The 223,659-nt window shown below is 40.2% G+C and overlaps 2 protein-coding genes across 2 annotated transcripts; one reads left to right on the top strand and one right to left on the bottom strand.

Moving 5' to 3' along the window:
* The first annotated feature begins 17,583 nt into the window (after positions 1-17,583).
* cnpy3 (canopy FGF signaling regulator 3) lies at positions 17,584-23,571 on the top strand. Its single transcript, XM_085450605.1, has 6 exons — positions 17,584-17,834; positions 18,526-18,652; positions 19,911-20,007; positions 20,799-20,921; positions 21,026-21,143; positions 21,504-23,571. The coding sequence occupies exons 1-6, from the start codon at positions 17,732-17,734 to the stop codon at positions 21,794-21,796; spliced, it is 861 nt and encodes a 286-aa protein (XP_085306731.1). The 5' UTR covers positions 17,584-17,731; the 3' UTR covers positions 21,797-23,571.
* Positions 23,572-53,487: 29,916 nt separating this feature from the next.
* Positions 53,488-170,629, bottom strand: dachb (dachshund b). The gene is made up of 12 exons (XM_085450606.1): positions 169,747-170,629; positions 105,437-105,552; positions 86,063-86,173; positions 76,745-76,972; positions 74,257-74,426; positions 73,227-73,332; positions 72,692-72,766; positions 67,538-67,638; positions 66,581-66,728; positions 66,249-66,425; positions 65,590-65,655; positions 53,488-54,638 (listed from the first exon to the last, which is right to left on the bottom strand). The coding sequence occupies exons 1-12, from the start codon at positions 170,388-170,390 to the stop codon at positions 54,601-54,603; spliced, it is 1,980 nt and encodes a 659-aa protein (XP_085306732.1). The 5' UTR covers positions 170,391-170,629; the 3' UTR covers positions 53,488-54,600.
* Between the last annotated feature and the right edge of the window lie 53,030 nt (positions 170,630-223,659).

Below are 223,659 nucleotides of genomic sequence, written 5' to 3' on the forward strand. Positions count from 1 at the left end.
CTCCCCGTGAAAATGCTAAAAAGTGATAATACATCAGTGGTGTGTTTTCAGGTTGTTGCACTACCCTCAAGTGGCCCAGAGAAAATTAATCCAGCTCTAATGCATCAGGATATTAGAAAACTGTGGATTAATATTTGAATAATCTTTTGATCTTGTGTGAGGCTTCAGGCATTTAATAAATCGATGTTTTGATCGGCTGGCTCGCAGACTGGACTTATGCTGAGCAGGAAGGAGTTTAAGAAATGTAATGGCTTCTAAAAACACTCCTTAAAGTGATAATCAGCATCAATGATTGCATCAGTGGAGTAAGTAAAGCTCTGGATGATCTGCAGTGAAAATGAGAACCTGGAGGAAAAGGAGGGCACAAGTAGAGGTGCATTTCATTAAACAAATCTTAACATTCAAACTAAACACAACAGAAAGGACAAATCTAAACTAAGGTACAACCCAGGGTCGGCGCCGTGAGAGAGATTCAGCTGAGGAGTTGAGGGGTGATGTAGACAATCTGATAAAGACTGAAAGGAGAACATAAACAAAGGCCGCTACACTCCACGTGGAGTCGTACTTATTGCTGCTGAAGGGTCTCCTTATTAAAAGTTAGGGTAAATATTGCAGCTGCAATTCTAAAGACGGTCACAGCAATTTATAATCAGCAACTGCAGCAACTTATACACCTCTCTGATGGGTGGATGCAGTCATGTCCATAACCTGCCTATGCTGTTTCAGATTCATTCAGGTGTTCCTGCAGATCCAGCTTCCCTTCAGTTCAGTTTAATGTGATTTAGATATCACAAATCGACAACAACAGTGAACTCAAACCACTCTTTCCTGTAAAGAACCTACAGTATTGGATAGAAAACCCCAGAAATCGGATGACCCCCTAAGTGGACCACTTGTCAATGTTCTGAAGGGGCCAAGTCACTTTTAACAGGAACAGACCTCCAACTGAACTAGACTCAGGGAGGGGCAGCCATCTGCCGTTACCGGTTTTGGGCCAAAGGCATAGAGGAGATTCAAAAGGGGAGACCATTATTTTTTTATTTATATATATATATACACACACAGTTTGATTTTGTTTATATCTGCAACAAACTTGCATCCAATTGGGTGGAGTTTCAACCACACAAAATAGGTGCTGCACCTTCAGGGAGTCCAATTATTATACTCTGTGTTGGAGTGCTTTATAGGCTGCTTCCACTAATGAGTTAAAAGGAGAAATGGGGTGGCTGTAACGCAGGAGGTAGAGCAGATCATCTACTCTAATCTGAAAGTTGGTGGTTCAGTCCTTGGCTGCAAATATGCCAAATATCCTTGGGCAAGATGCTAACGCCTAGTTGTTCTCATCGAATCATGAATTTGTGTGAACGTTAGAAAGCACTTACATAGAAAAAGCTGGCCATCCAGTGCTTGTATGAATGAGTGAATGAGACAAGATGTATAAAGCGCTTCGAGTGCTCAGGTAGAGTAGAAAAGAACCAGTTCATTTACCAAAAGTGTAGGGGCAGAGCTGGAACTGGGCTTAAATGCACAAAGAGAAGCAAGGACAAGGTGAAACTGTTCAGGGGCGACTCTTGACTTTAACTTGACACTGTGGTGAATTTTAGAATTTAGATAAACTAACAAATGCTCAGAACTGGAAATATCACAGCTGATTTTCATTTCAACCATACAGCCTCCACTTTAGCTCCTTGCCCATCGCCATCTTGATATATATACATATATATATATATTAAAAAAAATTCCCCTTCGGGCAGTCTTTATCCTTCAAGCTCAGGTCCTCTACCAGAGGCCTGAGAGCTTGAGGGTCATGGACAGTATCCTTGCTGTTCCTAGGACTGCGCTGTTCTGGAAAGATGCCACGGCGTCACTGCACCTAGTGCTCCGATTACCACTGGGACCACTATTACCTTCAGCCGCCACATCTTCCTGAGCTGTTCTCTGAGCCCTTGGTACTTCACCAGCTTCTCATGTTGCTTCTTCCTGATGTTGCTGTCATTCGTTATTGCCACGTTCCCCACTACTCTGTCTGGTTGGCTAGCCATCACCAGTTTCTCTGTTCTTATCTGGTTCTCAGAGGATCTTAGCTTGATCATTCTCAACCATCCCATTTTGACCTTGGGATGTCCAGCCCATACTCGCCACAGATGTTTCTGTATACAAGATGGCCACTTGGTTACGGTGTTCCATGTATGCCCTACCTGCTAGCATCTTGCAACCCTCTGTTATGTGGAGGGTGCAACATATAAAGGGAAACTGTGATGATGAATACACAGAAGGGTAATCAGGGCAGAGTGGAGACACCTTAAAAGCAAAACTAAATACAAGGCACTAGAAACATAAACGTACTGTAGCTTAAGTAAAACAGGCAGTGTCCTCCTGTGGAAAGTCACAGGAGGACAAAAGGAAACACAGAGCAGAATATAATTTAATCCTGGCCATTGCTATCCTTATATATTTATATACTTTTTGGAACACATTTAGACAAGTGCATGGATTGCTAGATCACCAGTTAACACATTTGCATAAGCACTAAACACGGTTTGTTCATAAAACTGACCTGCCCTCCATCTGTCACTATGCTTCACCAATATCATCCCCAGCCTATTTATTTGTGAATGCAACTCTGAAAAGATTTTACATTTAAAACAAAAAATTTAATTAAATTAAAGGTGAGGAAAAATACAATTGAAAAGGTCAGTACCCAGAAAAGTGGAAAGATTAAAAAAAAACAAACCCAAAAAAACAGGATCCTCTGTTACCATGGCAACCAGCCTGCATGACACCACCCCATAGTCAGAACTGTTCAGGTCTCATAATCAGTCAGGCTTCCGTGTGCACTGAAACTCTGACTATTACTTACCACAATAAAACAAAATTGCAACATTGCTGTCATTGTTGCACCAATCGAAGGCTTTTATTTTGAAATGTAATGTCTGAGTGAAGATAATCGCAGAGGAGCATTGATAATTTGATAAAGTCACTGCAGTCATGTGTGTGCTGCCCTTAAAAGATTTCAGATCACACCACACCAGACTCAACAGGCCGCACATGCCATTTGGCAGAGCATTAATAATCAATCACTGTGGTAGATCAATATCAGTAATGCCTGTCTGTTCTCCAGAGTGTGTGTGTGTGGCCATGGTGTAATTGATCCAGCCAGAATCCATAATTAGATTCTGTTTTGCTCCTGATTAATAGGTATTGACTTGGTTAGAGTTGTACCCAATCAATAGGTGTGTGTTTATATCTCAAACTGTGTAATTCTGAGGACCGAGTTTTGGGACATTTGTTGAAGTTGAGGGAATTTTGACAGCTCTGATGAGGGTTAATGTTGATTTTAGGGTTTAGAGTAAAACCTGGTTGGTTTTTGAATTTGAAGTGGCATTTAGTTATCATAATCACACGAAGAGTGTCCTCACAAAGCTAGAGATACAGACATGTGCCGGTCCAGGAGATAGAGAGACTGAGATATAGAGAAACAAGCAGAGCGTTATTGAAGAGGATATATGTTCTAAATGGGCATGCAGTGATACACTGTGGGGTATAAAAATAGAAATCAAGCAGTGGTAAGGACGGGAGGAGACGTGTGATTCATCTTATGCATTATTCACTCACACGATCACTGACCAGCTGCAGGTTTGACTGTGAATTGCTTGAGGCAGCCGCAGCCTCCAGTCCACTTTAATAACCCTGGTCGAATGTGAATCAGCCTTGTCTCAAGCAGCAACCTCCGAGGCTAATAAAATTACACAAAGTGCTAAAAAATGCAGTTCCTCCGACAGCCACTTGAGGCTGAATCCAAAGATAGACTTCTATGTTAAAAACACTACAGCATTAAAAAGCTGGTTTACAGCCCAGAATGAAAAAAATGGGTTTGTAATGATTCTTAACAAGAGTATAGAGGGTTACTTATTTTGTAACTCACCAATCTGGGCACAGGAGTTAGGCAAGATTTAGTAGGCCACTCCCTGCCTGCAAAATCTCACTCGCACTAATTGAAATCAGTAGACTGGATCTCTCTGTGCCTGTGCAGTTGGTGCCTTGAAACAGAAGCATCTCACATAATATAGATTGCTCCAAGAAGTTTGCACTACAGGTTTAGGAAGTGAAATTTTAGGGTTTTATTAGTATTTATTAGCCTGTAACTTAGAGATTCACCGCCCCTCTCCTGACTCAAAAACCCTCAGCATGGTGTAAAATGTGAAGTCCAGTGAGTAATGTCACAGTGGCTCCATTCATATTTTAATGCAGTTTGTCCCTTGTTTTCTATTACAGGCCTTCATAGCGTGTTTGTGTAAAGGAAGAGACATTTTTTAATCACATTTACACGGGGCACATGCTTGTCCATTATTACCATTCAAAAATGTGCTTCAAAATAAAGGTATTATACATAAACAGCAGTAAAGAGCCTTTTTAAGAAAAGTTGCTATTGGTCAAATTTATGGTCACTATATAGCAAGTTTCTGAGTTATATGTGGCAAAATTACACATTTTAGACTTGTTGGGCATTTAGATTTTCATATTAAAATTAGTTCTAATGTCAAGATTTCTAAGAAAAAACATGACTGAAAAACAGTTGAGTTAACAAATAAAACTTGACCTCTTATTGAGGCCAGATTCAGAAAGTTACAAAAGGGCACAAGGCCAAGAAACAAGAATACACAATGCTGACATAAGATCTAACAAAAGACAAAGGGAGACTGGAACTAAATATACACAGAAGGGTAATCAGGGTAGAGTGGAGACTATTGGAAAATAAAACTAACCAAAAGGCACTAGAAACTTAGCTTAAAGTAAAACAGAGTGACTAACTTTAAGCAAGGGAAAAACACAGGAGGACAAAAGAAAACACAGAGGAGAACATGATTAACTACTAAATTATAAGTAGAACTGAATACTCAAAATACTAGAAATACCTCTGAGCTGAAGAGTAAAAAAAAAAACCCTCTGAAAACAGAAGACAGTTAATATCATTCATAACCAAAAACCAAGGTAAAGCCAAAATTCATAGACCATGGACATTTAACCTCATTCATATATTCAGGCTCACATAAATGTATGCATGCAGAATCACAGGAAAGGGCAAGATTTCAGTTTTCCACAAATCTCAAGTGTGTTGACTGATCACATTTGAGATTTGACAAGTGCCACACTTGGAAGATAGTCAGTGCTCTGCGCTTCATACTGGAATGATGTACATTCCCCCAGTAAGGTGGTTTCATTTAGATTGTGATTTAGGGTTGCAAGGACTGGATTTCAGCTGCTGGGTTTCAGTGTTTTTTCATTCACTATTATAGGAAGCAGGTACAGGAGTGGCTCAAAGGTTTCGAGAAAAGGTGTATTTGAATTATGTCTCAGAAGGAGGGTTTTTTTTTTCTTCATGGCATCGTGTTATCAACAGTCAACTATCGTCATAGAAAAGACAGGCCGACTAGATCATGTCTCAGTCCTTACTGTTTCTTTTTAATTAGATTGAAAAAAGAAGACAAAAAGCATAGTTAACAGGAAGTTTCTGCTAAACTGCTCAACAGCCATGAGTTTGGCTGCTTATGAACATATCAGCCTTTTGTGGGTAACTCTCATGCATTTTCTCAACCAATCATATGTCATTCATTAGTATCCTTCAGTCTCATTAGAGTTACTCCAACTGCCTCAAAGTTAAAATTAGTTAAAGTAAAGTGCTCACCTTGTTCTTGTCACCAGATAGCAGGTACTTAGTTTTTGTTTTTTTGTCCCCTGTCATTGCCAGAAGTCTCTGGTCACCCCACTGCTGCTGTTCCCTTCCTGTCTGTATGCACATAAAAGGCAGTGACTGAAGGTAATGAGTTGTTTTACACTAATATCAGGACTTCCATACATCAGTCCACTTATCTAACTAAGAGTGATGGTGGTATTGGGGTCTATTGTACTAGGGGCAGGTCATCAGCTAGTCACTGGACTATCTGGCTAAATAGAAATGAGCATTAACACTAAAACTGTCTCCAGTTTCCTGCATCAATCAATAATCAATTTCCTGCACATGTCACAGAGGTTGCTGCTGCTACTCATCACACAAGCACTTTCTCACATGCACACACAGTGACAAACAGGTACACACAGTACACATACATATATGAGTATATCATTCAGGTTCCCCTCTCACCTTCTAAAGGGATTTTGAGCTTTAAGAATAAGAAACCTGTCCTTGTTTTGTTTTTTTATTTTATTTTCTTTGTTTTTATGGATTTCCACGTGGATGAATGTATGACTGTGTTATTTTTCTAGAACCGGACGGCTAGCGCACGTTGTTGACTCTTTAATAAAGGCATCCTTAGAAAACTGGGCTGTGGCCGGGCTGTTTCTTTGACTTGACCTGTGTCTGAGACTTTTTCCTTTTCAGTTATCCCACAGGAAAGGACATAAGGGTCAAACTTGAATTTGAAAACCACCTGAAATTGTGAGACATTTGATTCTCAATCATTAAATCCGCATTGGAGCTCTGATTAACTGCAAGTATCTATTTTGCAGCCAAAATAGAAGCCTTAAAGATATGTAATTCCACCACTGGGAACAAAGATATTATACAAAGTTTATAGATCGATTCATGCTTTCTCACTCATTCTGTCACTCCTTCCTGTTACCATTCAAAATCTGCTAAAATAGAAATTAGAGGTACCTATTCTTTTTTCTTCCAAATTATCTTCACAGAATTGCAAAAACAAGTGTAAACATCATCTTTGATGGCGAAAGAACAGAAATATGAAGAGTAGTTCTGAGAGATTCTGCAGAGGCTGATGAGGGCTTAATTGAATTGATGTAACCAGAGAAGAGACTGAGAAGATCAAAGAACCGAAGCTACGGCAGCGATTGGGACCCAAACACCTGCCGCGAGTCTGTAAAGCCAGCTGTGAGTTTAAATGTGCACTCACAAAAGGCACTTTTAACAGGAACACTTGTTTTGTCTGTTCTGGCGCTGTGGCTCTGGTTATTTTTAGAGGCGCTTGGAGACAAGGAGGACTCACTCTGAGATTTAATTGACATCCTGTCGGGTGTTTCTAGGTGCCTGACTGCATGACTTTTCTCCTGACAGAACGGGTGCAGCGAGTCGTAAGAAACCCGCTCACCATAAAAGACTCGGGGTGTGGTTTCTAATGCCAAATATAACCTGGCTGAGCCATGTAAATTAGATCAAGAGGAGCTGACTTCCTTATGTAAGAGGTGGGAGTTGTTAATGGAGCGCACAGTGCTGTCAAAGTGCTTTTCATTTACTTTTGCATATTCAGTGGTATTGCACTAAAAGCCACGTGTGGGGCTTTTAAAAAAAATTTATTTATTCATTTATAATTCTTCATGCTATGTTGTGTTATGATTTCCACCAACTACAATTAATTTGTCAGAATGTATAATATTTCAGCTGAACTGCCTTACAAAAACGGCATTTCAGCCACTTTTCAAGTTTGAAAGTGAAGAATTTAAACAATATTTCTAATCTAGTGTCTAATTCTAAAGTAATGGCCCAGTCCCACTAGACCAGGCGTATCAAACATAAGGCCAGGGGGCCAGAATCAGCCCAGCAAAAACTCATATTTACCCCACTGGGTGGTTTTTTTTTAAAAAATTGAAGGTGGGCTTAACTTTTACATGTACAACAATATTTTCTTGAGTTTTTGCTGCTGACAAAGACCTCCCCCATGGCCACTGACTACATCAAAGTAATTAAGTGATAAATAAACATTTATATGAAAGTTCCTTTTTTTCACAATCCATTGTAGAAATATCTGTGTTTTTACGATGGATCCACAAAAATGGGCATTTTCAGGAACTTTGTGTTATATAATGACTAGACAGTCTGGCCAACCAGCTACCAGTACCAGTGTATTTTCTGTCATTTTACACATTTATTTCTTACAGTTTAAGCTGAAGGAGCCATGCTGAGAGATTTTATTTACTCCAGCAGGATTTCTTTATCATGTAGAAAAACTGAGATGTTCTGATGAAATTGCATGTCTTTATCTTAGAGATCAAAGTGGGCTGTATGTGGCCCACGATGTGAAATTAGTTTGACATCTCTGCACTAGAGTAAAAATAAAATGACAATCTCCTGGCAACTAGGAAAAAAATCAATGGTCATCCAGTACATTGAAGTTTTCTGTATTCAGCCACTAGTTGTAGGTGTCTGAACAAAACCAGTTCACCTGCAGGTGACCAGTTTCAATTAAGTCAGTTGCACAGGTTGCCTGGTTGTTGGCAGATTGCTGACAATTGCACTTAATCTGAGTCTGTCTCCGCTGATGAGTGCAGTGCAGTTTTATTTATTTAGCACTAAATTACAACAACATTTAATGTGCTTTATACTGTAAGCTAAAGACCCCAATAGCCAAATGACCCCCTATGAGCAAGCACTTGGCAACAGTGGCAAGGAAAAACTGTTTTAACAGGAAGAAACATGTTGAACCGCTTTGCAATAGGGAACACTACTAGTCAACTGGTTTTATTCTGATTATATTCCTATGTAACAGCAAGGCTACTAAGTACTATTGTCAATTTACAGTTTAATTGCTGTCCTGCAGCAACTATGTCACCAGTTTTGGGGCAATTTGTGATTCTCTGTTTCAAATCTGTGAGCTGAACTCTTAAAGTAAATATTTAGTGTACGTGTATTTGATTTTCAGCAGACAGCAGATGATCACTGTGTTAAAACAAACAGTGATAATGATAGCAGACTTGCTTTTTTATCGCCATCTCAATGCAAAGTTGCTTTTTGAACAGCAACAGATTGCAAGCTGTTGATAGTTTGCTGCACAAAGTGACAAATATTTTTGCTTGTGCTGCCGGCTCCAACCACTGTTTTCGCTGATGTGACTGCAGTATGAAAACTCTCCTAATGATTTTATGACCTCAGTGGCTACTTTCAATGAGTATTTGATATAAATGGTTGTAAACTATTATGTTTACAACCAATTATGTTCTACTTGTATATTACTGAGAGCACAACAAGGAGAGACTGAACTACTGTTAATGTCATTCATTCACAGCTCATGTCGATACAGACAAGATGAAGGATTCCCAGGAAACACTTTTTAATTTCAAATTTTTCTGTACGAGTCATCACGGCAGACTGACGCTTGTTAACATGGATACACACAGTTAAAATGTAACCGCCACCTCATTTGAAACCAGTTTTTTTTGGCTCCCCTCTTATTCACACAGCGTCACAGTAGTGGATGGATCCAATATATTTGATTTAGCACAGATTTTTACACCCTACGGCCTTCCTTATGCAGCCCTCCCAGAGGTTTGTCTCCTCCCAATCTTGAATCAGGAAGCTTTTGTGTGTTTGGCAAAAGTATTAACCACTACACTAAACTGACTATTACTATAAACAAGTATAAAAAAACACAATCTAAAGCTGATTTTACACCGACACGGAGATGCATCATGGCTGGTCTTTAAACTCACAGGGTCCATGTGATGGCAATAAAACTCCTTTAAGTCTGTGAAGGTTCTCAGTCATCCAGGTCATCGTAGTCTAAGGAGCTTGCAAAGAAAAGCGTCTGGACTTCTTTAAGTTGCTTGAAGACATTTCACCTCTCATCCGAGAAACTTCTTCAGTTCTAAGGTCAAATGGTGGAGAGTCCCAGATTTAAACCTAGTGGGAGTATCCCCCCACAGAGGGACAAAAGGACCCCCTGATGATCCTCTAATCGCCCGAGCCAAGGTGTGAAAATTGGTGTGGGTCCCAATCAGCCAGAGTTTCGGGTGAGCCCAGGATGTGAGTGGGCGTTAAGGCGTCTGGGAAGGGATCTCAAAACTGGATTATAGATAGCAGAGAGTTGGTGTCGTAAACCACCGCCTCTGTTTAAAGATGGTCGCTCACAGTGGACATAGATGGCTTCTTTCACTCCTCTTTCAAACCATCTGTCCTCTCTGTCCAAAATGTGAACATTGGCATCCTCGAAAGAGTGTCCTTTATCCTTTAGATGGGCTGCTGAGTCTTGTCCTGTGGAGGTGGCTCTTCTATGTTGTGCCATGCGCTTGTGAAGTGGCTGTTTGGTCTCTCCAATGTAGAGGTCTGAGCATTCCTCGCTGCACTGTACAGCATACGCCACATTGTTAAGTCTGTGTTTTGGAGTTTTGTCTTTCGGGTGAACCAGTTTTTGTCTGAGCGTGTTGCTGGGTCTGAAATGCACCAGGATTTCATGCTTGGAGAAAACTCTCCTGTAAAACTCCTTTACATTAGCAAGTGGACGTCATGTGGGCTTAGGAGAACCATCCAGAACTGTAGAAGGTCCTTAACCCACCAGCAGGACCAGGACAGGATGAAGACTGGCAGAGCTACAAAATGACCTCTGACCAAACAAACAGACTTCATGAAGGTGGTCTCCCAGCATCCTTACAGGCACCGTTGAGCCAGATTGGCATTTACTATAGAATACCGGAATTGGCAGGTCCACCTGTGCTTCTCACAGATGAGAGCAGGTTCACCCTGAGCACATGTGACAGATGTGAACAGATCTGGAAGAAGTCATAGAGAACATTATATACTGCCTGTTATACTGTTTACCATGAGAGGTTTGTTAGTGGATTACTGATGGCTGTATAAAATAGTTATAACTGCACCTGGAATACAAAGTTAACATCATCATAAACATCTTAAGGCCATCTTAAAGCTATCTGTTACATTGTTAAAGCAATGATCATACTGCAGATTATATTATGCTGCAATGGTAATAATGATGATTATTTAACAATAGCAGTAAAATAATTTCCCTGCTCCACAGGAGTCATCCATGGACTAGCCTCTTCAGGCTTGGCCATGGCACCCAGACAGCCATTGGGTATCAGGATAATATCCTGGACCCATAGTAAGCCCCTATGCTTGGTGCAGTGGGTCCTGAGTTCCTCTTGATTCATATCAATGTCGGGCCTCATGAGAAAAGAGTATGCAGGCAGTTCGTGGAGGATGTTGGAAGGAGTTGATTCCATTGACTATCCAAACACTCTCGTGACCTAAACCCAACAGATCAACTCCTGGGACATTATGTTCCAGCCCATCCAACGCTACCAGATTGCAGTTAAGGCTGTCCAGGAGCTCGGTGATCCCCTGGTCCAGATCTGGGAGGAGATCCCCAAGGACACCATCCATCTAATTAGGGGCACACATACAAGCACACAGAGCCCGAACAGACGGATTACTGAGTATGATTTTGAATTGCTGCAATGAAATTTTGGGAAGACGTACTAGCCTGCCACATCATTTTTCTCTCTGATTTTCAGGGTGCCTTTAAATTCAGCCCTCTTTAGGTTGATAATTTTCATTTCCTAATAAATGATCCAGTCCATACTTGTCCAGCATGATTCTCTTTTCTCAAATGAGATCTGATGTGTTTTCTATATGGTCCCTTAATTTTTTTCAAGTAATGTGGCCTTGTTCCTTGTTCCGCACAAACTTTGTGTTTGTCTCACATTTACTTTGTTGGGTTCTGGTTAACCTATTCTGGAACCAGGGGGAGAGGGAAAAAATAAGAGAAGCAGAATTTATGAGAAAAAAGGAGGATTACATGATTTAATATAATAACCAGGTGGAAGAAACTGATAAAACAAGGTCTTTGTTTAGTTTAGTTTAGTTTTTTGTTGGGGGGGGGGGGTTCTAAAATTTGCATCGCTTGACTTTGAACAGGTTTGATTATTTAGATCTTCCTCTGCCGACAGTTTTTCGTCTGAATATCATCCTCTTTCCTAGACCTGTTTTCTCTTTTGTTGTTGTTGTTGTTTTTGCCTGTAATGACCCAATATACTGCCTTTTATTAAGCTTTTTTCCCCGGTATGTAAAATCAGTGATGTAAAAACAGCAGAAAAACTTTCAATGCAACTTTTCATGAAAACACTTTTTGTTCAGTTACAAAGCCTCTGCTCACAATTCGCTCTGTTGTTTCTCTTATCCGAGATGCTTTCAGGGGTCAGATCGGTGTCACTTGTTTCACTTTAGTGTTTGTATGTGTGCGAATTGGATCTAAACTGATAAAACCTGTTTCTTTTTGTGCTCTTTTTCTCTGTACGTGCTGAGAGCGAGAGAGCTTTTCAGCAATGTGTCATGTAATCTAAATGTATTAATATTTTTATTCAAGGAACAGCCAGAAAGGAGAGCAGTAGAGAGAAATGAGTTTTTTTAACAAAGCCCTCGCTTGCCCGCTGTGTGGGCTGCACCGCTGAATAAAAACCAGCTTTCATCTCTCCTTTTTCTTTCTTTTCTCTCTCTCTCCCTCTCTCTACATCAACCTCCCCTCCACCAACTCAGTGTCAAGTTCTGCTATGAGACACACAGTGATCTGTGAGTGTGTGTGTGTGTGTGTGTGTGTGTGTGTGTGCGTGTGCGTGTGCGCACGCATTGTGCAATGAGAAACTGGCTGTCCTTTTGGCAGGCAGCAGTACACTGAAGCACCTCTCAGAAAAACTGGACTATTATTGAACCGCTGACAAACGCTCTCATCTCACTGTGCAGCTCTTTCTCTCTCTCTCTCTCTTTTACACACACTTTCAGATATGCAGTCAGAAACATTCAGGCATACAGACAGACAACATATGCACACACATAGATACACCTCTACAGATAAATTCTGTTAAAGTCCTGCAAGGGATCTGGGGAGTTTAGAAAGTTTATGAACTTGAAGTACAGGAGTTCCTCAGGGAACGTACCGAGGTCCTCTGGGGGTTACAAAAACAAAAAAAATCATAAATTATCCTTTAAGAAACATTTACAATTATCATTTGGAGTGCAGTGCAAATCCAGTATCCATCCATCCATCAATCCAATCATCTCTCCTCATCCAGCAGTTTAAACGGTAGAGCGCCATAACATCTGTGTCTAACTTCTTCCTGTCAACACTTCACACCAGCTAAATGCTCAAGTGTTCCTTTTGTATGGCTACAGTAATTTTTCTGCTGTCTACTGAAAGTAATTGGTTTTATTTTTGGCCTGGTGTTTGTTCTTTGTTTGGTGGAAATCTTGAAAATTTCAATTCCAAATAGGGGGTGGGCAGTATAAATGGTATACGGTAGAAATAATATGAATTTTGCCAACGGTAGACTATACCGCTCTACCGCGATAGTGTATGTTGATGGTGTCATCAAGCTGCGCCTGTTTTGGTCGAAAGCATGGCAGCGGCTGCAAGCAATATCATCTGCAAATTATGCCGGGCGACAGTAATAGCAAAGAGACGAAGCACTTTTGGAATATGAGGGAAGCCAAAAACAGCGCTTCCTCCACTTCCCTACCATTGATTCATTAGTGCTGAATTCTCTCGCAGCTGCTCTTTCCCATGTTGTTGCAGTATAATAATGACTGACCTCTTATTGCGGATGGATTATCTCAGTTGTTCTCCTGACTGAAGTTTGGTCCGTTTACAGCATTCTGCCATGCAATGGCATTTGTCCCTAACCATTAGGAACCCCTTCTGCTAATTTTTGTCGAGTGGAAAAAAGTTAGCGTTCATCCTTCAGCTTCACTGTGTTTATATTATGCTAACGTAGCTGAGTCGCTAGCTAACATGTAGCACATAATTATATACCAGCTAACTTCAGTAACTCTACAAACGTCACTGCTGTTTAGTTTTCTGTCTTCATTTATGTTGGAAGTGGTAGCAGAGCTGTACGTTTTAATTTTTTCAGAAATCTCTCAGTCAGAACATGGTATATCCTGTTTAGGTGGAAGCGAGCGAGCTAACTTCCTGATAACTTCTAACTCCGTTGAATTTAATAAATTCTGTTTTCATGGATGCCTGGATGTTAAACTTAATTGTTACACCTGGTAAAGCAGCAGTGAGCGCCGTGTACCACATAAAATCGTTTCGAGGTCAGTAAGCACAACCTGAATTCATACATAAGGCACACTGTCGATTTTTTTTCACTTCACCTGAGAGACATAACCTCTTCAGCATGTCCTGGCTTCAACCCTGGAGTCTGTGCCCAGTTACTTGAAACCCCTACCCCAGTAAGAGAAGTCTGGGAAGCATCTTAATCAGATGCCTGAACCGCCTTATCTTGCTCCGTTCACTGTGGAGATGTAGTGCTTCTGCCATCAGCCCCTCTAAAATGACCAAACTCCTCACCCAATCTCTATAGAAGACCCTAGACAAACTTCAGAGGGAATTTTGTTCTTTTCTTCAGTACCCACAGCCTGTAGCCATTGAGTTGGCGGGGGCGACCGTGGCTCAGGGGGTTGGGAAGCGTATCTGTAACCGGAAGGTCACCGGCTCAATCCCCGGGCTCTCTGTCCTGGTTGTTGTGTCCTTGGGCAAGACGCTTTACCCTACTGGTGTTGGCCAGAGGGGCCAATGGCACGATATGGCAGCCTCGCTTTTGTCAGTCTGCCCCAGGGCAGCTGTGGCTACAACCATAGCTTGCCTCCACCAGTGTGTGGATGAATAGTGGCATTGTAAAGCGCTATATAAATCCAATCCATTATTATTTGTAGTTGAGGTAAGCTAACAGCTTTTCCTTGAGGCTCAGCTTTCTCTTCAACACAACAGAGCAGAACAAGATCTGCATCAAGCTTTTGCTCCCAACAAAACTCTTTTTAATTAGCAGCAATTAGAGTTTGAAGTAGAGCTATTCTGTTCATTAACAGCTTTGGATTTTTATCCAAGGACTGTGGCTTTGCATAATTAACCATTCAAAATAGCTCCTATTTGTCTTTCACTGGGCCTTTGTTCAGCCTCTCTCTTCAGTCTCTGTCCGAAACAAGCTGTTTTCCTCTTTTTAGCTCTCTTCTGATTGGCTGCCCATCACAAACAGGAGTCTGAACCCTGTTTACCAAACAAATTCTTGCAATTTTGAGATTTTTGTGATTTTTAATTTCAGTTTTTTTGTTTTCAGAAAATCGTTCCGGTTAGTGTTTACACCACATTTGCTCATTTCAGTTCAATTTTATCCTTTAATGTTCTTATTGTTACTTTTACTTCATGTGGACACACATTTGTCAGGGCAAATTGTGCAAAACATTCAAAACAGAGTACTTTAATACAAACAAAATACATCTGGGACACATTCACAGTCATGTAGACTTCCCAGACTCAACAAGCATTTTCCTAAATACCTCTTCGTGCTTGCTGTGTTGGCCAATTCGGCCAAATGAACAAAAACTACAACTGATGGATGGATATTATGACTGTTTCCAGGCCGACCTCAACATTGAAATCGATACGCAGAAGAAAAATGCTCTTTTTTAACAACTCAATTTAATTATTCTCTAGCTCCCTACGAGCATCTGGTCTGACACACAAGTACACACATTAAGTTGCGTGTGGCTGGCATGAAGCTATTGGCTAAATCGCTAAATGTCCAGTGACCGCGAGCCACTCAAATGTCTGCACATGTGCACCACGAGCATCACATCCACAGGCACAGGTGGATGATAAGCCAAGAGCACATCTGATAGTTCCCATAACTGCATGCAATCCATTATTTACATGGAAATGGAGATCAGAGGTCAAAGGTCATAACACAGGCAGCTCAGTATCAATACAGATGTGAGGCAATGAGCCGCTCTGTTAGTCTCACAAGGAAGAAAGAACGGAGAGAGGGATAGATGTCAATCATCTGTTCAGCGTTGCATAACAGGTGAAGCCTGGCAGAACTTTAGGTTGGTGCAGGTCTCCCTCTGTTGGATGAAACTAAAAACTGCACCTCAGAGCACTGAGTCCAAAGACTGTCTGTAGATCGGAGGTGCCACTCGTTGCCAGGACTGCTCACTCTAGTTCACCACAACCACAGAGTGTAGGCGTGAAAAAGAAATCCTGATACAGTCACAGATTGTTAATGTGACATTATGTTTCAAAAAGAGTCATTAATTAATCAATTAAGTAAAAAGAGTAAAAGTATAGGTATACAGATGTCAGTGAGTGACAGAAGGCCAACTGTGGATCAAACCTCCCTCATATCACTTGTTTTAAGATAATTTTTAAGCATTTTAAAGGTTATGATTGAGTTATGAGCTACAGGACAACAAACAAAGTAACAACAAACTATAGGCCACTTTTTTTGGAAAAAAATTGTTTTTGAACTAAAGATATTTTTGGTACCTTACCTAAGATGTACACCAGGTAAGTATACATCTTGTGCAGAGCTTAGAGTCACAGTCAGATAAACATATACAGTATATATCTGTGTGTATATATGCACAACATCTGATGATGTGTTGTGCGCTTTTCTTGCAGTATTATGTGGATATTGAGTCCAGTGATAGAAGATTAGTCTTTATAATCCTCTCTGTGATCTTTATGACTCTCTGGAGAGCCTTCTTATCTACGTGGGTGGTGTTCAAAGTTAAAAAGGGGCACATGGAACCAGGCTGAAGAACTACAACCCACATTCTTTAAGAATCTAATATGGAAATGCATCATACTTTATCACTGTCATCAGGTGGGGACCATGCAAAGCAAACATAGCCTGTGTTTTACCTGATGGGTACAATGTTACTGTTGAGGTGTTGCTGCTGCTCCTGCTGCTCACAGTGCTAAAAGGCAAGGCTGTGTTGACCTGAGACTGTAGACTGTAAAATGTCCATAGGAGAGATGGGAGCTGATTAAACAGGTGTTATGAGATAATAATGAAATGCAAAGATGAAAAGGTGACAACACTTGGAACCATAAGGCAACAAAACTGTGAGAAATAAACTAGGCTGTGAATACGAATCACTCTTTGCCTCTCTTCCTCCTTCCATCTCCTTATCTCATCTATCACTCTCCACTTGCTGTCCATCTGAGATGAAGGCACAATTTACTATTGCATTGATCTATTATTTAATTATCCACTCTTAAAAACTCTCGCACCCAATCCATAATAAAGTAATAATAGAAAAATGTTATAGAACCAAAACATTGCAGGTGTGTTTATTATTGTTTTTATACTTGAATACCTCTGCAATGCAACAACTGGTACATGTGTTATTGTTACCTGTGCTCTTTTTAATTCAGCTGGTGGGGGATCCACTGCCTTTAGCAGCTCCTTTTGTCACCATTTCCTCTTTATGTCCTTACAGGGCATGTCTGGACAATGTTATATCATGAGTAATGATTTTAAAAAATATCAATATACATAAAACACATACACGCACACACACACACATACAGTGACATTTTATATCTTCTCCAGAATACTGTATGCATTATGGCTACAAGTTTGCATCATGGTGCTGATCCAGAATCCTTCCCTTATTGTTTGTTCCTTGTGTTATAATAATAAAATAATTAAAATGAAAAAAATTAAGTAATAAATATAAAATAATGTATTATAATAATGTTTATGATGATTCAGTTTGTTTGACTATCCACTCTGTGCAGGCAGAAAGCTTATTAAATGTTTAAACTGTAGAGATACAATAATGTTGCTGCTGTAAAATCTGCATTTTGTCCTATTTGAAATATAAATCTAATGACTGTAGAAAACATTGGATGATACCAAAATTTGCAGTTTTGCGCAGGAGTAGCGCTGAGTGATACCTCTTGTCTTCCAGCAGCTCTTCGACCCTCCTCTGCCTCTCATTGGTCGAGCTCCTGCCACTGCTTCTTCTCTGATTGGTCCGGAGATCCCGTTGTGTAACGCCCTTAGCGGAAGTGATCGGTCGCAAGTGAAGCAGCAGGAGTGATGATACAGAGGAAGGCGTGAAAACAGGGGAAATAACGGTGCTCTGCGGAGTTGTTTGAAAGTCAAATAAGTTTTATGACAAGATAAAGACTCGGAGAGAGCAGACGGGATGATTTTAGTGGCATATTTGTCGTTTTTTCTCCTAATTTCCTCGGTCGGAGCAGCGAAGGATGGGGACGATGACTGGGTTCATCTGCCCAACAAATGTGAAGGTAAGGCGGCTTGTGGTGCTCAAAACGGGCTCCGAGGACCTCTAAGAGTCCTACAGCAAATAGAGAAGTCATACTGCAGTATTTGTATATATAATACACGTAGTATATGTGCTAAGTATAATTTCCACTCTGTGTGGGTTCACACTGTTTGTGGAGGAAGTCGCACTGAAACAGGATTATGTGAAACATTAAAACAGGAGTGCTGTTGGGCTTAGCTAACATTTCACATTTGTAAGCTTTGCTTTTAGGTTTTTGCTCTTGAAATTACTCCATTGGCCATTTCTTAGCATCAATACAAACACTACCCTGTAGCCTTGCTTTTAAATTAAAGGTGCTCATTGTAGGTATTTTATTTTGAAAATCCTGATACTAACCCATCCCCTCTCATAGCTGCTGTACCACCTGTCCTCTGCCAGGTCAGCTTTGCCTCTTGTCCGAGGGGTGGACTCCCAACTCCACAATGCTGGACTGCAGGTGGAGTTGGGAACCTACTCTGAAATGCAAAGGAAGGACTACCGCCTCCACCTGCAGTCCATGACAGTGCAGGTGGAGTCCATCTGTGGGGAAAAGCACACTTTAAATGAAACAGAGAATCTCGATGACATCAGTGACCCGATGAGTTTAACTGCTTTGTTGAGACATTGTTGAGGTTTAAAGGGCTTCTTCTCATTGTCTCTGTTTCCCTTTCCAGTCTGCAAGTTTGTCAGCATCGAGATGAAGTCGGCGTTCGAAGAGACGGGGAAGACAAAAGAAGTCATCGATACGAAATACCGCTTCATAGACAGCAAGGGGGCGTCGCCGATCAAATATGTCAAGTCGTAAGTTTGAGTGTGTGCGCACCTGGTACCGGGAAATGGAGCGTAAAAAAATAGGAGTCCGGTTTCAAAGTAGAAGTGAAAGCTGCTCTGTGTGGAGGGAGAAGTATGCCTGGCTGATTCTGGATCTTTCTCTAGCCCTCAGAGACAGACGGCAACAAGGGACAGGAACTTGGTCAGGTTCAGTTCCTGTGCAGAAACTTATTATAGAACAGGGAAGCTGCTGAAGTGCTCTGGGTGGTGTGTGAGAGCAAAGCTCGATGGGAGTTTTAATCTGAAAGCATCACAGTTTTAGGACCTGCTTTTAAAAAAAAAAAAGTGTTACAATATTCTAAATGTGGTTGTGAACATGCAGGTTTATGTTCAGTCTGCAGAGCTGACATGTGTCAGACACACTTAACTCACGATGTTTCCCTTTTTGTTTTTTTGATTTAGGGTAAGTTGAAAGGCAGCATACGTCTCATGTCTGGACATGAAATATAACGTTTCTGCTACAGTCAGCAGGACTTAATCACAGCTGTATTTTAGTGTTCACCGTGATCCATCCATCACATTTTGTTACAACCACTTATCCAGTTCTAGGTCGTGGACGGGGACACAGAATCAGTTTTATTGAATTTATAGCACCAAATCACAACAAAAGGTCCCTCAAGGTGCTTTATATTGTAAGGTTTAAACCCCCACAATCAGCTGGCCCCCTTTGAGCAAGCACTTGGTGATAGTGGGAAGGAAAAACTCCCTTTTAACAGGAAGAAACCTCCAACACAACCAGGCTGAGGGAGGGTGTCTCAGGATGTTTTAGGATGCAAGGCGGGCTAGTAAACAAATATGTAGGACTGTTTTTTTCTTGTTGTTCTTTCTAGTTCTTCTAGCAACCCCTCAGCTCAGACCCTGAGCTGAGGGGTTGCTATAAAGGCCACTTTACTGTGGATCATTTAGTTATCACCTCAGGATAAAACCATAGACCTCCTTTAAGTATAAGGGTACTTTCATAGCATCCAGGATACCAGCTGAGAAATGCCTTTAGTGTGGAGACACGCTGACACGAAAACAAAGAGCATCGAGGAGCAGAAAACTTAAATGAAAAAACTCTGTAATGTTACTTTGACACGGTCCATAAAATGAAGTCAGCTGTGACGTGTGATCAGGTTTTTGGTTCACAGACAAAACAAAAAAAGGGCAAATCCAAACAGAAGGTACAGGGAGAAAAAAGCTTTAACTCTGTCGCCTGCTGGGATGTTTAATGTGTGTTTCTCCTCAGAGACCTGAGATTCATCGAGGTTGTAGAAAATGTGTGTCAAAGGCTGCTGGAGTACAATCTGCACAAAGAGAGAAGTGGCAGCAACCGTTTTGCCAAGGTCAGTGTAACGGTTATTTTTAAACACCCTGGATGTGACGCGTGACACTTTCTGCAAGAATCAGTATTTTTAGGGTTTGGTTTTCAAGCATCTTGTTTTTCAGCTCATAGTTTACAACACGTGAAGCTGCGTGTTTGTTTCATAAAATGTTTTTTAGCTGAATGTAGTCGTGCTGTCACCGTTGCTTCTTCACATGTAATGACTGCATATTGAGCTGTTCTCATTAAAACCCTGAAAGTTTTTCGATCGGCTTTACTGTTTATGAAAACTGCTGAAAATAAAAGGAAATGTTCACAAAAACTAAATTCAATGGAAGTTGAACTCCGACCATAGACGTCTTCATCTCGGTGTTTGAAACTGTACATGCTGACTGTGAAGCTTCAGACTCTAGTTGTGATCCCAGGCAGTTAGCCAATGAGCTTACCGCAGATTACCCTCTTTGCTGACACTTGGAGAACAATAAAATTATACAGTGATAAAACTGGATTAAAGTTTCATTCAGTAAGACCCCAAATAAGTGACTGAGTCCTTAAACTCACTGGGAAAATCTTTAGAGGTCCAATCAGAGGGCTGTTTTCCTAATTTTTGGAGTAGCGGTGGCTCACAGGTAGAGCAGGCCATCTGCTAATCATCAGGTCGGTGGTTTGATTTTAATGCTCAGTCTGTTGCAGCAGCAAAACAGCACATATCGTCATCAGTGTATGACGATGATTGTTTAGCTTCTTTTTAACGTAGTTTGGTTTCTATGCAGTCGTCCATATTTGTAGTTTTAAATGTGTCGTCGGGCATAGGGCATGTCGGAGACCTTCTCCACCCTGCATGGGTTGGTGAATAAAGGAGTGAACGTGGTGATGGACATTCCCTACGAGCTGTGGAACGAGACGTCAGCTGAAGTGGCCGACCTTAAAAAACAGGTGTGTTTATATATTTATTTAAACATTCCCAAAGGAACCAAAATTAAACTCCAAACATGGTCAAATTTTCATCTTTTAAATTTAATTTGTGTGTGTGCGGTCAGTGTGATGTGATGATAGAGCAGTACGAGGACGTGATTGAGGACTGGTATAAAGGAAGCCAGGAGGAGGACCTGACCACATACCTGTGCGAGAAACACGTGCTCAAAGGACAGGACAGAGGTAACGCTCGTACACACAACTCTGATGTTACATCCATGTTGTTGTTTTTTGTAATTCATGATTCCTGATTGTTTAATTTTGCACCCCTTTCTTTCCCTTCTCACATGGCTCCCTCTGGTATTCACCTGAGTTTTTGAGACCTTTACACCATCAGTGTAGTAAAGAGCAAAATAAAAACAATAGAATTCTCAATGACAAAACAAATATTGTAATTACAAAAATAATAATAATTTTGAAATCAAAATAAGTGCAATAAAATAATTGTCGTGACTTTCAGATTTGTATATTTCTCTTTGCCTTGCTTTCTGTTTTCCCAATCTTATTTTCCCGCCACGCTTCTCCTTCCATTTCTCTCTCCAGCCTGCCTGAACGAGAACTGGAAGAAGGGAGACCAGGCAGCGATTGCAGAAGACAAGAAGAAGAAGAAAAAGAAGAAGGGAGGGAAGAAGGGCAAGGGCAAAGGTGAGGAAGGAGGCGAGGGAGGAGCAGACGGCAGCTCGGAGGGAGAGAAGGCGAGCAAGAAGAAGAAGGAGAAGAAGGTGAAGAAGAAGAAAAAGAGCAAATCTCCGGTGGAGAAGACGGACGGAGGGGTGTCGTCCGACGAGGAGATCCAGCCGCAGGTGCCTCTGTCTGGGCAGAAGACGGAGCTGTGAGTCCTGGATGTGGATCAGTCATCCAGAGTGAAACCTGCTGAGACAAAGCAGCTTCTGGAAGTGTTAAAACTGAGGTTCAAGTCATTGAAATCCTGTGCTGTTACATGTTTTGAAGTCATTTTTCAGGTTTCAGGAGGGAGAAATCAGATGTATAATCAGTTACGTACAATATTTCGCTCCTTTTTACCCCCACTTCAGTCATTTAACGGTTTTTAGTAGAGTCTCCATTGGAACTTAAAGGATGATGTGGTTATCATAGCTTGGGACCAGTTTTTCTATTGGTATTCATAATGTTTGTACTTTTGAGGCCACAAACGTGAAAAAGACTTGAATTGTGATTTCTGGGCTCGACATCATTCTTAGACCAAAAACATAAACACTTTAGGGATACCTGAGAACCATTTCTCAGTATTTATTGACAAATCATGAATTATCCTGTACTAATACATCAAAAGAAAGTCTCTAGGTGCACTCTGTATGAATGATTTTACAGTAGGGCTGTGCGATATGACCAAAATCTCATATCCCGATATAAGAATTCTATCGTCCGATAATGATATAAATCACAAAAATGTAACATTTTCTGTAAATTCTGTGAATCTCGGGCAGCTCGACTTGCGGGAAGTGTTTCCAGCTGCGCGTCATGTAGCTGGAGTCGAGTGTTTTAACCGATGCATGAAACGATACATTTTTAGACATAAGTTATAACAGCCGCCGTTTTCTAAAATAAATATAAATATAAATGTTTTTATATCGTCATCCGATATATATCGTTATATCGAACAGCCCTACTTTACAGTGCTGTACACAAACTACATACAGAGTATAAACCTGTGTGAGTCGCAGGGCGTCCACGTGTTTGGTTTTCCGTCTCTCGGTTGGACGTAGGTGTTGATTCACGTATTTTGTCTTTCTCTCTGCATCTCACGTTGGCAAAAACTTCAATCGCAGCTCCGAACTGAGACTCTCTTTCACTCATGTTTTTAAATATTTTTGTGCCCTTTACAGCTGTAGATCTTTGACCCTCAATGAGCATTTTATTAGGAACACCGACATCTTTGTAACTTTGACCAATCCGCTACACTTTCAGTTATTGTAGAGCTGCGTGAAAATGTTAAATGATATTGTGTAAATAACAAACATATTATGAAATGACTTTTTAATTCTTTCTGTAAATAATCTTTCCACCTATGTGAGCTCGTATCTCAGGATTAACTTACTAAAAAGACACCATGTATCAAGGGTACAGATAAATTTGACTGATCAGCCTGTTTGCTGTTATGTCAGTGGTGTTATTGTGAAGTTTTCAAACGTTGTGTCCAGCTGGTTCACCTGTATGAACGAGCAAGCGGGCTGCCCAGGTGTTCCTAATAAAGTGCTCTAAACAAATGATTGCTAATCCAATGTTAAAGTTTTTCTTTTATTTCTCACTGTCCTAATTTTTAAAGCCCTTCCACAAACTGATGTATTAGCTGAAATGCCCCTTTAATTAATAGATACGTGTGGTACTGATTTCCTGTTTGCTGTACAAAAAGCTGCTATTGAAGGCCTGTGTGTGTTCGTGCTGCCGCGTGATCGTCAGGCTCCTGAACTGAAGACGATGAAGGATTGTGCGTCTGTTTTTATGCATTTTCTTAAGAGTGAACGTGTGTGGGTGTGTGTTTTTACGAGATTTCTATCCTGAGGTTAAAATGCTGGCTGTGTTGTATTGAAGTTGCTTTTTGAAACCACGAGCAGGCGCATCAGTGGATTAATAAACAGGTTTCAGAACTCTGGATGTGTTAGAGATATTTTTTTTAATGGATGTAATGAAGCTTTCAGTCTGTTATAGTTAAAGTTTCATACAATTATTTTAAAATGTGCACCTGGGAGAAGTAGTGTTATCTTTTCCTTAGTCGGCTGTGTGGGCGTAGTCCACTTTTTCAGCTACCAGAGGGAGCCAGAGTTAAGGACTTGCTCTGTTAATGATTTTCCAGGTCCTGCAGTCAGGCAGTCGTTTCTTCAGTCTAAGGAAGGAAGAACAGATACAACATACATCATGTTTTTAAAGTAGTTTTATCATTCTGACTATTTTTCCATGCATCAGATTTTTATTCAGTTAAAGTTTGGATTTCATTATTTATTTGTTATCATTTCAAGTAAATGTTACTGTTTGACTGAACAGTTGTACACAGTTCCATATTTTCACCCACAAATACTTTTTCTCTTCTTGTAATATAGATATAAATAAATGAATAATATTTAAAGGAAAAGGCTATTTTCTTTCTAAAGCGTACATTAACAGACTGGTATAGATTCAAGGTGCTGTACCAAGAAGTCAAAACAACATAAACGCACACCATGATTTGTTGTGTTAATTTTGTAACCCAGCCATCGAGGCTGCTTGATTTGGGTCAGTTTGGGTTGTTTTCTGGGGAGCTGGGTAATGTACTGTAACCCAAAGTGCTGGGTTGTTTTTCCAGCTTCACACTCAGATGAGATGGTCCATAAGTTTTTGAGCAACAACAAACTGTTTTTGTAGTTTTGCTTCTGTTCGCCACCACAGGGGATTTTATTTCAAGAAAATATGTAATAAAAGCGCAGACTTTAATTTAAAGGCTTTTACAAAAGTGCAACATTAGTTGTTTAGGAACTACAGATACCTTTTCCACACAATCCCCATTTTCATTGCCTCAAAAGACAGTGGCACAACCGACAAGATGTACCAGGCGAGGCCTGTTTGCTTCTTATTTTATATAAGATAATCAAATTGAATGAAGGTCACAGTTTTGGACATTTAGCTGTGTAATGTAACTTATTATAAAAAGTTACATTTCATTATACAGCGCAAATACATTACCCCGGTTTCGATATAATGTAATTACTTTTGCAAAATACATCATATTTGCATTGTTCTATAACATTACTGTAAGCAGCTAAAAATAATATAAAATAAAACTATTTTTTCAGAAGGCCCAAAAGGTAACCTCTTCCATTAGCAGATTTGTAAAATTGTAAAAATGTAATTAAATACACTCTGGAGATCTGTGGAAGATTGCTTCAGCTACTGAAAAACAAATGCCAGGCAGAATTAATTAAATTTCAGTTGTCTCCAAATTTTGACATATTTCTGAGCAATTCAAATTTTAAGATACCTAAACGACTTACAGACGACATTTTCTTTTCCATTGGTGGAAACAATCTTCCATAGAAACCTGTTTAGCAAACAACAAAAAAGGTACAAGTTGTCTCATTTGTTTGTTTGTTTGTTTTTAATTTTGTCTGAAATTAAAAATCATCTATTTAAAAAAAAATGCTGTAAAGTGAACTTTTTGCCTATTTTCGGCCAACGTTTTAGCAGACATTATCGAATTCAAAATAACTTGCAGTAAAATGGTTAACTTGCCTAGCAACACGGCAGGGCTTAGTAAAATTTGCAAAAGCTGAAGAAGTAGCTAAAAACTTTTTTGGCTGTTTTCACTGAGATCACATTTATTTAGCTCACAATCAGGACAAGGCAACACTTTATAAACAGCTGTCAGTTTTTTACTCACTTTTCTTCTGCTTTACAAAATTGGTAGCGCTCATTGCTAGTTAATCATTTCAGTCTCTGCCATTATGTCTTAGTTCTGGTTAATGGTGTATCTACACTGCAATCTTCCACAACCTTTCTCACTGACCCTTCTGTTGATGAACACAGACTACTGCTGAACACCATCAAAACTTTGGACAGCTCAGTAGTGGACAATCATAGGAGAGGTACTTACATTCTACAACTATCACAATAGTATCATAATAGTTGCAGAAGTAGCAGAAATGCTCAGAATTTCAAAGCATGCTCTTGTTTTGATGTGTCATATGTGACAATTTGTTGTGTCGTCGTTCGCCACAGTTGTTAACCGAGTATTTGATTTGTGCTAAGGGTAAAATGCAGTCTGAGCTTGATTCCCCGGACTTTTGGGAAATGTGCAGAGCTTTAAGTCACATATAAAATAAAACCAAACAAGCATGAGTCTTCATGCTTGGATTCAGAAATAGTACCTTTTTCTAAGTTATATTTGTCATCAAATTAATCTTAACAAAGGATGTAAATAGTCCTAAAAGGACACAACCGTGGACACTGCTTTGTGTTTTTAACATGCTTTACATTCAGGCAAGTCAAGTTTGAGTTCTGAGTTGGTCAAAATGAAAAAAGGGACACCAGTAAATGTCCTTTTAATTTGTGATCTGCTCTTATTTTCATGAGCTTCACCACTCTTTACGTAGCACTGTAAAAATGGAAATGATCAATATATTACAAGTAACGAGTGTTGCTGAATTTTGTGATGCTGTTTGTGTGGCTACTACAGATGTATTGCTGCATCTGCCACCTCCATGAGAGTGGGTTGTTATCTGGCCTCTGTGCCAGGCTGTTATTATTTTATGTCATAGCCCTTATTGGATGCAGTAATTTGACTTAGTTTGACCTCTATCGTGACATGAACTTCCTCTTTGTCATTTTCCTATTGTTTATTTATTTTTTTATTTTTTAACAAGTCCTGTCCTATACAGATGGTGTTTGCTTGTTATTAATTCAAGCTTTTGTGCTGGGAAAACTGTGTACAGGTGTTTCAGCCCTTCATGGTGCTATTGAGGACAAATCCAGTCCACATCGTTTAATGCTGGCAGTCAGTAAGGTGAGTAATGACTGGCCAGTAAACTGGTGCATCCTCAAAAGTTTTATGCTATGTCATGTTATCATGTTCTGTAGCCAGTGGGAGCTCTTTTGGTTGAGGTCCCGGTAGGGTGACCAGGTCCTAGCAAACGTTTGTGCTGGACGATGTGGAACAAGTTACTAAAGTTATAGAGTGGGCTGAATTTTTAATTTATCTATCTTTGAAAATGTCTTATGAAACTAAGTAGAACATAAATCTTGTGTCTCATGTGGAACACTTGTGTATCCTCCTCTTCTGTTTCACTGGTAGCTGATGATCAGCAGTTTTCAGGTCTTTGGCTTGCAATGGCGACAAGCCAAAAAAGTCACATGATTCTATTGAGATATTTGTTCTCCTTTATGTGATGTTTTCATGATTTAAGTTGTTATACACCACCTGATTTATTAACAAAAAATCACTCTGTTTCACTGGGCTGCCTTATAGGGCACATTCACCATGGCATTGTTTAGCTTAAGCTTGTACAGTGTCACAACTTTTGCTGCATGAGGTTTTCTCCAAATTATTCTCAATTTCAGCCCAAAGTCTTCAGGGAAGAACAAAATCAATTCATAGGAAAACCTGGTCATTCAGTGTATTTATGTTGACATGAAAGAAGCAATGGGTGACCTCATTTTTAGGGAATGTTGCGGAAGCTAGGCCTGAAGTGTCCCAGTTTATACAATCAATCAATCAATCAATCAATCAATCAATCAATCAATCAATCAATCAATTTTCCTGTAGAGTCCTGGTGGAGCTTAGGGCCACAACACCACGCTAATGGACTCTGTTCTGGATCGTTCTCTTCAGCTGGGTCCACGTCATTCTGGCGGCCTTCACTTCACTCTCGACAGATCTTCTCCACGTCTGTTTGGGTCTCCCCACTTTCCTTTTTCCTTGTGGGTTCCAGTCCAGTGCTTGCCTTGTGACTTTGTCGGATGGTTTTCGGAGTGTGTGGCTTATCCAGCCCTATTTTCTCTTCTTGATGTCTTGACCGACTGGGTTCTGGCTGGTTCTCTTCCACATGTCTGTGTCCGAGATCTTCTCAGGCCATCTGATGTTAAGGATGTGTCGCAAGCACTTGGTGATGAAAATCTGTATCTTGCTGGTAATGGTGTTGGTCACCCGCTACATTTCGGACCCATACAGGAGGACTGCTTTCACATTGGTGTTGAAGATGCGGATCTTGCTGCGCTGGGATAAGGCTTTGGAGTTCCAGATAGGTCGCAGGGAGTTGAATGCAAGCCTTGCTTTGTTGATCCGGCTCCTAACGTCTTCATCTGCACCACCATCTCTGTTGACTATGCTTCCTAGGTAGATGAAGCTTACACAGTAGTCACTAAACGTGGTGCATCTGTCTTCTTACCTTGATACAACCAACATTCTGGAACAGGGTAAATTTGGGCTCCTTGGACCATATGACCTTTTTTTCCAGTTCAGTTCAATTCAGTTCAGTTAAGCTAATTCAATTCATGTAGCATCAAATCAGAACAACAGGTGCCTCAAGTCAAACAAACAAGAACAAAGAGAAAACCCCAACAATTATACAACCCACCCAAGCACTTGGCGACGTTGGGAAGGAAAAACTCCCTTTTAACGGGAAGAAACCTCCAGAAGAATCAGGCTCAGGGTGGGGCGGTCATCTGCTACAACAGATGAGGCTGTGAGAGGTTCTAAAATCCAATCTTCATTTTCCAGATCACATTTCTTCTTCCAAGATAATAGTCCACCACGTGCATTGAACAGTTCCCAGGTTTAGTATTTTCATCTGTCTCCTTAGTTTTCTTTGCTTGATGCAATAATTTGTCTTCTGAAATGGAGTAACATGACCAGAGGATGTCTTCTCGTGTGATTATGGGAAACTACTCACTGCATCAGTTAATGTTGCCAAACAATGGAAGATCCTTACTTATTTGATTACTAAATCCACTTTAGAGGGATGCAGAGTGGATTTACTTGTTTTTGGTTTTTATTAGTTTCAGGATTTCCTTTTATTGTTACATATTAGTTAGTTAAGAGCAGTACAATAATATAATAACTAATACAAACAGTCAACAGACAGTCATGTACAAATTTCCAGTTTCAATAGATTTTGTTTGTGGTGGAAAGATTTCATTAAATTTGATGCAACCTATATAATCAAATTCATATTGAATGTGTCAAATACACAATCATACACAGCATGACATGCAGTGCAATGGAATCATTCATTGTTTCTTTTTTGTGTTTTACACCAACAAAAAAAACATTGATCATAACTGAAAATAATCATTTTTTCTTATTTACAAGAAAAACTATTTTTTTGTTAGTTTTGATTAATTTAATGCTGTATCTATATGTTTCCTGCTTTATTTCCTGCAAACACTCTATGACCTATAATGTTATCTTACTGAAGATACTGACGCACCTGACACACCTACACACAGCTTGACTTCTGAACAAACCAGAAAGTGTGTGACGCAGTACCTCCTTCAAACTGTAGGTGTCCCCCCATCATTAAATGGGCCAATAATTTTTGTCTCACCTTGCACTGAACTGACCAACAGCTAAATCCACTTAAGCTGAGACAAAGTGAAATGGTGTGTGTGTGTCTTTCTGATGCACAATCTCTCCATCAGCTTTTCCTCCCTTTTAAAAATCAAATCCACATACACATATTTTTGTGTGTAGTAACTGTGTGCTTCATGGTCAAACTAAGGTATCAGTCATCTTTATCTTTTGGTTGGTAGGTCTGTGTGTGTGTGTGATAGAGAGTGTGTGTGTTTGTTGAAACAAATAACATTTATCTATCTTTACATACAAATATGTGTTTGCTCTAAATATGCCTATGTATGTGTCCTGCATGAGAACAATACTGTGTGTGTGTGTGTGTGTGCGTGCGCGTGCGTGCGTGCGTGCGTGCGTGCGTGCGTGCGTGCGTGCGTGTGTGTGTGTGTGTGTGTGTGTGTGTGAGGTCCTGGATGTGTTTATTTGTTGAATAATTCACAGCTGGGTGTTTATAGAAGACTCTACGGCCTCAGAGCTCCAATAACACAGGACAAATATTGTGACACACACACACACACTTTATCAGCCATTTCAGGGTTGACAGTTTATTTGGACACTGTGGACGCTGGAAATGGAATGTACAGACACACACACACACACGTGTATGTGTACCCACGGAAGCTTCTCAGTGTCTTCATATGTCCCATATCTCCCTCTTTGTCAGTCCCTGTGGAGGCCAGTGATTGTGTCTATGTACAGGAAGTCGGCTTATATGGAGACACATGCAGCACACATTCATTTATTCAACGTTCACTGATTTAACACCGTGGTTTGTTCCGGCAGATAAAATATTCAATATCAAGTCACAAATGACACATTTTTTCTTATTTTATTTGAAAAATGCAAAAAACGATTCATTAGGCAGATGGATTGAAATAGCGATAGTATCGATATCAATGCTGATATTGGTGTTAGACTGATATTAGTGCAACAGGATTGATACTTTGTTTCTACGCTCAGCATGTAGCCCACTGAATTGTGTTCATTTATTTTGATTGTTAATAGAAAGTATAGCTTAAATATAAACTATCTGAACCTTTTTGTGTTGACTGTCACGTCTATCGTTATTATAGCTTGTGGCACATTTAAACAATTGTGAAAGGTAGAAATCATTGATGTAGGGGTCATTAGTATGTTCAGAATATGCAAACTAATAATTAATGATCTCAAAAATCATGTGAAAATGTTCTCCTCTACATAAAACAAATTTATAAGATAAAAGTATCCATATCAATATTGGTACCTTGTATTTACTTATTATTACACTGCTACCAAATTTGCAGTATTGCACAGCACTGTCAGTTACTGAGTGGTTGTAACGGTCACTGTAACAGACATGCCATGCCAGTGAAGTTTCATCATTGCACAAATTACAAGTTCATCATATTTATGTATTCAAGACAGAGATATCGTCACAAAAAACATAATACTATGTTTCAACTGTTTTTAAGTGTCTTAGCTTCTCATCACAGTATCTTTGAAAATTAAACTGAAAATTGAGCTAAAACTAAACAGATAAAATTCACTCACTGTCATCTCTAAATGACACTTTATTTGCTTATATGCCAATATCAGCAACAAGGCCGATGTATTGAAGCATTTCTAATAATAATAAATTCAAGATCAAGCTTTATTATTGATCAGCGTTCTCTCATTTTTCTCCTAATATTGTTTTGCCGGGTTTGGTTTTTAAGAGGGCCTTTTTATGCTTTTTTAAAAAAAAAAAATTAAAACAAAGCAGATTTGCATGATTCACAGTTCAAACTCAATACAGTTCAGTTTTTACATAGTGCCAAATCACAACAACAGTTCCCTCAAGGCGCTTTATATTGTAAGGTAAAGAGCTTACAATAATACAGAGAAAACTCCAACAATCAGATGATCCACTATGAGCAAGCGCTCTAGCACTTGTTGATAACTGTGTTGTTTGGCTCTATGTCTGAACCTGAGCTTTTGTGTGTTCTGACTAGAGATGGACCGATCCGATATTACGTATCGGTATCGGTCCGATACTGACCTAAATTACTGGATCGGATATCGGAGAAAAATAAAAAATGTAATCCGATCCATTAAATATCACGAAAGCACCTCACAAAACTTGCAATACGCCGTAACTCACCTCAGAACGTTAGCACGTTGGAGCAGTATGCATCACGTGATAGAGCGGCTGTGGCATGCGGGACCTGTCGGTGCTCTGGATAGCATTTGGAGCTTCGCTAGCAACCCGGCATTTCATCTCCGACAAAGTTATCCCCGAGAGAAGTAAAGCAAGTGTGTAAGTCCATCTCTGAATGTTTGTAAAGCATTCCTGCGTTAAGCTTAACAAACGATATATGGAGCGACTGCCTCTTCTTGCTGCTACTTCAATCATGAAACTGCTTAACGATCAGCTGATCAGCTTTTCTGTCGCGAGTCCGTGTCTCTTGTTTGCTTTTGGCCCACTTTGCACCAGAAAGAGGAAACCAGCGGCTGAACAACAGCAGCACGTTTAAGCTTGATCAGCTGTTGTTAGAATGTATTTAATATTACTTTCTACTCCAGGATCTTTTTCTATGTAGCTGACGCTGGTAACTGTGCAGGGGCGGATCTAGCAAAGTTTAGCCAGGGGGGCCGATAGGGCATTAACAGGGAAAAGGGGGCACAAAGACATACTTTTCTTTCTTATTCTCATTTAAAATGTCAAGCTTTTAATAAATAATTATCTGACACCCAAAGTTTTAATTTGATGCAAAATGAATAGAAGTCCATTACTGTATATAGTAACTATTAAGTCTAATATATATACCCTAGTAAGCTATAGTACTTTTTCCTTTGGGAAGGTACCATCTGTGCAGTCTGCAATTTTGTTGAAGAAAGATGTTGAATCTATTTAATATTTCTTGAAAAATAATTGATTTCTGTGCATTTTTTTCACACTGCATCAAATTAAGGTTGATTACGTCGATTAAGCATCATGAGGTGGAGCGTGAGGGGTGGTTCCCTATTTTTTATTTATTTATTTTTGTTGTTGCTGGGAGTTGGAACCCTATTAGTTAGGTTGCTTAATATTTATGCTAAGTACTCTTTAAAATACCAGAATAGGGAGGATGGTGTAGGTTTAAGTTTATTAGATTGATCAGTATTGCTGAACTATGAAACATTTTTTTTGCATACAGGTATAACAGAATAGCTTTAGTGTAGTTGTTGTTTTAAACTTGAGTATGAACTTATACAAAATGCAGCAAGATATTTAAAAAACAGTTTTGTTGATTAAAAAACACTATATCGGATTCATATCGGTATCGGCAGATATCCAAATTTATGATATCGGTATCGGTATCGGACATAAAAAAGTGGTATCGTGCCATCTCTAGTTCTGACCTAGTTATTTTAAACTTTGGCCATGTTTAATGGGATCATCCACCGCTGTATCTGTGTTTGTATGACAGAAAATAAGGGAAAAACACAGTAGGTCCCATATAGTGTGTTTGTATGTGATTCCATGTAAAAGCTAGAAAATTCCATCGTGAGTGTGAATAGGCAGACGTAACTATAAATTTCTGTTATTCTTTGAATCATAGGATGTAGCATACGAAGGAAGTCTTGCACTGAACTGAACGTCCTTCACCGAGCAGCTGGTGGAAAAATATCACCCCTGAAAGACACACACACACACACACACACACACACGGCAACACTGTTGTGTGCTCGGTAGTTGTTTGGTGATGGAACAGAGAGAAACGGTCTGCTCTAATCTGGAGAAAATGAAACAGACGTTTGAATGGAAATATTGATTCTTCCTCCAATTTCAATCTTCATCTGGTATTATCTGTCCCCCACTCTGTGCGTAAATGTGTGTGTGATATACAAGCTTACCTTTCATGCTATCTCTCACAAACCCTCAGAAATGATTTTCTGTCCCTTGAAACAAATGCACAGTTACTAATAAATTATATATTTATGCACCTATAAAGTGCTCTAGACTTTTTGTCTCTCTGTCTCTGAACTGTGTGGAGAGGAGAGGAAGTAAACCAGTTTGCATTAATAGCTCTGTGACAGCCACGGGTGTTTGTAGAGCACCCTAAAAATGTGCATATCACAGCTGGAGTTACAGTATCACTGTGCAGTTTATCACAGCTCTTTTCTCTTTCACTGTCTACTTTACTGTATCCACAGCTTCTTATGGATGACTAAAGTACAGGGATGAATGTTAAAGGCGTTCAGTTTTGTGTCTCTGCAGCTATTTCTCCAACACACCTGGTCAGTCACTTCTCACAATAAGTACCGGTGTTGCAGTTTGTTAGCCAAGCTAGCTAGGATTAGCTGATCACTAAGATCTGCACCATTTCATCTTCTAAAAACCAAACTCTGCAGTGTTCAAAGCGCTAACATCCAAAATTCCAAAACCAATGGATGATGCTACAATGGCTACCTCAATCTTTTGTGCTGTTTGCGATATTAGCGGCTAGCTAACATCACAGACATTAGCTAGCTGATAGCTATAATATTAGCTGCTGAAAGGAAGCTGTGCAGTTATTTAGCCTCACCGTCACCACCAAAGTTTGTTTTAAGTTTGTCTGTAAAATTGATACAGAGGAGAGAAATTGTAAAATTTGCAAATATTAATAGAATTCTTAAATCAAAGGTTTAAAAATTGAGACTCGCTATTTAGCCTACCAGTGAGTAATATTAGCCTTTTAGCCGTTGGCAAGCAGTGTTGGTCAAGTTACTTGAAAAAAGTAATCAGTAACTAATTACTGATTACTTCCTCCAAAAAGTAATCATGTTACTTTACTGATTACTTATTTTCAAAAGTAATTAATTGCTTAGTTACTTAGTTACTTAGTTACTTTTTAAAAACACGATTTACAACCTGAATAGGTGATAAAGCGATAGATCTTTCATCCCAATTCTACTTTTTCTACATAATCCATCATACAAAATGTAATCAAATGGAAAAGTCTCTTTTTAAAACTTGTTTTATTTTTTATCTTTTAACTTTATGCATCAAGCAAAAAATTAATTATATGCAACATTCTCTGACTGGAAGAAATTTGTTTAACATTTAAACTTATTTTCTGCACATTCCAGCACATAATTTTTTTTTTTTTGTGTGTTAACACTCACTCTTTCAAATAGATGCAAGTAAAACACAGCAGAAAATAAATAAAGTCAAAGACTAGCGGTCCTTTTGCTCTATTTTCACCTGTAAAGCAGGAATAGGGTAGGCGGAGGTTTACCCTGGTGCAGGTGACTAAAATTTCTAAATTTTAATTGAGATGGCAGACACGACGGGCTAAAAAAATGTTTAAAAGATGTCAAAAGCAAAATGTCTAAAAATTATCTGAATAAATTATTTGACCACGCATGAAACAAAACTAAATAGTGACTAACAAAATTAAACAAAAGTATTTAAGGAATAGGAAATGATGACAGTAACCTGTGAGTCCAAAAGAAATCTCATTCATTATTTTTGGCCTACACCCTGATTAGATATTTTTTTAGAAAAACTAAAACTTAAACGCAGTATAAAAATATTGTGTTTAGTTTCTGTATGACTGAAAATTGCATCCATTTGTGCTCCAAATTGTAAACAAGAAATCAAAATAAACTCCAGAGAAGCATTTTTTTTAACCATCCTTTTCTTTCCTTTTTAAAAAGAAAAATCAAGTAGCTTAAAAATAATCTCTGTCAGCTCGGATGTTGACATTGCGGCTATTTCAAACTTGTTCACATCAACACTTTTAAGCCAGAGCAATAAAATGTCATCCTTCTCTCCAGCTTGCTGCGATGTGACCTGAACGTGACACAAAGGAAGTACAAACAAAGAAGGTGACAGTAATTACAAGAGAGCGGAGAAATGTTTGACAGTGAGAGGAGGGAGTAAAATGAAGAAGAATGATGTGTGTGAAGGAGTCAGGTGAGATTTATAAAAAAGAAAAGTGATATTCTAACCCTGGATGGCCTGGTAGAACAAACACCATCATGTCTAAAGGTTAAAATTCAAATCTTTCACTGGCTCCCCCATTCAGTCTAATCTGTTTTCTTCTATTTAGTTTGCTGGCAGTTTGTTGTGTTTCCATGTCACGCAGGTTAAACAGGAGACAATCTGGCATGCTGTTTGTCCCAAACCTCTCCATGTACATCAAACACTCCATTACTCCCTATTCAGGAAACAGAGGGAAGGAGAAACAGATGACATTCAAAGAAAACTGCAGAGAAAACGGCAAACTGAAACAGAAATTGAAAGAAACACTTATTATCAATCGGTTCCTCCTCCCTTTTTTATTTTTCCTGTGAGTGGACAGCTTCAGCGCTCCAATTCATCTTCGTTCTCCTCACAGCGGTGTGTTCAGGGAAGGTCAAAACCCGGAAAATAGGCTACACACCAGGCATTTTGTCACCAGACACCCTTCACCTGCCTCCCAACGCCAAGGAGCCGCACACAACTGGGACACAGCTTCAGCCAAAAATACATTAGGTGGAGTGGAGCAGCACCTCTGCATGCATTTGCACCCCATTCGTTCTGCGTTTACGCTGCATTTGTTGTCCTTTTGGAAGAAGCAAAGACTGGGACGAGGTGACATTTAGTTGCTTTTAAGTTTAGAGAATTGTGCTAAATTACTGTGTCCATCCACATGTGTAGCAGGGCAGATTAAAAGTCATTTAGATTTCCTTAGACTTGATCTAAGAAAATCTAAATGACTTCATCCTGTATATTTTCAAGGCAAACTTTTCACAATGTGTTTTTGGTAAATCGCAGGAGGCATTTATCAGTTTGTTTGGGTCAAACAGTTATATTGTAGCTGTTGACAAAAACTGCAATAATTCTGGTAATTTTGGAAGTGAGTATATTAAACAGTACTTCCCAATCAGATAATACTGGCATACCATGTTGGCAACCCATTATGGCCTAATTTTTTGAAGCTTCTGGTTGTAGACAGCAGATATCCAAGCCTACCTGGTTTTATGTATAAATTTATTACAGCTGCGCTCTTTTCCTACAATCAACCTATTCTTCCCAAAACTTGACTCGTCAGCAGATCTCTGACTAAAACTGAACTACAAACAGAAACCAGAAAGCCTCTCTTATCATAAATCTTCTTTATGTGCAGATAATGTTTTAGAGATTATACTTGCAAAACCTGAATTTTGTCACTAAAATCTAGGCTCATCTGTTTAATGTTCTTCTGGACGCTAATGAACATGTTAATGTACAGCTTGAACTTCCTGTTTTATTCAGTGAGACTGTTCTGTCGATGTTGACTGCCTTTTGTTCTGTTCTCTGTCAAGATGATACCCGCTGCTTTGATAATGTTGAGGTCCGTGCTCTGGGGGAGGCCAACCCATGACTGTTATGCCTCATCTCTGATTAGAGTAACACTTACTCAACTCAACCCTACTCAAGTTTGGTCACTTTCCATTACAACATGGGTAGAGTCGCTCTCATGACTCCACGAGTGACGCCATTTACTCACCAATCGGTTACATGCAGTCAAAAACATTTACTTTGAAAGCGAAATTTGTGTTGCACCCTTCATTTTCACAACTGCTTGGCTAGTAGTTAGCGAGTATTTGTTGACTAACATGGAAAAATTGCAGGAAACGGTGATCTCCTAGCAACCAAAGCAGTCACTCAGAGAATTTTTTGGTCAGCGGATACATGTGGTTGTATCATATCCAATAAGGTGGACAACACAATGATGTCAGAAACTACAATAGTTGTCTTTCTGACACAACCCATTTAAACAATCATGGGAGTCGCCCCCTGTTGGCCATTAGAAAGAATGCACTGTTTAAGGCGCTTCCACGTGCAGTCTCTATGGATCCTGTGTAGTTCAGCAAGACAAGGTAAAGGATCTGTTTGGTATTGTGGCGATGTTTTTGAAGATGTGCTGGTCTGCAAAAAGAGCCTGATAGCATGTTGTGTGCTCTCATCACACATCTCACAGAGGACATTTCCCCATTCTCCCCGCAATACTCACAGCTAAGCTGCTGACCAAACAGTCCTGAGTAACACTGCTAACAAAGCTAGCTTGGTGGCAAATGCATTGCATTTGTCTGGTGGTAAAATGAGGCCGAATCCTTGAAGTGCACACAGGACATAGGAGCACAGTAGTGTGTTGAAAGAAAAAAGAAACGGCTTGTGAACAGAGACATGCATATTCATAGTGTAAAAAAAGTAACCATAAAGATGTGCTCTCCAAGGATTTTATGACACTTGTCACAAAAAATAGATGCTACAAAGCTCTTCTGTTAGTTTAATACTCATGCAATTTGGAGAAATGCACCAGGGAGAAATTTAGGTGCTAACATGCATCTCCTCCTGCGCAGATATTAGCTCATAATAGAAAAATTAAACTTCTTCTGTGGTCGAATAAAGCAGTGAAGGGAGTGTCAGGTCACATTTCCAAACACACCCTGAGTTTCAAGCCCCGTGGGGACGATTCAGCAACGACACTAATGGCAGCCTGCATGGCATTTAGAGCAGAAAGGTGTGACATGCAAGCCTTCACACTCGCTGCCTGTCACACACATTTGCATACACACTCATCTGCTCTCCTCGGGGCCTGCCATTAATAACAGCTGACCTTTGCACGTTTAGGCTGTGAAATGATAGTAAAACAGATCTGAGGACGGCACTCCCTTCATCTTTCATCCATCCATCTCGCATCCATCTTTCTGATCAGATCATCCCTCCGTCCATCTCCCTATCACTTCTGCCACATATCCCTTATAATTATAGAGGCTGTTTTGTTTAGTTTTGCATTGTTCAGTCTTTTCCTGGAATACAGAACACAGCATCCTTTATGCTGATCCAGCCTGTTGACAGTAATTTAGTCTGCAGTAACTTTTACTACAATTTAATTACTTCCTCCATTTATCAAGCAAAACCGCCCAATCACTCTCTGACTCCAGCTCTCGTATTGTTTGGATGTGATTAATTTCTGTAGTCATAAACAGCATACAGAAGAAATGCTCCAACATACCGGACGCTCCATCGAACTGTCAGTTTTCCATCTGATGTAAGCCACAAATATTTAGATCACCCCTCCAGATAAGAAAAGCAAAGATGTTTGAGAAAAATGTAACTTTGGGCACCTTGAATCTACATCCAGGACCTTTAGCAGTTTCTGCTAGAGTTCCAGTATGGTGCTTCTTTTTTCCAATCATCTTATGGTGCTTCCCTCCCAGTATGTTCCCACTAGAATGGAAAAGTACTGTCTATATTTTATATAAAAATAAATAAATAACTCTGTGCTTTGCTAGCAATTATAGACAAACTTGGTGACTGTTGGTGCATCAGGCTTGACAGCAATTATATCACGCTTCAATAATGTTATTGTTTCTACTCTGAAAAGTAAAACAAATACTGTAGGAGGACTTCATAACACTGATATCCTGGATGCTGAGGAGGGCTGAGTCAGTGGTTAAAAATAAAGGAGTGTAAAAAAGAACAAAAGAAAGAGAGAAATTGAAACAGCAGAATATTTTAATACAAAAGTGTTCTGACTTTTGTTTGTCTGGACTTCCGACTATGAGACTTGTATGTTACATTTTTAAATTTTACAAATGAATCTACGTCGAGTTTAGAAATAATCTAATTACAATCAAATGTTGTATCGTTTTACATTAAAGTGCTAAAAATTGCAATCACATTATTTTCTAACGTTACCAATCAAAACAAAAGTTCTGCATAAAATGACTGGCCAAAAATAGACACTGGTCAAATAATTAAGTTTAAGGTTTTTGTTCATTTTGAAGTTTGGTCCAGCCATTAGCTCCATTGGTCTGGCCATCTGCCCCTCAGCCCCATGCATCCACTTATCCAGGTCTTGTTTGAGAGAGCAGCGGTCTAAATAGAGATTCCCAGCCACCACCTACAGTTTTTCTTTGGGCACACCAAGGAATTCCCAAATCAGCTGGCCAGACACTATCATTCCTTTAGAACATGCCTGAAATAGAACCTCATAGAACCTTGTTTTGGAGGTTCAGATGTCTGAATCACCTCAAGTTGTTTCTTCAGACTTCAGACTTTGAGGAGCTCATTCTCATCCAAGCTGCTTCACACTAAATATCAACATGCCCCAGTCTTGCATCTTGTTTATATACCTGTAGAAACACTGACACCACACTCGTGAACAGCCACACTCTGGATTTCACTCACTTTGACAGTGTGGGGAATTGTATTCCAAACACGTCTGAAGCTAGCTGTTGAAGCTAAACTGCCCTGTGAAGTGGCTCAAAGAGGTTTCAGCTTGTGCCTAACTGTAACCATTTGGTGAGACCATCCCTAAATAATTAGACCAGTGACACGGACAAAAAAGTTTGTGTTTGCGAAAAGTTTTTTTTTGTCCAAAGTCGACCAACTCTTAACTTGCTGTGAAAACTCATCCCTTCAACTAAATTCAAAGTGATTTTTCTTGGCATAAAAGTTGAAAGGACGCAGCTCGGCCAGACTCGCAGTTCTCAATTGAAGTGAAAGCTTTATTTGGATGAAAGAGCACAAGAACAAAAAATAAATATTTGCCAGTTTTGTTTCTCTCAGTTCACTTGAAGCAGTTCCGCTTTTGCTCAGCTCCCCTCTCTCTTCCAGAGAGGTCGATGAACGACAGGAGAATTTCTTTTCTGCCGCTGCTCTCTCCTTAGCTCTCCATCTGCTTTTCAGCTCGTTTTGCGCTCGAGAACCAGAACACAAACCAATCCTAAAACCATACGAGATGGCCAGCTGCTATCTTTGTAAAGGTCAGCAAAGAATCCAAGAGCATCCAGCTAAAACAACACACATATACACTGAATCCCTGTGGATCAATTTCCACCTCACCAGCCCTCATTCCACTTTTATTTTAATTCCTCCTTCCATTCTCCCTTCTGCTTTCTTTCTCACGTTCTTTCTATCCTCATCTCTCTCTTTCTCTCTCTTTCTCTTGTCAAGTGTCTGTCCTGCCTGCCAAGCTCCTCTTGGTCTGTTTGGAGAAAAACAAAAACACAGTTTCTAATTTGGTATCAATTTGTGTCCAGTTTTGTCATTGCCCTATGTGTGAGAGTCTGAGTGTGCGTGGCTTTCTCATTTTATTCCCATGATACCATATGGGCCACACACACACACAAATACAAACACACATTCCCACCCCCAGAATCGCAACTGACAGAAATAGTTGTTCCAGCATTTTGGCCGACGTCATTCACATCCTGTTGTCCGTGTTTACATCAGTGTCTGTGTTTATCTCTCTCTTTATCTCCCTTATGTTTTACATCTGAAATAATCAGTTTAATTATGTTTTTGGACTCGTGATTATTTTATCATGATTCCATCCATCAAGTTCTAAAACTGTTTAGTTGTACTGGAACATTTTAAATGGACAACAGACTCCCTTAACATTGCTTTTTAAAGTCACACCCTGTGTCCTTGGCTATCTTATATCAATATTTGTGCACTTGCACATTTGGTACAGAGAGTTTTGTTTTGTGTGTGTGCATGTGTTTGTGCATGTTTTGTTTTTTAGGCTATCTAGCAATCTTAGCATTTAGCTTGTGAGTGGCACTATTAATGATGCTCGTTACTTTTTCATATACTTTTTTCATGAAAGGTAACCTGTATTTTACACATTTGACATAATCTCAGTTCTTATGAGCATCAAACTGAATATTAACATAACTTAATGTAAAAATGGCCTTCTTTATCGATCTGTCATTTTGATCCTGAAGAGAGAAGTGGAAATGTGAAGCAGACTATTGGTTGTTGGTCTTGTGGTTTATCACCAGGAAATGAGGATGTAACACATAAACAAACTTTTTTTTTCTTTTTTTTTTCTTTAGCTAACTGCTGACCTCAGATAACCACTTGCAAGCCTAAACATCAGGGTTTTAAAAAAAACAAAATATGTTGATTTGTTTTAGGCATAATCATGTATCTTAATTAAGACTGTTATTGTGCATCAGTTTTATGAGTATACAACTTAAAATAAGTAATTTTTCCATGTGAAAAAGGTTGCACATGATATGGTGTTTACCCGAGGTTATAGCTTACATTCATGTCCTTGGCCAAATTTTTTTGATGACCTACAAATTTTTTTGAAGGCTGTTCCACATAAAGTGTAATTTATCATCCCGCAAATGTGTCTCCTACGTGGAGATAGTGGGGACTCTCAAAGTGGAGCCAATGAGAATCGATGAGGGAACTGACAAAGAATCAAATCAATAACTGCTACTGATAATGGAATCAAAATAGCTACATTCGTGTCAGTTCCCATCCCTACTGACAGCTGAGTTCACTTGTAAGCGAATAACTGTTTAAAAAAAAGTGGCTGAAGTTGAGACTTTTTGTTTTTAACACTCAGTTTCGCTTCAAGTCTTTGTATATTATAACTTCATTCTTCTTCATGGCTGGCTCATGGACTAACAGCAGCACAACCAATAGTGTCCCACAGACCAGTTGCACCACATAGCGGTCCCCAGACTATCAGTGGAGTGTAAATGTGCTAATCTAAACCTTAAATTCAGCTTAAAACACATGCAGGTTATTGCTACACATCATTCTCGTTTCTATTTGAGCTGCTGAACATGTTTTAATACTTAGATTAGAGCTTCATCGTGCATATTCTCTGAAATAAACTGCCAAAAAAATCACAAATTCACAGAAAATCCCATAAATCACAGAGAAGTTGGTTATGTGCTAATGCTAATACACGTCGATTGTAACTAACTGATCCCAGAGCAGTGAAAGAAAAGCCAGTGGCAGCTTGTGGGCATGGTATTTTTCTATCAATTTTCTGTCAAAGACCAGAGAACCAGAAGAAGCTGCTGTTCTCTGGGTCTGACATTGCTAACGAGGCATTCGTGTGCTCATCCAAATACTGGCCTCACTTACAGATTTCAGTGAAATTAGAGGCAAGCAGAGCCCAGCTTGTTTCCAAAGACACATTTTTAAAGGTGGCTGCAAACAGGCCAGAAGATCTGTAGAACTGACAATAACAGATGCAAGGAAAAAGAATGCTTTTGTGTTGGCACGTGTGTATTAATTGTTGCCTATAAATTGTCCTTTAATTGTTTTTAGATTTCACTGGGCAAGCACAGTCTTCCTTGCTTGCCCTGCGAAATTGCTACTGTTGTGTTGTCCTAACAAATTAATGGGATTCTAAATACAAGTAGAGAGGGTTACATTACATTAATTACATTAAGCAAACAAAATAATCATTTACACATTTAATTAAAATGTTAATGCATCTATGATTGACAGATATTTGTCAGATAAATATTGTGGTGTTATTTGTATACAGTTATTGTGACACCTCTAATTGAGATGTTTGGCCAATAGTAACCAGAAAAAACAACCATTTCCATATCTTTGCTAAAATAGGTGCTTAAGTGTAAATTTTTTAGTTTTTAAATGGTCTTTTTATACATCTGTAAGGCCCAGAGCAGCAGTCATTTTGGAGTCATTTCTGTTTACTTTACCTTATCCTCAAGTATGCTCTTCATTTATCTTTGTGTTGGAACCAAGGGCTCTTGTGGTGAGAAATTGTTTAGGAGCGCAATCCTCAGATTTCCCTCATTTCTTCTTCTTCCTTTGTGGGATTTGCAGTGATGACCTCGGGGTTCAAATCCTCCCCCGCTTCTCGTGTTCTCTGTGCTTCTGCTGTCCATTTGTCCTCTATGGAGATAAACTGTTGTTTACACTTCAGGCCACATCGGAAGTCAACCATGGCAAGAGGGATCTGTCTGTCTGTTGGTGTCGACTGCATGTGTGCTTGCTGTCCTTAATTTGGTCCTCGCAAGACTAGATAATAAAAAAAATCCCTGGAAGTTAACAAGAAAGTACTTAATGGTTTGGCTAGTGTTGGGAAATGGCAGCTTTGTGTTGTGGTGTGTCTGTTTGTGTACTTATACTCTCATGTGGACATCAGTTTGTGACCTCAGATGTTGTGTATAGACAGTATTTGTGTGTTTATTTGCTGCGTTCTTCTTTCAAGCATATTTGCACACATTGATTGCATGCGTTGTGGCCCATTTTAGGTTGTGTGCATCTGTGTGTGCGCGTGTGGCAGGTGTTTTGCGTCACCACCCACCATCCATCAAGTCAAATGGGCGAATGACAGGAAGAACAAAAACAAATCCCTCGCTCGGGCAAGAATAAACGAGTGATGCCGACCAATGACAAGTGTTTATTGTGTGCGTGTGAAAGAGAGAGATGAAGGGATGTGTGCGTGTGTGTATTTTCGGCTGTACGTATATGATTGTGAGATTGTGTGGGTGAAATTGAAAGAGAGAAGGACAAAGCAAATGAGTGTTGAGAGACATGGAGAAAGGAGAATGGGATGGTTTTTTTGTTTTACCAGTTCAGTAGGCGGACACACACACATCCTGACCGATTCGACCACTCAATCCTTGTTAGACTCATGATATACTTACTTTTTTTTTAATGAAAGGAAATGTTCACATGCTTTGGGGCATTTAGAGCATTAGAGTTGGAGGGCCAAATCATCCGTGACACAAGATCCTCTCCCTTGAAAATGTTGATTTTTTTGATCGCATTAAAGACATTAGAGATTAGTCCTGATGATCAAAGGACTACTCTGATAAATGTTGCACTACAACATTTATCAGAGTGCTGCTATCAGAGAACTCCCCCACCTCCTTTTGTTGTTGTTTGTTCATAGTCAGCTGCTGACTTTATTTCACATCCTACCCCCACGCTTCAGGTGTTTAATTACATCTCGCAAACGTGTAGAGTTTATTTTTTCTGAGGATGCACACAGCAGTCACTCTGAGAGAGCGCAGGATGATAATTTCCTCTCAGGATGGATGAGACATGAGCCACTTTTCCCGATCTTATTTTTATGTGGCCTTAATTATCTTTGCCAAGGACGTTGTGTAATTGGCTCAGTTATTACTCAGAATTTATGGATGCATTTACATGATTTTTTTAATTTTTTAATTTTTTTTTATCAGGGCTTGGCCGAACTTAGAAGTGATTACCTTTTGGAATTTGTCCAGATCTGGATCCAGGGGCTGATGGAAGGGTTCACAATTGTGAGACAGAGCAGAATTACACATATTCACAAATACAAATACAATTTAAATTTTAAAAAGAGAGATAATTTTTTTTTTTGATTTTGCCAAGAAAACTTTACATGCAGTGGAGGGCATTCAACGTCCTATCAGAAAGTGTCATCACCCTACTGGTATCAAGCTAACATCATGCAAATTCTCAGGTACATAAGATTGAAGGTACAGGTAGATGGAACAGTGAAACTGTGTTGGTCAGCTTTGGTAACTTTTACTATCGAATGAGCCACGGACAAATCTATATGGAGCTATTTGAATTTTGAATGTGGCACAGACCATTAAGAATAAGGTTGTTTATCAAAATGTCTCATATGTATTTTAATTAATTAATTAATTAAAGAAATATATATATTATAATGTTATATACTCACGGAGTGCATAACAAATGTATTAATCCACCATCAAAAATCCATAAAGTTTATGAGCTTATAATTTTATGTCAAGTTTATTTAAAAGTTATAGACTGCCTTGATTTGTTTCTGTAATGGTAAATCCACCACTGTGCCCAAGGTTTTTATTTCAAATGTTTTTAATGCTAAAATTTAATTATAGTTGTTGGCCATGAATTTTCACACTTCCTGTTTTGCAGTAGTTAGTAGTATTTAATAGTAAAGTGCTTTATACTTTTTCGATGCCAGATTTCATTTACTGATTCCTGAACCTGGTTGAATGTTATGTTTGATTAATTTCTGACATCTTTCTCAAACTTAAGTATAAAAAACTGAATTCAGTTTGCTTTTTGCTTAATGAAAAACAGTGTGACCTTTAGTTTTTTGACTGGGTTGCTTATTTTCTCATGTTTTGTGAAACCGCTAATCTAGTTTCTGAATTCATGACAACACATTTAATATTTGGAAGGAATTTGGATTGCAGTTGTAATTCTGATTTGGTTTACAGTGGTCCCTCACTATAATGCGGTTCACCTTTCGCATCCTCGGTGTTTGGCAGATTTTTTTTCTGCAATTTTGCATGCTTTTTTTCTTTTCTTTTCTTTTTTTTTACAGCACATTGTGTTCTGTGTCCTGATTGGCTGTAGACCATTGTCAATCAGTCCCGTGCCGTGTCTCCTGTACAGTACAGAATGCGTTCAGCTTGTCAAATTTACATAAATCTTTAATCGGTAGCAGCGTGACTCTGAAGTGCTGCACTGTATGTTTGTAAGTTTTCTCCCCAACAAACACAACAACGTATTGTCAACCGTACCTTTGGTTTCATTCCATAATACTGGACTTATTTTTCTACGAACGTTTGAACTTTGAGAGTGTTTAAACAACAGATAAAAGTGTGAAAATGTCAATGCTTGTCTGAGAAAAGTGTATAATGTGTGTAGTGAGGGGTTTACAGCCTTAAAACATCTATAGTGATTGTAAAAAAATAAAGCTGGCTACTTTATTTAGCCTATTACAGGTTATTTTTAGAACATAAACTCCTGTGATAAGCAGGGACCACTGTATTTTTTTATCTGTATAAAAAAGATATAAATAAATAGATGACTAGTCCTACTGCTATTGAAAAATCCCATTTGAGCATGCTTTGGTTTCATGCATGTGCCAGTGTTTGTGTAAAGTAAGGACTTTATAGACAGAAATTCAGTCTGTAAACTAATGTCTGCTGTCTAAAAGTGACAACTTAGCTTTTTAATAGCTTTTTAATGATGAGAAATGAGAGATGAGAAATGCTTATTTTATTTAAAATTACTGGCTGTGGTCGATCCATTAGTAATGTTTTTGCTGTTTTAGCCCACATTTAGAAACAAGCTAAAAGAGCGCACTTAACCCTACTTTGCAAAGTAGGGCTAAGTGTTAAGTTGGGTTTCCTACGTCCTGTCAGCACGTAAGATTTAGGAAGTTGCACAAGCTCTGCTCTTATTTTCATACTGCTCTATTTTCCTCAAGGTTGTATTTGAGAAATGTAGTGCTGCATGACTTGAAGGCATTTTATGACTTTTTGAAGGAAGACATTTTGTGGAAAGTAAGCTCATCCTGGAAAATTAAAAACACATTGAGCAAACTAGAGACAGTTTTTGAGAGTAATGAATTAATTAGGTCAGGGTTGTGGACTAGTGGATGAACAATGCCACCGAGGGTCCTCAGCAGTACAGAGAGTGTGTGTGTGTGTGTGTTTTTGCGTGACAGAGAGACGGGGCAGTGATGACCTCCTCCAGCTGTCTGTGGCTAATGAGAAGCTGTCAGCACCAAGAGGACAGGACACACACACGCTAATAGTTACACAAAGAAACACACCTTATATTTACGCACGCACTGTAAGGCAGTCGCATAAACACACGCGGTGACTCAGTCACAGGCCTGAAAACAGTCTGTGTGCCTCAGTTTCTTTATCCCATCCTGCATTTTAGAGAAGACAGAATAAGCCAGGTGTCAGGTGGTGCCAATTAGGCAGCAACCAATGGCTTGGCTTGACTCTTTTTTTTTTCTTTTAAGTGATACAGCTGCCTCTTTCTGAACAGCTAACACTTTAATGTCCCTCCCATAATATTATCTGATTGGTTACATTCTGTAGATGGCCTATGAATACTGCTCTCTGTATTTATGAAAGACATAGCCACTGTAACATTCAGCACTGATGCACAAAGGCATGATTTTTTTTTTAAGCCCACAAACGAATTCTTTTCAAAGTTGGTGTCTACAAATGAAGCAATTCAGTTGTCATGGATCGCTTTGTTGCAGATGGTTGATTGGTAACAGGAATTCCAGGCTCTGCTAACCTTTTAATGTATTCATATGTCAGTCAGTGGTATAATATAATTGTTGTGGCTGGCTAACAAATAACAAAAATAAATCAGAATTAAACTTAAATGTTTTGTAATTTTTTACCTGAGTCACCTTAAATACTAACTTGTGTCCAATGTCAGTGCTGCTGCTTTTGCCACTGTTAGTCTTTGTTAGCTGCTGCTAGCCTGTGGTAGCTGCTCTTTATCCAATCTTACTAAAACTTTTGTTGAAGTGTAAATAATATCATCAGACTTGGGCAATTAGTGGATGAATTCTCATATGTGTGAATTTAATCGAGTTGTTTATCGGGTGGAATGTTCCTTTTTTGTGGGGGGAATTGGAGAGGAAAGAGAGAAAAACAAGCTCTACTATAGGTGGTCTGAAAAAACAGACTCATTAGAAACTTATCAATCACAACTTATTAGATGATGAGCCTCAAGTTTTTGTCAGTCCTGCCCCTCCTTGTCACAGCTGTTTTTTGTTTGTTTTTTTCAACCATGATGGCAATCATGGAAATGTGCATCTCGAGGATTCAAGACGGGCCTTCAGAAACCAGTGGACATGCCCATCTTCCATATACAGTTTATGCGATAGAGTTTTTAAGATTTTTGTTTTTCTTATTTATTATATATATATATATATCTGAAAAAAAAGATCCCAACTGCAATGACACATTTGGTCTCCAGTTGCTCTGCTGATATCTGTCCTATTAGGTTCTCTAATTATGGTAAAAAACAAACAAACAAATAAATAAGTGTCCGTCTTGTCTCGCTGGTCATACTGGCAGTGGTGTATGTGAAGCCTCCAGAGCTCCACCTACTGTAGGGCCTACGCCAAACAGCTCTCTGACCTTGACACACACCGTGAGATACTGCAGGTGGGTACAGCACAGCTAACACCACAATTTTACAATATTTTTTGACATGTCTGCTGTTTTCGGGTCTTAGACTTTTCGTTCCTATCTTAGCCGGTAATACCCCATGTGATCCTTCGCTTTTAGTTCAGTAATATATTTTTAAAAATTAGGAATCCTCACACAGTTTTTGATTTACATCATTTTATTTACATTTTCAGATCCGTGTGTGTGTGTGTGTGTGTGTGTGTGTGTGTGTGTGTCTGCTTGTATCAAATATCTAGTACATAGTTTCCACACACACACACACTGAGTTACCGTTTTGTTTCCTCTTTCATCTGCTAAACCTCATGTAGAAATTAACCACAGTTACACACACACACACACACACATACACACAGAGGCAGGTTGGACCCCAGGGTTCAGTTTGGGAGGAAACTCCCTTTCTAATTTTCCTCATAAAGGCCCTAATGAAGACTAATGATGGAGCAAGGTGTGTGTGTTTGTGTGTGTGTTTGTGTGTGTGTGTGTGTGTGTCTTAACAGCCTGGCTGCTCTGTCTGGGAATGTCTCTGTTCGCTCTCTTTTCCTTCCATCTCTCCATCATTTGAGTCGCCCTTTATTTCCCTTTGATGTATTTTCTTCTTCCTTTTACATTTTTCAGGTGGGCTGGAACATATAATTCAGGACTGATTAACCCGAACATTATTGTTAGTACTGGATTTGACTTATTGTTTTCTGTATACAGACACATACAGCACTGTGCAAAAGGCCCGAGGCTCCTTTCAGCTTTTTCACTCCCTTTCAGTCCAAGTTCTTGTAAGTGATCATTTTAAGAGGGATGTGTTTTTGTTTGTTAAAGCAGACTTTCAAGCTTTCATTCAAGATTAAAAAAGTCACCTAACTCACAGGCAAAGAACTGATTTTATATTGTATCTTTAGGCAAAAAAACAGATAATTTGTTCCCATTTCTGTATTTGAATCTATGAAAAAGGTCAAAAATAACACAGTTTGACAGACATAAAATAGTATTTTTGCACCAACAAAGTGATTCCCAAAGAACTGTTAACTGGAAACTTACAGAAGAGAAAGAGGAAGTGACAGGCCTAAAATAAAAATATCTATAGCATATACATGGTATCTAAACATCATGTCTGTAAGACAGAGAGAAAGAAATCCAGCAAAGAGCTGACACACGACCTGAGAGATGCATCAGGACCTTCAGTGGATCCATCTACTGACCACTGAAGCCTCATCAGAAATGCTCTCAGTGGAAGGGACAAAAGGCTGAGGTCTGATTGCACAAGAGCTGGCCTAAAGATCAGTGACAACAGGTCTGGTAGAGTTATTAATACAAATTTGGAATTCTTGGTTGAAATCATCATGAATATGTCCAGAGGAGGTCAGGAGAGGTGCAAGCGTGAGTGTCTACAGCCATGAGTGAAACACGGTGGAGGCTGTGTCATGGTTTGTGCTGCATTTCAGTCAATGCTGTTGGAGATCTTATCAAATCTGATGGAAACACGCCGTCTGTCGTGGTCTTCCTGTGTCTGCCATGCTCCTCTATCTGCGTCTGTGACCCCGCCCTTTTGTATTTCAGACTCGGCGTACTTTCGTGCTTCTGTCTTTCTTGCTAATGCACCTGAAAACTGTTTGCACTAATTTTGTGACTGTTTTATTTTTTCTGTAAGACTGGGCTGCATATGTACAGAATAATTATGTAACTTTTTTTTTTTGTATGAAACTCTGCTGTAGCTTTTATGCAACGTGATGAAATTTATTTCAGATATGTTAGAATAGTTGCAAAAATGTTCCTGTAGACTTGGTTTCAGTTAAAAATGCTTGATTGTGTTTAGTGTGTGTATTTACAGTTTAGCCATGATGTGGTTTCTTTTAAATGCACCACACAGTTTGCACTTTGACAGCATTTCTGCCAGCTGGAGCTATACTAGCCTGTTTGGAATAAAACAGAAGACTTGAGTCATTAGACTGAGCATCAGTGATGTTTTCAGGTTGATTTCTCCTTCAGAAAAATCAATAATTAACCTTTTTATGATGGGCCACTATCTTTTTCTTACCCATAATCCACCACTCTCTCTCCATCGTCTTGTTTTCCATCATCTTTTCACCTCCCTACACTCTCCGTCCATCATTTCATCTGCCTTTCTTTTACTGCTTCCTCCCCTCATTCTCTCAATCTTCCTTAATTTTCTCCCACGTCAACTCCCAGGTTCTTCAGTCTCTGTTTCCCCCGGCTGTCACCTTTTCATCCTTCCTTGTTGACTCCTTCGCTTTCCATCCATCCTTCTTCATCTCTGGCTGTTTTTCCTCACCGTCCATCGCTCTGTGTTTCTGCCTCCATTAGGAGGAAATGGAAAAAGTGACATCAGCTATTTGGTAAACGGAGAGAGATGGAGGGTGAGAGAAAGAGACAGAAGATGAAACAAAGGACAGAAGGGGCAGAAAAATGGAAAGCAAAGGTCAGAAGAGTGACAGTGGGAATGATTGTAAAAGAGAAAAGGAAAACAGAGAAGGAAAGAAAACAGAGGCAGGAATGAGAGGAGAATAAGAGACAAGCACAGGAAGAGAGCGAGAGAGATCCATTAAAGAGAGAGTGAGTGAGAGAGGGGAAAGCTTCACCTCATTAACCCCGTAATGCAGAGTAAATATACAGTCTAAATGGAACATAGACGACGTGTGTGTGTTTACTGTCAGCCCTCTGCGCTTGTGTGTGTGTGTGTATGGCCACAAAATACATTACCAGAATACCAAAGTGCCAATCTGTATTTGTATTATGTGGTTATCTGTGTGTGAGTATGTGAATATCTTCTGAAATACCAGAGTGTTTGTGTGAAAATGCCTCCTTATCCCGGATAGTTGTTCTTCTGTCCTCTGGAATCAGATGTCACCCAGGAGCTTTATCCTTGCATGTTTATGGCAAACACCTTAATCATTATTAATCACAGATTTACTGAACTGTTTGAAGAGTTTCATCTTACACAAATTTCTTTGTTTTATATTTAAAGTTCAAATTTCATATTAATAGAAGAGGTGGAAGGAGTAGTAGTAGGAGGAGGAGTAATGGTCCTCACAGGAAGTGATTTCTTTGTCATTTATCCCTTTGTTGGTCCCTAGTGGACATTCCGGTTTCCAGTTGCCTAAGTGCCAATCTATATTTACCACCCTGTAACATGTCAATCAATGTTATCCTTCACTGTCATTGGTATTCATGTCAGTCGTTCACTTAAAAGTTGATAAAAGGTTAACTCAAAACCTGCCCACCTCGCGTTGCCCGTGGTTATTATGTCTGTCATCGCTCTTAGAATGTCTTTGACGTTCTATGGTCTCTGCTCGTCTGGCTTCAAATCTGTGTGGATGCCCAGAACAGTGGGTGTTTTAGATGGTAAAGAGAAGGCCACAAGGCAAAGAGTCATAGCATAACTAACCAACACCTCAGTCGTGTGACCCCAGAAGCAGATCGGATGAGAGACGCTCAGACATCTGAAGACCAAAGCCAGCCTGTTCTCATGGCAAAACATGAAATGCTAATGAAACAGTAACCTATTTGCTCGTGAGCAAAACTCTTCCTGTTAGTCCTGACAATCTGCAGCACATAGTATGGTCTGGAGGCTTTTAAGAGGCAAAGCAGCACCATAGCAATAACAATAACCATGCTTGGTTTGTGGAAACTCTTGTATTTTCACCACTGACAAACAAACAAATGGTTCACACCTGCATTCTTTTTAATGGTGAGCAGGGGGTGATGGCTGTGGATGCATAAAGACTTCTTGTCCTGTAGAAGTCTATGGAAAAAAATAGCCCACTGCCCTACAGCTATAAACACAGAATCTCCATAAAAAATTAAGTCCATTTTTAAAATTTTGATTATCTTAAATTTGAGGAGGACTATTCAGGGTGTGCTCGCTGGCTGAGGACTTGTAATTACAACTTGTTAATTACACGTTAATTAACTTGTTAGTGAAACTTCATGTCCTATGTCTGACTTTAATACCATCTGTGATGATTTTTTTCCAAAATCTAACAAAGTATCATCATCAGTGGTGTGAAATCATCAGTGACACAAACAAACGGAAAGATTCAAGACAGACCCAAACAGGCAACCTTCAAAGATTTCTTCATTTTCAAATGGGCTAAAGCTGACGTAAACAGTGAGTGAGTGTAAAAATACTCCTCTGAAAAGGCCGGGTGTGCTTGATTTATAACAAGATAAAATGTTGTGGTGAAAATGAATACAAAAAGCAAAAAGTTGGATCATAATGATCAAATCTGTAATCAAGAATTGTATCTGTCGTTGGGCATTTCTGGCTCAACTCTTTCTCTCTCCTTGTCTTCAGACATTCACTTTTAATTATAAAACAAATCTTAGAAAGTTTCTCAACTTAATTTTGGTGAGTAAAATGGTATTATATCAGTCTGTTACACTGTTCAACTACTGGAACTTCTTCTTGTCTAAAAAAAACTAACCTTGCTAAAAAACTGCGACTGAAGCTTCAAAGAAAACATTGTGTGAGGTGTGTAGCTATCTACATGATTTATCCACACTCTAGGACAGAGTTCATTTTCTCAAGGGCCTACATTAGAAACATGGTGCGGCCCTCCACAATAGTCCCATGTGGACTGTTGTGGAGGGCCGCACAAACAACATAAGGAGATCAAATTAATATTAAGTAGAATTTAGTTGAGCTTACTAGTGCGGCCCAGTTTCTCATGTGCGCCCTCATGGGAAAATTAATTACTCACCTCTGTCCTGGAGTGCATAATAATGACCTACACAGCCGTTGTGACCTCACCCACTATTTTCTCCATGGGTGCCTAGGATGAAATCGTAATTGTTTTCATCTGAATTTAACTCCTAGTAATCAGACATGCTTGACGCAATGCCTTGCTGTTCGTTCATTACATCCAATTTAAAAATACTCAAGCCACCAGAAATACACTGAGCACAATTGCTTTGCGTAGTTTTTTCCCCCATGTCTGTAAAAAACATAGTGATAGAGCATTAAATTCTGTAAACACAAGGATAACTCGATACAAGAAAGTGTGGTGTCACAGTTCGTAGGACTTTACGGTTCAAAACTCTGCAGAGTGTTTAAATCGTATTAGCTTATGATGCCGTTCACATAAAGTCAGCAACGTACATGAACTCATGATGTAAAACACCAGGAGACAGCAGTCATTATAATACTGTATATTTGCAGTCAGCTCAAACCCAGAGAACAGTGACAGACTGAGAGATCATCAGGAGAAAAACATAATAAAACAAAAATCAAGAAAACGCTGAATGTCATTTCTATCTACACTTAATATCCCTTTAAGCCCACCCACCCTGGCCCAGCCCTCCCTCGTTCCTCCCGTACACTTTTCAAATAGTAATTCAACAAATAAACAAAACACGCAGTGGAATAAACAAAACTTCAACACAGTCTGCACTCTTAGTAGGTCAGAAAATCAGGAAGTGAACGCTTTCTGGTGTTTGATGTTGCAGGAGAGCGTCTTCACCTGCGGTACGTTTGATCACTGAAAAGTTCTCAAATCCAACAGAAAAGGAGCAAAACTGAATGAGTTATAGAAAGTTCATAAACCTTTTTTTTTCAGGGCAGTTAAAAATAATAATAATAACAACAACAATAATAATAAAATAAACTCCCCATCTTTAGTTTGACAAACAACAGAAACTGTACTAACACTTCCTGGTAACAGGAACGGGCATCAAAATGTGAAAAGGTCAAATGTAGAGGAAGAGAATTCGACATACTTTTAGTATAGTATGTGTCTAAAAATCACTCCATTGCAATAAAAAAACAGTTTTTGTTTTTTTGCATTTTGGTTTTTTTTTTTTTTTTTTTTTTTTTTTTTTAACTCTTGCATTGTTTCATAAACTGATTCCATAGGTTGTTTTAAGGGTGATAGAAAATACTTCATACATCGAAAAGCTGCATCCAACATTTTCAGAGTAATGTCTCCTTTACAGAGAGAGGGAGAGAGAAGACGTCGAAGAGGTAGACGGGAAAAAAACAAGTATGAAAGAGAGGAATTGGGCAGTGGGAATATACAGAAGGATGGGAGGGGTTTAATAAAAAGGATTTAAAAAAAATAAGAGGTAGAAATGAAATGAAGAGGTGGTGGGGAGTTCATAAGAGGGGGAAGAAAAGGGAGAGTTCAAGTTAAGGAGTGTATGGAGGTTAAAATAAGCCAAACAACAACACAAAAGTTTTCCCATGCATTCTTTTCAGTCCCTGTACGGAAAATAAAAATTAATGAAACACAAGACAGAAATAGCCTCCCAAGTTGTTTTCCTCTTTTCATCTTCAGTTTGTTCCTTCCTGATATTTTATACATGCCTCCCTTTTATTCATTTATTTATTTATTTGTGTGTTTTTTGTTTCTCTTGTCCAGCGACACACTTAGAGAGTGAGAGTTGAAACTTTTTAGCTCCTGCAAATCATCAACAGCCTTGGAATTTTTTCTTTTAACTGATTTTTCTAAATTATGTCCAACCATGTTGATTCTCATCTGTCCGAATTTGAGAGTATGTTGACGTCATCCAGCCCAGTCACATCTTGCTGCCTCTTTTTTTTTTTTTTTTTTTTTTCAAATCCTTGGGAATGACTTTCAGTTTTCAGTTTCGGAAACAAATGAGGAACAAGTTCTGCTGCAAGGACAGATAAAGAGGAATGAATGGAGTGAAGTTTGTCTAAAAAGAAGAAGAAGGAGAAAGAGAAGGTAGAGAGACAGGCCCCAAAGTACGTCCAGATAGGGAGTTTGTCTCTTAGTAGTCCCATTTTTATCATAGCAACGTCAAAAAAAGGTCGCTCTGCAGCAAAGATAGAGTCCCGCCTGGGGAGGTCATATCTGTGGTGATCCAGGCTGCCGTGGAAGTGGGCTGGTGGAGTTCTTCTGTGCAGGGCCGGGATTCTGGAGGCGGAGTCTCCCTCTAGAACATCATGGGAGTCTTCAGAAACGGCCGCGATTCTAGGCAAAAACATAAACATGTCATTTAAAAAAGAAAAAGAAAAAAAAGGTAGCACATGCAGCTAGCATAGCACTCAAAGATTCCTGAATCAACAATTATTAGAATTCATGGGTGCAATGGACTGGCGACCTGCCCAGGGTGTAACCCATGTGTCGTCCTTTGACTGCTGGGAAAGTCTCCAGGCCTGCCACAACCAAAATGTTTGGGAAAATGCTAGAACAGCAAATATCTTGGTAAAAGTATAAAACTGAGTGTGTGTGTGTGTGTGTGTGGGGGGGGGGGGGGGGGGGGGGGGATCCTTTGGCACAAAGTCAGAAAACTCTCAGCTTCCATCATATTTGACTGGTGATTCCAGCAATCCCTATATCCCAGTGATAATAAATTTAGATACTACCTTAAAATAACTGAAGAACTTGTTTCTTTGGTAAAACATTGATAAAGTTATGGAAGTGATTGTATCAAACTAGGCAACTATTTTATTTTTTTAATTATTTTCATTATCTATTTGTATCTTGTAACCCAGCCACAAGCCAGTGATGGTGCTGATCCCAAACCCAGATAAAAGGGGAAGGCTGCATCACAAAGGGGATCTGGCATAAAACCTATGCAAAACCAAACATGCAGATCATAAAGAAGAAGATCTATGTGCATCTTGTGTCTGTCTCCTTAGTAATGTTTCAGTCCTAGGTCAGCAGACTGCAAAAAGCCCAGGTTATACATTTAGATGGTAGAACAATAATTTGTTTGCCAGACCTTTAAAATGACATTAATGGAATAATTTAATGAGGAAAAAAACAGCTTCACACACAACTGGCAAAATATTAACCCCTTAACATCTACCAGGCCAAACACTTGGGGATAACGTTGGAGATAAGTTGCTCTTTAAGGTCAAAGTTATTTTCCAAAACTTGTTTTGGAAAATAACGAGTTCTTCTTCTTGACTAGAGTTCTTCTGCGATGAAATTTCCATTTAAGTCTGCCAAATGGGGGAAAAAATCCTTATAAAGGGGTAGATGTGAAGCTAAGGCCGCTGTTACACAGGCCTAGGGACCAGTCTGTGACCTCCTGGAAACCACCAGTCATTGGGGGGAAATGTGTATCCCCTGACACCAACCACCCACGTGAATGAAAGTTTCGATTTTTTTTGTTCACCAGTTGCTGAAGTCTGTGAGGATTCTTGGCTGTTATGGCATCACTTAGGGGTCTGTGTGACTTGGACGTAACCCATTTCCTAACTCTAAATGCATTGCTACAGAGCAGATGAATGCTAAAAGGTTAGCCAGTTTTAAATTGTAATGATGTTTTTTTACCTTCTTAATGCAATACCTTGAGCTAGTTTGTCTGACCGCCAAATGTGCCAATGGAGTGATTTTACATACTGCAAATCCGCCCGTCCAGCTACTGCAAAACTGCTCAAGGAGCTGAACATTCTTTACTGAGCAACAGGTAAGCTGTACAGTGTGTATATGATGCACTATGATCATGGTTCAAACATGGTTCTAGTAGATGCACCCATGGTATCAGCTTAAAAATCTTTCTCGAGTCATCATTTTCACAAGATTTTGAGAAAACTTGAGCTTGACTTGAACTCAAGGTCAATGAGGTTTGAACTCTTCTGTGATTTTCAGTAGATGCATCTATGCTATTAATTTGAAAATCCTCATTCTTGAGTTAGTGTGTTCACAATCTTGGTGATGCCAGCAGGGTGATGACAATAACAAAGACTGAACACTATAATTAACTAAAGGGAGGAGAGGCTAAGAACTGCTGACAATAAAGCTGGGAATCAACCTCAGTATGTAAATCATCAGCAGGTAAAAATGGGGAGCTGGTATGGCCAAAAACTTGTTTTTGTTGTTTTTATTTCCAGATTGAGAAATTGGCTAATATTAAGCTTGGGAACGACTGCACTAACCTAAAACAGAAATCCAGAAGGTGGTGACACATTATCCCTGCTTCTTTCCTTCCTCCGCTGTCATATTTATACTCCCTGAAGGCTAACTCAGTAAACATTTTCCTCCAAAAATTGGCCATATGAATTAAAATTTCCACTTGTAGCAACTAAAATTGAGCTAAAGTGTCTTTAAGCGCATTAAAAATGCAGAGTTTAAAGTCTAATGAGACGTTTGCACAGGAACTTCACCCTTTCTTTATGATCATTAAAGCAGGAAGTATTTTTTCTTCACTTGTTCTCCCTTTATGCCGTTTACGACAGAAATCTCGTCTCTCCAATTTTGCCAGGGTCGACTCTCCCTCCTCTCTTTTTTCTCTCCCTCTCATTTCACCTCCGTCGTTCTCCTTCCGCTCCCCGTAGTGCTGTTGCTGCACCCACCCACACAGGAGCACGTGCGCACACTAAAACCCCGAACACACGCATGCATACAACAGGAACACACACACGTGTGAAAACCTTCCTCTCCCTGCGGTGTCATTGTTTTCTGCGAACGTTGCAAAGTGTTTACATTTCTGCATAACAGCAACCATAAACCTGCCCTCCCTCCTCTTTCCACCCTGCACTTCTCTTTCTCCTGCCCTCTACTACCTTACTACTTTTTTTAAGCTCTTAGTCATCTTCCTGCCCTCTCGTTTTGTCCTCTGCTCATGATTCTTTGTTATTTGGATATGAAACAGACCCATGGTCTCTGTGTTGGACTTAAAAAAAAGAAACTTTCTTAAATTTTCTCTTTCATCTCGCGCTCGCCCCTCGTTTCCTCCTTCATATTCCCTGCCTTCCCTCCTTTTCATCCCTCTCATCTCCTGCCCTTCCCTATTTTTATCACTCCACAATCCACTCAAACCCCCTCCTCTCCTCCTCTTTCATCCCTCTATTCTACATGCATCCCCTCCTCCTCCTCACCTCCCCTCTGCTCCCTCCTGTCCTCTATCTGTTACTCTCATATTATTTTTATCCCGCCCCATTCTTCTCTCTGTCCTCTCCTGTCCTTTCTTTTTCTCCTTTAGGCAGCAGGTTTGGCCCGGTGCTTAAAAATTGTCCTGCAACTTAAAGAGTGGAGAGCCGCGCTGATCCCCTCCGACAGTGCTGTCCTTAAAACTCGAACCTGTAACTTCTTCCAGTTAAAATATCAAAAACTTTCACATCAGCTTGCTTTTCTATGGCTGCGCTCATTTTTCCACTGTCCACTGGAACTAATCTGTTTTATTTTTGACCTGTTATTTATTCTTTGTTTGGTGGAAATTTTGAAAATGTCAATTCCAGGCTCCCACAGTTCCAGGAAATCTCTATAAATGTCTTGTTTTGTGCATCTAGCGGTCCAAAAGACAAAAAAACAGACAAAGCAGCAGAGCCTCACGTTTGAGCAGCTGCACCCAGAGCGTAATTTGAGATTTTGCCTGAATATTGAACTTATGTGTAAAGATTCTGCATAAGGAAGTGCAAAATTATTGGCCCCGCAGGCAAATTCATACCAAACGAGCCTAGATTCGCCTGCATTTGTGGCCCACAAGGGCAAAAGCAGGCATTTGTTTTTTATGTACGGTATCATTGAAGTAAAGGGCTTTTTTGAAAGTATAATAGTGTTTGGTAAATTCGATGTCCATCCATTCGTACATCCATCCAGCTTCTGACACTTATCTGGGTCTGGGTCCAGAACAAGCCCAGACCACACTCGCCCCACCTTCTCCTGCTCATGTGGGGAAACACATGAGCATGTCTGCACCAGCTGAGAAACAGGTCTACCCCGGGGCCTCCTCCCAGTAGGACATTCCTGAAACACTACTTTGTTTTGGTCACACACACACACACCCAACTGACAACTACCCTAAAATGTGTATTCTTGGAGGTTGCTGGTAGTCACTATATGAAATTGGTTGCAAAGAAGTAAACTGTGTTGCGCAACCTCTTTGTGACTTTGGCTTCAAACTAAAAGTTGTGCGTTATTCGATGCAACAGTCTCCATTCTATTACCCATTTTTCCCAGTTTTGCTCCCACTCAGCGAGTGTTTGCAGACGTGATCTATCGAAGCGACAATCTGCTTCCAACCAAAGCAATCTTAAGGAGACTTTTGGTAAGCACTCCCTTGGTGACCGATTTTATCTATCAACACTCAGCAAATGCCAACATCCTCAGAGGTTGTCGGGGGGTTGCCAACCAGTCTCTAGGCCTGCGTGACTGAGACCTTAGGTAGCACTTTACTCACTGTTCATTTATTTAGATTACAGACCACTTAAGAATGTAAATAATGTAAGAGTATATACATTCACAATAGCAAATGTAAGTTCAAAGTCATACGTGATGTATTACTGTTTGACTGAACTGTGTGTGTCTAGGAAGAGCACAAGAGGCCCACGGTCAGGAAAATCAGTCCATGTTCCAGGGATATTTGTGGGTCATGGAGTTGGAGACCCAACGGCCAGGCACTCATTCCTGGTAGACTACTTTGAAGTCCACGGCACAGGTCTCAGTTTGCAGAGTCACGAAAAAACAGTTAGGACGTCCGCACAGACCCTCAAGCTCATTTTCTGATGATCAAATTTACATTTAGTTATTATTAATAAAATTAACGCAGCTTAAGTCTTTCCCCCATAAAGTATAAAATGTGTATTTAATGCCACATGATGATCCTCCCTGTACCCTTAATGACAAGTATGTATTTTGAGTTTTAGACTGTTGGGTGGAACCAAATGAAACCTTAGGCCAACGACATCGTGCTGGGCAAAAATGCTTTCCAATATTTTCCTCGAGGAAAGAAAAAACAAATAATCAACAAAAATACATCTGTAATAAAAGTAATTGTTACTTGAAGCCCTTAATGAATTGTCTAGTACTTAATCATTCTTACAAAATAGCACCAAATGTGTCCATCGCATTTTTCCCAAAGCCCAAATCAACAAATCACTTGTTTTGTTCACGAAACGCCCAAATATTCAGTTCAGTGTCAAAGAAGACAAAAGAAAACCAGGAAGCTGTGAATTACTGGCTGTTTCTGCTCCAAACATTCATTTACAGACTAAGAATAACTCGCTTTTTAGCACTCGGGTTTCCTTTTTCTTCTCTGATGTTTTATTACTGATTTCTTTTCTTCAAATTATTATCTGCTAAAATAAATAACAAAACATGAAGCAGCTGAGTCTTTGTGAGTCTGAGTCTTGCCTTTTTGTAACTGCTTCGGTACATTTCCCTCTCACCTCTATCTGTCACTATAAAATACACCTCCAGCCCACGCGTGTGTGTGTGTGTGTGTGTGTGTGTGTGTGTGTGTGCGCGTGTGTGTGTGTGTGTGCGTGTGTGTTTGCTGTCGTAGTTAAAAATGACGCTGACCTGCCTTGTTAAAAGTCTATCAGCAGGGTGGAGAAAATGTCACCAGGTCTCGGAACAAGGTCACATTTTTCAACTCCGTCCCAAGGAACCTGCTTAGTCTTCCTCCACCTTCTCCACTCCTCCTCCTCCTCCTGCTGTCCTCCTTTCCCACCTCTTCCTCTACTGCACCCCACTTTTCCTCCCTGGTTTGTTCATCTTTTTTAATCCTCACTGTTTCATTTCTTCTCTAACCCTTCCTCTGCTCCCCCTTCACGTGTCTGGGACTCCATATAAAAACGATGTCCATATACGCACGGACACCTTCTCATCCTGCTCTTTCCACCTAACATCTGGTATCCTTTGATTTTTTCCCTCTTCTTTTTCCACACATTTACTCTTATCCCTGTCTTCCTTTGCTTTTTTTCCCCTCGCTCCATCAACCTTTTCTCCCTGCTTCATTTTACTGCTTTTAACTCATCATCCTCTTCCTTTCTTCTGCTTACTTTTCCCTGTCCTTTCTTTTCATTCATTCTGACATCATTTTCCTCTTCTCTTTCTCCATCTCAGTCAAACCTTTCTCCTTTTTCTCCATCCTCCATCCTATTTGTCCCTTCTCTTGTTTGTTTTCACTCCACACCCTCCTTCCAGCCCATATTTGCCTTTTCCCTCTCAAATCCTTCCCTTTTCGCATCTCTCTTTTTCCCAAATCTCCCTTTCTCTCCCATTTCTCTTCCTACATTTGGCCATGTTTCTATTCTATATTCCTTCAGTTTTCCCCTTTCACCATCTCAATCTTTTAACTTCCTCCTTCAGAGCCTCCCACAACCTCTAAATCTTCTCCACTTTCTTCGCCCTCTCCCCCTTTCTAACTTCCTTTTCTCTGTCTTAATTTCCCTCAATTCTTTTTTTTTTTTACATGGCCAATTAGCCTGGTCAGCTTTTAACAACCAAATGAAACGGATCTCACTTCCTTTCTTTTTAACCCTCTCTCGCTTTCCCTCCCTTGCTTATCGTTTTTCCCTCCCTTCGTTCTCTCTCTTTTTGATTGTAATGCGATGTCTTTCTTTGTATTCAGCACTTTTCTTCCTCACTCGTTAATTAAGAGTGTGGAAGGTGAGAGAGGCAGGGGAGAGGTGTGTGTGTGTTTGTGTGTGTAAGTAAACCACCATAGGTGCAAAATGCTTTTATGGCAGGAGGGATGAGTGTGTATTTGTCTATGTGTGTGTGTGCAAAGGGGTCCTAATGGGCCAATCAACATTAATGAAATCAGGTGGGGGTGTGTGTGTGTGTGTGTGTGTGTGTGTGTGTGTTTGTTTGTCGGAGTGCTTGGCTTGCAGAAGAGAGGGGATCTAAAAGGGGTCTAAAGAGGAGTGAGAGCTAATTAGAGTTCCCTGTCTCACAAGAGTGTGGATCAAACACACACAGAAATGCACAACTACAGGTACAGAGCACACACACACACACACGGTGTGCGCCTGTAGATATTCATTTATACACACGCAGAGTTTCAAGTGAAGGTTTTCAATGTCAGGGAGGACTGAGCACAGCTGGTGGAAAGAGGACAACACATGCATACTAACACAGACGCACACACCGGCGCTGTACTTGTGAGGACCCTCATTGGCATAATGCACTTCCAAACCAATAACTCGGACTTGGACCTTTCCTCCACTTCAGCTCAACTTTTCAACCCCCTCCACCTGAAAACAGTCAGACTCCAGCGCCGCTTCCTTCAGGTTATGTTCATCTGCGGCCGGAGGTTAAAGTGGGCCGGACCCATCCGCAGAGGTGCACCTTTGATTAATAAGTAAATAAGTCTATTATTTATGAAACTGCCAAACAAAGTAAAGCAAGTTCATTTTTCATGCGCTACAGCCTGCCGTTCTTTCCACCCAAGGCCACGGAGATGCTCAACAAATCAGAAACTAATGTCACCCCACAGTCCCACCCCGCAACCAACACACGTCCTTTTAACAGTCGGCACTCGTTTTATCCATTTTTATCTGTGTGTGCCAAAGATATCACCGATTTACTATCGCCTCTTTAATCCCAACAGTAGCCATGCTCTTATTTTGAAAGAGCCTAGACTTAACAACCTAGCTCCAGGCCTTCCTGTCTTGTGTTTTTCCTTAAGGTCATCTGATCAGGTCGCCGTTATAGTCTCTCATCCTGGACCACAGCTGGAGATGGTGGTGGTACTTATTCTGCTTTGCAGCTTTAGTGAGCGACACTCAGGAGCACCATCAGTCCAAGAAGGTGGACTTTGTGGAGGTGGTGGTACTATGTATTTTTCTTTAAATTTTGGGTGTGGCTGCTCGCATGTCTTACCGCCACCACCTCAGCGTCAACGGCTGTTACACACCAAGCGCATTGTGAAAAAAACAAGAATATTAAATTCTGAACTTTTCGGATCCGAAGTTGTTCAAAAGTGTTAGTTTTTGTTAAAAATTCATCATCAAAAATGCACACAAATAAAAAAATGAAATCGACATCAAGCATTAATGAGATGGTCCTGATGGTTCTAGACAAGAAAATTAAGAAATTGAGATTCTGGGTTCATCCAGTTCCCAGGAGAAGGCAGCAGCAGGGAGAATCTGATGGCTTGATCCAGCAGTTGAAGCTTTCGTACATATTTCAGGATGTCAGTGGAGCACTTTGAGCTCAGAGTTGGGATCACATTTCAGGAGGCAGAGAGCGATTTGAGAGGTATAATCAGTACTGTTGCATGTTTTGAGCTACGAGCACACCTGTTGCCTAATGCAGTGGTCTGATTGGCCATATCTGTTTATTCTGAATTTGTCCGGTGACATCACGTGGTTCGTGTGATTAACAGGTGAGTCTAAAACATTTTTAGCTTGCCTAATTGTTATGCGCCTGATGTGCAGAGGCCTTAATTCAATGGGAAAAAAATCTAATCTACTCAACAAACATCACCAAACAAATGTGTGTCCATCTGTTCTGCTACACAGCGGCACTGTAGCTGTATTTACAGAGAGTTTACAACATTACTGGATGTAAACTTTACTTTTAAAGATGGAGAGAGCTGCCAGAAGGACAGGGCAGCAGAGGATGTCCTGGTGCTTTTAAGGATAAAGTCTGCTCATCAACTTAATCTAACAAAGTGGAAGAAATTTAAAGCCCACACGAGTATTGCCATTTATTTACGAGTTACATTAATCAGACAGGCTATATAATGTGTTGTTAAAGTTCCATTTTGGCTCTTTTACATGGCATTTGCTTATTCATTTTAAGCCGGAAAGCAGCCATGAAACTACGACAGTCCAGTGACAGTATGACAGTTATGGAAGCTTGTTTCTTGTTTGCATAGATAAGCTGAAAATTTAGGTTATTATCTCAAAATTTAGAGTGAGGAAGTTAAAACTTTGAGATAATAACCTGAAATTTTGACTTGTGGATGGGTAATTACAGTGGTGCAAACAAGCTTTCCCACCATACAACACAGAACGGAGCTGGCTAAATCCACAAAGTGTAGTAACCCCCAGAGCGGCAGCAGTAGCACTGGTCAGAAAACAGGCATGTCACTTTTTCCTAAACTGCCAAATCCCACTTTAACCTTCTATTTGACTAAACTGTCGTCTCACTTTCAGGCAGCTTGAACTGAAGTTGTCAGGAGGAGTGCAGAGCTTGCGACTCTCTCATTTGAGCCCAGGCTGGAGTTAAACGCAGGTCACGAAATCAGTTTTGCTCGGGTTAGACACGACTGTGGTTTTAGTGAAATATAAATAAACTCACTCTGGAATTTGTCTTTAAACCAGACTTGGATCTTTTCTTTAACCAAGTGCTGCTGGCATCTAAAAATAACTCGCCATATGTTTAGTCTCTGCAAGTCTCAAAATATGCTGATTAACCTTACTACAGTCCTTTTAAAATGTGTTTGCTGTGAGTAATAACAAAGAATTTTCTAAATGACTAAGCTTTTAAGAAAGTCTGCACTCTATTAAAATGTCTTCCACTGAACAGCTCACTACTTTTGAAGAAATGCAAACTCGAATAAATGCAAGTTTTGACTTAAAGATTGATCTTTCTCTTTGCTTCACTTTGCAAAATCTTTGTTAAATAATGTCCTTTGTCTTTGAAAATTGAAACAATTTCCAAAAGATCGTCAAGGATGTTTCTAATGTTGTTGCTCTCTTTCCTCTTACTTTCTGTATTTACCCCGCCTCCCCGAGTAAGCTCTTTGTGATGGTGGGGAGAAAGAAGTCCCCAATGACAGGAAGAGCCATGTGGAAGAACCGGGCCCAGCCAGAAGCTACCTTCTGCTATGACAGGCTTTTTAATAAGCATGTCCCTATTTTCTTAATTGTTCAACCTTTAGTTTGATTTTAAAATAATCCATAAATATTGTTTATCTTGTTCTAAAACTTTATACATTTCTTAAAAACCTTAAACTGGTCCAGACAAAGATGGAAGTACAAGAAGATGTGCACACAAATACACTTAGTACACTCACCAGCTACTTTGTCAGGTACACCCAGAGCCCGTAAGTAAGTCAGAGTTGTGTCAGCTGGGGTTCAGAATTCAGGGTTGTCACGTGGGTCATGTACGGGTGCGCAGAAGGCAGTTGAAACATTGCATATGAAACCTCTGTGCTATTATATCTTTATCGCGCACCTAGCATCTTTTGATAACTTTCAGAACTACTGCAAGGCTTCAGGATCTGCCATTGCTGTAAAAAAAAACAAAAACAAAACTCCACTGGAATGAACGGAGATGACGTAACTCTTCCATTTAATGGCTCTGGATACACCTGGTCAGTTGCTTGCTAATGCAGAACTCTAATCAGCCAATCGCATACCAGGTATGCAGACATAGTCAAGATGACCTGCTGAAAGCCTGCAAGTTCTCAGCCATTAAGGTCAGGGTAGGCTTTAGAACTTTGAAATAAAGTTAAGGTGAAGAAGTTTTTAAACGGAGTGGGAGATTCACATCGTGGCTGACAAATCTGCAGCAGCTGTGTGATGCTGTCGTGTCAATGGACCAAAATCTCTGAGGAATGTTTCCAGAACCTTGTCAAATGTGCGCCATGAAGAATGAAGGCAGTTCTGAAGGTACAAGGAGCTCCAGCCTGCTAGTAGAAGTGGCTGGCAAGTATAATTTTCAGTGTTTGTTGCTCAGTTGGTTTCCCAACAGTGTTTATGCAGAGTAATGGGCCAATAAGAACTTTCAAACTGGCCCAAAAACCAAACAAGTAGCCTTGATACAAAGTCGCTTTTGCCAAGTAGCTCAGTCACTCTGTTCTTCTTGTTGTTGGTATCTCAATGACATGTTCTTTTAGTATTTTTATAGAAAAACGTGTTTCTACAGGACAGTTAAACAAAAAGCAGGATTAGTTCCCATGAATATTATTTACTGTCAAATCTAAGACACACTGGAATTCCAGCACGGAGAGCTTAAAGCCCTGCGTACTGACACGCAGCCGTCACACACTTAAACATGAGCTCTGTGAAATATTTACATTCGTCGTCACATGCGTGTCTGTTGAGGTGCACATCAAAGGGAGGCCACTGCGCCTGCTTAACGTCTCCACTGATCTCAAATGGGCCCCAACACACACATGTGCCTGCCATGTGTGTATCTGTTAACGTATGGCACTTTGCGTCATGTTGTTTGCGCGTGTGTGTATCGGCGTGACTGTGTCTGAATGAGCACGCGCTTGTGTGTGTGTGGATACCTTGTACAGCGCCGTTGTCTTGCTGGTTCCCATTAACTTCAGGTTTGTCCTCGGCTACAGCAGCGTCTGGTTTGTAACACAAAGACAAGACAGAGTCTCAGTGGGTCGGCCAATAAAAAACAAACAGCACCTTGTAACTGCATGCAGGTGAAAGACAAACCGGATCCACAGAGGGTCCAGCCCCAGACAGTGTTTTTTTTTTTAAACTTTTTTCTTCGTGAGAATCACATCGGTGGGCGTTGCTATGCTTCTTTTCTCCTTATTAATGATAAACAGGCATAGTCACTGCCATCGGCCTGCACAGGAGCACCAACCTGAAGCAAACGTGGAGCTGCTTCTACGAGACGTAGTGCTGCAAACTGCGCTGGCGTTGTTTTTCTGCAGCGGTGCCACGCAGACAGATTAACTGCACGTTTACTGCTGCTGGTGATTATTCCGAATTTTATGGAAGGACGACAGAAAAACAGCAGCAGCCTATAACTCTGCTTTTAAAGCTGCTTGTTAGGGTAAACAAGAGGCTGAAGGGGGGGGGGGAAATCATTCATCTAACAGGCAAACATTTAAGCAGTTTTAAACGCAGGCAGTTCGAGCTAAAGCGACAAAGGGAAGAATTTAAAAAGACGAAAGAAGAAGAAGTAGGAGGCGGCGAGAAAACAAACCGTTCTTTTTGTTGTTGTTGTTGTTGGCAGCGTGCAGCGGCTCAGGAGAAGGGGAGGACGAGGACGAGTGTTTCAGAGCGTCCTCCACTCTCTCCCTCCTCTTCGACTCGAACTCCAGCGCCTCCTGCAGCTTCCTCTTGGCCTTCTTCTCCTTCTTCAGCCGCTTCTGGATGGAGGCTGGAGGAAGAAGATAGCTCGTCTTGTATCTACCATGTAACTCACTGGCAAATTTCCATTCTTTCTAACGGCCCCTTTATGTTCTAACATTGCTTTTGAGGCTCATCTTCAAAGAACTTGTCAAATGCCCCCCCCCCCCCTCCTCCTCCTCTAACCTCTGCTCTGTAGTTCAGAGGTGAGCTGTCGTTCCAGACTCTCTCTCATCTCCCGTTCCCTGTAGAGCTCCATCTTCAGCTCCCTCTTCTCCGCCTGGATCTGTTTGTCCTGTGCCCGGGCGTTCTCCACAGCCACCTTCAGCAGGCCCTGAGTGCACAGATTGGAGTTTATAACCTCTAACACTGTTCAGGACGTGCAGATGAGACAGAGACCTGCCGTGTCGTCAGTGTTTAAATTAGGAGTACTTAGAAAAAAAAGAAATTAAATCCCAATTTGTATATATGAATTTTTCTTTTGTATAAGTTAAAGTGCATCTGCCAAATTATATTATTTTTACTGATTTTTAATTTTTTCAAGGACTTCTTTAGTGAAACAGAGAGCTGAGGAGAGAAATGTCACGATTACAGACTGTGACCATACGTGTTTGTTTCCTTACTTTAGTTAGCTAATACACATGCTCATTACAAAAGCATCAGCTCTGTTACATCATGTTCAAGTGACTGTTTAACTCATTAACCCACTGTCTCTGCACATGTCCAAACTTTGTCTTCAAACCACTCAACCTGAGCTGTCCCTCATTTCTAATCGTGTCCACCTTGTCTTTTTAACAGCACCACCATCTACATCCTCTTCATCTTTCTCTCTCAGATCACTCCTCGTCACCCACTCTGTTCGTCACCTGTCTTTGTTGACCCCGGGTATTCAAACTCATCCACCCTCACTACCTCGTCTCCTTTCCACCTGCTTCCCTCTCATTCACACACACGTATTCTGTCTTGCTTCTCATTCCAAACATATGCAACCATAAGAATTATATGACCTAATGTAATATTGCTGTAGTGTTCTTTGCAGTAGCATTAAAAAAGTGCAATAAGTCCCTCGTACTCCTGGAGTCCATCTGCTGCCTTTTCCCAGCGGCTGTTAAAGCGACAGTGACAGTGAGAACAGCATCACACCTGTATGTTGGTGAGGAGGGTCTCCACTGACGACAGGCCGTCAGCGAACAGGAACGGAGCAGGAAACCCGGGCGGCAGGGTTTGTCCGAGCGGAGACTCCTCTGTGAGAAACAGTGAACAGAGCAGGCAACTTTAAATATTTTGGACCTGATGAAATGGTTTATCTGCCTGGTTCATTTAAGACGCTGTCTTAATTTATGAGGACCCTGCTCCACAAATTCAAAAAAAGAAGAAAGGTTCCTTCGACAGTACTTGTCACGAAGTCAGAGTGAAGTTTATGAAATGTTTACTAAGGTATAAAAGGCAACGAAGCAGCGTCACAGAAATCAATTACACCAAACCCCCACACACACACACACACACACACACACACACACACACACACACACACACACACACACACACACACACACACACACACACACACTCTGAGGTCGTTAGTATTCAGACAATCATGTGGGGTACTAATTGGCAAGGATTAAAGACATCCTTGATTTGTGTGTGTATGCGTGTGTGTTCATTGTGAGTGCGTCACAGTGTCTGCTCAGCCCTTAATGCCTAACACACTGACAACTGGGTTAACTCTGCTGTGAAATTAACGCTGATTAAGATGCACTCTAACACACACACACACACACACACACACACACAAAATCTCCATCCCCTATCTGCCACTTCATCCACACATCCCTCGACTACCTTTCCCATCGTTCCCAGATCTTCCTTCATCATTTATTTCTCCACCTCAGCTCATCTCTTTTCTTCATCTTCATCTTTTCATGCTTCTTTTTTCCCTCTGTTACTCTTTTCCCCATTTCCTTAAATCCATGTCAGGTTATCCTTTCTATCGTTTCAACCCTTTTTGTCTTCCCTGCTCCTTTCCTTATTTCTCTGCAATTAATTTCCTTATTTCTGTTCCTCCTTCTATGTTAAGCTTCTAGTTTGTGGTTTTTGGCTACTTGGAGTGGTGGAAACAAGCTTTAAGGTAGAAACTGACCATCTTCCAGTTGCAGGTCCAGTACTAACACACCTTTAGCTCTGTTTTTGGTCCCTACGAACATTTTTGTCACTTCTGAATGATCGACTCATAATTCTCTGCAAGTTTGCCACTATGAGCAAGCCCTTTTACACTAACTACAATATTTGTTATTTCTCATTTATAGCTGCTTTGAGCCTCAAAATGCTTCTTTTTCTGCTTTATCTCCTTATTATGTTTCCATCTTCACTGATTCATCACCTCCATTTTTTTTATTCCTCTGCTTTTCACTCAGACCCCTGCCACCCCTTTCATTATCAAACACTGAAAACGGCCAGGCTTTTCATATATTTACCCTGATTTCTTTCACTAAAATATGTTTGGCCAAAAAATAAATAATGAATAAATAAAGGGTAGAGACGGTGAAGAGGTGGAAGAGCAGAGAATGATTTAAGAAAAAAAGGTAGATTAAATAAGGAGAACAAACAAGGAGATAGTAAAGGAACAAAAACAGGAGCTGGAGGAAATGTTCATCAGTGTTAGACATATTTGAGCTTTTATTTTGAAAAATCAATAGATGGTGAAAGAGATTCATTGTTGGCTGGCTACAATTTGAAGTTCATACCATCCATACTACAGCTCATACTACTAAAGAAAGAATAAAAAACACTATGAATGAAATTTCATGTCAACTTCCAAGTTTCCATTTAAAGAAAAGACACAATAAAAATACAACCAAGGATTTGAAGCGCTGTCAGGTCATTTTTGATAACAAGTTTGGTTTATTATGTTGCTCTGCTACAGTAATTACTGCACTACACCGTCCAGATGGAGCGAGGCCACAGGGAACATTGTGGTCTGTTAACACCCCAGAGAGGAGCGGCAGCACTTCCTGTGTCTTTTTGTGGCTTTTAAAAGTTTTTTTACTCAATACATAATTTTTGTTGAATCACTCTCCAACAATACCAACTACACTACAGACACAGTAAATATTGTAGGTTACTTTCCTGTCTATCTGAAAATAAAACATAAAATCCTTTTAGCACATAAACTCCTTAAGACTTAGGAGTCAAATTATCCTAACATATGTATTTTGTTCTAGAGTGAATCATTTGTACAATATTTGATTTTTGTGGCATTTAAAAATCTTAAATTTACCTGGAAGGCAAAGAATGCATTATATACATGGAAAAATGTAGGTCTGTTTATTATTTATAACTAATGTATAAAGAACGTATATAGAATAATTCTAAACATCAATTAAATGGTAAATGTACTTAAATTTAAAGCAGCTTCTTACAAAAGGCTCATTCAGCCACATTTTTTCCATACCAAGAACTTTGAATCTAACGTTCACGGGATCTTGCCCATAGACTTTTTGACATGCAGGTTGGAGGAACCAGAACCAAACCACCATCCTTCCAATTAGTAGATCCAACCATACTCAACAACTTGATTTGTAACATGTCCTTTTTTAGAATGTCAAAATGCGACAGCACAACAAGCTGTTAAAAAAACAAACAAAAAACAGTCTGCTTGATGGACTTTTTGTGCTTTCCAGCGTCTTCTGCAGTGCGTCACCCCTCTTTCACCCACATCTGAAAATCTCCAGACAGGAAAGGAGACGACCCCGTTCATTTACCGACATCAAAAGCAGCCTTTGGGAGTTTCAGAGTCGAGTAAATATGCGTAAATGACCCGGTTCTGTAAAGCGTTCTGCAGAATGACGCTCAGGTTAGGGTTCATCCTTTCACACGCAGGAGTGTGGCTGCTCCATCATTCAAAAAAATTTCTTCACAGACAAACTTCATAGCAAGCAGCTTGATGCGGCCTCCGTAAAAGAGTAGACTCTTCTGGAATCACTCTTCTGGAATCACAATCACTGTCTTGAGTCGCCGAGATCATCTCTGGTAGCGACACTGTAGCTAGAACTTAATGCACCTGGTTTATTCCCACCCATTATTTTCCAAAAATGAAAGGTGGCCGTCAGTGCTTCCCTTTTAGTTTCTACTACAAGCACCTATGGTAACAATTTGGAAATCCTACGTCGCCTTGTTCTGGAGTTATCATGTTCACAAAGTTAGGTTTTTCTTACGGTGGTCCTGAGAGGTCAAACGGACTGTAACTTAAGAAAACACCAGCAAATAGAAAAACGCTGCAAACGGACACAAAATGCAGCGGAAGTTGAATAAATTACATTTAATTTCCGTTTCATTAATAGTTTGATAAAACTTCATCACTGACCTCGACTTAGAGTTTAAACTCACCAAGATTCAAACTCATCCAAGGTTCTTAGTGTATACACCTGTTGTATCAGTTTGAAAATCCTACATGACATCTTTCGAATGATCATGTTCTTGAAGATTTTCATGTTCAAGATTTTCAAAGAATTTGATCTCTGACCCAAGATTCAAACTTTTGGAGATTATGTATCTGAATTTCAGGAGCGGGACCACGCCTCTAAACACGCTCCTTCCGGTTGCCATCTATATAGGTTTCACCAGTTCTGCAACTGTTCATTCTCGCTTACGTGCCCCACCCTCCCTCCCTCCTTGTACTCAATTCTTTAACTTCTTCACTTCTATTTAGTACATGGGGATCTGCCAGGCCCAGGAGCCGTCGCCAGTCCCCTTCGAGGCCAATTCATGTCCAAGCATTCACCTTTACCTACTAAAACGTTGTCAATCCTAAAACGAGGACATGGGCCCAGCTAGTGAAATCTGTGATTTTTAGTGGATTCATCTATGGTATAAGTCAGGGGTGGGCAATCTCACCTTGGGTCAACACACCTGAATCACATGATTAGTTTGTTACCAGGCCTCTGGAGAACTTCAAGACATGTTGAGGAGGACACATTTAAAACCTGCAGGGACACCGGCCCTCGGGGCCTGGAATTGCCCACCCCTGGCTTAGGGGGTAGAGCAGGTCATCTAATAATTGGAAGGCTGGCGCGTCAATCCCGGGCTCATTCAGTCTAAACATCCTTGGAGAAAATATTAAGTCAAGTTGGTCTCCGGAGTGTGAATGTTAGATAGAAAACACTTAAGCACAGGAAAAAAAGTGCTTATATGGGTGAATGAGGCAAGTTGGACAAAGTGCTTTGAGAACTCAGGTAGAGAAGCTCTATATAAGAACCGGTCAATTATCGTATTCACAAAGGCAGGTGTCGACAACATCAACCTTTAATGGCCGAGTGGTAAAAAGCGTTTTTTAAATGAATCATTTTAAAGATTATGAGAAATCTGCCACCTGTAATCAACACTTTTCTAACTGTATTAGGAACCTCCATCTGGGAAAACTTTCATATTCATCCATACATGGCAGAGTGTTTATGTGTTAGATAGTTCCTCTGATAGATAAAAAGCAACAACTGAATTATGTGAAACAAATTGTGTTTGTGAACCTTAAAGCTCTTAAAGTAATTCTGATGCTTTCACTAGCTAACATCAACACAGTCTAAAAAGCCTCAGTTCTGATTGGTTCACAGAGCCTACTATAAAAGGCAACACACCATCACATTTATGAAGGAGGGCTGGCGCGGGGGGGTCACGTGGCCTGACTCCACCGCAGATATCGGATTAAGAAGACAATCTTCGAGACCGAGTTATCTATTTTTCTTTAGCCCTTATTGATTTTAAAGGAAGTAGCACTCCTGCTGATGTCTGCAGTGGAGCTTCAGGAGCGTGAAAGGTGGAGGTGGGGGGAGGGGGTGAGGATGGAGAAAGAGGAATTACAAGAATAATGTGTTATAAGAATGGAAAATACAGCGGACGGGGGGTGGAGAAGAAAGAGTGTGAAGGAGGAAGGAGAGGCCCTGCTTGCTTTTAGTGCGTGACCTCCTGACCCCTTTTAGCCACGCTTCCTTCACTTAGCTTTCCTCGCTCACCCCCACCCCACATCCATCTATCCATCTTTTATCCATCTCTCCCTCCCTTGCTCATCTGATTGATGGTTTGGAGACAGGTGATCAATAGGAGGGGCAGAACATCCTGACTCTTCTGTTTCTCAGTGTGTGTTTGTCTCTGCATGTGTGCGTGTGAATACAGTAGATGAGGAAAGCCCTCCTAAGTGAGGAAATTTATCAGATGTCAGAAGTAACCGGGAGAGGGCTTAGATTAAGGCGAGTAATGGAATATCCTCACTTATATTTAAGTGTGTGTGCGAGTGTGTGGTCCAACCTTTGTCCTTTGTTATTTTCTTGATGGGTGGAGTAGAGTTGGTCAGCGCAACATCTGCATCAGCTGACACCAGTCCTGTTGAACGAAAGCATGCTCTGGTTATGTGTGGGCATTACAGTGTGGACGCATGTGTTTGCATACGTGTACATCTTCCTACTTGTGTGTTGTCTAGTGTGTAAGATCTTTACTATACATGCTGCTTTGTTTAAAAAAATGTAAGACAATTACTAAAAACTTATGTTTTGCCTGTGTTCAAGAATGAAAGACAGCATAACCAAATTAGACATATTTAAGACGCTTAAAACCATTAAAGATTTATTTTTATGTTTAAAAACTTACTTTCATGATAACCAGTCAGCAAATCACTTAAAAAAAGCTCAAAGTACACAGTTTACATTGATGTGACAAAGAAAGCAGCAAATCCTCTGATTCAAGAGGCGGAAATGTGAGTACTTTGCATGGTTTCTCAGATTTTTGCATTTAATCTGCCTCTTTGCTGTGTGTGTGATGAGTATGTGTGTGTGTGTGTGTGTACCCAGTCTTTCAGGCGAGCTGGAGGCTGAGCTGCTGGGCTGCGACTGCAGAGGAGTATTGGTTTCGTCAACAGACGGGGAGAGCGAGGGGCTGTCACACACTCTCTCCTGCAGGAGGAGAGGCAATGAGTGAAAGTAAGTGGAGAGATTCAAACATGTTACACTGGCTTATAACTGGCTGCCAGTGATTAAAGCTCTCTCTCTCTATAATCATTCTCAACATGTCATAAAGATAAACTTTATTAAATTTTTCATTGATAATTACAAAGTTGAGTAAGACTGGCTTTGGATGGTCCGCTGCACAGATGTTTACGTGAGATGATTAAATGAATGTGTATTTGTTGTAGAAATACAACTAATTCATATTTTGTCAGAAATTTGATTAAATAAAATAAAATCCAAAACTTAAAGATATCAAACTGACAACAACACAGCCAAGCTTCCCAAATCCAAATTCCCTCCGGATATTTTGCTTGAAAAATGTATTTAATTATTGCATGTATTTATTTTCACTTAAAATATGTATTTATTATTATGAAACAATACATCATTACACATCTTTAGAAACTTTAACATCTATTCCAACATCTTCACAGTCTGCACCACTGCATGTATGTGTATAAACATGACGTACGTGTTGTTATTGTCTGTGTAATGTGAAGTACATTTAGAGCAAAAGAAAAATAACCCCTGCATGTGTACACATACTTGGGTCAATTAAAGCTGATACTGACTGCACTGCAATTTAAACCAAATGAGCTTTTCTTAACAATTTAAGGACTCAATCTGCTTCTATAAAAGGCTTTAATCTTTATATTTGGGTCTACTGTGTTATTGCGCAGCCTAAATATTTAGAAAAGTAGGGTATATGGTAATCATCTGGTGGGCTGCAGTAGCCACATAAGACTAAAGAGCACTGTAATGGCAAACAAACTCTCGAATAAAAGATTTATGTAAAGATGTAAAAGATTTTTCACACAGGAGTTCCTCATGGATCCCAGTCGGATCCTCTGCAGTTGCGTGTCGTGTTACCTTGATGACAGGTGCACGGTGTACGTGAGTGTGTATCTGCTGGGCTGCAGCGGCCATGTTGGCAATGGTGCTTAGGTGGTTCATCTGTGACATCGCCATGGCAACAGACGCAGGCGGCAGCCCCATGGGCAGCAGAGGGTGGGGCATCATCATAAAAGGCAGATCCAACCCTGAGAGACAAAAAGAGGATAAACTCTCCTCACTCTGAGGCAACCTGACATTAAGGCAGGGGGTCTCAAACTGTGAGGTGGACCCCACTGGTGGGACGTGGATAATAACTAGATGAAAGACAGGAAGTGAAACCAAGATGAGTCCATATCATTTATTTAAATTTTCAGAGAAAAGTTCTTGCTGATGCTATTGTGCTGACGTTGATTTCAGTTAAATGAAACTGAGAATTTTTTTTGCAAATAGTGATTGGTAAGAGTTGTTGGCTGTGGAGCAGAAGATTATTATAGTTAACCAAAGCTAAACACAAAACTTAAAGCTATATGTGAAAAAAACTTTTAACAAAGGCAAAAAACAGACTTAAAAAAAACCTAACTGAAATGATTTTGTGAACTTGGAAAACATAACTAAAATAAATATGAAAATAAAACTGGTAAAAATTTAATTACAACTTGTCTGATGAGGCACTGATGACTGTTTAATGAGAAGTTAGTAGTCTAAAAAAACTGAATCACTGCTTTGAAAAAGTTGTTAAAAAATACACACAAAAATCTGTAAAAGCACATTTATTTGCCTTTTTACACATTTTCCTGAATGGTTAATAACTAAAATACATAAATAAGCCTTTGGTTTTATATATTTCAGGTGCATATTCACTTAAAATTAATTTCACGTTTATTGAGGGTAGTCTTTTTTTTTAATTTGAGTGTTCATCTGACATTTGTCCGCCATGCAATAATAATTAAAAAAAGACTAAAACTAACAGTGAGACTAATAAAAACTAAAGCAAAACTAAACATTTTTTAAGCAATAAAAAGCAAACTAAAACAAGGAAATCCACCCTGGCAAAGAACTGAAATCAAACAGGATTAAAAACATAAAGTGAAAATAAAATAAGAATAAAAACAAATGAGAAAATTAAAAAAATTATAAAGGTGGTGAGGCACAACACAAGTGCGGCCTCCCAGAAAAAGCTTGCAAACCATTGCTTTAAAGCAGCTTAACTTAAGAGGAGCATCCACTAGTGTAACAGCAGAAATATGACATGAAATGAAGAAAATGCGAATATGTTTTCTTTTTAACCCAAGTAAAATATTACATACGAGATCTTTTTCTCTCTCTCTTTTTTTTTACATTTGGTTACTTGAAGCTTGATGGTGAAAACGAGACAGTAACACAGTCTGAGATTGTGTCTGTGAACTCAGGTTGAACTTAACCTTGAGGAGAGAGGGAGAAGGAGAGGTGTCATTTCAGTGTCGAATGTCTCGCTAACAAAAGTTAACCAAGCAGAGGAGGACAGAGAGAAAGAAAGACAGGAAGACCAATAAAACACGGAGGTCAGAGGTTTGAAGGGTGATGAGGTGAAAGAAGGGAAAAAGAGAAGGTCAGTTTTGTAGGTTTTTTTCTGTTTTATTCTCTGCCTGCGCTCTTTGAATACATCCTGTACTGGTGCATGTCCTGTCTCCAGGTTTTGTGCTTTATCTCTAGCAACACTTTTACGTTTATTTGCCCAGCTCTCCTTTTTATCCTCCTCTTATCCACCTCTCAGTTTGCCCTCTTTCCCTCCCCCTCGTCTTCCTCTCTTTACCTCATGCACAGATGCACATCACCAACCACACATTTCACCGTGTTTGTTAGGACTATCCATTAGCTTCGATTCATCCTTTAAAACCCCCCTTCCAAAACCTCTTAGAAGTCCAACCTTGACCTCTGACCTCCAACCTCAGTGACACCCCCCCCCCCCCCCCCTGACCCTCAGATAGGCCACTTATTTTCCAAGACGAGCTCCCAGCTAGATGTACACACTTGAGCAGACGCCTCAGCTGTCCACACACACACACACACACACACACACACACACACACACACACACTGTGGAGCGGCTGCTTTCATTCCAATGAAACAATAACACTGATTGCTGTTGTCGTGACGATTGAAGTGATAGAATAATCAATGTGAGTGTTTGTTGCCGCCGCTGTTCTTTTTGTGTGTGTGTGTTTGTTTGTGTGTAAATATATTACTTCTGCAGTTAGAAAAGGAGTATGAGTGTGTCTCTGTTTATGTGTGTGTGTGTGTGTGTGTGTGTGTGTGTGTGTGTGGTGTTGATGAATTGAGTCATTTAGTAGAGTGTGTGCTGATTAATCCCGGCAGAGTGTTAATACAGGAGATGGGAACAGATTAAATGGCGTACATTAACAAATATTGCCACCCTTTAAACACACAAACTCACACACCTTCAGTGTGTGTGTGTGTGTGTGTGTGTGTGTTGTCCTTTTTTTCCTTGTGGTTTGTCTCTCGTGGCGTGGATGTGTGCACTCACTGTTTGCCAGTAGCTGTTGCTGCTGGAGTTGCTGTTGCTGATTGACAGCTCCTAAGGCGGGCCCCCTCCCGGCACCTCCCGCTGCACCACCAGTACCAGCTACTCCTCCTCCTCCCACTGGTGGTGCTCCTCCACCACCACCACCTCCTCCTCCTCCCGGCCCTCCGCTGTGGGCACCAGCAGGGGGGCTGGTCAGACGCTCCTTATCCCAGGAACACTCACTTCCTCCTGGGTAGAGATGGAGATATTTTTATTCCAAATGGTCCAAAAATAACAAACAAATACATGTTTGTGTGTCTTTTTTCCCTCGTTTTTAAACAACAGTTCATCGGTTCATCCATTTCTGGGTACATTTCTGGGGAAAGAAGGACCCTATAAAGTACTGTGGCTAAAAGTTAATTTCTGTTACTGTCATGGCCTGGGTCTAGGGACCCAGGGCTCAGGCATTTTCAGTGTATGTTTATGTTTATGTTTTCCGTGTGTTGTATTGGTTTGCTCTCCATCTCTCCATGTGTCTCTGTGTGAGCGTCCGGAGGTGTGGGTTCGCTGAGGAGACTGCGAACCCGGAAGTGGTCTACTCGAGAGACGGCCGCACCTGCCGCTCGTCGTCCTCTGCCAGCTGCAGCAGATTACGCTCGTCTAGGAACGGCATTTAGGACTGCAGCTGAGCTGAGGCCGACGCTGGATCCTTGAGTCAGAACTCGTCAGTACTGCCGTGAGCTTTTACGTAACCTCCGCGGAAACAGATCCCCTGCTAACCCTCTGCCTTTTGTGTTACCAGGAATCGGGAGCGGAGTACGCCTCTAAAGTCACGGTGTGGGAATTGGAGTTTTTTGGAGTCGCCACCTTTCACTTCTCACGGACATCTGCACTGTGTGGGATTCAGGGAGAATCACCACGGGACCACAGTGCTGGGATTTTGTATATAGTTGTGTGTTTTTCACCTCCTGTAAATAAATCCACTGTCCTTCACTTAGAGTCTTGCGTTTGGGCCCTGCTTTCACTGTCACTCCACGGTCTGCCATCGCAGCCCGTGACAGTTACAGTCTTACAACAGCGTCGGACAGGGTACCACTATTTTAGAGCCCTCCAAAATTGTAACCACAGCCTTTAAACCTTTAAACAGAAAAGCTGACATTTCATAACGACACCTGTTACAAAACTGTGTTCAGCATAGACTGTAAATAAAAGATGTAGTTACTATCAAGCCACCCACTGGCTAGCAAGGCATTACAAATCTTGAGTTGAGCATTTTTGTTGTTGCCATCTTACTGTTGTGAAACCAGCAAGTAGGCTGTAGATCTCAATAACCTGCCTATTGTAAAGCATGCCCTGCTTTATCATCCTTTTTTACCCTAAGGTGGACAATAATGTACAAACTGAACGTCACTTCCTGTTTAGTTAGATTTAAAATTAGCTACTGAGACCCTGAACTCTCAAGGAAATGTTTACCAAGGCCATGAATTAAATAGGTAGTATGGTTGTTTTATCTAAAGCCTGTGCAGCAAGTACTCTTTCAATATATAGATCACCAGCTCAACCAGCTAGTGGTACCCTGCACTTAATGGCTCACTATAGTATAATATGACAGGAACCAGGAAAAATGTTTGGTTGCCCAGTGATTTGTTTTGCTTTTGTTGACTGATTGCAAGTAGTTGCAGTGACCAACTGGTCCACCACTTTAGATCAGAAGTGACTGGTGGTCCAACTCTACTTGTAATCACTCTTAGACAGATTGCCAACAAGTTGCAATCAACTTGAGCGAGTCTGCGCCGATGACTGCAGCTCGTCTCTGACACGTTTCTTTACAGCACAGGACTCGACTCATCTTGACGCTGACTGGTTGCATTCTGGTTATATTCCTATATAAAAGGAATAATGCAGAGCACCTGTATAATTTTGCAGTTAAACTACCATCCTGCAGCAACTACGTCACTATTTGTTGATGAGTTTCTGAATTTCTGTTTTAAAGCAAGTGACTGAAGCATAATGTAGCTCTGCTCTGTATGCAGGAGTTAAGCACATGGCAAAAACCCAGAGCAAAGGAGAGAGATTAGCGTGACTATAGATGATGTCAAAATGTAAAAGACACTCTCACAGTGGAAATATGAAAAGAGCGAAGTGCACATAAATCAGGTTAAAAAAAAGAAGCCAAATTTAATTTTACATGTTTTCTCAGAAAGGCCGAGGTCTCTGTGGAGCAACTCAGACCACTACTGATGGATATATCGATCGATAGAATTGATCTAAAAATCCTGGTACATTTTCAAAGCTTCTTCAAACAGCAGGAAACATTTGGTTGTCTGTGAAATTAAAAGGGAATAAAGAAAGTGTCCAAAATGCTGTTTCTTATAATTAAAAATGATAAATGAAATACATTTAGCTTGTAAACAATCACACGCGTGTAAATGACTGACTGAAGCATTATTATTGTGATAAAATGATGATCACCACAACTTTTTTCCGTTGTTTGGATCCAAAATGAATTTAATCACTTTCTCACTTCACACCTTCATTCCCTCTCTCTCTCTGTATAGTGCTGCCTCTCTCGCTCTGCACAGTTCTCTCTCTGCTCCCCTGTTCCCTCTCTCATCCATCTTCATCTCCCTCCATTAGTTTGAATTAGCAACCGTCTCTCTCTATTATTGCCTACTGAATTCCCTGCGCTCTGTGAGTGTGTGTCTGTGTGAGAGTGTGTGTGTGTGGATGACAGCTGGGCCTCATCCCCTCTGCCATTTACACCGGGGAAGAAAAGAAGTATAAACAGATGGGCAGATGTTCTCTCTCTCTCTTCTCATTTTTTCCTTGGCCTTGTCCTCTACCTCCCAGCCTCTTTTTTTCTCTTTGCCTCTCCTCCATGTTTCTCTGTCTTTCACTTTTTTGGGCCTTTTTTGCATTTCCGTGTGAGTCTTCTGTGTGTCTCTTCCTCCTTTTTCTCTCCAACGTTCTTAGAAACTTACACCTTTGCTCTGAGGCTACAGCTTGCAGCTCTGACACCTGGATTTCAATTTAGCTGCTGCAAAGTTGTGGCTCTTGTTTCCTTTATTTTGGGGTCAGTAATCATTCCTCTTGTTCATAACATTAGGGTAAAATAAAATCCAGTCTTAACAGGCTTTTAGTGTGAGGGAGTGGGGACTAAACCCAAAGCAAGTTATTTAAAGCTAATAAGAGGGTTGTGAGACTTTATCTTCTGACCTTATGGTCTTTTTAGGAAAAAGAATTTGCTGTTTTGTTACTTGCCCTCTATCCACTCCACTCCAGAGGATATCCACTTGGATAGATGAATTCAGATTCCTAAACCCTCATTAGCTTCAGATATAGTTGACACACACAATAAGGACTGCATGACCCCTATCATTTCCTCTGATGCTAAACTACAAAAGGACAACCAGCATGAACAGGAAGAAATATGTTTTGGTTAAAGTCATCGCTCCACCTATTCACTTTTTAAAACATCAACCTATGGTAACTGGGATAGGCTCCAGCCCACCCACAACCCTAATAAGTGTAAGCAGAAGACAGGATGGATCGAACCTGTTTTAGGTTTATATGCCACTAACTATGGTGTCAAATTAAGTTTGCTACAAAACTTCTCTTCTCCTACAGCTTATTTAGGCATCAGTCACACAGGCCCAGAGACTGTGCTGGTCTGCAGGCACTAGTCACCTTCAAAGGAAAAGTTGTGCTTTAAAAGGTTAAACTTTCACCGTCAGTGCAAGTAGTTTCAGTCATTATGCAAATGTACTGTTTATACATTAACTGCTTCCTTCACTACAGTGAACGTTTGCAAACATAATCTAATTTGTGATTTTGTCTCCTATCACAGCAGCTCTATAATAATCAGCAGGAGTTCGAGTAATGTAGCTCTTTCTCCATTAATAAAGCAATTAGAGGCAGATTTGAAAAATAATGAGATATGGCGTTACCTTCCTTTGTGAATACCAAGAAAATATCATCTCAATGTGGTTTAATAGTAATTACCCCTGTGTTCATCTCTCACTCTTGAGTTTATGGCCCTTTTAATTTGAGTAATCCTCACTGAAATAACACTGCTCTTGTTCAAAAATTCATTTTGATTTCATTCATTTAGATAGATACGATTTATTTCGAACATGCAAATATAATTGAAATAACAAGAGAAAAAAACAAAACTTAAAAATCATCATGTATATATCGATGTCTACAGAATGTGTGTGCTCGAAAAGGAGTAGGATGAAGTTTACAGTTTTCCTGTTCCTACCCCCTTACTTCAAATTTCATTGCTTACAAATCCATATCCAGGATTCAACATATTTATTGATTTGTTATTTAGTATTTATCCACGTTTCTATACAGAAAAAACACTTGTTTGCTTTTCTAACTCGACACAAAAACCTGACACGTGAGTAATTTTGCTGACATGCTTTGGCCCAGCGTCTCACATGTTCTCACTGTTCAATGGTTAGAAGCTGCCATGGAGACATATGTCATGTTACAAGCACTTTATAACCAAAGCTGCTGCCACAAAGTTGCTCTATATGAAATCACCATGTTGCTATGAAGTATTTGCAGTTTTTTCCTCCTCATAGGTTTTATTAACTCCATCTTCTTTCTCACCTCCACCTACAGTGTTTTATTTCCAGTGTGACACTGTGGAACATCTGCATCTACACACCAAATCACACCGTCACACAAAACATCGGTGTGGACAAACAAATGGCGTGATGTGAAATGACATTTAAAAAAGAAGACTTTAAATGTGCTGATGTGACTCACAGAATGGCACAAAAAGTGTTGCGCTATGATTTAAATGTCAGGTTTCATGTTGGTTAATGATACAGAAATAACTGCGGGCCGACGATGCAAAGGTTTAACTCTGCAGCAGCATGTCAACTGTCCTCTCTCCTCAAGAAGGCGGCAGAAAAAGAAGATTCAGGTGAGCAATCAGAGGGGTGGTCTCTTGAACCATGGACAGTTTACACCATTTGTGTACACTTATAGCATTTGTTCTTTAATTGTTGTACACGTGTGACATGCTTTTAACGCCAAGAACTGTCTTCCACTTCCTTTGGTTTCTCCCTTCAGAGGTCACCACAGTGGATCACCTTCCTCCATATCACCCCACTTCTAGCATCCTCCTCTGCATGTCCTCCTTCGCTACATCCATGTAACTCGTTTGAGCTCTTCCTCTTCAACATCCTTTGTCCAATATATCAACTATCCCTCCTTTTCAAACCATCCAAGCCTTGCGTCTCTAACTTTGTCCCTCTGAGGTACTCACTGTTAGGTTCTGCTTGCTGGTTGATGGTCTTTCAAACAACTCGCACCAATAATTATCTGCCATTTTGATATCTTGTCCAAGGGAGGATTTTTGATTTCGAAGTTGAAGGCAACATCTAAAAATTAACCTTATGAGTAAAAATAAGGAGAATCACAATTTTTATATTTTCTATATTTTATGTTTACTTGCTATATTACATGTAATGTCTTTGAGTGGACAGGAATGGGAAGCACGGAGATATCAAGACCCCGAGCTTATAAAGAATGTGGCTCAGGGTCGTAAACAGGTTCATCCTACCATCCAGCACTCTCTGTTTTAATGCATTTGTCCTCATGTGCAAAACGCTTCTGTAATTATTTTCTTATCCTTCTGCCTGCTGGTGTCGACAGTAGGCTTAAAAAAATATAAAAAGTTGCGTTGTATTTATGAATAAACCTGCGATTAATACAAATATATGAATTGCGCAACTCCTCACGAACACGTTATTTCAAGTTCTTGTTTCTTCTGTCCTTTCTATTGCACTTCCTCTCCTCCCATGTCTGCCATTGTTTCCTAAACTTCCTCTTCCTCGTTCTTCCATTGAAAAAAAAGAAGATATATTTTCCATTCACACATAAATTGGTCCTTCTCATTTTTCCATCATTCCAATCTGTGTTTTTCTCATTTTTAATGAGAGGAAATACAAATAAATACATTTTAAAAAACGTGACTGTCACCATGATCTGGACAAGCCCGAGCGATCGACTTTCACCCATCAAAACAGCAAAATATCTCTTCTTTTTCTCCCCTTTTCCTCTCGCCCTAAATATCCCTTTCTTTCCTCGTGAGTCCATTTTTCCTCTCGCTTTATTTTCTTTTTCATTTCGTTCCTCTGCGCTATTGTCCGCCACAGTTTCCCAGGCCGGTGTGAGTGTCCCTTACAAAGAAAACAAGGTCGGACAATGAAAAGAAGGCTTTCCACGCACTCACGAAACAAAACAAAGAAGAAAAAAATCACTCTGAATGAAATAAAAGAAGGAGAAGAACACAGAGACGAGCAGGAAGGAATAAATAAAAAACGACAGAAGAAAATGAGAGAATAGAGTAACTCTATCGGCCCATTTGCCAGGTCAGCTGAAGAAAAGGAAGAGAAAGAAAAATAGAAACAGGAGAGTCTGGGTGGAAACAGAAGGAAGGACCCCACGCTCTCTCCTTTCTTTTCCTTTTGCTTTTTGTTTTCTGTCTTTTTAATAATTCAGAGAAGCAAACACAGCAGAGATTGACTGAGCCGGAAAACACGTGTGTGCCTAAGTTACCTATGAAAAAGGACTAAAACATAATACTTATAAATTTAAAAAAAAAAAGGACTGATTAATACATTTGTTTAATGTTTCAGCTATTGTCAGGCTGTAATCTGACCAGAACTTACATAAGAGATGAGCAAATTTCCATGGAATTCAGGCACTCAGGTTTAGTTTCATTACTTTTGTCTGAAGTATTCTTTTTCTTTTGTCTGTCTTTTATTTCCTCCCTGTCTTCTGTCTTTTTTTGCTTTACCCTGCAGTCATCAGGCAGACAAGAAACTTTAAATGGTGTTAATCGATCTTCAGGGACCTCAAAATGAAAGTAAATGGAGGTTTTACATTAACAAAAAGGCAGAAATCTCAAAGAGTTGCAATTTAACGATTTCCCCTGATCCCAAATTTTGTTTGTGGTGTACTGAAATTCAAATAAGATGAGAGTTACAGACTACACTACCAAAGCACAACTTGACTGTTATTATTATTGGTTTTTTTTTAAATCATTGTTATATCTGTAACGTTTCTTCATTAATTTATGTTGTTTTAGATGTGCAATTGATTTGTCTTTTTTTAAAATAAATACCACCACTCCACAGTAAGGTTGGGCATATTTACCAAGGCTTACCCCATTAAGAACAGAACCTGGCAACACACGGCTGCTACTCACCCTCTGGATTGACTGATCGTCAGTATAGAGCACTTCTATGAAAGCTGAAGTTTTGGCAAACTGCTGGTCGGAAGCATTCAGGTGTGTGTTAACACAAAATCAAGAAGGAACGATATCAGTAATGATCTTAGAGAAGCAAATTTGCTGTCCAACCATCTGGGAAGGGTTAAAGGACATTTCCAAACAATTTTAATCTCTAAAAACAAAATGACAGTGTGGCTTTGGTTTCATGTGAACAAACTTCAAGACTTCTAAGTTGGTTAGACGGTGGAGACCAAAGTGGAGTTCTTTAACAATAATGCACAGCAACATATTTGCCACAAAGACTTCACACCAACTGTAAAGCATGGTAGTTAGAGAGGTGATGATTTGTGCTTGTTTTGCAGCCACAGGACCCAGGCTCTTTGCAGTCACTGAGGTGACATGAACTCATTGACTCTGGGGTCAAACGTAAGGCCCTTATGGGTCGGTCTGATGGCTAAAGTTTGGTTTAACTTAGGTTTAAACTGCAACGGGACAATGATCCCAAGCACAGCAGCAAATCTACAACAGAATGGCTTCGTTTCTATGAAATAATTTTGACACAGTGTAATATGTCATGTTGGTCTTCAGCTTAGGTTTTATAATTTTTAATACAACCTTAGAAAGAGGGTATACTTTCCTTTTCCTGTATATAATACAATAAGCAGGTTTTTTTTACTTGAGTATTTTTTTTACCACATTTCTTTAAAAGAAAAATGAATTCCTTTGAAAATAACTTTATCAAGCACTGTTAGCATTAATTAGAAACCTTTTTACTTTATTTTCAACCATTAAGTTTCATGAATTCAGCTCTTTGTCTTCACATTACGTTGTATATTTTATGTTGTACCTATACAGTTCTTGTCTGGCTTGTGAGCACCTATGAATTTCAAGTGACTGAACATACTCAGAAATAAACGCAAAATAACTAATTTATATAAAATAACACCATCTGTGACCAACTTTCATTAAAACTGGCTCCTGGAGTCTTTAAACACCTCTTATGACCATGTACTTGTGTCCCTGGAGACTTCCACACAACATCTGTGTTCTGACAGTCCACTCTTACATTTACTGATCCGTGTCGGTTTACACTTCAGTTTTTGAAAAAGTGAGGCGAGCAGGCTGAATGATTAGCAAGAACTAAAGTCTTTTCAGGTCATTGTTGAAGACTGGCTCACTTTCACACATATCGTAATATTTTTACACTTACATTGCATTTTACTTTGCTCTTTCCTTTTTTTTGTTGATTAACTAAACAGTTTATTGCTTTCAAAGCTGCTGGGTTTAATAATTATTCATTTATAGATGGAAAAGTGTGTGTGTGTGTGTGTGTGTGTGTGCCTTAGTATTTTAAAAAGCTAAAGAGTTGATATTAATTGATTTCATCGCACTTATTATTTAGAGATTACAAGTTTAATGTGCCATGGATTTAATTACAGTACTTGGCTGTGCGCTACATCACAAGCCCTTTTTTTCTGTAGTGCACGGAGCCATGGATCTTAGACCTTACAAAAGGGAGTATGTGTGTGTGCGACAGAGAGTGTAGCAGTGGGGGTGTGCATTAATGGTGCCATGGATACAGTTAATTATTTGTTTAGACTTGGGCAAACATAACCTTTTAAAGTATGCTGAATTAGCTTTTAGCAGTTTCTGTTTGTAGCTGTCTGCAAATGGCCGAGTCCGTCGCTGGTTGTTAATTTTTTGCTTCATGTTTGTCACTTTACTGTAAACGGTTAAGTGGTCAGGCTTATTCATTTAGGTCTCCAGCTTGCCAGTTTAGCCTGGTTTAAAATACAATAATCGCTCCATGGAATTGCAGAAAAGCAAAAGAATTCTAAAGCAATGAGCTCCCTCTTTCTATATCATAAGCTGCTAAATGATGTTAACATCTGCAAAATAAACAGGCTAGTGTTCATTATGCTGCATAATAAAAGAAACTGGGCTTAAAAACTCAAATTTGCCACCGATTTAGCACCGATATTCACAGGAACTTTCCAGAAACAGTTGACTAACTAGACTTGAAATGTACCCAATAACTTTGGATGCTAATGTAAGTGTGTGTTTGTTTGTGTGTGTGTTTGTCTTACCTGTATTGGAGTGTAAGTCCTCGTTGTCTGACTCATTACCGTTCTGGAGGCTCATCATCATCTTCATCTTCTGAAGCTTCTGGAGCTCGGCCATGGCTGCAGCTGTCAGGCCTGAAACACACAAACACACACACACACGGTTAGTTTCATCATGGCATAGCTCTTCAGGCTCACCGTCATGCCAGTCAATCAAAATTCAAATTAAAGCATTTGCTGCTCTCAAGTTCAACCATTTCTCATGAATAACCAATCACAACACTTGTTACAGCGTCCCTGGACCTCCCAAGTCCTACCTGCCTTTACCCATGATGACTTGCAGGAAGCTGGGACACACACACACACACACACAGATGCTTGCACTGGGCTGTCGCTGTCAAATTTTCTTTTCAGTGCCAGTGTTTTGCTGAAATGTTTCAGGTTGTGAGCGCAGTTTCAGGAGCCTTGGGCCTGATGTGTATTCGCTGATACACATGCAGAATGTGACACGCATACAGGGAGATACCCCCCCCCTCCCACACACACACACACACACACACACACACACACTGACCCCCCCCCCCCACACACACACACACACACACACACACACTGCCCCCCCCCCCCCCCCCCCCCCCCACACACACACGCACACACACACCCTTTTGTATGAACTAAGATCCCTGGCTCTGTGCACTGACCTGGAACTGACTTCTATACACAACAACCAGCAGAGTGAGAGAGATGACCCTGTGTGTGTGTGCGTGTGTGTGTGTCTTATTGTGTAAAACCCCTATTATGTGTGTGAGTGTGCACGTGAGCTTTTGCATTGTGCTGAGTGTGTCTGTACAGTTTGCTTTCATGTATAAATGTGAATGTGAGGGAATGCATGCATGCTTATCACTGCTATCCGTGCGTGTGTGTGTGTGTGTGTGTGTGTGTGTGTGTGTGTGTGTGTGTGCGTGTGTGTGTGTGTGTGTGTGGAGGTCAGTTGGCTTTGCCCCGGTCACGGTTGATGGCTTTGGAGGAATGTCCATTACACACAGTACAGTTGTCTGTACGCTATAAAGAAAATAAGATAGAGGGATGGAGGAGGAAAAGGGGGAAGGGAAAAGGGGGTTGTTTGAAATTTAATTTAAAGCAGGATGGAGGGATGGATGAGGGAGGAGGGGGAGGTGTGGAGGAGAGGAAGTTGTGTGCAGGTTAAACTAGACCTGATCTTTAATCAGTAGTAATAGTAACTAAGCACATTTATGTACTCGTAACAGGTGGATTTGTTTTCCAAAGTTAAGCTCCCCAGCAGCACATGAAGCAGTTATAACTGTCTCTACCAGCTTAACATTGTGTGGATGTGTATATGTAATGCTTTAATATACAAATATTTATCTCCATAATTCAGAAGTGAAAAGAAATACTTATCAAAATATTTTAATTGAATGTCCTATAAGCCAGCAAATGTACAATAAAAAAGTACATTTCCCTCACAGGGTATTGGAGTGAACCCATGATTGTTATATTGATTAATAGATAGAAAGGGTGAGCACTGTGAGTCCTATCACCTTCAAGGTTATTGTGATGTTTAGATTCGTTAAATTTGCAGTTATTGCAGTTATTAATAAGCACAAAACTCATCAACTGGATTTTTTAGATATATCTCGTAACTTTTTTTTTCAGTTTTTAACTTAGTAAGTTCCTTTTTGTATTACATTCACTTTTTTTGCTCTATTATTTATTTAGATTCTTATTTAATGACCTCCGCTGGGACTCTTAAAAAGCACCGTATTTTCACGACCATAAGGCGCACTTAAAAGTTTTAGATTTTCTTCAAAAAGTGCGGCGCGCCCTATAGCGCGGTGCGCCCTATGTGTTGTAAGGAGGACGTAGTAGAGAACACCATGAGAACGTTAAAGGGTGAAGTGTGGGCGTTGATCGTATATACCGGGACAATCGCACATACCTGTATAAAAGAACAGGTATGTGCATTATGCAGGACATCGTTGTTTTAACAACCCTGAAAATGGCAAAGAGACACGCTTACGAAGCACAGTTTAAACTGAAGGCCATCAGCTACGCGGAGGAACATGGAAATCGAGCAGCGGCGAGAGAATTTAAGATTAACGAATCGATGGTTCGCAAATGGAGGAAGCTGGAAAACAAGCTCCGGCAGGTCAAGAAAACGCAGCTGAGTTTCCGCGGACATAAGGCGAGGTGGCCCGAGTTGGAGGAAAGACTCGAGCGGTGGATCATCGAGCAAAGAGCGAGCGGGAGAAGCGTTTCGACAGTCACCATTCGGCTAAAAGCAGTTTCACTAGCTGAAGAGATGAACATTGAACATTTCCAAGGAGGTCCGTCTTGGTGCTTTCGTTTTATGAAACGGTGCCATTTTTCCATCCGGACCAGGACTACGGTAGCGCAGCAACTTCCAGCGGATTATAAGGAAAAGCTGGCCATCTTCCGCTCCTACTGCAGCAAACACATCGGCGACAAAAACATCCAGCCCAGCCACATCACAAACATGGACGAGGTCCCGCTCACTTTTGACATCCCGGTGAGTCACACTGTGGAGAAGAAGGGGACCAGCACGCTAGCGATACGCACAACGGGGTATGAAAAGTCTTCTTTTACTGTTGTGCTTGGCTGCCATGCTAATGGACAGAAACTGCCGCCTATGGTGATTTTTAAGCGAAAGACTTTGCCTAAAGAGAAGTTTCCAGCAGAAATCATCATTAAGGCAAATGAAAAGGGCTGGATGGATGAGGAAATGATGAAAGACTGGCTGAGGGAGGTGTATGTAAGGAGACCAGGTGGTTTTTTCCACGCAGTTTCACTAAGAGTGGAAGGCAGCGCCGGGCGAGTTACGCCACAATTTGCCAATGGATTGTAGATGCTTGGGCTAACATGTCTGCTGGCACTGTTGTTCGAGCTTTCGCAAAAGCCGGCATCGTTTCCGAGGAGCCGCACGGCACGGAAAGTGACTCTGACAGTGAAGACAGTGAACCTGGCATGTTTGATGGAGATTTAGCGCAGCTGTTCAATTCAGACACAGAGGATGAGGACTTCCATGGGTTTGATTGATGATAAAATGTGAGTACCAAACTTTGTTTTGCTCCTGCTTTATTTTTAAATACGCACACTTGTATGCTTGTGTGTTGTTGATGATGACGATTATTGGTAATAAAAATGTGAGTACCAAACTCAGTTTTGCTCCTGCTTCATTTTTAAATATGCACACTTGTATGCTTGTGTGTTGTTGATGATGACGATTACCGGCAATAGAAATGTGAGTAAGGTACCGAACTCAGGTTTGCTCCCGCTTTATTTTTAAATACGCATACGGTACTTGTATGCGCCCTATGGTCCAGTGCGCCTTATGTGTGTGTTAAATACAGTAAGGGCACACATAACTGAGACTGCGCCTTTTAGCACAGTGCGCCTTATGGTCGTGAAAATACGGCAGTTAGAAACTTGTGTATTTAAACAGGCTTTCTGGTTCTGTTATTTTAAAACGGCCTGTTTATTTTACTGTCTATCTCTTTATCTTTTTACTTAATTTTACTTTATTATCAAAAAGATTAGGTGTAAAATGCTAACTGTATAAAACATTACCAAAACACTGAACACAATAAGCTGAAAAAGGCAGAAACTTTATGGAGCTATTTTGGTTTTGTGTTATTTTATTTTATTTCATTTCATTGAGCTATTCTGCTAATGCTTATGGTTTGGCTGCTTTAACCCAAGAGTTTATCCACTTTTAGATCAATACAGTGCATTTCATCTTATCCTGTGGATGAGGAGGCAGTTTTATACAATTTTCATACCAAAAGAAAAAATATAGGATCATTTAAGAAAATATATAATAATAATAATAATAATAATAATAATAATAATAATAATAATAATAATAATATACTATAATAGCAGAATGCAGTACAATATTGAAATACAGTTTTTTTTACAGCCGCTAGGACACATTTCACAATACTTAGGTCACTTTTGCAAAACTCTTCACACAATTCTCCTAACTGACCTTCAGCTTGGCAAAGCAGTTCATTTCACATTCAAAATGCACTACAACTACCAAAACACTTTATTCAGGTCTCAAATAAACTCATTCTTCCAGAACACTAGCAAAGGTTGACAGCCGACAAACACACTTTGTCACCCACAAAACAATGACCTAAAAAACACTAACAACATGTAGCATTACACAGTGTTTTCTTGTGTAAAACAAGGACACATCTCTCTTTATAATTTCAATATATGTTACTGGAATGAATCAGACATCATGCAGAATTTGTTAATATTTGTTTATGTATTTTTAATTTTTTGCACTGAGTAATCCCAAAATACAAGAATTTGTATACACACCATCCACTGATACACATACAATAGTAATGCTAATCTACTCGGTCTCCTCCATTTGGCCACAGGTTCTCATCCACATCACAGGGCAACACACCTAGGAAAGAATCTTCTGGCATTCCAGAATTGAAGGAGTTGAAAAATTGAAGGAGTAACACCTGTGTAGATGTTCATCTACAATGAGAATAAGCTGTGGCTGGTTAAACTGCATTTTTAGATTTAAAATATGTTTCAATAAAATATTGCTGTTGGATTTTGCTGTCTTTTTAAGTTTTGCATTGTGTTATTGTTTTGGCCATAAGTTTAACAGTTTTGAAAACAGTATGTAAGCACATGCAAAATGTCCTGTACGTACAAAGATTTTTGGCAGTTGTTGTGTCTGAGTGAGAAAATAATTCATGAAATTTGAGAGATGTAGTCATTGAATGCATTTTGTGCCAAAACAATGATAACTGATCCTCAGTTTAGCCCACATAGACATCTGTTGTGCTCACTGTGTGAGGAGTTTTGCAAAAGTGACCTAAGTATTGAGAAATGTGTCCTAGCGTCTGTAAAAAACTGTAATATGGAAAATAACCATTAGCTTTAGATCAATTTTGACTCATAGGTTTTCACACTTTTTATAATTTATAATATAAAGTAACACTTGTGAAGGGAAATATTCTCTGACAGAAAATTAAATGGATTTTTAATTATCAAAAATTATGAAAATGTGACATTTCTCTTATGCAAATGTAGCAAATACGAGAAATGTAGCAAATAAAATAAATAAAAACATCCCTGAGTTCGGGGCGAAAGCTGTACAGACTGGACATCATACCTACTTTTGGACCAGGTGATATGACAAAACATTTACACACTTACATATTTGTCAGTTCCAGTTTTTAAAAAACATTGCACATCAAAGAAAAAGAAAACTTGGGCAAAGCCAAAACTGAAATTCCTCTTCAGCACACAATGACTCGGACTGTTAATCAGTCCACGAATGGCAAAAACAACAGATCGAGCAGAAAGAAAGAGCGACCGAAAGAAAGACAGAGGTCTATTCAGAGAGCCTGAGGGAGAGTGACCAGACGTATTGTCTGCTGCCTGCTGAGAGAGGAGGAGGAGGATGAAATGAAGAAAGATGATGGAAAAAAAGAGGGCAAAAATAAGTTTTTTTTCTTGAGTCGACGCCATCGAACTGCTGCCCAAAAACGCTAAAGAAAGCACATGATTCTAAATTAAATCATGTCACGTAATTTTCCATGATTTTTTAAAATTATTCTGTATAAATTCAAGAAATAGCTTTTGTAATTTAATATACACAACTGACATGTTTGTATTATTAATCTTTCATTTAATGGGTGAAATACCTTAGTGATAGTTCAAGGGGAAAAAAGTGAAGACAAGTCTTCTATTAGGAAGAATGAAGAAAAACATTCAGACAAGATGATATGAAGGAAGGCCCAAACATAGAAAGGGAGTTTGAAAATGGAAAAAAGGGGAATGGCATGGGAAAAAGTGGGACTGATAAAGGAAAGAAGGTCAGCTAGATTTAAAAAAAAGTGAAAGGAAAAACTTGCTGTTTTATGGGGAAAAGGGAAAGAACGAAGAAGCATGAAACAAAACTATATTATGGGAAAGATTTGAAGAAAATATGTGGCTCTTTACCCAGGACAGTGTCAATGTGTCAACGAAATTCATACCACTACGGTTCATTCAGGAGTGTACAATTGTTAGGTGAATATGTGTGACACTGTGTTAATATTCCCAAATGAAACAGGTCAAAACCTCTGACTTTTCTTCTATTGCAACAATGAATTTAGCATTTGTTGCTTTGAGTTAGCTGGACTGACATAAAAGTTTGCACATGTACTTGTGTCTCTCTGAGGATGAATCCTTAAAATGATATACTAATCAATGAATGAACTGACTTTTCTCAGGCTTCATGGTTTCAACAACTACTGGATCGAGAACTATAAAATTGTGTATATTCTGATGCTTCACTTTAGACCAATGCAACAACAAATTTAGGTTTGTACCTTTAAGTTGAATATTTTGATGAGACTGAATGCCATTAATTTTTCCCCCGAGGAACAGTAGTAAATGCTAGCTGGAAAACTGTGACTGAGAGAACCTCAAAATTACTGGATTGAAACAAATGTTCCCTTCATAACAGCTAAGTTTTTGTCCAACATCACGATCAGGTTTACACTTCAACCTGGGTCCTACTTCAAAATGTCAGCAAAAACGTAATTTTGATTAACCTCATCTAATGCTGTAGTATAACACTAACAATATAGCTCGTTAGCATGCTGATGTTGGCACACTGAGAAAAGCATTTATTTTTAAAGCTACAGAGCTGTTAACATGGCACTCACCAAATTCTGCATGATTTTTACCTCATTCATACATCTCCATGTAATCAGCATACATCTGAAAACCTGCTCCAGAGCTGAGGGAAGTCTTTTATACATGAAGAAAAACAAGTGGGCTGAGAATAGATCCCTGTGGAACACCTGTTGGAAAGGACTAAGTTTTTTAAAATCATTTTTCTGATTAGAAAGGAAAGATTTGAACGTTTGCCATGTTGATGGATGAGAATGTCATGATTTAATGTATCAAATGTCTTTGAGTAAAAGAGTAACTGTAAAGAAGGTAAAATATATATATTCATAATTCATCAAAAATGTTGCTGCTTTTCTTTGAATACAAATGAACTCCAATCTAATCTATTATTTCTTCCTTACCTTTTTTCAACAGGTAAACATCTTACTGGATATCTGTGAACAGTTTTTTAAAAGCAACCTGGTTTCAAAGTGATGCTATCATAGATGTTTTTACTACAAATTTTAAATCATGCTTTTTATTTGTTCTTGTTTCTAATGTCTCTGTAAAGCACTTTGAATCACCTTGTTGTTGAATTGTGCTATACAAATAAACTTGCCTTGCCTTGCCTTACATATCAAAGAAGCTCCTTTAATTATCCAATTCAGGGGTGCAGGGAGCCTATCCCAGCCACAACAGGGCAAGAGGCAGGGTACACCCTGATCAGGTTGCCAATGGGACAAAGGGCTAACAAAGAAAGAGACACTTAGTGGCAATTAAGAATGGCTAATTAACCTAACATGTATGTCTTTGGACTGTAGAGAAAGCACCAGTACCCGGACAGAACCCATGCAGAAACAGTGACAGTCAGTTAAACCCACTTTAAACACTTTGAATTCACCATCTGGATTGCTCATAGGTGTGAATGGTTGTCTGTCTCTCTGTGTTAGCCCTGAGTGGCAACCTGTCCAGGGTGTATCCCACATCAAACCCACTTTCACCCTTAATTGGACAAATGGAAGAAAATGGATGGATGGTATCTGTATTTGTTGTCGTCTGAATGACAGACTTATTATTCATTAATAGTTTTCATCTGAAAAAAAGTTGTTGAGATATTTTGTCCTGTACTTGTGGGCACAAGTGCAGAACATAAAGAAGTCACTTTCATTTTGTTGCGTTGAAAGTTGAAGTCAAGTTTTTCAAATTTGAGAATGAACGCTTGGGAATAGAAAACAAAGAGAGGTACAAGGGGATGGGGTTAAAATAGAAAATGGAGTCCCTCTGTGGGGTCAGGACTGCATTTACACATTGATTACTCTGAGGAACACCTTGACACACACACACACACACACACAGAGTTGCATTTACAGATACAGATACAGATACGCCCGCTCCGCCTCAATGCAACCAGAAGACGATCAATAGCAAAGCCAGAGCCACAATACTGTTCTCCATCATGACTATCAAACACGCACATGCACGCACACACACACACACACACACAGCTCTCTCTCTTCCTATCTCAGATCAATGGCTGTCCGCTGTGTCCACGGTTACCGAGCATCGACCCCCGTCCCTAATGGCGACCACGAAACCTTGGGAATTAGTGTGTGATTGATTGACAGACTGCTTCAAAGGCACACGCATCATATAGCCTCCGTGTGTGTCTGTGTGTGTGTAGGACAGAGAGAGGGAATATATATATTTTCCAGTTTGTCTTCAAGTGCGTGTGTTTCAGCATCCCCCTGTGGGTTGTCTGCACATCGTTTACCCATCTCTTTTTTCCATCTTGTGCATTGTAATGCTTTCCGAAGGACATACGGTGGAAAGGAGAAGAGGAGAAGTGATAAAGGAGGAGTGAAAAAACAAGGAGTACAGAGCAGATCTCAATAGAGAAAACAGAGAATCATCAGCATAACTTGGCAAAAGTCAGGACTAGATTGTAAGAAAGTGCAAGGATTTTCCCACCAGCACTGAGATGGTGTTACACTTTTTAAAAACTAGTGTCCAGAAATAAAGTGACTTAATATTAATAATCTGTTAACGTTACTGTTTGAAAGTTGCTAAAACGGGATCTGTTACAGCAATACTCCATGCATGACATTCATAAAGGCTATTATTAGCCTGTTTGGCCTGTAATATTAATAGGCTACTGTTCAGTATGTGGAAATATACCATTGTGCTTTTAGATCTCATTTTTAAATAAATAAAGTTTATCCTATGTTACAAAATCCAATTATTTGAGTCACTTACACCAATTGGCTACAGCAATGAAACCACAGGGAGGTAATATGAATCACGCTGATATGTCCAGTGTCAGACAATGTCGAAGATGGATATAGCTACTGAGTCTGAAAAATAAAGACAAACGGGAAGTTTCTAGAACTTGCATTCATTTTTAATAGCCACCAGAGGGCGTTACCTGTGGTGCCAATAAGATTTCCGGTCTGATATATGTCAATGGGAAGAACGGCTCTCTTAGGCTACGTTCACACTGCAGGCGAAAGCGCATCAAATCCGATTTTCTTTGACCCTATGTGACCCATATCCGTTCATGGTGTGACAGTGTGAACGGCACAAATCCGATATTTTCAAATCCGACCTGGGTCACTTTCGTATGTGGTACTGAATCTGATACATATCCGATGTTTTAGAAAGCGACTGCTGTTTGAACGGTCAAGTCGCATTAAATCTGTCTTTTACGTCACTGACACAAGACAGACGCCAATTATCAGCGCCCGAGAAGACATCGCGGCCGCTTCCTGGTCATCCCGTGTAGATGTCAGTGAAACTGTTGGGAAGACAATGTTGGAGAAACGTGAACATTTTATTTGTACTGTATAATCTGCAGATTCTGACAGAAATCTGCAACTATCCTTTGAAGCACTGCTCCTCTAAAACAGCAATAAGGATAATTATTGGGCCATATGTAAATAACAAAATAACTTTAAAACTTAAAGCAAAATTGGGAAACGTAAAGTCCGAAACAAGTCTTTATATTAAGGGCCACCAGTCCAACAATACTGTTTGGTCTGGGTCTAAACAGAGCGCGTTGTGTGTGACGTCTTCTTTTGCGCATGCGGGCCGCTTTGAGCGTTCACACTAGAGCGCGTTTGCTGTTGCATTTTATTTATAGTGTGAACAAGGAGACAAAAAAATCGGACTTGATCAAAAAAATCTGAATTGAGCATTAAGACCTGCAACGTGAACGTAACCAAAGTTGACCTAAGTAAACACTTTCCAAATGAGTTTAATAACTTGGGACTGACAAGTTAGTAGCCAATGAGCGTGTGGTTTCACAGTCAGATCGCACTCTCTGGCAGTGTTCAGGGAGCATGCAGATTGGCTGCAAATTGTGGCACCTGGTACGCTTGGATGGGAGACCACCTGGGAATACTAGCTGCTGTAAGCTTGAGGCGATTGTGTACAGTAGATCATCTACTAACCGGAAGGTTGGTGGTTCGATTCCTGGCATGCTGAAGTATCCTTGGGTAAGATACTGAAACCCAGGTTACTCCTAATGCATTCAGAGTGTGCACGTTAGGTAAAAACGCTTGTATTGAGTGTGTGTGAATGGGTAAATATGACATGTTATATATGTGCCTTGACTCTACTCAAGTAGAAAACTGACATAAGAAGCAGTCTGATGATACCTGCTAATATATGCATGGTGGTAAGAACAAGACAGGCCAGTACACACGTCATAAATCCAACAACAATTCTGCTTAAGTGCTTTTTTCTTGCACAGGGTAAGAACATTTGCACATATTAGTAAATGAAAACCTCATTATTCAAGTTATTATCATGGCAGCAAAAGGAAAACCTAGACAGTATTTAACATGGAGTCTTAATGTTAGGACAGATCTGTGTGTATATGTATTCTTTTATTTAGCATCAAGAATCAAATTTATGGTATCATAACTTTCCTCCAACTGCAAGGTCTGTGAAATTGTAAATTACAGACGTTCATATTTGCTGAATATTTCCTAAATATACCCTGAAGTGCCAATAGCAGGTTGGGATTTGGGTTTGTTGCATGCAAAGATGAGGATTGTTAATTCTGAATAAAATCTGATTTGGTATTTTAAAAAAGTAAAAAATAAAAAAAGGCCTTGTTGTCATTAGTTGTTTAATCTTTACTTATTGAAAAAGCACAAGCAGAAAATCCAAAAATCCAGACTTGAAACTTTTTGCAAGACAAAGTTCAATAAAGACTTAATACTCATCAATTGGGTAACCAGGAGTGGGTGGTTTTTATTTGATTTTATTTTCAACGTCATGCTACATTTCACATGCTACACCCAAAACCTACTTCTAAACACAAAACTTTAAGTCCATGTCCTACATAATACAATAGTTGGACTAATTCCTTAGCATCACAAACATGTACCTTCTTTAGCTACTGAAAGGCCTTTCTTGATAAAAGCATCCACCACATGGCAGGCGATATCCTAAATGAGATCTGACAGTGTCCTCCACAGTGGGTCTGGATAGTCTTTAATAGCTTTGAGTTTGTTGGTGGAGGCCGTTGGGTGATATTCAACAGTCCTGAACCCCCCTCCCGAGCTCGCGTGAAACCCACCCCATTTGGCTGCGGTTGTAAATATTTAATCCACTGCACCTACATCTCTGACGAAGTGCTCTGAACGTGCTCTCAGAGATGGAGTGACACTTTGAATAAAACAAACAGGAAAACAGAGAAATTGCTCTTTGTGTTCTGAATTTAGAAACACACTGTTCTGGCTTTTTTTTTGTTTTTCCCCTTCGCTTTCTTCCGGCGAGCACTCGAGAGTGCCAATTTACAAATGCAGTCGATTGCTCTTGTGCTGAGTCAAATAGATTTCAGCTCAGTACTCTGGCACTTAGGTCGCCCATCTTTAGCTCTTACTGAATGTTCACGATGCCCATTTGCAGCCATTTTGCAGCCGCCATTTTGTGCTATTTCAAATGGAAATAGACACTAGCTGGAGAGTGATTGTTTTTGCAAAGTCTTTGACTTTGAACAGTTCAAACTAGAAGGCTTGGGGATTGCATTTGTTCTCCCGAATCAATACAAACTTTTCCATTAGGTTTCTTTATGAACTGCTATAACAACTGGGTTTGTAGGTCAGGGACTTGAGTCAAATAGAAACAAGATTTGAAAGCCCGTTGAAGACAATGTTTGATGTAAACTTTGGGTAATATAATGAAATCCAGTATTAGGGCTCTATTCACTATGATATATACTTATTATTTAGTTTAGACTATTAGAGTTTGGGGTTCTGTTGCCTACTAAGATTTACCATCATATTCAGTCAAAAGTTATTGCCTATTCGGTCAACTGCTCAATGGTAGTTCTCAGTTTAGTGGTTAAAGGTCAGAAGTAAAAATCAATGATTATGGGTTCTGTCGGCCTCATAAATATTTGTTGGGACTTTACTGTCTAATTAGATGAACAATTTAAGCGATTTAATGCTTCATAAAGCCACCAGTTAGAGCTTTTAGTACTTGATTACATGCCAAAACCAAATCAAAGCTGAAAGTTTAAAAGTCATTAGCAATGATGAGAGGCTCTTTACAGGTAAATGTAAGTCCACCTTATACCCAAAAAACGAATGTTTAAGAAGATACATCGCCTATTAGTGATGGCTATTATAGTTTCCATTAACTATTAATGTTCTGTTAACTGTTCAAGTTGATGTCTGTGTGTTGGTGTGATTGATTTGTATTTTTTACTGCCTGACGTTTGTGGGTTCACTTTCCTGTTAAAAGTCAGTAGTTATGATCTCATTTTCATAGTCATGTCTGTAGTTACAGATTAAAGTTCAAAAGTCACACTTCAAAAATAATCCTCATTTATCTTATGTTGGGTGTATGCGTGGCTCCTCAGTTTAACCTTGATCTGAAATAAGCCATCCTTTCAGTAAGCAAACTTTCTTCTGATTGGCTGATCCATGCAAACAGCAGATGTGGGTGGGGCTTCTGTTCTCACTGTGCCTGAGATGCCCATATTAAGGATATTTTCCCTCCATGAAAGCCTGAAACTGAGTGTACGCCACACACTGACCTTATTACTGCAAACTTTTGGATATGGCTAATATCAGCATCACCACTGTAACTGTATATCTGCCTGAAAATAAGACAGGGCATAATAGGCTCCTTTGTCAGAGGCGCTGGCCAACGTCACTGGCTTTTATGAAGAAAGAGTGATTAAAAAGTGATGCAGCAGGAGGGGAAGGATTAAAAAGAAAAAACTTAATGTCACCTCAGTCCTCCTCAGACTCCCTCCCTCTCACTCTCCCACTCCACCTCCTTCATCTCTCTCCCTCTCTCTCTGCAGGTGCACATAAGAGTCCTCAGACAAGTGTATTCTTTTTAGGACAAGATTGAAAGCACTTCATCTGTAACCTACACAGAGTGTGCGTGTGTGTGTGTGCACGCGTGCGTGCGTGCGTGCGTGCGTGTGTGTGTTTTCATACAGCCAGATGTGTTCATCACTTCAAATTGGATGTATTTGCACAAGACTGTGCTAAAGAAAGGTGTTTACGCACCAATTGTGCATGGATACAAAGTCCGTTATAGGTGTGTGTTTAAAAAAGAAAAAAAATGGCACACTTGTGCATCCCTGTAAGTGTGTGTGTGTGTGTGTGTGTCTGTGTGTTTGAAGACAAGGCGAACCATTGAGCTGTTTTTGAAGTGAATTAACAAGTCAAATGAGTGCCGCAGCACCCTGCATAGGTTACCACACACACACACAAACACACTCCCACGCTTATCATCGCAGCGTCTTTGTTAAGGAAGATGAGGCCAATTAAACTGATATCACTCTCTCGCTGTTGTTGACGCCTCCTGCCCTCCCTTCTTCTCTCTCATCTTTACGTTCCATCCTCCTGTTTTTGTCTCCTTCCTCTCTGTTTCTCAGTTTTGAACCTTTTTTCCTTCTTCACTCTTTTTTTTCTCTCGTCTTCGTCGGCTGGTTTCTTTACTTTTTTCTTTAAAGTACTCCATCCACATTTTCCACCTCCTCCCTCATCCATGATTTCTTCCAACATCTCCCTTCTTCTCTGCCCTCCTCATTGTCCCGTCGTCTTCTTCTTCTTCTTCTTCATTTTCCGCCCTCATGTCCTCTGCCTTTCTCTCACCATTTCCTCCAAACTCTCTCCTCCTCCTCCTCTCTCTGCGTTTCCTAACCGTGTGATAAATGTCCATCTGCGATTGGCCGATGCCCCCCATTGCTGTGGCGCCCGCGAGGTCGTAAACAACAGCCCGTCTCCCCCAGCAACGTGGTGTCTCCATGGACGCAGGGCCACTAAGACGACGGACTCTGCATGTGTGTGTGACTGAGACAGAATGCGACATCTGACAACTGCCAAGTGTGTGTGTGTTTTATATATGTTGTGCATGCATGTGCGTGAGTGTGTGTGTGTGTGTGTGTATGTGTGTGTGTGTGAGCTAATGAGCGATCATAAGTGAGCAAATGTTGTCTCTGGGTTCCACTAATGTTTAACAAACACACACACACACACACACATATATCAGGTGTGTGTGTGTGTCATTAGTATGCCACAGTGAGCTGTGTCCATATGTCACTAAACAAAACCATGTTTTATTTATCCTGTAGAGGGAGAGGGAGGAGAGAAGGAGGCCAACAGTCACTGTCAAGGGGGATGGAGGGAAGGATGGAGGAGAAAAACTGGCGAGGTGATGGAGGGGAAAGATCTGAAGGAACGAGAGCGGCAAGAACGAAACGCAAATATGTGGAGAATGAAGAGGAAGCAAAATGAAGATCAGAGGAAGAGAAGTGAGGAGGTTCACAATGTGGAAGGAAAGGAAAGAGGAGATGATTGAAATGAGGGTAGGAAGGAGAGAAGGAAAGTTTAGTGTGGGACCACGATGAGGTGAGAGGGGAAAGATGGAAGGAGACAGTCAAGGAGGCAAGAGCAGAGGAAGAGAAAGGGAAAGCGTGGGGGAATTCAGGGTTGAAGAAATGACAGAAGAAACAACAGGAAGGAAAAAGAGGTGGAGGAGGAAGATCTGGAAAATGAAAGGAAGGAGGAAAGAAAGGGAAAGGAAAGAAAGGCTGGAAATAAAAGAGGAAAGGACAAATTAAAGAAAAAAGGAAATGAAGGGAAAGAAAGCAGAAGAAGAGAAGGAAGGGTAGTGACCCCAAAAAAGCAGAAAGGACAAAGGAGAGAGAAGAAAGCTGATAGAGGGAGCAGGAGGGAAAGAAAGATGCTTGGATTTCTTTTAAAAAAAGGACATAATTGGGGGAGAGGGAACAGGGGGAAGGAGAGAACGAAAGAAGCAAGGAGGATACAAAAGCAGCACACGAAAAAAGGAAAGTGAGGAAAAATTAAGAGCTTGTGAGGGGATGAAGGAGGAATACAAAGACGGGAAAAAGAAGGTGAGGAGAATGACGCTGAGGGCATGACGAAGGGATGGGGTAGGGAGCAGGAAAGCAAAAAGGAATGATGGAGAAAGAAAGAAGACAACTGCAGCAAATGAGTGGCACATGGAAAGAAAATCATGGAATATGAAGACAAAGGAAAGGGGGGAAGACAAGGTATGGATGGTGGAACTAAGAAAAAGAAGGAAGAGTGAAGGATAGAAAAGTTTACAAGAAGAGTCAAGATGAATGGAATGAGTTTAGGAATAAAAATGTGAACAGAGCAGGGAAGCAAGGCAAGAGACAATCAAGCAGGATACAAAAAACAAGTAGAGAAAGGAAGAAAATGGAGGAAAACTTATAGGAAAAAGGAGGGAAGAGTGAAGGAATGAAGGGAAATGAGAAGGGAGGATAGGAAGTGTGTTAGGAGTTAGGAGCAAGTTTAAGGAAGGAAAAGAAGAAAACAAAGGTTAGGAAAATGGAGGGCAAGTAGGGGACAGTAAGATGAAGGAAGCAGGATGGAAGAAGATGGAAAATAAGGCAAGGAAGATAGAAAGGTTACAAGAACAAATTAAGCAGAAGAAAGTAAAGGATATAAGGAAATTAAAGCATGAGGAGGGGGAGAAACAAAAAGGAAGAAAGAGGAGGCACAGGAAAGCAATTACAAAAATGAGTAGACAAAAGAGGAGGGAAGAAAATAGAGAGGAGATAGAGAAGGAAATAAAAGGGGAGGGAGGAAGGAAGAAAGAAGGAGGAGGGGAAAGAAGGAAAGCAGGAAGTAGAATAGCAGAATAAGTAAAGGAGAGGAGTAGGAGAGACAAGAAGTGGAGATTGAAGAGGATAAAGTGACAAAATAAAGGAAGCAAAGAATAAAGTGAGAAAGGTGGCAGACATGGGGGGGAAGAGAAGGGAGTGAAAGAAGTAGGAAGTAATAAAGTAAGGAAGATGCAGGCAGGAGGAAAAGAAGAGACTTAAAAAATGAAGAGCATGAAAACCTGGATGACAGAGCAGGAAGGAGGGAGGGAGACGAGTTGAGGAAGAAGGGAAAGGGAAGAAAAGAGGGACACAGCAAGGGAAGGAGGGGGGAGGATGGACAGATGGAGGAGTGGGACCCCAGAGACGTGTCATTCATCACACCACCATGCAATCTGCACTCGTTCACTCTCCCTTTCTCTTTCTCTGCAGGTCTTTTTCCTCCTCCTCGTCTCCTTCGCTTTACCCGTTTTTTTCTTTCGTTGTGTCATCCACTCGTTTATCCATCTTCCATCGCGCCATTTTTGTCACACTCCTTGCCTCTTCCTCGGTTCCGTCTTTTTTTCCCACTCTTTGGTCCCTCCAACCATGTTTTCCTCAGTACTTTGGCAGTCATTTTTAGGTTTCATTACCTCCTCTGGCGACATCCCTCCTTTCTTCTCTCCATTTCTCCCCCTCCTCTATCCTTTGCGTTCCCTCCATTTCCACTTTCTGTGGCTACAGGAGGGGGAAAAAAGAGGGAGCCTTTCATTTTGTTTTCTTTGCCATCTCGATTGCTCAGAAAGAAAGGATGAGGATAGAGGAAAAGAGCTCCAACATTCGGAGTACCGATGCGTGTTGGTTACTTCACATCACAGATCACCAAAAGGTGGGCTGCAGCCCTGCCCAGATGCTCTCTTTTATGGATCCACATTATTTACTATACTCTGACACACTGTGTTTTTTTCTTGTTTTATATTTTACATGGCTTCATTAAATATGCTTGTAATAGCTGATTCTGAGGAGGTCGAGTGGGGACCTCCTTCGTTTTTGGTTGATCTGATAACGGAGTGACCCATCTGCACGCTTCTTTGGTTGGCAGATGCAAAAGGTACGGAGAAAACTGTTTCTACATGAAACTGCTCACAACAGGGTATGCATAAAAACACCTCATGATTTCTGGAAGGAGACATTCCTATTGAGCGTACAAATATATTTTATGGTGCTCTGAGCAACATATTGTGAGTACTCAGAGCAACGTCCGTATCTCTACAACTCGGCAACTTGCATCCACACAATCTAGATGCTTAAACAGCACTACAGGCACTACAGAGATGTTTACACATTTGATCAAAAAAATTTAAAAAACATATGAGTGTTTCCTTAAAATACAGCCCGCTCGGGATTCATGGTAGATGTTAATGTGAAAGCTCAAAATTAGTGAAATGTGTCAGTGCGCAGCTTTATGAGGATTACTGGTCATTTTCTCTGGAGGTTATAAGCATAACAATGTGATACTTTTTTCCATTAAAGGCCAGCAGTTGGCTCCTCTACCAGCTGTCACCAATTCGCAAACTGAAACACGTGTCAAACACAGAGCGGGAAACACATTAGGTCCATTAAACAGACACGGAAACGCAGTAACAGAGTGAGCCGACCAGCGCGAGCCGTTCAGGACCGACCAGCAGCGAAATTTAGAGCGGTCGAGGGGGAAACACGAACTTTGATATGACAACTGTTGTGCAGTATTAACAAAGTAAAGACTATGCATAAATAATATTTCACATTAAAAAACACGACTGAAGTTCCTGTGACCACGTATTCATAAACATGTGCAAACTTAATGACACAAAAGGGAACACAAGTCATTTCTTAATCAAATTTTAGGTATACTCATAAACCCAATTAGAAATTCATGGAAACTAATGGTCACCGAGCTTTTCATTAGTTCTTCCTGAAAATGCACCAGAAAATCCTTTATTGCTCATACTCAAGTCCATCTGGTCATTGAGTGCATGTCCTTGACTAATGACTGAAAAAATATGTGAACAAAAATCTGTGTTCAGCCAATACTTTAAGTGCTGTAAAGGAGCTTAAATTGGTTAAAAGTTGAATTTTCTCTTCCAGTTCAGTGCAAAAATGCCCACAGCATTCGTAAAATCTACAGCCCTCACCAGCTAATTACACAGCCCAAGCTAACAGGAACATTCATTTCCTACTAACCATTGATCACTTTAGAGATCTTTGCAGTTTTAGGCACAAAAACAACTTTTCCCACAGATTTCCCCACAATCTTTCAGTTATCTTCCTGTTTGCTCTTACACCGCTGGTATGGAAGCAATCCAGTGTATTGCTGTGCTTTACCACAGGTGGTAGAGGTGATGAAGTCGTCACTCATCACTGCATCTTGTATGAAAGGAAGAAAATATCCTCCTTACGTTGCATTGTATGTGACCTGTCATCTGCAAAACCCGCCTCATTACCTGTGCTCTCCATTTTCATGGAAAGGCAAGTCAAGGCAAGGCAAGGCAAATTTATTTGTATAGCACAATTCAACAACAAGGTGATTCAAAGTGCTTTACAGAGACATTAGAAACAAAAACAAATAAAAAGCATGATTTAAAACTGATTAAAACAAGCAAACAAACAAACTAACTAAACACACACATTTCACACCTGTTCGCGCGATCTGAACCCTTATCGTAAGGGGAGCTACCAGTCCTTCTGTGGACGAGCTACTTTCTATTTTAAATTCCCTGAATTTAAAATACTCTCTAGACCCAGTCTAGACCCAGCTGGGGAGCTACCCAGAGCTCTAAGCCCACTTAACAAACAAACAAACAAACAAAACAGTATATAAAATCAAAACAGATAAAATCAGAAATAGATAAGATCAGTAGTTAGTGTAAGTTTTGAAATTTAAGCTTAAAAGTGTGGATTTGGTGCTTTATTCAAATGCAGCTGAGAACAGGTGAGTCTTCAACCTGGATTTAAATAAACTGAGTGTTTCAGCTGATCTGAGGCTTTCTGGGAGTTTGTTCCAGATATAAGGAGCATAAAAGCTGAATGCAGCTTCTCCGTGTCTGGTTCTGACTCAGGGAACTGATAAAAGACCGGATCCAGATGACCTGAGGGATCTGGAAGGTTCATACTGGGTCAGGAGGTCACTGATGTATTTTGGTCCTAAACCATATACAAGACTTACAACATCAGGTCGCGGGACATGTTAGCATGAAAAGCATTGTATGTTTAAATTAAGCATCAAAGAGACGATTTCAGTCCCTACAAGTCACTGAATCTGAAATTCTTCAGTCTGGAAATAATCTAAAAATCAACACAGTTTATGCTTGTATGCGATCCCAGATTTTTCCACCTGTGTTTGGTTGGGTTAGATGAGTATTTATTGAAAGTAATTTGCATCAAACAGCAGTTGTTGACCCATCCATCCACCCCTACCTCCTCCCTACACAACTTCCTCTCTGTTTTCTGTCATAATTACTTTGACCAGTAGAGGGCACTATCACAGAGTCCTCAGAAGCTGCTGGAACAACAAAAAAAGGAATCCCAATAAGGTAATAAGATGCATTAAAAACGAGAAAATCATTCATGTCTCGGTCTCTTTCTCTTACCAGTGTGGGACAGCAGGCTGGGGGACAGCAGGCCGGGGAGGCCTGGGTGAAGCAGCCTGGGGCTTTCCTGGATCCCTGCACCAGAACAACGCTTGGGAGGACGGCCTGGGCGAGAGCTGGAGGGGGAGAGAGAGAAAAGGAGATTAGTTTCTAAGATTTTCCAGGGTTGAGTGCAGAAAAATGAAGCCATTATAATCTGTGCACGCCTCTCAGACCATCTGCATCAAACATGATACAATACGGTATCATTCAAAGCACTTAGGTTCATGTATATCAGTTTCACATCTGAGGTCTTTGTTTTCCATATAAAGATATCAACACTGTCAGCTGTGTCGGGCAGACAAGTTTCCAAGGACTCCGAGCAAAAAAGTAAAAGCTGCCTCACCGACATATTTCATCCTGCCCTTTGAGCAACTGAAAGACTATGAAGTACAAAGTCTCATGTCCACCAAGTGTTTCTGAAATCCTGAGTATGGCTGACAGACTTTTTCCTGTGAAGAAGCTCCTGGAAGGAAACTCAGCAGAAAACTTAAATGTTGTTTAGATATGCAGATTGTTATTGCTGCCGATGGACTTTAAGGAGTTTACAGTCTTCACGGAGAGACAGAGGAGGAACAAATATGCTAACACTCATGTAAAACAGCATTCTTTTTACATACATAAGCTGGGATACATGTTCTACATGAGCAAGTGAACCTGAATAAACACTCAACACACTCCAGCATCTCTCTCAACCCCCCTATTTCTGTCACACACACACACACACAACCTACTGTATTATGCATGTGCACGTAGGCATAAATAAACACACTCAAACAAGAATACTGTAACTGAACACATGCGGCTAAACATAAAGGAAGCCACACACACACAAACACACGCACACACACACACAGAGGAGGTGCGCATGCAGGCCAACTCTCTGCAGGGTAGCTAAGTAACAGATGGCCATCCAAAGTCATTTACACCTAGAGAGAGAGAGAGAGCGAGAGGCCAAAAAATAAAACCTGTTCAAGACTTCGACATAGTGCCACTGCATGAGATTAGAAAAAATAGAAGCAGGTACACTCTACTTTATTTTCCAAACCTAAGATTTCTGTAATGAAAGTACAAAAGTGTGACTTTCCCTGTGCTAACAGAAGGCACTAACGTTAGCTTGTATAGCTAACTAGCTTTTTATTACTTGACTTTGAAACAAAGGGAAACGACTTCAGTGCTAAATATGGCAAATGTGTGGTACACAATCTACCCCGTCAAAAATTAATTAAATAAATAAGTAGAATGGAGCTCATCTGCTTGCTGACAGTTAAACCAAGAAATACTGAGCCACTTGTGTTGTAGCTGTCGTGCAACCACAGTTTAACAAAGTCATTTGAAAAGTGACTCCAGTACTTACGCTAAAAAACCTGGAGGGTCAAACTTCTAATAAAACTTTTTTTTTAAACAAAATCTGAAATTTATGCATCCAGCTTATAAGTTTCTGTCATCATTTTTAGATGGGACACTAGTCTTGTATCTCCACCTGGGGGCAATACACAGATAACTAACGCACTGTTTTGTGATTGTAAAAGTGTTCTTAAATAATCCTTTTAGTTGGATTTTATAGTCTTTATACCAACACTGTCCCAACAAAAGCAGCACTGCTCTGTTATGTTAATGTCATTTGCAAAGACCTTGAAAACACTAAGAATAATGCCTTAAAAGGATAAGATCTACACATGACAGCAATGTATTTGGTTTTTAATTGTACATCAATAAAAGAAAAAACAAATATTACTGTTTTTATTCATACCAGCTGTTGATATAGAAAAGTGAAACATATGCACATGCTTTTCCAACTTATGAAATCATAATTTTGTATGTTTAATTGTGGCCCTCAGTGCATTAAGTTGTGTTTCTAGTGATATACTGAGAAACAGCTTTGTTTTTCCCTAGTAAATGGTCTTTAGGCCCTAGCGTAGATATCATTCATAGTGTCCAGATATGAATACAGAATTAACCTCATTTTGGAGATACAGTTTTACAGGTAACACACCTTCTCCAATTAGTACGACTGTCATCATGACTTTTACATAAAAGTCATCAGGGCTGTTATTCAAACATGAAGCCATCAGATAAATGGAAAGTGGGTGCAAGTCTGAAAAGCACCTAACAAGGGTGTGGGCTTACAGACGGGTCAGCTACTACAACAGCAGAGACTACAGAGTGGCTGTGCGGTTTTCCAGGAACGTGTCAAGTACTGAATATCGGTCAAATCCCACTGGGAGGTGCGGAGCAAGAGAGAAAAGAGAAAGTGTGCTAAAAGAGAGAAAACGTCTGCAAATGTTTTTGGGTGTGATCTGTATGTGAGAAAAAAGACGTGCACACACAAACACACACACACACAAACACACATACAAAAACCGAAAAAAAGAGAGAGAGAGGCAGAGGAGCATGAAGAAATGAAAACATGAACCTTCACTTTTCCTCTGAACTCTGCTTCACCTCGTCCTCCTTCAATCACACACACACACTCATCTTTGCAATAAACTCCCTGTTCTCTCTCTTTTACAGATACACACACACGCGCGCAGGTGTTTGCATTCAAACCTTAAAACCTTTCCATCAACAACCCTCTGCTACCTTTCAACTCCCACATACACACAATGGATACATGTTACAGTACCAGGTGTGTGTGTGTGTGTGCTCATCTGCATCCATCCATGTGTAAGCAACATTAGAGTGTGTTTGTGCGCATCCACATGAATTCATGCAGTGTGTGTGTGTGTGTGAGTGTATAGAGGACACATGATATCGCCTTCTCATTAGCCTTACAGTTCTTTGTTCAGAGTAATGACTGCAGTGTGTGTGTGTGTGTGTGTGTGTGTGTGTCCCGTAGGGTTGCCATATGTTGGGCATTAATCCTCGTCAACGGTCCACTCTCCTTACTGCACTGAGCACAGGAACAAAGAGCAGGTCACACACACATACACATCACATAGACATGAGCTGGAAAAAAATGGAACCACATATGCTCATACATGCTACATATATGCACACACACACACACACACACACACACACACACACACACACACACACACACACACACACACACACACACACACACACACACACAGAAACTTCAGAGCCAGTCCATTGACCTACATTCATCTGTTAACCCCTAACCTCAACTGCAAACAGCAACAAGACCACTTCTTGTCCACAGGTTCCTGTTTCTGCACTGAAGATGTGGGATAGTTATGCCGGTGACCTTTCACCCTTAACCTCTGTACCTGTCCACATTTATCTCTCATTTCCATTTCAACCAAGGTTTAGGCCTCTCTTAGCCTGGTTCCAATCAGACCCTTTTGGCGTGTGCATGTGTGTGGATGTGGATCAACACAACCAGCCTTCTTTTTGTGGAATTTTTCATCCCAAATACAGGAAGACTGTCCTTGTAGTCTCCTGTAATTTTCATGTGCGATGCAGATAAATGTTGCCAACTGCTCCATGGGGAATGCTGCAAGTCCCAGCTAGACCTTGAGTCAAAGTTTTCCTATAATTGCGGACATCTTTATCATAGAATTCCAAACAATGCCCAACTCTAATTAATGTGTGACGAATGATCCAGTAGAATCGGCGCCGTTCATCCTGCCTGGTCTGCAGGTGTAACTATTGCAAAATGTGCTCTGGAGAGGTGAGTCAGAAGAGTTATTTGGCCATAGCAGAAGCAGATATGCTTGGCACAGACCAAAGACAGCTTTTGTTGAGAATAATTGTTGAGCTTTTGGTGGTGAAATGCTATGCCTTGGGCTTTGCTGATTTGAGGGCTGAGGATCATAACACAGAGTGCTTGAGGATAGAGCAAGTCCATCTGTCTGAAAGATGAAGTTGAAATGTTAAAGGACCCCTCGACAGGATGATGACCACAGCGAATCTATAGTGTAATGTCTCAGATGGAACAAGTGGAAATGGCTTCATCAAAGCCCAACTGAGATATATTTGTGGTTATTTCAAATGGACGGGTCTCTCTCTGCATGTTGTCCTTGTGTCTGCGTGGGTTCTTTGTGGATACTCCAGCTCCAGCGCTCTAAAGACATGTAGTTAGTGGGGTTAGTAGATTGTAAATTGCCCATAGGTGTGAATGGTTGTCTCTCCCTGTTAGCCCTGCGACAGACTGGCCAAACCCTAACCCTTTATCCTGCCTCTTGGACAGGCTTCAGCCTCCCCACCCCGTGACTCTGGATTAGATAAGCAAAAGAAGAATGCATGCATGGAGGATATTAGAACTTTGGCCCCAACAGGTCTATGCATGAGACAACTTTAGAAACATAAGCTACAAATGTTAAGCTCGTCAATGATCCTATTACCTAACTGTTCCTATTATTCAGTTTTTACTAATAGAAAGAAGATTGAAAGGGTCAGTAGAAGTATAAATAAAACGAATCACTTCCACTGTGAAAGGAGTGGAAGACAAAAGAAAAGTGAAAGATAAAGTTACCCCCTGTTGTCCAAATGTTATACTTTAAGACTCATAATCAATAACAGTCTCAAAAATTTAACTAGACTTTTTGTATAAAGGATTACAGAATGTCCGACTTCCTCGTGGTTAGAAAAACCGATGGATGTAGCCACCGTGATGTCACCCACTAGTTAGTTAAGTCCAGTTCAGAATCCTGAAGTTAAGCTTTTCTTTCCGTGTTTTGATGCCTGATGCGATGAGCGAGTGGCGGATCTGATTGAGAAATTGACTTGTGATTGATAAATAGTTAGACAATGACCAAACCCTAGACTCTTCTTTGCCTGTTAAAATGACCATAATGTACAAAGTGGACTCACAATTGAGCCCATAAAGTGAACATAAAGGCCTTTAAAGCGGCGACAGAGAGAGGAAGCCATGTGGTCACATTCCCATAGACCAGGGGTGCCCAATCTCAGTCTTCGAGAGCTACTGTCCTGCAGCTTTTAGATGCATCTCTACTGCAACACAACTGAATCAAATGGTTTGATTACCTCTTCAGTATGCCATCAAGTTTGGCAAAGGCCTGATAACAAGCCATTCATTTGATTCAGGTGTGTCAGAACAAGGACGCATCTAAAAGCTACAGGACAGTAGCTCTCGAGGACCAGGATTGGGCACCCCTGCCATAGACTTTTATATAATCAGAAGACCCGGATTCACCCCCTGCTGGCCATAAGAAATAATACAGGCTCAAGGTGCTTGAGGGTTGGCTTAATTTTTCAGAACTAGAAGCTACATTCATCTTTTAAACCATAGCATGGTATGGTACATGTATGTTCTTGGCTATGGAGATATTCTGTGTTGTCACAGTGCCCAAACACTACAGCAGTAACTCATCACTGGTCTCTGTCTGAAAACACTGGATGGGCTTCATTACGATCAAGAAGAAACAGCCATCTCAAGTTACCCACATCTCCGGTTTAAATCCTGTAACATCACTTCACAGTTGAGTAAACGTTACTACAGATATTCGTTCTGTTTAAGCCAACCTTGAACCTAGAACTTCTTTCAGACATTATGCATCGTTAAAAAGGAATAAAGTCCAAACTAGAGTCCTTCATTCCCCTATGGAGAGATTTAGAGCTTTAGTAATCAGTGTGTTTAATGATGCTGCTGCACACATGCATGTGGCATTATACTAGATCTGATTCATTGATTGCTATTGTGTTCCTACAGATAAAAAAGTACTTTGGTCAGTCTAATGAGTGTTAGTGGAGCTAAAGTGAGCTCTCAGAATAAAACACGAGCTGGGGTAAATCATGACTGAAACGAACTATGTGGCTGAAAAATTATACAGGTGACACAGTCTGCTCCTGTTTGTTTACAGTAATTATAATATTGTCTCATAATTACACAGGTAATGATTTATGGAGGTTAATTAAAGTAAGACACACAGTAGCTTCCAAATGTTTGCCACTGATGTTTTTTGGTTATTTGATGACCTTTTAATTGGCCGAGAACACCAGAACACGCCACGAATGGAAAACACGAAGGTGACATTTTACACACGCACTCACACACTCACGCCCACACCCCCAACGATCTGATGAGCCACCTTGAAGTAAGTCTTCCCACTTTGACACACGCGCCCCATCGCCTGTCCTCCCAAATGGCCGTTTCTATGGTGACGGAGCCTTGATCAATACTCCGTCATTGGCTCTGATGGCCGGTCAGGGTCGGTCACACACACACACACACACACACCGATGCCTGCACACACACTCAAATAACACACGCACAAACAGGCATGGCGGTGAATAAGCACGGATTCGCTAACACGTTTGACAGATTGATTTAGCTCAGAACGTGCAGAGGTCACACACACACACACACACACACACACACAAACACAAACACACACACACACACACAGAGTGTAGTTTATCAAAGCCTAGTGTGGTCAATACGTGGGGCTGAGCGAGGGGTCAACCCTCTTTAACTAAAATCTTTCATCTTCACTCTTTCCTTTCTCCCATCTCACCATCAGCATGCTAATCTTTCCCCCTCCTCATTTTCTTTTGGTTTTTCCTCTTCTTGTTCATTTATTGGTTTTCTCTCTCGGCCCTCCAAATTTGGCTTTGTTCTTGGATTTTGTTTCCTTTTTTTCCCCTCATCAAATAAGTAAAACGTTTTTGTAACTTCTGTATTTTTGGTGTCAGGATAAAATGGGTTCTCAGTGAGTTTTAGATAGATTCATTATCTTTTACTTTATCTGTTATTAGAGTTTTCTTTTTTGTCAAGATTTTCTTTCAAATGTTGAATCCCTTGAAAAAATCTATTCAACATTTTTACTCCTTTTTTTTTTTACATTAACTAAATATTTCACAAGTATATTTTTTTAGGATTACAGATGCATTCTTTGCCTTATTGTTGTTTATGTGTCAGTTTTTAGCTTTATAGTCACAGTCCAAAATGTTATAATCCTGAAATGTTACTCAGTTATTTTTATATATTTTTGGTATTGTTTGGATATTTCTTTCATCTGTCTGTTGTAGGAATGCTCCAAATACAGCACTTACAAATTCTAACATTTTTTCTGCTTATCCAGGGATGGATTACGGGGGCAACACCCTAAGAAGCCCAGCAACTTTCTCCAGTTCTTTTAAAAGACACAGAGGTGTTCCCAGGCCATTCAGGAGACGTAATCTTCTCTCCAGTGTGTCGTATGTCTAGGGTGGAGGGCCTGGCGATCTGATCCCCAGCTGTTGAGGCCGACTGTTGGGACACGCTAACACCCATCTTCTGCTTATTCAGGGTCGCATGGGTAGGTGGAGCCCATCCCAGTTGCCATAGGGCAAAAGGCAGAGTACACCCTGGATAGGTCGCCAGTCTGGCTAACACACCTGTGGGGGACTTCTGGGTCTGAAAAGTGAAGCCAGTGATAAGGTGTTTTCAAACTACATGTTTGCTAATGATCAGCAGGGGGTGATTCTTGTTGCTGCAATGCTAAGTACAGGAAGATGTCTGTGAAGGTTCGCAGTCATCCAGGTCTTTTCTTTCCAAGCTCCTTAGACTAAGTACAGAAAATCTGAGAAAAAAAAAGTCACTCTTTTGGTTGTTTTGTCTGGTAAGTTTGGGCTTGGTCACTATTTCCAAGTCTTACTGAAAATGTGTTTGGTTTCTCAATTGTGGCACTTTTTTGTGTTTCTGCACACTGAAGCCTTGTCCCCATTTAACTGATAGCTGCCTGCTAGCATACATTGCAGGACTACAGTTGCATAGCCTCCTGAGACCCTGTGTCCTCATACAGGGACATTACATTTTTGGTTATTCTGCATCTCACACTTCATTCTACTCAGCAGTGTCTTAGACTTCGTCCCCACACGTACTTTCTCTCGTTCACAACTTCAGGTCAAATTATGTCACAACCTCGGCTAATCGTTTATTTTCTTTGTCTCAGAACCGCCGGTTGGTGGACACTTATACATTTCCTTCTTTCCATCCATCTTTTTCCTCCTTATTTTCCTCTTGCTCCCTCTCCGTTTTCTGTCTCCCTGCACCTCTCAACCATCATAAATCGTGTCACTGACTTACATCCTCTCTGTCCCTCTCTGTGTGTCTTTACTCTTTGTTTGTAGCAGAACAACAATCCATTCTTTTTAAAGAGACACCAGAGAAATGGGATACATGTCTGTCCACGCACACACACACACACACACACAGACACACACTCACTCACAAGGAAAGGCATCATAATCATGGACGCTCACGGACTCACAAGAGAGAGGGAGAAAGAGAGAGAGATGGATGTTTACTTTCTTCTGGGCTTCCGCCTCTTTGATTGGACAGATGAATGACTTCATTGTGTGTGTGTTTCCTTCTCTCTTTTTCTGTCTTTCGTTTTCGACATGGAGAAAAAAGAGCCAGAGGAAGAGGTGGGGAAAAAAGAGAAAGAAAGACAGGGAGAGAATGAGAGCGAGAGAGCACTGGAGTAAGGTAAGCAATAATAAGTATTGACTGATAAGGGAAGTAGAGCGAAAATAATAAAGGAGGAAAAAAAATCACCCTAAAACACAGAGTGGAGGGAAACAGGGATCCTGTATTGATTAACTGATGACACCTCTCTCCTTCTTCTCATCCCTCGCTTCTTTTTCACCCCTATTTATCCATTTCTGCTTACTTACTATTTATCTTACCACTTCCTGTCTTTTATCCTATACTTATTTTCTCACATCTGCTCAAATCTTAATCTATCCTTCTGCCCATCTTATTTTTCTATTCATTTGTCCATTTAGCAGTCTATCTATCACATGTACAATCCATCCAGCTTTTCCATCCATCCTTTATCTGCAACCTAACATTAAAGCCACTGATTGGTCAAGTAGCGCTTACCATCTTTTTATAATGCAGTCTTTGCACTCGGCTCTGGGATTCATGTGGATATACTCTGATAAGTACTAATAAACCTGAAGATTGCTGCAAACCAAGCACACTCTTTATGGCAATGGTGCTCCCCAACTACTGCATCTTCCTTCTCTGAAGACGAAGAGCCCAAGTTTGTTCACCCAGAATCAAGGTTTTCCAAATCCCAATGATATCAAGAATCCACAGCATGCCCCTGAACAAACCGAATCCTGGGAGGTAATCGCCCTACAGGACCAAAAAGGACCCTTTTTCAACCATCAAGTGGCATCACAGGACACCCCCAGAGGTCCTATGACCATTCCTGAAGGGGACAAACCTGCTGAGATGAATCTATACAGTAGTAGGCAGAATACCATGGCTTCAAAACTAAAATCTAAAACAAATATTTACTTCAATGTTGTGACTGATCGGTATATACATGTATCAAATCTCATATCCATCTATTCATATTTTAATCAACTGTATCTCCATCTATGCCACCATATGCTCTATAGGTTTGGCAAGTATGCTAACATTTAGCAATTGGACAACCAATAATTGTTGATACCGCCTATTCACAAGTTCATTTACAAACTCTTCCAAATGGACAAAAAGGAGAGGATACTGTGTTACTGAATTATCAGGTTGCATGACCTGTAAGTTCAACAGCTGCTTTCCCAGACACGTATCAAGTCCCAGACTGAAAGGAAACTTCATTGAAGACCACCACGGACAAAGTTTTCAGTCTAAGACTTAATCTTTTTTAGGACAAAGAGACGTCAGAGAAAATTCTGAGCCAAAGGCTTCGACAATGGCGCTTTGTTCCGCAAGACTTCCAATGCAACAAGTCTATATTCGGTGGTCATTCACTAGGCATATCTCTGCTAATGTCTGTGTATGAACTGCAATTCTCAAAAAGCAATTGGAATTTACATGTTAATTATTGGCCACTTTGAAAAAACAAAACCCAAAAAGCAGTGGCCTCTCCAGTCGCCTATACACAATTTATTTGTTTATTCACTCAATCAAACAATCAAAGGATCTATCCAATCATCCACTTTTCTACCTACACCGTCTATTTTTCTTTGCTGTACCAATCAATTCGTATTTTTGTATCTATATCAGAGTCCATCCTTCTAGGAATCATTGTCCTCTACCTCTCCATCCATTCATCCTTTATCTGTATATGCATCTATCCACACAAACACACATTCTCTATCATCTGTCTATAAATATCTATCTGCACATCCTCCGTACCCATTCTTAGTATCCTCTTTTTTCTATCAATCCATCTACATATCAGTCATCTATGCAGCCATTTTGCCATTCTTGCATCCATCTCTATTTTCTACATCTACCACCACCCATCTCCCCCTCTCGCTCTCTCTCTCCAGTGGAACAGGTGTGCAACGGGACAAGAGACAAAAACACTCCTGCATTTTTAACCAGCACCTATTAAATATTAAACATGGCACACACACACACACACAGTCATACACTGAGCGACACACAATCGCTGACGAGACAAGTTATACAGGTCGATGGGCTAACGTGTGTCTGCATGTCTGCGTGAGTGTGTGCGAGTGTGTGATGGCTTTAAGCGCCATTACCTTACTTCCTCGGCATGTGGGCAAACACACACACACACACACACACACACACACACACACACACACACACACACACACACACACACACACACACAGGCAGGGATAATTCATACAGGCATACACAGTGCTCTCACATGTTAACATTTAAGAGGTAAAACTATAACAGACTCCATGTTCTCTCTCTCTCCTCTTCTGTGTGTCCGCCCCCCCCCCCCACCCCCTGCCTTCCCTCCCTCGCCGTCTCTTTGAAGTTCTCCATAACAAACTATAACAACAGGAAGTTTTCAATGCGCCACATTGAGAAGGAATGTCACATATGGTATGAGCGAGGGAGGGACGGAGCAAGGGAAGGAGAAACACAGGGAGGATTAGAGGAGCTGGATGGATGGTTACACTGTAGCTGGGAAGCCGCCTTCACTTCAAGCAAACCTGCAACTTTATATAAAAGCTCCCCAAAGACCCTGACTTATGTGGTTTTCATAGAAAATATAGATTATCTAACAATTCAATAATCAATAGATTTAGTCTGCAGAATAGTCTTGAAAACCCTCTATTCCTCTCATTCAACCTCTGTTATTTTCCTTTATTTGTCCCTAATGTTCTTTATTCTTACACAGAAATCATAAAAGACAAAATCAGAGAGAGTTCCTTAATTGCTAACAAATCCTTAAATCACTCAGCTTGAAAGTCACTGTTAAAAAGAAATGTCCTATAATTAACATATGCATTAGCAATGTTAATTTTTGATACTTTCTATCCAAGATGGAAGCAATTCAGTTTTTTCACAGCACCACATCATAACAACAGTCGCCTGAGGGTGCTTTTTACTATAAGGTAAAAACCCTACAACAGTAGAAAGAAAGCCAACAGTCATACAACGCCCCTACAAGCAAACAAGCACTTGGTGACAGGGGTAAGGAAAAACTCCCTTTCAACAGGAAGAAACCGTAGAACCAGGGAGGGGCAGCCATCTGCTTCCACTGGTATACTGTAATAATAACATCTGGCAGATGACTCTCTGCCAAACAGATATCTTGTGTTAAAAAGGTTGTTAGCATGTGGTAAGAAAGACTTCCTGCAAGTGCCCTTGTGGCATTGGTGCTGCTTCAGTGTGTTAGAAAAGATGCTCCGCTGCCTGTCCTGTTGGAGGTGCAGAGTCAGGACTATTCATGATGGATAACAGCATGCTCGGTGACCTCAGCTTCAGGGGTTTCCAGGTTTGCAGCCAATCAGAGAACCAGGTATCCTGATCAGATCATTCAGTTCACTGGTGTCACCAGTTCTCATGATGCTCCTCAGCTGACCACAGCGACAGAAAATCTCTGCCTCTTGTTCATGCCCAGGTACTTGTACACCTGCACATCAATATCCTGTCCAAGGACAGACATGGGCCAGGAAGCCCCCATCTTCCTTGTGAAGTCGAGCCTGGTCTCTCTGGTCTTATTAATATTCAGCAACAGATGATTCCTCCCAGACCGCTTCACAAAAATCCTCCACCAGTGCTCTTTCCTCCTCCTCCTGACCATCACTAATTCATCCAACCATGCAGTAATCTTCACAGTATTCCTGTAGGTGGCACGGTTTGGAGTTGTGCTGAGAGTTGTAGAAGACAGTTCCTGTACTGCTCAACATCACACAGAGCACCACACAATCTCGCAAATGAGACTTAAAAGGATTTTAGATAAACATTTAGCAGCAGAGTATCTGGTTAGCTAATCCCTAATTTATCCCATATTTATGAAACTCACAGTAACAGTAAGACGTTAATATGTGAAAAGAGAAAGTTGCTATCATGTTAAGGAGCATATGTTCTTGGCTGGTTCCAGTTCATTTATACTGGGACTTCTGCTCACATTATAATGTTAAACTGGGCAACTGTCCCATATTGGGTGAGGAAGTGGTGGCAAATACCTGCCAGTTTAAAGATGCTGATCATCACCAGCAGATGTATACTGCCTAATGTCAAGGACCCCACCAAAAAGGATATAGTGCTGTTTATCTTCTGTTTATGGAAATAAAGAAGAAATCACATTTTTCACATGCAAATAATCAGATCTGACCAATCAGATCACTGCATTTAAAAACAAGTGTGCTGTAGCTCACTGATGCTGAAATATTAAAATAATACTATTTTATGTCAGGCACACAGCTTTGGGTCAGATGTGGTAGTTTTGTATTTGCTTATCAGTTTTTCTTTTACTGTGTTTTAAGATAAGATAAGATAGAACTTTATTAATCCCTCGGGTGGGTTCCTCTGGGAAATTCGATTTCCAAAAAAAGCACAGCAACGACCGAAGTTACAGTTACAGAATTGTTATATATATATAAATATATATATACACACACACACACACACACACACACACACACACACACACACGCACACACACACACACACACACACACACACATATATAAATACAGAAACAAATATAAATAAAATATACGAAGGGGATAAATAGAATAAATAGGAATAAAAAATAAAAATACAAGTGAATTGCACATTTCAAGTATTGAGTCTATTGCACTGTTGACTATTTACAAAAAGTATTGCACAAAAGGTATTGCACAGTGAGGTGCAGAGGCACTACAGCTTAGTTGTTCCCCCCTCCTTTGTCCTCCTGTTTCCCCTCCCTCTCCCCTCCAGAGAGGAGTTAAACAGTTTGATGGCGTGTGGGACAAAGGAGTTTTTAAGTCTGTTAGTTCTTGTCTTTGGGAGAAGCAACCTGTCACTGAACAGACTCTTCTGGTTGTTAATGGCCGTGTGCAGAGGATGCCCAGCATTGTCCATAATGTCCATCAGTTTCTTTAATGTCCTTTTCTCTGCCACTGTCACCAGAGTGTCCAGCTTCATGCCGACCACAGAGCTAGCCCTCCTGATCAGTTTCTCCAGCCTGGATGAGTCCTTCTTTGCTGTGCTGCTCCCCCAGCACACCACAGCATAGAAAAGTACTCCTGCGACCACTGACTGGTAAAACATCCTCAGGAGCTTCCTGCAGATGTTAAAAGACCTCAGCCTCCTGAGGAAGTACAGTCGGCTTTGGGCTTTTTTATACAGGTGCTCTGTGTTGCATGACCAGTCCAGTTTATTGTCCACCCACAGCCCGAGGTACTTGTACTTGTTGACCACCTCCACCTCCTCCCCCTCTATCTGAACCGGCAGTGGACCTTCACTGGACCTCCCGAAGTCCACAACCAGTTTCTTGGTCTTTGAGGTGTTGAGTTGCAGGTGGTTTGTGTGACTCCATGCGACAAAGTTCCTCACCAGACTTCTGTACTCCTCTTCCTGATCATCCCAGATACACCCCATGATGGCTGTGTCGTCTGCAAACTTCTGAATGTGGCATAATTCAGAGTTGTAGCAGAAGTCAGAGGTGTACAGGGTGAAGAGAAGAGGGGACAGCACAGTTCCCTGTGGTGCTCCTGTGCTGCTGACCACAGTGTCAGACGTGATGTCCTTCAGCCTGACGTACTGTGGTCTGTTTTGACTTTTTGCTAGTGTCCAAAGGGGTTTGCTTTCATTTAAAGTGTTTAAGTTTAGTTAGTGTTTATTAGTTTTGGTTTTAGTCTTTATTACTTTTTATTTCATTTAGATTCAGGAAAGGTTTTGGAAAATCAGTACAAGGATGAAGGGTTTGTAAACATCCGAGGGCACAATAAAAACATCCATCACACCCTCATCAGGCAGACTGTGAGAACACATTTACCAAATTAACTTTTTTTTTTAGTTTGTTTTCCAATATAAGGAAAGTGTTTATCTTATGTCTTTTCAAGAGTCTAGCTTCCAGTTTTATTTTAGTTATTTAAAATCTGTCTCCTCAGATTTGGTCCCAACAGCTCAAACTGCCCCACTGACATCCTGAAATATGTCGGGATGCAGCGTCAACTCCTAAGTCAAACCATGAAATCCTCCCTGCTGCCTTCTTCCTGTTCTTGCTTCGAAACACTAGGACCAGTTAAATTTTTTGAGGAAAGCTTTTCCACAAAATAGTTATAATATATAATATAATATAATAGGTTTATATACATATATAACTTACACTGCATGTTTGGATCTGATAAATTCAGAATTTCGTGTTGCTCTCTCGCGATGTGCTCGTTGTGTAAAGGCCTTAGCACTGCTTGAGCCTCGCGGTCAAAAGGGAAAGAGAAACCTTCATCAGATCTCTTTCTTTGCCTTCTTCCCACCATCCCTCCATCTTTCCCCAACTGTAGTTAATTTTCCTCTGACTGTTCATTCCTCACCCTACATCCATCCCTCCTCCTCCTCTTCCTTTTTACCTGTCCTTTCCTTCCTCCCTCTCTCTCTATCAATCTCTTCCTTCCCCTCTCCATCTCTCTCTCCTCTCCCCTCCTCTCTCTCTCTCTCTCTCTCTCTGCAGTTAAGTCAGTGTAATGTAAATGATGTGCCATCGATCGCCCCTGACAGTGCAAGGACGCTCACCTCTTCTCCTCCTCCTCCTTTTCTTCTTCATCCTGTCATCTCTCTCTCTCCCTCCTTTTCACACCCCTCCCTCACTCTTTCTCTACTCGGCTGCTCTTTCCTCCACCTAATATCTTTTTATCTCTCCTCTCTCTCTCTATTGCTGCCTTTCTAAGTCTATCTCTCTCACTCGTCCACTGCCTCCCACGCCTGTCATCTTTCATCTGCCCCTCTCTCTTCATTTTGCTCCCTCTCTCTTTTTTACCGACCATCATTTATGTCTCTCTCTTCCTCCATTGTTCTTTTCAGAGCATCTGCTCTCTCTCCATCGCTCTCTTCCTACCTATGCCATCTTTTATCTCAGCCTCTCTTCATTTCGCCTCCTGTCTTTCTACCGCTTGCTCCCTCTCTTTGCTGTCTCAGGTCTCCGCAGTCCATCTTTTGCCCGCTGGCCTCGCTTAAAGGAATACACAGACCACCACGGAAAGTTCAAATCGCCTTTTGCTGAAATTTTGGTCAAATTATATCAATTTATTATCGCAGTAGATTTAAGGAAAATGTAAGCAGCGCCATGTTCTTAAGCCACATGGAGGTCATGTGTAGGCAACTAAGGGCTTTTGCTAAGATGAAAGCTTTTATCGTACATCATAGTTACATGTCTAAGTTAATGATCTCTATCAGATGTACAGGAAGTGCAGGAAAAATGTGTAGACCCATAGATGAGGCTGTATTTGGCACCTGAGTAACACAAGCCATGAGAACTGCAGCCCTGATTTTTTCTACACATCACCTGATGCAGGTGAACGTGAAAACACAAATGTCCTACTTAAATCGGACATTAACCCGCCTTGAAACTGCCAGCTTTTCGGTACAAAGCTCACCAAATGTGCACAGGCATGAAAACTGTGCCGTACTAGCAAGTGGTCATCTGGTTGTTTTCAGCCTCCTGTAAGATAAACACACTTGCCTAAACTATAACCTGTAGTGGCGACAAAACAAATGATATGTCATTGTTTTGTCTCCCACCTGCGTGCTACATGCAAAAACAACTCAGTATCCACACTAAAAAAATTAAAATCAAGCCTAAAATGTCAGCTTTAAGTAAATTATGTGAAACTTTTTAAAGTAATTTTGTTACATAAATAAAATGTAAAGGGTTGCATTAAATTTAAAAAAATAATCATTTACAATCATGTTTTGCGATCAGTGAAATATACTTGATTGGAGTGCATTCATATTTTCCGTAACTCTTTCAAACCTGAACCATGAAAGAATTACTTTTTTTTTTTTAAACGCAGTGTTTATTGAACCTTTATTCAGCCATTCTACATTACATTCTTGAGTCCAGGTAAATGTCCGTGAAAGGGAAATTTCAGAAGAGGGATGTCAAATGACCTGATAATACCTACTCTTTTTTTAAGTACATAGGTTTATTCACCACTGGGACTTTCTGAAATATGACTCTTACATTATTATTTTATGTTTCTTTTATTTACAACAAATCTTTATGATATAAATTACAGTTTCCAGGTAAACAGGTCAGTATTATGGGATTTTCAAACACCTGCCATACGGCAAAAGCATGCCAATATGAAAGCATTAAAAATCATATTACTAATAAGTGTACATGTCAGCCCTGTGGCCACCTTAAAATTCAGAAGCCGCAGTTACGGAAACACTCGTGGGAGCTGCAGATGTGATTGTGAATAATGCGAAGAAAATAAATGCTCCTTCATCTGTTTTACTGTCCTGTCGACCAGTAAACACCCATTTTTATCTTTTCAACGATTTCTCTGGGGAGGGGCTCGAACATAACGTGCACGTGTGTTTGTCACAATGCAGATCATGTCGGCCCCTTGTGCTGTCATCAGACTGTAAAACACTGAGAATTGATCACTTTATTTAGCACCAGACAGACATAAATTTCATTGTTATTATGCAGATTTTTAACACCACGCAGACATTATGTGCACAATAACCATTGTTCAAACTCTTCCCTCATTTAACAAGTACAGTGTAAAAAAGATTTTTTTTTTAATTTTGCCTGCTAAATGTTTTAAGATGAAACAATCTTAAACACCTAAAATATATAAAAATATACACTTGCTAATAGGAAAGTATCAATTGTTTGAACACTATAGTATTTCTTGATTTATATGTACATTTTTTTTGTTTGTGAGGAGCCCAAAAATAGTGGAAAATGCTCATTACACATACACGTTAGATGCATCTTCGTTAAGACCTTCTGTTCCTGTTAATCTTTAATGGAAAAATTCAGTACATGGAAAACATATCACGTTCTAATAATTGTTATCAGTTGCTTCTAGCTTGTTGAATTTGTCCCCTCAGCTGTACTTTTTACTCCATTTTCCTCCATCCTCCTTTAATTCTGCTCCTCTGCCTCTCTTGTCCCTTCTTGTCCTCCATTGTTCCCTTCCTTCTTCCTCGTGCTCCCTCTTTCCCTTCTCCTTATCCAAATAGAGGACACAGACAATCCAATAAACGCCCCCACTCGCAACAGCTGGAGTGTGTGTGTGTGTGTGTGTGTGTGTTGTGTGTGTGTGTGTGTGTGTGTGTGTGTGTGTGTGTGTGTGTGTGTGTGTTTGTGGTGTGTGTGTCAGCGAAGCACCGAGTCAGCAGAAAACTAGGATGACACTCTGAGTGCCGGACAGGAATGTCACAGAAAAAAAAAAGAAAAAGGAGAGAAGAGAGCGATGAAGAAATAAAGAAAGAGAAAGAAAGGGAAGACAGATGGGAGGGAGAGAGCAAGGGAGGGAGGAGGGACATGATGAGAGAGAGAAAGAAGAGGAAGAAGAGAAGAAGAAAACTCTGGGGACTCAGAATGACACATGCAGTATTACTCACCGTCCCCACACACACACACACACACGTGGACGCACAGCGACACACACAAACAGTCTGAATCTTTCTCTTGTGCACAAACAGACATGCAAGGACACCAAGAGACAAACACTCTCACTTTCTCCTTCACCCACACCAGCAGCGCTTTCTGCCCTAAAAAATAGGCTTCAGGGAAATGCTGCCCTCTGTAAATAAACAGGGGCATTATTTTACTTTTATACTAGAATCTCTTCAAACCTCCAACTCTTTTACTGTCCATTATAAACACAACATGATCATTTGAGTAGTCGTCAGTTATTTAGTTCAGTAGTTTTTTAGCAACAATTCCCTGCTAAAGTTATCCCAAGGTGTTTTACACTGATGTTTCCATATGAGCAAAGACCTGGGAAGAGTAGGGAAAAAGAACTTCCTTTTAAAAGGAAAATAACCTGAAATTTAGAGTTAATAAGTCAAAATATTTACCATTTTTCTTGATTTATGGATGCCATATTTTATTTATTTATTTTTGGTTACTCTGCGGTCTGGGAAGTACCTATAAAGTAGTATTGTTCCCACCTAAAGTAAATATGTGCATAAAATTTAAATATACATCTGGAACACTTTAATTTAATCAACCTCATCCTGCAATGATGATTGTTTGGGACATCAACAGAATCCATTTTGGGCCAGAATTTCTAAAACCTTTTAAACGTTGGTCAAAACTTCTCTTAAATATATGAATCTGAATTCACTTCACCATATGCAAATTTGACTTTTTACTGTCTGTAATTGTGCCACACAACAAATTTGCTTTGCATTTGGTCTGAACGCACCATTAGAGAGCGACAGATAATGTCAGGGCCTCCGTATGAAGCAAGTTTTTGTGTTGGAAAACTGAGTCTAATGACTAAAGACAGCCCTTTTCCACCAGTACCTACTCAACTCTGTTTTAGAGATTTCTGTTAACATCTGATATCAGGTACTTTTTTAGTACCTTCTCAGCCGGGGTTCCAAGCAAGCCCAGACAATCTCATGAGAGCGACTACTTAACAAAACTGAAACCACCATTTTTGAAACCCGACAACGAGGGAAATGGTTAAACAAACACCAACCCTGTTGGCCCCGAGTTTGACAAAAAGCCATGTATGAACCAGCAGGTATACCATCACCTCAACGTACTCCATTATTGTGTTGCATACAAGTGATATCACGGGACATTTGGCCATGTTGCTATAACGACCACACGCACGTTGATGGTATTCAATTGTAATGGAAAGTGAGCAAAACAGAGTAGAGTAGATTTGAGTCAAACTGAGTAGGTACCAGTGGAAAAGAGGCAAAGGAGTCAGGGATGAAGCCCAAAAAGATCCAGGAAATCACCTTCAGTGTTACCAAAGCTACAAAGAGCAATTACAAACACATAAAATAGAACCCCCCAACAACAACTTCACAGTGAATTTTCCTGTTTGAGCAAATGATGCAACACAAACTGAAGCCCAGATGATTTTTCAATGAAAAAACAAAATGCCAATCAGATAGGCAACAAACAAAGCTAGCCTAAAACTAACAAAGGCACAGAGAACTGAACTGACGGATTTGATGAATTAATAAATGCTTGACTGGAACAAACCACAATGCTAGTCTTTGTGAACACTTAGACCTGAAAAGATAAATCTGAAACATCGTAAAACCCAAAAACTACTTTTACCCAACCGCACGCCTTAGCACACGGGGGCAACGGCGAACCGTTCAAAGTTTGATTGTTTTTGCTCTTGATTTGCAATGTGAAGCATTTGACACATAAACTGCACATGGTCTAAATCCAACCCAGGACCCCGCCACACCCACACCCACAGAAACATGAGAAAGCACCCCCCCCACACACACACACACACAGAGTCAGAAGGTAAGCCTAGATCCTACAATAAGTCCAGTTTTATGACTAGTGTATAACACCAACAGCTGAATCAATATTAGTTTACACTGGTCACAGTGGACACACACACACAGCTCTGTTCTTTCATAAACACACACTCTGAATCTCCCAGAATATATTATTATTGCAGATTCACACACACACACAGAGATTAGCTTTTATTCTATTACACCCTGGTGGTAGGTCTGCTTGGCCATGTAAGGAAACACACACACACACACGGTTAGCCATTATAAAAGTGATAACTGTAATGTAATAAAACACGCACACACACAGAGAGAGCTGGTTATTATAAAAAATGATAAACATTCAAAGAGTTGTAAAGTTTTACAGTGATGAACTAACATATCAACTTTATTAACGGCTGACCGTCCTCGTTCTCAGGCTGCTGCCGGGTTTTAACACACCCATTTAAACCATTTTAATTCCCCCTTTTTCCCCCTTTATAACAGCTGATATGGAGTCAGAAACATTAAACGGTTTATGGTGACAAAGTGACTTTAAGTGCAGAGTTTCAGACTTGGACGTCTTTCAGCAGCAAGGACTCCCCAGCCAGGAAACAAAGTCAGAGTTTCCATTGATAATCGCACAAAGAAGACAGCTTATCGGCAAAACTGAAACATTTGGAGGTATTTTGAAAACCCACCATAGCAGGAAAATATGAAGACTTTCATTTATTTATATTATATATATTATATATATATACTATTATATATTGTATATATATTTATTAGTTTCAGATTCAGCCATTCGTATATTTTGCCTGTTTATGTTATTGTATTTTGCACAACTCTGTTGCTTGTGAAGCTCGAACACAAGAATTTCACTCGCATGTGCTGTACCAATGTACCTGCACATGTGATGTGACAATAAAAGTGATTTGATTTGATTTTAAGAAGGCTCCACCCAATACATACCTTTTTATTTGTTTATTGTTAACTGCAGTGCAGGTCAGACAAACATGGGAGTATCAAAATAAAAATGATAATCCCATACCATATCTTTTTGTACAAATGGAATTTGTACAAAAAGATATGGTATCAAGTCATCCCAACTTCATTTTTAGACTCCAGCGCTGGTTTTATGTTGCTTTCTGCCATGTGATTTTGCTTCTGTGATGATGACGATGATGTCGTTATTTACTGTGTGCTCCACGTGGGTGATTGCTCATTATTCATTCTGGCACAGAAAATTAAGATGAAAAATATGGAGTGCCCAGTTTCTCTCCCCAATCAAATAATGACTTTCTGTAAGAAGGTCTTTAACTTAGGAAAGAGTTTTTTCCAAGTTTTTTAAAATACAATTCTTTTTTACGTTAATAACACATTAATACTATTTTTCTTCTTATCTGGGGGACATTTTCAGAGTTTGAATGTAAAGAACACACTCTATATGATTATTCTCTGTATAATGATAGTACTTACCAAAATAAAAGATGGTTCTTTTATGAATTCCCAATCTTCATGCTTTGGTGCTGTAATGTTTATTTCACTTTATTTCTAGGTTAGGCAAAGATTTCAGAAATTATTTAACACACAAAAAGTCAATTGCTTGACAAACTACAGTCTTTCCCTAGCTTGAAGCACTTCCTATCTATTAAAACACACACACAATCCTGTGCTCTGTACAAGTCACCCCAGTCTGTTCTCCAGTGTCAATTTTCAGCATGCTCATTTTGAGTGCCATATTTTTAATTCTTGGACTCAAGTATGTTAGCTTTGCATGAGTCGCATTTCAAACGAATACCTGTTCATTTATACTGGGCCTTTGTGTAGTTCATCATCTGTAACAAGCACTTTAGTTCCCTTTAAGACAACTTTCTTCTGATTGGCTGTCACTCACCAACAGAGGATTTCAATGGGAGGTGGGTGGGGCTTCTGCTTTGGCATGTCTTCTCTCAATGACATCATTTAGATACAAAAGTTTTAACGTTGTATATAAACCTCATTATTATAAAATTGGCCGTGCTTAACATGAGCATCCACCTTTGTAACAACATATATGGGACAAAACAAAAAAAATTTATTCCTTTCTCATTGCTCAACTCTGCTGAATTCTGTGTTTATATTAATTAGTAAAAAATCTGACATAAACCTACTTTAATAAAAGGTTATTATCAAGTATCATCTGTGGCCTTCTTGACCTCCAACTGGACCACCCATCTTTGGCACAGACTGTTACATCCCCTCAAGCTACGGTGGCCTGTAGATGACACAAACAATACAATCAAATTTTCCCAACAGAGGGAGCGAGAAGTAATCTGGCTAATTAGAGCAGAGATCCTGGAGAAACGTCCAGTGAGGAGGCAATATATCACTGTACTAACTACTGGAACAATAAAACTGCTTTGTCATGTGCTTTTTTTGGCATGAGAACAGGGGCTTTTCATCCCTCGTAGGTTAAATATTCAGCTGTGTTTGTTGTTGGTGGTGAACGGCTGGAGGAAAAGGAGGAGGGGGAGGGCAGGATCCTGCTTCAAAACAGAAAGTAAAGCCACAAACAGCAGCTGGTGAAGTCTTTATTGACCTGCTCATATTGATCAGCACTCTCCAATGGCGATATTATGGACATATTGTTCACTTGGTTAACTTATAGGTGAACATGGGGAAAAAAAACAAAAAGAAAGAACAAACATGACCAGACTTTCCACCTTCTCCTGGATGCACATGTATCTGTCAGTGGTGTTTAACTCCTTCTGCCCGAGTGATTTTAATCTAATCTGATCCAAACGTGGCGTCAACAAGCTCTGTCGGAGGAAGCCGAGCGGCTCGGTCTGCAGCTTTAACAGTGTCCTACTTTATAAGGCCCTCAATGGTATTTGATTACACACAAACTGTATCACTTTATTAGGCTGTTAACTCTGTTATCAGTTAGTCGATGGGAAGAAGGGGAGGGGGAGTTCACTAGCTTCATTATTACTGTTGCTGTGGGGTCACGCTAACATTTCAAAGTACAACCTCACCGCCATCTGCTTAGTTCGTCTGTTGTTCAACTGGCAGCTGCTGAGACCTTTGCTGTGTTGATTTTAGTCCTTCAGAACTATTTTTTTAATTATCTCTCTGAGGCATTCAAAAATTTCCTCAAAAAACGTGAAATGTATTATGTGAAATAGATGCAACGTATACATTTGTAGTTACTTGACCCAAATAAACTTAGCATGTTTCCATCAAAAATGTGCAATAGTCCAAAATTTGTTCATTAGGTAAAATTTTGTTCAAAAGCAGATGTAAATAGCTACCCAAGCCTGTTATACAGCCTAAATTATTATTTATATATTTATAGATACAACTATGTGAACTGACAGTAAAGCTACAGGCAAGATTTTAGTTAAAACTACACAGCCTACACAGTACAAAGCTCTGTTAAATTCATATTTATGAATTACAAAGAATATCGATGAAGTCAGCCATCTCAATGCCATGAAAAGAAAAATAAATTAGCATTTTTTAATTTAATGTGTAGAACGTTTTAACCGACAGCTTCATGCTGTCACTTTGTTCTGGTCACAGGGTTAGACATCCCCCACCCAGTGGGCGAGGGGTTGGTGAGTTGCTGTTGTAGGCTGATGGCAGTTAGTAGGTGAACTTGGTTGCAGGAAGGTTCTTGTTATTGCTTTGGACACGTCGATATCTTCTAATGCAAACTATGCAAACTCCGCACCGCGGATGACGTCAGTGCGCACACTGTGTCTGAGGAGGATGTGCGGAAGTGCTTCAGGAAGGTGAACGCACGCAAAGCTACTGGTCCGGACGGGATTCCCGGCCGCGTCCTCAGGTCATGCGCGGCTCAGCTAGCTGGAGTGTTCACGCACATCTTCAACCTTTCCCTCTCTCTGTCTGTAGTCCCAGCCTGCTTCAAAATGGCCACCATCGTCCCTGTACCCAAATCCTCCACCATCTCCTCATTGAACGACTGGCGACCTGTAGCCCTGACCCCCATCGTAAGCAAATGCTTCGAGAAGCTGGTCAGGGACTTCATCTGCTCTGCACTACCCGACTCACTGGACCCTCTACAGTTTGCATACCGCCACAACAGGTCCACTGATGATGCCATAGCCCTGACACTACACACTGCCCTGTCACACCTGGAGAAGAGAGACACGTATGTGAGGATGCTGTTTGTAGATTACAGCTCAGCATTCAATACCATCGTTCCCTCGAAGCTGGACAGGAAACTGCAGGATCTAGGACTGAGCAGCTCCCTCTGCAGCTGGATCCTTAGCTTCCTGTCTGACAGACGCCAGGTGGTCAGACTGGGCAGCATCACCTCATCCCCCATCACACTGAACACTGGTGCTCCACAGGGGTGTGTACTGAGCCCTCTCCTGTACTCACTCTACACCTACGACTGCACAGCCACTAACAGCTCCAACATCATTGTGAAGTTTGCGGACGACACTACAGTGGTGGGTCTTATCACCAACGGTGATGAGACGGCTTACAGGGAGGAGGTCAGCGCCCTGACCCACTGGTGTCAAGACAACCATCTCACCCTCAACGTCGCAAAGACAAAGGAGTTGATAGTGGACTTCCGGAGGTGCAGAGAAGTACACACCCCCATCACCATCAACGGCGCTGCTGTGGAGAGAGTGAGCAGCTTCCGGTTCCTTGGAGTACATCTGGCTGAGGATCTTACGTGGTCAGTACACACAAACAAAACAGTGAAGAAGGCGCAGCAGCGCCTCTTCTTTCTCAGGAGACTGAAAAGATTCGGCATGAGCCCCCGCATCCTCAGGACCTTCTATCACTGTGCCATTGAGAGCATCCTCACTGGATGCATCACCACCTGGTATGGCAACAGCACCGCCTACAACTGCAAAGCTCTCCAGCGAGTAGTGCGGTGCTCTGAACGGATAATTGGAGGTGAGCTTCCCTCCCTCCAAGACATCTACAGGAAGCGGTGCCTGAGGAAAGCGGGGAGGATCATCAAGGACTCCAGTCACCCCAGCCATAAACTGTTCAGACTGCTTCCATCAGGAAGGAGGTTCTGCAGCATCCGGTCCCGTACCAGCAGACTGAGAGACAGCTTTTTCCATCAGGCCATCAGACTGCTGAACACGTCATAGACACCTCAGCTTCACTACTGGAACTTCAACATTATGCACTCCATACTGTATATAAATGCCACTTGTTCTGCACATATTCAACTCTGTATATTTTATATATTTTATTATTATTATTATTATTATTATTATTTTATTTATTTACTATTTAATTTGTAAAAATGTGTATACACACACACACACACACACACACACACACACACACACACACACACACACACGTAGGAAAATATTTAGTATACACATCCAGAAATGCATACACTATTATATATTGTACATATATTTATTAGTTTCAGGTTGGCCATTCTTGTATTTTGCTCGTTTGTGTTGTTGTGTTTGCACATCTCTGTTGCTTGTGGGGCTCGCACACAAGAATTTCACTCGCATGTGCTGTGCCAGTGTGCCTGCACATGTGATGTGACAATAAAAGTGATTTGATTTGATTTGATTTGATTGGGCAACTGTGTGCTAGCAACCACTAGCAATCTCCAACAACCACTCACCAAGTCTTGAAGGAATAAGCTTTTTTAGCAACTGGATGTTGCCAGGGTGCCACTGACCCATCGCTGGGCCTGTGTGACTAGGGCCTAGAGCAACCCTTAACACAAGAAAACATTCATAACAAACATCTCATGACCTGACTTGCATGGTTACAGCGATAAACAGTCTTGTTCTAATTACTTCAAGCCGAAGACTTTTAATGGATCACTCCTGTGAGTCTTTACAGCTACAGTTTGGATGTCGTGTTGATAAGATAAATAAAAAGAAACAACATTGATCTTTTAATTTGTATAAAAACTAGATTTCTCAAAAGAGACCTTCTCATGTTCAGGCTCCTTTTTGCAGCTGGTACATTAGCTGAGAGTGACGCAATGCTTCATTTCAGCAGCCACCCAAGAACATTATGCTCCAAAACACAATCTATTTAATACAAAATGACACAGTTTCTACCATCAGGGGATTTCTGCAGGTCTCCAAACCAGGAGCGTTGTCATTTTGCATTAAACGACACCAGGTGAGCTGGAGCATGGTGGCGTGAGGAAATGAAAATGTAAAAGCGGTGTGTGAGCTGCAAGTTGAACAGTTATTAGTATCCCAGCTATTTCCTTATTTTTATGTTAAATATATGTAACACTTATCTGTTTAAACATATAACACCCGTCCTGTTTCAGAAACACAGATAAATCTTTAACCAGCTACCTCAGTCCAATAGAAACCAGGATGTTATGCTATGTAAACACCAGATTCAGAACATGTCAGGTGCTTTCTCAGAACAAGCCACATTAGCAGTTAGACAGTAAAACACTAAATATGATAAATAAGTCACTGAAATGAAATGAAAGTCACACCAATAAAGCAGAGGACAAATGTTATTGTAGCCCGAGCCCAATGACACAATGTTAAAGCTTTAGAAGCATGACGAACACACACCTCAATCTACAGGCAAATCTCTACAGTAAACTTCAAATAAAATAAAAAAAAAAACATGGAAAATATCAACCTTTTAGGCTTTTACACATTGGATGCGTAAAATCCATCTAAATATTTCTTGATTTTAAAATATTTTTCAGATTTTCTGCATTTATTTTTTCAAATCAAGCTGGATTTTCAACAGATCTGACCAATCAGATTACGGCATTTGGCAACAAGTGCACTGTAGCTCTAAACGTGTACCGGTAGTGACTATGCCATTCTATGAAAATAGTAAAATAATCCGATTTTACCTCAGATACACAGCTAGACGCTGCTCCGGGTCAATCAGCTCTCTGAAATGATTTTGAAAGCAGCTACAGCTTCAACTCCTGGTTCAAACCATGAAATTCTCCCTGTTGTTGCCTTCATGTGAGAATTGGTTGAACCCAAAATCTGTTTCTTCCATTTCATGGTGTGTTTTATTGAGGACGTTGGTGTGTCAACATGTTACACAATTTTGGATCAGAAAAAATCTGAATTTCGTGTTGTTTTGCAACATTTTCAGTCATCAAGATCGAAGCATCTACCAAAAAAGTTGATTCTGGTCATCTGGAGGCAGCGTTTTCAGTTTCATTACTCTTCAAACCACTGATCAATGATTATTGGTCATTAACCAATGGTGATGACAGTTTGCATATTAACGATAATGAAACTGAGCTCACGGCCATTGTTAGTCAGTGGTGCTAGTGTCAGTCATTATGCAAATGCACCCTTTATAAGGTTGGGGAAACCGTCAGTCAGCTAAGACTGAAGAAGTCACTTGGAAGAGTGACGAAACGTTTCTCCCACTGAAAACTCTACGTCCAGATGAACATAATCAATCTTTTTTGGGATTTCTTTACCTGGATGATAAGACATCTACTTGGTTAGGTTTATTAAAAGAGACACAATTTTAAAAGACATCTTAAAAAGCAAACTTGTCCCACCTGCTTCACACAGATTTCTGATTATGACAGTTACACCTCCTTTGATTTCACTGATTCCATTTCAGATGGTTAGGGACTCTTACAGACCCTGTTACATTAATAAATAATCCTAAAGAGGACACCTACAGGTCCTAACCAAGTCTCAGTATGTGATGACATAAGAGTGAAATTGGGTTGGATATCAGCTTTCCTGTTGGGCGTCACAAACACGTTATGGAAGCTGACATATCAGGCGAGATAAGCTGGTGTTAAGATGCAATACTGGTTTACGCCAGATAAAACCATCAACTGCCATGGCTACATCTGTCACATGGGCCCATGATGGTGCCGAAATTATGCAGCCTGACTCTGGCATAACCTCTAAGTAGTTAAATGATTTGAACCTAAAATCCCACCAAACCTTAAAGGATAATGTTGATTCACATTCCCCTCTGCGTTAGTCGTTCTAGGTTTATCTACCAATGGATAGAGTCTGTTTCTGTTCATCCCTCTTTGTATCTGCTTCTAAAACCTCACCAGTGAAACAGCACAAAGCCTCTGCTTATGAGTTCACCGGTGTTTCCAGTAAATATCAGGCCCGGAGTGACACATCGTCTCTCCCTCTCTCTCTGTCTGTGACACTCATTCCCTTTCCTGGAAGCAAACGGCCTGTAAAAACGTGACTCTCTCTTTCTGCTTGACTACATTTCACAGACAGCAAACCAAACTTTGTTTTTCTTTAATAAACTGGCTTGTTATTGCCCTCATTATGCTGTCGTAGCCTAGTTAATCTGTTTTCAGGGAGGCCACCGCGCTCTCCACATTCTGCTGAGTCAGCCTTAACCAGCTACAAGCTTTAATGGAGTCAGCATTAGTCGTCTATTAATTATAGCTGACTGATAATTTTCCTGTTTTGTTCTTTTTTATTTAACAACACATGAGACAACGGCTATGCAAATGAAGCAGTCAGTGTTGGATGTCTTGTGGCTTTGGTTGATAATGTGGTTGCTCATAGGTGACTAGTACACTTTTGTTTTCTTTTACTTGTTCTGTTGTAGTTTAACCTTTACATTTTTTTCCAAGTTTTCAAGAGTAAACAAATAGTTTCATGGAAGTTCTGTTCTGTTCACACTTAATAAAGTACGTTTATGGAACTGGAAACGGAAAAATAGGGGGAAGAACTGCAGCTATATAAAGTACCCATGTACTCAAGTTTGTCATTGTACACTCATAAACAGCTAAATAATTATTTATTCCACAAATATGATTTCCTTTACTTAAAAGACAGGGTCCGGGTTTACCCACATCTGTCCTAAAATTATGGGAATAAATTAACTTTCTAGACTGTGCTATTGGAAGTTTCTCACCTGACACCATTGCTCAAGAGTTGTCCCCGATATTGGATGTGGTGTTGCTAGGGAAATGTGTAGGCTGTGGTTCCTGGAGGTTGCTGGTTGTTGGTGGGTGAAACTGGTTGCAAAGAAAAGAGTAGCCATATGGTGTTTGTAGACAAGTCCATCACTAACATTTCAAACTATGTCTGCAGCTCATCCTAGCAACGAAAGCAATCACAAGGAGGTTTTTGCCAATTGGTTGGAGAATATATATTTTTCTAAGCATCATGTGGTTGCCAGTGGGTCACTGACCAGTCTCTAGGCCTGTGTGACTGGGGCCCTGTTCACTTGACCTGATACTGTCACCATGGCTTTCACACATCCAGAATAGCAGACAAGTTTAAGTCATGTGGTTCGTGGTCATATGTCTGCAAAACCTCAACATTAATCGACCACAACAATAAATTATAACAAAATAATCCCTACTCCCAGTCGCAGATATCGAGTCTAACTTGTTTCTACTCAGAACTTTCACTTGTCCGGCAAATGTGTAAACCACTACACTATCGAGTCACTGAGCAGTAGAATGATGACTAGACTCCCCTGCCCCCACTGCAATCTCTATTTCCATATACTTCTATATTATTATAATGACAGGGATTAAATTAATAATTTCTATGATTTAAGAAGTTTATCTGAGTCATCGGACTCTTTGATGACATTGACTATGATGAAGTCACTGTTCCCGATGGAATATAACTGTGATGATGATTTCACCACAGGATGGCATAATTATTAGATGGCTTTTGATCACAGAGACTCAAATTTCCAAGAAGTCAGCTGATTTTGGACTAAATAACACCAAACACAGAGTGAAACCTACAGCTGTGTGTCCACCAGCAAGTTAAGCTACTATAAGCTCAGGATGAAAGATTTTAGTTGCAATTTTCTCATTTAAGCCAAAAATATTCAGTAAGGGGGGCCTGTCCATTTTGTCTGGCATGCTTGAATCATCACCACACAGTCTGAGGTGCTCTTGTGTTCAGCATTTTTAGGACATGCCCCGAGGACAGCACTGAGTGACAGCAAATATAAGTGAGAGAGTAGTTAAGCCCTGAAGGCAGCGGGGTATAAACAGCACTACGTGTTTAATTTGGTTTAGTTTACTGCCTTTCCTGTGTTCATACTTCTCACGTGGCAAGCATAAGTATGGGATTTCGGACGTGTGGTGGAGAAGACTACAACATCTTTAAGTTAGAAGATGCAGAAGAGAAAAATTTTATTGTAAATCCTGAAACACTTCAGCTGCTAATGGACATATTAAATAGAAGTTCAGTCAATTTAACTTGGAACCAAAGTCAAAGGACTGTATTCTCAGTCAGTTGACAAAACTCCACCCCCAGGATTTTGCTCCACTTACAGTTAACTGCTGGAATTAACGAAATTTCAAACATGTTCTGACTGATAGTTTTAAGCAGGAGTTCCTCAGGGTTCCTGATTAAGATACGTTTTAATTTCGAGGTTTTTTCTTAGTCTTAAATTTCTTAATTAATTTAGTACGAATCATCTTAAACTCGACTTATAGGTTAGAAAAATAAAAAATGAATATAGAGAAGTTTTATACCATATGTTAAAGAAAGGTGGAGGCTATGGAGGTATGCCTCAAACCTGGTTTCTTAGTAATGGCCACCAGGGGATGGCATCTTTGGTTCTTAAAAAAAGTCCAAATACAGAGAAGTTTATAAGAATAGGGCCCTCCTTTTTGCTCTACACAGCAAATTCAAAAGTGTTAAATTTTTTGGTGTTAATAGTCTTCTTGCAAAAGTAGAGTTAATTTTACTCTAAGCAGAGTCACATTCTTTTAATGTAACTCTGAGGTGTAAAATGATAGTAGTTAAAATCGAGTGTTAAAAATGAGTGTTTCTCTGTCAAATCTGGAGGTGTTAAAATGGAAACATTAACTCTTGACCTCTTAACTCTGAACTCCTAGAGGGGCTATGACACCAACAGAGTAAATTCACAGACTCCGCCCCCAGCACGGCTCCAATCGAAGCTGAAGTGCAGCCGTTTCAGAACATTTTGCTCTACATATTTGAGTTGTTTGCCATGCTTGGTAAGTCATTTTTTCAACGATTGTTTCAATTATTATTATGAGCTTTTACTTCTGTAGCTCTTTGGAGTTGAGACAAAGCTGTGTGAAAGGCATTAGCCATGTTGCTCGCTGATAGCATAATATTCTGTTTTAGCTAGCTGAAAGGTATTGTTTGCGGGCAAATACCACAGCCTTGAAAAAAGCTTGCATGTGAATTTTCAGTCAAACTTTTGGTCAAATACACCTAAAACAATGTCTAGAATGTGAAATGTTGGTATAATGGTGCTACTTGAAGCCTGAAAACGATCGCCCATTTAAAAAAAAAAAAAACGAGCAAACAGCAGTAGCTGACGTCCTGACTGGGTTCTACGTTAGCATAGATCCCTCCAGAGTTTTGTGCACACGGTTTAGGTAAAAATGAAAAAGGTTGAGGTTTTACATTTAGTTCAGTATTACCTGGTGCCTGTGTCCTTGTCTTTTGGGAGAATACTTTACACAAGTAATGGCTCAAAGAGGATTCCTTTTTTTTTTTACTGTGCTGCAATTGTTTACTGGATTATTTGTGCCATTAATTAGCGTCAACTAATTTTTATTCAATCTCCGCACAGGATATGCTTGTGAAGATGGAATATGGGGGAGAGCAGAAGTGCGTTGAAGTTCCACAAAGTGATGAATGAAGGACATGCATATTGTATTGAAGAAATAAGTGATGAGAATGCTGTTATTTGCATTTACCATGTCAGACCTTTTGATAAACAAAATTCTAAGGAAAGTGAGAACATGTATGCTGTTACATCTTTCAGAAGATGTTTTGAAATTGTGGTGCACAGTTCAGAATAAATGTTTTTCAAAAACCATTGCGTCTTTTTAGTAAATGTTTATTTCCAAAAAAAAATTCTAGAAGTTCAGAACAGTAAAATTCCCGCTTTTTAGAATGAATTAGAAGATAACTCTTACGTAGTTAAACTAAAATACTCTTTGAGAGTTAATATATAAACTCTTAACACCAAGTGTTAAATTATCAACTCCAGACAGATTTGGTGTTTAACACTAAATCAGAGTTAACGTACCAACTCTCCAAAAAGAGTTAAATTAACACTCTCTGGTGTGGACCCATATAGACACTTTAATAGTGTTGAAATCAAATCCGACAGTGTTAATTTGGACATGCTGGATTTGCTGTGTATGACCTCAGTAAATACTTTGCCAATTAATTTATGTTCTCAGCTATTACTTTCAAGGCTTTTACTGAATAAACCATGAAGTCGATTTTGTAAATTATTGGTGTATTAGTGTCATTAGGAGGATGAGCAATATTAAAAATTAAGGTGTGGCTCATTTAAGTCATACTGTCCAATTTCAAAACATGAAAATGGAGAAGAAATGCTCAACTCTTCACTGAAGAGACTAACCAGTGAGTGATGATGGCGACGGTGGTTAGATCCAACTTTATATACAGTCTGTGAGACAAATAGACTCATTTGATTTGGCCTGTTGTTTGTTTAAACTGAGCCCTAAAACTTCAAGTACAATTTAAAGTTAAACTCCTGCTTCAAATAGAAGCACTAGCAGCCACAAAGAGAAAGAAAAAAAAACAGGAAGTCAGATAACACGCTATGATAACAGAGGAAGTTTAGAGAAGCTGATTGCATAACAGCTGCCAGTAGTTTACAATAAAAGCAACAAATATTGCACTGTTGCCAGGTACACAATAGCCATCTCCTTTGTAAAGTGTCTAACTGTGTGTGATGTGGAAACTTTACACTTTAAAAATGTCTAACTGTGCAATAAATTGGTCAGAAGTTTACATCCACTCATTCATTGGCTTGAATCTCATGGTAATTTAGATCTTTTAATGATTTCTTTCAATTGTTCTTTTTCTGGGATGACTGTACAGCATCGTTAATGACTTAGAAAACAGGCATGCAGGTGCACAGCATTGAGTTTATTTTGCTGTAGTTGTGGTCACAATGAAAACTTCTGACCAAACTACAACTTTGTTGGTTATTTTCTGTCCATCCACTGGAGCTATCCCATCCACCCAACAGGGTAAAATATATCTGCTGATAGACTGTTTGGGTCATTGAAAACTGACGTTTAATCTGGAGATACTGTAGCCAGTCTCTTTTTTTCCCCTTGGAAAATTACAAAACTGGAGGTTTTAGATGATTAGTTGGTTTGAGACATGTGTCTGACAGACAGTTACAGACCGACATAAAAGTCTATAAAAAATCTTCTGCTCTGAATCAAAACTAGCGTAGTTTCATATCTGCTCAATTACTTCATTAAAGAAAGAAAAATGTGGATTTGTGAAATCTCTGTCCTTTGATCCTATGCCTGTCTCAGCATTTATTCATCCTCACGTTGCTGGGAGCCAGAGTAAACACAGGGCCGAGTTTATTTGGATGAGCAGTTATCATTTTTGGGGGTAAAGTTTCTCCCATAGTGACTCCCATCTGTTTGTGGGACAGCTTCTGATTCCCAACATTTCTATACAGTCAGACACCTGCTGACACCTGCTGAATAATATTTTGTTTTTGTTTTGCCTCTGTGATGTGTTCAGGGGACATCTGTAAATTAGAGCTACAAAAATGAACCAGGCTTAGATTCTTTGCAAACAGGCACAAGCAGAACGACTACAAGCAAAACAGTTATAAGAGCAGTAAGATGTTTGATGCAATGGCATTTCCATTTAAAAAGACTTTTCCTAGGTCCATAACGTGATTTGCTGAGCTTGACCTTGGATCACAGTCAACACTGACTCTTTTAAAATTCTTTTATCCAATACCATTTCCTCTCACTGCTTCCCTCCTGTTTTAATTCTTGGTCATTTCAGGAATTTCTAATTTAAGTTAAGAGTGAATAAAGTACAATATGGTAAAAATGTTACTACAACATGAAGCAAAGACAGAAGCAGAAGGAGAGGAGAATGTGGCAGCAAATGTGGCTTTTGTAGGTCACCCCAAAACAAAGCATAAGGGAATGAACCTTACACACACACACACACACACACACACACACTACAGGCTGGCAGAGCTCTCTGAACTCTCCACTTCTAATCTACAACCATCCGATCAGGAAGACACACACAAACACACAGGTGCACGCATTCAGGCTCATATGTTCTCGCTCCCCTTTCCTCCCAAACACACACACACAAACACACACTGATGACAAAAAAAAAATCAAGAATGAGTTCACAGGAACAGCAAGGCCTGTGGTATTTGTTGGCCTCAAGTGGGTCACACACACACACACACACACACACACACACACACAAAGGACAAATAATCATGCAGCTTTCATCCTCTGAGGCAGGAAATGCTGCTTTTAAGCTCTGTGTGTTTGAGTTAAAAGATGAGTTTACACACACACACAAGTCAGATTTTGGAAGTGTTACAGAGGAGTGAATCTGAACAAAAACACACATGAAAGCACAGGATAAACACACAAGCGTAAAAGTCATGTTAGTGTTATGGATGTTCACATACACACACACAAATACACATTCCTTCTCTCTTTACATTAGCGCAAAAAAGAAGAAGAAGAAGACAGATAAAAGGGTTGCTGTCCAAAAACTACAAAAACTACAAACATGGCTGAGATTTGATAAATCCTGAAGGAATCTAAACAACAACATTGAAAAGATTTGGGTCTCACACACAGGAGAGGTGGATGACGGGACGGGGAGAGGGCAGGGAAGGACAAGAAGGAAGGAAAGGAAGATGAGAAGGAAGGAAGGAAAGAAGGATGGAAAGGTAGGATTGGGAAAAAGCAGAAGAAGGAAAAAAGAGGGATGTAATAGAGGGATGCAAGATGGGAAAACATGAAAGAATGAAGGGGTTTACAAGAGATTGAAGCACCTCATCATTCAGAAAAGCAGAAAAGAAGAAGAGGAAGAAGACAGACGACCGACAGGCGAGATGAATGGAGGGAGGAAAGAGAGAGAGGGGAGCGGTGGGAGGGAGTGATTAATGAAGAAGGAAGGAGGAGAGAGAAGAAGAAGACGTTCTGTCTGTGCGTCTATTATGGAAAGAGAGAAAGAAACTTTGCATTTGATTCCAACATCAATCTTTCCCCACCTTCTCTTCCGTTCTTTCACAAGATCAAAGGTCAAGAGAGTGACGATAAAAACCACTGTCCTGCAGAAACATGTCACACATGTGTTTGATATTACACTCACAGCCAGGCTGTCGCGTAGAAAACGATGTCACACCCGAGTGGATTAAATCTAAACTCTGCTCTTTCTTAATTTGGTGAATTTGTTTTACTCCGTTTTTCCAGCTGTAACGTGTAAACGTTTATTTGTAGTGAGACTTTCCTATTTGGTATATTTGTGTAGCAGCTATTGTTTGCCTTGTTTGTGTTGGATGATATTTAGCAACAAGCAGAATTAAAGTGAGAGACAATAAAAGAGTGAAATTTAAAAAAAAAATCCTCAAAAAAGAGTAACTCAAACATTTTGATAAAAGTAGGAAGCTTTATATATATATTTATTTATTTATTTTAAATTCTGGGACTCCATCCGAGTCCTCCTATTTTCAAACGGAGCACTTTTGGGCTAAAGAAAATAGTCCTGTCTCTGAGGGACCTTTGGTAACATGGATAGATTTATTTTCAGACCATAAGCCACGCAACAAGAATCACAACCAGCCACTTCCAGCAGAAGGTAAACAAATGTATTTTTAGGTAATCATAAATAATCTGATGCTCATTTTATTATTAATAAGTTTGATGAAACATCTGACTGCTGAGCTGGTCTGCTGTTAACATCGTTACACTTGGACTGGGAACACTTTAAGTGTCTTCATTTATGTACAGAGAAGGAAAAATAAAATACATGAAAACTTGATGATTTTTAAGTTTTTTTGTTGTTGTTGTTTTTTCTGCTGTTATTTCAATTATATTTGCATGTTCGAAATAAAATTATATCTATCTATCTATCTAAAAATAAAATAAAAATTAAGCACCAGGCAGAAATTCAACATATAAGGGGACTTTTACTAAGTAAGTCCTTTGTGTCTTTTCTGGTTGAGTTGGTGGAAAACGTCTCCAGAACAGAGACGTCTGCAGGTGCCAGGACGGCCTCCGAAGAAACTACAGAAATTACATGTGTCGTATTTAAATTTGCATCCTTTAGGAAGCAAAGGACACACTTAGAAACTTTGAATATTTTGTTGAGGATCAGGAGGTTAGCTGTGACGATGCAGCCGCACAGAGGGTCGACTAAAGCTACCACATACGCTCTTCCCATGAGTTCAAGCAATTATACAATTTGAAGCCCTCTTCTTCAAAGATCTGCCAACAACAACTACTTTTAGCTTCATCCTTGAACATAAGGAGCCGCCACATGTTTGATTTGGCACATGCAAACCACTACAATATAGAACCACTCTGAGCAGCCAATAAATGTACAACCAATCAATCGATAAGTAAAATTACTGAATGTAAGTAATTTTACAATGTAAAAAGTTACATTTATTGGATTCTGGTCAAATGAAATTTACAAGACTGATATAGATTCAGTTTATCCAGAATATATTTTACTTTATTTGAAAAAGTAAAGCTTTGATTTTATATGTTTCAATTGCATTTTAATATGTTTTTGCTTTGTGTTTATTGGGGGCCAAGAATCTTTTGAGTGTAAGTAAATGTAATGAGATGGCTAAAGATTTGTTGCTTAAAGACTCCCTGATTTTTAAATCTATAAAAACTGTTGATGTTCAAAAAGACTTTATGCATTTTCCTCTTTACATGTTTTTAAGTTTTAACTTCTTTTTTTAAATGTGCTGCACGTACACGCAGCTTAAACACAGGAATGAAAATATAGAAAGACAGAAACACGATGAGACAACAACATGTCTGTGAGCTTCACAGTTACACATGACACCAGCAGCTTGTCCTGATTAAATCCTGCTTAAGAGCACAAAACAAATTAGTTAGAGACTTTTTAACTCTGCATTGCTTCATTTGCTTTTCTGTTTCTGGTCAGGTTGAACTTAAACTTTAAACCCAAACTTCTTTTTCCATAAACAGCTTAAGAAGTTGACCTTGTGGGGGGAAACAAAAGGGAAACCACTTGGCGCAACACCTGTGACTTGTTAAAATTTGGGTTTTGTTCGGGTTTATGATTACATTCTTTTGAAACTGCATGAGATTGAAAATGTGTTATGAAGTTAAGCAGAAAGCTGACAAACTCAGAAGTCTTCTCTCGAGTTGAGCTTTAACTTCTGTCTAAACTCGACTTGGATCGGCCGCAGTGGAAAAATAAAACATGCAGTTTGCAGGGATCAGATCTGCTCATTGACTACTTGACTATCTATCCGTCTATCAGTGTGTGTGCAGCAGTATTGTTGGTGTTAACACAACCTCAGACAGACTGATAATGGGGCAGCTGGAGCATGAAATCACATAGAAATAAAGAGAGAGAAAGAGAGAGACAAATAGAAAAAGACTAGACGCCAATAAGGAAAGAAGAGGGTGAAAAAAGGATGTCCGAGTACAGAGTGGAAAAGTAAAAGACAGAAAAAGAGAGGAATAAAAAAAGGGTTAAGTATTGGTTGTTGGCATGAGCAAGAGAGTATGAAGCAGGGTCACCGTGAGTGAGCAAGAGAGGGCAAGCGAGATGGGGGAGGGTGAGACTGGGAGAGAAAGAAACAGACACCAAATTCATTGTTTTCATTGTCTAATTTGAAGCACAGAGAGGGAGATGGTTATGGACGGACGGGGGAGTGGAGGAAGGGAGGAGGCGGAGAGGAAGGGAGAAAAAAAGAGTAGCAACATGAGACGAGTTAAGAGATTCACAAACATTCCTACTTCAGACTTGAGTTTGAGGCTGAAAATATTCATCTTCAGAGCAGCTCGATTCCCACCAAACCTTCCCATCACTGTTTACTTTCACTCCAAAAATTCAATTACAGCCACTTTAAGCCTCTTATTATTGCAAACTGCCATGTAAACACCTTAAAGACCAGCTTATCCTATTGGATTTCAACTGTTACCCCACACCACAGATTAGACTTTTGAGTATGAAACACTTAAAAGGACCAAAGTAAAACACACAATAGTTATTTAAGCAAACGTGGAAAAGTCCAGCTAATATTGACTCAACATTACACATCTGTATTGATAATATGAGCTTTTAAGTGCTTTTTTTTTCTCCAGAAAAATGACCAAAAATAAACTTCTAAATCTATTTTTTGCTACTTTCAGTTGTCCTGATGTGAGGGTAGTTTACATATATTATCCAGTGTTGGGAAGGTTACTTTTAAAATGTATTCCACTACAGATTACAGAATACATGCCCCAAAATGTATTCTGTAACGTATTCAGTTACGTTACTCAATGAGAGTAACGTATTCTGAATACTCTGGATTACTTAATAAATTATTATGCTGTTTACAACTACGTGAATGTGATTTATTACTATTACTGAAGGTCCGCGGCTTCGAACCGTAGTAAAGGGACCTCTGGTTGAAAAATAGCTTTACTTTGTTGTCTGGGTCAAGTTTGCTAGCGAGAGACAGAGAGAGGTGTTGAAAGGCTGCTGCAGCGGAGCTTATTGTTTCAGAGGAAAACATGAACACGGTGTACAGTTGAGTCTTAATAGCTTACTTACAACTGGGCTCGTCAGGCACTCTTTTTGGCTGCAGTGGTTATTATTATATTTACATGCTTCCAGCTCCCGTTTCTGCTCGATGACAACTCGTACTTTTCCACTCTCCTTTTTCTCCAGTCCTGAATATCACGGCACAAGCAGGATTCACTGCACTGTTAATGTTAGCTATGTTATATTGCTGCCTCTGTTCTGTGGTGTCGAGCCAAACGGACTTTAACGTGTGTTTGAACGAGCTGACGGTTCACTCGTTAAGCTGAAAGAAAGATGCTTTAATCACAGGAGTCACACATGTGTCCACTGTACCATCTGGGAACTCTTCTTGTTTAGCACTCGTAATAACACAAACTAAATCCTCCTGTTTGTAGCAGTGTATACACCTGAGACTGTCACCTGTCTGTCTGTCCTGCTCTCTCTCTCTGTTTCTTTCTCTCTGATTGTGGAATAAAAGTATGAACATGTATTTATAAGTTACACTTGTGTTTGAATCCTGCACCTTATCACACATTTGATTTCCATGTGTAACAACTGCAAGTGTCCAGAGTGAGGACAGACTGAGGGACCCACTGCTGCACATCATCTGTGAGGCTTTGCACCCCTGATGATCCACCAGGACAAAATCAGCAGTGTGTGAGGAAGAGGAGGAGGAAGAGCCAGCAGCAGCTGACAGATGGAGAGAATAGACAGACTGTTCCCTGTTTGTGAAGGACTGCTAGGAAAGTTTAAAATCACTAACTGTCTGTCCTGAATCAGTCTTATTAGGTAATGTTCAAATAATTTTATCCTCCCAGTGTTTTCAGTGTGGGAGAAAGTACTCAGGGCCTTCAGGTTACACACTATGAAAGGCAGCAACAAGTTTAACATTCAGAAACCTAAAGTATGTATCAGCAGCAGAATGGAGCTAAAAATAAATGTTTGTTCCAGTTCTATGAAGCTTTGAGTATTTTGGATTAGTAGTACTGCTGTGTTTGTTGCATCATATTGCTGTAATTGTTTATATGCTTTATATATTCTGAGGTAAGTTGATCTATAGTGTTACATCATATTCTATAAGGATGTTATGTGTTTGTAGACTTTCTGCCCAGTTTGACCCATTTAGCAGAAGTCAGCCTGTTTAAGGCTCTGATATCTATTCTGTATGACTTAAAGCAGTTATGACATGGTCTGATTTTATTACCCAGTAAATGAATATTTAATTATATCAGTCTACTCTTCATTCTATCAGAAACAGTTTTCACAGCTCGTACATTTTCTTTTTACACATGTATGTAAGCATTGAGCCAAATTTAGTAATGCCAACATACTGAAGGAACAACATTTGTCTCTTATGTATAATACATCTATATATACACTGTCAAAGATACTTGTCTTTGAGTGAAGATTTAAGGTCATAGGACATATAAATAACTGCAACTTGAATCTTTGACACAGAATTCAAGCTCACTGTTGTAATATACAAACACACACACACACACACACATATATATATATATATATATATATATATATATATATATATATATATATATATATATATATACATATATACATATATATATATATATATTTAAAAAAAATTTATATACATTTTTATGCGGCACAGGCACACCACAGCAATGGAGGATGTCGAAGTGACGGTTACCTGATACACGCTGTATGGCTTTTTGTCAGACTCGAGGGGCACGGGTTTTAAACATGGCAGTTTTGCTCTTATGACTCATCAAGTGACAGCAATGGCCAATCATCTCAGCTCACTTGGAACCCCAGCTAAGCAGGTACAAAAACAAGTACCTAGTATCAGGTACTACCAACTAATGGAAAACCCTAAAATCCAAACAGAGTTAAGACGAGCCGAGGCAAATACTGTAGGTACTTGTGGAAAAGAGGGTAAAGCAACGACAAGGTGTACTCATGAACCTGAAATGAATTCATAAAAAAATTTAAATACCTGAAAAGTTCAAATGAATATAAAACATAAATGGAATTAAAATGATTTCATAAAAGATTACTTAAAATCACAACCACTCACCAACAGGTTGGGGAATACACGCTGGTTGGCAGGGTTTCAATCTCCAAGCATGTGTAACTGAAGCTTTACATAACTATGTTTATGAAAATACAGAATAATAAATAAAAATAGTTTTTGGATGCTTTCTGATGACCTTTAACTAAATGTTTGTTTGTTTTTTACTGGTCTTCATCTTCTCGTTGTTTCGGCCGCTCCCTTTAGCAGATCATCAGCCTCCATCTTGTTCTATCCCAGCATCCTCCTCTGTCACGCCAACCCTCTGCATGTCCTCCTTCACTACATACATGAATTTTCTGGATTCTTCTTTAATGGTAATGACCATTAAAAAAATGTGGGTGTGGGAAGCTTATTTTTGGCTTGTATAGTGGAGCATGCCGGATAACGTTTACAACCCCCTGGTTTACATGAATGTATTTATAGTTTAGACAAAACAGACCTAAACAATGACAGTTTGACTGCTTTAGGAAATGCCATTTAAATGATTTCGATGTCAAATAACGTTTATTTAGAGTAGTTACATGCATTTGAGCATGAGAAGTAGTGTGGATGACAGGATGCTTGAGTCTAGCATGTGGGGGTACATCAAATAGGTTTCTAGTACTTTTACTGGCTCTTTTCATATACATTTACTGCCTGTTTTCTTATCTTCTTGTTATGATGCAGGAGTATCTACAGACAGGTGCTACAAACTATCTGTAGACATAAACGCTGAGGTACTTGCCAGGGTACTCGTTTCTATAAAACCTTCATAATACAAACATTAGAATAAATACAGTATATGTGGCTTCAGAAGTGGACTGAAAAGTATGTATTTATGTTTTGTTTTGTACTCTAAAAACAGGCTGCCACTAGCACCGTTATAGAGCCACATTTCAAGCCTGTAGAGGGATGATTACCTGTCATGTATGCTTTCAGCCAGGTGTCCAAACTGCGTGTTGCATTCTTGTCAACTCATGAGCACTGGAAGGTGAATTTTCAGCTATTTCCTTTTACATTGTTGACATAAAAAAACAGCATTTGGTTAATTGGTATGCACTTGATGGTCTCTTATAAAATGCAGCAGGTTACAAGCTTTGGTCCACTCGATCCTGACAGCCACGTGTGTTCTGTCTCTGTCCGAGTCCCAGGCTGAGGCTAAATTTACTCAGTGTGGGTTACATGCTGGAAAAACAGGGCTAAGAGCTCCTGATATAGGGCTGCATAAACACACGTGGCCTTTTATTCCGGCTCCGAGTGCACTGACTCTTTTTGAGAATGGTGCCGTATTTATCCAGCAAAAATGTTTCATGAGCATGTTTACGCTCATTTCTAATGACTTCCTGTTGCACGTTCTCACACTCCCACACATTCACAGGCACACTGAGCTGCAGATCGCTCTGGAAGCTGGGAGGTCAGTGCCTTGCCCGATGGCACAATGGCGATCCTGATTAAGGAAGGGGAGGAAATGTTTAATATTTACCTTCTGTTCAGATGCTCTGCTTTGGGTTCCTACCCATATACAGTGTTATTTGTGACTAGACTTAAACAAGACCTGGTTCCCTCTTATCTCTGGATAAAGGATTAACATTCAACAATGACCGACTTCCTGCGATTTAACCCACCAGCTTTGCAATTTATAGTACTTTTTGAACTTGCTTGTATTAATTTAACTGTACTTTTTACCCCACATAATGAGAAGTGGTGCATGTAAACTTCTTCTGCAAACACAAAGACTCATGGGACTGTCATTTAACTTCATATCCTCAAAGTACTAATGTAGTCATTATATTAATTATGGTATGTTTAGACTAGGATTCATGTGTATTTGTGTGGTAAAGAACAATGTATTATCAAACCACTGTGACCAGTACTCATGCACCGATTAAGGACAATGACCGTGTTTAGATTTATTCTTCAAATATCATTAAAAGTAAATAAATAAGAGTTTTCCTGTAACTGTGCGGTGTATGGGGCACAGAAATTGCACTACATATATATATATATATATATATATATATATATATATATATACACAATGTCTCATTTTAAGGTGTGCTGACAGAGCTGTGTTGTTGTTGTTGCCTGCATGCACTGTAAATCTACGTTTTTACAGTCATCATGTCCTGGCCTTTACTACCACATCGCTAACGTCCTCAGCACATTACTGCAGCCAACTGTCGACTGAGGTGACGACACGAAACCTTCAGTCGTTCCTACTAATATAACGACACAGATAACAAACTATCATGTTCCCATTTAATTTAGCACCAACAGAGAAAAACACACAATATTAAAACAGCTCAAAGGTCAGAAGTGGCGACAAATGCTGCGCGTGATGAACAACTGCAAAACAAAAAGGAACGACAAGAGAAAAAGGAACACGAACATATAATTTAATTGCGACCAAAACAAAATAAAGTCTTACAGTCAAATTCTGAGTCTGGATGTCCTTTTAAAACAAAACACACACTTCTCTCCCACACACACACACACACACACAGATAGTAGTTGTTGCTTACACAGACGATCCTGCCGTCCTGTAAACTGCAATAAACCCAAACACACACAGACACACCGTAAATCTCACTATAATACGCCCTCTGAGTGTACGTGTGTGTGTTTACGTATGTGTGAGCCTCTGTCTGTGTGTGTGTGTGAGGGAGAGAGGAGTGTGTTTTATAGGTGTTGTAAATTTGGCTGCCGGCGTTGTTTTTATCAGCATATTCGCAAGCTGTTTAGCCAACGGTGCAGATGTCACTGTTACGACCACACAAACACACACACACAAATATATATATATATACATGAAGGAAGACACACAAAGAAGATGCAGACTAAGAGAAACATATTCACAAACACACACACATACAGGATATTTCACACTGTTTATATAGTGACACATGCGTGTATAATCCCATCGAAATTCACCTGATAGAGTGTGTGTGTGTGTGTGTGTGTGTCACATGCAAGCCACCCCGCTATTTGCATCTGCCTACGTAAGCCTGTATCATTGTGTGTGTGTGTGTGTGTGTGTGTGTGTGTGTGTGTGTGTGTGTGTGTGTGTGTGTGTGTGTGTGTGTTTTTAAATGTATGCGTGAATGCAAGTGTGTGAAGGTCAGCGCAGGACTGTGTGTGTGTTTTTCAGAGTGTGTGTGCGTGTGTTTGAGTGTTATTTGATTAATGCTGAGAACCGTGGAGTGTTTAGAGAGAGGTCGCGACCTTTCAGCTTCCATTCAATCAGACAGGGAGCGAGAGAATACCTCCGTCCTCCCGTCTTTTTCCCTTACCTCTCTTTCTTCTGGCTTTTTCCCCCCTCGCCTCCTGAGAATCTGATAAACCTTCGTCAGCACACACGTGCGCACACAGACATGCATGTACCACATGCTAATAAACCTTATATACCCAAGGGGCAGTCACTACACTTAAACTAGTAGTTGGACTGCCCTGTTTTTTTGGGTTTTTTTTAGATTTATCTGAGATGAAGCAAAACAGCCCAGTGTGAGACGAGATGTGGAGCCAAAGATTTTGCAGGCATCAATAGAAATTCTGGATGAAACTGTCCAAATGTGACTGCTGTTATCATCTATGTGTGGACGCTTGTTTCCACCTCTGGAAAAAATGTTCTTGTTGTCTGTAAGTCAAGATTTGATTTTTACAATTTGTTCCCCCAGATGTTTTGGGTTCTCAGAATATGTATCTCAAAATTTTAAGTTACTCATCGGCAAGACAAAAGTTCCAGACTCTTAGTGAGTTGATTTTTTTAAGATACTAACTCAAAATTTCAGTTTAGCTCTGAAAGAGCTAGAAAACGGCAGAAAACAGCATTGTAATGTCCCTCAGAGAAGGACTCTAATAGCTATTTTAATCAAGAGTCGTCAATTAACAACAAATATATAATAATAGGTCCTATAATGATTATTAAAACACATAAGCTTTATAACTTTCTGACCATTTACATATTCCTAATTGCATAAAATAGTTCTGCCAAGGAGCGAATGTTTGCTGGTTTTTGAGATAATCTGAAAATGCAGTGTTTTATTCTCCATGAACTCAAACTATTGCACTTTTATTCTTCAGATAACGGGTGGGATGATGGTTAGTGGATATCAGATTCTTATTTAGTTGGAGGACTTGTTGCCTTACGTAAAGACTCAAACCCATAGAGACTGTTTTCCAAGTAGAGTTTGAGAACCCAACTAACTTCTACAAAGAACCAACCTCAACATCATCCCACACCTTGGGAGAGTTGAAAGGCCAAATTTAAGTGCAACCTCAAGACCGGAAATCAATGGATAACTTTGTCCAAATGAAGTGCAACGTCCAACATAACAAGATGGATAAATCTTCCAAAGTTCATTGATCCATAACTCAAACCAGACTACTTGGATTGTCTGTTATTATCTCACTCAAAGCTGAAACAACACACTCGTGGAGGTAAGTCTCCTAGAATCTATTGGTCAACTTTCCCAGATGAGAGGAGGGTTCTCCAGCAGAGGATTTATACCTGTGCTTTAGAAATAAGAAGTTTAACAACCATGCACTGGTGTTATGCTGTCCACATACTTTTGGCCAAGCAACATAGTTCACTCTTCTATCCACCAATCTCATCTTTCTCTGAGTCAACAATTTCTTTTTTCCCTGTCTTTCTCCCTTGTCATCTCTTTCCTTTCCTCCTCTTCCTCCCCTTCATCTTTCTTCCTCTATCTGTTAATTTGCTCTCTATCGCTCTCTCCTCTCTTTGAACCTTTCCTTTAGCCCCTGCGGCCCCAGCCAATTACACACTGTTTGTCCACCCGTTTTCAATAAAACACTGCTTCCCTCCCTCCTTTTTTTTCTTTTTTCCCCTCCCTCCCGCTCCATCCACCCCCGACTGCTTCCGTCCACTCCCGTCTTCCCTCTCCTCCTCCCTCCCTTCGATCTCTTTTTTCATTTTTAATTAACTTCTTTTGTAACTTGGAAGCGACCCCCCGCCCCTCCTTCAACATGCCTCTTGCACTCCCACACTCGCTCCGGCTTTCTCACAAACACACACACTCATTTGTGTGCGACTTCGGCACAAACACAAACGCACATGTAAATGAAGGTTAAACATGCTATTTACATATCAATTACCGGCAGACACCAAATCAATGATTAATGCAGCCTCAGATTAGCACAGAGCCCCGTAGCTTAACCGTTTTCTGCTGGTGTTAAATTGCTGTGTCGGCCGTGTTAAAGATTTTATACATTTGATTAAGATTTGAAGGCTTTTTATTTAAAGCAAATTGATTTTGATTACCTTCAGTCCCTGATTCATTGATTTGTGTCAGCTTGTATTTGTGGCTAAACTCTGAGCTTAGCTACTATCTGCTTGGACTCTAAAATGTCAGATGTCTACAAGAGCTCATAAAATTGGTTAAGAGTTAAACTAAGCCTGGTTAGTGGTCTTCCAGTGACTGAATCTATATTACTCAGTCTTTTATTATCAGATTGTGGTAATTTAAAAACAGCCTGCTAGCGTAATTGATTACCACCTAATGAAAATAAACCTTTCAAACCAATAAACACACCGAATTCATACATTAATTTAATCAGATGAACATTTGAATTTATTGATTTATTGACCTTGTGTCTTGGTGTTAGCTGACACTGCTATGAAGCTACACACATTACTTGGGAATATAATAAAGGGCTCGGTATATGTGGGTTCAAATTAAAGATGTGATCTTGGAATATTTAAACTGTATTTAAGCTACAAAACAAAGTTTATGAGAAGACTTAAAATGTAAGTTTTCCCTCATTTATACCAGCACCTAATAGAGATGTAGAGCAATACAGTACGAGCACTTACAAGTTATCAATAAGTATGCTAGTAAGACGTCTTGATGCATGCTCAATCATCCAGGTAAGTAAATCTCCAAAGGTTGATTCTGTTCATCTGGACGTAGCGTTTTGTGGGAGAAACGTTTCGTCACTCATTCAAGCGACTTCTTCAGTCACTTGAATGCAGGTCAGACTGACTTCCCAGCCCTTTGTTCCTTCAGTGGGCTGGTTTCAGTCATTATGCAAATGTCCTGTTTATAAGATTGGGGAAACCTGCAGTCAGCTGAGACTGAAGAAGTCACTTGGATGAGTGACGAAACGTTTCTCCCACAAAAAGCTACGTCCAGATGAACAGAAGCAACCTTTGGAGATATGCTAGTAAGACAAATTTGCAGAAAATTTTAGTGTAGTTTGGGTTACCCTTCGAACACTCCAAGTTCCCAGTGAAAATTAGTCTTCACCAGCTTTAATTAAACATTTTTAATGAAATATTTTCTATTTTCATATTTAGATGATCTACCTCAACACTGCCAGCTTAGGCCCAGGCCACACAGGCCTAGAGACCAGTCGGTGTCCCTCTGTCACGAGGGGAAAAGTGTATTCCCAAACCAGTTGGGGATTGGTTGCTTTTTGTCACTCGGTGAAATTGCTTGTGAATAGGTGTATGATGCTCTACCAAAAATCCCTGTACATTTGCTATGATTTCTTGCAGAGCGCCATAGTTACCCATATTTTGCATTAAGATGCCAAGTACTACACTTGCCAACACTTTCCAATATTTGCCAAGCAATACTTAGAAAGTAAATATCATCATTAAATTTGTGGCTAGTCAACATCTTCATGTTAACTATGGGCAACGATGGCAACCTGCTAGCAACCAAACCAATCCTAAGAAATTTTTTGGTGCAGTTCAACCAGTTGATGGCTGAATTAATTAATTAATGCCAGAAAATCTTCTAACTTTTGTAAACATTCTTAATTTAAACTGTTTAACTGAGTTCAGTAATGAAATCCATTACTTACTGCAGTATGGACTGGCACCAGGCTTTCTAGCATAACTTCTACCTGCAACACTATAGACAAGATGAAAGAGTTGAGCTGTATTTAAAAGGTGGTCTAGTTAAAACAGGAAACAGCCAGCTAGTTATAGGAGCAAATAAGTGGCCAGAATGGTCCACTTTAACTTATAAACGCTCTACAAAACCATAATTGTACACTAAACTGCCCACCACCATAATTAAAACTGAGTTAATGAATGAACAGTATTGGTCTTTATGCATGACTGCTCTATATTTCAGCAGTCTTTCATGTTACAGTATGTAGTTTTATTGGTCCCACTGTGCTTTTATGTCAGGTTGCAGTATGTGATTTTACTGGCTTTAAGCTGCAGTTTAATTTCACTTTATTGCATTCCTGCAGGCGATTCACATGTTTGTTTGGTTGACTTTGATTTCACACAGACATCATCATTAAAAGTAACTTTTTATTTATGTTTTTCATGTTTTATGTCATTGTTTTTACCACTATGTGTTTATGGGCTTTTGTGAGGATGTTTTTCTAAACGTTCATACAATTCATCAACCTGCCAGGCTGCAGATAGAAAATATGGCTAATGTACAGTTGTGTTATTTTTTCTACACATACAAGAATTTTAATCATTAAATCATTAAACTTTTTAATGATACCTACTTTTTAATGATTAACTTCACTGCATCAACTTCAATGAAGACTCAGCTGACTTAAAAAGCCGTTCAAGAAAGAAAAAAGAAGGATCAGCTTTGGAAAAGAACAACAAAACTTTCTTTGAAAGTTACACCCAAGACCAAAATTGACTCTAAAACTGATTTTATCATTCCACCTTTTCCAGGAAAATCTCATGACAAACCTCCTTTCATCCACTGCGTGTCCAATTCTGCTCTACCTGTCCCTCTTTCCCCACTTTCGTGCAATGATTTATTGGTGACACCAATACGTCAAACATTCAAGCAGCAGGTAAAAAAAATAGATACAAGAGAAAACATAAAGCAAAGAGAAAAAATGAGAGAAAACAGAGCCTGAAAGACATAAAGACGTTGCACAAGTCCAGTTGACACAAGCATGGACACACACACACACACACACACACACACACAAACACACACACACAGAGCGCTGAGTCTTTTTATGACAGCGAAGCATGTATTGTTGCATTGTTTTCTTGGAGTAGAAAATTACAGTGGACCGGATCGCTTCAATGACAAGCTATCAAAACGACAGCATGTGTGCCTGCACACACACACACACACACACACACACACACACACACACACACACACACACACACACAACACAAAGCATGTGATAAGCAATAGCATGCATAGATAAATTAACATACAAACACACATACACACCACGCTGCTACTAAATGACAAGCTCATAGCTGGGATAACAAACATTGTTTTCACAATGAGAGCTTTTTCCCTGCAGGTGAAGCTGTGAATTGAGGAAGCCTTAAAGTGGTAAAAATGTATTTTAAAAAAATGCTAATGTGCAGGTGCTGCAAAGTTTAACAAGCTCATATATGAAGACTGAAGATCCTAGGTTTGGTTGAGGACTTGCTACAAAGATCTTAAAGGATAGATGAAGCAGTTGTGCTGAAACTAAAATACAGAACATACTAAGCTGCTTTACAGCACATACAATTAATTTAGAAAGTAAAGTGTGTAGCACTAGCAGTGTTTCATAGGAAATGTGTTATTTTGGCATAATAACAAGCACCTAAACGTATATCTCATTCACATTAGTATACACCGTAAGCAGAACAATAAACAGAATAATATCGTGTTAGCCGTGCACAAAAAATTGGAACTAATTATATCAACTTATACAACATATTTTACTGAAGCATGAAAACTACTTCAGTGAAATGAGAATTTTAAAGCGTGACAGGAGGTTAGAAACATTTTTTGAAAGTGTGGGAGGACGTTCATATGTATGCATGGTATTGTTACCTGTTTGCCATACGCACAGGAGAATCCAGGATCAAAATGGATGTTAAAGAGCTGCGATTACGTTTCTGAAACTATGCATGCAGTTAAACTACAAACCTAACCCTGAACCTACTCCGAAGTGGTTCACTGGTGATCTTCAGCATCATCTCAGAGTTTTTGTTAATCAAACTGTTCATTTGTCCCAGTTTGGTGGGTTTCAGTCAAGGAGCCGTGCTAACGCATTCCTTTGCTTTTATTTGTAATAAAAAAACAACTAAATACGGGAAAATTAAGACATTTGAGGTTGTTCATGTATTTTATAAATGTCTGTTTTGTTGTACTTTCCACTGGTTTTACTGGCTTTGCCCAACTGGGCTGCATAGTACATGGCCCATGAAGGAAGACAGTCATTAAAGTCGTTAAACCCTAAACGTATTATTTCTTACTTAAGATACAAATTCACAACAACTTTAAAATATGAAATTTAAATTCATACAGATTTAATTATTTCTTACCAAAGCTGAGCACAGCTGCGTTTAACCAAACTGGAGGAAATGGTACATTTGTTGGGGTCTGCACTATGTGGACAAAAAGTACTGAAACACCTACACATGACACCTCCAGGAGCTGCCATGGCATGAAGCTCCTGGTTTACAGTTAATGTGCTGCTGTTAATGCCAGAGGAGGTTTGGAGCTTTAAGCTGGCAGAGCGCTGGTGACTTTTACACACTCTGCAGCTCCGCGCTGTAACTTTATGTGGTCTGACGCTTTGAGGCTGAGCCGCTGTGGTTCATAAACACTTCCACTTTGTAATCTTATCACTTACAGCTGATTGTGGAGTATATATGAGGGAAGAAATGTCACAAACTGACTTGTTGCCACGGTGGCATCTGATCACAGCATCACACTCAGCGAGCTCTTTAGCGCGACCCGTTCTTTAAGTGCTTGTAAAGACAGACTGCACGCCTGTGGCAAAGGGACTCAAAACACCTGCATTCAAAGATGAAGCGGGTTAGCCCAGTACTTTTGTCCATGTTGTGTAACGCTTCAGCTGCAGATCAATACAAATATGATGCTGTCGTGAGTATTCGGGGCAGCAGAACAGTGGAAGTGCGGCTGATCTACAGTTTTTGACAGTAAAAATTAGGTTTATGTCACCGAGGAATAAGATATAGAATTTATTGACAATAAGAAGCTAACGCTCATGATTATGAAATATGATCCTGTAAAAGCTCCTTAAATGCCTGTGTTACGTGTCACCTGTTCCTAAATACATACTAGATTCTTCAGTGCAGGCATCTGGATGCATTTAGTCCGGCAACCTGACTATATGAGCAGTTTCCTTACGTTTTACATCACTTGAGTTTCTCAAGTTTCTCACTGACTTAACGGAGCAAAACTTTGACTAACAGAGAAAGTATTCGAGTCTAAATCCTCGGGATCTTGTTTTATTTTTTGCACATGTTAGACTTCAAACTGCAGGTACAGACTTCATCCCCTCACGAGACGAGAGAAGAAAAAATATATAATTTACATGACCAAGTTGTCAAATTCCAAACTTTATTTGGTGAACAGCGCTTGTTGTAACATCATTTTCTTGTCCAGAATCTCTTTATTATATGTAAACAAAAGAAGAAACGGCAGGAGTTTGGGAAGTTGGCACTCAACTGCAGCGCTAACGTGTTTGTTTGCTCACACACACACACACTCACACACACACAAACACACACACCGGTAGAATGATGAGAACTTCTTCCTCCATAAACGTCTCAGTCAGTTTAACCACTGTTATTATTCTAATCATGATGACATGTTTTTAAATGGATTATTATACGTTTTCATTAATAACACGCTGTCTGGGAAGGATTTTTTGACGCGCGGGGAGGTGGTGAAGCACACACACAAACACACACACACACACAGAGGCACAACAATAAAAACTTAAACACTCATACAAAAGCTGCACACATGCATAAAAAGTAAGGGGGGGGGGGGGGGAGAAAAAAATGAAAATACGCGCAATAAGAAGAAGAAGACGAAGAAGTGACTTTGAATTTCACATGCTCCTGACATGTTTTCACACTGCTCATGACAAATTACACAAAGTTTTTGCTAATAACACGCTGTCTGGTAAAGTTTCTGTATGACGAGCAGTGGTGGGCGACACACACACACAGACACACACACTCACTCGGATATGTATGTATGCTCTTGTCATGTTTTTAATTGATTTCAGCTATAATTATTTTCTCTCATCTGCACGTCACTGTGTTTTAAAAATGGATAGTAATTACGTCTTCTTCCTGTTTTTATTAATAATATGTTGTCTGTGGGAGAGCGCGCACACACACAAACACACACATCACCTGTCATCCCCCCTAGCTGCCCTCTCTTTACCCTCTCTCAGCTCCTCCTCTCTGTTCTCCTTTCATCTCCTCCTTCGCCTCTGACCTCCTCCTCCTCCTCCTCTTCTCTCGCTCTCCCTCGCTTTGATATTGCAGTTTGCGGATGCCGCTCGCTCAAAACTGTAAATCTGTCAACCGCTTTTTCTTTTTCTTCCCCTCTCTACACACACACAAACGCACACCTCTGACAAGCTGTCACAATAAATAGAGAGATAAGACCAGGTGGAGGAAGAGGAGGGAGGGAGGGGTAAATGACAAGAAGATTGAATAAAATAAAGAATGGGAGGGAGGAGAAAGAAGAGGAGGAGGAGGAGAGGAGGAAGAACAACAAGAAGAGCGAGGAGAAAAGAAAAAAGGCGGGAGATGCGGAAAGAAAGGAGGAAAGGGGCGACAGATGGAAAGCTGTAAGAAAAAAGGGAGGAGGAGGAGTGATGGGAGAAGACACACTGGGATAGGGGAATGAAGGTAAAGAGGGACAGAAAAGGAGGAACGGGTTGGAGAATGATAACTGCAAGGAAAAGGAAGGGGATAAGAGAGGAGTGAGATTAACTGAAAGAAAAACATGAGAAAAAGAGGTGCGGGACCAGGGCAGGTGGAAGAGAGGAAGAAAGAGGAGAAAAAAGTAAAAATGAAGTATCAAAGGAAGAAAGGAGGAAGATGGCAAAAAATGATGAACAGATGGAGAGACACAGGAAGTAAGGAGAGAAGGAGGAGACTCAGAGGAAAGGAAAGAAAAGAAGAAAATGACGTGGAAATATTTGAAGGTTTGAATCGAGAAAAGAACGGGAGAGATGAGAAAGAGGGAGTTAAGAGAAGTGCAGGATGGAAAATAAGGTTAAACCCGATAAAGGATAAAACTAGAAGAGGAGAAGAAGGGTAAAGAAAGAGAAGAAGAGGAGGAGGTGAAAGGAGGAGGAGAGATGGAGAGATTACCTGGTGAACGAGAGGAAAAGCTGTTGTGACACTCCCTAATGCGATTTCTAAACCAATCTGCTAAGTGCACCTAAGAGACTGTGTGTGTGTGTGTGTGTGTGTGTGTGTGTGTGTGTGTGTGTGTGTGTGTGTGTGTGTGTTCACAGGCATCAAATAATCTTGTTGCAGACAACAACCTCCCTCCCTCCTCTCTCACCTCCCCGTCCCTCGATCTCTCTCTGTCACTTGGAGTGCGTCCACACCGAGCAGCTAAATCTGAAAAATGGTTTCCATTTCTTACAGCTCTCGCCGGCTGTCCACAGCGAGCTGGAGCGTTTTTACATTCAGTGGGAAAAAAAGAAAAAAGAAAAAAAGGAAAACAAAGACTGTGACACATTAGTTTATGAGTCGCGCCTGTTTTATACACGGTGACAGTGGGAAGGAAGAACTCCCTTTTGACAGGAAGAAACTTTATGCACAGCCAGGCTCACAGAGGGGCGGCCAGCCATCTGTCGCAACAGGTGTGAGAGTAAACAGAAGAAAGACAATAACTGTGCAAATCTTTGTACAAACAGGAAGTGACGGACCAAAACCACTGATAGGTTTGACAAAGAGCAATAATTCACACCACAGAATAAATTAAAACAATAATAATAATGATAATAATAAATAGTTATGGAAAGGGATGGTGAAGAGGTGTGTGACCTGGGGAACCATCCTAGAACCATCATCTGAAAGAATCTCAAATATAACATAATAATACATTAGAAATAAATAATAATGGCAACTTTTAATAAACTGTCTTCCTCCCCGAGCCTGGTTCTCTGCTGGAGATTTCTTCCTGTTAAAAGGAAGTTTTTCCTTCCTACTGTCGCCAAGTGATTGCTCATACCGCTGCTGTGATTTGACGCTATAAAAATAAATTTTGACTTTTAAAAGAAGAAACACATAAGAGGAAAAAGAGTGAGCGAGGAGTTTATCCAGCATGAAGAGAAAGTAAAGTAGGCTGTACCAGCAGGAGCGCCCCAGATCACAATGAAATTATGATAACAGTCATAATATTTGCGTGTTTTCACTTTTACTTATTCAAGTTAGTTCTACTAATTAACTAAATTAGCTGCTAGTATTGTTCAGTCAGTGCAGGATCTATCTGTATCTGAGACTAAGCAGGGTAACAAGAACACCAAAGGTCAAGGGGCACTTTAGGCATTTCAACCCAACAGTATCTGATAGGCCAGAAATAAATATACATTACACTGCAGACACAGACTGAAATGTTAGGGTGTTTCTGATGTTTGGTGGCTCGATCCCGGGCACACACAATAAAGCACTGTGTGAATGTAGTCAACAGCACTGTGAGTGTTCAGTGCCATATATGTACCAGCCTATAAGGCAGGTTACTATTAAAAGAGCTGCTTTTCTGTTGCTACTAATTACGTAACTAATGGTTAAGTATAGGAGATGTCTGCCAGTCGGGAGCAGAGACTTAGCATGTCTGACCCACAGCTGGCCAGATGAGCAGTTTTAAAAGATGATGTTTCACAAAAAGAGTCAGAATGTTATAGAAAATGTTTGTATTTTTGTTATTCTTCCAGCTCTCCTGCTGAAATCAACTTCCTTCCTCTCTCGCTCTCTCTTTAGAACTATCAGTGTCCCTCGCCCCCTGCTTTTGGAGTCTGGCTCAAAAGTTGGAGACTGAAGCAGCCTTTGTGAAACATTATCTATTTCCCAACACACACACGTTGACCTGCCTCTCCCCTTTTGCCGTTTTGTTCAGTCCACACACACACACACACACACACACACACACACACAGGATCAGTTCTTTTCCATGGTGACAGAGGGTCATATTTCTTGCTTTGATCTTCACTCCTCCCTCCCTCACGCTCTCCCTCCCTCTCTGTGATCCTTCACTCTCTTCTATCTGTTTTCATCCAGAAAACAGGAGGAGAGAGAGAGAGCATCTTTCCTCAGTGTCGCTCGCCCTGGCCGGTTGGTAGGTTGGTAAGTGAAGCATGAAACCACCTCCTCGGCCCCAGAGATGCACAAGCACACACTCAGCCACCAAGCGGCTGGATAGAAAATGTGATAAACATTCAAACTGTACACAGGGTGTGAGGAACCCGATAATCTGAGATGAGCTGTGCAGTTGTCTAAGCCCATCTCCCAGAAATATTTATATACTGCTGATACGACACAGCGATGTTTTTGAGTAAACATAACTGTGGCCATAATTACGTGTTTTATCAACATGATGCGAGCTAGTCGATTTAATGATTAAGACAAGCCACATGTATGTTCGATGGCAACCGAAATGTCAGCTCTCTTTCTTCATGACAGTGTTTAAACGATAACAGCAGTTTGATAAGGGCAGAGAAAACACTTTTTAGTCTTTTGCTGTCGTTTAATTGTTGTTCATTTGATCATTTTTTCTTTAATGCCTGAAATATCAGCACGAATTATAGGTGTTAAGCATCTTTGTTGAGCTCACGATCAGCACCGTAATTTAAAGCACGTATTTAGAAGTTAAAGGAGAGAAAGCCCACAGTCAAAACACAGACTGTGTTTACTTATGTTAAATCAAAATTACCAGATTTTTTTAAACCTTAAGCAAACTGCTTTCACTCGCTAAAATACAGGAACCTACACAACCCTGAGTCTGCGATACGAAAATGATGAGGCTTGCATGCCCTTTAGCAATTATAGTCAAGCTCAATAACTGGAAAAAAATTACAACATATAAAACATTTCAGAAATGTTTAGATATTAATTTGTAAGAGACTAGGTTGAATTTAACTGGCATTTAATTACATTTTTGGTGTTTTTAGACATGAAGTCAAAGCAATGTACAAACAAAACACAAATGACAATGGCCCAACCAGTTAACAATCCATCATTATTGCCATAAAAGGACAAGTGTGACTTGTCTGCAGTTTGAGTGAAGATCAATTACACGATCAGTGTGACCAAATCTGACTAAATAAGGAAGATAGCAGGAGTAGTGATTGTTTTGAATAGTGGACAGATAGAGGAACCAACAGACACCTTGCTACGGTATAAACTTATTGGTCAATCAGCCGGATGAACGAAATAAATCAAATATTGATACTTTCCTTATTTCTAATAACCCAGCACCAGTATATTGTAAATGAATGAAACGATAAATGAAAATCAAGGTAGTAAAGAAGAGATGGGAGGAACAACCATGTTGTGAATACTGATGTTGCACAGTTTGGCCACCAGAGGGCACTCTTTGGAATGCTGCAAAAACAACAACCAGCTGATCCGGAGCGTAAACGAGCAATCCACAACTTGCTGTGACAATAAAACAAGAATATTTTTAAACTGCACTGGCATGTTAGCTTACTCATAATTAGCCACACATAACACACATCGTTTGGGAAATTTTAAAACCACCAAATATTGGTATCAGTATCAGTTTTAAGATATCGGTCAGGCTCTAATCCAGATTGCAATAAGTTAAAATCTGATATTCTCAATTATGTGTTAACAATAACTAAAATTTCTCAGATACTCATATGTGTAACTCTTCAGGTTAGTTAGTGGTTAGTTGGTAGTTGCTGTCTTAGTGTCGCTCCTTGCCCAGTGGGACTCATCACACTGGAAACCCTGATGGAGGAAAAGCTCTGTGCTGCCACATTGGAGTTGAACACTAGTTTCATGAGTTAAGGTTTTGCAGATCATACTGTAGCCCGTTTCCTTTTACATCTTTAAAAATGGAAACAAAATTGTTGGAAAGAAAAACACGAGACCTAATTGTTGCTGTTCTGTGTGCGAGTCAAATTATCAGGGACACGTTACAGATTGTTTGGACCTGAGGACCACGTTCTTTCAGTTGGACTACTACCAACGGCCACATGTTTGGTATTGTGGCGTCTCCAGTTACAGTTAAACAGGTGAAAAGCAGCACTCTAACTGACCTGTCGGGCTCACAGTGTGCATTAATGTGAGCAGATGCTTTCAGAAAATCAAATAAATGAACAACAATAAAACTCTCATACTGTGTGGCGATTATAAGAGACTTCTAAACAAACTTGAATTTTTTGTGCCTGTCTGTGAGAAAAAAAGGGTGGAAAAAAAAGCACCTCTTTGTCACGGATCAATCTGATTAATGCAATGTGTGAAGATTACGTCCGATTGGTCACCTCCTCGCTGCTAACGCGCACTGTCACACTGCAGCGAGGTGACCTCAGCTCCCCGCCGGCCAACGCTTTAACCTTTATCAATTAACCAACAGCACAAAGCGGAGCTGAAACCAGACACACTTGCGCGCACGCGTGCGTGGGAAACATCACACCAACAGAAACAACACACACGCACACAAGCACCAGCAGGACACACATGACAAGAACAAGACACACAAACACACAGATGTAACCTGACACAGTGTGACAACTGATAGCTCTGTTTGTGCTTTCTACTCCGTCACACACACACACACACACACACACACACCTCAGGCAGAAGGCAAAGCGACTGACCACATTTGACTGTGTGTCTTACAAACCACTGTGCTCCATTAAAAGAACTTAATGCCCCATGTAAAAGAATGAAAAACAGCAAATTGATGAAAGGAGTTCACGCTGAGTGTGTGCGGATGTTATTCTGCGAGAGTGTGTGAAGCTGCAACGCTTCAACAAACCAAAACGACTTTTCTCCCCCTGCGTTGCAGACAATGCGACCTCCATCATCGGTATGTGTGTGTGTGTGTGTGTGTGTGTGTGTGTGTGTGTGTGTGTGTGTGTGTGTGTGTGTGTGTGTGGGCTCTAACAGCCTGTTGTGATAAGGAGAGACCAGAATAACACTCCGACATCAGCAACCCTCCCACCTGTCACTCACTATCGATTCTCTCTCTCTCTCTCTCTCTCTCTCTCACTCACACACACGCACACACACACACACACACACACACACACACACACACACACACACACACAAGCAAGGAGGTGACAAGGAGGCAGAAAACACTCAGACCAAAACAGCTCTGCGGTTTGATAGAGATCGTCTGCTTCGTTTTTAAGCAAAATAATGTTTACATTCAGGAGGCAGTAAAGACACCAGTCCTCCACCTTTTTAGTTCAGTTAGAGGGCAACACAAACACTCTCAAGGATACAACAAAAACAACCAGTCCTCCAACAACATGACCACATCAACAGTCTTAAAGGATCCCTGTGAGCATTCCTGAAACTGCATACAGGGGAGTTTCGTGGGTGCCATAAAAACACAGACTTTTGCTCAGATGAGTCTCATCTGGGAGCGGCTTTCAGATGCTGTTTGGTTAGGCTTAGTCACTGAAACTACTTGATTAGGTTTAGGGGCGGAAAAATTATGGTTTGAGTTAAAATGATCTGTTGCAAGAGTGCAGAGTTCGACTCCATCGAAATGGAGCACGCAAACACAAATAAACTAGCAGTGATGTGGCAACCAGATCAAATTGTGCAACTTGTGGTAACGAGAGTCAAGTATTAAGTACGTTACCTGACCGTTAACCATTCTTTAACCTGTGAACTCTTTGGTTCAAAGTATGCTGACCAGACGCTTTAACACTGCTAACATCGACGCATTAGCACCAGAAATACTGTATTATTGTTATTATCATTTTATTAACGTCTAAGCTGCTAGTTTAAAGATGTTACAACATCACTAGCCCCCTCTCTCGCTCCCTCTGAATGTAAGTTTTAAACAAACGGAGGTTGAAAACAAATCAATGGCAGCCGTGTTAGCTAGCACTCCTTTGCTGTACTTTGATGTAAAAACAAAAATGAGCGCCTGGCTGTCGGCTTCATCAGGATAAAATATAACTAGAATATAACAAAAGCAGTTGAACCGATGCGTAAAATTGTTCTGCACCAGGGTGTAGACGCTAGCAAAGAAGAAACCAAGGCTTCTGGTGCTAGCACTGATAAGGTTAGCCAAACTCTGCAAACTGATCTGACAATGCAACAGTATACTCGGGTCAATGTGCTGCATATTTCAGCTACATTTGATTTGTTTAATGAGGGGCGTGATTAATGTTTAACTTGGACGGTTGAAGGGATGTTCTAAATGTTTTTTGAGGGTTTTCTAGTCAATAAGGGTTTCTCTTGTTTAAAAACAGCTAACAAATTAGTCATAAGGAACATGCCTAATGTGCTTAGCACAGCTAATGTTGCATCGCATTCGCAGCGGGCAAGTGGGCTGCATTAGAACATTTCTAGTAGTTGTACACCCAATGCAGGTTGTGGTATCCAATGCACCCAATATCCCCGTGTTGGTGTTGTTCCTGGATCATCGAAATAAACTTGGGTCCACATTCAACACTGCAAGGGACCGATCGCATTGTTGTGATGTCATAGATTTGTGATGTCAGGGTCAAGACGTGATCATGGTCAGGGTTAGGGTTGTGCAATTGGTGTGAGGGTGTTTCCACGTTGCAAAACTATGACATCACAACAGTGTGATTGGTCCCTTGGAGTGCTGAATGTGGACCGACGTTAATTACAATGATCCAGGAACAACAACAACATCAGTTTAGGGAAATCTGATTTTGCCTCTGGCTGCGGTCTGGGGTGGTGGCATTGGTGGAGTTCATGATACAACCTGGTCAACCAGCAGGTGGGGAAATATAAGACAGGGAAGGTCAGGCCTGGGCGGTTATAAGCAACTAAACTTTCAAAATTAGAGCACAGTGATTGTGCACTACAAAATAAATCTCAGACTGTGACTTTATCAGTTGGATGGAAAGTTAATAAAACGAGCAGCAAAATATGCTTGTGTGTTCAACCCAAAGGTAGTATGTTTTGCCTTTGTCACGTCAACACATTTTAAACTTCTCACATGTCATTTAATGGCGTAAAATGACACTCAGGTGGGCACCACTCTCAACATTGATCCCGCAATAACACTCAAAATGACCGGACCTCTTTCTCACGCGCCGTTTGTGACACCAGGCTCGATTCTCAAGTTATTTAAAGGAAAGTTTAACAAAGAGACTGAAGACATTAAAAATGCGTCCCTCCCTCTTTCTCCAGCAGAAACAAAGAATAAAATGATCTGAAGGTCTGCGCTGCAAGCTCAATTTAACGTCCGCAGGTTACAAGCAGCTGATGTCACCTCCTTTAACTCATTCACTGCCAGCCATTGGCAGTGAATGAGTTAAACCCATTGACTCGTTCACTGCCATTGACGGCTATAGACGTCAATGGCAGTGAATGAGTTAAATAACTCATAATTCATTTTGCCAGACTTCAGCTGCTGCAAGTGTGGGAACTTTGTTTCACTTTCTTACTCGCGCGCATCAGGTCTCCTTTTCCTGTTTCTTTTCTTTCACGTCAATAAAAGGGCAGATCTTTAATAAAAACAACATCAAGAGCACTTTAAATTAAAACAAAACAAGGCATAAGTTAACAAAACCGACACCAGAGGTACGAGTGGATAGAAGCGGTGATTGCTTTTATACACACACACACTCACAGAGAAACACAAACACACGGGTTACAGAGAAGACAAACTATGCAGAAGCCCAGTGGGAGTTCTCTTTCTTTTCTTTTTTTTTTTGAGCGTTTAATTTTTTCTTTCTTTTCCCAGACAATAATGTTAAGCGAGGGAGGGAATAGCCGGGAGGAGGGGGCATTAAAGAGGGTGAGAGACAGAGAGAGCGAGAGGCATTAGAAGAATGTCAATATGATTGGAGAGAGAGGAGTGTGTGTGTTCGCTGTGCGTTCAACAACAATGGATCTCCAGCCGTGTTGTTCCATGTGCATTCGCATGATCCATTATTACCCCTGACATGTACCGCTGTGTAAAGTGAGTGTGTGTGAGAGAAGCAGAGGGCAAGAGAGGGGAGGCAGGGTGATTGAGATTGAGAGGAGAAAGGTTTGGGAAGAAGAGAAAATTAGCCCAAAACAGAACTACACCTGTGAATTTAGGCAAAGTCGTAAAACGAACCTTGCCTGTTCTGTTCTTTATGAAATAGCTAGAGGACTGAACATGTCATGCTTAATAGAGTGTAACCTAGTGTGTGTGGTCAGCTTTAACAAAAAACAAGAAACAAACAGGCCACTCATCACCAGTCCAGCGACTCCACAGCAACATGATCTGCCGTTAATTATTAGCCGATACTGAACGAGCGCAAACAAAAAGCCGTTCATCCATCAACAAAAATAACTGAGCAGACGACATCCTGCGCTTCCAGCTGCAGCCCTCGCGTGAACTTTCACTGTCTCTCTTTCTTTCTCTGTTAAGGAGTTTCTGGAAACACAGCAATATATGAGGCGCTTGAGAGGTTTGGATTCTCATCAGAAAGCGGGCGCAACTGGTACTAAATTCATTCTGCAGCGAGATGACACGCTCAAACATTCGGCAGGAGTCATAAAAACTAACCATCTTCAGCTACAAATCATCCTGCAACAGATGGTCTGACCCACACACACCCTGATCTCAACATCATGGAGCCAGCCCAGGATTACACAAAGAGACAGAAGACAATGGAGATGAAATCCACAGAAGGCAAGTTCTCCCAACAGCCCGCTTCTTCACCGAGATGATGCCTCAGCTACAAACGGGCCAAACAGCCGTAACTAAAAGACTCCTCAAGCCACGTTTGACTTGATCAATTCCTATACAGTGCTTTTCTACTCTCCTTTGACACCCAGTCATATAAGCAGTTTTGTTCCTACCTAAGTGGTTTCTGTCCAACATTCACACGCTGATGGATGCAGCAGAAAGGAACTCAGGGTTTGCTGTCTTGCTTGAGGCTATGTTGGATGCAGACTGGAGCAGCCAGGGATCAAACCACCAACTTTTTGACTATTAGATAACCTGCTTGATCTCCTGAGCTACCGCCACCCCAGCAACTAACTCACTGACAGAGATGCAGCCCAGAGATTATCACAAACGTTACCCCAACATTTTCCAGTATTAGTGGTAAATATCCACCTCAAATCCTCAGCCACCAGAACACCTCCACCCCTCCTCAGCACTGATTATCCAAGTCTGTGGAAGTCTACCTGAGGGAATCGAGCACCATTATCCCAAATAAGATTCCCACACTTAGCATTTCAATCATGAGCGTGGAGAGCGCTGTGAAGCACTTGGTTTAGGTTGTTAAAAGTGGATTTAAATTCCATCATAATTAAACCTTTCAGTCATCTCTGGTGCCCCACGGATAGGGAGGCAGTGTCACCCCAGAACGGATCGCTCCCATCAGAGGAGAAGAGCTTTATCACACAATAAAGGTCAGAGCAAAGGTGGGCCAGCAAAATTCCTCCCCCAGAATAACGCAGCCATCAGAGAAGCTGCTGATGGGGTCCAGTGTGCCTGCCTGTTTGGTCTCATTAAAGCTAGACGTAGCAGCTCCCGTCTGCTTGTACAGGCAGCTCGCAGTGGATCACACTGATAGTGACGTAAACCTATAGATGATTCTCAGGTAGGTTCCAGGTTTTGTGAGGTGTGCCATTATGTCTGATTTCTAAGCAGATTTATGGATGTCTATAAGAGATTGACATTGAAAACATTAACATCAGAGTAATGATCATAAGCAGAAGTGCAAATTTTGGCACAAAGCGCAGAAATCGGCTGCCAAGTGTTTTTTTTCCTGCACAGGGACAGTGAACTTTAATAAATTATGCAACCAGAGTCAGCAACAAAAACATGGCATGAGACAGCCCAATGCATACGAGCCCATCAGTGTAAAATTAAGAACAAGAGCAGTCCGAGGACGAGCGCCTCCCACCCAGGCTGGTAATTCTTGGCACGAACCGAGTTGTCAGATTATCTCGGGATGTAATTTGATTTGTATTTGTGAAGATTTGACGTGAAACGCCTCGCAGCGGTAAAAGAAAATATTAATTTCTAAGAAAGGCCAAGCACCACCTGTTCCATCCACAACGAGTTGCAGATGGTTTGAAGATTCCCGCTAACAGACGGGCGAACCGAGCAATTAGCACGAGCTCCTCGGCAGAGGTGATCAAATAAACTCGACAATCGCGGCACGAGTTTGGCCAGAACTCAAGGCTGGTTTTAAATATTTTAAATCGTCAGTGTTTTTCTAAGTAATGAATGAATTTCACTTTACTTAAACTGAGAACGCAGACTGACTGAAGGTGATCTTTCTAAACTTTGGTACTGGATCACTTGACTCTTTCCAAGACGACCATCAGAGCAAAATACAGCTAAAAATAATAATAATAAAAGAAAAACTTCTGTGACCATTTTGGTAAAAAGGCCAAGTCTGAGTGATGAACTCATTTAAACCTGCTTTTCTGAACTCAGAACGCATCTGTCCTTCTCACATGACCAATTACCAATTTTTTTTAACCTTTATGTCAAATTTCCCCGACATCTTTAAAGTTTAAATTTAAAACCGAAATACTTTAAATCTATATGAAGAGGGAAAAAAGAAGCGGGGAGAAAGTCTTAAAGTCATCTTTGTGGAAAACAGTAAACGTCAGAGTTTAAAGAGGGTGCGGAAAATCGGAAATTTCACAGGAGATGCTGCAAAAAGTTTTTTAAAAATTGTGGCAGTTACATTTTTTTCTGTCCAAAACGAATTCACTTCAATTCAGTTTGAGGTGCCTAAAAGAAGAACTAAACACAAATCGTGTAAAACCAAAAACACTTTGATTTAAACGTCTTCCAATATGTTCTGTAAATGAGGCTCGACACAGTTAAAAACAACAGAACTGAGCAAATAAAAGACATTTCTAAAAACTGTGAGGCCTCTTCTACTCAGCGCTAAACTGGAGAAATATTTTAACTTCTTTGGTTTGATTGTCTGAACAAAACTTGATTTAATCTTTTCTATATTAGTGACAATAATTTTTTAAAAATGTGAATGCAATGAAGCAACAGCAAGTCCAAAGAGTTCATTGCAGCTTCTAACTTCTCTTTAGTTATTTTGAAATCATTTGAAATGTGTGTTGTGAACTATTTTTGCTTCGTTCTGTGGATTCACATCAAAATTTAACCCACTGGAGAAAAAAAACAAACACTTTCGAGTTTGAACTTGAAGCCAGCTAAATAGAAGCTGTGGGCTCAGACAGGTGAGGTGGCAGGTGTACAGCAAGTATTCACACACACACAGTGAAAAGCCTATTTACACACAAACGCACATCAATGCTGCATTTCTGCAACACACATCCACTCGATTCCCGTGAAAGCCTCTCACACACATATTACCTTTCATACACCACATAAAGACACAGAAAAGCTCTTTCCCTTTCACTGACACACACACACATGCGCACACACACACGCACACACACAGATCTGCTGGTGAGATATAAGGTAATGGATTATGTGTAAACAGGACAAAGCAGCGGGTTGTTTACTTTGCATTTGTTTGCCATAAGCTTTTTGTTCCTGTAAAAAAACACCAAACTAATGAAACATGTGTCTGTCTGTGTGCTCATTTAGCATCACACACACACACACACACACCTTCCAAAGTCGATACAGTAAAAGCATCATCCAAAGTAAAATAAGGAACAGTGCTGATAACAGAACAGGAAGTGTGGAAGATAACCATTAATCAAAAACAGTCCCGAGCCTCCAACAAATGTTTGCAGAGTGTCATAAAAATGCACCCTAGAAGCACACAGAGAGAGAGAGAGAGAGAGAGAGAGAAATGCAAAGGAAGCAGGAGTCTAAATAGAAATATGAATGAGCTGTGAACAGAAAGAGAAACAAGAGTGGGATAAAATTAAGAGAAAGACTCTGGATGATTTATTTCAGGAAAGTTTCGGGAGGATTTTGCAGAAAAACTTCATATCAAAAGATCAGGATTCCCACAGCTCGGTGTTTTACCAAAAACATGCTTGTCACAGTAAATTTAATCATTTCATTAAAAAACATATTGCAGGACCACTTTGTACACAAGTTTAAACGTGCGGACGCAGAGCCAATCCAAGGCTGTAGTCCTAAAAGGGGGATGAAACCGCCGCTAAACTGACTCAGAGTTCTCTAAATGTCGCGATTCAATCACGCTGGAAGAAGTTTGAAAATTAGACAAACTCTTTTTGTTTTTTGTTTTTTTTTTCTTGAAATATGAAAAAGTGCGTAAAGTGCGGACCGACCTGGCGCTGGTGCAGTCCTGGTACAGCGTCTCGAAGTCCTTCCTGGAGATGAGCTTGCAGCGGTTCACGCCGGGTTGGATGGCGCCGAGTCCCCGCAGGACGCGCACCTGCTCCACGGTGCACACCACGGGCGTGATGTCCAGCCTCTTCAGCTTGGTGTAGACGGTGTGCAGCCCGCCCACCAGGTGCTTCAGGAAGAGGTCGAACACCTGCGGCAGGCATATCAGCTCCTGGCCGTCCACGCTGAAGCTGGCCACCTTCACGCCGTGCACCTCCACCAGTTTGCACTCGCTGCACAGACCCGAGCCGGACGAAGTCTGCGCCAGGCTGGGGGAGCCCGGAGTCAGGCCGGCTGTGCTCAGCGAGCCCAACCCGCTCAGGGGACCCAGAGGGGCGGTGGAGCCGCCGTTCCCCAAGCCGGCCAGTGCGCCTCCCGGTCCAGGCAGGAAAGCGCTGAGCATGCTGCTGGTGAGCCGTGGAGACGGGGACAGGGAGTGGGAGTGGGAGTTGGTGTGCGCCGGGCTGGAGGTGCCGGTGGAGGCGACGGATGTGTGGAGCGCATCCGGGGCAGAGCGGTAGAGCGCGACCGGAGTTGGGGCGCCCGAGCCCGGCGAGAGGAGCGGAGGGGAGCCGGGGAGCGACATGACGGAAGGTCAGCGGTGAAGACGCGCGCACGCACTGAGGCTTTCACACTCTCACACGCACTTTCTTTCGTCCTCTCGCTCTGTCCAGCTGGGAGAGGGAAAAACAACACTTGTGCGTCTCTGCTGTTGGGCTTCCGCTCACTTTTTCCGTTTCTATTTTTGATTTCCTCGCCTCAGCTTCCACTCGCCTCTCGTTCTATCCAGAAGGAGCTCTCGCTCCGGGTATCCGTGCGTGGAAAGCGGACTGTCCGGTCTGTGCGTAAAAGCGACTGGAGCAGAGTCCGGGTCAGCCCTCGCCGTAGCCCCGCCTCCTGTAGGCGTGACTGACTAAACATTGGGCCAATCAGACGCGGTCCTTTGTAGGACTGTGAAGATGATTGGTGTAGAAATGAGAGGAGGACTTTATTGCCCCCCATTGATGTGTGTTTGTGTGTGTATGTGTGGAGGGTATCGGTCAGATCTCTCGCTTTGCGGCTTCATGAACTTTCTCACGAGTTGCTTGAGTCTCTAACGGGAACTTTTTATTTTTCTTCTTCGAGTTTTTTTTTTTTAATTACATGCTGCGTGTTTGTGCGTGTGCAGGATGACCTGCGAACAGCTGAGGTTTAGGAAGAAAGGAGGGAGAAAGAAGGAAAAACAGGTGAAAAGGGAAAAGGAATGAAAGAAGGGAACAACACAGGTAACGATTAAAAGAATGGAAATAACAAGGAAGGAAAAACAAATAAAGAAGAAGTGTGCATGGGTGGCAATATCGAAGGAATGAATGAAGGAAGGATGGAAGGATGGAGGGAAGAAGGAATAGCAGGTCACAATAACAACAAGGAAAGACGGAAAATGAAAGGAATATATATTTAATGAAGGAAACAAGGAAAAGGAAATTTAAGGCAGGATTGAAGAAAGGAGGAAATAAAGGAAGAAAGTTAGGGAATAATGTAGGTAAACGTAAAGAAGAATGAAAAGAACAACAATAGGAAGGAAGGAAAGAAGGAAGGAAGATCAAAATCAAATGATGAGGTGAAGGTGTGGACAGGTAAAAATAAAAGAAATGGAAGGAAGGGGAGATGGAAGAAATAATAAAACTGTGATAAGGAAGGAGAAGGAGGACATGAGTAGAGGAAAACAAAAGGAAAAAGACAAAAAGTAAGACAAGGAAGGATGGAAGAAACAACATACGTGACAATTAACAAAGTGAAGAGGAATAAGAGGCAAAAAGGAAGCAATGAATGACAGGAAGAGAAAAGAAGGAAGGAAGGAACAAGAAAGGAAGAATGGAGGGGGAAGAGAGAGGGAGAGCAGTGAAATAAACAAATAAAATAAGGAAAGAAGGGAAACAAACTGAGCAAAGGCGAAGTGATGATAAAAAAAAGAACAAAGGTGTAAAGAAAAGAAAAGAAGAAGGAATAAGAGGTGACAGCAAAGTAAATGGAAGGAAGGACAGATGTGGAAAGAATGAAACAAGACAGTGTAAGAAAGGAAGAAAGAAAGAGAACAAAATAGGTGATGATAAAAAGTACGGAAAACAAAGACAGATTGGTAAGGATGGGAAGGGAGGAAGAATAAGATAAATAATAAAACAGGACAGAAAGAACAACAATAAACATAAGGAAAGAAGGGCAATGAAAAGTATGGAAGGGTAAATATATAGTGGAAGGGAGAAAAAGTAAGGACAAGAAAGAGGTGTGTAGAAGGAAGGAAGGAGAAAGGAAGTATGTGGAAAAAAGTATAAACAAGGACAAAAGGAAGGAAGGAATGAAGGGAACAAAATCGGTAGCAACAAGAAGGGCTGAAGGAAGAAAAAAGAAATCACAGTTTGGAAGTAAAGAGCAAAGGAAGGAAATGAAAAGAAGGGAACAGCAGGTAACAATACAAAAAAGGGCAGAAGGAACAACAATGAGAGAAAGGAAGGAAGGAAGGCAAAGAAAACCAACCCGTTCTCACTCCCAAAGCGTAACATTTTACGCTAGGTGACAAATCGTCACCATATTACGTTTTCGGCTACCCACCACGTTCCTAAATGACGACCTCGGAAAAAGAGGAAATATGAGAACCGTCTGGACTGAACCTACACATGTTCGCTCTTATTCTTCAAATCGCTTAGAAACACGCTATTTAACATCATTAAAGTCCTGGTTAATGTCAGGAATAAGGTTATGGTCAGGGCTAGGGATAAGGTTAGGTTTAGGGCTGGAAGAACGCTCTGAGAAAACAGAAGTAGAAGGAAAGAAGGAAGGAAGGAAGCATGAAAGGAAGGACATTGATGACGAAAGGAAAGAAGGTAGTAAAGAGGGAAGGGACATAGGAGGGAAGGAAGGCAGGAAAGAGGAGAAAGGATGAAAACACAGACATTTAAAATATAATAAGAAGAGGAGACATGAAAGAAACAAACTGGTTTAGTCTTTCTGTTTAACAGAGAGGAAGGATGCTGTCGGGAGAATGATAACAATCGAAAACCCAAAAATGGAGATAGAAAAGGAAACAAGAGGATGAGGAAAGGAAGCTGGGGAAGAGAACAGAAGCTAAATGACCCATGGTGATCATTTATGTGACAAAAGAAGAGGACAGGGATTAAGAAAGCAAAAGCTCTAAAAGAAAAGAGATCACTGTGCAGCATCAAAGAGACTCACACGCGTGTGTGTGTGTGTGTTTAAGCAGTGAAATGGGATTGAGTGGTGTGGATTACAGACAGACGGAGCTTTATAATCCCGTGTAATCTCATTACACTGAGAAACCCTGACTGAATGAAAGGGAGACTGAAAAGAGAGAGAAACACACAGAGTGAGAGAAGATGATGATACTGAAGGGGAGAAAGAAGAGCTCGCTAAAATTTGTAATAATGTTTGAAAATCCAGATTTACTTTGCACAGACTGACAGAAAGTCTGATATGTTCTGTTTTTACTCTGATGAGACAAATCATTTCAGTCGGGACCGAGATGTCGCACCGACAAAACAAACAAAAGAGGGAAATTAGTACAAAAAAGAAAGGAACTTTGGATGATTTATTTCTGACTTGACACTAGATTTAAGAAACAAGAAGTCTGTTTTCTGTCTTCCATCCCTCACTGCACTTAAAGTAGGAAGGCATTTTTCTGTGCATTTATTTTTACTTTTGTTTGGGATGTTTTAAATTGTCTTAATGCTGCATGGACGGCAACAAAAACTCAAGCATAAAGCACATCACATCTTTAAAGGCACACTCATTTTATGTTTATTTAATGAAAAAATTTATTGTACTCAAAAATATGCACTGATTAGTGTGTAACTGATGCATCATAAACTTAGATGAGACGAGCATCACTGCTCAGTCATGTTTTACTTGTGATTAAAGAACGGCCACATACGTAGTACTAGGAGATGAAAACTCGTAGGCGTCAACGTGCTATGGAGGTAAATATTAATTCACAACTGCAGACTCAAGTTATGAAGGATCACGCCTATGTTTTATCATCAGAGAAACAGTCACCTTCTCTAAAGAATAGAAGGGGAAGCAAAATGTCATCGTCCTCCTCCTCACCTCAAGCCTCATCTCCTGAACTGAAGTCAGAGCTCTGACACATGAAAATGTGCATAAACATGCTCATTTATTCTCAATATTGTCACAATTACTTATTGTCAGCATATTAGACATGTGACTGTTCCATGTGTGGATCTGCGGAAAGATGACAATGAGTAAGTTAAACAACACCAAGAGCTGGTTATAAGCTAACATCATTGGGTAATATTTGGCTTAAGTGTCCTAAAAACTCTAATTTACCCTCTGATAAACAGTGTGACATTCTCACTTTTTATGAGAGTTTATTCACTAAGTGTCTGAGTCCAACATTGTTTGATCCTCTTGAAAGAATGTTTCACTAACAGCAGCTAACAGAGGCTAACAGTGGCAAAACAGTTGCACTTACCAACATAAAAGTTTGGGATATATCCTCGTTTCGTTTCTCAAAGTATTACAGCCTCCTCCAGAGCAAATAAAGGTTGACACTTCTCACCCAGCATTGATAGCTGAGGTAAACAGCAGCTGTTACGTGATTATGCACTTGCATCGGGAGGGGTAAGAAAACACAATTTAGAGGTGAAATTTTACTTTTTCTAACTTTTCAGCAACGCTAATAACACCTGATGGCTCTCTTGCTGTGCCATCATCTAATCCCCAGAAGCTTGAGGGTCCTGTTGACTCTCAAGGTCGGTGTTGAAAGGTCAAAGTTGGCAAAACCTTAGCATCGGGCTTCCATTCCCTGCTTAGACAGTCACCTGTGAGCTCCTTATACGTGGTTCTATTTTATCACCTCTCTCCCATCCGGTCTTCCAAAAGGATGGTCAATTCCAGCAGGACCACTTGCTTCAATGAAATAAATCTGACACAAGAACCACATTACGGTGCTTGTCTGCACAGGTTGACTTTCAACCACCAAGACTTCCTGCTTGGTTTGTATGTTGCTGTAACCTCTCTCTGGTGTGACTCTAGGATAACCATCAGCACCTGGTCATGGCAGAATCAGTAACTCCCATCTCCCAGGGCCTTGTTAGTCTGCATTTAATCCTTTTGATAAAGTTTACAGTTAGGGCTAGACCAGGTGACCCTTAGTTATGCTGCAATAGGTCTAGGCTTCCCATGATGCACTGTTTCTGTACTCACCATGCGTCTATATGTCACTCTCTGCTTGATCAAAGGGTGTCATCTTTTTGTTGGGGTTTTATAAATATATATGCAGCATGATTTTAAAAAAAGCCATAATCTATGACTTTATGACCTCTATAGTAGTTCTATGAAGATTAAAGAATTTAGGAGAGAAAGTACAAGTATAAAGGTGAAAAAAGAGCAAGAGAGGTCAAGGAGGAAAGGTGGAGCAGCAGCCGAAAATGAAAAAGGTGAGACGGAACAAGACAGAGATGAAAAGAATAGAGAGGTAAGGAGAGTGTCAGAGGGACACGAGGGCAATAATTTGTCTCTCAGGACTAATAATGATCAGACTGAAGCTGGACTCAGAGAAAGACAGAGAGAGATGAGCTCTTAGTGGAGGTGAATATCTCTCTGTGGGGTTATAATGACCGATATGAACTTGGAGTTGGACTTTGGGATGCTGAGAGCGAGGCAAAGAGGAATAGGAGCGAAGTCCGAGACAGACGAGAGAAAGAGATGAGGAGGGGAGGGAGAGTGACAGAAGGGCAAAATGAAGGAGGTGACAAGAGAGAGGAGAGTGACAAAAGTGGAAAAACTTGTCTGCAAAATGCTCTTCATCCCCTGAGGAGACACAGAGGAAGATGTAAGTGACAAAAGGCTTTTTTTTACTGCTTTCTGCGTATTGAATCAGTCGTCCTGACTAACTGTATGTCATCTTTTTGTGTTGGTGCAGTTTTTACTGTGGGGTAAAGAAAAAGTGGCAGCAGCTGCAGGAAAAGACTCACATTCACCTTCATGGATGATGTCACACTGCTCTCCACCAACGAGAAAAAACACCACCATGTTAACATTTCACAACTGCCCATTGTCAGCCCAACAGCTGGCGATTGCTGATAAAGTTACAGAGGGGAGGCGTGTGTGATATGCTTGTCGCTTTATGGCTTCAGAAGAACTTCAAGAATTCAAGTTATTGTCATTGTAATAGATTTGCAGCTGGAAAAACTTACAAGGTGTGTGATATTTAAGACAAGACAAAGAGAAAGATAAAAACTATGAAACACCAGATCTCTGCAACACTATCAACATTAAAGGTACAGGACAAGGAGGGAAGGAAATATAGGACCTAAGGACTGTGCATGAAGTATAAGGTAAATGCACAAAGTAAAATATAATTTACACATCAAAGCATGAAATCTAAAATATATTACATTGGAAATATTTTACATGGAGACCGTACACATCTTTTTGTCATACTGGGGAATGTTGTTGTGCTGCAAAGTGACAATGAAGACCTTCTTAGCATAACCTACCGGATCCCTTATTCAATCTGAAGTGAACAAGTGCTGTTTTTCCTAAGGCTAGAAAGTAAGTAATGCAAAACTTGGTTTCATGTATATATTTGCAAAATTCTAATATATTCATACTGTGATATTCATTGGAGTATTTGAGTCACAGCATGACACTACACTCTTATGTGGCTGTGACATTATTGTATCATTGTGCTTTCTTAAAAGTCTAAAAACTATAACATTATTAATGAGAGGCTTCTTTTTCACTCAGTCATTATCTTCATTTAAACACAATGTGGTCTTATATTTTCTGAGTGTGACAAACAGTACACAGTGCAGCCAACAGGTGCATCTTTGCGCCAAAGTTTGTCAGGATTCATTAGGCAGAGTCAGCGTTCCTACATCCAGGACTCTGTTCCTTGAAACATCTGTTTAACCACATGAGTTGCAGCAGTGAAAAGAGAAACTCCCGTGCAGGCAGCAGGTCGTACGGTGCCACTTGACAATGATGTATGCTTGAGGGAAGTTTGCTGGGTTTTAACTGAACCAAAGAAGACATCAGAAAAGTTTGACAGCTGTGGTTACAAAAAGAATCTGTGTTCGTGTTTGGCTACCTTACATTTAACGATATTATAAAAATGTTTTTGTTGATAAACAAAGTACCACAGACTTTAACTAAATGATGGGTGATGATTATAATCAATCTAATTACTTATTATTATTATTATTATTATTATTATTGTTATTGTTATTATTATTATTATTATTATTATTATTATTATTATTATTATTATTATTATTATTATTATTAATTATCCCATTAAATAAATGTTTAAAGAACAATTTTTTTTCAGCTGCAGCTTCAGTGTTGTTTAAGAGTTTGAGAAAAAGAATAAATATAATTAAAGCTGCAAGCAACAATGAGAGGGCCCTCATACCTGAGTGCAAATGAGGGTGTACTGGGTTCAAGCTGATCGAGCCATTTGAACAGTTTGGACCGTAACTCTTATCAATGCTGTGATGTTTGGTCCAGACTGAAGAATGTGACTTTGAGTTACAGTCATTTCATGCTTTATGGTGATGCATTGAAATTTGTTTTCAAAATAAAGTAAAGATCGTTAAGATTTTCCTGATGTAATTTTAACTAATTCTTCTCAACCACGGTAAATCTGTACCTCAAAGTTTAAAACATGACATTTCCTTCTGTACCTAGGTGGTGTTCTGACTATCATTAAATATTTCCACACAGATGTGTTCAGGGGTGGGCCCTTATCACACACAAGAAGTTTAGTCCAGACTGGATAAAGTATGTGTGAATGACAGCAAATTAAACTTTTAAGGCGAATGAGCAAAATTCGCAATGGTGTCATAGACACACCCTTCAACAAAAACTCAAAAGCTTGGTAATTTAGCATGGCCCACATCTGTAGTTCTTACTGACCCAAAATTAAAATGATCCCTTTAGAACCCTAGGAGCAGTTTGAAAAAGTACAACAACCGGAAATCTCAACAACGATGCCAAAATTACATCATAATTTCAAAATGGCAGACTTCCTCTTGGCTTTAGGGGATAACTCCAAGAGGATGTTTTGTGCATCTTGGGATGTTTAATATGTGTACCAAATTTCATATCTGTATGTGAAATACAGCAGTGGCGCTTACCTTTTCCAACTTTATTGGTACCACTATAATTTAATTCCATTCAATTAAATTTTATTGATATAATGCCAAATCATAGTTGGCAGAAAGAAATCACAGTTTCTTGAATGCTCTTTACAGAAAACAGAGAAAACCTCAACAATCATATGACCCACTATGAGCACTTTGGCGACAGTGGGATGTAAAAGCTCACTTTTAACAGGAAGAACCATTCAGCAGAAACAGACTCAGAAAAGGCGATCCACCCCTACTTCCCCCTGGATTCACAAAACAACACAGAGCATGTTGCAGCCCCAGCAGGTTGGGTTAAACTGAGGTTGGATGGATTGCCATCCTCAACCGCGCCGTCATATACTCCGCCTCCAGGTCATCATCCAATCCGGGCCCACCATCTTCGGGATCCACCACTCCTGGAGGTGCACCTGCACACTCAAATTTACATTTCAGAACCTCAGCCTGTGACAGCAGCCGTAACAGTGACTGAAGAAGAAAACACTTCAACAACATCATGGGAATCCCCCAGCAGCCTACGCCTATTGCACCGTCACTAAGAGAGGATTCAAAGTCACCTGATCCAGCTCTAACTATATGGTTTGTGAAAAGGAAAGTTTTAAGCCTAATCTTAAAAGTCGAGATACTGTCTGTCTCTCGAATCAAAACTGGAAGCTGGTTCAACAGAAGAGGGGCCTGAAAATTGAAGGCTCCAGTAAGCAGCACTTATGTACAAGTCCAATGAAATACGTACATTTTCACGAGACCTGATGTGTGTGCAAAATTTCTGAGCCTGATTTCACCCTCAAAAATGTGACTAGCTGCCGGCTCTTGGGGCTGTCCATCTCTGGGGAAAGTGCGCTATCCCTGCATTTGCCTGAATAATAATAAACAGAGCAGATACACAAGGAGCTTTGTACTTATAGTGTTCAGGCCCTAAAAACAGAATTGAAACATACTCTTGGTCTACATGCAAATTTGGCATGATGTCAGTGACTACACTGTAGGTGTCCTGTTTGATGATCACATTTTGATTCTTATAGACACAGAGGTCCAGGTGATGCTTCAGAAGTGCATATAATATTTCCCAAAAGTTCTTTGGTAGTTTGGTGGTGATTTCATACCTTGACATAAATAAGATAAAATCCTGCTTCACAGTACTGGCCTCAGCACAGGACCATGAGACCTGTCTTGACCAATACGTTGTCACTCCCAAAGCATAACATTTTACGCTAGGTGACAAATCGTCGATATATTACGCTTCCGGGCACCCAACATGTGCCTAGATTACGAGATCGGAAAAATTAGGAAACATGAGAACCGTTTGGAATGAATCTACACACGTACGTTCGCTTTACTTAAAATGCTTTGGAAAACACTATCTAACGTCATTAAAGGGCTGGTTAGGGTTAGGGATAAGGTTAGGGTTAGGGCTGGAATACATGGCTGGAACGTGTATTACTGCAGGAGCATCATTCTACTGGATTTCATTCATAACCCGGCGTGTAGCATAAGAACGCGGACGGTCACCTTTCACGTTCCTCAGGAAAGCAGCCGGACTCGACAAATCGTCATTATATTATGCCTCGGGAGTGAGAACGGGCTGCTTTGATTGAGTTGTCTGTATCAGCTGACTTGAACTGAACTTCATTGTTATTACCTCAGCATTTAATAAAATGATAACTCGCTAGGTGGGAAAAGTTGGAAGGTTTTCCCTTTGAAAGAGTGAAGAGTTGTTGGGGTCTTCTTTACAGATAACAAACACCTAGGTTGCATCTAAACTTTGTTTCAAGAGCATTTTAAAGCACACGTCTTTGTGTAGTGACAATCTGTATTCAAACTGCTCCATAGGTTTGCTCGCCATGCAAATAATGAAGCAAAATTCAAAGTGGCCATGTGGATGGACAAGTCAACAAAGATTGTGTGTGTGAGGGAGATGAAAAGAAAAAGGATGAAGAAAAGAAAAGAGGACATGAGAGAAAGATGAAGGGAGAATATTTTAGACTCCAGTGCTGGGTGACATTGGTCTGCCGGCTTTTTATAATTTTCTTTTTTTATTTCACTTTGGGACAAAAACATGAATGAGAAAGAGCCTCGGGCTGTGTGAGTGTGTGTGTGTCTTTGCAAACTCTTGTCTCTGTGACACACACACACACACACACACACACACACACTGCTGCTATATCTGAGCCATCACTTGAGGCCATCAGGATTTATTTAGCTTTTATTTATACAAGCTTAAAGTCAAACCATCCATCTCACACACAACAGCCCCCAGCTGCCATTACAGTGTGTGTGTGTTTGTGTGTGTGTGTGCGCAGTAGATGACATTGCTTGCATACAGGCAAGTTTGTGATGATCTACAGTAAGTACGGGATGGCACGTGAGTGTGTATGTGTGTGAGTGTGTCTGTATTTGTTTTTCCCATCATCCTCGGCTGTACCTCCAGCAATGATGTTGACGACGGCGGCTCAAGTTGTGTTCTTTAATAATCTAATTCAACAACACAATTACCAAGTGTCAAACTGCAGTGTGAGCATCTCGGGGCCGGGGCGCAGCGACGGCGATGCTTTGTTTCCACAAGCAACATTCATCAGCTAAATTAAAACTCAATGGACGGCCCAAATACTCAATAAAAATCCCTGTCTTGTTTTACGCTCACATGAGGTGGAAAATAGATCCGTCGATAGTGAAACCATTCAATATAAGCTTGATGCATTAAATTGTTTTTTTTTTTCTTCCCCCCTGACAAACATCATAGGAAAGGGTGTATTTATCAAAAAGTAAGTATTCACCTGTCACTTTTTGGCACTTACATGGCTTTGTTGCTCCTTGGAATAAAGCTCTTTAACCTCCCAAAATAACGCAATGCATCATTTAAGATAATAAGTTGTGTAGATTCAGGAAACTGCATTATTAAAGGAGAAATAACACTCAATTCTGGAGCTGTATATTTAGAATAAAAGAGGCAAATTGTACAAAGTTATCAGTCTTACCCTTAAAACAACCCAGAAAATTTAGACGTATATTTTATTGTAACATGACCTCTCAAGGTTGTGTGCACACTAGCAAGCGCCCTCTGCTGTCTGTAGTAACAGCAGGGGTAAAGGACAAAGTAAAGTGATGTTATATTTGATGTTACAGTGCTACAGGCCTACTGCGATGAACCTACAGCTGACTTAACTCAGTGGTTAGGCAAAGGAGTAATTAGGTTCTAGGCCAGGGGTGTCAAATCTAAGGCAGCCCAGCAAAGATTCTAATTCGGTCCACAGGATGACTTTGGAACAGGTGAAGGAGGGAATACATTTTGGATATTTAATTGTATTTTCATAGGTTATCTTTTCCGACTGAGAAAGTGTAACAGTGTTGGAATCAACTAACAGCAGCTATCAGGGGCTAACAGCAACTATCAGCAGCGCTACCATTGCCATTTATATTACACTTACTTAAGGTTCGTTTTTTTATCATCTACTATAGAAATGTCACTTTCCATAGTGGGAAAAAAAAACAAATTTTCTGTGAATTAGAACTTCCTGTTATATAATTACAGGACAGTCTGTTTAATGAGCTACCAGAACTTGTACTTTTCCTACTCTTACACTTTATTTATTACAGTTTAAGCTCAAGGAGTCGTGCTGGCAGATTTCTTTCTTTGCTACAGCAGCATCTCTTTATCATGTTGAAAAAATTAGACATTTTGGTGAAATTGCTCTTTTTTTTTAGGAATCTCTGAGATTAAATATTTAGTTAAACTTCCTTACAATGACAGGAGAGTTTAACTGGTCTGGCCCACTTAAGATCAAAGTGGACTGTACGATGTAAAATGAGCTTAACCCTTGTATGGTGTTCGGGTCTGTGAGACCCGTGTTCAGTTTTTTTCAAAAGAAAAATTAAACAATTAATTATTTTTTCACGTGTAAATGTGTTGTGTCTTTCCACTCACTCCACTTGATTATAACTGATTTATTTATAACATTTTATATAAAAGAAAAACGAGAAGCACATTAATTCATAAATGTGATCTAACAAAGGTAAAGGGAAAAAATTAACCATGTTTGCTGTTCATATGTCTTGTAATTGGGATGAAGTAAACATCTGTTGAGTAATTTAACATAAAATTGTTTGATAGTGTTAATTTGGAAAGCCAAAACTCTAGCGGGTCCACCAGACCCATGAACACTGGCTGAGTAACAAAAATACGAACACCACACAAGGGTTAAAGTGCTTGGTATACGCTGCTTTGTGTTTGGGTGACGAGTGATGTGACCTTTTGTTTTGACCAACTTCCTGGTTTTGTTGTATTTCCTTTTTTAAATTGACAATAGCAGCTTGTTTTTTGTTTTGTTTTTTAAGTTTAATTATTAATTATTATTATTCTTTTTGCTGCTCTTTTTAGGGGTCACCATAGTAAATCCTCTGCCTCCATCTCACACAATCTCTACCATCCTCCTCTGTTACACCAACCCTCTGAATGTTCTCCATGATCCTCTTTTGAGGTCTTCCGCTTTTCCTCCTGTCTGGCAGCTTCATCTTCAATATGCTTTGTCAATATATTCACAATATTCACAATCACAATCTTCTGTACATGTCCAAATCTTCTCCACCTCACTTCTCTAATTATGTTCACAACTTTATCTTCTTCTCTCCTTTATCAGCCTGGGTACTTTTATGATTACTCCCAGGCATCTCTTGGATTTTCTGGGGACCGTGACAAATGGGGGCTCATCCGGGATCTGGAACCAGGAGTTCGAGCTCAGAAAGGAGCTGGATCTAAACAACCTAGAAGTTGAGACAGTCATTAGGCTGCCCCAGCTAGGGGTGCCGGTTTAGCTCACTGGGTTGAGCAATCGACCTAAATGATATAAGGGTTTGAATGTGCCCCAGGGCCATTTTTTGTGTGTCTTACCCCTCAGCTTTCTCCCAGCTTTCCTCTCGTCTCTCCACTGTCCTTAACATAAGACTAAAAAGCCCCCCAAAAATGTTTCAAAACAAAACAAAACAAAAGATCGCATCTGCCGGAACTGCACAGTTCAGGTTGCACTGCTGCTGGTCCGCAGGTGTCTGCTGCCTCATTTGTTCCGAGTGAAAACATTCACTTACTCCAGTCACTTGTGAGACAGGTGTTGAAATGACTTCACTCAATGTGTGGGCCATAATGTCATAATGTAAGGTTGCTGGGAAGGTGTTGTTACTTGTTGTCAGATGTTTCTTTGTGGAATGAATGAAGGCTGTGAAAGCACATACTCCTTGGGACAATAAGGCTAATCTATGAATTGAAGTCCAATCAGCAGCCCTAAAAGTGACATTACTAAACTCAGTATCTTTGATATTTGGCTTCCTGTTGGACGCTTTTTACAACCCACACTTTTGTCCTGTCCCAAATCAAGTTGGATCATGTTGAACTCAAACCAAGCCTGATCGTAACCAGAAAACATCAACAAATATCACAGAGCGAATGCAGTAATCTGCAATATATGCTATGAAGTCAGTTCATAGAATTAACTACAAATCTTTGTGTTGTACCTGAAAATATAGCTTTCATCAAAAAGAAATAAAATCAAAATAGAAGGAGTTAATGTATTACTGAAATCTGAGTATTACTGAATGCTGAGATCGTTTCAGGTACCACTGTGATTTTTTTTTTTTTTTTTTACAAATGAGTTTAAAAGTTTCAAATCAGAATGAACCTTGAGACAGGAAGGGACAGACATTTTATGCCATAAAAAATGTTGGGCAATATCCAGTCTGGTGTAATAAAGACTGAGCTCATTCCTGTTTCTACTTCTTTCTATCCCCATCTCCCTCTCTCTCTCTCTCTCTCTCTCGCTCTCTCTCCCCCCCCTCTCTTTTTTTTACCTCCGTCCCTCTCTGTCCTCCACCTCTCCTTCCCTCTCTGCCCTTCATCCCCCCCTTTCTCTTTATCACTCCACTCATAAAACCTGCTCATCCAGAAAGAACAGAGTTTAGAGGAGGATGGAGGAGAGAGAGACAGGGAGAAATGAATGAGGGATGGAGACAAGGATAGAGAAAGAGGGAGGACAGAGGGATGAAAAGACAGAGAGAGAGGAGACTTAGGAGAAAGGAAAATTAAGGACCCAGTCCCGCAAAAAGTAAAATGTCCAGTGCTGATTAATTAATTTCAAAGTTCTGGGACAATAGAGTCGCCCTCAAAACCTGCAGTTCTGTTTAAAATCCAGCTTTTGTGAACTTGATTGTGAGACAGTTTGCACTGCTGAGTGATTTTAAACCTTTTTAACCACACTGACCTCTGAAGGAACTGACAGTCAGAGAGTCCTAAACTGAGGAAGCTATCATTTTAGCTGTGTCGCACCATTTAATTTTATATAACTTCCTTCCCTGGGGTATAAACTACTCCACAAGAGAGCTGCAGCACAGTCTAAAATTGGTGGATTGTATAAAGATATCAAGTATGTTAAAAAAAAAGAAAAAAAAAAAGCATGTCAGGATGTACACTGATTCAATTTTTTGTTTTTTTGTTTTCCCAGGAAGTGATTAGCCTAGCTTAGCATAAACATGAATGAAAGCTTATCTCTAAAGCTCATTAGTGCACTTCTTTCCACTGAAATGCATGGGGCTTTTAATTTGAAACGGTTACAGGAAATGTTATGTTTGCAGTTTGATGTAGTGATTTTAACATAAGATAAATTAAAACAAGGCTTTAAACCAAAACACAAACAGGGTTAGGCGTGTGTCTAAAGGGGAGTCTTCACCAATGCCACAGGACTACAGTACTGCTAGTTTTACTATGCCAGATATATTTAATAAAGTTACACAACCTCTTAACAAATGCTGGGCAAAGATTAACTTTATATGAGGATTTAGTGCACACACACAGTTGAAAATGTTGATGTGACCGGACTCAAACTTTTAACTTGTTTGCTTATTCCAGACAAAGTTTGCTTAACTTTTCTCCCAATTAAGTACAACTTATTATTATTGTTGTTGGGTCAACTGAAACCTTGTCATATCTCAAAGACCTCAAAGTACCTAACAGAGACCTTTGCTTTCAGACTGCACTCTTACTTGTTGTTCCTAGAGTATTTAAAAGTAGATTGGGAGGCAGAGCCTTCAATTTTCAGGCCCCTCTTCTGTTGAACCAGCTCGCAGTTTGGATTCAGGAAACAGACACTATCTCTGCTTTTAAGATTAGGCTTAAAACTTTCCTTTCTGATACAGCATATATTTAGGGCTGGATCAGGTGACCCTGAATCTTCCCTTAGTTACGGTGTAATAGGTGTAGGCTGCTAGGGGCTTCCCATGATACACTGAGTGTTTCTATTTCACCCACTCACTTCCACAGTGTGTCTTTGTCTCATCTGCCCCAATCAATTTAACTTAATGTTTCTTTTGTTAAAGAATTAATGATGAAAATGAATGAAAATGGCGCCAATCCAGATGCCTGTTGCAGTGGTGTTAACTGGGACAGGGATCTCTGCGCTGTCTTGGCTCAAGGTCAGGTAGTTAATACCAGTGGCAGCTCAGAATAAACAAGAGGAAATGCTTTTTTTAGGTTGACTTAGCATGCAACTTGACAGAGTTGAAGAACTTTTGTGTCACGTAGGGGAACAATGTCTAACCCCCTCCTCTTGATGGCCTATGCGTGCACCACACAGCCAGCAGTGGCGGAAAAGGATCAAAAACAGGACTACAAGCTACGTAAGCTCCCAGCACCACCTATCTCAGGAATATCTGCAAAGGAATTTCACTGTGCCACTTTTTGATCCGACTGGGCAGTGGGAGATAAAAGAAAGGGAAAAAACAGCAGCAAGTACGAGAGGCGGAAAGAGAGACATAAAAAGGGAGATTAGGAGAGAGAGGGCAGGTCTCAAGGTGACTGCTCATTGTCCTAATTCTTCTTTTAAAACAGTTAAAGAGGCCAAAAACACAGCTGCCTCTGTCTCTCCCCATGTCTCTTTCATACTCACACAATCTCTCTACTCTCTCTCTATCCCCACCATTTTCATGGATAAAGGTTAAAAGCATCCTCCATCATCACCTCTTTCTCTGTTTTTATATTTAACTCATTTTCTTTTTGCATTCACATCCCTTCATCCTGATGCTACCCTCTCTCTCTCTGTTCTTGTCGTCTTTGCCAACAGCGATGTCTTCAAACTCTGATTGATGATGCTTGCCGTCGGTTACCGTTGTGTCCTGCTTTCTGTTTTTACCAAAATGCGCACTTCTCCCTCTCTACCCCCCTTTCTCCTCTCAAAACTTTTCAACTTTATTTATTTATTTATTTATTTATTTATTTATTTAGAAACTGCTGATGTGAAAGTCAGCTCCCTCCTACTGGGTCATGTTTTTACATGATTGTGCGTCAAAGCAATGCAGAGTTTGTTTTCCTTTTTTTGTTTTTTTAGTCTTTACCCAAATAAAATTCTTCTTAGAATTGAACTATATGTGATAGCTTTACACACCAATAGTGTAGATGTATTAATCAGCCAACCACACGACAGCAACTAGTTCAAACTGAGCATCAGACTGGGGGAAAAAGGTGATTTACGTGACTGTGAATGTTGACCGGACTGCTTTGAATTCATAGGAAGGAAACTAACTTGAATAATCACTTGTTACAACCAAAGTATGCAGAAGAGCATTTCTGAATGCACAGCAAACCTTGAAGCAGATGAGTTACAGCAGCAGAAGACCACACCAGGTGCCTTCCACAGAAAACTGCTAGCAAAAAGCTTTTAGTAAAGAGACATTAGCTGGCATAATCTGCATGCTAATGTCATCATAGTGGTGCAGAGATTTTAATATCTAAGCTGAGTTAGTAGTATGTTTAGTCTCAAACTTTTATCTTTTAATCTTATCAGTTCAATTTTTTTTAAATTATGACATCAGCAACATTTATTTGAACGCCTCTTTGAATTTTATTTTGAAATCAGTCACTCACAGTCGGTAGAAACAGAAACCTTCCATGTAACAGTAGAATTATTTCCTAACCCATCCATCCACCCCAGCCTCCCCACACTTTCTATGTCTGTCTCAGTCAGAATTACAACAGGCTACAGGTCTTCATCAGTTAAGTGCAAACATGTGTTTTTGACAGATTTGGTGAAATGACAGATGATGCTGTCTTTTCTCTTTGAAAAAAGTCTCAGATGCCAATCAGAACATATATTTTTATTATTATTAACACTAAAAAATACCATCACGACTGAAATATCATCTGTGTCACTGAACACCTTTTCCTTTAAATAGATAGATAGATAGATAGATAGATAGATAGATAGATAGATAGATAGATAGATAGATAGATAGATAGATAGATAGATAGATAGATAGATAGATAGATAGATAGATAGATAGATAGATAGATAGATAGATAGATAGATAGATAGGTAGGTAGGTTCATTAATGGGGAGCTTTATTGAATGTGTTTTTTAATGTTTATTTCATTATTAACTTATAATCAGTGCCATCAATCACTGTGACAGCCACCTATTGTCAGCCTGGCTGTCACACTGCACCGCTCTGTGTGTGCGTGTATGTGTGTGTGTCAGCAGGAGAGGGATAAATAAAGAAAGTGAGAGACTGTGAGTGTGTATTTGACGCAATTTAAACAAGGTGTGTAAAATCAATAGTCCTCGTCCTAAGGCGAAGGACAGAGGATGCAATGCAAGGAGATGAAGCAAGTGAGCAAAGGAAGGAAAAGCAGGAAGGAAAAGGCAGATGGATAGAAAGTGCGTAAAACTGAATTTTCCATAAACGCCATTAAACTTGTAAACGTTCACGTCAAGTGGTCCCGCAGTCCAACAAGGGAGCTAAAAATCTAAAATCTAGAAGCTCTAGTATCTGTAGGGTGAGCGTGATGTGACGTGAGGAGCACCTATGTTTTCTTAAACAGCTGAATTAAAGCCTTAGTTTGGGTCGGTAGTCCTCAGTTTGCTTCGCAGCCTCACTGAGCTACCAACGAATCAGCACATGAACTAATTCTCACCCAGCTTCAGAGTTACATTGAACTGATTCTCCGGATCCAGAGGGTTAGCAGTTATTTCGTCCATGACTGGTTAAAGATGTTCTTTTGACCCAAATCATAATTTTGTGTACTGGGTTCCCTCCTCCATACCTGTTTTTTTAAATCATGTAATCTGGGACGTAACATCGCTGAATGTCATTCACTGTCAGCGGTTTCCACTGCTACTCACTTCCTGTGTGAGCGGGTGCCACAATTTTTACTCTGTTTTGACAGAAATACTAAAAGATGACCCAATGCAAAGACAACACCAACACTGTGATTTCTCTGGTTTTTAAAGGTCATCATGTAAACACTGCAAAAAGTTCCCGGTAATGACTGACTGTGATTTTAGGTAGAAAGTAACTCTGTCAGAGCTCACAGCTGGATTGTTGCTGGTTCAAATCCCAGCTGGGAAACATTTAATCAGCTTTGAAATGTAAAAAAAAAAAAGTATTTGATGGGAAAATTCTAAACTCCTTCTGCAATGCCCTCGAGGACAGCACTTAGCCCGAGTGTAGCGGTAGGAGAGCCGGTCGTTCACCAGTTAAGAAGTGAACATTAAAGAGTAAAATCTGAAAGGAAACCACCTTCAGTCGAATAAAATCAAAACCAAAGCTGGTTTGTTTCCGAGGCAGGGGGGTTACTCTCCGGGTCCCCCCCAGGAGGTGCTGCAGATTTCATTTCCTAAAAAGAATTATAATAATAATTAATTAAATAAATAAATAAAGATTCAACAGGGGAGACTGGGAAATGGCACAGGAAGAATGAAAAGCATTTGGACGAGGGCTCTGGTTTTAAATTTGACTCGGAAAACTTTATTGATCCGGGTGCCAAACGGAATTACGGAAACGAACCCGGAGCTTTGAAGAGAAGTTTCACTGTCGTTATCGTAAGCCGCTGTAATCCATCATATCAGGGAATCAAATTAACATATATTTACATGGACACACACACTCACACACTTTTAATGCAAGCGCAATATCTTCATCTCACACACACACACTCACACACATAGAGGCCAAATCATTAGTTGTAGGTTAATTAGTGTTATAATTAATAACCCAGCAGACATGTGTATGTGTGTGCGTACGTGTGTGTGTGTGTGTGTGTGTGACGAGAGGTCGGGAGTTAAATCATATTAATTTCAACATTGATTAAGCAATAAAAAAGACTTTTAACTAGCGGGGGTGTATATCACTTCACCACACAGGCATCGCAATTTAAATCTATGTATTAATTAAAATGCGTGTGTGTGTGTGCACGTGTGCTTATGTGTGTGTTTTCTCGAGCTTGTCGCCAAGGTTTCTAGAGCGAGGAAGGGATCAACACTCTTTAAGAGAGATAAAGAGAGAGAGAGAGGTGGGGGGGAGATAGGAAAACATGGATCTAATTCAGAGAAAAGGAGCCGAAATAGAGACGAAGAAGTAGTAGAAGACGAGGGGAGTGGGATCGAGGGAACGTGTGAGAGGTATAGATAAAATGGAAAAAGACAGAAGGGGGTGGGAGGGGGGAGGCTGACTGCTGTGTGATTGGATAAGCGCCAGTGACTCTTTGAAATTGCGATCGCCTCAGATATGCATTTCAATGTATAGCTTAACTTTTCTCATATAGATAACAGCTTCGTTAGCCTCCCGAAAACTTTTTCCAGTTGCCAACTTGAAAGCCATCGCGCAAGGCGTTTCTGCTTTAATTTTCCCCCAGTCTGGATTTGGCGATTGATCCGCTTTGAAGGGGTTTTTAAGCTGTCGAATGTAAAAGGCGTTTTTTACGTGGTTGCAAAACTTGGGCGGTTTCACGTGTCTCTTGAGCTGCAGAGGGTTGTTCGAGTGCTGCTCGGGACTCAACAAAGGTGGAAAATAATTGAGTTCTAACGGCGTTGTTGAAGAGCTGCGGTGAGTTATTGGCTGTGTTAGGCTGCCAAGGCTTTCCCAAGACCATGCAAGGCCTCAGTGAAGGTGAGCTCCATAAAACAAAGCGGGCTGGAAGGTTAAACCTGCGGCAGGTAAGATTTTAAGGTAAAAAAATGTGGCCCGTCTTATCGGCTGGAATCATAAAGCAAGTGTGCGGCAGGAGAATCACAAAGAGTCTCTGATCTCACACTAACACCTGTTTATTCGTATTACACGAGGAATATACACACACACACTTACCTCTTTCAGGGAGTGCTGCAGGGGATTTCAAAGGTGAAACACCTGGAAATATAAACTACATAAAACAAAACTGAACCCAGATCAAGACTGAGAGGGACAGTTTACCTCCAAATCATACCGGACATTTTTCCTCTGAGCTGTAATACTTAGAGCAACACCTTTATTCTCTGTTTCCTGTTTTATTTTGAAAGTATGTCATGCCTTGTTTCATGTGTGTTTCTGCTTCTCATCTTTGTGCACATTTCTGCTATTTCTAGCTGTCTCCACTAGCCTGCCTGTATCCTACATCATCTCATATAATCATCATATATACATTCTTCATAAAGGTGCTGGAAATAATCCTCACAGATTTTGGTCCATGTTGACATAACAGCATCACCCTCATTCATGCTATCAGTCTCCTGTTTCGCTCCATCCCAGTTGTGCTCTACATGACTGACATCTGGTGACTGTGGAGCCCATCTGAGTACAGTGAACTTACTGGGATGTTCACAAAACCAGTTTGAGATGATTTCAGGTTTGTCACATGATTTGTTATCCTGCTGGAAGCATCCATCAGAAGATGGCTACACTGTGGTCATAAAGGGATGGACATGGTCAGCAACAATACTCAGGTCGCCTGTGGAGTTTAAATGATGTTTAGTGGCCCTATGTGTGCAAGGAAAATATCCCCCACTCTATTATGCCACCATCAGCAGTCTGAAATGTTGACATAAGGCAGGATGACCCTACCATCCGAATGTTGTTGCAGAAATCGAGACTCGTGAGACCAGGCAACATTTTTCTATCTTCTTGTGTCCAGTTTTGGTGAGCCTGTGCAAACTGTAGCTTCAATTCTTAGCTGTGTGGTCAGTGTGGTCTTCTGCTGCAGGTCATCTGCTTGAAGGTTTGAGGTGTTGTGCGTTCAGAGACACTCTTCTGAATACCTTGTGTCAACAAGTATTTGAGTCATTGTTGCCTTCCTGTCAGCTCATTTTCCTCTGACATCAATGAGGCATTTTCACCCAGAGAAGTGCTGCTCATTGGATACTTTCTCTTTATTGGGCCATTCTGTGTAAACCCTAGTCCTGTGGAAAAATCCCAGAAGATCATCAGGATGACTCTATTTCTTAAATAGAGTCATCCTGTAGATGCACAGCCAAAATCCATCAGCATTGTAGTAAAAGCTTCTTGTAATGCCATAATTTAACAAATCATTATGACCTTTCCAGATAGTTGGTAGGATTTAAATTCTTCCCTGCGCCTCCCAACAAGGACAAGTAAAGGGTACTTTTTTGTACAGTTTAGGGCTTGAGTGTGTGGTAAGAAGAGGGGCAGTAATAAAGACAGCAATAAAGCGACCTGGTTCGATGTTATTTCATCTTTTTTTTTTTTTTTTTTTTTAATTTCTCCAGCAGTGTCGACATCAAGTTCCAGTTTTGTGTCTCACATTTTGATTATTTTGTTTCATTTGATCTCTTTTGGTCTTAGTCACACGGGCCAAGAGACCAGTTGGCAACCTCCGGACAACCACTAATATTCATCGACCAGCTAGTGTGTGGTTGCTGGAGGCTGCTTGTTGTTGCCAGGTGAAACTGTAAAGAGGGTGCTGGACCAAAAACCTTGTGATGCGTTGGTTGCTATCAGATTGCCACAGTTACCCATAGTTTGCATGGAAGACACCAGCTTCTCGACATTCTCAGTTTCTGGTTTGAGTTTCACTTTTTGTAGTTTCACTACTGCTTGACGAGTAGTTGACAGAGTGTTTGCAGATAATTCTTTGTTGTCCATTAAAAGCTACAGGCAGCTGCAGTAATCACTTTGCACTCAGTTTCATATTTGCAACAGGCAACCACTGCCAGAAACCACTTACCAACCGGTTGCAGAGTACACACTTTTACCATAGCAACCAGTGGTTACCAGGAGCTCACTGAGTTGTCTGTAGACCTGCATGAATGGCCAAGAATCATATTCTTTCACCACGAGTTAGTGCTGGTTGCTGTCAGGTGTCTAGGCCTGTGTGACAGAGGCTTCTTTTTTTTTTATAGCTGTGGGATTAAGTGATTAATTAATTAATTAATTAATTAATTAATTAAGTGATAGCAGTAGTGTTTGTTTTAAAGTGCATTATTTTGTGCCTTTTTTTAACGGTCACTGAGGGTGTGTTAACATTTTTGGGTCACATGATTTGGTTATTTTACACCTCATTTTGATCATTTTCATCTCTCTCTCTCAGTAGTTCTTGTTTTATAATTTGCTACATATATCTCTTTTTGGAAAACTTAGCATCACATTCTTACTGTTCTCCATCTTTTTTTGTTTGCGTCCTGTATTAATAAAGAATATCGCAGGTAAAGACCAAAGGACCTCAGCAGATATTTAAAAGTTTAACACTGTTAAAGTCCAGTGTTTTAGCTTAGCTGTTAGCAGTTGTCACCTCATGGTTTCAACACAACACTGAAAAAATAAGCTACTTTTATGAGTTTAACCAGCAGACTGCAGGAGCACATTCAAGGCACACCAGACACAAAGTCAGGTTTAATACACACAAACACTTGCACACCTCTCACTTCTACACACACACACACACACACACACACACACACACACACACACACACACACACACACACACACACACACACACAAACACAAACACACACACACAGTCACCGCAGGGTGTTGGAGGGAGAAATGATGAGAAGATCAATCATCAGCTGTCAACAGTGGCTAATAGAGTATGAGAACAACATATTAACTATACTGGTTAGATTAACACTTAAACACACACTCACTCACTCACACGCACACAACTGAAGTGCATTAAAATACACAAACCAATTCAGTGCTGACTATTGATTAGTTTCATAGATGATTAGTCAAAAATTAAGTGACAGATACAATTTTACTTCACAAACGCAAAAAGTAGCGCTGTGAAATCACACGGATCAGGCCACATGCAGACTGACACACACACACACACACACACACACAGATATAAATAAAAAAGCACCGACTCAAACACAGCCTAGAAATCAAGCCTGTTTGTACTGCTGGTGATTTTCTCTGTATTGTGTTGGTTTCGGTGGTAAACAGATCGAGCTCTGTGGAGAGGAACTGGCAACGTGGCAGAGTTTCCTCCTCAAAGCTGCCAGACAGCAGCAGAGATGTTTGATTTCCGAGGGGTTTTCTCCTTCGCACACGCGCAGAGGGGCTGACTGAGAGCTGGAATTTCACCTGGGCATTAATGGAAGAATGTGAACTCTCTTAACGCTCCAACTGGTCTGGCTTGAACAAAGGCGGCACAGAGGGGGGGTCAAACCAGAAGTTTGATTATTCTGCACTCACATGAATAGTCGGAATTGCTGAAATAAGAAGCAACTCCTCCATATTTCCTGACTAAAATGTGCAAATAAATGACATACTCTTAGGTTTGTACAGTAACACCTCCAGTCACAATCAGTTTAACATAAAGGATAAATATCTACTTCAAATGTGGGGTTGATATGTTTTAACTGATAATCCTGCTCATGTTTCATGTTTTTCTTGTTGTAAAATAAAAACAAATCTGTTAGGCAGTCATTAAATACTATATCTATAGTTCCAGGTTACATTTTAAAAAGGTGGGCACTTACATTTTTTGAAAATTAAACTTAAAATTAACTATGCATCCATATTATTATATTAAAATGCTCCAAAAGGAGCCAACTGTCATGATTGGCTCTGTGGGAGGTTGGGTGTGGACCCAAACGCAGGACTCAGTAGACCAGAATGGTGGTAAGAGAAAGATCGACTCATACCGCAAGCAGGGAATCCAATGGTAGAAAACTCAGAGAACTCAGGGTAAGGAAACATACACTCATGGGACAATAAATGCATGCCAGACAAGCACGGGGAGGAAACAACTGAAAACACCTGAGTGAAAACAACGCAGGCAATTAACCTAATATGCAGTTGGGGAAAGTTAACCTTAACATGTGACACAGCGAACAACCACTGTCACAATAAAACAGGAAACAACTAAACAATGAGCAGCATAGTTGAGGATGTGGGTTGCTCACCAAATCTCTTCCAATGCCAAACAGCCTATTTTGTGACCAACAGAACAACACAAACTTGGAACAGATGCTGGTTGAAGAATAAGATGCCATCCCACAGCAGTGTGTGACCAAGCTGGTGACCAGCATGAGGAGGAGGTGCCAGTCTGTCGTGGCTGTGCATGGTTCTTCCACATACTCCCGAGGCCTCTGTTTGCTAAACGAATAAACTGTTACATTGCAGGAATGTCTTGTTTCTTTAGACTTTAATTATCCAATCCAATAAATTACGGAAATAACAATAATGTGTACTTTATTGATCCCCGTGGGGAAATTCCTCTATGCATTTAACCCATTCACTCAGTGAAGCAGTGGGCAGCCACCAATCTAGGGAACAGTGTGTTGGGACAGTACCTTACTCAGGGGTTCCTCAGAGTAGGCTATCCCTGCTGGTATTCAGGAGACTGAATACCAGACTGAGCTGTTTGGCAGTGGCAGAGAAGCTTTTCTCAACACACAAACAAATTTTCATTACAGTCACCATTTAGGAGAAAATAAACAGGCTTTCCATTGGTACGAGAGATAAGAAGCAGTCAACCAAACAGAAATTTCCTAACGTTTTGTGCTACATTTATATAGACACAAAAACCGTGTTTTGCACAAGGCTGTAAATATGTTTACTTCAGTTTACAGTTTAAAATGGGTAGCAAAAACATAAATCTGCAATTAGATGGACTATGGAAGAAATATTTTGGCACTGGCATCTAGTGGTCATTTATTGTACTGCATGCTCAGGTTGATTTCAGGTCAGTGTTGCAGCTGCGGATATGTTCTAATACCACAGCCTTACCTGAAATAATGTTCATAATCCGTTAAATAACTCAGAGAGTGCTTCACAGCATTGAAAGTCTCCATAATTCACATGCGTATGTATCTCAGTGAAATCACTGCTCTCACTTTAAGGTGTGTATAATGGCATTAATGGAAAAATCACATTAAAGTGAAAATACTATTGACTCTTAAACAGGAAACTACAGCAGCACTCCTTTCTTTGACCTCCTTAATGATCCATTACAGCAGCGTGTGTGTGTTTGTGTATGTGTGTGTACTGACCTTTCCCCAGTGTTAGCCAGTCTGAGCTATCACAGGAGGTATTAATGGACTAATCACATTAAACAGAGAATCATTAATCATCTCCCCTCAGCGCTGTCACTGCCACGCAACGCCTAATCAACTCTATTGTTTACACACACACATGCACTCGCATATACTCGCACCCAGGCTGGCATTAGCCTGGCACATACACTCATACACACACATACAGGGAATAAGTGTGCGCAGCTGTGAATTTAAAGTACACACACACACACACATATGGGGATGACGGGTAATGTTGAATCCAAACGCACATCAAAACTTACTAAAAACAAGCAAAATATGAATAAATATAATTTTTGTCATCTGTCATCACATTTTATTATCTCATTTTTATTATTTTTGATGCACCCATCTTTCTCCTCTTTGTCCCTCTTTCCATGGTTTTGTGACATCTCTTTCTTTATTCATCCTGTCTTGCATCTTTTGCATTTACCGTCCATCTCTCCTCTCTAACCCTCCCTTCCTCCCTCCATCCCGACTCTCCATCTTTCATCCTCTTCACTCCGTTTCGCTGGTTCAGCAGCGGTGTCATTAAGATGCCGAGTAAAAGGCAAAGACACACACACGCACACACCCAAGCACGCACTTTGCATCTTTAATAATCCCACACGCAGCTAAAAGTGACACGATGCTGAACGAAGCTAAATACCTAAAACTTCATCCTAATCCTTTTTTCCCCAAAGATGTATTCCGAGTGTTGATTTTAATCAGGTTTCTAGCCGTCTTACTGATCAGCTGTCATATTACTCTCAAGTTCCTGTTGTTTTCTAAACACATTACCAGAGATGTTTTAAAAATATGCCAAAATTTGGTTATGCTTATGAGTGACTGCATGTGCTGTTTTCATCAAGTTAACCCACATTTTCTGTGTGTTTTCTTCTTTAAAAAGTTTCAGATTCTTGATTGGACAGCATATGTGGGCATGTTGTTGGAACTGATGAGTGTTTTTCTTCACTCATCTTTGTTTATACACCCCTCTGCATTTAATCATTAGTTAATATTAATCTCTGGGTCTTTTCCACAGTGTTTCTTTGTCTTGTTTTCCTTCTATCAACCCAACCGGTGGCAGCAGATGGCTCCCCTTCCCTGAGCCTGGATCTGCTGGAGGTTTTTTCCTGTTAAAAGGGAGTTTTTCCTTCCCACTGTCGCCAAAGCACATGATCATAGGCATCTATTGTTGTGATTTGGTGTTATATATACATATACATATATAAATAAATATTTATAGAGTCCTGGCAAAAAATGGCAAAAATTTTTGCATGGTTGGATCTTAACAAGGCTCCAAGTAGAGGTTCAACATGTAACAAGAAGAATTGGGAGTGAGGCAAAACATTTTTTGAGCATGCAACTTATTGAAAACAATGCTTAAACTGAAAGAGGCTGTTTTACAGCTGATCAAAAGTTTAGGACCACACCTCCACAAAAACCTGTAAACTCCCCCCAAAACAGATATCACAGTTCCAAACATGAACTCAGCAATGAGTAGCTCAATCATTGCTGTTGATCACTTCAGAAATTTGTTGTGGCATGCTTGATGCAAGGGTTTCCATGAGGTGAGTGGGACATTTGTCCAAGTGGTAAAGACGGCTGCACGAAGGGCATCTACTGTCTAGAACTGTTGTCCATTTTTGTAACAGCCAGCAGCCGTTTGATGCCCCTGCACCTCCTGAAGCTCCATTGTTCCACTGAAGGAAAAAGCACCCCAGACCATTATGGCGCCTCTCTACTGCGACACGTAGAAAACATCTCAGGTAGGATCTGCTTGTCATGCTGGTACCTTTGGAAACCATCAGGATCATCAAGGTTACATTTTTTTTCTCATCAGAGAATAACACTTTATTCCACATTTCAATGTCCCATGTTTGGTCCTCTCTTGCGAAGTCCGAACAGTCAGTTCTGTGGCGTTCAAGGATCCGAGGCCTTTGAAGACTTTTTTTTTATTTTAAGCCCTTCAGCCTCAGATGCCATCTGATGGTTAGGGGGCTTCCACTTGACGTTATTGTTCCATAACCCTCAGGATCATTTAAGAAATTCTAAATGACTGTCTTACTGCATCCCACCTCTGCATCGATGTGGTGCTGCGAGAGACCCTGCTTATTTAGTTTAACGACCTGACCACGTTCATCAGAACGTCATGACAGTGTGACTACTTGACAGAAAATGACAATGAACCCACATCTTTGCCCAGATTTGACCGTTTAAAGGCATGTGGTCCTAAACTTTTGATCAGCTGTAAAACAGCCTTTTTTCATGTTAAGTGTTGTTTTAATAAATGACATGCTTAAAAACTGTTTTTGTCTCACTCTCATTCCTTCTTGTTGCATGTTAAAGCTCTATTTGGAACCTTGTTAAGATCCAATCATACAAAATATGATTTTTTGCCTTTTTTCAAGTGATCTTTAAATTTTGACAGAACTGTATGAAGCTTAATTGAACTGAATTGTAAGTTTTAATGTACATTACCAGCTTTTTAAACTGGTCGTATTACGTTAAAACATTTGGTTGTCAAGCTTCATTTGGTCCCAATCCCCAAAGGATTTTCTGTTTTGAGAAAGCTAAAAGAAAACTCACACTTTGTCTGAACAGCGCCCTCTTCCTGTGCTTCCTTGTAGTCAATCCGGCTTGTTATCAACAAAATTTGATGCCGTGTCAGCAAACAAATGTCTTAGGGATTTACTGTTAATAAAATGCCACATGGTGCAACTTAAAACACGAAGCAGGACACTGGGGATGAAGGATGAACTCAGGTGTGACAGATCTGTGAATGTATAACAGATAGATGGATTATTTATTAGCAATTTTTCCGTAAAAGAAGAAGGAATGTTTTTATTTTGTCTAAAGAGGTGCCAGTTAACACGGCGCAGATATTCCACAACCCTGCTCTTCTTTGTTTTTCCTCTGCTCATCCAACCTAACCATCAAAGTCCTGTAAAGTGTGTGAAAATGATTAGACATGGATAGAGGGAGGAAGGAAAGTTTAGGGGAATTCCTGCACAGCAAGTGCGAGGTGCGGACACAAATAAAAATATGCATCGATGGAAAGAATGAGAGGGAAATCTAGAAGGGAAAAAGAAAGCAAGAGGCTGAGGTTTGAGCTTAAGATAAAAAAAAATCCAAGATTTTATGGGTCTTAAAATACAGAAGATAAAAGCTGAACATCCAAAGACTGAAAAAAGACAGATGGGGCAACAAAGGAAAGGCAAGGATAAACACAAGCAAAACAAGGGTAGGGAACTCATACTCTTATAAAGTCTATAATGTTTTATAAAATGATCCTGAAAGAGTTTTAATGGTTTGATATGTTGCTGTCCAGATTAGTGACAGACTGAGATTGAGGACAGAAAAACTGACATGATTTGAACTTTGATCACCTTGAAATAATTCATGTAAAAAAAAAAAGACAGGGGTTATTTATAAGCAAGCTTGTTTCTGCCACTGAAAAGAAAAAAATGTGTAGGGTAGAACTAAATCCAAATTTTGATTTAGATATCTTGAAATTTTGACTTTAAGACTCAAATTATTGAGTAAGTTGAAACCCAACTTTAGGTTTTAAGATAAGAACCCAAAATGTTGACTCATGGCTTCAATGGCTTTATATGTAGAATTAATTCATTAAGAAGGGAACCTCCCATGATGTCCTTACACTGAATTTATGTATTTAAAGCATGTAAGTGGGCTAGCATGATGCTTTTCTACTACAAGGATTGTTTATTTTTTCATTTAAGTGCTTTTTTTTTCTCTGCCTAAGAACCTTTAACTTATACTACAGCCCAGTATCTTGTCCAAGGATACTTCAACACGCTGGTGTGATGGATCGAAACCATCAACCTTCTCTACTTCCTGAAACAAAACAGCCACGTGGTGCTGTTTATCCATCAAGATTATTCTGGTTGTGAGTTTTGGAAAGGGTGAATCTCATATAAATCAGCAGTAATTCTCTTTAAAGAAATCATAACAGGTTATTCAAAATATCCACAAACATCTGTAAGAACTATTTGGGTTTTTTGGTGGGGGCTTGCCATACATCACCCAACAACTGGGTTGGGTAACTTTCTGGTCAAGGAACACTTTATCTGTAGTTGCTCACAAATAATAAATTAAGTTTTTTTTTTCTACCAAAATAACACCAGACTTCCAATTTTGATGCAGGACTCAAATGGAGGATGTACAGAAAAATGTTCAGTGCTTTAGTGTGATTCGGTTTCACCAATGAAATTCAGTGGAGGACTTTGTTGGTACCCAAACTAATGTGGCAACTACGGTGGCCCTGAGAAGCCAAATGGATGGCAACTTAAGAAAACACAAGCAATAAGAAAAACGCTGCAAAAGCACACAAAACACAACAGAAATAGGAAAAGCAACAACGGAAATAGGAAAAAATTGGGTCCTGGTTGGTGTGTTGCCGGGGTTGTGGGCGGGTGGGTGCATGGGGGCCCAGCCCTGGAGCAGGGTGCCGCCGGTGCGTCGAGCCACCTGGGGGGCTCTTCAACTGGTGGGGGAGATTGTCACATCTTGCAGGAGCTTTCCTCTCCTCAGGAGCTCCCTCTGCAGGAGGGGGAGATACAGGAGAGGTGGAGGAAGATCTCAGCCTGGGTGTTTATTGTCTTATGTAGTCTGGAAGATGAGTGGCTGGTGGGGTGGGTGCAGTTTTCTCTGTGGTGGGGTTGGGTGGACTGTCCCGGGCTCTGTGGGGCCGGGCGGCGCTGCTGCACTGGGCCCGGTCTGGATGGGCCTGGGCCCCCTTTCCCTGGCGGGTCGCGGAGTATGGGGGTGCCTACTGGGGTCAGCGGGGGAGCTGGCCCCAGGGAGGGGTCACTTGCCCCTCCCTTCCTTCCCTCCCCATCTCCAGCTGCCTCCCTCTTCCCGCTCCACCACAACCACCCACACATGCAGGGCCTTGGAGTAGGGGTATGTCACCAGGGTGCAGAGGAGGCTACCCCCCCTCTGTCCCCTTCTGGCTGCCTCTGCCTCAATTTTATCCCACAACTTAGACATTCACATTACTCACACTCTCATTACACATACATATAGGATCTTGGGGGTGGGCACGATACACGGAGTCCAAAGTACCATCAGGGTGTACACCCCACCCCTGGCATCGTTGCCCACCTCTCAATTTTAAATACACGTAGACATTGAGGGCTAGCAGGAGGGACCATGCGCTTACCTGCTGCTCTCTGGCAGGTAGCTCCATGCCCTCCTGGGTTTTAAAGGCACCTTCGAGCACACATGCATCAACATTACAATGAACGGGTGGAGGGAGGTTTGGAGTCTTCTCTCACCCCCATTCTCTGCGACCTGCTGGAGCAGGGGGGCTAGGACTAGGAGGAGGAGTTGGCCGTCCGACTGCGGTCTGGAGTGTGGAGCCTTCCTGCTGCTGCGGAGTCGGGGCGGTCTGCCTCCCCCCACCGCAGGGAAAAGGGAAACACCACCTGGGTCTGGGTGCAGTTCCCCCCTCCAGGGGCGGGGGCACCTAGACCCGGTTTGTAGAGTACGCTTGGGGAGTGTGATCGTGTGTACAACGTCTCTTTATGTCTGTCTCCACGTTGGTTGAGTGTGGAGTAAGTGCATATGAGAGCATGAGGGTGGGAATGGATGTTTGTATCTGTGTGTGCCTGTATGTCTGTGTCTATATGTCAGGTTGGGTATCAGACGCCACCTCTCTGGGGACATCTCAGGCCCTCCAAGGTTTGGAGGTCTATCTCCCCCTACCACCACTTCCCCTGCCAGTGGCGGACTCCCTCAGACATCGGTGCGTTGGTGGTTCTTTGTGTCCGGGGATGGGCGTCCAGGTACACACCGGCTCACTCCTTGGCGGCCGCTTATCGGGGCCTGGGGCTCGCTCGGGCCACTTCGGAGGTGGGGTGCCCCCGGCCTCTCGGCCTGGGGCTCGGTCACTCAGGCGCAGCTGGCTGCCGGCGGAGCTCACGGGCGCGTCACTGCAACTCCCCCTGGCTTCTGCTCCGCGGCTGCTGAGTGAGCCCTCATCTGGGACTCTCCTCAGCTCTTTCCGGGACAGTGGCGCGGCTGCCCCTCTGTTGGTCTTCCTTGGTCTCTTGTGTTCTGGGGGCCTCTGGATGTCTGGAGTTTTGATCTCCTCCACACCTGCTTCACGCCCTGGAGGACGGGGCTGTGGCCCCCCCACACCCTCTAGCAGATCATTACATGAAGGAACCTTTTAAAAAACAAAAAACAAGCGCGTCCATGCTCACAGGTGTACACACGGGTGATCACACCCACAAACTACACCCTTTATGGCTCCTACCTCAAAGCACACTGTGTTCTGTTGATCTTATGTGCTGCACAATAATGTTTAATATTTAGTATTTACTGTCATATTCCCATATATCATTGTGATGTTGTTTATTCTATTACTCTTGTTCTCTTCTGCTTGCTTTCTTTTTTCTTTCTCAGCAGGTGATCCAGGTGATTGATATATGCATTTTTTTTTCTCTGCCCGTTCTGTTGGTTTTTGTCTTTTGCCCTTCTCCCCCGTCCCTCTTCTCAGCTGTTTCTCTTTCCCTCTTTCTTTCTCCCCTTCTTTCCCCCAGTCAAGTCTGTCCCGTATTCAGTAAGTGAAAATAAAATAAACAATAAAAGGTGAATCAAATGGACCATTACGGCAAGGCTGGGATGGTCAGTTTGGTAAAGTAAATCCGTTGGGCATCTTTCTTTGCCTTTAGACAACAATTCTGATGGCAAAAGAGCCAAACGGGACAGGCCAAAAAAAAAAAAAAAAAAAAAAGGAAATAGGAAAAAACAGATTTCCAAAAGCACAAGGGCAGTGTGTCTGGGGAGACAATAACCCGATGGACCAGTTGCAGGAACAAAATTATGCCAAGAATTGCGCTGGGAGACACTTAAAAGAAGTTTAGGATCTATCGGTTTTGTGAGGAAAGAGAAGATGAGAGGTAAGTGTGTTAGCCTAACTATTAGCCTAAAAATCTGTCATCAGTATTAAATGAATCATGATAAAACACACCTGCAATTGGGTTCCTGCAACTGGTCCGTCTTGTGTACAAAGTCTTGTGTACAGAAGGCTTCAGAAAAGTGGTTTCACAAACCAGAGGTATCAAGGTATTCATCATGATTTTTAAAATGCAGCTATGTCTACACCAACTACCCATGATGAAAACACATGTTCGTGACAGTGTGAGAGCAGATAAACATTGCCACTGAGCTGGACTGTAAAGTACGCTGCATGGTACTTCTGTTGGGAGATCTGATCAGAAAGAAAATTAATTATATTACCACATTACTTTTTAGTTTTTTTGGCACTTTGTGCACGCCAACATGAGTACTGCTGAGTTCCATTATATTAAAGACAAAGTAGATTTCTCCATAACTTTCATCATTTCATCAATACCATTGGAAACTATTTAATATTCTCTTTTTTAACAACATTGAAAGAAGAAAACAGTGAAAATACAAGGAAAGCATTGGTGGAATGTAAGAAAACAATAACAAAAGGAGCAATAGAAACAAAAATCTAAAAATACACCAATCACAGGAAAAAGGAGTGCTTTAAGAGCAGCCGTGGCATATTTTAGCAAACGTCTAATTGTAAGATGAAAAAGAGACAGAGAGCTAACCAAGTGGAAAACACCATCTAGAAAACTATGATTAAACGCGTCCACTGTAATAATGAGATCTGCTCCAATCCTTTTAACACCATACTTCACACACACTCTCGAGCCTGGGATTTTATTTTAACCATATAAATTTAAGGTCAGACATGTAATTTGACTTGTGTTTTAATCACTTTATGGATTTCTTTAAGTGAGTGTGTGTAGCAGTATTTAAACTCATGCTGTCTAGATACAAACACAACAGAGGCAAAAATACTACAATTTGGAAAGTTCTTTAAATTACTGGATTATGTTGAAGCTCATGTTTGGATTATGTCATCTTATTTATAATTAAGAATAGCCAGGTCAGACACTGAAAATACAAACCATCCCAAAGTGCAAAATGAATGCAACACGAGTGAGTGCACGTGTAACCGTAGACATGCTGCACCAGCTGCTTTCCACCACCAGTGTTTCTGGTCACATTATACACCCTATTAATGACATTACACATAGTCTTTTGTTACACACCTTATGTAATTTGTTATTCTAATTAGGGTTCATGTGTCTTAGGTAACGTTCTCTTTCATGCTTCTTTAATTTGCACTTAGTACTTTTGTACCTTTGTTTTCTGACTGAGCTGCTCTGGCGAAAGATCTGATAACTTGAGAAAAAAAAAGAGGCCACCAAAGTTTAGCAGAGAGGAAACAGAAGAGGCCAAAAGTGGGAGTAAAGAAGAAGGTGATCCTGGAAATTTACTTTTAAAAAATAAATAGAAATGACTGATTTTGCACATATGTTTGAAACCTAGTCTTATTTTATTCTTTGTTTTTTTAATAGACATCGAGAGACAGATGGAAAATACTGAAGAGAGTAATATGCAGAAAATTCAAACCAGAGACTCGCTGCTCAGTGCAGAAGGCCACAGAAGGCCACACTCACAGGTGTGTGTTTCGGGTTTCACCGCTTTTGCCTCTCATTTGCTTTGAATGGGTTGACGTCATGCAGCGTTGAACTGCATTGTGGATCCGTTACTCTGCTTCGCTTCAGTAGCTCTGCTTGGAGCCGCCAGTTGATGAAATCACATTTATGAAAACATCCAGAGGAAGAAGTTGATCATTGTGATGAGCAATGATAGAATGAGGTAGTAAGAAGCACATCGCCAAGCTCATGCTAATAGCTAATTGAAGCTAAGTCTTTCTGGACACTCAGCAGCCATCTTCTCCAACCAAGTATTTGGTAAATTGACCCCAAAAAAGGTTTTAAAAGCCTTTCTATCATCAAGTTCATTAATGTCTTGTTACAGAGGGCTAACATAATCAGCATCATCAGCACCTGTGGCATTGAACAAACTAGCATATCCCCTCCCTGTGCATGAGTGTTTGCTTTGGTGTCAAGTAAACAAACAGTAACTGTCAAGAAAATCATTATATAGATGCGGAAGATTTAATAACTAATGAGCTGCTTCATAAGGTGTCTTTTGATGATGACGCTCACCCAGACTTCGTTGTCTTATCCCCACAATGTTGCTCTGGGTTTTGGATGTCTTTACAGTAGCATACTTACCAAGGTCAAAAACCTTTCGTAACCCCTTGCCTGAAAAAAAAAACCCCTCCAAAAGTCAGTTTCAAAACAGTAAGATGGCAACATACCAACACAACATCAACCCTTAGATGCACGACTGATTAGGAAAATTACCCGGAGTAATGTCTTTTTATGCCACATTTGTCATTTTTGTTAAGAGTAATCATTTGTATTATATTTGGTCCCACTTGAGAGATTTAATGTTTGACATATTTTTTTATTTTTACTTTTAACATCTTTAAAATGAGCTTCTCGTGTGTGACCTGTCATCCATCGCTGATGCTATTCTTGAATTCAGGGTGCTGAGCTGTGAAAAAGTGTAGGCATACACAGTGGGGATGTCAAGTAAGTTGTACCACAGCACCGTGGGCCACCTCAGTGTTTGATGCTTGCAGGTGTAGGTGCCAACCATCTGGTCATGGTGTGTAAACCTCCTTTGGTCTCGGTGTAAGATGTGATCACTTCTGGTCTTTTTCACTTCTTTTCCATCCTCCACTTTGCTGTGATGCATTGTGCACAGGAGCCATTCCTCTTTTTCTAACACAGCTGAACATGGTAAGGCTGCCGCTGAATCTAAAATCTGTGCTGTAAAACTCGCTGGGCGTGGAAGGAATCAGAGGAAGGATGTCTGCCTTGTTCTGTTGTAGTGTCCCCAAAACAATGAAATCCTTCTCTAAGTGATGCTGGGCAAGAGACGCACTGGAGAAAAAGTTATCTGTGGTGAAGTTGCACCCTGTGTTTCTGAATCTATTGCACGACTTCTGGGCAATGTTTGTGTAATCCATTCCATCTATGGTGCGTGCTTTATAAAAGATCTTTCGACATACTTGGCGGGCTAGTTTGGCATGTCCTGTAGAAACTTGGAACTCCACCTGAATGGTACAAGCTGTTCATCTACAGCGACACGATTATTGGGGATGAATCGCTACCTGCTATCTGTTAGTTCGTGCTGTGTGAAATCATTTTAAGCACAGAATATATATTCTTGAGAGTCACAATTGGTAAGCAATCATAGGTTTACATGAAATTCCATAGGAAATGAATGGGGGTCATTTTTTACCTACCTACCTACCTGGAAGCTTGGGATAGTAATAAAAGGTAACTTTTAAAAAAAAGGCATGTTTCCCGAGGAATAGCTGGAAACAATAACTTTTCATTACAAAGATATTGCAAGAAAGCACCTCACTAACAAATGGCCGGTGCCACCCTAGACCAGATGACTAAGATGTTTCCAAATATTCACGCAACTTTTGCTATTTAATAAACAGCTGAGAAATGACATGAAAACAAAGGATTGGAGGCAACTGATAAGTAGGGTATTGTTCTGCACATCAAAGCTAAGTATGTCAAAGAAGTCTCACTTAGTGTGAAATTGTCGTTCGATTCTTCTAACTGGCTTATGACTCGTCCACAGATTAGCCTTTGGTGTCTTTTTTTTGTCAGCTTTGTTGAGAACCATTTATGTGGTAGAAAAAGAGAATAATCTCTTTGGCAAAATGTGAATTAAATCAAGTGTTATGCTGCTGTAATTAGGTTATTTTTTATCTTCAAATTCTGTATTGAATGTGGCTCTATTTTCTTAGTGTGAAATAGGCTGCACTAAACTCCTAACTGGCTTATGAATGCTCTCTGCTGTGTCAGAGGCAAATCCTGTGTTCTGCCCCGAAAATGAATGTAAAAGATTCAACCTCTTAAATTAATGTCATTTTCTGTCCTGTCTGCTGCTGCTTCTAAATTATTTCTGTTATCCCCACACTGCCGTTTGCAGGGTCTCTGTCTCTTGAAGGGATACCACATTGACATTCATGAATTCACCTACTTATCTACAGAGTTTATTTATTATTTGGTTATTGGTATGGTGAAAATATTTGTGCAATATAAAAATGACTGTGGCCTAAATTTTACATAGAAAATTCTTCACCTTAGAGAGGCATCCCGACTCAAAATGTACCTTTAAAGCATCAGTTTATATTCTCAATGCTTACGTTGTTGTACGTTGCTGTACTATATAAAGCGCCTTGAGGCGACTGTTGTGATTTGGCGCTATATAAATAAAATTAAATTGAGTTGAATTGAATTGAATTACGTAAATGCATACATAATTTCCTTAACGATTAATAAAGTATTCGGATTCTGATTCATAAAGTACTGCACTGAAGGTCCCATGTCTTTGACAAAGCTCTGTAAGAGGTTGAGGTTTTGAATTGCAGCTGAGCTCAAAGACTATGACAAAATATAGAGACAAGTCTTTCATCTAAGTCATCCAAGAAAGCAGAAATGTATTTCATACAAGTAACCTATGACATTGTGTATTGTAAGCACACCAGTACTGTAAATAATCTGCATATAATAATAATTCTCACAACATACACAACATTATGATCACAAAGAGTCAATTTCTCCATATTTCAAACTGTAGGCCACTACTATCTGATACAGTTGTAGCTATGGACATGTTTTATGTGACGATAAATAGATGCCAGTTATTTTTTTGATGTACTGCCAGTGGGTGTTTTCAATTCTGATATCCCTCACACACAAAAAATGTAACACCAGTAACTGGAAATATAACAGTAATGAAATGACTGAATTTGTTCAGCATTTATACTACTGAATTGCTAAAAATGTAATGTGATTACAGTAACACATAAGCTTGATTGAAGATTGAAGATTCTGGCATGTTTTGGTTCTGACAATATAAAGATGCCAAGTAGACATGTTAGAGACATGGTTGACCAGTTTTGTTTTGTTTTAAAACCTCCCTCTTTACTGGACAGTTTCAGAAGACCTGGAGGCTGGGTGGGATGATGGTGGTGGTCCCTGATATGGATAGTATCCAGCCCTCCTGGAGTGACCTGCGGCTGAAAAGTAGAAAAATAGATGAAACTGCGAAGCTATTTCTCTTTTCCAAACAATCTGGTACATTCATTTATGATTTCACTACCTTAAAAATTAAACAAACACATTTGATGTTAAAAAAGCCAAACTGTCATAATCTAGCACAACGAGGACCCACTGCAGATGTGAAAATAAGGCAGAAATAAACAAAAAAGAAAAACTTTTATTGCAAAGGTCCAAAGAAACCAAAGTCCATGTGGAAGGCAGCAAAATACAGTGACAGACATACTTTGAAATATGCTTTGAAATAAACGTATGCAGATGCCACCAGAACAAACAAATGGAAAACGTAAGTTATATATACAAGCTGATGCACAGTAAGGGGTAATCAGGGAAATAGGGAACAGGTGTGGAACAAATAACAGCTGAGAGACTAATCAGGGTAACGAGACAAATGAAGTAAAACTGAAAGTACAAGGATAAAGTACAAGAAACAAGAGAGATGTTTCATTGTAATATGGAAGGGTCTTAATTTTACAATTTAGAGCACCTTGAGGTAGGGCTGTTCGATATAACGATATATATCAGGTGACGATATAAAACATCTATCGTTTCATTTTACGCTATCGTTTGTTTCGTGATGTCGCAAAATAAACTGTTTATGGCAATATTTTTTCATCGTTCTAATGTTCACTGTAGTGGCTATATTAATTTCTTAAAGTTCTCTCTTTCTCTTATATTTAATATAACCACACTACGGACGGACAAGCGCCTGTTTTTATGCGTTGTCCTTAGCAACAACTACGGTAACACCATCGCGTGTCCGCTTGTTTATGTTCCACATAAACCTTTCACAATAAAGCTCAAGATCCTGTTGAGACTTTTCAAAATAGACTGAATCACGTGAAAGAGCAGATTATTTACGGATGAGAAGCAAAAAAGAGCCGCCAGGTGCTAAAAAATAAACCTTAGACTCAAACGTTAGAACAGGCTTTTCCCCGCAGCACGCCATGTAATAAATACTCACAAAAGAAAACGGCGGCCGTTACAACTTATGTCTAAAAATGTATCGTTTCATACATCTGTTAAAACACTCGACTCCAGCTACATGACGCACAGCTGGAAACACTTCCCGCAAGATGAGCTGCCCGAGATTCACAGAGTTTACAGAAAATGTTACATTTTTGTGATTTATATCGTTATCAGGATGATAGAATTCTTATATCAGGATATGAGATTTTGGTCATATTGCGCAGCCCTACCTTGAAGTGACTGTTGTTGTGATTTATGTAAATAAAACTGGATTGAAATTATTTGAAAGGACTACCAAAGCAATACAGGAACTAAATGCAGAGAAACCTTGACCAAGAGGAACACAAGGGAAAAGCTAAGAAAAATAACATGTGTAACTATACTAAAAAACAAAAATCCTAGCTAAGATAAAAATGGAAATGAAACTAATAATAACAACCCACTACGAACCAAACAGAGTATCAAATAAGAAGACTTAAGTCAGAAAAGCTCTGGGGCAAATTTCAGAACCATGACACAACCGTTTAGTGTGAAGGCCTTTACACAACAAACGTGTAAAATTTGTGCAAATATTTTGTGGGTTAAAAATACTTTTTGGAGTCGCCTATTCTTAATGAAGCCATTCACAGCAAACATGGAATTTCACAGGAAGAATTTGCAGCACTTACTTTTGCAGCTCGAACCACATTTTTCAGATTAAAAAAACAAATAGAATAAACAGATCTGACCAATCAGATCACTGTATTTGGCAACAAGTGTCGGCATACCTCAAAACGCACACCGGTACTTAGTATAGAACGATATGGAAATAATAATACTAAAATAATACTGTTTTACCTCAGGGACACAGCTGGACGATCTTCCAGGTCAGTCAGCTCTCTGAAACTATTTTTCTTCCTCCTCAGATGTGGACCTAACTCTGTCAACAAGAGCTCAAAGTGGCGCACTGATATCCTGAAATATGTACAAAAGCAGCCGTGATATAGCTTCAACTCCTGGATGAAATCATGACATTATCCATGCTATTCCCTTCTGAAGAGAACTGGATGAACCCTGAATTTTGTTTTGTTTTTTTCCCATCAGGACCAGCTCATCATCGCTTTGAATTCGAATTTGGAAAAAAGAAATTATACAGAATTTGCATTTAGCAACCAATGTTAATAGTGCTCAATTTAATTAACTGGGATCTGTCAATCTATTGAAAACAAGGTATTCTCAAGCAAGTTTAACAAAGCAAATCTCTTTGTATAATTTTTTAAGCCAGTCTGAGGGTGTTTAATCATAAAAGCCATTTGAGATATCTATATGCCCAGAAAGTGTAACTCGCACTGGATCTAAATATGTGAATCAGACAACATTCATGACACAAATTGTGGTAATTGGGCTCTAAGGGTTTTAAGGCAATGTAACCCACCCAAATGCTAAGAAATTGTTCCAAATTTTTTTTATACCCACTCAGTTCAAGAAAAACTAGGGCAGTTGGACAGAAAACAGCCTAATCTGGCAACAGGCGCCTGTATTGTTTGAGCTTCACTGACACCAATACAAGAGAAAGCTGGCCTCTTCTCCAGGAAACTCAGTTACATCTTTGAAGGCCTGACAATCGTACAACAATCAAAAAGCTCTATTCCCCATGTTCGAACCGAAACACAAAACCAATGTTTTCACATTAAATCCACTCTGCAGGGTTTTGTCGAAATGCTCTGCTATCGACAATGTTAAAAATCTGTACCTTTTAATCTTTGTTGTCAGAGCAAAACCCTCAAACAAACGTCTCACACCGACTTCCATTTCCTCAGTGTGAAATGGGCTCTCCAGCCGTCTTAACTGGCTTACAGCCGTCCCCTTCTGTTTCAAACATAAATCCTATTTTCAGCTCTCATCAGTCAAGAACAGACGCGAGGATGTCTCTGCTTCAATAACTCATTTAGCTGCACACACACTTGTGCTTGCACACACTCACACTGCCTGTTGCTACAGCTGCATTTGGAGACAAATCCCTTTTTCTGCTTTGCCCTCTCAGTCAAAAAACACCGGTCTCATTTCTTAACGCTGCCTGTTGCACAAGATAAAACCTCCTTCAATCTTCTTTTCCTCCTTCTTTCTTTTTACTTTTTCAAATCCAAATTTTGCTCAGGCTTAAAACAGGAAAGAAGTCACTGAAAACAGGTGAACAGAACACGAATACTACTTCTTTTTTCTTTTTTTTTCCAGTCAAGTGTTGAGTAATTTTTACTGTGCAGCCAAACCAGGACAAGTGTGCGATTACAGGCAACCTTGTCTCCATGAAATAATTCAAGATGAAGTGCCTTTCAATGGTTAATGGTAAGACTAGTTCTTACATAGCACTTTTCTACTTTTTTCTACTTTATCTGGAGACCTATTCTGTCATATATGAACTGTTGCAATGTTAGATTTTCAATTCCGTTTTAATTATAGCACCAAACAGTCACAACAGGCTGTAAGATAAACACCCGACAAAGACAGAGAAGATCCCAACACTCAGACGACCCAGTATGAGCAAGGACTGGGTGAAAGCGAGAATGAAAAAACCAAGGAGGTGGAGTCATCTGACTTAATGTTCATATTAAACAAAGTTAAAGCATTACAATGAGTTACGTAATCTAATGAGCCAAAAGCTCAGGGCACTTGATCCCACCCACCATGTGGTAAAAATCCTCCATCTATGGCAGCCAATCAGACAAAAGCTAGCCCGGGGCTAAAACAGCTTTTGTTAGACAAGCCCAGTCACAACTAAAAAAATGAACAATTTGAATGAATTTTAGAAAATTACTCAAAGTTTGCTAGGGTCCGCCTGGGTCTGCGTTATGGAAATTTCGCCATCAGGTGACGAGCGCAAGAGTCTGTGTGGATGCCTGTGCCTGACTGAGCAAACTCATCGAAGTTACATTACAAAGCACAGACAACACGTGCTCTCCAGGCAGTAAACTTCAGAGAAGTGTAACAGGGATCTGCTTGGACACGGTGTCTCCAGCTTTCTTCTATATTGAAGGCGTAATCTAGTTACTGATGTCCGTTTGACACTTACTCCCTAGAAAATGTAGAGTTCAATTAAAGATTTTGGGAATTGTTTTTAGATTGCTGTATTCCTGAACCAATATATCTGCATGTAACTACTAGGTCTCTGAGCTGGTCAGCGGTTGTTGGTGGTGCCTTTGACCACATTAAGGTCAAAAGAAGATTTTGAGGTTGTGGAGCTAAGACCCATTTGTGGACAACATCTTTAAAAATAAGCTTGAAACTCATCTGTGTAGGTTTGCATTTCTTTTTTTTTAAATCTATTTATGCCATTTTGGCATAAATAGATTCTGTGTCTTATTTTATATTGTAAAGCACATTTTGACTTTTGTTCTTGAAACATGCTATAAAAACACAATTTCAAATATTTATTTTGAAAAAAAAAGAAATAAAAACAAATAGAAAAACTCCTACAGTTACACTTCACATCTTTCTGCCCCTTTTGCAAATATCATAAGGTTTAATAATTTTAATAAAAGCATAAAATCCTGGGACAATTACACCTTCATCTACAACTATTCAGATCTGTATACAGTGTATACAGATCTGTCCCCTAGTTTGGCTTTTGAGATAAAACCCAAACATTTACACAGTCTCAAAGGAACTTTCCAAAAGAATGCATTCACAGATGGTGACACTGACTGAGAGGAAGGCTATTTATACACGTAAGGGTATAAATAAACTTTTGCTTCCCATTTTTTTAATAAAGGAAAGCAAAAGTTTCATTTATTTATTTTTTAAACAAAACCAGCTGTTGGAAAATGGGCGTCATCTCATAATCAGGGTCGTCTTACATTGTTGCCAATAGAGTACATATTTCCCATTAAGGCCTTAATGGGAAATGTGTAGCTGCACAGTTGCAGTCTACTGACATTTAAAGAAAATGTGTTTTACTGCTCACATAATTGGAGCACACTTTGACATCCGCCAGACACATCTGTAAATCTTCACACTCGTCATCATGTGATTGGAAAATTAGGCTTTGTACTTAAGCCAGGAAACTCGGCAGATGTCGTCCTGTTCGTTGCACTGCTGCACATATGGGCTGGGAGAACATGTGAAAGAGGGGAAAAAAGCATTTTAATACCAGAGTGAGACAGAATTTACACGACCTTTTGTGCTCTCCATATCTCTTTCATTCAGTGTGTGTGTGAGTGTGTGCGTGCCTCTCGAGGCTGACAACGGGGTGTGAAATGGAGTCGCGCTGTAAGTGGATGTAATTGAAGCAGGATAATTAACCGTCGAGGCTCCTCTGCAGCCCTCAGCACTGCAGAGATGGAGGGATGATGTGGAGAAGAAGGAGGGGGGGGATGGAATATGAGGGAACGAGACAAAGGGGAAGAAAGGGAGGGTAAAAGGTAATTTTTGGGAAAACTGGAAAGAACAGAGAAAAGAGCAGGAAGAAATAAAGGCAGGAAAGAAGGAAGGAGAGCAGCATTTTAAAAACAGAGAAGGTGGAAAGAGGTGGATGAGGATAAAAAAAATAAATAAAAGAAAGAAAGAAAATCAAATAGCAGAGAAAGAAACATGAAAATAAGAAAATAAAAACAGGAAGAATAAACAAAAACAATGAGTAGAAACAAAAAAGTGAAAGAAAACAAGAGGAGGAGGCAAAGACAGAGAAGAGAACAAGAAAAACATGGGATGAAGAGACGAAGGGAAAAGGGAGACTGAAAAAGAAAAAGTGCCCATTACATCAAAATAAAAGATGCATGTAAAAAACAAGAGACACAGGCAGAGAGAAACGGAGGACAAACTTTAGCGGCAAAAATAAAAGAAATAACTAAAGAAACAGAAAGAAAGCAGAGGTCAAGTTTTAACAAATGATTTATTCAAATAATAAAAAATTAGACCTTTATATGCAATAGTTTGCATAGTTAATTTAAAAAACAGGAAATAACCACATTTAATCAAAAGATCTCCCAAAAAAGGAAAACATTGTTGCATAACACCAAAAATGGATTTTAATGTAATATGAGTAATTTAATAATAACCACAATTATTTAAGGTTAAAAAGAGAAGAAGACAAGGAAGAAGAAAGTAAAGAAAAGGAGGAAAAAGAGGAGGATAATGTGGAAAGATCACAAGAGGAGAAAGCACCAAGAATGAAGAAATAGAAAATATTTTGAAGAAGACATTAAAAAAGTAAAAACAAAGGCTGTGACAAACGGTAAGAATGAAGACAGAAAGAAAAAGGGGTTAAGAGGAAAGACAGAAACGTTAAACTGCTGAGAGAACAAAAACAGATTTGAAGGAAAGAAACATTTAGAGAAAACTGAATTATTAAGAGAAAGGTTTATGAAAAAGGACAAGAGAAAAGCACGAGACAAGGATGGAATCAAGGAAGAGGAGAAAAGGAGAAAAATGAGACGCATCAAACAAGTGAACCGGGAAGGAAAGGGAAAAAGAAAGAATCACAGGGGAATGTAGAAGAGTTCAGGAAAAATAATTAATTATTTGGAGGAAGACAGACGAGAAAACAAGAAAGCACAAAGCAATGAGAGAGAGAAAACAAAAGAAAAGAGAGAAAAGAAAGAATCGAGAAGGATGAGGTAAGATGGGAAAGAGGCTGGAAGGATGGGAGTAAAACAACATGAATGAATCAGGAATGCTTGAAAAAGCAAAGAAAAATGAAAGTAGAAGAAGAGGAAATGTGAAAGAAAACTGCACTGCATCATATCTGAGAGAAGTAGCAAAAAAAAGGAAGAAGAAAGAAAGAAAGAACGAAAAGCAGCGATGCAGGTTTGTTTTTCCCAGCAGATAGAATCTCTGCCTTCAGCTTTCTCTCCGTTTTCCCACATCAGATCCGTCCTGCTGCACATTACAATCAGACCTCCATTATCTCCCATTAACCCGCCAGGAAACTCACTTCATTCTTTTTCTGTTCCTTTTTTTTTTTTTTTTTTACCTTTTCCAGGCCTTAAATGTTGAGTCTGACCGCTGATAAATTCATGTGACACAATCACTGATACATCTGAGAGTCAGCTCGGCCTAACGACTCTTTCACTCATTTAGCAGGAAACAGCTCATCCATCACTGCCACAGAAGAGATCCAATCACAATATAGGGAGTTTTTGGAGAGATTTAACATAAAGTTTCCTCAACTAAGGGTTATTTTCATTGTCAGATAATCGGTGGGATTTTTTTCTGCTTATTATTTAATCTTTTGGTCTAAAATGTCACAAAATTGTCAGAAGTGCCCGTTTAGTTTCCCACGTTTTTAAAGCTGTTTGATTTGCCCAACCGAGAAGCCAAAAAGCAGTTTAAAATGCTGAAAACCCATTAATGTAAGTGACATTTCAGTTCTTTATATGTGGAAAGTTTTTAAAAATAGTTGTATGAAATGGTGTTGCTTCTAAAATAATGTCCCTCTGTCCAATTATTCCCAAAGTTTGGCTTCCTTCCTCAGTTTTACATTAAAAAATAAATCAGTGACACATAAACGGGGTCAAATACACAAGTTTGGAGATATATAATTTTTTTAAAGTGTCCTGATATGATCAAAAAATGTCTGCAGTGATGGGAAACATGGAGAGGAAGCAGGAGATGAGCAGAAAGTGAAAGTGGAGTTTGTTTTGAGCACCTGGGCAAAACAGGCAGGTGGAGTTTACTGATCGCGGAGCCAGAAAGTCTGACTGTCGGTGACTTTAGGTGGCCATTGTCTCGCTCCCTTTCTCCATCTCATCCAGTTTTCTGACTTTCCGCACAGGCTTTAATGGCTTGCACCTGCCCTGCTCTGTTCTCAGCAGCTTTTTTCCAGCAGACACTTCATCAGACTTTTCAAAAATCAGCACATGTACGGTCAGATTGCCTGGTTTTTCCACATCCTGTCCCCTTTTTTTGGTCACGGTGCATCTCCTGTTTCATAATGACCGACTATTCAATGTCGGTTTTTTTCCCCCATAAGCAGATGTTAACTTCTGTATTTGAACATTTCTTCTCTTTCTTCTTCTGACTTTCATAGTTTGGCATATTTAAACGTTTGCTGCCTAACCAACTCTCTGCATCTAAAAATATGCATCCGGCATTTATAAATTGCCATGTATGTTATTTAAAGAAGTATTAAAATAGTGTTTACCAAGGATCTATCAATTTCTTGATGGTTGTCTCATAATAGGTAATGGGCAGAGTTATTATGGGTAGTGCCTCCCATCTCCTTGTGGACTTGCATTACTGAACCAGTCTGCATGTCACTGACTCTGGCACACCCAAAGGCTCATGGTGAAGAGCCCCAGTTTAACATTATTTATTAGCATTTATTGGTGAAAAGTCAATCTGATAATAACAAAAAGACACAAAATTAATAGAAAAGATAACAAACAAACAAAAAAAATGGGGTACAATTTTTCCACTTGCATAAATAAACAATAAATGTTTGTTTCCCTGGCTTGTTGTTGCTGAATGTAGTCTAGGCTGGACAATCTGAAGGTGACCCAGGTCCAAATACACAATCTCTCCAGTGTGATTTTGGTCTACCCTTGGAGTCTCCTACCAGGTGGACCAGCTCTGAAACCCTCGTTACAGGCATCCTGATCAGAGTTCAGACTGATTCAACTTCAAGCTTTTGCTCCTAAACTATCTCTAAGAGGCCCAGGTGCTTGATGCTAAAGTTATGCTTTGGTGGAGGATCTATTTAGAGCCTAAGATGTGGTATAAACAAGTGGTCGAAACCATTACGGGATTTATATCTGTGTGGGTTGCATCAACAGCAAGATGTGGTTATAATTCTAGGAAGATACACATCAGGTTACGGTGTAGGGTTACCAAAAAGTTTGCAGTTAAGACATAGCTACGATGCAGATTTAACAGTCAAGCATGTTTGTTCCTCCTCCTCACTTCCTCATTAGCCTGTGTTTAACAATGTGGACCCAAGTACACTTCAGTTTCTCGAAGCGGTGACCCTCTATCCTCTAACTTTTGTTAGACAGGCTGGCGAGCTCCCGTGGCTGTATCCTGCAAATCCCAGCCCGGTGACAGCCACCCTTACACACACCCTTGGATGAGAGGGGGGGAAAAGGGTGGATCAACATAACATGGTGATTTCTAGTTGAGCTTAAATTAGCAGACATCTGTAGTTAGAGAAGCATTAGAGTACTGCTCTTGGGCTTAGCAGTCACATTAGACATGTGCCATACTTGTAGTCCACACAAACTTGGCAAGTGGGTCAAGATCCATCCATCCATCCATCCATTTTCTTGAATCAAAATCTAGTCTGTAAGGGCAGAGACCTTTGAGGACTCTAGAGTTCTAACACGTAAATCAAGAGCTGCCATACACAACAGCAATCCGGTACAGGGTAAAGCACCACTCCACACTCGTCAGCAACACCCAGAGATACATGAATTCCTCAGTGTGGGTTAGCGTGTGAGTCCCAGTGGATTGATTTACAGAACCTGAGGCTGCCTTGAATAGAGAACTTCGCTGACAGGTGGTGCAATCCAGAACAGAAACACAGTCCATGTGGGACTACTTCCTCAGGGATGAGCAGAGGGCTGGGTATGAGGCAGACATGGACGAATAATGGAAAAATTTAGTAATGTAAAAACATGGATATAACCATTTGTTGATGTTGTTGTTGTTTTTTTGGAGACAAAACTGCCATATTTAGAGAAGAGGCTGAAGTTACCAACTAATATATTTAACCGACTGGATCCATAACCTGTACAGATGTAAGTACCTGTTAATTAATACTAGACTAATAAAGTATTAGACTTTTACTCACCAAAACTCGTATATACACCTATTGGATGCCCTGCACCACAGAGCATGCCATAACATCAGGCAGTCCATTAACATGCCCTAAAAATGCTCCACCAGCACAAACATAGTGGAGTTCAGTGACTCCAGTTGGCAGGATTGACCCCTTGCAGACACACTTTGGCTAGAGCTTCCTGTGTCAGGACCAGTGTTGGTCAAGTTACTTGAAAAAAGTAATCAGTAACTAATTACTGATTACTTCCCCAAAAAAGTAATCACGTTACTTTACTGATTACTTTTTTCAAAAGTAATTAATTACTTAGTTACTTAGTTACTTTTTAAAAACACGATTTACAACCTGAAGAGGTGATAAAGCGATAGATCTTTCAGCCCAATTCTACTTTTTCTACATAATCCATCATACAAAATGTAATCAAATGGAAAAGTCTCTTTTTAAAACTTGTTTTATTAGTTTTAATCTTTTAACTTTATGCATCAAGCAAAAATTTTATTATATGCACCATTCTCTTACTGGAAGAAATTATCATTTAAAGCTATTTTCTACACATTCCAGCACATAAAATAAAATATTTTTTTGTGTTTACACTCACTCTTTCAAATAGATGCAAGTAAAACACAGCAGAAAATAAATAAAATCAAAGACTAGCGGTCCTGTTGCTCTATTTTCACCTGTAAAGCAGGAGTAGGGTAGGCGGAGGTTTACCCTGGTGCAGGTGTGCCGCAGCGGTCAGTGGAAGAATCTGCGAGTTTCTCTGTGAATTTCCCATTACATCGTTGCGCACTCGGTGCTTGCTTGGAAGTTTAGGGGTTTTTTTCGCTGTAAAAAGACGTTTTCTTCCCACGCACAACGGACACTAATGTTTTTGTCACTTTTTATGGAATCAAACTCAAAGTAAGGTCAGTACTTCCAAGCGTTAAACGCTGCACGCTCATACTCTCTCCCAGCACTCGATATATTGTCCGTTGTTGATCTGCACACAGCTGTTGTCACTAACAGCGCACTCGCTTATATCACTGTCATGAGACATTCTCGCAAAAAAATCACGGTTTTAGTAACGCAGTAACGCAGCGTTCCTACGGGAAAGTAACGGTAATCTAATTACCGTTTTTGCAATAGTAATCCCTTACTTTACTTGTTACTTGAAAAAAGTAATTCGATTACAGTAACGCTTTACAAGTAACACGTTACTGCCTATCTCTGGTCAGGACACTTAATAATCAATGTGGTCACACTCCTAACTCCAGTATGCAAATATATTAATCCACCTCAGAGTTATGTAAAGGGAAACTGGCCACAAAGGTTTGTGTATGTTGTAAATTTGCTTCATAATGCTGTAAAGTTGGACCTTTTTACATCAACTGTGGGGACTGATGTAGATCAGCCTCAAGTGGCCACTGGGGGAACTGCAATATTCAGCTATGGAGTTTGGAGTTTATTCTTTTCTATTAGTCTTGTTGCCATGTCATATATTTTTTCATCCTTTAAACTGTACAGTGGTAAAAATTTGGTATAACTTTATTGTGTTTCATAAAACAGGTTTGGATTTCCACCTACAAAGATTTCATACTATAACTTCCCAGCAGTGACTGCTTTCTTCTTTGACCTCAAGACACAAAAGATTATACACCTAAACAAACAAAACACAATGTACATCCTCAACGACTCAGTTATGACTGACAGACTTTTTATTGTCATTCAATATACAGCCAGCACTGGCTCAACACGGGAGAAAATTTTTTACTTAAATATAAAACTGTTTTAAATAGATTAAAATATGTACAGCAGCAAAAAGTCTATAAAGTCCAATGATATGATAAAAATGTAAAACTCATATTTGGATTTTTTTGTAGCGGCAATAAAACTTAATTGCATTTAGCTCTGAATGTGCCTTAACTACACTTTAACTTTGTCGCAGAAAGTTCAATGTCCCTATCTGGGCATAGCGTTTTCAGCGGGAGATTCAACTTTCTGGGATTTCCTTAACTAAATGACTTCCTGTGTCAGTTATTAAACTGCAGGTAAATTATGATCCTGTGACATGTTGCTGCTGCAGTAGTAAAGAGTATGTGTCTGTGCGTCTGTCTCAGGAGAGAGGCAGCAGCATAAAGACGCCAGATGCTACTGTGTCAGACAGGTTAGGTGGGTGTGTGTGTGTGTGTGTGTGTGTGTGTGTGTGTGTGTGTGTGTGTGTGTGTGTGTGTGTGTGTGTGTGTGTGTGTGTGTGTGTGTGTGTGGCAGATGGTGAGTGGAGATGGAGAGAGGCAGGTTCATATTGCAGTATCAGAATAACTCCTCATGTTTACTGTACATTTTCTGCATCCCTGTGGACAAACTGTCATTTTGGCCTCTCTTTACAGCTTCAACAGGCCGATCGAGGCCTCCGGCTCACTTTTAGCGATTAATTTGTGAAAGACAAAGTTGGAGTAAAAAGTAACACTCGTGTATTCTAATAAAGTTTGTACACTCGCCATGTTTGTCTTTGTATTACTCCTGTTGTGGGGATGAAAATGTGTTTGCTGTGAATGTGTTTTAGTGTGAAAACTTGTAAAGTAAGTCTTCCCATACGGAAAAGAAATAGTAAAAACTTATATGTGATTACTCATGAAAGTGGCCACTTTCATGAGTAAATCATATAAGGCTTACATGATTTACTCATGAAAGTGGCCACTTTCGCATTACTTTCATACATTGTTTTAGTAAGTATCCAAAACATACAAGTTTCATTATATAATTTTTCAAGGGATCTTATATCTGTTTTCACACTTATATGCTTTTCATACAAGTTTCACACAAGACAGATACAAACTTTATAAGATTTATATATATCTTTTCCATATGGGTTATGCCAGCAGTTATTGTGTGTGATCCTGTATTAGGGACTTTGTTTGCATAGACATATTGTGGGGACTAGCAAAGCAAGGTTGAAGTTTAAATTTACATAACTGTTATACCTTCCACACCTGCAACACTCCACTTGGGTCCAGCAAATGGAAATTTTTGAATCAGAGGGGCAAGGCTTTGTGTGAATGTCTGTGTACCTCCCATTTCTTTATGACAAACTGGGGGTGGTACAGCTCAGGCCCACACATTTTGGCATAGGGGCACCAACTATAAAAGTGTTCTCCAAGCAGACTACAAAATAGGCCTATCCAAGTAAAGGTTATGTGTGTGTTTGCCAGACAGCCCTAAATTTAAATTTCTAATTCTTCTGATATTTAAGGAAGGCAAGGACAACTTTGGCTGGTCCCCACTGTGGGACAGACTTTTAAAGGCATGTTTGGGTGTTCAGACTGGGTTTGAGGTACTTACCACAAACAAAAGCACAAAAATACGCTAGTCCATGTTAAGCAGACTGTCAAATTGTGGACACCTTGTCTTTGTGAACTAAAAATAATAATTTACTATGTAAATCACTAACTTTCAGTGACACATTTTAGTTTAAGTGATGGTATAAAGTGTGCCTCTGCTGCTGTATTTGTGAGAACTGGCTTCAGTTTTAGTCCATGGGTCTTTGGATATAACTTCAAAGAGCTGTTCTATACTAGTACTTGTACTATTCATATTGTGGGGAGATGGGACGAAGAATAAATCTGTATAAGTCATATTTCAGGAATCTGCTGGTTTGAGTTTTTGACCGTAGTAGGACCTTTTAGCTGACTATTAGCTATTTTCCATCAACACACATAATCCTTGTGAACAATCTAGGACAAGTTATTCTAAAAGAAAATGCTGGCAACCACAGAACTGATGGGCCCACGATCCATGGATACAAGAGTGGTTTCCTCAAAAGAAATAAACAATAATTGGCAAAGGCGGCCTACAGATTGTGGGTAGTATGACATTCTTCCCATGGAAATTACCCAAATTTTTGCTACTGATGGTACAAATGTTGGGTTGTCAAAATGCACAAATCCAAAAAGTTCAGGTTAAGGTAAAGATGAAGTCAGCAAGTGTATTCACAAAGATGCAAGCACAAATATGTGTGTGTGTGTGTGTGTGTGTGTGTGTGTGTGTGTGTGTGTGTGTGTGTGTGTGTGTGTTACTGCACTGGACCTTTTTATCAGCTACTCTGGATTATCCTCAGGCCTTTATCTCCATCTAGTGGTCTGATTGTAGTACTGACAAATAAATGTGATCCACCAGGCTGCAGCACTATAAAATCACTGTGCTCTCTGTCCTTTGAATCACTGTTGTATTTTTATTCATTCAGCCTTTTTGGATCTTTGCAGATTTGCTTAGATAAACTTTTATTCTACAAACATAATCTTACATCACAAAGTAGATTTCTTACCAAGAACGCGATGGGTCTCAAAGGCTCCAGTTTTGCTTAAAAGTCCCTATATGATTTGAGCACTTATACATTTATTCTTAAATTTCTCACCTTAAGTGGAAATTCAGCTGTGTGGCCTCTTCTTATGTTGTGTTGTGTAACTATGCCAAGGAAACCGGTCTATATATCAACCAGAAGTAGACAGAAATGATGATAACATGTTAGTTGGTCGACCCTGAAGAATGCTGAAGTACTTTGGTAGCCTGATAGGCAGTGACCATAAAGACATCAGAGGCAGAGTTAACAAAGCTTGAGGTGCTTTTATAGCCAGCTCAGTCACTTCAGGAAGTTGAAGCAACACAACTTTAAAACCAAGACCAGGCTCTATAATAGTGATGTTAACTCGGTGCTACCATGTGGCTCAGGATGTTGGAGGGTAGTGCAGAAGGACATGAAAAACACTGACACCTTCCAGCTGTCTTAGAAGGGATCTGCAACACCTGCACAGCCTAAAAGGTCTGCAACAGTAGAGAAGACATCGGTGTAACTTTGTGCTGAAAATTGGGGGGGGGGGGTCAAGATCTCTGTCTAAATAAATAAATAAATCTGGGTAAACTCAGATGATTAAACGTGAAACTATTTTGCTGGTAATAACGGATATGAGTAAAGAAAATCAACAGCCTATTTATGCAAGATTATTCATAATTTTATGGGGGTTTTATTGGTTGGGTCTGATTATTGGCGGGTTCATAACCTCCCCGGAAATTACGCCCCTGGAAGATGGGCTGAAAGATGAGGAGGCTAAAACAGCTCTGCCACATCTTTAAGACGCTCAAAAAAAAAGAGTTACAAAAGCTGCCTCAACATCGACCCCTGCTGGACAGAAAAGGATGTGACGGCCTAAAACATCTGGTGATCACAGCGGAAGAAAATGATCACAGCAAACAGTACAACAGATAAAGACCTTTATGTTGCTTTAATTCTCTCTTCTTCTTCTTTTTTTACCTTTACATCACATGTAATTAAATATAACACATTTAGTTTTTTAATCTGCTGTTGTCCTGAGTAATCACTATGTGGCTCTGTTTATATCTGTGCAAGATAAATGAAACAATCATAATTATCATATTCTATATTTTCAGATTTGCTACATTGTTTTCTTATAATTAATTTGTTAAAGTTGCTAACCTCTAAATAGCTTTTTAACATTATAATCTGCTCATTATTCTCTTGACTGAACCACTGATTTACTTTGTGAGGTGTAAAAAAAATAGTGAAAAAATGTCAGCTCAGTCAGTCAACACATGTGACACCTGCACTTGTTTTTGGTCATTTTTCATGTTTATTTCTTTAAGTAATTGAAAGCTCAAAAATATTTAGTGTGCATAATGTTAAACTATTAAGTAACTTGTAGCTGAAGTTTTCAAATCAACATATTGGAATAAAATCTGATCAAATATTTAACTTACCTCACAAATATGCTAAAATTAAAATGCAACAATAGTACCCGAAAATGAAAAAATAATGAAGCGGAAATGTGAAAAAGCTTCAAATGTACTCAGGTAAATTTGTAATTTTCATCATTTTAGTGTAAGTGTGTGAGCGTGTGCATCTATGACGGTAGGAGATGAAAGAAAGGAAGCCAAGTGAGGATGTGTCTTGACCAACATTTCATATGTGTGCCATCTCTCTCTCTCTCTCTCTCTCACACACACACACACACACACACACACACACACACACACACACACACACGCGCGCGCGCGCAAAGTGCTCAGTCCATGCTGGAGGCGACTGAAGGCATTGCACTACTAGCCTACTTTTGGACAGGTCAGTCCTCTAAAAGCGTCCAGCCACCGTGAAATTCATATTATTCCCGTGAAGCACACACACATACATACACACACACACAGCACGCACACACACACACACACACACACGCATGCAGACACACACACCATATATTGTCTCTTTATATACTGAACATGCCTACATATTTTACTAAAAATGTGTTTTACAAGCATAAAATTTAAATATGTCCATAAAAATTTACTTTGGTAAATGTACTACTGATAGCTGTTGGTAGATGTACAATAAGCCATAAAAACACGGCAGCACCTACTTTAACAGACTCATAAAGACATCTTAAAATTAATTTTATATTGAAACATTTTTCTTATTATATTCACACATTTTGGCCTTTTTTTAAATCCAGTACATATTCACGTATGTGTATATGTATAGTGAATTATTATCTTTGATTCAGCTAACTACAGCATAAAAATGACAGTTGTAGTGTAGTGCATAGGTAGTAATGATGAACATGGATACATTCCTTAATATAAAAGAAAGATGA

This window comes from Copadichromis virginalis, linkage group LG3 (assembly GCF_057382275.1).
Source record: "Copadichromis virginalis isolate Kocher_CV1m ecotype Utaka linkage group LG3, C_Virginalis_male_GT1.1, whole genome shotgun sequence".
Classification (NCBI taxonomy): Eukaryota; Metazoa; Chordata; class Actinopteri; order Cichliformes; family Cichlidae; genus Copadichromis; species Copadichromis virginalis.

What these genes read in the sequence shown, in the direction of transcription:
- cnpy3 (XM_085450605.1), top strand. Translation starts at nt 17,732, where the DNA reads ATGATTTTAGTGGCATATTTGTCGTTTTTTCTCCTAATTTCCTCGGTC. An exon ending in CCGATCAAATATGTCAAGTC is followed by an intron (nt 18,653 to 19,910) that starts GTAAGTTTGAGT and finishes GTTTCTCCTCAG; the next exon opens with AGACCTGAGATTCATCGAGG. An exon ending in GCAGCAACCGTTTTGCCAAG is followed by an intron (nt 20,008 to 20,798) that starts GTCAGTGTAACG and finishes CGTCGGGCATAG; the next exon opens with GGCATGTCGGAGACCTTCTC.
- dachb (XM_085450606.1), bottom strand. Translation starts at nt 170,390, where the DNA reads ATGTCGCTCCCCGGCTCCCCTCCGCTCCTCTCGCCGGGCTCGGGCGCC. An exon ending in CAGCCTGCTGTCCCACACTG is followed by an intron (nt 86,174 to 105,436) that starts GTAAGAGAAAGA and finishes TGTGTGTTTCAG; the next exon opens with GCCTGACAGCTGCAGCCATG. An exon ending in GAAAATAACAAAGGACAAAG is followed by an intron (nt 67,639 to 72,691) that starts GTTGGACCACAC and finishes TGTTTCTCACAG; the next exon opens with AGGAGTCTCCGCTCGGACAA.